At 44.1% G+C, this 262,946-nt stretch overlaps 1 protein-coding gene, 1 long non-coding RNA gene and 1 other non-coding gene across 5 annotated transcripts; 1 reads left to right on the top strand and 2 right to left on the bottom strand.

Annotated features, from left to right (window-relative positions):
• Window positions 1-51,076: 51,076 nt before the first annotated feature.
• SPRED2 (sprouty related EVH1 domain containing 2) lies at window positions 51,077-171,729 on the bottom strand. Of its 2 annotated transcripts, none has more exons than XM_067704881.1 (6): window positions 171,592-171,729; window positions 85,631-85,808; window positions 77,810-77,978; window positions 75,349-75,413; window positions 56,817-56,966; window positions 51,077-54,357 (listed from the first exon to the last, which is right to left on the bottom strand). In XM_067704881.1, the coding sequence occupies exons 1-6, from the start codon at window positions 171,615-171,617 to the stop codon at window positions 53,692-53,694; spliced, it is 1,254 nt and encodes a 417-aa protein (XP_067560982.1). In that variant the 5' UTR covers window positions 171,618-171,729; the 3' UTR covers window positions 51,077-53,691. The 2 variants fall into 2 exon arrangements, with proteins under 2 accessions (XP_067560982.1, XP_067560983.1); XM_067704882.1 differs by lacking the exon at window positions 171,592-171,729 and adding an exon at window positions 105,692-105,860.
• Window positions 53,321-64,956, top strand: LOC137206172 (uncharacterized). Of its 2 annotated transcripts, none has more exons than XR_010934501.1 (5): window positions 53,321-53,456; window positions 54,837-54,875; window positions 56,174-56,251; window positions 58,210-58,513; window positions 64,301-64,956. It is a non-coding gene; the product is annotated as an uncharacterized lncRNA (long non-coding RNA). The 2 variants fall into 2 exon arrangements; XR_010934500.1 differs by having other exon boundaries at window positions 56,171-56,251.
• TRNAG-GCC (transfer RNA glycine (anticodon GCC)) lies at window positions 66,306-66,378 on the bottom strand. Its single transcript has one exon. It is a non-coding gene; the product is annotated as a tRNA-Gly (tRNA).
• Window positions 171,730-262,946: the final 91,217 nt, after the last annotated feature.

Below are 262,946 nucleotides of genomic sequence, written 5' to 3'. Positions count from 1 at the left end.
TTGGATTTGTGACAATGTCAGTGTAAACTGTTTCCATTCAGACCAAGAGGGAATTCCGAGTCTCCGAGGTGTTCCCTCTCCCACCTCTTCCTCTCCTAGGACGTTCAGGCTGGTGGTTCTAAAACCTTGGGGTGCCTGAGAATCTCTTGGGGAGCTAATTATGGTGCAGATACCTGACCCCACTTCCCGAAATTGAGGTGGTGGCACTCTCAGAAGGGCTCATTTACACTTAGAAAAACATGAACCAGAAACCCAGGGGGTTTTGTTCAAAATTAAGCTACAGCCTCAATGATAAAAACCTGGGTGTGTTTTCCCAAAGCTTTCATTTAATTGGGAGTTTTCTAACAGAATGAAGACAAAGGCTCTCCCGCCTAGAATTTACCACCAGGGACTCTTGGATTCCCGGTTAATCTCTCCTCCCCCCCTCCCCTCCCCTCCCTCTCTCCCCTCCCTCTCTCCCCTCCCTCTCTCCCCTCCCCCTCCTGTAAGACTAGAGAAGACCGGCTTCCGTTATCACTGTACCTTAATTTTACTTACAAAGGAAAGTGTTGCCAGTCTCATCTGTTTCAAAGGGCCTTTGTTTGAAATCCCTTTTGGAAATGGAGCACATTTTCCTGGTTTACTGCCTTTCAGAGAACAAGAATGCATCTTAAACAAGTGTTTTTTGAACTTTTAAAGCTCCTTGACTTTCTGTGAGCTGAGCCAACAGAGGTCTTCAGGCTCTACATTCATTAACGGAGTCACATAGGAAGCATTAGCGACAAGGATGCCAACACGACAGAAGGCTGTAATGGTCACCATTTATTGAGCACACACTCAGAACCAGGCGCTGTCCCTCAGGGCACTTTACCAGCATTCTCTTGTATTTCAAATCGGATTTATTACCTTCACTTTGTAGATAGGAAAATAGATTGCAAAGGTAAAGTAACGCGGGGACTTCCCTGGCGGTCCAGTGGTTAAGACTTCCGCACTTCCAATGCAGGGCGTGCGGGTTCGATCCCTGGTCGGGGAGCTAAGATCCCAAATGCCACACGGTGTGACCAAAAAAAAAAAAAATGTCAAGTAACTGGAACAAGGATGCAGAGCTAGGAAATTCAGAGGCGGAGTTGAACTCAAGCACCTCTCTGGCTTCACAACCTTGGCTTCAACGCCCTGTCATGTTTCTGCGTGATGGTCATCCGAGTCTCTCTGTCTCTCTAAGCCTCGACCAGCTTAGGACCTCGCCTGGACTCCACCCTCCACTCAGAGGCCTTGGGAAAAGCACTTGTCTCTTGTGTGCCTTAATTTAACTCAAGCCCATGAGTAAAGTGCCCCAGCCCGGAGTGGTTGACATCCCAAGTGCCATTAAAAAAGCGCTTTGATATGAAGTGCCCATAAGAGCTTGCTCTTCTGTTTATAGCAAATCATTCCCATGAAAAAAAATTAAGTGGAGACTGGGAGTAAACACGTCAGTGGTCTGCTGGGCAAAGGCATTTAAATCCAGAGGGGCTTGTCACACTTTGAGGATTTATCAAGCTCAAACTTTTTTTTGGGGGAGGCTTAGTTTTTGCCTACCAAGTGTTCATTCTGGCCCTGAATTTAGATCAGAACTTGACAAATTCATCAGTGGAGATTTCAAAATTGCCACTCATCACAGGAAGGCAAGAAATGGAAAGAATGTCAGTTATTAAGGTTAGCAGTGGCCCCTGGAATCCAAATGGCCCTTGAAAAGAACACTTGGGGAGGGGAAACATTTGAATCACTTAAATCTGCTAAGGACTTGCCCTGTATGGAATGCTCTGAGGGTGGCGAGTGCATGGGCAACGCTCTCAGAGTGACTGTCATGCATGGGGGACAACCTAATGGGAGGCCATCTGCAGAGGCTAAACTGTGGAGGGCCATTGCCTTCTGGGAGACAGTGACTCTACTCCCATGCAGAGCAGCTGTGTGTCACTTAAGCAGCAGCTAAATTTGCTCGCTCTCTGAATTCAAGGGTGTTTCCCAGATCTCTGCGCCGTGAACAGCAGTGCTGTTTAAGATGGCCTTTATTGCTTTCATCCCCTTTGGCCAGGAGCAGAGGGAGGGTCCTGGCTCTGGGTCTCCATCGCTGCTGCAGGAGGACATGATTCATGGTTAGCCCATCTCTAAAAGCCCTGGGGAGCCAAGGGTAGGAAGGAAGGAGGGAAGTTGTGTAGCATAAACAAAACAAAAGAAAACCAAAAAAAGCGGCAGGAAAGTACTTCAGATGTGCAAGGATCTGTAATTCACGTACTCGTGGGACAGCTGAGGGTTAGGACCTGGTTTAAATGTTTTCACATGGAATGGAAATACCAAGAAAAAAGCAACCCAGCGTTGGAGGGCCTGACTTGGTTTAAAGAGGTCCTGGAAACAGATTCCTCTTATGTTTCTGGATATTTAGACACATCAAGTCCTATACATAAATTGTTTAAAAATATATGTAGCAGGTTATCCCATAAAGCAATTTATATTGCCAGTCTGCCTTCAGTTTTCCATGAGAGGATGAAATACATTTTATGAGATTTGGTTGAAAATAATTGATCACTTTTTAAAAAAAACTATGGTTTAAAAGAAGTGAATATACGGATAAAAAGTATGAAATGATCTCTTGGGTGTTCATCAAAACCCATTCCAAATGAAGGAGTCTCCAGCAGCAACTATTTTAGAGTAACTGGGCTGTTGCCTGGTGACCTTCACAATTCAGTGCTTTTATAATCAAAGGAGAGATTCCTCGGGATTGATGCTGTGGGCCACACCTCAGAGATGGTTTTTTTCCCCAATATCTTAATGGCCCTTTGGATAGAACCAAACAAACACCTTTAAGAAGCAGGAGTGGTGGACATTTTAATAGGCTGCTAAATTATCTCATTATGAGGTGCGCCAGGGATTACTAAACCAAACGGTATGTTGCAGTTGGAAGTGGTCAGCCTAACGCAGCTGTTCTGGTGAAGGGCTTGAGGGCCAGCTCACGTGGGAGCCAAAGTTTTTGCAAGTTTTGTACACGTATATGTGTTAAATTAATTTGAAGGTGATCTGTCAAGTTGAACTTGACAGTGAGCCAAAAACCAAAACAAAAAAAAATAACAAAATCAACTCATGACGATGTTCGTTTCAGTTTGTGCAGGATAAGCACATTTGAAAGTTCCTGTGTATTGAACTGACTCTGTAGGAAACACCTTTTTTCCCTCACTGGATAACATTATTAGCCTGTGTTATTTAGCCTGTGTTATTTAGCCTGTTTTAGTTACACTCATTGAATCTTAAAGCTTGCATGTAAGGTTAGGGGTCCCGTGGTTGAAAGCTTTCAAGCTGCATTTCCTAAATCAAACGGCGGGGTGGGGAGGTAAAGTAACTTCCCTAGTCATTCAACAGAACTTGAAACGGGCTAAATGTCTGCAGGTATCATCCCTCCTGCCCTTTTCAAAGTAACCCTCAAAGGTGGTCTGAAGCCAGTGACATTTAAAATCACTGTATTTGCATGAAAGTCTCTGAGTCTTGAATTTGAAGAAGTTAACTGTTCTCTGGGGCTCTAACCTGGGTGAGAGGCAGCCTGGGGTAATTTCCCTAACAGTGTTTGGTGAAACCCAAGCAAGACGCCTTACTCTCTGTGGTCCAGTGAGTTAGGGCATCGCTGCATGAACCTCCCTTGCAGCATAATAGTCTCAGGGAAGTCCCACAGAAAGGAAATGGAGTGGACTTTCATTTGCCCGGCGCAAAGTCCCTCTCGTAATCACTGCCTCCTTCCTCTCTCTGGCCACGCGTCTATTAACACTACGCAAGGCGCGTTCTGGAAAATCATGGTCCTGGCCAGCAGCATAAACACAGTAGCGGTGGCCACATCCCACATTCCTGGACCCCTTTCTTCTCATCTGGAAACAGCAGGTTTCCAGGTGCTTGAAATAGTTATTACTTCCAGTCTCCTCCTCAGAAGGTTCACTTTAGAACTAAGATTTGAGGATTTTCCAGATTTCATTTTTTGTATTCAGAATAAGCCTTGAAATGCCAGAACAACAGAGGGAAGATGGTGACAGCAAAAGCAAGTACAGGAGCCTAGTGAGCGTGAAAACAACCTAGAAGCTAGGCGTTTTCCCTGGTTGCCTCGTTGGTGCTGTATTCGTGGACGTGGTCATGATGACTGTGGCCACCAAGCTTCTGTGGAACTCTCTTCCCATATTTAGGGGTTTTTCTACATCGTTAAGTGCTGCCTCCTTGAGACAGAAGTCACTGCTCGGTGTGCCCATCAGGCACTTCCACTTGGGAAGCAGACCCCCAGAGGAATGGGTTCCTGCCGAGGGGGTGGGAAGCAGCACAGGCCTGGGGCTCTTGAGTGCGGCCGCGCAGGGCCCCTGCTCTCCAGTGCCCAGTGTCAAGAGGTGTGGGCAGCAGAGGCTGTGTCCACAAGGGGAGGTGGTGGCTCTCCTTAGTAACTGAGTGAGCTCCCTCGTATCCCTTAGTAATTTCTCTTCTTTTCTGCTAAAACCGTCCAGGGCAGGTTACGCTGATCGCAGCTAAGACCCTGACTAGTATACGTACTTCCTGTCCCAAATGGCCAGGATGCAATTCTGTCTTTTTTTTTTTTTAAAAGGTTCAATTTTATTTATTTTTAAAATTTTGGCTGCATTTGGTCTTCGTTGCTGTGCGCGGGCTTTCTCTAGTTGCGGAGAGCAGGGGCTACTCTTCGTTGCAGTGCACAGGCTTCTCATTGCGGTGGCTTCTCTTGTTGCGGAGCAAGGGCTCTAGGCGCACGGGCTTCAGTAGGTGTGGCATGCAGGCTCAGTAGTTGTGGCACACGGGCTTAGTTGCTCCGCGGCATGTGGGATCTTCCCAGACCAGGGCATGAACCCGTGTCCCCTGCATTGGCAGGCGGATTCTCAACCACTGTGCCACCAGGGAAGTCCCGCAATTCTGTCTTAATGAAACTGGTGCTTTGCAACGAAGGACACAGGAGGTATTTCGGACACATTTAGTTCAGTAAAATAGAATGTGTTCATTCCTTTAAATGTCTGAGATAAGAACTCTGCATACCACGCAGAGTAGAGGCTGGCTCAATATTTGTCAAACTAAAGATGACTTTCGTTTTCAAGCGAGAGGCCCCACTCAGTCCCCCTCCATCTGGTAGAGTGAGCATCTGACTTAACGATTTTCATAGGAGCGGAAGGTCAGAAGAAGAGCAGAGAATGTACTCAGTTATGTCCTGCTGAGTTTATGTTTTTCACCCCAAGAATATGGTAAGAGTAATAAAATCCCAAGTAAATTTCCAGGAAATGTGGAGGAATTTATAAATGATCATAAAATAAGACAAGTTCACAGTGTTTTCCCCCTTCCTCAGAGGAGCTGGGAGTAGAGTGGGGAGGAGGTTGGTGAAGCATCAGAATTGTATTTGTCCCTCCTCTAAAATCAAGCAGAAATGTTAGGAACCAAGAAAGCCACGCTGCAAAGTGTTTTCCTTGTTGTCAGGAAACTGGAGAATTATTTAATCAAATAAAAACAAAGATTCAAAATTCACTGTCTACTATGGGCTTAGCTCTGCTGGCTACTCTAAGGAATACTGCAGCAATGTTTATTTTTCCCGAAACATTTGAGAGACATCGTGCCCCTTTATCTCGTATTAAAGGTATTAAGGTACCTCAGTGTATATTTCCTAAGAACAGGATATTCTCTTACAGAGCCATTGTACAGTGATCAAATTCAAGAAATCTAATACTGTCACAATGTTTTCTCTTCTACACTCCATATTCAAGTTTGTCAATTGGCCCAACAAGCTTGCAAAGCATTTCCCCCCATTCCAGTGAAGAATCAAATCCCGTACCACCTATGGCATTTAGATGTCTTGTCTCTTTTGTTTCTTTACTCTGGAACAGTTCCTCAGCTTTGACGTTGACATTGAAATGTTTGAAGAATAGAGGCCAGTGATTTTATTGACTGCTCTCCATTTGGGTTCCTCAGATGTTTCCTAGTGACTAGGTTCAGGTTACGTAGCCTTGGCCAAAAGACAACGTAAGTGATGTTGGGTGATGTCCACCCACGGTTCCTTTAGTTCACCTGGTCCATGCGTGGTCAGGCTTCTCTCCTGCATAGTTACCATCTTTGCCTTGTAACTAATAAGCAATCTGTAGGGTGATATACCTTGTCTTCTAAGGGACTACCACATTAGTGGAGGAGGTTGCAGAGGGCAATGATGAGAAGTGGCTTAAATCCTGACTGCCATTTGCTAGCTGTGTGACCTTGGGCAAGTCACCTAACCTCTCAGATCCACCTTTCCCCATCTGTAGAATGGAGTAATAATATTTCCCGTCCAGCGTTGTCAAGAGGATAAATATGTAAGGTGCTTGGCCCACGGGAGGCATTGCACAAACATTAGCGCACTTCTCCTTCCCTTGCTCCTTTTAAACTTTTTAAAAGTAGCCTTTTAAAGGTTACTTTAGGGCGGTGGTTTGTCGATCTCGCTATTGTTTCAATTGCTATCCAGGGACATCAAGGACAAGCAAGACATACAATGCGACACATATGGCAAGAGGCAGGAAACACCAGATATGCACTAGAGGCCTGGGGGAAATGTCTGGACTTCTCTTCGGGAGTGCCAGGAGCAGGGGTTGAGGGAGCAAAAAAACGGCGGTCTTGAGGTGCGTGGTCACACTCAGCTGGAGAGTCAGCTATAAGGAAAGTGGCCAGTGGGACTCAGGTTATGAGACTTGACTTGGGCTCTAGGACTCCAGCTCTGCAACCTCAAGGACCCAGGGGTTTCACCCCACACCCAGACCAGAATCTGCTCTGCGCCCCACCACAAGCTGTGTCCATGGAGTCCCTGGGAAAACCATCCCTCTGCTCTCAGCCTCCATTTCCTTATCTGTAGAATGAGGGGTTTTGACGAAATCTGTTGTTCTCAATCCAGGCTGGGCATGAGAACCAGCAGGGGAATTTTAAGAAAATGCCAGTTCCTGGGCCCATCCCCAAACCAATGAAATCAGAACCCAGACATCAGAATTTTTCAAAAGTTCCCCAGGTGATTACACCGTAAGCCAAATTTGAGAACCACAGGACTAATCTCAAATGTCCTTCCTAGCCTCCAGTATCTATGAATACTTGAATGGAATATTTTGAGGAACTGAGTTTCCTGGCGAACTTAGAATTCACCACCGAAAATTCCTCCTCGTTTCTATTCCTATTTTTGAAAACATTTCTAAAGTGAATAAGTCTAATTAATTGTGAAGGTCCTTCTTACCTTGATGTTTCTATGGCTATGTGAGAAGGATATTCTGAGGAACTGGAGTCTTCTGGTTAATTTAGAACTGCACCAAAGATTCCTTTTCATTTTTATTCCTATATTTGAAAACTTTTCTATTTTCATTTTTATTCCTAGTTTTGAAAACTTTTCTAAAGTGTACAGTTTCCTGCCTAGGGAAACAGGGACAGTAACTCCCTAACATGGGGGCTACTGCATGCCCTTTCCCGAGCCAGGGCAGACATTACTAATTGATGATGACACCTGCAACTTGCCTTAAAAGTCCTTCTCAACCTTAGCAGCCACAACCAATCAATCAGCTGACACTTGAGATGAATCCTATCTGCCATTCTGGGTATGGTGAATTTAGCTCGATATTTCTTTCATAACCAGGTACCTTTCAGGGCTTCAAGGGCAACATTCCATCAGCCCTTCCTCGACTCCAGTTCTTCCAAGTGCACAGGACTATTGAACAGGTGGTGTAGGGGGCTGTGCCACATGTATACTGAGTCTCAATAAACTTTGGGTATAAAAACATACAAATTTTTATAAAACTATGTTTTGTGGGCTTCCCTGGTGGCGCAGTGGTTGAGAGTCCACCTGCCGATGCAGGGGATACGGGTTCGTGCTCCGGTCCGGGAAGATCCCACATGCCGCGGAGCGGCTAGGCCCGTGAGCCATGGCCGCTGAGCCTGTGCGTCCGGAGCCTGTGCTCGGCAACGGGAGAGGCCACAACAGTGAGAGGCCCGCATACTGCAGGGAAAAAAAAAAGTCTGCATTGTGGCTAGCTACTTTTTAAAAAATTAATTAATTAATTAATTTTTGGCTGCGTTGGGTCTTCATTGCTGCATGCGGGCTTTCTCTAGCTGCAGTGAGTGGGGGCTACTCTTCGTTGTGGTGCGCAGGCTTCTCATTGCGGTGGCTTCTCTTGTTGCAGAGCACAGGATTTAGGTGCACCGGCTTCAGTAGTTGTGGCTCATGGGCTCAGTCGTTGTGACTCGCGGGCTCTAGAGCACAGGCTCAGTAGTTGTGGCGAATGGGCTTAGTTGCTCCATGGCATGTGGGATCTTCCCGGACCAGGGATCGAATCAGTGTCCCCTGCATTGGCAGGTGGATTTTTAACCCCTGCACCACCAGGGAAGTCCCTTTTTTCTTTTTTTTCCTTTTTTAAACATTGAAGTATAGTTGAGTTATAATGTTGTGTTAGTTTCTGGCATACAGCAAAGTGATTAAGATATATTCTTTTTCAGATTCTTTTCCATTGTGGTTTATTACAAGATATTGAATATAGTTCCCTGTGCTATATAGTAGGACCTTGTTGTTTATTTTATATATAGTAGCTTGTATCTTCTAATCTCAAACTCCTAATTTGTCACTCCACCTCTCCCTTTCCCCTTTGGTAACTATAAGTTTGTTTTCTATTTCTGTGTCTGTTTCTGTTTTGTAACTAAGTTGATCTGTATCATATTTTAGATTCCATATATAAGGGATATCATATGCTATTTGTCTTTCTCAGTCTGACTTACTCTATTTAGAATGATAATCTCTAGGTCCATCCATGTTGCTGCAAATGGCATTATTTCTCTTTTTTATGGCTGAGTAATATTCCATTTTGTGTGTGTGTGTGTGTGTGTGTGTGTGTGTGTGTGCGCACACACACACGCGCACACACACACACACACACACACACACACACCCCACATCTTCTTTACCCATTCATCTGTCAATTTAGTTTGCTTCCATGTCTTGGCTGTTGTAAATATTGCTGTTATGAACATTGGGGTGTTTCTTTCTGAATTAGAGTTTTTGTCTTTTCCAGATATGTGCCCAGGAGTTGGATTTCTGGGTCATATGGTAATTCTATTTTTAGTTTTTTTAAGGAAACTTCATGCTGTTTTCCACAGTGGCTGCACCAATTTACATTCCCACCAACAGTGTAGAAGATTCCCTTTTCTCCACCCCCTCTCCAACTTTTACTGTTTGTAGATTTTTTGAGGGGGGGTTATAGTTGTTTTACAATGTTGTGTATTCTTTGAGGACTTTTTAATGATGGCCATTCTGATGTGTGTGAAGTGATACCACATTGTAGTTTTGATTTGCATTTCTCTGATAATTAGCGATGTTGAGCATCTTTTCATGGGCATGTTGGACATCTGGTATGTCTTCTTTGGAGAAATGTCTATTGAGGTCTTCTGCCCATTTTTTTGATTGGATCGTTTGGTTTATTTTGTTATTGAGTTATGTGAGCTGTTTGTATATTTTGGAAATTAAACTCTTGTCGGTTGCATCATTTGCAAATATTTTCTCCCAGTCTGTATGTTGTCTTTTCATTTTGTTTATGGTTTCCTTTGCTGTGCAAAAGCTTATAAGTTTGATTAGGTCTAGTTTATTTATTTTTGCTTTTATTTTTATTGCTTTGGGACACTGACCTAAGAAAACATTGGTATGATTTAGGTCAGGGAATGTTTTGTCTATGTTCTCTCCTAGGAATTTTATGGTGTCACATCTTATGGTTAAGTGTTTAAGCCATTTTGAGTTTATTTTGTGTATGGTGTGAGGGTGTATTCTAACTTCATTGATTTATATATGGCTGTCCAGCTTTCCAAGCACCGCTTGCTGAAGAGACTGTCTTTTTTCCATTGTATATTCTTGCCTCCTTTGTCGAAGATTAATTGACCGTAGGTGTGTGGGTTTGCCATTTACTTCTTTGGCTTAAATTGAATACAGAGAAGACAGTTGTGGGGAAATAGTATAGCAAATAGAGTAAGAGCCAGGATTCAAATTCTGATTTTGTCACTCATTAGGTCACTTTGGACCAGTTTCTGAAACTCTCCCTGTAAAATATGTCTAATAATAGTATCTACTTCATAGGGTTACTGTGAAGTTTGAATGAAGTAACAAAGCTAACACACCCAGGGTCTGACACAGAGTGAACTCTCAACAGATGTTACCCATTTACCTTGTTAATACCATTCATCAAATGTGTCATTGAGTTATGATTAATAAAAATTGCATAGAAGTGTTACAGGTAGTAAAGATACTAGCAGTGGAGATAATAGAAGTACTTATGTTGTGCCCCAAACACCAGCTGATGGGAGGGACGTTTGAATCTGTGTCCATATAGTGGATGCTTGTCAATGAGGTCTTGGGTGGCAGTGACCCACATCTGGGATGTGGTCATATAAGTCTGGGGTAATCTACAGGAGCTGTGGTGTCCCAGAGGGGGCGTTTTGGAAATTGATGGGTGTAGTTTTTGGGTGACATGCCCATTGGCATCTGGGGATGAGGAGGAAGTTAGATGTCCTGCAGTGTTTGGGAGAGTCCCACGTGACTTTTGAATGTTCTCCCAGATTAAACTCACTACAGATGTACATCAGCAATACTTAGAACATGATAATTCTGAACATAAGTTCTAAAACGTTACTGGAAAAGTCCAGTAATTTAGAAGATCATTCCATGGAAAGAAACTTCAACGGAAGAAAGATCTTGTCCGGCAATGACTGTATAACTTACTCATGCTGTGCAACTTGCTGGTTCTACACATTAAGCGTTTCTAACTACAAATTTTCCTGAAAAGTGTTTCAATGCAGTAGGGCAGTACTGTGCAATGAAACCAACTGAAAATATGTAACAGAGATTTGAGATTCCTTTGAATAGATCTTGAACCAGATAGAAATTTGTAGGCTCATGTAATACAAGGATCTCATTGAATTTCATTGTTATTTTTAAAAATATTGTTATAATATTGCCATCTCTATTCATACAAACACACGCACACACACATAGGCACAATGATAAGAAATCTAGGTTATAAGAATTTCACTTTCAAATTGTTTTTCAGTTGGTCTGTTCTTTTTCAACACTATTCTGATTCCTTCCTCAGAGGTCTTCCTACCACTTGGCCTCTTTCAGTCCATCCTCTCACAGGATACAGCCCCAAGTTCTTGTTAAATACCAGGGATTCTGTCTCTATAGTGACACCCCTGGTCATAAAGTAGGGAACTACCCTGATACTGTACTTATAAATAAGTCCCAGCTCATTTATGATCGAGTCTTATTGATCTCAGTATACTATCTTTATTTTAATTATAGTAATTTTATTCTTTCACGTACGTACAGTTAAGTGTTCTCTATTATTAGCTTAACACTCATTTTTCTTCTAGTGTCCATCCATACTTCTACCCTTACACTTTCCTGATCTTCTTATAGAAAGAGCTCTTGATCTTCTTACTTCTCTTAAATCCAAACCCCTTCACTATCAGCAGGTGCAGCAGGTGGCTGCTTCATTGCGACTCCCAGTACAGCCATGCGTGGGCATTTATATTTTGAAATACATGTTACTTTATTACACATTATCACCTTTTTATTTATCCTTTATGTTAGAGGAGTGGTTCTCAATGGAGGATGATTTTGTTCCCCGCAGGGAACACTTGGCAATATCTGGAGAACTTTTTGGTTGTCAGGTCTGTGGGTAGAAGCCTGGGACGCTGCTAGTATCTGCAAGTGCACAGGACAGCACTTCAAGAGTTACATGGCCCCATATCAGTAGTTCTCACGTTAAAAACTCTGTATTAGAGTTAGGGTATTACATTAATCTTTTAAAAATGTGTATAGATGACTTATATGATCCATGAACTTCATTTGTCATACAAACAAACCTTATAACAAAACCGAAACTTAAACATATAAACCCCTGGCATAAATAAAAAAGAGCAGGGCTTCCCTGGTGGTGCAGTGGTTGGGAGTCCGACTGCCGATGGGGGGGACGCGGGTTCGTGCCCCGGTCCGGGAGGATCCCACATGCCGCGGAGCGGCTGGGCCCGTGAGGCATGGCCGCTGAGCCTGCGCGTCCGGAGCCTGTGCTCCGCAACGGGAGAGGCCACAGCAGTGAGGGGCCCGCGTACCGCAAAAAAAAAAAAAAAAAAGAGCAGAAGTTGTCTAGGTAGACTTTGGATTCCCCACCTCCACCATCACCCTTGAACTAGTTATGTAAATAGAAAAGGACTTTGAAAAGTTGCTGTCCCTTAGTCTCGTGTGGAAGCCAAAGGTCAAATGTGAAACTCCAGTGTGTCTAAATATGGCTGAGCACCCACCCCCCAGCTGTGTTCCTCAAGCGACTGTCACCAAGCATCCTCGTGCCAGGAGACATTTCAGCACCTGGTGGCTCTAGTCTTCTCCCCTCCCATTTTGACGACGAGTTTTTAGGGAACACTCAAGAGGCCCCAGGTCACCCACAGGATTTGGTAGAAGCACTTCCCCTTCAGTCAGCACCTAGTTCTGGGTCTCTATCACAGTCCCTAACCTAGAGGAACACAGCTGCAAGGAGGCAATAATGGCTTCCGCCCTGTGCCACAAATATCCTAAGAAGAATGTCTCAGCATTGTTTAAAGGCGTGGCACTCGGTGTGGCTAAGATGTGGGAGAAGTGAGTTTGTACATAGCACCATTAGCACATTCCTTCCCAAGATGCATTGAGACGTCTTTGCTACAAATGGGGTTCAACAAATGGAATGGAAAATTCCAGAGTCTGCAAGACAAAATAGGGGTGAGCAGACTTTGTAGGAGGTTCTGATTCTCTTCCGGTGGAGTAACTTGGCAGCATTTGGCCCCCGTGTCACCATTTATTATACTGTGTGGCTTTGGACACAGCCTTATTCTTCTGCACCCTGACGGATGTCCTCTCTAGGAAGGGGATATGGAATACCTAGCAGATGCCTGGCACACACAAAAGATACACCATGGGCTGCTTTTGCTTCATAAATCCACTCAAGGCTGTACAGCATAGGGGAAAGATGGGCCCTCCCCCTGTCAAAACTGGAGCTTGCTTTAAGTGAGTTATATCCACGGCAGCTTGGGTAGCACTGGGGAAGGGTCCAGGCAGGAAGCCAGCCCTGAACTCTAAGCCACCTAAAAGCTACTTACTCACTTCGGACTGTCTTTGGACCCTGAAACCATCTTAAGAGGTACCGCTTGATCATTATAAGCTCTTGCTATGTGCCGACTCTCATTTTATTCTCATGATAATCCAAAATATAGGAGCTATTGTCCCATTTAATGGGCATGGAAAGTGAGGCCCGAGCAGTGATGTGAGTTGCCCAGGCTCAAGGTGGTGGGGACCAGAGGGCTGAGGCGGGACTAAACCCAGGCATGGCTCTTACCTGCTGCCTTTGCGCCTGCTCAGGGCCTCATTCCTTCCTTCTGGGGAAATCACTGCCCAAAGCCCTCACACACCTCTTGGGAGGGGAGTTTGTGAAGCCAGCCAGCCCTTCTCCAGGACTCCCAACTCACAGGGCCTCAGCCCATCACTCCAGCCTTGGCTCCTAGCAACCACATCCGCTTGGTGGAGAAGTGGGTGGGGCCCAAAGAGCAGATTTATTGCGTCTCCAGCGCCTTCGGCTCTGTCCCAGCCACATAGAATTGGAGCGATGACAAGGATAAATGTGTGTGGCTCTGGGCTCAGGCACTGAGGATTTATTTAGCACCTGCAGTAATAAAAAAATAACAACACTGCAGCATGCAAGGCACCGCACGGTCCTGCGGAAGGATGCCGAGGAGGTGTGATACAGGGGACGCTCGCTTGCTCTCCAACTGCTTGCAGTCTAGTGACAGAACAGAGACAGTTCCCGGAGAACCTCCGAGAGGGAACAAGGTGGGGCATCTCTGAGATGAGGAACCCGAGAGGTTGTGTGCTCTGAGGTCACGTGGTTAGTGAGGAGTGGAATGACAGCAGCAGATTCTGTGACACTTCCATGAGCTTTCTTTTTCTTTTTAAACACACGTGGGAAAATCAAATTTAAGGGTACAGCTAAACAGAAAAGCTGCCCAGAGATAACTACTGTCATCCTGGTGGAGGACACCTCCCAGCCTCCTCTTTCTCTGTGTAGATGGACATGAACATGCCTGCAACGTGTGTCCTTATTTTACAAAGTTGGATCATGCACATACTGTTCAGGAAACCGCTTGTCTCCTTTACGATGCTGGCCAGCTATTTAAGTGGCTCTCGGCAAGGGGGCTGCCAAAGGGCAGGGAAGAGGGGCACTTCCAGGAAGTTCTCCCAGCAGAGCCTCAGGAGGTAGGTGGAAGGCAGGCAGGTGAAGATGACACCTGGAGGGGAAAAGATGAGCCTGGTGAAACGTGTGGAGGGCTTGAGCACAGAGATGCTGAAGGGAGCCTGTTCAGGTCTAGGGGGTCGCAGAGGAGGCAGAGTGTAGAAAGCGACGTGCTTCAGGGCTCCTCCGAGAGATGCAAGATGCTGGTGAGCCTGGCTTTGTGCTGAGGGAAACTCCCATCTCTGGCTTCTTTAGGTAAGCAAAGCATCCGGCTTTCCCGCAGCTTCCCACACACCTTCAGATGGCTCTTCAGGAGGAAGAAAGCATGAAACCAGTGTTTTCCGAGCTGTGTCCCAGAGAACACAAATCCCACAAAAACAGTTCTCCAGAAAAAGCGTTTAAAAAGTTTGAGAAATGCAATCTATTGTCGCCCCACCTTGGAGAACCACAAGGCACAGAAGCTTACCTAGGCCCTGGGAAGTAAGGAGATTGGTTTCACCCAGGGTTTCCCAAATGTATTTTCTCAGATGGTGCTTACCATCCCTGGGATTTCCCTCTTGCCCTGAGCCCAGTGATATTGGAGAAGACACCACGGAGCACCGGGTTGGGAGTCTCCCCTCATCAAGGTGACTTCCTTACCATCAGCGGAAAGCCCCAGGCCTCAGGCGCCTACACCCCGGCCCTTGCAGGGTTCCACAAGGGCAGAAGTCAGCCATCTCAAGGGCTCTTCCAGCTCTAACATTCTCCTTCTGAAATTCATGCCAGTTAAATCTCACTTGGAGAGAATACCTAGGGGGTGGGATAGCCTAGGCCATTTGTTGGTCAAATTTGTTGGTTAACTTCACTCATTTATTCAACAAAGATTTCTTGAGTTTCTATTATGTGTCAGGAACTGTTCTAAGCATGGGAGATTCAGGAGGGAATCAGATAAGATCTCTTCTCTTATTGCTCTCATGAGAGACAGAACTACAGATAAATAACTGTATCATATATTTGTCATCTAAATATTATGAAGATAAAGTAGTATAAGCACTGAGTGTGGGATGGGGGGATGGAGAGGGGTAAAGTGATCTGGGAAGGCTTTTCTTTTCTGGCTGTGCTGCACGGCTTGCGGGATCATAGTTCCCCAGCCAGGGATTGAACCCAGGCAGTGAAAGCACCAAGCCCTAACCACTGGACCACTAGAGAATTCCCAGGGAAGGCTTTTCTAAACAGGTGACATTGAGCAGAGACCTGAGGAAGTAAAGGATGAAGCCATGCCTAGATCTCAAGGCAGAGCATTTCAGGCAGCTAGAATAGCAAGTGCAAACGTCCTGAGGCAGGAGCATGCTTGAGGAACAACGAGGAGGCCAATGTGGCTTAAGGGAGTAAAAGACGGGGAGGGTATTAGGCGATGAGGTCGGAGAGATGGGGGGGGCAGATCTTGTGGGACTGTGAAGGTCATGGTAAGAACTGATTTTCTTCAGAGTGAGATGGGAAGCCATTGGAGGGAGGGAGCAGGAGAGTGGCATGTGACACTAGGGAGGATTTCTGCTCTCTCATGGGGTGAACAATTTTCTACATGGTGAGAGCCCACTCTCTGCCTTTGAGAATAGCAGAACTTATGAAAAGTAATTGAATTTTCATCTGATGACTGAAGATCTCACAAGGCCTCAGGACTGGTCATTCATTCATTATACACCTACTATGTGCCAACATTTCTGCTAGGCACCAGAGATACAAATATAGTTGATATGACTTTTAGTTCCCGACTATTGATGCAAAACCATCACAATTACTTTGTACCCCTAATTAAGTAGGACTCCAAGCTTCCACTGGCCGTGGTGGCAAGGAGTTCCATCTCAGTCATATTTCAGGAGGCAGATGTTCTCCCTTTCCTCTATGGTTCCGTATGAATCCAGTAGCTTACAGGTACCTGGGAGGGGAAGGGCCTCTGGTCTCCAGTCTCTCATGGATGACGCCAAGATGCTCATGGTCCAAGCCCAGTGATATTTTCAAAGACAAGCAGCTCCATCTCTCTGTGCCAACTAGAACTTTCAAGATGCTTTCCTTGGTTCCGTGATTACAGCTCGTAAGGACGCAGTCTCCCTGGGATCTGCTTCCCACTCTCAGCGATCAGGTCATCAGTGGATGCTTCGTGGGTACGTAAGCAGTCCCCTTCCTCAAGCCTCTTATAACCTTTGGTCCAACAGACAAATAAGGCAGTTGTGGCTGGGCTCTGTTGAGCCGTAGGATAGACTACAGCTATTTTGCTTACAAAGAGTAAGCCGAAGTAGGCTATAGAACCCAAGTTCTTAAGTTGTTTTCTTTACTTTTAATAAATTTATTTATTTTTGGCCGCATTGGGTCTTCGTTGCTGCACGTGGGCTTTCTCTAGTTGTGACGAGCAGGGGCTACTCTTCGTCGTGGTGCGTGGGCTTCTCATTGCGGTTGCTTCTCTTGTTGTGGAGCACAGGCTCTAGGCACGCAGGCTCAGTAGTTGTGGCTCTCGGGCTCTAGAGCGCAGGCTTCAGTAGTTGTGGCGCACGGGCTTAGTTGCTCCGTGGCATGTGGGATCTTCCCGGACCAGGGCTTGAACCTGTGTCCCCTGCATTGGCAGGCAGATTCTTAATCACTGTGCCACCAGGGTAGCCCAAGTTGTTTTTCTGTTTGTTTGTTTTTAGTGTAATGTTCAGTTTTTAATGTGATTAATACAAAAATTATTCATTTTCAGTTTTGTGCAACAAGGGAAGGCGTACAACAGTCTGCTTCTGTTCTTGGGAAAGATGCTGTGTTTCTTAAGACTGTAGAACAAAAACAGAAGTTTATGTTTTTACTTTTTCTTGGAGGTAGAAGGAGTTTCAGGGATCATGTAGACCAGATGAGAAAACTGGGTTAGTCCCTTAACCTCATCTAGTTACTTGCCCTCTCCAAGCCTCAATTTCCTCATGTCTTGGTTTTACTCCAGAGGATATTTACCATATATTACAGTCAGTCTTTTACTAGAAACAATAACCAGTTGAGTAGAATTTCCTTTGCGTATTCATGTATGTTCTGTTTTTGCTTCATTCCCTAGTTACTTAGGGAAAATGTCTCTCTCCTTCAACTCTCTTCATTTTTCACTCTTTGACTCTCCTTTTTTCTTTCTTTACCCCCTTTAAATTTGTTTACCAGTTTATTATAACGGATACAGATGAACAGCCAGGGCAAGCGCCGGAAGGGTGCTGAATGCAGGAGCTTCTGTCCCCAGGGAACCAGGGTGCCCCACCCTCCCCTCATGCGGATGTGTTCACCAACCTGGGAGCACCAAGGTTTTTTTTTGTTTTTAATTTATTTATTTAATATTTATTTTTGCTGTGTTGGGTCTTCGTTTCTGTGCGAGGGCTTTCTCCAGTTGCAGCGCGCGGGGGCCACTCTTCATCGTGGTGCGCGGGCCTCTCACTATTGTGGCCTCTCTTGTTGCGGAGCACAGGCTCCAGATGCGCAGGCTCTGTAGTTGTGGCGCACGGGCTTAGTTGCTCCGCGGCATATGGGATCTTCCCGGACCAGGGCTCGAACCCGTGTCCCCTGCATTAGCAGGTGGATTCTCAACCACTGCGCCACCAGGGAAGCCCCACCAAGGTTGTTTTTAAGATCACTTGAAACTCTGGGTGATGTGAACCAGGCTGGGGTAGGTTGTACTGGGCCCTACAACCTCATCTGGGCCCTCCTCTCAGCCCGGGAGGCCCCCAGAGCCCTTTGTTCAGGAAGCAGAAGTGCCGCAGTGATCTGCCGCGATGGAGTTTGTCCTCTGCTCTGTAGGACGCTCTCAGAGAAGGGTCGATGGCAGCAGTGCTACAGCACTAATGAAGTTGAGGAAGTGCTGAGCTGAAAAGGGCACGGATGGGGTAATTGAATCGGTGTCAGACACCTAATGGCTTCGAGAGACTTTTCTCCCTTATTTGGTAAGAAGAGCCCTTTCCCTCACATCCTCCGTAAAAGCTCAAGGAGAAAATGATGTTCAGTCAGCTATATAGCAACCCTGTATATTGAGCAGGAGTTTGGGGAAACCATATGGAGGAGCACAGTTTTAAAGAAGGCTTTGGGGGCTTCCCTGATGGCGCAGTGGTTGGGAGTCCGCCTGCCAATGCAGGGGACACGGGTTCGTGCCCCGGTCCGGGAAGATCCCACATGCCGCGGAGCGGCTGGGCCCGTGAGCCATGGCCGCTGAGCCTGCGCGTCCGGAGCCTGTGCTCCGCAACGGGAGAGGCCACAACAGTGAGAGGTCCGCGACCGCAAAAAAAAAAAAAAAAAAAAAAAAAAGAAGGCTTTGGAGACTGTTAATAGTAGGCTGGGCAGGGCACAGGAAGAGGCAAATGAGTGTTTTCTACAAGATGCTGCCAGGTGATAAAATATTAAAACTAATATCAACACTCACTCTTCAAGGAATGGTCTTAATGATACTGTCAGATATCTGGGCCCCGTGGTCAAATGGACAGTGAGCTTCGTGCTTGATCAAAAATAGTTTAATGGGCGCCATGAATGGTTGCCAAGAGTGCTTAATGGGTGCCAGGCCCCGGGCTAAACTCTTACATATGATCTCATTTAATCCTCACAACAGTCCAGTGAGGGAGGCACTACTATTATCCACATTTTACAGATGAGGAAACTGAGCTTTGCCCAAGATCACACAGTTATGAGGACGTGAAGATTGGCTTGAAATCTAGGATTGGAATCCAAAGCCAGTGTTTCCTTTCTTTACTTCTTTGACAAAAAACTCTAGGGAAAACCAAATATATCCATATATGGTAAAAGATAGTACAAAAGAATTTACAATGAAAATTAATTCTGTCTCACCGGACCCCATCCACTGCAGCCACCATTACTTGTTTCTCGTGTTGCCTTCCAGCTGTGTAGAACACACACACAGACGTGTGCATGCTTGTGTGTTTAAATGTGTGTGTATACAAATGGCTGTGTGCTCTCCACACTACGTGCACCTGGCTTGATATGTCTTGGAAGTCTTTAACGTCAGTACAGAGACACCTGCCTGGCTTTTAAATGGCTGCATAATTCATAGTATGGATATATCAAAACTTAACCAGTCCACTCTTTAGGAACACTTAGGACTTTCTAGATTTTTCTTGGCCTTTCTAGATTTTTGCCATCAGTAACAATGTCTCAGTAAGCATCGTCAGGCAAATGCCCCTGCACATATGTGAGAGCAACGTTGTGTGTGCTTTTGATCACAAGAGCAAGACGACATCCAGGGACAGTTGGGGTCCCTCCCAGGTTGCTGAAGCAGAGATTGCACTTCTCTCATCTCCAGGGTGCTGGGGATGGCACCCAGGGGGCCATGCAGGCTCTTGGCTTTGGGACATCCCATCCATACTGCCCTCCAGTTTCGATAGTAACAGACTTCAGCACTGCCGGGTGCCCCAGTGACATTTCTCAATGAGAACAAGAATGTGGAGAGCAAAGGTTCCTCTCTCCAGCCACCATCTCATCCCATCCCACTTGGGGCAGTAAAGGTCAATTGTTCTGCCGGCCACCCCAGGCAGGTGGAGACCTGTCACACCTAAGGAGGCATGGGCTGAAGTACAGAGAGGTGAAGCAGCTTACCCAAGGTCACACAGCATACATGTTGGGGTGGACCGTGGGATGGGGCCGTGTCTTGCATCTCCTCGTGCACTGCCCTCTCCCCTGCCTCCTCATGTCTCAAGAAGGTCTGCTCAACAGAGGTTTGCCTCTTCTCTAGTTCTTAGTAAGTCTTGAGAAGATCCTGAAGCCCGTCCCGGGCTCAGGGGAGAGTGTGCAGGACTGATTAGCAAGGGGGAGGGTGTCGTCTTCTCACCTTTTTGCCTTTCCTTCACTGAATGAAGCTGGCTTTTTGTCTCATGCTGAAGTTTCTTATGTTAACTGCTGCCATATTTGTATCAGTCAGGACAGTCTTTGGTGGTAACAAACAAATCCAAAATTATATTGGCTGAATACCAAGATTTATTTTTTTCCTTATTCATTCACTTCCTGATCCAGGCCACTCCCCCATGTCAGCTGTTCATCTTGTAGTGACTCAGTGACCCCATCTGCTTTCACCTGTGGCTTTCCACCTCAGTGCGTGGCCTCTATGATTGCCCTGGGGGCGATGTGTACAGTGCTTGGGGGTTGTGTGGAGAGAATGCAGCAGGGTCACACTAAGAGATGACTCTTAAATGCCTCTCTAGGTAACTTCCACTCAGCCCACTGGCCAGAAATAGGCACATGGCCACACCTAATTGCAAGAGACCAGGCAGTGGCAGAGCGCCACATGGGTAACCCTGAGTAGTACGCATCTCTGCCAAGGGCCACGTGAATGTGGGCTACATGAATGGGCCTGCAGTCATTATTGTTAATAATTGTAGACTAGGGGACCAATAGTAGCTTTTAGGTGCTACTCAATTGATAGTTCTTCTGTAGAGGACTTTTATTTTTTTAACCATCTTTTTTCTTTTTTTTACATCTTTATTAGAGTATAACTGCTTTACAATGGTGTGTTAGTTTCTGCTCTATAACAAAGTGAATCAGTTATACATATACATAGGTTCCCATATCTCTTCCCTCTTGCGTCTCCCTCCCTCCCACCCTCCCTATTCCACCCCTCCAGGCGGTCACAAAGCACCGAGCTGATCTCCCTGTGCTATGCGGCTGCTTCCCACTAGCTATCTACCTTACGTTTGGTAGTGTATATATGTCCATGCCTCTCTCTCGCTTTGTCACACCTTACACTTCCCCCCTCCCATATCCTCAAGTCCATTCTCTAGTAGGTCTGTGTCTTTATTCCTGTCCTACCTTTCGGTTCTTCATGACATTTTTTCCCCTTAAATTCCATATATGTGTGTTAGCATACGGTATTTGTCTCTCTCTTTCTGACTTACTTCACTCTGTATGACAAACTCTAGGTCGATGCACCTCATTACAAATAGCTCAATTTCATTTCTTTTCATGGTTGAGTAATATTCTATTGTATATATGTGCCTCATATTCTTTATCCATTCATCGGATGATGGACACTTAGGTTGTTTCCATCTGCGGGCTATTGTAAATAGAGCTGCAATGAATATTTTGTTACATGACTCTTTTTGAATTATGGTTTTCTCAGGGTATATGCCCAGTAGTGTGATTGCTGGGTCATATGGTAGTTCTATTTGTAGTTGTTTAAGGAACCTCCATATTGTTCTCCACCATGGCTGTATCAATTTACATTCCCACCAACAGTGCAAGAGGGTTCCCTTTTCTCCACACCCTCTCCAGCATTTATTGTATCTAGATTATTTTTTTATGCAACTATTTTCTTGTTATTTTTTTTAACATCATTATTGGGATATAATTGCTTTACAGTAGTGTGTTAGTTTCTGCTTTATAACAATGTGAATTAGTTATACATATACATAGGTTCCCATATCTCTTCCCTCTTGCGTCTCCCTCCCTCCCACCCTCTCTATCCCACCTTTCCAGGCGATCACAAAGCACCGAGCTGATATCCCTGTGCTATGCGTCTGCTTCCCACTAGCAATCTACCTTACGTTTGGTAGTGTATATATGTCCATAGCTCTCTCTCGCTTTGTCCCAGCTCACCCTTCCACCTCTCCTGATCCTCGAGTCCGTGCTTCAGTAGGTCTCTGTCTTTATTCCTGTCTCACCGCTAAGTTTTTCATGACTTCTTTTTTCTTACATTCCATATATATGTGTTAGCATACGGTATTTGTCTTTGTCTTTCTGACATACTTCACTCTGTATGACAGACTCTAGGTCTATCCACCTCATTATAAAGAGCTCAATTTCATTTCTTTTTATGGCTGAGTAATATTCCATTGTATATATGTGCCACATCTTCTTTATCCATTCATCCCATGATGGGCGCTTAGGTTTTTTCCACCTCTGGGCTATTGTAAATAGAGCTGCAATGAACATTTTGGTACATGACTCTTTTTGAATTACGGTTTTCTCAGGGTATGTGTCCAGTAGTGGGATTGCTGGGTCATATGGTCGTTCTATTTGTAGTTTTTTAAGGAACCTCCATACTGCTCTCCATAGTGGCTGTACCAATTCACATTCCCACCAGCAGTGCAGGAGTGTTCCCTTTTCTCCACACCCTCTCCAGCATTTATTGTTTCTAGATTTTTTGATGATGGCCATTCTGACTGGTGTGAGATGATATCTCATTGTAGTTTTGATTTGCATTTAGCTAATGATTAATGATGTTGAGCATTCTTTCCTGTGTTTGTTGGCAGTGTGTATATCTTCTTTGGAGAAATGTCTATTTACGTCTTCTGCTCATTTTTGGATTGGGTTGTTTGTTTTTTTGTTATTGAGCTGCATGAGCTGCTTGTAAATTTTGGAAATTAATCCTTAGGCAGTTGCTTCATTTGCAAAAATTTTCTACCATTCTGAGGGTTGTCTTTTGGTCTTGTTTATGGTTTCCTTTGCTGTGCAAAAGCTTTAAAGTTTCATTAGGTCCCATTTGTTTATTTTTGTTTTTATTTCCATTTCTCTAGGAGGTGGGTCAAAAAGGATCTTGCTGTGATTTATGTCATAGAGTGTTCCGCCTATGTTTTCCTCTAAGAGTTTGATAGTTTCTGGCCTTACATTTAGGTCTTTAATGCATTTTGAGCTTATTTTTGTGTATGGTGTTAGGGAGTGATCTAATCTCATACTTTCACATGTAGCTGTCCAGTTTTCCCAGCACCACTTATTGAAGAGGCTGTCCTTTCTCCACTGTACGTTCCTGCCTCCTTTATCAAAGATAAGGTGACCATGTGTGCGTGGCTTTATCTCTGGGCTTTCTATCCTGTTCCATTGATCTATCTTTCTGTTTTTGTGCCAGCACCATACTGTCTTGATTACTGTACCTTTTAAGTATAGCCTGAAGTCAGGGAGCCTGATTCCTTCAGCTCCGTTTTACGTTCTCCAGATTGCTTTGGCTATTCGGGGTCTTTTGTGTTTCCGTACAAATTGTGAAATGTTTTTTTCTAGTTCTGTGAAAAATGCCAGTGGTAGTTTGATAGGGATTGCATTGTTTCTGTAGATTGCTTTGGGTAGTAGAGTCATTTTCACAGTGTTGATTCTTCCAATCCAAGAACATGGTATAGCGCTCCACCTGTTTGTATCATCTTTAACTTTTTTCATCAGTGTCTTATAATTTTCTGCATACAGGTCTTTTTTCTCCTTAGGTAGGTTTATTCCTAGATATTTTATTCTTTTTGTTGCAATGGTAAATGGGAGTGTTTTCTTGATTTCACTTTCAGATTTTTCATCATTAGTGTATAGGAATGCCAGAGATTTCTGTGCATTAATTTTGTATCCTGCTACTTTACCAAATTCATTGATTAGCTCTAGTAGTTTTCTGGTAGCATCTTTAGGATTCTCTATGTATAGTATCATGTCATCTCCAAACAGTGACAGCTTTACTTCTTCTTTTCCGATTTGGATTCCTTTTATTTCCTTTTCTTCTCTGATTACTGTGACTAAAACTTCCAAAATTATGTTGAATAAGAGTGGTGAGAGTGGGCAACCTTGTCTTGTTCCTGATCTTAGTGGAAATGCTTTCAGTTTTTCACCATTGAGGGTGATGTTGGCTGTGGCTTTGTCATGTATGGCCTTTATTATGTTGAGGAAAGTTCCCTCTATGCCTACTTTCTGCAGGGTTTTTATCATAAATCGGTGTTGAACTTTGTGGAAAGCTTTCTCTGCATCTATTGAGATGATCATATGGTTTTTCTCCTTCAGTTTGTTAATATGGTTTATCACGTTGATTGATTTGCATATATTGAAGGATCCTTTCATTCCTTGAATAAACCCCACTTGATCATGGTGTATGATCCTTTTAATGTGCTGTTGGATTCTGTTTGCTAGTATTTTGTTGAGGATTTTTGCATCTATGTTCATCAGTGATATTGGCCTGTAGTTTTCTTTCTTTGTGACATCCTTGTCTGGTTTTGGTATCAAGGTGATGGTGGCCTCGTAGAATGAGTTTGGGAGTGTTCCTCCCTCTGCTATATTTTGGAAGAGTTTGAGAAGGATAGGTGTTAGCTTCACTAATTGTTTGATAGAATTCTCCTGTGAAGACATCTGGTCCTGGGCTTTTGTTTGTTGGAAGATTTTTAATCACAGTTTCAATTTCATTGCTTGTGATTGGTCTGTTCATATTTTCTATTTCTTCCTATTTCAGTCTTGGCAGGTTGTGCATTTCTAAGAATTTGTCCATTTCTTCCAAGTTGTCCATTTTCTTGGCATAGAGTTCCTTGTAGTAATCTCTCATGATCTTTTGTATTTCTGCAGTGTTAGTTTTTACTTCTCCTTTTTCATTTCTACTTCTATTGATTTGAGTCTTCTCCCTTTTTTTCTTTTTTTTAAACATCGTTATTGGCGTATAATTGCTTTACAATGGTGTGCTGGTTTCTGCTTTATAACAAAGTGAATCAGTTTTACGTATACATATGTTCACATATCTCTTCCCTCTTTCGTCTACCGCCCTCCCATCCGCACTATCCCACCCCTCCAGGCAGTCACAAAGCACCGAGCTGATATCCCTGTGCTATGCGGCTGCTTCCCACTAGCTATCTACCTTACGTTTGGTAGTGTATAAATATCCATGCCTCTCTCTCGCTTTGTCACAGCTCACCCTTCCCCCTCCCCTTATCCTCAAGTCTGTTCTCCAGTAGGTCTGTATCTTTATACCTGTCTTAACCTTAGGTTCTTCATGACTTTTTTTTTTCTTAAATTCCTTATATATGTGTTAGGATAGGGTATTTGTCTCTCTCTTTCTGACTTACTTCACTCTGTATGACAGACTCTAGATCTATCCACCTCATTATAAATAGCTCAATTTCGTTTCTTTTTATGGCTGTGTAATATTCCATTGTACATATGTGCCACATCTTCTTTATCCATTCATCCGATGATGGACACTTAGGTTGTTTCCATCTCCGGGCTATCATAAATAGAGCTGCAATGAACATTTTGGTACATGACTCTTTTTGAATTATGGTTTTCTCAGGGTATATTCTCAGTAGTGGGTTTGCTGGGTCATATGGTCGTTCTATTTGTAGTTTTATAAGGAACGTCCATACTGCTCTCCATAGTGGCTGTCCCAACTCACATTCAAACCATCAGTGCAGGAGTGTTCCCTTTTCTCTACACCCACTCCAGCATTTATTATTTCTAGATTTTTTAATGATAGCCATTCTGACTGGTTTGAGATGACATCTCATTGTAGTTTTGATTTGCATTTCCCTAATGATTAAGTTTGTTGGCAGTCTGTATATCTTCTTTGGAGAAATGTCTACTTAGGTCTTCTGCCCATTTTTGGATTGTGTTGCCTGTTTTTTTGTTATTGAGCTACGTGAGCTGCTTGTAAATTTTGGAGATTAGTCAGTTGCTTCATTTGCAAATATTTTCTCCCATTCTGAGGGTTGCCTTTTGGTCTTGTTTATAGTTTCTTTTGCTGTGTAAAAGCTTTAAAGTTTCATTAGGTCCCATTTGTTTATTTTTGTTTTTATTTCCATTTCTCTAGGAGGTGGGTCAAAAAGGATCTTGCTGTGATATTTATGTCAAAGAGTGTTCTGCCTATGTTTTCCTCTAAGACTTTGATAGTTTCTGGCCTTACATTTAGGTCTTTAATGCATTTTGAGCTTATTTTTGTGTATGGTGTTAGGGAGTGATCTAATCTCATACTTTTACATGTACCTGTCCAGTTTTCCCAGCACCACTTATGGAAGAGGCTGTCCTTTCTCCACTGTACACTCCTGCCTCCTTTACCAAATATAAAGTGACCATATGTGCGTGGGTTTATCCCTGGGCTTTCTATCCTGTTCCATTGATCTACCTTTCTGTTTTTGTGCCGGTACCATACTGTCTTGTTTATTGTAGCTTTGTAGTATAGGCTGAAATCAGGGAGGCGGATTCCTCCAGCTCTGTTTTTCATTCTCCAGATTGCTTTGGCTATTCGGGGTCTTTTGTGTTTCCGTACAAATTGTGAAATGTTTTTTTCTAGTTCTGTGAAAAATGCCAGTGGTAGTTTGATAGGGATTGCATTGAATCCTTAGATTGCTTTGGGTAGTAGAGTCATTTTCACAATGTTGACTCTTCCAATCCAAGAACATGGTATCTCTCTCCATTTATTTGTATTATCTTTAATTTCTTTCATCAGTGTCTTATAATTTTCTGCATACAGGTCTTTTTTCTCCTTAGGTAGGTTTATTCCTAGATATTTTATTCTTTTTGTTACAATGGTAAATGGGAGTGTTTTCTTGATTTCACTTTCAGATTTTTCATCATGAGTGTATAGGAATGCCAGAGATTTCTGTGCATTAATTTTGTATCCTGCTACTTTACCAAATTCATTGATTAACTATAGTGGTTTTCTGGTAGCATCTTTAGGATTCTCTATGTATAGTATCATGTTATCTGCAAACAGTGACAGCTTTACTTCTTCTTTTCCAATGTGGATTCCTTTTCTTCTTTGATTGCTGTGGCTAAAACTTCCAAAACTATGTTGAATAAGAGTGGTGAGAGTGGGCAACCTTGTCTTGTTCCTGATCTTAGTGGAAATGCTTTCAGTTTTTCTCCATTGAGGATAATGTTGGCTGTGGGTTTGTCATATATGGCCTTTATTATGTTGAGGAAAGTTCCCTCTATGCATACTTACTGCAGGGTTGTTTTTTTTTTTTTTTTTTTTCTGCAGGGTTTTTATCATAAATGGGTGTTGAACTTTGTGGAAAGGTTTCTCTGCATCTATTGAGATGATCATATGGTTTTTCTCCTTCAATTTGTTTATATGGTTTATCACGTTGATTGATTTGCGTATATTGAAGGATCCTTTCATTCCTTGAATAAACCCCACTTGATCATGGTGTATGATCCTTTTAATGTGCTGTTGGATTCTGTTTGCTAGTATTTTGTTGAGGATTTTTGCATCTATGTTCATCAGTGATATTGGCCTGTAGTTTTCTTTCTTTGTGACATCCTTGTTTGGTTTTGGTATCAAGGAGATGGTGGCCTCGTAGAATGAGTTTGGGAGTGTTCCTCCCTCTGCTATATTTTGGAAGAGTTTGAGAAGGATAGGTGTTAGCTCTTCTCTAAATGTTTGATAGAATTCGCCTGTGAAGCCATCTGGTCCTGGGCTTTTGTTTGTTTGTTGGAAGATTTTTAATCACAGTTTCAATTTCATTGCTTGTGATTGGTCTGTTCATATTTTCTACTTCTTCCTGATTCAGTCTTGGCAGGTTGTGCATTTCTAAGAATTTGTCCATTTCTTCCAGGTTGTCCATTTTATTGGCATAGAGTTGCTTGTAGTGATCTCTCATCATCTTTTGTATTTCTGCAGTGTCAGTTGTTACTTCTATTTTACATTTCTCCTTCTATTGATTTGAGTCTTCTCCCTTTTTTTCCTTCTATTTTTTTTAACATCTTTATTGGAGTATCATTGCTTTACAATGGTGTGTTAGTTTCTGCTTTACAACAGAGTGTATCAGTTATATATATACATATGTTCCCATCTCTCTTCCCTCTTGCATCTCCCACCCTCCCTATCCCACCCCTCCAGGCGGTCACATAGCACCAAGCTGAGCTCCCTGTGCTATGCGGCTGCTTCCGACTAGCTATCTACTTTACGTTTGGTAGTGTATATATGTCCATGCCATTCTCTCGCTTTGTCACAGCTTACCCTTCCCCCTCCCCATATCCTCGGTCCATTCTCTAGTAGGTCTCTGTCTTTATTCCTGTCTTACCCCTAGGTTCTTCATGACATTTTTTTTTCTTAACTTCCATATATATGTGTTAGCATACAGTATTTGTCTTTCTCTTTCTGACTTACTTCACTCTGTATGACAGACTCTAGGTCTATCTACCTCATTACAAATACCTCAATTTCGTTTCTTTTTATGGCTGAGTAACATTCCATTGTATATATGTGCCACATCTTCTTTATCCATTCATCGGATAATGGACAATTAGGTTGTTTCCATCTCCGGGCTATTGTAAATAGAGCTGCAATGAACATTTTGGTACATGACTCTTTTTGAATTATGGTTTTCTCAGGGTATATGCTCAGTAGTGGGATTGCTGGGTCATATGGTCGTTCTATTTGTAGTTTTTTAAGGAACCTCCATACTGTTCTCCACAGTGGCTGTACCAATTCACATTCCCACCATCAGTGCAAGAGTGTTCCCTTTTCTCCACACCCTCTCCAGCATTTATTGTTTGTAGATTTTAGATGATGTCCATTCTGACTGGTGTGAGATGATATCTCATTGTAGTTTTGAGTTGCATTTCCCTAATGATTAATGATGTTGAGCATTCTTTCATGGGTTTGTTGGCAATCTGCATATCTTCTTTGGAGAAATGTCTATTTAGGTCTTCTGCCCATTTTTGGATTGGGTTTCTTGTTTTTTTGTTATTGAGCTGCATGAGCTGCTTATAAATTTTGGAGATTAATCCTTTGTCAGTTGCTTCATTTGCAGATATTTTCTCCCATTCTGAGGGTTGTCTTTTGGTCTTGTTTATAGTTTCCATTGCTGTGCAAAAGCTTTGAAGTTTCATTAGGTCCCATTGTTTGTTTTGGTTTTTATTTCCATTTCTCTAGGAGGTGGGTCAAAAAGGATCTTGCTGTGATTTATGTCATAGAGTGTTCTGCCTATGTTTTCCTCTAAGAGTTTCATTGTTTCTGGCCTTACATTTAGGTCTTTAATGCATTTTGAGCTTATTTTTGTGTATGGTGTTAGGGAGTGATCTAATCTCATACTTTTACATGTAGCTGTCCAGTTTTCCCAGCACCACTTATTGAAGAGGCTGTCCTTTCTCCACTGTACATTCCTGCCTCCTTTATCAAAGATAAGGTGACCATGTGTGCGTGGCTTTATCTCTGGGCTTTCTGTGCTTTTCCATTGATCTATCTTTCTGTTTTTGTGCCAGTACAATACTGTCTTGATTACTGTAGCTTTGTAGTATAGCCTGAAGACAGGGAGCCTGATTGCTCCAGCTCCGTTTTTCGTTCTAAGATTGCATTGGTTCTTCAGTGTCTTTTATGTTTCCATACAAATTGTGAAATGTTTTTTTCTAGTTCTGTGAAAAATGCCAGTGGTAGTTTGATAGGGATTGCATTGAATCCTTAGATTGCTTTGGGTAGTAGACACATTTTCACAATGTTGATTCTTCCAATCCAAGAACATGGTATATCTCTCCATCTATTTGTATCATCTTTAATTTCCATCATCGGAGTCTTATAATTTTCCACATACAGGTCTTTGGTCTACTTAGGTAGGTTTATTCCTAGATATTTTATTCTTTTTGTTGCAGTGGTAAATGGCAATGTTTTCTTGATTTCACTTTCAGATATTTCATCATTAGTGTATAGGAATGCCAGAGATTTCTGTGCATTAATTTTGTATCCTGCTACTTTACCAAATTCATTGATTAGCTCTAGTAGTTTTCTGGTAGCATCTTTAGGATTCTCTATGTATAAGTATCATGTCGTCTCCAAACAGTGACAGCTTTACTTCTTCTTTTCCGTTTTGGATTCCTTTATTTCCGTTTCTTCTCTGATTGCTGTGATTAAAACTTCCAAAATTATGTTGAATAAGAGTGGTGAGAGTGGGCAACCTTGTCTTGTTCCTGATCTTAGTGGAAATGCTTTCAGTTTTTCACCATTGAGGGTGATGTTGGCTGTGGCTTTGTCTTATATGGCCTTTATTATGTTGAGGAAAGTTCCCTCTATGCCTACTTTCTGCAGGGTTTTTATCATAAATCGGTGTTGAACTTTGTCGAAACGTTTCTCTTCATCTATTGAGATGATCATACGGTTTTTCTCCTTCAGTTTGTTAATATGGTTTATCACGTTGATTGATTAGCGTATATTGAAGGATCCTTGCATTCCTTGAATAAACCCCACTTGATCATGGTGTATGATCCTTTTAATGTGCTGTTGGATTCTGTTTGCTAGTATTTTGTTGAGGATTTTTGCATCTATGTTCATCAGTGATATTGGCCTGTAGTTTTCTTTCTGTGTGACATCCTTGTCTGGTTTTGGTATCAAGGTGATGGTGGCCTCGTAGAATGAGTTTGGGAGTGTTCCTCCCTCTGCTATATTTTGGAAGAGTTTGAGAAGGATAGGTGTTAGCTCTTCTCTAAATGTTTGATAGAATTCTCCTGTGAAGCCATCTGGTCCTGGGCTTTTGTTTGTTTGTTGGAAGATTTTTAATCACAGTTTCAATTTCATTGCTTGTGATTGGTCTGTTCATATTTTCTACTTCTTCCTGATTCAGTCTTGGCAGGTTGTGCATTTCTAAGAATTTGTCCATTTCTTCCAGGTTGTCCATTTTCTTGGCATAGAGTTGCTTGTAGTAATCACTCATCATCTTTTGTATTTCTGCAGTGTCAGTTGTTACTTCTCCTTTTTCATTTCTACTTCTATTGATTTGAGTCTTCTCCCTTTTTTTCCTTCTATTTTTTTTAACATCTTTATTGGAGTATCATTGCTTTACAATGGTGTGTTAGTTTCTGCTTTACAACAGAGTGTATCAGTTATATATATACATATGTTCCCATCTCTCTTCCCTCTTGCGTCTCCCTCCCTACCACCCTCCCTATCCCACCACTCCAGGCGGTAACAAAGCATCGAGCTGAGCTCCCTGTGCTATGTGGCTGCTTCCGACTAGCTGTCTACCTTACGTTTGGTAGTGTATATATGTCCATGCCTCTCTCTCGCTTTGTCACAGCTTACAATTCCCCCCTCCCATATCCTCAAGTCCATTCTCTAGTAGGTCTGTGTCTTTATTCCTGTCCTACCTTTCGGTTCTTCATGACATTTTTTTTCTTAAATTCCATATATGTGTGTTAGCATACGGTATTTGTCTCTCTCTTTCTGACTTACTTCACTCTGTATGACAAACTCTAGGTCGATGCACCTCATTACAAATAGCTCAATTTCATTTCTTTTCATGGTTGAGTAATATTCCATTGTATATATGTGCCACATCTTCTTTATCCATTCATCCCATGATGGGCGCTTAGGTTTTTTCCACCTCTGGGCTATTTTAAATAGAGCTGCAATGAACATTTTGTTACATGACTCTTTTTGAATTATGGTTTTCTCAGTGTATATGCCCAGTAGTGTGATTGCTGGGTCATATGGTAGTTCTATTTGTAGTTTTTTTTTTTTTTTTTGGTAGTTTTTTAAGGAACCTCCATATTGTTCTCCACCATGGCTGTATCAATTTACATTCCCACCAACAGTGCAAGAGGGTTCCCTTTTCTCCACACCCTCTCCAGCATTTATTGTATCTAGATTATTTTTTTATGCAAGTATTTTTTTGTTATTTTTTTTAACATCTTTATTGGGATATAATTGCTTTACAGTAGTGTGTTAGTTTCTGCTTTATAACAATGTGAATCAGTTATACATAGGTTCCCATATCTCTTCCCTCTTGTGTCTCCCTCCCTCCTACCCTCTCTATCCCACCTTTCCAGGCGGTCACAAAGCACTGAGCTAATATCCCTGTGCTATGCATCTGCTCCCACTAGCAATCTACCTTACGTTTGGTAGTGTATATATGTCCATAGCTCTCTCTCGCTTTGTCCCAGCTCACCCTTCCCCCTCTCCTTTTCCTCAAGTCTGTGCTCCAGTAGGTCTCTGTCTTTATTCCTGTCTTACCCCTAAGTTTTTCATGACTTTTTTTTCTTAAATTCCATATATATGTGTTAGCATACGGTATTTGTCTATCTCTTTCTGACATACTTCACTCTGTATGACAGACTCTAGGTCTATCCACCTCATTATAAAGAGCTCAGTTTCATTTCTTTTTATGGCTGAGTAATATTCCATTGTATATATGTGCCACATCTTCTTTATCCATTCATCCCATGATGGGCGCTTAGGTTTTTTCCACCTCTGGGCTATTGTAAATAGAGCTGCAATGAACATTTTGGTACATGACTCTTTTTGAATTACGGTTTTCTCAGGGTATGTGTCCAGTAGTGGGATTGCTGGGTCATATGGTCGCTCTATTTGTAGTTTTTTAAGGAACCTCCATACCGCTCTCCATAGTGGCTGTACCAATTCACATTCCCACCAGCAGTGCAGGAGTGTTCCCTTTTCTCCACACCCTCTCCAGCATTTATTGTTTCTAGATTTTTTGATGATGGCCATTCTGACTGGTGTGAGATGATATCTCATTGTAGTTTTGATTTGCATTTAGCTAATGATTAATGATGTTGAGCATTCTTTCCTGTGTTTATTGGCAGTGTGTATATCTTCTTTGGAGAAATGTCTATTTAGGTATTCTGCCCATTTTTGGATTGGGTTGTTTGTTTTTTTGTTATTGAGCTGCATGAGCTGCTTGTAAATTTTGGCAATTAATCCTTTGTCAGTTGTTTCATTTGCAAATATTTTCTACCATTCTGAGGATTGTCTTTTGGTCTTGTTTATGGTTTCCTTTGCTGTGCAAAAGCTTTAAAGTTTCATTAGGTCCCATTTGTTTATTTTTGTTTTTATTTCCGTTTCTCTAGGAGGTGGGTCAAAAAGGATCTTGCTGTGATTTATGTCATAGAGTTTCTGCCTATGTTTTCCTCTAAGAGTTTGATAGTTTCTGGCCTTACATTTAGGTCTTTAATGCATTTTGAGCTTATTTTTGTGTATGGTGTTAGGGAGTGATCTAATCTCATACTTTTACATGTACCTGTCCAGTTTTCCCAGCACCACTTATTGAAGAGGCTGTCCTTTCTCCACTGTACATTCCTGCCTCCTTTATCAAAGATAAGGTGACCATGTGTGCGTGGCTTTATCTCTGGGCTTTCTATCCTGTTCCATTGATCTATCTTTCTGTTTTTGTGCCAGCACCATACTGTCTTGATTACTGTACCTTTTAAGTATAGCCTGAAGTCAGGGAGCCTTATTCCTTCAGCTCCGTTTTACGTTCTCCAGATTGCTTTGGCTATTCGGGGTCTTTTGTGTTTCCGTACAAATTGTGAAATGTTTTGTTCTAGTTCTGTGAAAAATGCCAGTGGTAGTTTGATAGGGATTGCATTGAATCTGTAGATTGCTTTGGGTAGTAGAGTCATTTTCACAGTGTTGATTCTTCCAATCCAAGAACATGGTATATCGCTCCACCTCTTTGTATCATCTTTAATTTGTTTCATCAGTGTCTTATAATTTTCTGCATACAGGTCTTTTGTGTCCTTAGGTAGGTTTATTCCTAGATATTTTATTCTTTTTGTTGCAATGGTAAATGGGAGTGTTCTCTTGATTTCACTTTCAAATTTTTCATCATGAGTGTATAGGAATGCCAGAGATTTCTGTGCATTAATTTTGTATCCTGCTACTTTACCAAATTCATTGATTAGCTCTAGTAGTTTTCTGGTAGCATCTTTAGGATTCTCTATGTATAAGTATCATGTCATCTCCAAACAGTGACAACTTTACTTCTTCCTTTCCGTTTTGGTTTTCTATTATTTCCGTTTCTTCTCTGATTGCTGTGGCTAAAACTTCCAAAATTATGTTGAATAAGAGTGGTGAGAGTGGGCAACCTTGTCTTGTTCCTGATCTTAGTGGAAATGCTTTCAGTTTTTCACCATTGAGGGTGATGTTGGCTGTGGCTTTGTCTTATATGGCCTTTATTATGTTGAGGAAAGTTCCCTCTATGCCTACTTTCTGCAGGGTTTTTATCATAAATCGGTGTTGAACTTTGTGGAAAGGTTTCTCTGCATCTATTGAGATGATCATACGGTTTTTCTCCTTCAGTTTGTTAATATGGTTTATCACGTTGATTGATTTGCATATATTGAAGGATCCTTTCATTCCTTGAATAAACCCCACTTGATCATGGTGTATGATCCTTTTAATGTGCTGTTGGATTCTGTTTGCTAGTATTTTGTTGAGGATTTTTGCATCTATGTTCATCAGTGATATTGGCCTGTAGTTTTCTTTCTTTGTGACATCCTTGTCTGGTTTTGGTATCAAGGTGATGGTGGCCTCGTAGAATGAGTTTGGGAGTGTTCCTCCCTCTGCTATATTTTGGAAGAGTTTGAGAAGGATAGGTGTTAGCTCTTCTCTAAATGTTTGATAGAATTCGTCTGTGAAGCCATCTGGTCCTGGGCTTTTGTTTGTTTGTTGGAAGATTTTTAATCACAGTTTCAATTTCATTGCTTGTGATTGGTCTGTTCATATTTTCTACTTCTTCCTGATTCAGTCTTGGCAGGTTGTACATTTCTAAGAATTTGTCCATTTCTTCCAGGTTGTCCATTTTCTTGGCCTAGAGTTGCTTGTAGTAATCACTCATCATCTTTTGTATTTCTGCAGTGTCAGTTGTTACTTTTCCTTTTTCATTTCTAATTCTATTGATTTAAGTTTTCTCCCTTTTTTCTTTATAAGTCTGGCTAATGGTTTATCAATTTAGTTTATCTTCTCAAAGAACCAGCTTTTAGTTTTATTGACCTTTGCTATCATTTCCTTCATTTGTTTTTCATTTATTTCTGATCTGATTTTTATCATTTCTTTCCTTCTTCTAACTTTGGGTTGTTTTTGTTCTTCTTTCTCTATTTGCTTTAGGTGCTAGGTTAGGTTGTTTATTTGAGATGTTTCCATTTTCTTAAGGTAGTGTTTTATTGCTATAAGCTTCCCTCTTAGAACTGCTTTTGCTGTGTCCCATAGGTTTTGGGTCGTCGTGTCTGCATTTTCATTTGTTTCTAGGTATTTTTTTATTTCCTTTTTGATTTTTTCAGTGATCACTTCGTTATTAAATAGTGTACTGTTTAGCCTCCATGTGTTTTTATTTTTTACAGATCTTTTCCTGTAATTGATATCTAGTCTCATAGCATTGTGGTCGGAAAAGATACTTGATACAATTTCAATTTTCTTAAATTTACCAAGGCTTGAGTTGTGACCCAAGATATGGTCTGTCCTGGAGAATGTTCCATGAGCACTTGAGAAGAATGTGTATTCTGTTGTTTTTGGATGGAATGTTCTACAAATATCAATTAAATCCATGTTGTTTAATGTATTATTTAATGCTTGTGTTTACTTATTTATTTTTATTTTGGATGATCTGTCCTTTTGGGAAAGTGGGGTGTTTAAGTCCCCTACTATGAATGTGTTACTGTTGATTTCCCCTTTTATGGCTGCTAGTATTTGCCTTATGTATTGAAGTGCTCCTATGTTGGGTGCATAAATATTTACAATTGTTATATTTTCTTCTTGGATCGATCCCTTGATCATTATGTAGCGTCCTTCTTTGTCTCTTCTAATAGTCTTTATTTTAAAATCTATTTTGTCTGATATGAGAATTGCTATTCCAGCTTTTTTTTGGTTTCCATTTGCACGAAGTATCTTTTTCCATCCCCTTACTTTCAGTCTGTATGTATCTCTAGGTCTGAAGTGGTTCTCTTGTAGACAGTATATGTATGTGTCTTGTTTTTGTATCCATTTAGCCAATCTGTGTATTTTGGTGGGAGCGTTTAGTCCATTTATATTTAAGGTAATTATCGATATGTATGTTACTATTCCCATTTTCTTAATTGTTTTGGGTTCGTTATTGTAGGTCTTTTCCTTCTTTTGTGTTTCTTGCCTAGAGAAGTTCCTTTAGCATTTGTTGTAAAGCTGGTTTAGTGGTGCTGAACTCTCTCAGATTTGCTTGTCTGTAAAGGTTTTAATTTCTCCATCAAATCTGAATGAGATCCTTGCTGGGTAGAGTAATCTTGTTTGCAAGTTTTTCTCCTTCATTATTTTAAATATGTCCTGCCAGTCCCTTCTGGCTTGCAGAGTTTCTGCTGAAAGATCAGCTGTTAACATTATGGGGATTCCCTTGTGTGCTATTTGTTGTTTTTCCCTTGCTGCTTTTAATATGTTTTCTTTGTATTTAATTTTTGACAGTTTGATTAATATGTGTCTTGGCAAATTTCTCTTTGGATTTATCCTGTATGGGACTCTCTGTGCTTCCTGGACTTGATTAACTATTTCCTTTCCCATATTAGGGAAGTTTTCAACTATAATCTCTTCAAATATTTTCTCAGTCCCATTCTTTTTCTCTTCTTCTTCTGGAACCCCCATAATTTGTATGTTGGTGTGTTTAATGTTGTCCCAGAGGTCTCTGAGACTGTCCTTATTTCTTTTCATTCTTTTTTCTTTATTCTGCTCTGCAGTAGTTATATCCACTATTTTATCTTCCAGGTCACTTATCCGTTCTTCTGCCTCAGTTATTCTGCTATTGCTCCCTGCTAGAGTATTTTTAATTTCATTTATTGTGTTGTTCATCATTGTTTGTTTCATCTTTAGTTCTTCTAGGTCCTTGTTAAATGTTTCTTGCATTTTGTCTATTTCCAAGATTTTGGATCATCTTTACTATCATTATTTTGAATTCTTTTTCAGGTAGACTGCCTATTTCCTCTTCATTTGTTATGTCTGGTGGGTTTTTATCTTGCTCCTTCATCTGCTGTGTGTTTCTGTCTTCTCATTTTGCTTATCTTTCTGTGTTTGGGTTCTCCTTTTTGCAGGCTGCAGGTTTGTAGTTCCCATTGTTTTTGGTGTCTGTCCCCAGTGGCTAAGTTTGGTTCAGTGAGTTGTGTAGGCTTCCTGGTGGAGGGGACTAGTGCCTGTGTTCTGGTGGATGAGGCTGGATCTTGTCTTTCTGGTGGGCAGGTCCACGTCTGGTGGTGTGTTTTGGGGTGTCTGTGGACTTATTATGATTTTAGGCAGCCTCTCTCCTAATAATGGGTGTGGTTGTATTCCTGTCTTGCTAGTTGTTTGGCATAGGGTGTCCAGCACTGTAGCTTGCTGGTCGTTGAGTGAAGCTGGGTGCTGGTGTTGAGATGGAGATCTCTGGGAGATTTTCGCCATTTGATATTATGTGGAGTTGGGAGGTCTCTTGTGGACCAGTGTCCTGAAGTTGGCTCTCTCACCTCAGAGGCACAGCACTGACTCCTGGCTGTAGCACCAAGGGCCTTTCATCTACACGGCTCAGAATAAAAGGGAGAAAAAGTAGAAAGAAAGAATTAGTAGAAGAAGAAATAAAGAAACAAAGAAAGAAGGAAAGAAGGGAGGGAGGAAGGAAGGAAGGAGGGAAGGAAGGAAAGAAAGAAGATAAAGTAAAATAAAATAAGATAAAATAAAATAAAGTTATTAAAATAAAAATAATTATTAAGAAAAAAAACCGGATGGATAGAACCCTAGGACAAATGGTGGAAGCAAAGCTATACATATAAAATCTCACACAGGATCATACACATACATACTCACAAAAAGAGGAAAAGGGGAAAAAATTATAAATCTTGCTCTCAAAGTCCACCTCCTCGATTTGGGATGACTCGTTGTCTATTCATATATTCCACAGATGCAGGGTACATCAAGTTGATTGTGGAGATTTAATCCGCTGCTCCTGAGGCTGCTGGGAGAGATTTCCCTTTCTCTTCTTTGTTCTCACAGCTCCCAGGGGCTCAGCTTTGGATTTGGCCCTGCCTCTGCGTGTAGGTCGCCGGAGGGCGTCTGTTCTTTGCTCAGACAGGACAGGGGGTTAAAGGAGCAGCTGCTTCGGGGGCTCTGGCTCACTCAGGCCGGGGCGGGGTGGGTGGGTGGGGGGAGGGAGGGGCGCGGAGTGCGGGGCAGGCCTGCAGCGGCAGAGGCCAGTGTGACGTTGCACCAGCCTGAGGCGCGCCGTGCATTCTCCCAGAGAAGCTGTCCCTGGATCCCGGGACCCTGGCAGTGGCGGGCTGCACAGACTTCCCGGAAGCGGGGTGTGGATAGTGACCTGTGCTCGCACCCAGGCTTCTTGCTGGCGGCAGTAGCAGCCTTAGCAGTCTCATGCCCGCACTTTTCTCATGCCTGCATGGGGTCCGCACTTTTAGCCGCGGCTTGCGCCCGTCTCTGGAGCTCCTTTAAGCAGCGCCCCTAATCCCCTCTCCTCGCGCACCAGAAAACAAAGAGGGAAGAAAAAGTCTCTTGCCTCTTCGGCAGGTCCAGACTTTTCCCCGGACTCCCTCCCGGCTAGCCGTGGCGCAGTAACACCCTGCAGGCTGTGTTCATGCCGCCAACCCCAGTCCTCTCCCTGCGCTCTGACCGAAGCCTGAGCCTCAGCTCCCAGCCCCGCCCGCCCCGGCCCGTGAGCAGACAAGCCTCTCGGGCTGGTGAGTGCCGGTCGGCACCGATCCTCTGTGCGGGAATCTTTCCACTTTGCCCTCCGCACCCCTGTTGCTGCGCTCTCCTCTGCGGCTCCGAAGCTTCTTCCCCCCTCAGCCACCCGCAGTCTCCGCCCGCGAAGGGGCTTCCTAGTGTGTGGAAACCTTTCCTCCTCCACAGCTCCCCCCGCACTGGTGCAGGTCCCGTCCCTATCTTTTTGTCTCTGTTTATTCTTTTTTCTTTTGCCCTACCCAGGTACGTGGGGGGTTTCTTGCCTTCTGGGTGGTCTGAGGTCTTCTGCCAGCATTCAGTAGGTGTTCTGTAGGAGTTGTTCCACGTGTACATGTATTTCTGGTGTATCTTCCAGTTTATAAGAAAGCCAGCGCATAGACAATTTCACGCCATGGGAAAATAGAGAGATCAGTACAGAATAGAGACTTTCTGCATGACAACTGGCCAGGCCTTTTCACAAGTTGATATCACTGCTAGTATTGGAGAGTCTCCTGCAGAGGCGGGGGCAACTGTGGCTCACCAAGGGACAAGGACGGTGGCAGCAAAAGTTCTGGGAAGTATTCCTTGGCGTGAGCCCTCCCAGAGTCTGCCATTAGCCCCACCAAAGAGCCCAGGTAGACTTAACTGTCTTATTGCCAAATAAAACACACGTACAGAAAACCCCACACAACAAACGCAGAGCTGAACCTTAGAAAATTATTATTAGGCAAATATTCTTTTTTTTCTATATTAATTGAAATTTATTAGTATTGGTCAATTTTATGCCTTCAGTATGGATTGTGTTTATTTCTGATTGTGGTGCATTGGCACATTTTCAAGGCTTAATACAATTTCCGGTTGCTTTTTACATGACAATAAGTGTAATGAAGATAATGTCATATTTTATGACAGAAATACTTTGTCTTAATAATTTTTTAATTGAAGTATAATTGATTTATTATGTTGTGCTAATTTCTGCTGTAGTGACTCACACCTATATATATTCTTTGTTTTTAATATTATTTTCCATTATGGTTTATCCCAGGAGATTGGATATAGTTCCCTGTGCTATAGAGTAGGACCTTGTTGTTTATCCATTCTAAATGTAATAGTTTGCATCTACTAACCTCAATTTCCCAGTCCATCTCTCTCCTTCCCCCCAACCCCTTGGCAACCACAAGTCTGATCTGATGTCTATGTCTGTGAGTCTGTTTCTGTTTTGTAGATAGGTTCATTTGTGCCATATTTTAGATTCCACGTATTAGTGATATCATATGGTATTTGTCTTTCCCTTTCTGACTCACTTCACTAAGTGTGATAATCTCTAGTTGCATCCATGTTGCTGCAAATGGCATTATTCCATTCTTTTTTTATGGCTGAGTAGTATTCCACTGTATGCATGTACCACATTTTCTTTATCCATTCATTTATCTGTTAATGGACGTTTAGGTTCCATGTTTTGGCTACTGTGAATAGTGCTGCTATGAACATAGGGGTGTAGGTATCTTTTTGAATTATAGTTTTGTCCAGGTATATGCCCAGGAGTGGGATTGCTGTATCATATGGTAGTTCTATTTTCAGTTTTCTGAGAAAACTCCATACTGTTCTCCATAATGGCTTTACCAACAGTGTAGGAGGGTTCCCTTTTCTCTACACCTGCTCTAGCATTTGTTGTTTGTAGACTTTTTAATGATGGCCATTCTGACTGGTGTGAGGTGATGCCTCATTGTAGTTTTTATTTGCATTTGTCTAATAATTAGTGATGTTGAGCGTCTTTTCATGTGCCTACTGGCCATCTGTATGTCTTCTTTGGAGAAATGTCTATTAAGGTCTCTTGATAAGGCAAATACTCTTGAAACTGCCTCCCAATGCAAGAAACAGAACAATAGAGCTAATTAAAAAATTTTTTGGACTAAGCACTCTGTTTCGCCAAACTTGAGTGTAACGCAGATTTGGGAAAGTGAAGTTCTGAATTTCAGAGGTACGATGGTCCACTTTTATGCTGAGGGCTGCTTAATCCCGACAATGAACTTGCAGTGAGCCTGTGACGGAGGGAGCGAGGAGGTCCTCCCTTCTCGTGGTGAATGTGAGGGCGGGGATGTGGAGCGCCTGGGCGTGTTGCTGCCAGGCTCTCCCCGGGTGCCCTAACTGTGCCCTTGCTCCCGGGGTCAGCCTGCTTCTTGTGGCCACGGTGCTCCCAGGCGGTGTGTCCATCCACAGAGGTCACCCCACCCACCGTGAGGCCCCTCCTCCAAACTGCAGCCTGGAGGCCAGCCTGACCTTGGGGACTCCCAGCTCTGGGCGGGAATCCCAACGCCCCTGCCAAGGTATGTGTCAGCCTCAGAGGAGCACACCATGTTTTGGTAACTCGCAAAGGCCGAATCCTAGAAAGACTGCGTGTTCCCGGCCACTGGCCGCCCAACCTTGGTGATGCTTGGCCTGCCTCTGGGGAGCCCAGTGCACCTGCTGAGAGGCAGCAAGGGCAGGACGCTCCCATCTGGCCCTGTCAACATATATTTCTAGGCTCAAGTCAGACTCGGGAAAGTATGGCTTTCTCCCGTCCCCACACCCTGGCCCCCTTGCACCCATGAAGAAGCAGCTGACCCAGGTTTTGATAGAAAAAATGAGAATCTTCAGTCAGATGAGAGGAACAGAAGCAAACCTGTGCTGCCCTAATCTAGCTCAGACCTGACCCTCTTTCTGAGGAAGGGTCGAGGAAGCTGGTCCTCCTCTCTCTCTTTTCAGAGCATTTGGAACAAACTTCCAAAATACCAGAGGCTGAATGCAAACCTCCTTTGCTGTCATCAAGAGGAGTGATGAATCATGCAAACCACGCCGTTTCTCTCGTCTCAAAATACTGCATATATACTTACATTTAGTGTCATTTTACATGTGCAAGGTATTTTTTAAAAGAAATTCTTTTCTCTCTCTCTCTTTTTTCCAAACCAAAAACACCAGCTGTAAAACCCACTGCTTCCTTCCCCGCCAAGTCTGCAGCGGTAGGAGGTGGCGTAGGCAGACAGCCGGGGCCCGCTGTGCTCTGTGTCAGGCCTCCCTCTCGGTGACTCACTGCCTGCAGAACAAACTTAAAAGCTGGTGAATGGCACTTAGGGGCCCACAAGCATGCAGGGAGGCCTAAAATATTTGCAGAGGTGCACACTGCTCATGGGCTGAAAGGCCACTATGTAAATATCTGGGACCCACTGGGGCGAGGCATCTTCAAAGTGGCTTCTGCTTGTTGCATCAAGGCAGCAAGGAAGCAAAGACGTTCATTCAAAAGCAGCATGCAGGAACCACACCACAACTTCCTGGCCTCAGAGGGGAGACTCAGAAAAGGACCACAGCTGCGGGTCCCGTGTTTCTCCTCCACTGCACGCTGCACAGGCTGGTTTTGTGATGGCCTACAATGTCAGCTTTCAGGCTGGGCAGACATGATCAGTTTTGTCTCTTTTGGCAAGGAAAGGCTTTTTTGGAAGACGCTCAGAAGGCAACCATAGTTACTAATGGAGCATGGAGAGCATGAGACAGAGGTAGTTATTACCCAGGCTTGACAAAAGAAGACAAAAACGCGAGACGGTTTTTGCATCAAGCCACAAATATGACTCCCAAAGACCCGCCCCCCCCAGGTGAGTGCAGAAGCAGACCAGACACACATGATACCCCTTGCAGCATCTCCCTAAGATTCCCAGAAAGTCCCACACAAATGTGAAACCTGGCAACAACCCTATGACAAAAGGGGAGGCTGGGAGCCAAACTCCAGGCAGATTTTTCACTAACCACGTTGTCCACTGGGATGCACTCAGAAGAACATTCTTGGATTTCGCACCATTTGTGTTGCCCCCTCTGAGCCAGAATGGGACAGACAGTCCCCAAGAAGAAAGGAAATAGTTTCGTTTTACTCAGTTCCTTCGTTGGTGATGATCTTCCACCTGGGCAGGCAGGAATTATCTTCGAGGTCAGACAGAGAGTAGTTTCATCCTCCTTTTCTGCCTCTCTCTAAATGACAGAGTACAGATCCCAGCATGCAATACAGCGTGTGAGAGAGAAGCATGGCTGAAGGTGTGCACCATCTTCAGAGGTTTAATTGCTAGAGAAATTGCCATCAACAGTGGTAAAAAAGGGGAAGGTGCTGGGAGTGGCTGCTCAGAGGTCTGCAAACTACATTTGGTTTTCCAGCCTAATCAGAGATCCCCAAAGCTGAGCAGGACAACCACCCCAGGCTGGCTCAGAGACACCCCAGACAATGCCCACCAGCATGAGCGTCTGAGCCAGGCAGGCTCCTATCCCCGAGAAGAAGCTGCCAGCACCCAAGTGGGAGGCTAAGGACCCTGCGTTTACCTCATCTGATGGGCAAGACTGAGCCTGGATAGAGGGGTACTTCTCCATGTGATGGAAAAGTACCGGGCTTCCCTGGTGGCGCAGTGGTTGAGAATCTGCCTGCCAATGCAGGGGACACGGGTTCGAGCCCTGGTCTGGGAGGATCCCACATGCCGCGGAGCGCCTAGGCCCGTGAGCCACAACCACTGAGCCTGCGCGTCTGGAGCCTTGCTCCGCAACAAGAGAGGCCGCGATAGTGAGAGGCCCGCACACCGCGATGAAGAGTGGCCCCCTTTTGCCACAACTAGAGAAAGCCCACGCACAGAAACGAAGACCCAACACAGCAAAAATAAATAAATTAATAAACTACCCCCAACATCTTCTTTAAAAAAAAAAAAAGTACCAACAAGGGGCCAATGAAAAGACAGTAGAGCCTGAAGGAGAGAAAAGCTGTCCTCAAGACTTGGAAATAGCAGATCTCTCTGAACATGACTGTTGTTGATTTTTCTACAAGAAACAGAGGCTGATCTTAGATAACAGCTGCGCTGTGTCCTCTGAGAGATGCAAGAAGATATGGTCTCAATGGAACTGGCCGAAGAAGGAACTTAGAAGGAACAAAACAGTCTGAGATATAAGAAGAGATACAAAGAGAGCTGGTGAAAATAAGAAGATAATATAAAGTACCCAGAAGAGAAAAGGCAGAGTTAAAACTACATTTGAAGAGAAAAAGGGCAGAATTGAGTAAGAAGCAGCCTGTTGACCAAAGAGAGGAAGAGGTCACAAACATTTTGTTCTCAGGATCCCTTTATACTCAAAAATTATTGAGGACCCCAAAGAGCTTCAGTCTGAGTAGGGTACAGTTATTGATATGACTGCATTAGAAACTAAAACTGAGAAATTTAAAACTATTTATTAAAATTTTATTTTAAATAATAAGCCCTTTGCATGTTAACATAAATAACATTTTTAATGAAAAACTGCTTTCCAAATAAAAAAAATAGTGAGAAGAGAGTCACTGGCTTATATTTTGCAAGTCTCTTTAATGTCTGACTAAATGAAAGAAAACTGTATTCTCAGAGCTTTTAAAAAATTGAGACATAATTGACATAACATACTAGTTTCAGGTGTACAACATGCTGATTCAGTATTTGTATATACTGTGAAAGGATCGCTACAGCAAGTCCATCACCACACAGTTAAAAATTTTTTTTTCTTGTGATGAGAACTTCTAAGATTTACTTTCTTAGCAACTTTCAAATATACAATACAGATTATTAACTATAGTCACCATGCTGTACATTATTCCCAGGACTTACTTTATTTTATAATTGGAAGTTTGTACCTTTTGATCCCCTTCACCCATTTCACCCACCCCACGCTCCCTCCCACTAGCAACCACCAATATGTTCTCTGTATTTATGAGTTCATTTTTCTTCCTTTCAGAATTCACATAGAAGTGAAATTATACAGTATTCATCTTTCTCCAACTTATTTCGCTTAGCATGATGCCCTCAAGGTTCATCCATGTTGTCACAGATGGCAAGCTTTCTTTTTTATAATATCGAGTAATATTCCAGTGTGTGTGTCTTGGCTACTGTAAATAATGCTAGAATGAACGTTGGGGTGCATTTGTCTTTTTGAGTTAGTGTTTTCATTTCCTTTGGATAAACACCCAGAAGTGGAATTGCTGGATCGTATGTTCTATTTTTAATTTTATGAGGAACCTCCACCATACTGTTTTCCATAGTGGCTGCATCAATTTACATTTCCCCCAACAGTGCACGAGGGTTCCCTTTTCTCCACATCCTTGCCAAGACTTGTTATTTCTTGTCTGATTGATAGTCATTCTAACGGGGGTGAGGTGATATCTCATTGTGGTTTTGATTTGCAATCCATGATGACTAGTGACGTTGGGCACTTTTTCATGTACCTGTTGGCCATCTGTATGTCTTCTTTGGAAAAATGTCTATTCATTTCCTCTCCCCATTTTTTAATCAGATTGTTGTGGTTTTGCTATTGAGTTGTATGAGTTCTTTATATATTTTGGATATTAACCCCTTATCAGATATATGCTTTGTAAGTATTTTCTCCCATTCCATAGGTTTCCTGTTCATTTTGTTGATGGTTTCCTTTGCAGTGCAGAAGATTTTTAGTTTGATGTAGTCCCACTTATTTAATTTTGCTTTTGTTGCCTTTGCTTTCAGTGTCAAATCCAAAAAATCACCACCAAGACCAATGTCAAAGAACTTTTCACTGATGTTTTCTTCTAGGACTTTTATGGTTTCATGTCTCACATTCAAGTTTTTAGTACATTTTGACGTTTGTGTATGGTGTGATAGTGGTCCAGCTTTTGCATGTGGCTATCCAGTTTTCCCCCCACTATTTGTTAAAGAGACTATTCTTTCCCCATTGTACATTTCTTGGCTCCTTTTCTGTAAATACATTGACCGTGTATGTGCGGAACTATTTTTGGGTTCTCTATTCTGTTGCATTCATCTATGTGTCTGACGTTATGCTGAAGCCATGCTGTTTTTGTTACTATAACATTGTAATAGTTTGAAATCAGGGAGTCTCCAGTTTTGTTCTTCTTTCTCAAAATTGCTTTACCTAATCAGAGTCTTTTTTGGTTCTATACAAATTTCAGGATTGCTTGTTCCATTTCTGTGAAAAATGCCATTGGAATTTTGACAGAGATTTATTGGATCTGTAGATTGCTCTGGGTAGTATGGACATTTTAGCAATATTAATTCTTCCAATCCATGAACACAGAATATCTTTCCATTTATTTGCATCTTCTTCGATTTATTTCATCAGTGTCTTATAGTTTTTAGTGTATAGGTCTTTCACCTACTTGGATAAATTTTATTCCTAGGCATTTTATTCTTTTTGGTGTGATTGTAAATGGGATGATTTTCTTGTCTTCCTAATAATTCATTATTAATGTCTAGAAATGCATCAGCCATTTGTATATTGATTTTGTATCCTGCAACTTTACTGAATTTATTAGTTTAACAGGTTTTTTTTTGGGGGGAGTCTTTATAAAGGATTTTCTACATATATAATATCATGTCATCTGCAAATAGAGACTGTCTTACTTCTTCCTTTCTGATTTGGATGCCTTTATTTCTTTTTTCTCACCTAATTACTCTCCCTAGGGCTTCCAGTACTATGTTGATTAAAACATACGGTGGGAGTGGGCATCCTTGTCTTGTTCCTGATTTTAGAGGAAAACCTTTCAGCTTTTCATCCTTGAGTATGATATTAGCTGTGGGCTTGTCATATGTGGCCTTTATTATGTGAGGTACTATCCTTTTAAACCCACTGTAATGAGATTAAAAAAAAAATCGAAACGGATGTTGAATTGTGTCAAAAGCTTTTTCTGTATCATCCACAGAGATTATAATGATTTTTGTTCTTCATTTTGTTAATGTGGTGTATCACATTGATTGATTTGAAGATTCAGAAGTGTTCTTCCATCTCTGGAATAAATCCCACTTGATCATGGTGTATGATTCTTGTAATTATTATTGAATTTGGTTTGCTAATATTTTGTAGAAAATTTTTGCACCTATGGTTATCAGGCTTATTGGCCTGGAATTTTCTTTTCTTGTGGTGTCCTTGTCTGGTTTTGTATTAGAGTACTGCTGGTCTTGTAAAATGAATTTGTGTTTCCTCCTCTTTATTTATTTTTTGGAAGAACTGGAGAAGGATTAGTATTAATTTTTCTTTCTTTTTTTTTTTTTTTTTTTGGCCACACAGCATGGCTTGTGGGATCTTAGTTCACTGACTAGGGATTGAAGCCAGGCCATGGCACCGAAAGTGCCGAGTCCTAACCACTGGACCACCAGGGAATTCCTGATTCCATCTTGATAGGTTGTATGTTTCTAGAAATTTATCCATTTTTTTCTAGGTTATCCAATTTTTTGGTGTATAATTGTTCACGGTAGTCTCTTAAGATCCTTCGTATTTCTGTGGTATCGGTTGTAATGTCTCCTCTTTCATTTCTGATTTTATTTATTTGAGTCCTCTGTTTCTTGGTGAGTCTAGCTAAAGGTTTGGCAATTTTGTTTATCATTTTAAAGAACCAGATTTTAGTTTTCTTGATCTTGTCTATTGCCTCTTAAGTCTTTGTTTCATTTATTTCCACTCTGATCTTTGTTGTGTCCTTCCTTCTACTAACTTTGGGCTTCCTTTGTTCTTCTCTTTGTAGTTTCTTGAAGTATAAAGTTAGGTTGTCTATCTGAGATATTTCTTGTTTCTTGATGTAAGCATTTATCACTATAAATTTCCCTCTTAGAACTGCTCTTTTTCCATTATTTCACTTTCAGTCTCTGTGTGTCCTTACATCAGAAGTGAGCTTCTTATAGGCAGTACATAAGATGGCTCTATAGAGACACATTATAATTAAAATGTCAAAAGTTAAAGACAAGAAGAGAATCTTAAAAGCTGTAAGAGGAAAACAACTTGTTACATACAAGGGAACTACTATAAGACTATCGGCTGATTTGCAGCAGAAACTTTGCAGGCCAGAGGCAATGGCAAGATATATTCAAAGTGCTAAAAGAAAAAAACTACCAACCAAGAATACTCTATGCCCAGAAAAGTTGTCCTTCAGAGTTGAAGGACAGAGAAAGTTTTTCAGACAAGCAAAAGCTAAAGGAGTTCATCATCACTAAACCAGCACTACAAGAAATGTTAAAGGGACTTCTTTAAGTTGAAAAGAAAGGGCACTAATTAGTAACAGAAAAACATATGAAACTATAAATCTCAATGGTAAAGGTATATATATATATATATATATATATATGGTAAAATTTAGAATAATCGAATGTTGTAAAGGTGGTGGATTAATCACTTATAAAGCTAGTATGAAGGTTAAAAGACAAAAGCAGTAAAAATAACTATAACTACAATAATTAGTTAAGGGATACAGTAAAGTATGTAAAGATAAGGAGTAAAGTATGACAGGAAAAACAGAAAATGAAGTGGGGGGAGATTAAAAATGTAGACCTTTAGAACATAATGTAATCAACTTAAAATAGACTGTTGTAAGTTGTTATATGTAAGCCTCATGGTAATCACAAAGAAAAACCCATGGTAGATATACAAAAGAGAAAGTAATCTAAGCATACCACTAAAGAAAATTATCAAATCACAAAGGAAGAGAGCAAGAGAAGAAGAAAGGAACAGAGAAACTACAGCACGGTCAGAAAATAATTCACAAAATGGCAATGTGTGTGTGTGTGTGTGTGTGTGTGTAATTACTTTAAATGGAAATGGACTAAAGGCTCCAATCAAAATGCATAGAATGGCTGAAGATGTATTTTTAAGTAAAAACAAAAAAAACAGGTTTCAGAGCAGTATAGGTAGATGCATAGCTGTATTTTTTTCCTCTCCGAAGAGAAAAACACATGCACACATCCACACACAAATGTATACACATACACACATCTGTGTATAAATGTATAGAAAAATCTGGAAGGACACACAGTGCTTACTTTGGGTGGGACAGAGGAGTGTTATGGGTTGGATTGTGTCTCTCCCAAATTCATAGGGAGTCCTAATCTCTTTCCTCAGAATGTGAACTTATTTGGGGATAGGTCTTTACAGAGATAATCAGGTTAAAATTAGCCATTAGAGTGGACCTTAATCCAGTATGACTGATATCCTTATAAACGGGAAATTTGGACACAGAGATACACAGAGAAGCTGATGTGAACAGTCCTAGCAAACTAGTACAAGGAGACACACCTTTTTAAACTTCTGTGGTGTATGACATTTTTATGACTATGTATATTACTTTTATAATAATCACAGCCCTCCCCCAAAACTGGGGGAAAAAAATAAGAGGGCAAGACACAATGAGAGGAAAAGGGTACAAGGCATGACTATCACGTAACTGGCTTTATTCCTCCTTTATAAATTTACAGAGCCTGTCTCCTCCTACTCTCCACCCTCTACCCCACCTCCGCCCTGGCCCCAACACTGCCCTTTAGGGGGTCAGCTTGCCTGGAAGGAACCACTAACACAGGGGGCTGCTCTAGCTGAGGAGATGGTAGGGCCCTGATTGGCAAGGTCACAACTGGTATCTGGTGGTGCAAGATGTCACCAGGGTCCTCTCCCTTCACTCCACCCATCTGGTTCGGGCCTAAACAAACAGACGAAGTGTGCTATTTCTAACCAGCTAACCCCACAAATCAGAAAGCCCAACAGGCCTGCAATCAGAGTGCCTGCAAGCAGCCGGCACACTTTTACAAGCTCTGGCCCCTTGTTCACATGGATGGCGCTGTGGCAGCCTGTTTGAAAGCCACGCTCAAATAACAAACCACCCTGAATCCCTGGGAAACAGAACTCTTGTGACAACACTTTGTCCCCTGGGAAGATCTCCTGATTTTCTGGGGGGCGCCCACCATTAAGGGTGAGTGGTAACTAGCAACGGGAGTGCAGCAGGGAGAAACAGAGGCCCAGGAGATGAGGCCACCGACTCACACCCCAAAGGCCGCAGAAGCGGAGCTGGAGGTTGAGGAAGGCGGCTCTGTATGGCAGGTTGTGTGCACTGGCTCCTAAGGAATCAGCCAGCCCTGTGCCCTTGCGCAGCCTTCGAGGGCTGTGAAGGGATCTGGGAGGGCCAGCAGCGAAGAAAAACCTAATTTAGAATTGCAGAGAGGTTCAGAAAAAGAAATCCCAACACACACATTTTGTAGGTCTACATACTCACAAAATATCCACAATGGCTTCGGCCTCCTGTACTTCCAAAGATGCTGTCCTTTCCCGTTCTTGGTGTTTCCTAGGGTCCCAGAATAGAGGAGGAATTGAGGAAGGAAGGAGCATTTTGAAGCACCTCCTGAGTATTGCACTGTAACGATAGTGTAAATTGTAATCATCGAGCCTCATGACATGCTGAGGGTGGCTATCCCACTTGTTACACCCAGGGAAACTGAGGCTCAGAAGGGTGACATCACTTGCCCAAGGGCTAACGGCTAGTAACTATCTAATGACTAGTAACGTGTTTCTCTACCCCTGCTTCCTCACCTGTGAAGTGGAAATGAACCCTCTACTCCGAAGAGGGTTGAAGGAGATGACGGATGTAGAGCCCAGCTCCTGGCTGAGCGCACAGGGCACCAGATGACAGATGAATCCTGTAGCAGCCCGGACTGGGCAAGGCTCTTCCTGGCGCCCACTTTTCAAGCCCACAAACGGAGCGGGTGGACAGAGCTATCAGTGAGGGCTGGCAAGGACCTGGGCTCTGCAGTCAGTCATCTGGTTTGGTCCTTGCCTCATGAGACCACAGGTGACCTTAGTTACTTACCCCTTCTAAGCCTCAGTTCCTCAACTTTAAATAGGGATGACAGGAGGGACGTGCCTTGGAGGGTGGCGTGAGGTCAGATCTCGGGCCCCCTGAAGCTCTGGACGTGCCTTCCAAGTTCTCTTTTTTTAAAAATCAGAGCCATTTATTCAGGATTGTCATAATCAGTAAATGAATATATACTGTCTCAGCAAATATTATTTTTCTACTTCACCAATTCTCCTTCAGAGCAATCCCCCTATTCCTTGACCATCAAACTTCTTGAAAACATGTTTTACGTTTGATGTTTTTATTGACTCCATGTTGACTCTTCACCCCCTATTAACCTGGTTTGTGCCCCTCCCAGTCTAATGAAAGAGCTCTTATGAAGTTCTCTAATCATCTCTTAATTACCAATCTTCACGGCTTGTTTCTCTCCATTCACTTTCTAATTCCCAGCATCTCCTGTTGCTTTTCACCTTTGCCAGTGGTTTGGAAAAGTCACCCTTTTTGGCAAGAGTCAAGACTAATGTGAAGGGACCCCTCTGCACATCTCTTTTTAAGGCCCCTACTTGGTTCTCTAGAGAAGAAGCTGAAATTTTCTTCTGTTACCCTTAAAGGACTCCACACTTTGTCACTGTAACATTTGCGTATCCAAAGATCCCATTTGGAACTGAAAGTGGGCCAAATATCACTAAAATCCAACCGCTCTGAGGAGACCAAGGATCTTGGAGTTTTAACAGTTGTGTTCTGTGAGAAACTATCTTCCAAACTCCACACAAACACACTCTTAAGGTTCAGCAGGAGTCAGTGGGAAACAACCCAGAGGAAGTACAGCGGCTCCCTCCGTGGAGCACGCTTGGGGGAAGCCAGGCCGAGGAAGAGGGGGTGTTCCCTGGGCGGTGATACAGCATTCTTTTCACTTGAGGCATCTGAGCCCAAGGAGCTGCAGTCTCCCCCGGGGAATATGACATAACCAGAGGCGGGAAGGGCCTCAAAAACAGACCGGTGTCCACACATCCTCCTCAAAAGGAAACCCCTTCCCATCCTGTGTGCGAGAGCTCCCACGTCCGCAGAGGCTCGAACGCCACCGTCTCCAGACAAACATCCCAAAGCCAGCGATCTCATAGGATGTGTTTATATTTACACGGTACATTTTAAAGCAATGGCTACATTGGTCATACATATTAGAAACCATAAAAAAAAGTTAAGAACTAAAATGTACATCATACACTTGTATATATATTTTTTACACAGAGGTAAAAAGGCTTATTATAAAAAAATCAATACAACGGGGTTTTTAGTATACAGGTAAAGAATGAATTATGCTTCAGGCACTTTAATTTGTTAATGTGAGCAAATAGCTTGGTGGTTTTTTTGGGGGGGGGGTGGGGGGGAGGTTCGGGGAAAGCTTCCAAACAAACTCTTTTGGTTAATGTTTTGTTACCACAGATACAAAAATAAAATCTGAATAATTTCTCTTAGGTGGTTGACATCAGTATGGCAAAGCTGACTGGGAAAATACTACACACTGTTCGGCTGCAGTGTGGCAATTAGAGAGAGACGTATTTACATAAATGTCCCCATGGCTGTCCTTGTACCTTCTACAAAAACCAAAAAGGATACGCGGAGTAAGAGTCACTAGCGTTAACTCTTCGAAGGGGTGGAAAAGGACAAGGGGTAAAGGAAGATAGAAACAGATAATGAATAAACAGAGAGGGCAAACAAAAGCGTCTGGGATAGGTATATTCTTACTGAAATAAATAGGGACGCTTGAACTGAGGTCTAACAAAACATACATTAGTGTTGTGCTTTGTAGAGAGGAGACCTTGAGAAAGACCCTGAGAAAATGCCTCAGGACGGGGGAGAAGATGGTCTTTCGACAGCATTTGGAGGCTGGCTGAAGGTTTCTAGATGTTCTCCAGGCTGGGAAGTGGCTCTTTTCTTGCATCACCAGATTAGCAGCTCTCTGCTCCTTTCCCAAACTGGAAGACCCAAACCAGTCACTTCGACAAATGAAAACGTCTACCAACAAACTCATAAGCACACTGGGTATTTACATCGGTGATCTGATAAAGAACTGCAAAGGGCTCTCAGGTGAGCTGAAAACATTCCCAGGAAGGTAAGTGTGGCTAGCACTTTCCCAATATGATTGGCAGACTAGAAACAAAAGTCCCTTTCCTTGGAGACTGATGTCCTGTGTGCAATTGAGAAGGGATGGGGGGAGTGGGGAGAGAGGAAGGAGGCCATGCACTCAGCTGGCAATAATCACAGGAAGATCATGGTGGGAAGAGCCAGCGCTGACAAGCCTGTCCGCTACGGTCTCCACGGCGTTCTGATTGTACTATGCTAGGTACAGGTAACCACTCTTCACTTTTCTTCTTTCTGCAATAACATTTGGCTATTCCTTGCAATATATTAGAAAAATACTCTTTTCCAGCTAATTAGAAGCCTCCTACGTGGCAAGGCGACAGGTGGACCCAGCCTGCTGACCTAACCATCCGTGCACCCAAAGTGGCAAGTTTGGGTTTGCAGGAGAAAGACACTTAGGCATCGGAAGGGTTTTTACATATGGCCTTGTTTTTTCCCAAGTGTAAACGAAGAATTTGGTGACGTGAAATTGAGTCCAAAATGAAAACAAAAACACAAACCCATGAACAAAATGCAACCCACCACTCTTCAAATTGATGACATTTAAAATTTCCCCCAGTTAATAGAAAATAGCCACTGGGGGGAAAAAAGCTCCCATAAGTTTTATTTACAACCTTTAGCGTTTCTCAACTGGACCGTGTTCGGGAGAACACTGGCTTGGTTTGAAGAGACTATTTGGTTTGCAAAACAATGAGCAAAATTCCTTACTTCATTAGCGGTTTCTTCTGATATTGCTAAATTTTTACAAGTGGCGGTGACATAATTTTAAAAAGTTCTCCTTTAGGGGTAACCAGGGAGGCTCGGAGAAACCTGGAATCCCCTTTCTAGCCCTGGTCTGAGAGGATGCGATGCAGTTTAAAGAATTTTCCTGATTCTCGCAAGTTAATCTGAAGTTAAGGCTCAGTTCTCAGTCATTTTACGAGAGAATGTTTTGCATCAGTGAGTAACTGACCGACTTTTTTGGGGGGAGGGGTGTGGAGACAGAAGATGATGATGGGCTCAAGGGAGACACTGCAGCTTACATGGGAAGTTTGGCTTTAGAAAAGTTAAAGCGATCTCGTTTTGTGGTAGAAGTTTGTTAACTAGCTCACCTCCTATACATAATCACTGACTGCAGGTTAAAATACATCTGGCAGGGTTTCATCATTCTGACATTCCATTTCCACAGGAACCTGAGGAAGCAAACTCGTCAGCCACAGGTAAGCTCAACCAAGAGAAAGATGGTCTTCGGAGCTCCTGGAAAAACCAACGACAAAACCCACCCAAAAATCAGCAGTTCCCACTGAAGGTGCCTTGGAACTGGAAGAGGTGGGCAGGAAGGACATGAAATCAACACCTGGATGATGAGACGGTTAGCTTGATTACAGATTGTTAATAATACACGAGGGTCTACGCGGCGGTTCCTCGCCTTAGAACACTGTGTGCGCACACGTGGGTGAGACTGATGCAGGGGTGCAGAGTCCACCAGGCAGGTTCCCCAGGCTGGAACGGCGCCTTGGGTACCCAGGAGCGGGCAGAGATGAGAGGATGGAGGAGACAAGTCCCCTTGGGGCTGTGGATGGAGGGCGGTGGGGAGGGAAACCGAGTCACACAGCTGCTTTGTGCTTCCCGCCACAGCACCTGCACATCACTCCGCAGTGGTAGCAGGCCCGCAGGGGCAGGTAACAGCACATACAGGGGGCCAAGAAAGACAAGGCGATAAGGGCCATCCACCGGAGGCAAAACTTCTCGTCGCTAGTATCGCACGAGCACGGGTCTGTATAGTCCCCCTCGGGGTCTGACATACAGTGATAGAGCATGCTGTCCGCACACCACATACAGCTCACCCGGCGGATGCAAGTTCTCACGGAGTCGGGCGCGTCCTGACAGTGGCCCCTCCGGTTATCCTCGTGGTTGAACATGTCGCGGCAGTACTCGCACCGAGAGCGCTCCCCGTCCTCTTTCCGCCGCCGGGACTTGCCCCGGGAGGGCTGGGTCTTGATCACGCTGCCTCCGCGCCCTTTAGGGTCCTCGCCGAGGCCAAAGTCTGAGGAGTCCACGTAGGGGTAGTTGTAGTCGTGCTTGGGGACCTCGCCCTTGGCGAAGCGCACGTAGGAGTCCGCGTCCTCCGAGGGGTCCAGATATTTGCCCCTCACTGGCGCGTGCCGGTAATCCTCGTAGCCCGTCATCCAGATCTTCTCCCGGGGGTTGATGCGCACGATCTCCTCGTCGTCGTCCGGGAAGCTCACCTGGCGGTAGGGCCTTGGCATCGGCTGCCCCAGGAAAAAGGAGGCGTTACTTCATAGCAGTGGCAAAACAAACCTCCGATATGCATCTTTCACCTTGGCAAAGGCATTGCTTTAAGGAACTGACCCATCCTGTAATTACTGAACAGCTTGTGGGTCAAAGATGTATTTCAAATTGTGAGTCCCAATCCCTTCCTGGGTCAGGAAGTCAATTTAATGGGTGGAGACCAGCATTTCCCCCCTTTCTGTTGCAGTATTACCATATATGGGGGGGAAGTATACACAGCGTAAGAGTAAAGTGAATTTTCAGAAGCTGGACATGCCCAGATCAGAAAGCAGAACTTGAGGCCTCCCTAGAATATCCTCAACCTCCCTTCTGTGACCCCCACCCCTAAGGTAAGGAACAGTGACCCCTAAGGAACATTGATTTCTAACAGCTTAGATTAGTTTCACCTGTTTTTGTACAGCATGCTCTCTTTTTTAAGACTGGTTTCTTTTTTGTTCAGAGAAACAGCAGAACACTGGAGTGCACTGCATGTTACAAGGTAAGTACCCTTGTTATCTCTGTGTACATAACATGTGCCCACTGGGCCATGATATAAAACGCATGTGTCACTGTGGGTCATGTGCAAAACAGCAAACTATGAGGCTCAGAAGTACCTTGTAATCTGGCTGGGAAGATAAGATGTTGAGATATGCAAAGGGTAAGAGTACAGGCTCCAGAGGCTAACTGTGTTTGAATCCTGCCAGGATCTCACAGGTGGTGAGCAGCAGAGCTGGAATCTGAGCCCAGGATGGCCCAACCCAGGGCCACACCCTCTAGCCTTCAAACCCAACCTGCATCCCTTAGGGAGGAATAGTCATCTCTGCAGGTTGTCCCGTTACAGTTTGCATCAGTGCCTTGTCCAGAGGAGCAGGTGCTGAATACATAGTTATTGAGTTGATGCAGGTAAGCCTGCCTTGCACAGGGCATCCCAGTTGTGGCAAACAATGAGATTTTCCACCTTCGACGCCCTTTGAGCGTGAAGGCTTTTTTGTACGGGGGCCTCTCACTGCTGCGGCCTCTCCCGCCGCAGAACACAGGCTCCGGACATGCAGGCCCAGTGGCCATGACTCACGGGCCCAGCCGCTCCGCGGCATGTGGGATCTTCCCGGACCAGGTCACAATCCCGTGTCCCCTGCATCAGCAGGCGGACTCTCAACCACTGCGCCACCAGGGAAGCCCCGAGCATGAAGGCTTTTTAAGGGATGAGGAGCATGGCTCTGAGCAAACCCACTGGAGTGGAATTCGGACCATGAAATTTACCAGCAAGTCGCTAAGCCTCAGACTTGGTTTCCCTGACGAGCAAACTGCATAGGGCTACTGAAAGAATGAGAGAAAGAATCTGTGCGGTGTCAGCATAGGGCCGGTCACACAGGATGTGCTTGGTACCTGTTGCCAATATTGTCATTATAATATTGTCCTAGAATTTATCACATGGTGATTAGCTTTACTCATCACTTCCCACCAGAGCAAGGGCCACGTCTCACAGGCTCTGATTTGCCCTAATTCCTGCCAGATTCTTCATGTCAGAGTTTCCCCAACTTTGGAAAATCACAATCCTTCATTATTTCAAAACAAATCTTGGGAGCTGACACAGACTTTGCTAATAATTTATTTTGCAAAGTAAGGAGAATCAAAAAGTCAATTCCCATCTATTGCTCCCATAATGTGATTTTAAAAAAGAACTTTTAATGCCAAAAATATTAGGAAGCACACACAGTAAAATGGATTTTGAAAAAAGTTCTATAAATCTATGTTATAAAACCTCAGTGCCTCATGCTTTTTCTCTTTTCAAAGCAGACTGGTGGCCACATCACCCACGTGGGCACCCGCCCACACCCCACAGTTTGAGAACCTGCTCTGAAAAACGGCCGCTTGGTAAATATTTGTTGAATTACTGAATTCCAGCTACAGCTCCCCAAGCAAGCCTGGGCCTGCAGCCCGCGATGCCAGGGTGCTCAAGCCAAGTGTACAGTATTCTGTGGTCCCAATCGCAGTCCTGTGCTTTCACACAAAGCCGGGAGGCCCTTTGGACACAGGAACGCATAGTGTTAGCGTATGCTAATGCACAGTATGCTACCAGGAGGTAGCATAGTGTCCTGCGTGAGCGGAGACCTGCATTTGCATCTTGTTCCAGCAGGGACTCTGTCTCCCTAAGCCTCGAGCGTCCCCGTCTCTCAACTGGGGATGCAGAGACCTGCTTGTGGGTGATTTGTGAGGATTAAAGGAGATAAAGCACATGAAGGGCTTGGCGAGGTGCCCGGCGCACAGAAGACTGCGTTGAGGGTGAGTCGCCTGCACCACCTCCAATATGGGGGCGGAGGTACTAAGTAGGAGAATAGGCCTAGGCTCTGGCGTGTGGCTGAACGCCAGGGGAAGGAGGCTGTTCCGGGATCAGGAGCCGCCCACCCCATGACCCCCCAGGAACGAGACCGCCACTCACCTGTTCGAGGTGATAGTGGTCCGTGGGGTATGGGTCGTGGAGGTGGCCCAGGGTATAAATCCTCCGGTGCTCACAGGACGTGGGGGAGGAGACTGTGCGAGGAGGTTGTTCCCTCTTCTGAGACGAATTAGAAGAACTGTCTGTAGCTGTCTGTGTAGAAGGAGATAGCCGTGAGTTAATTAAAAAAACAAAAACCAAACCCGCACAAAAACCTAACACACCGTCTACGCACACTGGTGGCGTCTCGCTGGATTCCCCAGAATCTTGAGTTTATCCTGGCTCTGGGAGGCCGGAGGACCCCTGAAGGGCCAGGTTGTTTAAACACGGCGGGCAGAGAAACCCAGCCACAGACCCTGGAAAGCTGGGTTTGTTTTCTCAAACTGTGGGAGCAGTGACCGGCTTTGGGGAAGGGCTCACCGCACCAGGCCTGCTGCTGGTGCGCTCCAGCTGGATCAAGAATGGTCACCTGTTTGTGGCCCTGGCTGCGAGGTCCTCGGGTAAGCAGAGGAGATGCAAACAGGCAAGAATCAAACCCATATGTTCCTTTGTGGGGCTAATCCCAGCCTGGGGACGTCTCAGAGATGAAGGATACCTCAGGGGTATCATAGGTACTGGCTTTCCAGGAAGAAATTTTGTAATCTTCGGCTCGGAGGCAAGCCTGGGGGGGTCACCATCTCTGGAGAGGGAGAGCAGAGCTGTTCTCCCAGTAGAGGCGACGAGTTCAGATTGGAGCCTGCATGATGGTGTCTTAGGAAGGTGATCAGCTATCAGAATGGACTGTGGCTGTGGACAGAGCACAGGCCCTCTCGCCTCCCTGTATGCCCACCACCTAAGTGCTCCATGCTCCCCGGTGACCCCAGGTGACGGTCTCATAAAGACTTTTGTCAAGTACAGCTGACAACTGCCTTTAAAACCAGGGCCCCTCAGAATTCTCACTACACCTCTACTTCCTTAGAGTGATGGACCCCACCCGCCCCTTTTTTTTCCGCAAATAAATGCAAAGGTTTTCCTTGATATCTAGGTGTCCTGTTTCTGGTAAATATCTAGGAACTCCTCCTTTGCTGTTGCTTCTCACTCTTATATTCCCCTTATCGTATTTGCTTATTTATCTCCTTTTATTTTCCTGTTTTTTGTTCGTGTCATAGATCCTCCAAAGAGCAAGGTAAGGTTGAAACAAATAGACTTATAAAAGTTATCCCCCCCCCCATTTATAAAGTAATAAATGCTTAGAAAAATGGGAGTATAAGTATCCAGGAAAAAGAAAAGACACCCATATTTCCATCATGCAGCACAACTGATGTTAATTTTTAAAACCTGGTGGACACGTGCAGCATGCCTTGGGAAACCCAAGCCTCCTGGATTTTTCTTTGATTGTTTGGTTCATGTGCTGCAGGGCTGATGCTGTTTCCAGTTCCACAATCCAGTGACTAATTCAGATATGGACACCCACACAGTCCTCCCTGAGGCAATATGGAGAGATTTCTGATGGAGAGGTCAGAAAAGATGCTGTCTGTCTCTATCTCTGAAGTTAAGAGCTAAGGGTCCTGTAAGCCTGGAATCCTGGTGAGGCAGCAGGGAAAGAAACTGTGTGAGGATGAAGTGAGGCAAAACCAAGGGAAGAAGGCCCCCGCAGACACCGCTTGAGCTTCTAGATCCCTCCAAGCCTGAATCCTGATCCACCCTAAGATGTCCCAAAGGTAAGAGCCAACTCCCTTTGATAATTTAACCGAGAATGCGTTGGGTTCGTCCCTTGGGTGCACCTTTCCCCCATTCCCGATTCCTTCTCTGTGGCAGCCTTCCACCTGCATCCCATTCCTGGCCTCTCTCTTGCCTCACTCCTCTGCAGCAGGTGGAATGGAACAGGGTGTCCAGAGTCTGCTACTTCCCTCCTCTACCTCTTGGGAGCCACCCAACTGGCAAATTGCATGTGCTGGCAACTATTCTTGGGACAGTGCGGTCTATTTGGAGGTCGAGGGCCCACCCCACTGCGGGGAGGGTGTGGAGACCCCAGCGCACGTGTGCCTGGTGGGGCAGGTCTGTCTAATCCTGGGGTCCGTTCCTGGAATGTCCACTTCCCACAGGTGTAAGCCAGCACTAACCTCATCAGTAAAGAAAGGGCTCCTATCGTTTTTTCTCAATCGGTTCAGAACTCAGATAGGAAAGAGTTGCTATTTACCCCTCAAATCCCAGCAACTGAAAGAGACCAGACTGATACACAAGAATTTTTACTTTCTTCCAAACTCTGGTCTGTCCTCCAAGTCTCACCCACCCTTTCCTTATGTCTTCGGAGATCCTGCCTCCCTCTTTTAACACACCGGTGGTTGTAAGTTGACAGCACGACAAAGCAAACAACCCTTAACAGTCTCACATTATGTGAAGGCTTATGATGTGCCAGGCCCTGGCTACATGTGAACACCACTGCAGGCAAAATATTGTCTCCACATCACACACAGGAAAACAGAGACTCGGAGAAATTCGGGATCCTGCCGACCGGTGGCAGGCAACCACTGGCAGAGCTGGACAGAAATGCAGACCCTGCCCTCCAAGCGCGGTTGGGATCGCAACGCACCACGTCGCTGCTTTGCAAACCCTGGAGAGCCCAAGCCAGTGCCTGCTCTGGGTTAATCTTGGTGAGATTAATACGAGTACAACTATTCCAAGTCACACAGTGTGCCCTGACTCATACAAACTCAGGAGAAAACGGGATGGTGTCTCAGAATACAAAGGTTTCAAAATAAAATGGACAACCTGGAAGAAATGGACAAATTCTTAGAAACGCACAACCTGCCAAGACTGAATCAAGAAGAAATAGAAAATATGAACAGACCAATCACAAGCACTGAAATTGAAACTGTGATTAAAAATCTTCCAACAAACAAAAGCCCAGGACCAGATGGCTTCACAGGTGAATTCTATCAAACATTTAGAGAAGAGCTAACACCTATCCTTCTCAAACTCTTCCAAAATATAGCAGAGGGAGGAACACTCCCAAACTCATTCTATGAGGCCACCATCACCCTGATACCAAAACCAGACAAGGATGTCACAAAGAAAGAAAACTACAGGCCAATATCACTGATGAACATAGATGCAAAAATCCTCAACAGAATACTAGCAAACAGAATCCAACAGCACATTAAATGGAGCATACACCATGATCAAGTGGGGTTTATTCCAGGAATGCAAGGATTCTTCAGTATACGCAAATCAATCAACGTGATACACCATATTAACAACTGAAGGAGAAAAACCATATGATCATCTCAATAGATGCAGAGAACGCTTTTGACAAAATTCAACACCCATTTATGATAAAAACTCTGCAGAAAGTAGGCATAGAGGGAACTTTCCTCAACATAATAAAGGCCATATGTGACAAACCCACAGCCAACATCGTCCTCAATGGTGAAAAACTGAAAGCATTTCCACTAAGATCAGGAACAAGACAAGGTTGCCCACTCTCACCACTCTTATTCAACATAGTTTTGGACGTTTTAGCCACAGCAATCAGAAGAAAAGGAAATAAAAGGAATCCAAAATGGAAAAGAAGTAAAGCTGTCACTGTTTGCAGATGACATGATACTATACATAGAGAATCCTAAAGATGCTACCAGAAAACTACTAGAGCTAATCAATGAATTTGGTAAAGTGGCAGGATACAAAATTAATGCACAGAAATCTCTGGTATTCTTATACACTAATGATGAAAAATCTGAAAGTAAAATTAAGAAAACAGTCCTATTTACCATTGCAACAAAAAGAATAAAATATCTAGGAATAAACCTACCTAAGGAGACAAAAGACCTGTATGCAGAAAATTATAAGACACAGATGAAAGAAATTAAAGATGATACAAACAGGTGGAGCGATATACCATGTTCTTGGATTGGAAGAATCAACATTGTGAAAATGACTCTACTGCCCAAATCAATCTACAGAAACAATGCAATCCCTATCAAACTACCACTGGCATTTTTCACAGAACTAGAACAAAACATTTCACAATTTGTATGGAAACACAAAAGACCCCGAATAGCCAAAGCAATCTTGAGAACGAAAAACGGAGCTGAAGAATCAGGCTCCCTGACTTCAGGCTATACTTAAAAGGTACAGTAATCAAGACAGTATGGTACTGGCACAAAAACAGAAAGATAGATCAATGGAACAGGATAGAAAGCCCAGAGATAAACCCAAGCACATATGGACACCTTATCTTTGATAAAGGAGGCAGGAATGTACAGTGGAGAAAGGACAGCCTCTTCAATAAGTGGTGCTGGGAAAACTGGACAGGTACATGTAAAAGTATGAGATTAGATCACTCCCTAACACCATACACAAAAATAAGCTCAAAATGCATTAAAGACCTAAATGTAAGGCCAGAAACTATCAAACTCTTAGAGGAAAACATAGGCAGAACACTCTATGACATAAATCACAGCAAGATCCTTTTTGACCCACCTCCTAGAGAAATGGAAATAAAAACAAAAATAAACAAATGGGACCTAATGAAACTTCAAAGCTTTTGCAGCAAAGGAAACCATAAACAAGACAAAAAGACAACACTCAGAATGGGAGAAAATTTTTGCAAATGAAGCAACTGACAAAGGATTAATCTCCAAAATTTATAAGCAGCTCATGCAGCTCAATAACAAAAAAACAAACAACCCAATCCAAAAATGGGCAGAAGACCTAAATAGACATTTCTCCAAAGAAGATATACAGACGGCCAACAAACACATGAAAGAATGCTCAACATCACTAATCATTAGAGAAATGCAAATCAAAACTACAATGAGATATCATTTCACACCAGTCAGAATGGCCATCATCTAAAATCTAGAAACAATAAATGCTGGAGAGGGTGTGGAGAAAAGGGAACCCTCTTGCACTGTTGGTGGGAATGTAAATTGATACAGCCACTGTGGAGAACAGTATGGAGGTTCCTTAAATAACTACAAATAGAACTACCATATGACCCAGCAATCCCACTGCTGGGCATATACCCTGAGAAAACCATAATTCAAAAAGTCATGTACCAAAATGTTCATTGCAGCTCTATTTACAATAGCCCGGAGATGGAAACAACCTAAGTGTCCATCATCGGATGAATGGATAAAGAAGATGTGGTACACATATACAATGGAATATTACTCAGCCATAAAAAGAAACGAAATTGAGCTATTTGTAATGAAGTGGATAGACCTAGAGTCTGTCATACAGAGTGAAGTAAGTCAGAAGGAGAGAGACAAATACCGTATGCTAACACATATATATGGAATTTAAGAAAAAACATACTGTCATGAAGAACCTAGGGGTATGACAGGAATAAAGACTGTGTCCTACTAGACCTACTAAAGAATGGACTTGAGGATATGGGAGGGGAAGGGGAAGGTGTGACAAAGCGAGAGAGAGGCATGGACATATATACACTACCAAACGTAAGGTAGATAGCTAGTGGGAAGCAGCCGCATGGCACAGGGATATCAGCTCAGTGCTTTGTGACCGCCTGGAGGGGTGGGATAGGGAGGGTGGGAGGGAGGGGAACACAAGAGGGAAGAGATATGGGAACATATGTATATGTATAACTGATTCACTTTGTTATAAAGCACAAGGTAACACACCATTGTAAAGCAATTATACTCCAATAAAGATGTTAAGAATACAAAGGTTTCTACAGATCTCAATAAATACTTTCTGAATCAGTAGATAAGGGCCCTTCAGTATGATTCAAATCTCAAGGGTTAAACTGTTATCCAACACCCGTGTGCCAGGCACGTCTTAGGTTAGAAGCTACCCTCGTACTAAGCACTGTAATACACACTTGCCATTTAGTTCTCGGAAACTCAGTTAACACATCCCTCACCTGGTGTTAGTCACCTGAATCCACCCTGTTTTCTGTGACCTGTGTCCAGGTTAACAATGTAGGGAAAGTTATTCTGAGAAATGAGGCACACCCGGTATTTCCTAGTACTCCTAGTACTCCTCAGCCAATCAGACTCTCCCTTCCAATGCTCCCATCTTTCCTCCCCAGCCCCGGCCAGCCTCTTCCCACTGTAAAGTGCAAAGTTCCTGGACAATTTTCTGACAATTCAGAGAACGTGAGACTGAGAAAGGCCTTTCGAATTCTCCTACTCTGAAACAAATCTGTACAGAGGAGCGGTGAAGCCAGAGGCTGAGGTGTGCCCCCAGTTTACCGCCTCCTGCGGGGAGGTCCCAGCCCGGCCCACAGCCTCCTGCCGCCAGCCTGCTCTGGGCTTAGAGCACGCAGGAGAGGTTCCATCGGAAGCGGAGGCTTCCCATCTCTGCTATCAGATAAATCTTGTCAAGAGGCTCAAGTGACCTACCCACAGAAGGAATGTACTATCAGGGTATCTCCAAGAGAGGCGAGAGGAAAAACCTTTCATCACACGTACCTCTGGACTGGTACCCCCTTCGCTGCTCGTGGAGAAAAGCAGCCACTAGGCTGTGCACATCCGCACATCAACAAGCAAGATTCTAGAACATGTCTCTGTTACTTGTGTGCACAAGCTAATGACACCCACCAACCTACCAATCGGAGAGCTTCACCTTCCACCTGGAAAGACTGGCTGCGTTTTCAGCTCGCCTTGGTGGTGGGGCAAGGGAATCTCGGAAGTGCTGCAGGTTTGAGCTCAAGAAGAACAAAAGCAGAGGTCCTCTGTGCTTGGGGACCTCAGGCTCCTTAGTGGGGTGGCTTCAGCGGCAGGCTTCTTGAGTCAGAGCAGGCAGTGCCAGCCTTTGATGCCACCCACTGTGAACAAGGCCAGACACTGCCACTGCGGCGCCGCCCACTTGTAGGAGGTCCCGTGTGACCGGAAGCAGTGCACACAACCACTGTCACCTGCAAATGTACCCGCCAAAAAAACTTGCCTCCGGGTTTGCGTTCGACTCCAGCTCAGTGTCAATGCTCTGTTAAAAAGATGTCCAATTAAGAAGGCTGTAACCTAACATGAGGCACTGAACAACAGAAATGCGATGGAATGTTATAATGCTAAAAAACAGGGTCTCAGCCCAGGCAGACTGGATTTGAATCAATTCTCTGCTAATTATAAGTTGTCTGATTTTGGTCAAGGTGACCTCTAACTCCAGTTTTCACATCTGCAAAATGGAGCAAAAATTGTCCTCAGGGTTACTGCAAAAACGAAATGAGATTAAGCATTTCCATTTTCTAAACAGTCACTACTGATTATATAGAAAAGTTACTGATCCTGTGATCGGGTCCCCTTGCTTAACTCATAAAAATTCAAATGCTTTATCCAGTGATTCTCTGGACTTCTCTAAGCAAATCCTGTCACCCACAAAAGGTAGTCTGGTCTCCTTTCCAATATTTGTACCACCTTTTTCTTGCCTTACTACATTTTGCCAGGGTTTCCAGCATGATATGGAAAACCAGAATGTCTCTGTTTGTCTTGAACCTAACTTTGGTGGGACTTCTAATGATTCTCTGTTATATATAATGTTTCCAGATAACTGGAGTGATTATAAAGTTCCCAAAGTTTTGGACTTTCCTGATGGCACAGTGGTTAAGAATCCCCCTGCCAATGCAGGGGACACGGGTTCAAGCCCTGGGCCAGGAAGATCCCACATGCCGCGGAGCAACTAAGCCCGTGCGCCACAACTACTAAGCCTGCGCTCTAGAGCCTGCGAGCCGCAACTACTGAACCCTCATGCCACAACGACTGAAGCCCATGCTCCTAGAGCCCATGCTCCGCAACAAGAGAAGCCACCGCAGTGAGAAGCACGTGCACTGCAACTAAGAGTAACCCCTGCTCGCCGCAACTAGAGAAAGCCCGTGTGTGGCAACAAAGACCCAAAGCAGCCAAAAATAAATAAATTTATAAAGTTCCAAAAGTTTCCTTGGATTCTAGATTGCTAAGAGTTTTCACCAAAAGATGTTGGATGTAACCAGATGGTTTTTCTGTGTCTATTGAGATGACTACAGTCTCTCACCTTTGTTTCATTAATGCATGAATCAAACAGTTAAACTTTGCGAATATAAACCATCTTTGCATGCCTGGGATACGATCTACTCTACTGGTCTTTCATTACATTTGTTTTATAAATATTGATGTGATTTGGTAATATTTTACTTTAAAACGTTATGTCTAGATTCATAAGTGAGTTTGGCCCCTGTTTTTCCTCTACTTGAGCTCATCTTGCTAATTTTTGCAGCAGGGTTACGCTAGTCCTGTCAGCTGAGCTAGGCAGTGTTCTACCTTTTTCTATACTTTGGAACAATATCTATAACATGGAAGTTCTTTAAAAAAAAAACTGAAGTACAGTTGATTTACAATATTGTGTTAGTTTCAGGTGTACAGCAAAGTGATTCAGACACATACATTTTTTCAGGTTATTTTCCATTATAGGTTATTACAAGATATTAAATATGGTTCCTTGTGCTATACAGTACATCCTTGCTGCGTATCTATTTTATGTATGGGAGTTACGTTTCTTAACCACCTAAATTTGGTCCCCCTTTTAAGGGGTATACCTTTGACTACATTTTCAAATTTTTCTGTGGTTATATTAAAACACGTATTTTGAGTAATAAGCTTTGCATGGCCTGGTCCTAAAGGCAGTAATCTGAGACAAGAGTTTAATAAGGAAGCACAGGAGGCTGAGAAAAGAAAGGGAAAGGAGGTGGAAGCAAGAGTCAGAGGGCACTAACATGAAAGAGTGGGCCCCTCCAACCTTAATAAAATAGAGACATGACCAGCCTGATCAAGTCCACACTGGTAGGGAAAACACTGGGAGGCTGGCAACCAACCATTAATTTTCTTCTCTCTCTTGGGGATGGAGACACATGGGACGGATGCCACCTCCAGAGAGGCAAGCAAACAAGTACAGCTGCTTGATCCTCTCTGTATCCCCAGGAGCGCATGAGCTGCTGTGAACACGCAGCTTGTAGAGCCAAGCCTGATCCGAGCAGCCATTTCTGGGGAGTGACAGAAATGTGTCACTATGTGTTTTGAATAAGGCATAGAAAACGAAGTGAAGAAACTCTTTAAGGAGCTAATCTGCGCTATCCAGGAATCATACAGAAACGTTAAGCAAAATAGCACTCCTCGGAGGGAACTGGGAAACCTCGACTCTAGGCCAGGCTAGGCCACGTGTCTTGGGCCAGGTGTTAACCTCTGTGGGCCGCAGTGTCCTCAAGTGTAAAAGAGGGAGTCGCCCTGGATGATCTCCAAGGTCTGTTTGAGTTCTAAAACTTTTCTGTGTAATCGTTCTGGCTTCCTCCTCAGAACGTTACAGAGGAGTCTAAGACTATTGCTTAGTTGATTCGAGAGCCACAGAATGGATGCCAACTATACCTCAATAAAAAGTAAATAAAATAAGAAGTCATCACCACATAGGAAAAAAAGCTGCAGGATTAATTCAGGCTGACAAGAGCAGAATTCTGCCCTGTCTTGTAGATGCTGCGGAATCTTTTTTTCTTGGCCGCACCCTGCGCCCTGTGCAGGATCTTAGTTCCCTGACCAGGGATCGAACCTGGGCCCCCCGCAGTGGCAGTGCAGAGTCCTAACCACTGGACCGCCACGGAATTCCCGATGTTTTGAATTTTTAAAGACAGCTAGCTAGTAGTTATGACCCCAATTTGTATTATTTTTTACTGCAATCTACCACCAAAATAGATTTCAGCCACTGATACAACCAAAGCAATATTCAATATTCTTCCTATTGCAGGGCCTTCCAGTTTATTTTTTTAAAAAGCATGTATGCACATATGCATTTATATATAGGTATATAGCATTCTCCTCAGCCTCGGGCTGGGAGATGAGACTGATCTCATGGAAGTCTGGGCATCTTCTGCCTCTCAGAAGACAGTAAACTGTTCTGGGCGTCAGGAGACTGCCGGCTCCGGTGGTTTGGCGCTGAGTTGTCGTTTCTAACTCTTCAGCAAAGCAAGCCTTTCCCCTCAGTAGCTGTTAGACTGGCAGGCCTATGGCTAATCCTTTTCCCTTTGGTAAACAGGAACTTGTCCCCCATTCTGTCAACAGGTCGCACTGGCTCACCTGTCCTCAGGGCCTACATTGGTTCCAGGTGTCCTCTTTCAAAGAGGCAGCAGAGCAGGAAATCTTTTACGGCTCCAGCTAGCAGGCAGTGTGGGTCTAAGAGGCTGCTGGTGGGGGGAAAGGAGATGACTCTGTCCTAGACTCTAAGACATTATTCTGTCCAGGACCCGGAGGATAGATAAAGTGGGCATTCTTCTACAGTGAAAAACAACAACAAAACCAAAATTCCCCCACACACAAAAACACAAGTTTTGGCGCTTCCCTGGTGGCGCAGTGGTTAAGAATCCGTCTGCCAATGCAGGGGACACGGGTTCGAGCCCTGGTCGGGGAAGATCCTACACGCCATGGAGCAACTAAGCCTGCGCGCCACAACTACTGAAGCCTGCATACTCTAGAGCCCATGCTCCGCAACGAGAAGCCAGCACACTGCAACGAAGAGTAGCCCCCGCTCGCCACAACTAGAGAAAGCCCGCACGCAGCAACGAAGACCCAACGCAGCCAAAAATAAAAATAAATAAATTTATAGGAAAAACAGTTTTATGTTTCTAAATTTTGAAATTAGGTGAAATTTTGACATGAAAGGAAAGGACTCTGATAAACCCACAGCTTAGCTTCACTGGCAGGGCTGTGATCAGGAAGCGGGTTTCAGGTAACCTTGAACATGTACTCTGCATGAATTAATAAAATGGAAATAGTAGTATATTACTATCCACAGCTTAAAAAGATGAGATGATACATGTGTAAGTGAAGAAAGACACAAATTGGTGGACTACCAAAATGCCTTTGGGCTTCCTGAAATTGAGAGCATCTCAAAGCTTTTGTTTGAACCTTAGACATTTAATTGCTTTAATTTAGCCACTGTAGGTATTACGTGTTGAATAAAAAGATCCTCCTCTTACTGTGCAATGTGAGCTTGATAATTACTGGCATTCAGAAGATAAAGCAGCTCCCACCCATCTTCTGAGAACTTCCATGCCACCCCATGCAGTGCTGGGTCTCAGCCAGCAGCATTAATGGGACGCCGCTCCCTGGTGTCACCCACAAAGCATAGCTGTCCTTCCCCCAAAACATTTTTGCTTTTCTTAACAAACCGCCATAGATTAGTTCCACTAGTCAAACTCTGTAGAGGTAATTTACATTTCAACCTATTTTCTCTTTTACTTATTCTGTTCCTGCACCACTCTATCCCAATCCCTTAATTCCAAGGGTAAAGACAACAGAAACTTTTTTTTTTTTTTTTTTGCTGTACGCGGGTCTCTCACTGTTGCGGCCTCTCCCGTGGCGGAGCACTGCCTCCGGACGCGCAGGCTCAGCGGCCATGGCTCACGGTCCCAGCCGCTCCGCGGCATGTGGGATCTTCCCGGACCGGGGCACGAACCCGTGTCCCCTGCATCGGCAGGCGGACCCTCAACCACTGCGCCACCAGGGAAGCCCAACAGAAACATTTTTGATCAACTGATCTTCTAAAATGTGACTGGGGCTCTCAGGCGGGCACAAGAGAACCCCATAGTGCCACTGAAGAAGTCAGTTGAGGTTTTAAGCCAATGTACTAGTTGAAAAGTCCATCATTTAGGCGGCTCTTTGGCAATGATGAGAATCTGGTATATTTCATATGCGAAATCTATTGAAACTTATTGAATAAATATTTCCTTTTCTTAACGTTCTCTGAAAGTCAGCAAGCAGATTTGGGGTTTGCATTCTAGGTGAACAGTGTATGGAACTGAGCACAAGTTGCTTCACCTCTCTGAGCCTTGGGGACTTTATCTGCAGAAATGGAAGTGTCAATAAGTACCTCATGGTCAGCTTTGAGGACCAAATACAGTAACGTACATGAAAGTGCAGGGCACAGTGCCAGGGATAGCTCCACGCCACAGTGCCTTTCCTTCTCCTCCCCTTGGGCCAGCAAACAGAAACTCAAAGGAAATATTTCACCCTGGGAAGGTTTTGAGTCCAAAAGGATCAATGATCACAGCTAATTAATGGCAGAACCAAGTTTAGACTCCTGGCCTCCCCCCAACTTCCAAACTCTGCACAAACAGGAGTCACATGCCACTTTACCTTTTAAAAACATCCCCTTTCTCAGAAAATCAGTAAACGAACCCCATTTATTACAAAACTGGTAGATTTGCCTTCAGTTTTAATGTGTGTTGGGGATGGATTAGGTGGAAAAAACTCTTCAAGAAAAGGAAAATTTTGTGGTATGCTGCAGTCTTCTGCTCCTATAAGTGAAAGCTCGATAGTTACAGAATTCCACAAATTCATTTGTTTCTACTTAATCAAGAATGAAAATAACCACGACTTGCAAAGACTCAAAAGCTCACCTAAGACAAACTGCTGCTTCATACTTTGGTTTCAACCACATGTTCTAGCCACGCTTTAGAAAATACCTGAAGTGGACGGGAGGGGTTGGAGATGTCATTAGGAGCAACTGCTCTGAATAACCAGAAAGTAATCAAATGCAGCTTGTGAGGAACAGGATATCAAGGGTTCAAGCGTAGGGCATGAGGAAGAACCACGTTTTCCAGTCTGGGCAAAAACATGGTTAAAATCTGACAATGCTGTAAAAGACATTTTTCCTACGTGAAGGAGGACTGCGTACCTAAACAATTAAAGGACGATGAAACACCACAACATAAACAAAAAAAGAAAAAAAAAAGAAAGGCTGGTTAACATCTTTATTGGAGTATAATTGCTTTACAATGGTGTGTTAGTTTCTGCTTTATAGCAAAGTGAATCAGCTATATGTATACATATATCCCAACCAGCCTTTCTTAACTGGGTTCTAGGAGAGAATTCCGACCCACACAAAATGCTATGAATGATTCGTCTCGATTCTGCAAATGACGGTACACAGTTAGTGCTATTCTAGGTGCACAAGAGAGAAGTTAACTCGTTACATAGGATGGATGCTGTAAAGTGTGAGGGGTTCATTAGGAATCTCTATTGAGAAGTGTTGCCCAAATCCAGAAGCAATACTGAGGTGGGAGAATAAACCTTGGAGGTGGGAAAATAAATCAAAACCTTATAGGGACTTCCCTAGTGGTCCGGTGGCTAAGACTCTGCACTCCCAATGCAGGGGGCCCCGGGTTCGATCCCTAGTCAGGGAACTAGATCCCACATGTCGCAACTGAGAGTTCGCATGCCACAACTAAAGATCCCACATGCCGCAACTAAAGATCCTACACGCCGCAACTAAAAGATCCTGTGTGCCGCAACTAAGACCCAGCAGAGCCAAATAAATAAAAAAGAAAAAAAAACCTCATATAGGGCCGGACTTCCTATTGCTATTCTGCGGACTTCTAGGCTGTAACACACACTCAGCCTCCAAGTCCGTCACATGAATGGGCCACACGGGGCACTGGTTACATATTTATCCTCTTATCTCTTCTCCCCTTTCCAACTTGGGTCCAGGAGAACCTAAAACGTAACTCTTGCATAAGATTGACATATAAAAAATAGAGCAGCCGAAATACCATAAATATAATTATTCAACAAATGTAGAGCAAAACGGCAGTGGTGAACGGGATGAGCGAGGAGATGGTGTTCGTTGCTCCTCCACTATGAACTGGCTGTGTCATCTTAGGCAAGTCGCCCATCTGACTGCACGACTTGTGTCTATAAAATGAGGCAAATCCTACTTTGTTTGCCAGAAGGAAGGAGGCTGGCTCAGCTGACATGAAAAAATCCCTTCCAATTCCAAGACCTAGAATGCTGAGGAGTTGGCACGTCTACAGGTATTCTCACCTCCTTGCAAGCCAAACATTTCCAGCTAACTCTTTTGTCAGGTCTCCTACCTTTAATGTGCCATTATTTCCACGGTGGACACACTTTCCTCCTCCTTGACCACCCCCCTCCCCGCCTTTTTGAGCAAACTCCCTCTTATTTTTTTCTTTCTTAAAAAAAAAAATCAATACGTGTATATCATTTCATAGCTCAAGTAGCGATCTCGCCCCTCCCCATCTCAGCTTCTCACTCCCCAGAGAAATAAACCTTCAATTCTTGTGGCTCTTTCTCCTTGTATTTCTCTCTCCATCTTTTTAACAGCATCTTGTTAATACTACTCTTTCCTGATTTGCAGCTTTGTATATTATTTAAGGCCTTCTTATTATGGAAGATGAAGACTTAGCTATTTTCTACACCCCAAGTATCTTTCTATAAAGCAAATATTTCCCTAATCCCCCAGCTTTAGAGACAGAATCCAGCCACTCAGCACAATGACAGCTGAAGCACCGACAGCACTTGACCACAGATTCTCGACGAGCCTGCTCTGGAAGTACGTGTACCCTGCAGCTGCATTCTCCCAAGATCGTATTAAAATTCTCCTTGTCTAGCTACGAAGATGCTAATACCATTTGTAAATGATTTTAGAGCTCTGCAGCAGTAAATAAAGCACCAGGTTTCAATGGATCCAATCCTACAAGATAGGAACTTGAAAAATTGTTCATTAAATGACTATAAAACCCAGAGCCTCTCTAGTTCTATATAGTCCCTTTACTCACTGCCTCCCCATCCCCGATGACCCCCCTTCCTTGTGGGCCCCAAACCCTCTGGGCCCAGAGTCTTCAACTGTAGGGCTCCAGGAGAACGTCAGTCCTAGGCTGGGGAGCAAAGCAGCTCGGCCTCTCCGCGGAGCTACACTGTCCATCTCTCAAGGGCACGTGGGCCTCCTCCACAAGACACGCCAGAGCACGTGTCTCCCCCACAAGACAAAAGCACAACAGAGGGATAGACTCTCGAGGGTCCTTCCGTTCTGTCCCTCTCAAGGCTCTCCGGCTCCGGGGAGAGAAATGAAAAGCTGTCTGCCAGAGGCACGGATGAGAGCGGGCTGACTCTCACCGGGGCCCCCAAATGCCAGCCACAGAACACTAGCCTCTGTTGTCGTTGCTTTATACCCTCTCCATCACTCATCTTACAAATCTGTACCAAATGGCTCAGGCACTGGAATTCCCTCCCACATCCGTATTTAATGCCGGGCACACCCTGGCCACCTAGGGATTCGCGTGCACCTGGATGGATCACGGTATCTGAGGTCTCCCAGGGAGCAGAGGAGACCGTGCGGGGTGGAAGGCAACAAGGAACATGAACAGCCAAAGGCTTAGAGTGGGTGATGATGCTTGGAGCTCGTCTCCTAGTTGTAGATGCGTCGGAAAACACAGCAAGAAAAATATGACATGAAGCTACTGAGAATCCCTCAAACTCACCCACCTTTAGATGGTCCCCCAGGATAGCAATAAAGCCAATGAGTAAAATACGAAACCCTATGATTGTTACGTACTATGTTGGGGTTCAGAGCACCCATTTATTGAGCACCTATACAGCAAAGCTTTATAAGGTTGTAGAGACTATAATGAGGACTGCTTCTAATTAGATGAAGAGTCATTCATTCAGCAGATAAAATACGAACACCAAAAAAAGCGGCAGGCTTTCAAGTAGCAAGAGAGAAATCATAATTGGTTCAGGGAGAAATACTAAGACACATAGATGGATAAATAGCCCAAGACTCAGAAAATCAGAGCAGTGGCTAATCTGGAGTCTCTGGTGGTGGTTCCATCAGGAAAGATGTGGACACACACCAGGCTGGTGGCAGGAGAGGCGTGGGATGACTGCAGAGGCAATGTGTTGGCGACTGGCAAGACGCATGGGCAGAGTACGTGGGTATGTGTCTGCACACGCGTGCACACATGCCAAGCTGGATGCTAATTACCATCCTGAGAAGTCAGGGGGACAGGCTGGTTTAGGCGCCGAGAGTCAGGAAAGTATGAGACAGCCCATGCTTGGCGAGCACCCAAGCCCAACAACTTCTCCACGGTGGATATGGGGGTGCCCCTTCCTCCACTTCATCCCCCAACGTGGAACATGCATCCATATGTTGTCCAGTGTCCTATTTTCCTCCCGGTCCCAAGGAATCCCCTGAAACAGAGGGAAACTCCTGGTTCCAGCAGCAGAAACAAAAGACCTCCTCCTGGTTCCTCAAGTTATGCCTCTAAAGGTTTTCTCCCACATACGCTGTTCTCTTAGAAAACTCTCATTCTGGCTCGTCAAAAGTTGTAAGAGGGTCTATCACCATTTATACTCTTTCTATAATAAATGAGTTCCAAGTTCTAAACATCTGTCTTACCAATATAAGTTTTAGAACGCAACAAACCTTGGGAAGCTATAGGCTACACAGGAGTTAACGCAGCTGCTCTCTTCCATGGCTCCAGCTTTCAGAAATCTCCCTGATTTCTTAGGTCAAAATGTCTCAAGACAGGGAGCTCGTGAACAAACAGGAAACCTGACGCATTAGTCCCTGACGACACTCCCATCCTTACATGGGATGTTGCTGATAGTCAATGGCTTAATGACTGGGCTTGTCTTGGGGAAGGGAGGTAGTATTATTAATAGGCCCCTGTTTGTAAACAAGTGGAAGGAAGGCAAGGATCACAGACATCAGGGCCCACAGGGAATGCAATTAAGTCGCACTCCTCCTGCAGCGAGTTTCCGAGTGTCTGGAAGCAGCGGAGCTGTTTCTATACTTCCTTCCAGGCATTCGGCCTTACCCTAGAGCAGCACATTGATTCCCTGTGGATTAAAGGACAAAACCAGGAGGGATGCTGGCTTCCATCATCAGCCTGTTCCCTCTTGCCCTCTCCTGCTTCCATAAATCACTTCTGGCAGGTAGCTGGGAAGCAGCTGCGAATGACAGTTTTGCTCTGGAGCACAGGAAGCCACCTTTTAACCCGCCTGCTGTTGTTTGTCTCTCAAAACGTGACAAAGGAACAGATGTAAGCAACATGCCAACTGTCGAGAGGATCTGCTTGGAGCGCTATAGGAAGCCTGCTCAGAGCCACATTACACCAGCCGCTGTGCGGAGGCACAACTGAGTTCATTTCCTGACATATCCCCCCCGCACACACACCGTTGCCCCCGTCCCAAGCACTCTCTACTCATGTCAGGTCGGGGTCTGCAATGCTCAGGCAACTCAGTACATGCATCCCTGCTGCCACCTTCACTCCCCGCCTCGAAGCCCGTTCCCAAACCCTGTTCCAATGCCACTGAGGTCTGGTCCAGCCTCAGCTCCCAGGGGTCTTCTCTGACCCCCACAACCCTCCTTGTAAAGGACCTTGGGCCAGAGCACTTTACAGTCTGTGCTGGCTTCTAAGCTTCTCACAGGCCCATCTCATTGCTGTCCAGACCACCCAGTTACCTCCATGAGGGCTTGAGCTGGGTTCACACACCTGTCTTCCCAAAGTAGTGTTTTTCAAATTACTAGTTGCAGGATGAGCGGGTCGGGAATCAAGTTTAAAGGGTTGCAACTAATATTTAAAATATTAAATAAAAACACAGCTTATAAAAGATACTCTTGGGACAACTGAGGAATTATCCGGGAACTATTAGATGATATTATGAAATTCCTATTAATTTTCTTAGGTCCAGTAATGGTGTTGTATAGGAGAACGCCTTATTTTACGCGATGCATGCTCACGTATTTAGAGGCGACTTACTTTCTACTGGATCAGCAGAAAAATCATGTGTGTGTGCGTGTGTGTGTAAGTTCACACGCATGCACAGATAAAACAAATGGGGCAAAATGTTACAACTGTTGACTCTAGGTGTAGAGTATACAGGTGTTCACTGTACTATTCTTTAAATATTCCTGTATGCTTGGAAAGTTTCATAATAAAAAGCAGAAGAAAATAAAAAGAGAAAAAAGTCACAACGCAGGGCATGAAATACGATCTGGTTTGGGATGTCTATGGATGTGTGTCCTAGGTTACAATTTAAATGTATTTCTTCCTGTGGGTCAAGGCCGAGACTTTGAAATGCTGCCCTACAGCTCCTGATGGCACAAGCACACAGCAGGTGCACACTGAACTGTTTGTTTAATTAACTTCTAAAAGCACAGAATTTTAGTGAAGGGGCAAGCTGAGAAATCATTTTGTCTCCAGTTACATCCCATTAACTCAAGCTGTGTCAAAATATCCAAGCCATTTCCTGCCTTAGCACACTTGGCTCTAACCTCAACTCCGCCTTCAGGACTCTTATCAGATGTTTAATTACTTATCAGGAAGGCTACTCCCCGGCCCCGCACCCACCGCGCAAGGGAGGTTGGGGGAGCTGGTTGTTAATGCAAAACTCTGAGAGTAGGGTGACCAGTTGTCCCAGTTTGCCTGGGACTGAAGTATGTATTTTGCTGGACTAGGGACTTCCAGTGCTAAAACTAGGACAGTCCCAGGCAAACCAGGATGGCTAGTCACCTTAAGTGTGAAGGAAGACCGGGAGCGCACCCTGGACAGCTCTAGGAGAGCCAATACTATGTGTCTTGTAGCATCACGGCAACATGAGGGACCAGGGAAGACCCAGGGCAGGAAAATTATGACAAGGCAGAGATCTCCCTGACAGCATCCCAACAGCAACAGCAAATACCAAATTGCCAAGTGTCTCTCATGCCCCTAAACAGAACCTCTCTCTGATTATTCACCAACTCATCTGGAAAGCAAAGGACCATGGGAACTTACTGTAAAAACGTCGTCATCACCAAGCTCAGCCTCATTATGGATGGTGGAAGATGATGTTGTTGAGCCTAAAAAGACACAAAAATCACAAAAAGGTGTTTCTAAAGAGGATAAGTCAAAGCCAATCATTTAAAAAAGTATATTTAAATAAACCACATCCTATTCCTTTCACATGTGAATCACCAGCAGAAATATGTTACCTGGGAATTAAATGCTTTTAATTTACCCTTCTTAATTGACTTTAGCCAGCATGTTCCCTAAATGAACTTTGCCTACTGTTGTTCCCAAATCAATCCCTCAAACTCCCTCACTGGCCACTGGAGACCAAGTACACAGAGAGGCACCACAGAGGCCAGCAGCATCATGACCGGCCTCCACCAGCGACCCCCGTGCCCCCACTGTGTAGTGGGAAAAGCAATGGATGGAGAACTCCGGGTTGGACGGGCCACAATCTCACTGCATAACTGGACTTAGAGGTCAGGGCTTTTCATTTACTCACGAGGGGATTTGACTAAGTAGCTAGTATGATTGCTTCCTGTACTGAAATTCAGACACTGTACTCTAAACCCCAGATTGTGGGAGCCACCTTCTAAGCTGATACCTGGGCAAAGAGGTTTTCTCTTGCAATACTAGGGTATCGATGAGTTTTCTTCGTTTTTGCGGGCCAACATTTAGGTTCATTTAGGTTCATGTCAGAAAACCCAGTTTATTCCATCAGGGAAAAAAATGGTCATTTAGGGTTCAACTGGTTTATCTGTTCAACGCTTTCTTCATTCTGGTAGGCAAATCACTATAACTTCCCCTTTTCTTTCCTAATACCACTCCGTAATGTGTGGATCAAATCAACTGATGCTGTTAATGGCCAAAAGGAAAAACATACTTAAATTTGCATAAGTAGGGCTTCCCTGGTGGCGCAGTGGTTGAGAGTCCGCCTGCCAATGCAGGGGACACGGGTTCGTGCCCCAGTCTGGGAAGATCCCACATGCCGCGGAGTGGTTGGGCCCGTGAGCCACGGCCGCTGAGCCTGCGCGTCCGGAGCCTGTGCTCCGCAACGGGAGAGGCCACAGCAGTGAGAGGCCCGTGTACCGCAAAAAAAAAAATTTGCACAAGTGATAGATCTACCAAAAGGGAAATTTAGTCTCTATCTTCTCCTTTTCTTCGTTAGGTCTTACAAAATGTACATTTGGAAAATATTTTGCTATTATATGAAACTGAAATCAAAAGACTTGCTCAGAAAGAAATGAGAAACATTTACATTTCCAATGAGGGATCACAGGAGGAAAAACAAGTCCCACAATACCCTGTGTGCAATTCCTGTTGATCTCTGAGGATTTTTCTCTACTATTTGAATTACTCTAGTCAATCAACGTTTAAGGCAAGTTCGATAGAACAGAGCTAGGTAGAGTGTATACAGAGAAAAAAATAACAAAAGAATCAAATTTTGTGTGTAGCTTCAGTGACTAAGTGCGTGGACATACTGCTTCTACCAATAATACAGGATACTTTCTCTTCTAAACATTTAAAAGCTATGTTTAATAACAAGATTTTAAACATTTGCCACTTGTGTCAGATCTATGATGTGAACACTGGCTGTTACTCATTTTGGCCACCCTGGGATGCAGTTCCCTGATTCGTGTTCCAGCCAGAACTGTCTCCCTGCTGATGTTAAGAGATGTTTCTTTTGCTTTTCTCTCTTCCCCCAAATCCGCAATGAAGAAAATGACTTCAGAACATATTTTTTCATATACAAATAAAACATATATTCTTTTGTGATTAATCTCCCCAAATTCTGAATTTGGCTTTACCGTGCCTTGCTTAATATTCCTTTCTTCACAGGGCCCTGGCTATGGAAGCTTGAACCCTTTGATTTGATAACTGAATGTGTCGAAGTGGAGAATTTGTGTGTTTGGACTCTGTGGATTCTAGAAAAGCCCACGAGAACTCACTGCCCAAGAGCCTTCCAGGCCACGATTAAATGCAACACAGTGTTTACCAGCTGCTCACCCATGGACTAAGGAGTCACAGATCCCTCTGCCTTTTCAGTAGCAGACGTACCCCCTGGGCTCTCCTTACACAACAGTGGGAAGGCATGGAGATTTCTGGGCCCATTAGAATCTATTCTCCACCTCTGGACCAAATCTGACCAAAGCTGTTTCTCAATAGTCAGGGAAAGGTAAAACACATCAAAAAGTCATTCACATGGAAGTCTAGAACTTGTCTTTTCAGAGCAGAGTCTAAAAACCAATTGGAACCACTTGTTACTCTGAAACCCATTTCCTTTTCCCCTGCACTGTCACTTAAAGTTTTTTTCTCCTTGGATGTTCCTAAAGTTTTGGCCTCTACTGACCTGGCCCCCAACCTTCCTGCAAATAATCCACAAATATATGATGGCAGACAGTTCAGATTAAAAAGAACCTGGAAACCTCCCATAGTCCCGCTGAGGATGCAGTAATAAATTCAATACCTTCTATAAGGTCTTCAATTGCTTTCCTCACTCCCCTGTCAAAGGCTCGAGCATCAGCAGGGCTTTGGAAAGTAAGTCCAAACTTCCTATTGTCGACCTTCCAGTGATGAAAGGTTGGGTTGGCTTTGGTGTAGACCAAGTCCTTTCTCACATAGCATTCCAATACCACCTGAAGGATTGAAACACACAGGCGGGTTACTTGTTAAATCGTCATGATTGTGTCTGGTTACAAAAAGCTAACTAGGAACCATCGTCCTTGGTGGCAACTAACGAAAACCCTCCCCTCTGCCTTCACGTATCTTTGAAGGCCTCTTGGAGGAAGGCTTTGTCTGCCTCTGTTGACCATGCACTCCTTGCTACCCCGTACCCTTGGTGGTCCTCCCTTGGTGGATTCTCAATCTTCCTTCTCCTGTCCTAATGCGTGTCTCTCAGTGACCTCAAATTCAACAAGCTGAGAAAATAACTAACTTGCTCTGAAAATTCTGCCCCTAGTAACTTCCCCTTATCTAGCAATGCCAACCCCTCTCTTTTCATTCTCTCTGGCTCAAATCTCTGTGGTTTTCTTTTGCCTCTTCGGCTTTCTCTATCCCCCGTATTATTATTCACCAAGTCCATTTCATTTTTCCTTCAACATCTTTTGTATCAACCCTGTTTCAATTGCTACTACCGTGATCTAGGTCTCTACTAACCTTTTATCTGGATTATTAGAACAATCTCCAAATTTCTAGCAATCTCGTCTCAGAACGGCCTTTTGACTAAGCTATGACTTTGAGCAGATTGGCTTAGACCTTTGACCTTTTTATCTCTAAAGCGGAAGCAACACCAACGTTATCAATGAATGTACACATGAACATGCTTTGAAAACACCAAACAGTAAGAAACCTAACAGGGTCACACACGCTTCCCAGTATATCGCATTATGTTTCACTCTTTTATTTACTTCCGTTTTTGTCACCTTCACAATTTAGTACTTGGTTTCATATTATTCTCTACCAGTTTCGTGTGCATCTGTTTTGTTCCCCTAACTAGACTGTAAAAGATCAAGATGTTTTATAAAATAACTCCCTCTGTGTGTAGAGTGCTACTGCGGGTAGAGATACCAGAGTTTAAGATTATAGAATAAAAGAGGCATTGCAATCATGCGAACGTAAACTCCAGTCTTTATTCATAGAAAGCTCCAAAATATTGACAATATTTATTTCTTTGGTTCCATTATATATATATCAAAATGATTTTGCTAACTTCTACTAGCTTTGATCTTGTTCTGGCAAAGTTCTACATTTAACAAAATGAGATCTTATTAATTTTTAACTAAGTGAAAGAATCAAGGCCTGCCTAAATTAATAAAAATTCCAATTAGAGAGGATATCTTTAAATGAGCACAACTTTCAAGAATACATCTAGGCAAACAGAAATTAAACATTGCCTAATAAATGTTCCCTAACTTAATAGATGAGAATAATAGTCAAATTGGCATATCAAATAGCAGTCCCAGTTAACTTTATTCCATTGTATTGAATGAAGACAACAGTCCCCTCGCACAGTTCTATTTATGATTAAATTGCTTACTATGGCCATTTTCCCCTAAGAATAGCACAATGATTAAATGTCAGCCCAGCCCCATTCCAAATTGGGGATATCCAAATAACCAAGGCTTTAACTAACAAATGTTATCTATTTTAGAATTTAATAGTCTCAATGCAAAGTCTCAAAATAAACTTTTTTGTAAAAACAAAGACTTCTAGATGTTTCCCTATTTTTTGGGTGAAAAAAATTAGTCTTTGGTCGACATTTTCTGTGTTTAAGATTATTCCAAAGGTACATCTTCCTAGAGAAGTGCAATAAGTTCTTAGAAAAGTAAAGTTCAGCCACGTAAATTATGTGAGGGGGAGGAGGCCAGATACCATTTCTTTGTTCTCTTAAACAAAATTACATCATTACCTATCTAAGTTTAATGACAAGAACGAAAACGTTCAAATGCTTTCATCTTCCTAACAGGTATAACCCCTCTAGTGAAGTTTTGGCATAATAGGTATCAATCTTCTAAAGTGAAGTTTAGGCATTGACTTAAAAGTTGAGAAAGGCTTTTAAAAATAGCTTTTTAAATCAGATGCGTGGGGAGACAAAAAGTGATTATATATTCTTGTTGGAGGTTTCAAAAAAATCGATACAAGAAATCCATATTGTAGAAGATTTAAGTAATTTAGGTGAGTCCATGAAGGTTCCATTCTTGCCCATCTCACCGTCTCTACCCTCAACGCCTCTCCCTTCTCCAGAACTGCCCACTGTCGGTATGGTAGACACAACTCCAGTTCCCTTCCTGCAGCTTCTTTACATATGCATGTAAGTTTGTGTGTGTGAGTCTGTTTAAATGTAGCCAAGCCTATAAATTGGTCTTTAACTTGCCTTTTTCCCAAAAACGTGTCTTGGAGATACAGGAAGGTAAAAAGGATTCTGTTTAGTGGCTGCATAAATAATATTCCTCAGTACAGCTATATTAAAATTATTCAGCCATTCTCCACACTAATGGGCATTTAAGTCATTTCTAATTGGTTGCTTTTACACTGTCTAATGCTGGAATGAACATCCTTGAACATGTTCTCAAAGTTTGGTCTCTTGGGAGCCTTCCCTCTGCACCCCCAGGTCCTTTCACGGGGTCTGGGATGGCAAAACTATTTTCATATATTAAGATATTTTTGCTTTTTCATTGTGTTGCCAGTTCTGCTAATGGTGCAAAAGGAATGGTGGGTAAAACTGCTGTGCTGAGGCATGAATCAAGGCCAGGCAGTGGCACCAAACAGTACCAAAGTCACCGGATTCACCACTGTCACATGGTCAAAGTAAAAAAGGCCAGTCTTACGTAGGACTGTACTTGATGAAGCAGTTAAAAATTATTACATCTTGACCTGTGAATACACATCTTTCATCTCGTGTGATGAAATGGGAAGTACACATAATTGGATTCTCATATCTGCTTCTGCATTTGATCCTCTGTAATACGTCGCTTTGGCTGAAGTATGGGAAGAAACTCTGGCTTTGCACAAATGTGTAATTAGAAACGGGAAGAGTATCTCTCATAGCCTTCTTACTTCTACTGCATGGGGAAGAATGACGATTGTCTCAAGGAAAAAGGTGTGTAATTGCTGCAGTTGTGAGTTGAACTAACTACTTTCCTCATGGGTCGCCAGGTTTACTTGAAAGAACAGCCTACAGGTGAACTACGGTTATTCAGACTTGGGTACTTGGCCGACATTTTCTTGAAGATGAACACAGCGAGCCTGTCACCTCAAGGAGAATGAGGAGATATTTGTTGCCAATAATGAAATTTCAACTTTCAAGTGAAAATTAGAATTTTGGACAGCTTCCCAATACTTAAGACTTTTCTAATGAGATCAGTGGTGATATTAAGAAATGTGATTTTTTGATATTGTAGAATTAAATGTATCAACATTTGGAAGATCTGTTTAACTCAGTAAACCATTATTTTCCAAATGACCAATGCATGACGTTACAAAATCAGGAATGAGTAAAAGATCCATGCAAAGAGAAAGATAAACCAGTGGATTTTAATGTAATAGAGTATAAAAAGGTCACTGATATGGTTTCAGAGTCCACATTTAAGAAACTACTACAAGCCGAGTTTTGGTGTAGCATCAAAGAAGTCTATCTACGATGGTCTGAAAAGGCTATTAAAATATTTCTATGTTTTCCAACTACATATCTGTGTGAGGCTGGATCTTCTTCATGTACTTCAACCAAAACATATGGCCACAGATTGCAAGCAAGAGTAGACATTAGAATCCAGCTATTTTCTATTAAGTCGGATAATAAAGAGATCTGCAAAAATGCAAAGCAACGCTATTCTTCTAATTATTTTTTTTCTGGAAAATAGTTATATAGTTATTTGCCTATTCTCGCCTGTAAAGAATGTCATTTATGCTAACACTACTGTTTAATTAAGATTTTTTAACAATTTCAGTTTTAATTTCTAGTATGGTAAATATTAGTAGCTATAAGCTACAAGATAAAAGCGTTTTGGGGTCCTCAATACATTTTTAGAGGGTAAAGGGATTCTGAGACCAAAACTCTCCGATAGCTATCCATAAAGCTCTGCTGTCTATTTCCATAGGATAGGGTTTAGATGTGGAACTGCCAAGTAAAAAGGAATACACATTTTAAATTCATATCCTGCCAAATTGCCTTTCAAAGAGCTTTGCCGGCTGTGACTCCCACCAAATGTGTGTGGGAGCGCTCACAGACCTGCACTGGAATGCAACCTTTTAGATTTTGTGATTCACCTTCATAAGGTAGTTTCTCACAGGATTCATTTCAGAAGTAAAATCCTCTAATCTATCTAAAATAAGATTCAACTCAGAAATTTTTAGATTACATATAATTTCTCAGGAAAACTTGATTGTCTCCGACTCACAAAAAATTATCCAAATAACGACTTTGTGAATGGATATTTGGAACACAGACTTTTCCCGTAGAAACAATGGAAGTTAAGTTCACAGGCGTCAACACAGAAGTCAAGTAACAACAACAAAAACCAATGTGCTGAATTCTAGAACTGCACTACGTTGGAAAAACCACTGACAACAGTTTCTATCAGAAAAGGCTGGTTGTCCCGGTTGGAATACTGGGAACTCTGATACCATCCGTTCTCTGTATTCCCAAAATGATCTCCACCCTCTCTCCTCGCCATTCCACCACTGAGGGGGAGGGGTGTCCTTCAACAACCTCACCCCATTTGCACAGCTTCCAGGAGGATTCATACCCTCCAGTGGGCAGAAATGCTGCATTACGTAAGCTTGGAGGCCAAAGGAGGAGTCACCATATTGCCGTAAGTGTGTGTGGGGTTGTGTGTTAGGAGTCCCGGATTTACCGGAGTGTGAAACAGGCACAGTGAGGGATGGAAAGATGCAGAAGCACATCTGGGTGTATGGGTGTGTGATTTAACCACTAGTGGATATAATATATAAAAGTCCAGAAGTGTAGTCACAGAACGTAAGGGGGACAAGAAGAGGGAGAAGGTGATGGAGAAACATGACAGGGGAGGGGATGAGGCACACGCTCCTTGTTCAACAGCAACACACAACAGAAGCTGGTCCACAGCCAGGACTGTTCTATTCCCATGCAGAGCTGGTATGAAGGGACCAGGTTTTGGCTTCACAATGAAATGGTTCCCAGTGCTGGCTCTGCTAATGACTATGTGCCCCAGACTGGGGAAATGGATCACTTCTTGGAGAATTGAGGTTCCCCATTACAAAGTGTAGATAATATCAATAGTATCCTCCTCCTTCAGAATGTTGCAGGAATTTAACTGAGGTTATTTACATAAAGGGCCTCAAACAAAATTGTAGACGCTCACAATTACTATGGTCAAGTCGGTGGTACGATACAAGTTTACAAATGTATCTATAAAATGAAAGGGCTGAATTAGACAATCTAAAGGCTATTTCAGGTTGACATATTCTATGACAAACCACAGAAATACCAGGAAAAAATAGACCTAAAAAGATGTAACCATTCAGGTACAATAATCTGCTAACACAAAAGTAGTAGCAATAAAAATAAAAGGGGAAAAAGTGAAAAAAAATTTTCTAGCAAAATTTTTGTAGGAAAAGAACCCCAACTAAAATAAAAAAGGCAAGCAACAGATTATAAAAATATCTGCAAATATACAGATGAAGAGGAGTATCTTTATTATACTCAGAAGGCATACGTATCAAGGAGAAAAATCAGGCCCCAAAAGGTAAATACACAAAGGACACTGACAGATAATTCACAGTTAAGACTGTTTAACAAACAGAAAAACATTTGATCTCATTATTAATCAACAAGATACCACTGTTACTCTAATCAAATTGGTACAGATTTCAAATATGTGACCCTCAGTGTGTTAAAGAAAATTCTCATATATGCTGGTAGCAGCTCTTTGTACAAGTATCAAAAGTCATAAAAATTTGACCCCTCAAATTATTCCAAGTAAATAATAAGTGTGGAAAATGCAGGTAGATAATACTGGGGGTAGTGGGAAGGGAAGGAATCTTAACATATGACACTAAGGAGATCCTCAAATATACAATGGAAAATCAACCTGATACCAGCAACATGAAAAATTTCTTATGAGAATATCTTATGAGATATAAAACTTTAGGGACTTCCCTGGTGGTCCAGTGGTTAAGACTGCGCACTTCCACTGCAGGGGGCAAGGGTTCGATCCCTGGTCGGGGAACTAAGATCCCACATGCCATGTGGCCCAAAAAAACAAAACAAAACCAAACCACACCACACACACAGATATAAAACTGTTTACGAGCTCTGATTACAGCTAGGTAAAAATAAAAATACGCACAAAGGGAAAAAAAACTATATCAAAGGGCTACAGGTGGTTATGCACATGCGACTTTGGCTCAGTTTGGGGTCAGAGTGACAGGATATCAAATACTGGTTCCCGGCCCCCAAGATGGGTCATCCAGAACAAGGAGTCTTTCTGAATCTTAGTTTCTTCAGTTATAGCTATATAGGCTACTGTAAGGATACAATGATACATCTCAACTAAAGGGCTAGCATTGTACTCAGCCCTTAGGTAAATGCTGGCTAAAAGGTAGTTATTTTACTTTTCCTTGTTAGTGTGGTTACATTGCCTTTATTGTGAATATCTTATAAACAAGAATGTTTTAATTATTTGACTATTATGTAAGGAATTTCTTGAATGGCCATGTTTCTTAAAATGAGCTATATTCTCCCTTTAAATTTTCATTCATTTCATTTTCAGAAATGAATCAAGTGTGAAAATACCATTTCTGTTAATCCATATATAACATTTAGAAATTGTTCTGCCTTATTTTGTAACCTTTATAAACATTAAGAAGTGGTTGCAGAAGAAGATTAAGTTTGTATACTCAGCACATAAAACTCAACACATGCCGCTGTCAAGGGTCTCAAATGTACCACTGACTTATTCCTGTGGTGTCTTTGTATTTTCTCTGTTGAGATCCTGCACATTTTGAATCAATGGTTGGCTTTGGAGTATACATTCCAGGATCGAATACAGATAGGAGCATGTTCTCCCAGATTCAAGGCCACCAATTAAAAACAGACAATTTTCCTTCGTATCATAGATTCCTTCATAACAAAGAACTGGACATCCAGTCCCTCCATGAAACTATGTTATAAACTATCAACGCCCCCATCTTTGTGAGATAATGATTACTCTCCAAAGTGCCTATTTTTAAGCACGTAGAATTATTACACAGGAGTGTAATGCCGCTGCTTTTTGTTACTTTCTTTTCCCAAAAGTGTTTTGTTTATTAGCTTATGAAATAGAAGCTGCAGTATTTTTGAGATAAACATTTATTTAGAAGTAACGTCAGACAACACTTCCTCTTTGCATTCTATCTCTCACCATCCAAACCTTGATGGCATGCTCCATGAATAAACCCAATGTTTAAAAAAACTCTGACTTTACAGCTCACTACGATGTGATTCATAATAAAGAGCGTACTTTCATTTTGAACATCTTGTTACAGTGACAGCAAGACAGCTTAATTAATCAAGACGCAAATAAGACAGCCAAATGCACGGCTTCTAAGCATCTGAGTTATACGGTGTGTAGTAAAAAGTGACTTCACTGAAAAGCCAAGGTTAGGTTTTGCAATTTGGCGCCAGCCCTGTGAATTCTAACTTTGGAAGCTTTTGCAAGAGTCTGAAGTCAGAGAAAGAAGGAAAAATATACCTACAGGAAAAGGGCTATGATTTAATGTCAAGAAATCAGTCGTTGCTAATTTAACCCACGCGTTGCACGTCTGCCATTACCAGTTTGTCTTTCTGTCGTTCACCATGGATGAGAAAGCCGCTTCGTCCATTGCCTTCGGGGTGCATGACCTTACAGACCCCCACGCGACTGATCCCGCCTCCTTCCTGTGGGAACCATCCCCCGCTGGAGTCATCTCTGGTCATAACCACAGCCTTGACGCGCACAATATAGCTGTCACTAAAACGACAACAACAAGAAGAATGGGGCATGACAATGGTCTGGAGCTGGAGGACACGTTTCACAGTGCAAGGGGACCATAGCCAGCATTTTTGGGACTCATCAAAAGAAAATCTACGGTTGCCTGGCAGCAACCTTAAAAGATAGCCTGTATCAATGTTCAGGGAAAAACCCAAACTCTTAAACTCAATATAAAAGTACGTTTAAAAAAAAAAAAAAAAAGACACCCAGTCATTAAAAAATATTTGTGAATCTTTGAGAATGTATGCAAGCATAACATTCTCCAGTTTCTAGGTGGACATATTAATAATAAAACGAATGAACTTCTATCTACAGTTTGGTACCTATAAGTTCGGAAAGACGAATCTATTAACTTAAGAGGACATTATGGTTTCAACCCTTAAAACTTGGTTTATAATGAATGACCAAGGCTTAACATTTTATAAGGATAATAATCTTCTGATTTAGCGTTAAGTAGACGATAGCCCACTCCTAAATCACAAATTCACGGTGCGATCATTTATATTTCAGTTCAAATACCCTTTACACATGTGTAGCCTTCTGTTTATGATTTTATTTTTTCCAGTCTAAACTTTGATTTCGCAATAAGTTCCTTTGCACATTGGCCAAAAATCCTCTTTCCCCTCCAGAGACCAACTCTAGCTTCTTTTCGTTCTTCATCACTTTTCCGAAACTTATTTGGATTTTCGGCAAGGCCATTAAATTCTCACTTGCTGTTTTCTTTCTTGGAACAACATTGCTTTTTTTAATCCTTCAAACATACATCCCCATCTTCTACATGCCAGGCACTGTACCAGATTCTAGGGAAACAAAGATGCAGAGTAACATAGAACCCTCTCTTTCTATGCACCCCAGGCCCAGTGCTCAGAGCCTTCACTGAGAAAACAGACACACTCAGAAGAGACCTTGCACCGGTGCCCACTAGCACGCCTACTACTTGGTACCAGTATTTGCTGCCTCCCCTCCTTTAACTGTGCCTAAACGATCCATGATCTAAGCCAGGGCCAACGACTCCACTTAAATATTTTCCATGTGCTAACAGTGCCCCAATTCACATTTACACACCCAGACCTCTTCCCTAAGCTTCAGATCAGTAAAACCAACTGCCTGTGTGATTTCTCTTCTTTGGCATCTAGTAGTCACCTCAGTTAACACGTTTAAGACTGAACTCGTGATTCCCAACTGGCTCTTCCTTTGAAATATATCCAGAACACTTCTCTGACGACTGCAACAGCCTCCTAACTGGCCTCCTTACTTCCCATACCTGCCCAACTTTCTAAGGAAGTCGAAAGGTAAGTCAGATTACGACATTCTATTCAAACTCTCCAAAAGCTTCTTATATCACTCCGAGTAAGAGTCAAAATCTAGTGCATATCTTACTCTCCTCCTTGCTCATCCCACTTCAGTCCCATTGGCCTTGATGGTCCTCTGCATTAAGCACCCTACCTCAGGGCCTTTGCACTCGTTATTTCCTTCTCTTCAAACCCCATTTCCCACTCTTCTTTCCACACACCAACCAGGCTCATTTCCTTAATTCATTCGGGTCTCTGTCCAGGGTTATTTCATTAGAGAAGATTTCTCCGTCCACTTTATATAAAGCAGCACCCTCCATCCCTCTTACATCTTCTCACCGCGCTTTGTCCCTCTACATGCTACTAAATCAACATCTGCCCTGTTTGCCCACTTTTCCCAACCAGGATGTAAACTCCATGAGAGCAGGGACTTTGCCCTTTTTGTTTCCTGCTATATCCTTAGAACCTAGAGTGATGTCTTTCATGTAGTAGGTCGAGGAATGAATGGGTTAAATAGACAATATTTGTAAACAGGTTTTAAAAAATTATTTGTAGCTAAGAAAATCTCTGAGAAAATATAGTGTTCAATACTCATTTGCTTATGAGCCACAACGGCTTAACTGGGATAGGCTAAAGATTTCCTTTTCATTAACAGGAAAACTGAATTTAAAAAGTCACGTGGTTTCTATCATTAATCCATTCACCTCAGGATTCAACATGCATATTCCTTTAGATGAGAGAGATTAAGAACATTTTATAATATCTGTTTAGTTACATACACACAATTTGAGAATACACTTCCCCCACATTCCCCATTTATTCTAGAAAAACTAAGGGTTCCCAGGATGTGTAATTCTCTAGTATGAAACACAGCTTTCTCAAATCGTCTGTGAATGTACCGTGGGTTCATCCCAACAGGAAATGGCCAAGGTGAGTAACTGAAACTCTACACGCCTCTTGCTAAAACAAGCTTTTACTTTTTTTTTGTTGCGGCTGTGTGCTCTTCTCCCTTCCTTTGAAGGGATTAAGTAAACACGAAAAAGGGAAGTTTGCATTACTTATGTTGGTGCCATAAACTTATTTCCAAAGAGTATCATTTATTAGAGATTCAAACAAATACCCCAGCCCCTGGCTTCCAGACGACAGGGGCTCTTCATTTTGGCCTTCGACTGTGGTCTGCAGCATCCTCTTTTCCTGCCCTGATTCCTTCCATGCCCATTCCCGAGGGCACAGACTTCTCTGTGGTGCGCTTCTCTATGGTCACACCAGTTTAACAGCTGAACACCAGGTCAACTGTTAATACTGGTGTAACTGATTAGGACCTGGTGTTGAGAGTGGGGGAAAGAAGACCCCCATCTCCTCTGGCAGCAACCCCAATCGCCAGCATTAACTGAGGCAAGTGACTATTGAAAACAAGGCAGGGGGATAAAGTGTTGCACTGAAAGCTGCGACGGGTGTCTGCATAATCCAGCTGCATGGCCGCATGCCAACTGCTTCCTATCCGCGGTGTATTTACGTTATTCAGGCACTCACCCCGCCCAGAACAGAAAGGACAATGAACTCTACTACCAAAAAGGTATAAAGAAGGAAGAAACTCCCTTCCCACCCTCCCTGCCTCTTTCTGGAAAGAATTAAACAACATGCTTAAGCCAGATGCGGGGGTTTGTCTGTGGGGTGCGGGATGAAGCAGGAGAGGCTAAAGCAGATGCACTTCTTCATGTGCACAAGAAAAATGCTGCAGGTACGCGTTAGAAAATCCCCCCAAACGCTACTGTCAACAACAACAATCACCTCATGCTTCTGAAAGTTTCAACTGTTCAACTGGTGTAACTGATTAGGACCTGGTGAAGTTCCAGGCGTGGGTCCAAACACAAACTGAATGGAGCCCTCCCTAGTGTCTGAACTTGAGTTAAACTGACCCTCAGAGTCAATGTCATTACAAATGGTGTCTGACCACCACCTGAACACCACTACATTCTTTATATGCATTTTGAGTAAAACTGGCTTTTTCAAATTGGGCTGGGGATCTGGCCAAACGTGGTTCCTTGAAGGACAAAGCTTTGCACTCCCCACATGCAGCCTTATTTGTAAAAACAGGACTTGCTGTCCTGCAATCACTCAACATGCAACAGAGGTCGGTGACAGCCCATGGCAGGATGGGGAGGGAGAGAAAGAACAATTTTAAAGCTAGATTTTTGTTTTGGGGTGCTGATTCCAAGGTGGCACAAGTAGTTTTGCATCTCAGGCATTTATGTTCTAAGCTGTTCTCCCCAGATTCAAACCAGGCCCTGTCTGGGCCACGTTACAGAAGTAAACAAAGGGATTGTAGGAAACAGTGATGAGGCAGCATTGTGTCTGTAAAGAATGTTCAAAGCCAGACAGGTCAGCACTGCCTTGACCTTCTCAGCAGCTGAAGAAGCCTCTTTTTGAGCTTCAGTTTCCTCATTTGCAAAACACGAAGCAGCTTACACCGTGCTGGGATGTCCTGAGGGTTAAAGGCAGTAACTGAGGTCCAGTGCCTGATACAAAGAAGCTTGGTCAACTGTAGCCATCATAATTATTTTTGCTGAAAGGCTGACTTTAATTACAAAAGCAGGTCCTTTAAAGACAAGCCTTTCTGGCCCATGAGGACGGGGTTTCCTGACTGCCTGCCTTTTTTAGCTGTCGGAGAACAGGGTGGCAGGGAGGCTTGTCGGGCCTTGGACAGCAGGAGAGCATCCAAAACGGACCTCCAGCAATGATTAATGCAAGGCAGATTTATAAAGAACAGGTCTGAGCCTACATTTCAGGCACACCTGTAGGGAAGCAGTCCGTCTGCCATGTGGGAACTGGCGCTCTGCTCCTCTGGCTCTCCCACTGGCTTCAGAGATAGAGCCTGGAACTTTGACATCCGCCATAAATACTCCCCCCGCCCCCGCCCCCACGCAGCCAGCCCTTATCTGATCACAGGGTTCTCTCCATTATGCTAAACATTGCATTCACTTCCTCCCAGGCCTCTTTTCCATCCTTCTCCACGTCACCAGACCTTGAGAGGGATTAGTCCAGATCGCCGCCTGTCAGGCTCCCTTTTGGTCCCAGCACAACCGCCAGCCGCCAGCTGAGCCAAATATAACACCACGTCCTCCAGGGGGACGAGGACCACTCTTCACTGTAATCACACGCCCGGCCCACCCCCAGTCTTCCTTGAGCCTATAGATTTCAAAAAGCTCTTTGATTTAATCAAATTGTTATGTGTATATAAAGTATTACATGTATGTGTAAAACGTATGTGTGTGAAATATATGTGTCTTGTCATCTTTTTAAAAAGGATCAACAAAATATTTCGGCAGAATCAAATGAGTTGAGGAGCCAAAGAGACTGGTCGTATTCTATTTAAAAGGGTGGTGGTTTCTTGAGTTTTAGTAGGTATCAACTACTTAAGAATTTTTTTTTAAGTAGGCTGCGCTGGTTTTAGAAATTTATATAATCCAAACTTTATAAAGTTTGGAAAGGAAAGCTGTACATAATGGAGTTTTATGCATGGTGGAAACGTGGTTTTCAGCTCTGTACAAGCCCCTACAGGTAGAACACTAGCTCTGCCCGCTTCCTGTCAAACAAAATGTGTGTTGTTTGTATGGTTAGGCCATTACGGGCAACAGTGGTAAGAAGAGCATCCAGACGTGCGAGACCCCACAGGAGCCAGTTCTGGTGAAGGCACCTGGCTCTCCTCTCAAATGCAAATGAGCAGCCACTACGAAGCAGAGAAGGACTTTTGTGAACATCAAGTGTTTGCTTCTTAAAGAGAACTGGCTTGCATGATATCAGAGTTGGGGGAGCTAAAAAGTGGGCTAAGACCACTCAAGAAAAAGGCTTCCCCACAGTTAACTTAACATCCATGAAATCAGCCATGAAGTACACTTGACGGAGAGTGGTCTTGGAAACAGCCCTACCCCCATATCTGCTAGTAAGAGCATCCAGGTACCTCGAACAGGTACTGACACCATAACTTCGCATGCATGGCACCAAGGCCCTCTGCCAGGGACCAGATTCACCCAGAGAAGAAAGCAGGCTCTTCATCCAATCTTCATAGTGTCCCTGCATTTCTGAGATGCTGCAGCTCATCTTGCCCATGCAGAGTCATTCCCCCAGGCGATACAGCAGAGCTTTTATGTGTTTTACCTTTGTAATCAATTTATGCAGTTTTAAAATGGCATGTAATGAGTTTTCAGAATGGAACCCCAATATATAACATGGTACCTGGAAGGTGGTGGGTGCTTGCCTTGCAATGACTGGGGATGTAACCTTCATCCAGAAACTAACTGGGCGGAAAGCAGGGGTTCCTGCTTATACTGTGGAGTGTGAATAGGTTTTCCTCCTTTACTATGTGCTGGGCTCAGAATCTGGGAGTGAAGATAACTAGAAAATGTTTTAGGAATCCCCACTTTATTATTATTTTTGGCCATGCCACACGGCCTGTGGGATCTTAGTGCCCCGACCAGGGACTGAACTCGGGCCCTTGGCAGTGAAAGTGCAGAGTCCTAACCACTGGACCACCAGGGAATTCCCTAGGAATCCCCACTTTAATCCTGCATCACAGCTAGTAAGTTCTGCTGTCCTGCAAGGTCACTAGAGCCCTCCCTGTCCAAGTTCCACCCTGAGCCAGAGGGGGAGGCATGGGGCGTGCTTATTCTCATCCTCACATGCCCCATATAAGCCCAGCATCTTTGTTGTTCAGGCTACCTAGCTACCCTGAAGCAGATAAATAGACCTACTCACCCACACACTATTTTATAGTGCATGTATCAAAAGGGGTTGTTTTCTCCATTACTACGAAGGACATTGCCAGCATGACTGATATTTGAAATAGGAATGATTCTTAAATTTAAAAACTTATAAATAATTCCTTAGAACCAATCCTAGGAAGTTGAAGTTTATTAGACATGGGCCTCTAGTACTTTTATTTTCCTACTTAAACTTTAATACAAAAACTCTCCTCTAGAATAACCACTGCAAACTCGTTTCTATGAGCTACTGTTTCCATGATTCAAAATAAATGCCCCTACCTTGTTTATAATATTATGTACAATACTTTCCTTTACATTACAATGTGCATTTTCCAATCTCCAAGTGCTTCCTTTCAGGCCACAAGAGCCAGAGTAGCATGTACACTGAAAATCATTCTCTGGCACGTGGAGCTGAAACACACACCCTGCAGACGTCCATGGGAATGGACACCCTGCCAGCTGTCCCAAGTGGAGGGTACTTGCTGTTCATGGGTCCTGTGACCCTTAATGGCCAAGAAAAGGAAATGAAGCCAAGACACAAAGGAATAAAGATCAGGGCTGGAAGTTAAACATGTAAGCTTGACAGATGCTTAAGAGGCCTGTGAGGAAATAGCTGAGGAAATACCAGAGGCAGTTAGGGGTCCTCTGACATCCCCACAGCCTGGAAACACTGACCAGGGAGCACTCTGGTGAGCTAGAAAAACCTACAGCTGGCGAGACAAGTCAGAGCTTCTCGTGGCCCCCGATCCCCCACCTCAGTGACAGCCCCAATTCCAAGGGCAAACCTTCCCACGCTGAACGGGAGGTGGTGATACCCACGGCAGCGCCCAGGTACGCTGGAGGTTATCTTACAAAACACTGTTTTTGGGGTTTCCTTCTCAGCAAGGTTTACAAAGTTATATTAGAATCACTCCACTGTACTGTCTTTAAAACACAATTTAGGGCTTCCCTGGTGGGGCAGTGGTTAAGAATCTGCCTGCCAATGCAGGGGACACAGGTTCGAGCCCTGGTCCGGGAAGATCCCACATGTCGTGGAGCAACTAAGCCCGTGTGCCACAACTACTGGGCTCACGTGCACTACTGAAGCCCGCACGCGTAGAGCCCACGCTCCGCCACAAGAGAAGCCACCACAACGAGAAGCCCATGCACTGCAATGAGAAGCCGCCCATGCACCGCAATGAAGAGTAGCCCCCGCTCGCCGCAACTAGAGAAAGCCTGCGCACAGCAACGAAGACCCAATGCAGCGCCCCCCCCCAAAATAATAAAAAACCCACAATTTAAAATTTAACCTCTAAGCTTTCCTCACCTGTAGTCTGAACAAGCATAAATCCTCCACAGGAAAAGAGTGATTCAGCTAGATTATACTTCTGTTGCTCTCGATTTTTTTTTTCCCCTTTTGGAAAAATCGTTTAACCAAAACCTTTTGATTTTACTTATTTAATATATCCAATGTCTTAAGGATGGAGCTACAGTTCTTTTTTTTCTTCAACAAAAAACCCTTTCCTACCTACATTTAAATTCAGAACTTAAATTCAGAAACCACAAGAATACTATTGATAAATATATAATATCCACAATGATGGATCACTTATAACTGGGGCACAATAAAGATAAAGGCATTAGAGCTGTTATGCTAATGTACAACCTAAAACCATAACACCGGGCAGTGTTAAACTTGGGCAATGAAGTGTTGGCTGAAGTAAATCTTAGCACCCGAAGGCAATTTTAGAAGTTGTGTCTAAGACAGATTTTTTTAATGGCTCTTTGGCAACTCTCCCTGTGTCAATATAACTTTCCCGAGCAACTATCTCTTGAGGTGAGTAACGGACCCAGCTGGGAGAAGCAAGACCCGGCTGAGGTCAAGCCTGGAGAGATAGGGCAGGACAGGCATGGTAGCTTATTGTACAATTGGTGAAGAAAGGAATCATTTTTTCTTGAAATCTGAAGATTACTTGCTCTAATCTCTACTAATAGCAGAAATCCTAATTTCCCCACCCTGTGGATCCAGGGAACTGGAGATTCCTGGGCATATGGGCCCCTTAAATCCTAGGTGGGTTTCCTGGTTGACAGACCACTCCGGACCTCTGTATCCTTATTTGTCAAGTATCTCTACAGTGGATAATTACCTTAATAGGAGGCTCTGGAATGCATTTTAAATTATTTTTGAGTTTTAGGGGCTTCCCAGGTGGTGCAGTGGTTAAGAATCCACCTGCCAATGCAGGGGACACAGGTTAGAACCCTAGTCTGGGAAGATCTCACACGCTGTGGAGCAACTAAGCCCGTGTGCCACAACTACTGAGCCTGCGCCCTAGAGCCCGCGAGCCACAACTACTGAGCCCGCGAGCCACAACTGAAGCCTGCGCGCCTAGAGCCCATGCTCCGCAACAAGAGAAGCCACCGCAATAAGAAGCCTGTGCGCCACAAAGAAGAGTAGCCCCCGCTCAGCAACAAAAGACCCAACGCAGCCACAAATAATAAATAAATTAATTAATTAATTTAAAAAAATTATTTTTGAGTTTTAAAACACTGGCTCCAGAAAACTAACTCACACGACCCTCTACCACGAACAAAAATCCTTCGATTTGGAAGTAAATATAATACAATTAAAAAAAATTTTTAATTTACAATCCCACTGAATTCAACAAAGTTAAAAAAATTTTTGGAGAAGATTTCTTTTTAAAAACCCAGCATCAAATGATTCTCTGCAGTGCCTCAGATGAGGATTATGTTAGCACAAGGGGGATAATTCCATTTTAGACTCTTCCTTTCAAGGCAAATCTCCCTCACCAGGCAAGGCTGCCAGACCCACCTAGACGTGTCTGCATCCTGCCTCCACTCCTCGTTCCTTTTACCTGTACATCCAGGAACCATATCTGCTGTAGACAGTTACTGAAATAACAAATAAATATATCCATGTATCTGTGTTTTATTTTAATGTGAATTCTACCATAGACTTATACACAGATTCTCTAACATGGTTAACATGGATATTTTAAGATCACCCAAAACATTTTAGGAAATCACAGTAAGATTTTATCACAACAGTTCATTAACATTAAAGGCAATCGATGGGAGATTTCTGAGTTATTCTCAAAAATCATCAAAACACGAACAACTTTGACATGAATAAGCCACTTTAAAAAATGAAATTTATCTTATTCAAACCAAGATAGAATGAATCTGCTTCTTACAGACTGAAATGGTTCTGTCCTAAAGGGCGAGTTTCAGGTTGATCACACAGTGCGAAGTGGGGACAGGAGTCCTGGTAGGCGAGAGGCCAAAGTCTGCCTCTAGGTTTATGATTTTGCTTTTATTGTCTGCTGCTTTGCTGAGCCCAGAGTTCAGTGGGGTTCATAATTAATCAAGATCAAAGGATTACCAACTTGAAACAAACAAAATAACCCACAGCTAAAGAACCCTTTCTTCTCCTATGTTTTTCTCCAAAAGCAATTAATTTTCTTTGACTTTCCCTGTTTTACACACCCTTCCAAAAATGGTATTTACGATCCACGTTTAAACCCCCAAAGGCCAGCTAATGGAAATGTGAGATTACTAAACAAAATTAACTCTCACCACATTAAAGTACACATGTAATAGAAAAATTGGTACTTCAAAACACAAACGGCAAAGGGAGTTGTTTAAAGTTAATAATCTCCAATTCAGGTCTTTAAATTGCAGCCCTTGAACTTCTGCGCCTGACTATCTCAGAAATCTTCGCTTTCTAACAAATTAGAGAAAACAAAAAGGAAGAGAGTGATTAATGATCACATGCTGAATTGATCCAGGAGAAGCACACCATATCTGCAACTCACTTTGAAATGCATAAAAAAATAACAGGGTGTCTCAGATGGACCGAGGGATGGATGGATAGATTATGTGGGTGATAAAGCAGTCGAAGTAAAATACTAGTTTGCAGGCTGGAGCTGGTGGGTGTTGACCGTATACTTCTTTCAACTTTTCTGAACACTTGAAGATATAAGGAGAAAGAGAAAATTTAGTGCTAGATTCTAAATGGAGATCAACACTAAACCTAGAAGATGCTGACAAAGGTACTGAAAAGTCTGGTTACTTCTCCTCACGTGATCCAGGACACATTTTCCATTTTTTTACCTGTCACCTACCACCCTCCACTCCAAAGCAAACCATGGTCAAAAGGTTAGGAAACTACTTTATCAACCTATGTTGATACCAAATTTTAAAGCTATAAAATCCTTTACAAGCCAGTCTTTAATAAGACCTGTTCTCAAAAGGAGGTGATAATTTCGCCCACAGGGAGGAAGGTCAGCATGTCCTGTTAGCGACAGGCTGACTGGATCGTGATCTACTGGACACGGACACCCTTTCAGGAGGCAAGAATTACCAATTCATTTAATTTCTTTTCTTCTAGGATTCTGCCACCTCCCTCATCAGAGATGAAAAGCTTAACAAACAAATAAAGCACATGTGAAGCATCTGTTCTCCCTGAAGAATTCTGGACCTCTTCCTTTCCCAGGCAGAGACTAGAAGGCCTGCACGGAGAGCTTAGGTCTTCAGTTATCACTGGTGAAGAGCCACACAAGTTAGTTACTCGCTTTTTAAGCTAGAAAGAATCGTAGAAATTATCTACTCCAGACCCCGCACTCAGATGGAAGAATTAAAATCCAGACTGGAGGGTTTCCCTGGTGGTGCAGTGGTTGAGAATCTGCCTGCTAATGCAGGGGACACAGGTTCGAGCCCTGGTCTGGGAAGATCCCACATGCCGCAGAGCAACTAGGCCCGTAAGCCACAACTACTGAGCCTGCGCTCCACAACAAGGGAGGCCGCGATAGTGAGAGGCCCGCGCACTGCGATGAAGAGTGGCCCCCGCTTGCCACAACTAGAGAAAGCCCTCGCACAGAAACGAAGACTCAAAACAGCAAAAATTAATTAATTAATTAATAAACTACCCCCAACATCTTCTTAAAAAAAAAAAAAAAACAGACCGGAGAAGGGACTTGTTCAAGGTCACTGGCATTAGGGACAGATAAAGAACTAAGATCCAATCTCCAAACAACTCTCCCAGACTCCCCACGCTTTGTTTTAAAGGGGTCCAGAATTGTGGCCCAGGTCTCATATCTCAGCTAGGTCATCCAGAGGATATAAGAGAGGTTATTCTCATGGGTCTCTTAAAAGGTACTGGATGGACAACTGATTGTCAAAGGAATCAAAGAGCAAGTATCACTAACATAGCCGCGCGCAAAAATGGCAGAGCTGGGGGTGGGGCTGGGAAGTCCTCCCCAGTTTGGCAAAGTTTCACACCAACGGAGGCAAATCCTCATTTTTGGATCCACAGGGTGTAGCTAGTGCCCTACGTCAGCAGACTTGACCTCTGTGGCACAACTCCTTCTCACTCCTGGCTGAGACACCCCAGACCCACTAAGCCCCAGTTCGTTCATGTATAAAATGAGGGAGGGGGCCCAATGACCTTTGAGGTCCCTTTTCAACTTTGGCCTCTTTATAACTTTGTGTTAAAAAAAACCACATGGCCGTAAAGTCATGCCAGAGGACTTAGCAAATATTCTACAAAAGCATATCAGAAAACTTTCAGCAGTGAAATGCAACCGAAAACATCTTTCGAATTGAAGAAAAACTCTGAAACCACAAAGACCTGAAACCATGACAAACTAACAGATAGGCTCCCTCAGTGCAAGTGGTATTATGCAATTATAAAGCTCCCAGGAGCAAAGCTGGGCTATCAAAGTACTATGAGAAAAGCAAGAAAATGATGAAAGTTGCGTTTTAATAAGTTCCTTTGAACAAAATAGGTACAACCTAGCCATCCGGCTGGGATTACACATCCACAAATGCGAGATTCTCCTTAGCCACAATGGAAGAAAATCGCCAAGACATACTTATGGAGCAAATTCAGGCAAAAAAGAGAAGAGAAATTGTCTCTTTTCTCCCAAACAGTTCATCCTATAAGCTTTATCATTTGACTCAAGACAGCCACTCCAGTACCAATCTTCACTACTTTCAGAGAGAAAGAGGGAAAATGTTAAGAAAAAGCAATGAAGCGATTGCTTAACTTAAAAATGGGGAGAGACATTTACTCGTAGGCCTTTGATAAAGAAACTCTGTGTACTTCAGGTTTCCCATTGGGTCCAGGCTGCTTCAATGTCACAAATGAGCTCTGGTCAAAGTTTTCTTGTCGGGGCTTCCCTGGTGGTGCAGTGGTTGAGAATCTGCCTGCTAATGCAGGGGACACGGGTTCGTGCCCTGGTCTGGGAGGATCCCACATGCCGCGGAGCAACTAGGCCTGTGAGCCACAACTACTGAGCCTGCGCGTCTGGAGCCTGTGCTCCGCAACAAGAGAGGCCGCGATAGTGAGAGGCCGGCGCACCGCGATGAAGAGTGGCCCCCGCTCGCTGCAACTAGAGAAAGCCCGCGTGCAGAAACGAAGACCAAACACAGCAAAAGTAAATAAGTTAATTAATAAACTCCTACCCCCAACATCTTAAAAAAAAAAAGTTTACTTGTAAATCAGTTGTTTGAAACGAGAACGTGATTTCCCCACAGAACAACCTAAAAGGGTGAGCAGTAGGATTCCCAATTCGGTCCATGGAAGCCTAATCAATTCCTAAAATACCTGAATCACAGGCCTATTCCCAAATGGTTTTGACTGCCCGCTGACCATCTCAACAGAAGCCTGTTTCCCTCCTCTGGTGGAACAGCCAGTTTTCGGCTGGGTTTTGCCATGAGTTTTCCTCCCTGGGTGTGGGGTGCAGGAGAAAGGGCAAGCAAGGAGAAGCTCTTAAACTCTTCATTTTGGCTGCATTTTGGGTCCCTGGAATTTGGCACTACCGGATCTTGAAGAGGGCAGAAAAGAGCCAGCCTGACGATCGCCTGCTAATAAGGCTGAGAAATCTTTACATCTATGCAAGCAGCAGACAAACCAAACAGAAAGCACGTAAGGTACCCAAACTCACAATGACCGGTTTAAATGCAGTGTGACAATGGTACCAGTACCAGTGCTTTAGGAATGCCAAACAAGCATCCCTGGGGAAACTTTTTTTTTTTTTTTTAAATAAATTTATTTATTTTATTTTTGGTTGCGTTGGGTCTTTGTTGCTGCACACGGGCTTTCTCTCTAGTTGCGGCGAGCGGGGACTACTCTTCGTTGCAGTGCACGGGCTTCTCACTGCGGTGGCTTCTCCTGTTGCGGAGCACGGGCTGTAGGCGCGTGGGCTTCAGTAGTTGCAGTACACGGGCTCACTAGTTGTGGCTCGCGGGCCCTAGAGCACAGGCTCAGTAGTTGTGGCGCACGGGCTTAGTTGTTCCGCAGCATGTGGGATCTTCCCGGACCAGGGATCGAACCCATGTCCCCCTGAATTGGCAGGCGGATTCTTAACCACTGCACCACCAGGGAAACCCTGTTCTTTTATGATGGCGATGACTGCCGGTGAGCAGTTAGAAAGGCAGCCACAAGGCAAGGCTCACAGGATCAACACGCAGCAGCGACGCGACTAGTTCTTGATTTATACATAGAGGGACAGGATTTGACCTACGAGGGCAATTTCCTTCTGAGATATTACAAAACAGAGCCATCCTCTTGGTACACATGCTTCCATTTAGTTTCTCTCCTGCCATAAAAGAACTGGGGGGTAAGGAGAATGTGTAGGCCAACTAGCTAGGAAGCTGGCTCACAGTTTCACACCATCTTCTTAAAATGTTGTTTCATTTGTAGGAGAGTATTCTAGTCTGATCTCAGAAAGAACTTCCAAGGAACATGAGAGATAATTAGGAAGACTAATAGCCATTTGATTTTAAGACTCATGATCTTCACGGATAATCGAGAGCCTCGGAGGCTAATAAGCTGCTGAATATGGACTTTCCTGGCTACCACCAACATGCTTGCTCCAGGGAGCCCGACCAAGCTATTGGTCATGCGTTCAGCGGTAGCTAAAGACCACTGCCTGAGGGAAGTCAATCCAGCAGCCAGGGCCCACTTCTAGCAGCGAGCTTTACAGGCAAGGTGGCGGTCTGTGTGGCCCAACAGATGCAACTACACTACCACGAAGCCGTGCTGTGGCTGCAGGCTGCCATCTAGTATCAGGAAGGAAGGATGAAAGGGCTTCTGTCTGAATGCCTGATCGAGAGGAACTACTCACAGCCCAGCTCATTCACCAGCGTGCTTCAGCAGCCTCTCAGGACTAAGCCCACCCCTAGGGAAGTCACAATCCCTGAAGGGAGCCAACTGGACTGAAAATTGCTCCACACCCAGCAAATTCCCACAGTGAGAAACTCAGTATATGGAAGCTCTTGGGTGAACTGAAAAGGCTAAACACAGAGTGATGTGACACGATGACACTTTTTCTCGTGTGTTTGCATATAGGGAATTAACCCTCACATTTATTGAAGGTCAACTCCTATCTCAAAAGGCAATTAATTTCACATCCACGGTTCACTGAAGTATTACTCACAATAGCCAAGAGGTGGAAATTACCTAAATGTCCATCAGGGGACGATGAAAAAAGAAAATACATACAACAGAACCTTTTTCAGCTTTAAGAAAAGGAAGAAATCCTGTCGTATGTTACAACATGGATGAACTTTAAGGACATTATGCTAAGTGAAATAAGCCAGTTCAAAAAGACAAACACTGCATGATTCCACTTTTAAATTCCATTATCTAAAGTAGTCAAACTCGTAGAAACAGAAAGTAGAACGGTGGTTGTGAAGAGCTGGGGTAGGGGGATATGGGAGTTGTTTAATGGGTATAGTTTCAGTTTTTCAAGATGAAAAGGTTTCAGAGATGTGCTGTACAATAACGTACATGTAGTTAACACTAATACACTGGACACTTAAAAATGGTTAAGATGGTAAATTTTATGCTATGTTTTTTGCCACACACACACAAAGTCAATTAATTTGAGAAATAAAAAGGGGCCACTTGAAATAGGTATACTCAAGAAGGACCCCAAATTCATAAATTTGGGACTTTGGCTAAAGAACATTTCTATTGTCCTTAGGTAAACATTACCTCTATTTTAAAAAAACCACAAAACTCTCCTCTAATGATGAATGTAGCATATGTCCATTGTGCAAACTACATACATTATAACCACGCTTTGATTTAAGAAATATTCTTCTATACTGTGAGGAATGATTAACAAACTACAAGACCTTCTCACGGTAACTATAAAAGATTCTGTCACTTATCACTAATATAGTTATAAGGACAGAATCTCTAAAAATATTTATTTATTAACATCTTTATTGGGGTATAATTGCTTTACAATGGTGTGTTAGTTTCTGCTTTATAACAATGTGAATCAGTTATACATATGTCCCCATATCTCTTCCCTCTTAAAAATATTTTTTATGATTAGTACCTTTTTATTTCTTCTATACCAGCCTCAGTTTTTAAAATTATTTAAAACACACACACACACACACACACACACACACACACTCACAAGGATTTTCTAATGGTTCCATTTCTTCAACACGGGGGCTAGTGATTTTTTTTTTTTTTTTTTTAGTGTTTTTCAAAGCAGAAAAAGGGGCTGTTTTCTTTTTCTTTGGAATGAGCTCCTGCCAGATTTTGCACACTGCAGTTCTTTGGCAATGTGATGAGAACACATGCCCACCCACAGACACTAATTCTGCTCCTCACTCTTCCCAAGCAGCCTCTATGACACATGCTGTCTATACTCCATTTGATGGAATTCAAGAGGCCCAGTCAAACAGCAGGCCCCGCGGGGCCGGAGCAATGGCAGGCAACCCATCTCTTCCACTGGATGGGCACAAGGAATGAGTGTTTAAAAGAAAACCACAAAAAAGCCAAACCCAACTTGTACGTCCCCAATCTGAAAATCTTTACAACTCTATGAATTAACACTGAAAATGAAAAGTCATCTCTTGGGTTGAAATCTGGAAAGAGATAGTATCTGGCTGTGGTTCCTTGCACAGAGCTCTGTGAAGACAGTGCAGCAAACTCCCCGAGCTGCACTCAAGAGGGTGCTCAAGGAAGGCAGCCTATCCTGCAAGCCAGCAGCTTTCTAAGAGGGCTGAACTGCCATCCTGGCACCAAGGCATTTGCTTGCTCTTTGGTGATTATCAGTCATGAAGAAATGCTGGTGATTAAGAATCCAACTATGAATGGGCATGGCTTCCATTAACTGTCCCTCATCTGTCCTAAGGCAATCTGGGCATAGATGACAATGCAAACAGGTTGTCAGCAAACTTATACCTGGAAGAATGCTCAGGACTAATAAGAGTCCATACTGGTTTGATAAGAGAGTGGTCATTCACCCCGTTCACATGTCCTTAAGAGCAGGGGTTGATGCCCTAAGGCTGTTCTGTACCTGTCTCTGGCTTTTCTGAGCCACATGAGAAAGTTGATACTCCCAGATAACGATTCAAGATTTATCTATAAGTGCTATTAATCCCACCCACTGTGTAGGCAGAGTGGCCATAAACCCCGGATGTGGGCAGGACAGTGTAACAGCAGAACAGTGGGCAAAGGACAACAGGCAACGGACAGGTCCAGCTCTCCCCCGGGGGCTACGGTTACAACCACGCATCCATAAACCATCCACCAAGTACAGAAGGACAGACTGCAAACTCACTGAACAGGTCTCTCTAAATACAAATAAGTATTTTTAAATGTTGATAGATAACGTATAGTATTTTGAAAGGATTACTGAATTCATTATAGCCTTGAGTCATTAGAATATAATTTTAGCCGATGCTAAAAAGGGGAGGGGTCTTCAAAACTCAAAGATTGACAAAGACTGTCCTTGGTGTTTACTAATCTGTGCCACTAAAATATTCCAGGACGCTCTAAGTTTTCAGGATTCACCCTCCCTGACTGTCACTCCCCGCAAGGACGAAGGGGGAAAAATCCTTTGTCCCAGGTTGTCGGTCTACTTGGCTCAGAAGACGCGGCCACCGAAACTATCAAATGAATTTTTGAGTAGGGCAGTTCTTTCTTTGATATGAGAGCCGTCCAAGAAATGATAGATTCGGAAGAACCAGAAGGGAAGAGCTAAAAGTTGCTTCTACAAATAACCATCAGGGGCTCCGGCTAATCCATGAATGAAAAACCCAGGAGGAAACTGTTGCCTATAATGATGGATCCCCACTGAAGAGGGAATGAAAGCAAGGACAGGGCTGGGCCCGGATCACAGCATTTTCAAATGTGACACTACCCAGCGCAGAGCTCTGAACAAGGGCAGCGTCTCACTCAATATCTATCAATCGCTTCCAAGTTGAATGATGGGAAACCCACGGTACCAACTGCGCTCTGTATCCCCTCTCCCTCAAAAGGAAAAGAAGGAATCTGAAAACCACGTGGTCACTCTGGACTGAGGCTCTTGGGGCTTACATCCAAGGGGCTCCCAAAGGCTGCCACAACCCCAGGGGTGACTACAGAGATCAATATGCCCTGAGGGTGAAAAGTAACCAAAACCGAAAGAAATCACGCTGCCCTGAAATAATGCGGACAGGACCTGAGTTAGCCTCAACTGCACCAATCACAGGAGACCAAGGCCTTTTCACAGACATAGAAAAACGCCAATAAATCAAGAACTTTAAATGAAATGTTTTTATATACCTGCCTGTAATACTTTCTGTAGGCCTCAAGGAAAAAAAAGCTATCAAAACCTAAGATTTTAGGGGTAAGACAGGAATAAAGACACAGACCTACTAGAGAACGCACTTGACGATATGGGGAAGTGGGAAGGGTACGCTGTGACAAAGCGAGAGAGAGGCATGGACATATATACACTACCAAATGTAAAATAGATAGCTAGTGGGAAGCAGCCGCATAGCACAGGGAGATCATAGCACAGGGAGATCAGCTCGGTGCTTTGTGACCACCTGGAGGGGTGGGATAGGGAGGGTGGGAGGGACGGAGACGCAAGAGGGAAGAGATGTGGGGATATATGTATATGTATAGCTGATTCACTTTGTTATAAAGCAGAAACTAACACACCATTGTAAAGCAATTACACTCCAATAAAGATGTAAAAAAAACTAAAAAAAGATGTTAAAAAAAAAAACCCTAAGATTTTAGCGAAATCAGGGCAAATTAGCTCATCTCCCCTTAATTCACATTATTTAGTCACATTATTTTTCTGATGACTTTTGACAAAATGAGCCCTGGGCTGAGTGTGGCATCCACCAAAGCTCCAAGAGACCCCCGTTCACTGTAAGACGGCAAAATTCGGGCTTTAGTTCAAGCTACATTTCTAAAGTAGCTTTTCTTCCATGACTTTAAAAAAAAATGTTAATGAGAAGGAATGAAGAGGACTCTCACTTTGAATCTGAAGTATTTTTTTAATATCGCCAAGTGCTATTATTAAACATTCACTATATATGTGTGTGTACACACACACATATAAAAATAAGCAGTACAGATGTGGGCAGGAAAATTCTTAGCAAAACTCCCACATATTTCAAATACTGTTCTTCCACATTATTGTCCTCTACCATAATTAGCATGTTACAGCCTAACAGGTGGCTTTCATTTATAGAATGCAAAATTAATGAAATTTGGAGATGGTCCTGTCTCCAAAAACAAATTGGCCATTCTAAAAATAGTGTACCCCTTAATCTACAAAACAAACAGAAACACACCAAACAAACTCATTTCATGCTGGCTCACCATATCATCGGAACTGCTGAATGCATTTTAATAAATAAATTTAATACATTTACTGACAGTTTAGAATACACATACCTCAAGGAAAACAAGTCATTATTACGGACTTTACAAGAAAGGGGAAGAGAAAAAAAGACTGCCTGTTTTTCCAGCTTGGTAACCTCAGATCTGTTTAATGCTCTCTGAGTGATAACAAAATTTACCACCACAGACAGGGCTGCTCCACAAATGCTAAATCTTAGGCAAATTTGTGGGCAATTGTGTTACAGGCCCTGACCCAGCCATTTTGGACAGACAGACCAGAAAAGCATAAATAGCACTGCTATAAACTAACTATAGCATCTGTCCCTAACAAGTAGGATACAAAAAGTATTTTTAAAAAACATGAGGAGACGCTGAATGGACTGTCAACACTTGGAGGAATGTTTAATACACTCAAATAAACAAGATATGTGCCTTAACTAGCCAGGCATTGTTTAAATTTAGTGAGTGAAGAGAGGGTCAGACAGGCGACACAGCCTCCCAATTATGCAGAACAATCCTTCAGATCATGTGAAAGCTATAATTAAATGTTGTTACCGAATCTCCACCACCCTTTCTCCCACCTAGAAAAAGTTAATGCATGAATTCAGTACGAGCAAATTATGATTTGCAAAAAAATATTCACTTAGTCGGGGAATAAAGCTTTCTGGCATTAAGTCATCCATCTTGGAGGGGTAGGAAAAAGCACAATATTGAAAAAAAATCCAACATAATAAATAAAATAGTTACCATTAGACCACCTCCTTAGTTCATCTCTGCTTATTCATTTTTTAAAAAGTTTTAAGCTACCCCACTCCCCCCAAAAAGGTATACCACCTCTGCTGTTTCCTAGGCAGTATCTTTTAAACTCAGGGCTTAATAAAAGGGATGGGTTAACACCACTTCTATCTGAACGTCTAAGGAGAAATCTGTTTCCAGAAAGGAACATGAGTGGACAAGAGCTCTGTGTCAATCAAAAGACCAGTGGTTACCTATCTGTCCTCGCACGTGGATGCACACAGACACACACACACGCTTCAGTTCTGCACAATTAGAATAATTTTTTCCCCTCCCTTAAAAAATGTTAAAAGCAAACACCAGAAAGGTTAGGCAGAGGAGAACCACAAGAAAATGAAGTTCGTATAAACAGTAAGCACATACCTGGAAGGCGATGCCATTTCCGCTACATTGTAGAGCCCAAGTGCTGGGTATTAGCATTATTACTACTATAGAGCTTCCGAGAAAAATGGATCGGCTCTTGCGGACCTGAGAACCAGCTGGCTGCTTGAGAAGTGGTTTCCCCCATACATGATTCAGTCTCCTTGACAAATATACTGCATCGCACTGGATGAGTCATCTGAGGGTTAGTCCGCATTTTATAGGCCTGTTGTGTCATTACTCACATTCAACATCCTGCTTCTCAAAAGTGGAAGCTGGAAGTCTGACAGCTGACAGATGCTTTTTCCAATTAAAATGTTGTTTAAAAAAAATTCCTCTAAGTTTTGATGATCAGTCATTGATGATACTGTGAAATGCACAGGGAGCAAATGGCACGGCTCAATACCCCAGATCACAGTCTATACAACCACAAGGGCAAGTTGTTTACCCACCCCCATCCCCAAATAATTTTGTTCCGAGTTGAAAGCAAGGACCCTCCCTCCTCTTTTAAACTATCAGTGAAATCAGTATGTTGGTTCTTATGTTGTAAGGTTACCTAGTTGCAAGAGCTTTGTTTAAAAAAAAAAAAAATACACATCAAAATTTTGTCCCTGGAATAAATCTGTTAGGTGGGATAGTGGGATTGGGTTTATAAAATGTCTACTTTTAAGAAAAAGTATGCTAGGGATGAAATGCTATAATATCTGGGATTTGTTATGAAATATTTTTGCCCCAAAAAGGGGAAGTTTAAAGAAATGTGACAAAATCTTGACAACTGTTGCATCTGTGTAGTGAGTATATGGGAACTGGCTATATTATTCCCTCTTCGTTTGAGTAGCTTTGACAGTTTTCACAACAAAATATTTTTTTAAATTAAAAAAAAAAAATTCAGTCCTATGGGCTAATCGTACCGACACAAGGCAATTTTCTAGTTAGGTGAGAACTCACCATATGTGTGAATGGGGGCATCATTCACGCAGGGCAACCAAGCGGCCCTGGGGGTGTGGGGGAGTGCCAGCTGGAAGGTACGATACACGTGTCCTGAGGCCACCGTGAGGGTGCACCCACCCCCTGGACCCATCAATGCCTGGTGCCCTCTCCTCCCAAGACTGTCTGGTGGTTGTTCCACAGGCTTTCTTTGAGGACTTCACTCGTGAGCTCAATGTTGACATTACGAGGGATGGGTGACTCCAGCTTCCTTATATGGTTTTGGAAAAGTTCCATGAGAGATTATAGAAGTCCCAACCAAGTCCTCTCACACCAACAAACCTCACCGGGAGGTGGCAGGGCGTTTGCACGACTCGCTTTATGCTCAAATTGGATTAAACCACCTGAAGGGGGAAGACAGCTTTGATTTTATGGCCAAGAGAAACCCCATATATGGAAGCTCCAATGTATGTTAAAGGAAATCATTGTTGAAACTAGATGTTTAAAAAGCCATCTGTGTTGGTAGGTATGTTCTCCAAGTGTGACAAGTCATCACAGGGCACTGGAAATACAGAGGTCCTATGAAAGCCTAGGGCCTCGGGACTGCTCCCTTTAGGGCTGACACCGAAGGAGAGGAGGAAGTGTCAGGTCGAGACTCCCACCTCAGGCACCAGCCAACCAGCCTCAAAGGACTGGGCAAAGAGGGCTGAAAACTGGCTGCAAACGGTTGTGATGTCCTCACACCACATCAAGTGACCCTTACGAATCCAGACTGTTCAGGACTGTGTGGGCCGGAACTGAAGCCTTCCTTGGTTTTGACAGATTCTTTCCTCAATTGGACTGTAAGCTACAGGCTTATCAAAATGTCCCCTTGAAATTTAAAAATAACCTTCCACACACTTGCGAAGTATAACTGACCTTCATGCAACAGGTAGAAATGGGAGGAATTAATGAACTTCTAGCCTAATTTGAGTTTCTGTATTTAAGAAATAAATCCATACTTCTTTAAAGAACTGTATAACTCATATTTCACTAATTAAAAAATACAAGAGTAGGGACTTCCCTGGTGGTGCGGTGCTTAAGACTCTGCACTCCCAATGCAGGAGGGCCCCGGGTTCAATCCCTGGTCAGGGAACTAGATCCCACATGCCACAACCAGGAGTTCGCACGCCACAACTAAGAAGCCAGTGAGCCGCAACTAAGGAGGCTGTGAGCTGCAACTAAGACCTGGCGCAACCAAATAAATATTTTTTCAAAAATACAAGAGTAATAGCAATAATAATGTACATACACACAGAGAAAAGGAATGAGAATATGGCAAATACGGTAAAATGTTAACAAATGGGGAATTGGATATAGAGGAATCCTTCACACTATTCATTTCTCACTTACAGAAAAATTGCAAGTTTCAAAATAAACACAGAAACAAGAAAATACAAAATCCCTGTTACAAAAACAAAGAAAAAAAAGATTTTTATGGATTTAATAGCCACCACAGTTTTGCTGCTGCTCCCCTCACTCATTAAAAAAAAAAAAAAAAAAAATCTTAGACCATAAGGAAATTTACCAAAATGTAAAGGTTAGGAAAGCCTCTCTGGGTTAGGGTTTCTCAAAGGGTGTTCCTTGCAAACAATTTTATAAGAGGCTCCAAAAACAAAGCAAAACCAAAGCCCCCTGAACAAACATTTTGGGAAAACAACATACTCCATCCTTGAGAATGCCGTTTGTTTAGTGTTGCATTTCACAAGCTCATCTGGCCACAGCAACCCCTCACCCATTCCCATTCCTATGAGCTGAAGAAAGCACTTTGGGAACTACTGCTGTAGTTAATGGGTTACGGAATGCTTTTTTTTCCTGATCTTTTACTCTAAGTTTTCTTCGGAACACGCCTCACTTACTATAAGAACAAAAGACACGCAGACTCGGTTTCTGCCATTTGTAATGGAGATTTCCTTTTGGCTGACTTGCACACTGATGGCCACCAGCAGTCTGCCCTGACCACGCTACAATGGCCTCGCCACCATCAGTGCCAGTCGAGGACCCTTGCACCTGGGCACAGCAGGTTAACAGCTCATGCTGGTGTTGGTGGTTCTGTTAAGAGCGGGTAGGCCCTGGCTGAGGCCATCCAGAAGAGCTGCCCGGGCCCAGCTCCACCTGGCCAGCCTTAGAGCACTGGGTCTTGGAATGTGAAAATCAGCCTGGAGGTCTCTGGCTTCTGAATTCCCTAGGCCTTTAAATATTCATCTCCCAGCACTGATCCTTGGGTGTCAAGAAGCAGAACTCCCTGGGAAGCACAGCAGAACATGGCTTCCAATTTCTTATAACTCGCTAAAGGACTCTTATTTTTTTCATTCTTGCCATGTATTAATTTATACAAGAGTTTTCAGCAACTATCTCTTTGCATGTATTTTGGGGCGGGGGGGAGAGGGTGGCTAAAGTCCCAATACTGGTTAATGTCAAGATCTAAAAGCATAAAAGCAAATGTGAACGCCAACGATGTAGGTACCGTAGGCTGTGCCGTGCAGTGGTAAAGAGCTTGAGCCTGGAGTTAAGCTATCTTGGTTCAAAACCCAGCCTGGCCCTTAGCTGTGTTATGTAAGTTCCCTAAGCCTTTGCTTCTTTGTCTGTAAAATGGGTATAATACTATTAATAACCTCAGAGAATTGTTCTGAATGGGATAAATGTGATCTTTCACAGTAAGTACTTAGTATAGGGCCTGGCCACCTACAGAGCACTCGTTAATTCATGCAAACAACAACCATGAGGACGTTTGCAAGTTTTATGAATTTAGACTGTGAGACGTGGGCAAATCACGGCCAGCCACCACACTGGTCTGTGGCCTATCGTCTTGTGGCCACTTTAGAGCTACGAACGCAGAATTGAGCAGTTGTGACAGAAACCATATGGTCCCCACAGGTGAAAATATTTACTATCCAGACCTTTACAGAAAAAGTTTTTCGACCCCTGGTGATTAACGTCTGGGTGGATAAAGAACCAGGTCTTTTCCCTATAGAAGTTTTGGTCGTTGCTCCCTTACTTTAATATCTCAATTTAGAATCAGATACACAAGCATTATTTCTGGTGATTTGGTCCACACGAGCTGTGTAGCTCATGCTCTCCTTACAATGCAAAACACACACCACAGTGCTGTCTCATGGTGGGTGGAGAAATCCACAGAGCCTGAGGTTGCCTGTTGGTCTTTCCGCCTCCCCTCCTTCCTGACCTCCCCTATTTCAGAGTCCAGCGACCGCAGCTGATGTGATTCCACAGCTGTAATTTCCCTCCCCCAAGTCACATCTGTGCATTATGTCGAAACCACATGCGTCCCCAGAGCCTCAAGCAAGAGGTGAAAGATGATCTGGAAGAGGCATTTAGGAAACTGAGCAAAAAGAAATGAAGGGTGCTTTCAAGAGGGCTGGACAGCCATGGGCAGGATTCATACAGCACAAGCGGCCTTCAGAAACAACGGCTGCTGCAACACTGCCCCAGCCAGCAGGAGTCCTGTGAGGAGCCTGGGGCCAACCCAGAAAAATGAAGAACACGCCTCAAAGGCAGGTCCCAAGACTCATCCCCGCATCCAGTCGTGCTGCCTATTTTCTTTGGCAGGAACGCTTGTTTATTTGGGGAAAATAAACCCACAGTATTAATGGATAATGCAGGTGAAGGGACTCCTGGGACTGGTCTCTGTGAGAGGAAACTTGAACAAAAGAAACCATTCGAACTGCCTTCAGTTAGTTCTCTTATCAAAAAAAAAAAAAAAAAAGTCTTAGCCAGCTGATCTGACAGAGATGAAATCTGGTGGCTACTTAGACACCCAGTTTTTCTGGTGGTCACTTGCCTTCCCGGCATACATCAACGTCTTTGCGACGTCAATCCAATAGAAAACCGCCTGTGTTAAATACTAAAGTGAAGGATGAGCGCTGGTCAAGAAAGAGGAGGGAAGCAGAGGATTTCAGATGGCACGCAGAGTGGCAAATCGCACTTGCAGCCAACTCAGTTTTCAGCTGTGTTCCTTAAGGTGTAACTGTCTAGCACAGGGGTAAAGGAAGGCTTTCTCCAAAGCTCGCGGTTAATTTGGGGATGTTCAGCTCGGCCAGAGCCAGAAGACCTGCGATGATTAAATGCATATGAGCTGTTAAGCTAAGCAGATCTTGTTTTTTTTTTTTTTTTAATAATAGTCCCTATGATACGAGGACCTTTCAGAGCTGGGCTTGTGGATTCAGCCAGGTTTCTTTAGGGAAAGGCAACGGGAACTCACATTCACCCGGTGCCCATTTTGTGTGGGGTACTCTGTAGGGCTATATTAATGCACCCGCAAATTTTGTTCCTGGCCTGTGTGGAGGAAAACAGGAATGAGCTACTAGGTCGATTTAGGCTAGATAGTCTGAATTTTTCGGCACAGGATGTTACACAAACAAGACTGATAAAAGAGGAAGAAGGAGTCTGAAATACATCAGAAATATGGGAATGTCACCCTGGGAAATTACAGAAGGAACCATGGGCTTGATTAGCAAGGAATAGGTAAGAGCATTCAGGGTTCTGGGTCTATGGCCGAGCTGCAGGCCAGGCGTCCAGCAGATCACTTTTCGCTTCCAGCCTGGAGAGCAAACAGGGCGACAGGGCCTGGCCTCAGAGACCTGGGCTGCAGACAGAAACCAAACCTACATCTAGGGGTGAAACTTCAAGTTCAAGGGATGAGGTTGCCTCAAGACCCGGAAAGACACTCTTTCTCTCTGTCTCTGTCCCCATACACACACATAGGGAGCGCCTAAGGGGTGACTCTTTCTGTACTTATGAACATCTGCCAGGCTGAACAGTGAGGTCTTTGCTTGACATCTGCTTAAGGTTGGACAGCTTATTCCTCAAGGTACACTCGTTATCATGAGGATCACGGCACAGACTGAGCATACTAGACCCGAATCTGTCATCAGCCTAGCTCAGTCCAATCTGTCGTCTTCCTAACTTCAGGCCAGAATTAGACCCGAAGCCACTCAAATGCTGCATAATTGCAGGGACAGTCTTCAGAAGAGGAGCCTACCACTCATCTTGACTGCTGTTGGTCACTAAAAACATATGCAAGACAATGGTAGTCACCTCTATTTGTCAGGTGGCTCTGCAGGTATTCAGCTGTGGAAATAAAAATCTCTTCTGAGAACTCCCAAGAGTACTCTTTAATCATCTGCCTACGTATACAGCACACGTGACTGGGGTTAGAAATCCTGCAGATTTATTCTGTTGGGAGGCAGGAGCTTGGGCCTGGCTTCACCACTAGCTATGTGACCTCAGGCTGCAGAGTCCCTTCTTTGTGCCTCAATTTCCTTGTCTAGAAAACGCAGGGCTTAAACTAGTTCAGTCCTTGAAGCTCCAAAACTGTACAAAGAATGGATTGATAACAGCTAAACGAGAAAACTGCCCAGTAATGAAAGCAGACAGAGGAGAGAGTGGAGTGGAAGGAAAGCTGGGCAGTGCTGGTTCAAGACTCAGGGCTTGTTGGGGCAGAGCTATGTTCCCGACCCTGGATCTAAGAGGCCAGCTTAAACTAACCCACACGCTTAAAAGGATGCAGATCTCGCAGCTTGCCCAGCTTGCCCTCTCAGCAAGCCCTTGCTGCCCTCAACGGCAATAGCAAGTCCGAGGGTGGGAGCGCCAGCAGGTGCCCCCAGAATGGGGCCCTGGGCCAAGAGGAGCTCTCCTGACAGTGCAGCCCTGAGGTCACATGGCAGCCACTGGCCAGGGTCGCTCTGTCCCCTCCCCCTCCCCATCTTACTTGTATTTAACCAGGAAAAAATGTGATAGCACATGGATAGCCTAGGCAGTGGATAAATACCTCAGAAGTCCTCTTGCAGCAAGTGTCTATATATGTTGTGGTTATTTTCTGTCTTACATGTTCTCAAATGTTTATATTTCAATAAATATCTCTCTCTCTCTCTCTCTCTCTCACACACACACACACACACACAAAGGATGAGGATCTCATGCCAAAGCTGGAACTGACTTTTCCTTACAAACAACATTAGTCAACAATAGCAGCTAATGTCAACATTAGCCATGGTTGTATTATAGGCAGGTGCTGAGCCTTACAATCTCACAGGACTTTTAATCACAGACAGAAACTAGAGATAGGGGAACAGTCTAGCACACCCTCTTCTCCGTCTTCATGGCTATCAGTACCACAATGACAGCATTTTGCTATGATTTGCACGTTACCTTTGCCATTGGACTTGAGACTCTTAAGAAAAGTTTTTTTTCACTTTTGTAGCTCAGCGTCTGGCAAATGGTAAACCCTTGGTAGACTGAGTTTCTTCCATTCATTCAACAGATGCAGGTTAACCTTTATTGGCTTAAATAGGGGGTGGAGATTAACTGCTATTGTTGACTAATGTTTGTAAGGAAAAGTCAATTCAAGCTTTGGCATGAGATCCGCATCCTTTTAAATGTGTGGGTTAGATTAAATTTAATATATTCTTTGCCACTATCTGAAACCTATTAAAAATAATTGGGAAATAATATTTCCCCATTTTTCTATTTATTCATTTCTGATTTAAAAAAACAAAAGATATTGCATGTAGGGCTTAGCCAGATTTTTTTGTTCCGTCTTTTAGTTCAGCACCCCCTAGTGGCAAATAAGTGATTTACAGGTTTAGCACCTTATGGGCCTTAACTGTTAACTAAAAACCAGAAGAGCAGCCTAGAATTCTAAAATGAACCTTAGAAATATCTGCTTCTACACCAACCACATTTGACAGATGAGAAAACTAAGATCATTGGCCAAGTTTCTTGTTCAAATTCAGTTGTAGCAGCCAGAAAGAACTGGGCCTAAAACTTCTGAAACTAAGTCCATTGTTCTTTACTGAGAATTACCTACCTAGCTAAAACCAAAATCATCCCAAAATTCTGTCACATTGTTAACTTCTGGTTTCGGAAAAGCAATCAGAGATGATTCCAAAACAAGAAAGTTGATGACGGTGTCCAGAATATGTACCTGCACTAGAATTCTCAGGTACCAGGTTAAATAAATCATCAGAAGGGTAGCCAAAGTTACTCATTATTCTGAAAAGTGTTTCTGACTTTGCCATCAACATTTAAGTTCTATCAGAAATTTTTAAAATGGGCCAGTGAAGCCGAGTTAGGGCTTGCCAGTCAATACACTGCAAACTATCAGATAAAGATTACAGATCACTGCCATAGGCACAAGCTTCTTGAGTTCTATGTAGGGAAGGCATAGGTGGTGAACATACAACTTGCTTCAAGCATCCCCCTTTCTCAGGAACCAAATATTTATAATCTACTACAGGGACAGAGGAGGGCTTACTCACTCTCTTCACTTAGTTGCCATTTAAAACGACAGTCTTCAAGTTTTATTAAAATAAGTATCAGATGGCTAAGAGGGAACAATGAGGGGGAACGGACAATGAACACGGGTCCCACCTATTTTATAGATGAAAAACCAAAGAGTAAGCCCCAAATGCACAAACTGGTATAAAATATAAAAGGTACATTTGTGGCAGAGCAGAAGAAGAATAGGTCCTCAGTGTCCTTGAATTTCATCTTTCAGAGTGCTTTTAAACAAGGCTTGTTCCTTCATGTTCTGTGTTTGAAGTCTCCCCAAAGATTCTCTCTGCACCTCTTTCTCCACTCAAGGGGGAGAAAACTGTTCCATGGACTTCATTTGTTTGTTTCCTGTGAGCCCCGAGGAATTGCCTGATACTGAGAATATGCCGGATGTGAAGAGCAAGTCTTAACATCAGAACATCCCATGCTACTAGGGTGGGACCAGTTCAGCTCAGAGGGATTTTGCTACCACTCAAGAGAAGCTGAAATAAATATAAACATAGACAATATGGCACACAGGATGCCAATGCATAAGCAAAAGATTGCACAGAGGGACTAGAATGGGAAAGGAAGCCATGCCCACCCTCCCCAGCTCCACCCACCATGCCTCCTCCTCAGAAGACGGCAGCTAAATGTGCAGGAGGACACAGGCAGCCCACCTTCCCTGTCCCCTACAGTTCAACTTTGGATCTCAGGATGAGGAAGGGAAAAAGCCTATGGGCTGCAGAATAGCACCAAATATTTATAATCTACTACTGAGCAAGGCATCACGGGAAGAACATGCCACACATTCCCTGGGCTGGCCAGAGCCTCACTGGTCCATTTCACAACAGACCTGGCATGTTTAAGTACAGGTAATCAGCGGTCAGAAGCTTGCAAAACAGATTAGATGGGACATAACAAGTAATCAATTTATCTGTACAATGTAAGTATAGATGTATTTATCCCTTTTAATTCAGTTAATTGTTCTGCTTAGGTAACACATTCATGATTTATAAACCAAAGTATAAAAAGGTATACTCCCAACACATCCCATCTGTCCTGTTTCTTCTCCCACCCGACAAGCCAGCAGTAACCACCTTTTAAAAGTTGTGTATCCTTCTGGGGTTTATGCAAATACATTTATTCTCCCCCCTTCTCACAAAAAAGGTAGCATGTCAGTCACATGTTCTGGACCTTGCTTTTTATCCCTTGGAGATCTTTCCATATGGAAACATAGACAACTAATTCATTCCCTCCTTACCTCTGTACAATATCCGACCATAAGGATGCACCATGGTTTATTTAACCAGTCCCTCATTAATGAACATTTAGGCTCTTCTAAACCTTTTGCCATTGAAAACAATCCTGTGATGAACAACTTTATATATTAGAGTTGCTTTTATATATTAAGATGTTTACTTACTGCTCTGTAACTACCTGATCATGGTACAGAGATAGAAAGAAGAAAATCTTACAACTACAAATCCATCTGAAATCTTGACTTCAGAAAAAAATCAGATTTTGGAAGTATATAAAAGGAGATTTTGATGTGGTTTGATACATATGGAGTAGGCACTCCGTCGACATTTGTAGAAGGAGTGAGACAGCATTCAGTTATTATCATTATTTAATAATAATTATTATTCAATTATTCTTTAACTTCTGACCCCTCAGAATTATTATTATTCAATTATTATTTAATGATAACTCAATTATCATTCTTCTCCTTCTCACCCCCCAAAAGCCTCAGCACCCATCCATCCTAGGAGACACCCAGGCATCTGCCCCTTTAAGAAATTCTAACAGCATTCTATCTCATAGACGTTGTGCCGAAGCGATGACTATGAGGTGTCTAGTGCTGCCTCAGAGGGCATAAGGTAACCATCTCTGTCGCTGGTCATCATCTGAACCTAAACTCAGAGGTCCAGCTGGAGGTGAAGGCACCCAGAGCCAGCTGCACCCCTGGGGAGGCAGGGCTGAGCTGTAGGCTGCTCCCCGCAACAGAGCCTCAGTCCCAGGTGAACCCCCAGAAGTAAACAGCTAATAGGACCCCTCAGCAGAGCCCAGAGAGGGCCCAAGAGGCAGTCCTAGCCCTTCCCAGCCACCGCCTCCAGCACAGGAGCAGGAAATTCTAAGCTGTCCACGGAACTGACTCATAATTCTCTTTTCACAAGCATCCTGAAGGTTCTATTCTAAGTTTACCGAAGGGAACATGCCTTCAGGCAGAAGCAGAACAGCACAGAAGTGGCTGCGGCTGGGGCCTCAATGAGCATTTCCTCTGTGACAGGTCAAGGTCCCACCAGAAGGGCTAAGAAAAGTATGGAGGAGACCAAATGCCATTTACACCTCCTTGCAGAGGTCCACATGCATCATTACCTGTGTTTGTACACAGCGATGGCTTAATTACCCCAGGGTTAAAGCCAAACATTAAAAATGAATTATACTTGTTTGGACACGAATTGGAACAAACCAAATGTATAAAAGCATTTCTTAAAACAAATAGGAAAAAACTGAACATGGATTTGTTATTAGATGAGATTACATAATTACTGTTAATTTTCTTAAGTGTGATGATGGTATTGTGGTTATATTTTTTAAGTCATTTCTTAGCGATACATATTGAAGTATTTATGGATGAAATGATGCATGGGATTTGCTTTAAAATACAACCCACCCCATCTCTTCAAAAAAGTGTGTGGTGAATGACTGCTGAATGGTGAGGACATGGGTTCCATTACACTGCCCTCTTTTTTCTTTTTTTTATAAATTTATTTATTTTTATTTTTGGCTGCACTGGGTCTTTGCTGGAGCACATAGGCTTTCTCTAGTTGTGGCAAGCGGGAGCTACTCTTACTTGCAGTGCGTGGCTTCTCATTGCGGTGGCTTCTCTTGTTGTGGAGCACGGGCTCTAGGCGTACGGGCTTCAGTAGCTGTGGCTCGCGGGCTCTAGAGCGCAGGCTCAGTAGTTGTGGCACACGGGCTTAGTTGCTCTGAGGCATGTGGGATCTTCCCGGACCAGGGCTTGAACCTGTGTCGCCTGCATTGGCAGGCGGATTCTTAACCACTGCGCCACCAGGGAAGTCCTATACTGCCCTCTTCACCTTTGAGAATATGTAAAATGTTTCATAAGAAAACACGTTGTTTTAATAGCTATATGCCACTGAGACCTCACTACTGAGGAGGACAGGCAGTTCAACCCCCAGGACGGACACCTTGGCCCCAGATGATAGAGTTAGTGACCCCACGAAAGCAAGTCAACTCAGTAAGTAACTGCACCAGAAGATTTTTCTTCCTGTCAAGTAAGACACTGGTTCTCAAACTTGCACATTGGAATCACCTGGGAGTTCTGTGTGTGTGTGTGTTTTCAAATTGGTGCCTAACCTAATTGTTTGAGGGCATGGTCTGGATTTCTAGATTTTTCAAAGTTCCAGGTAATTCTAACGGACAGCAACGTTTGAGAATCAGTGCTCCAGAAACCTAAAAGCGAGGTTCAGGAAAAAGTCAGGGGTAAGTGTTGAGGACAGTGGAAACTAGACACCTTCTGCTCGAGTCTACCTGCAACCTCTTTAGTCTACTCAGCTGTCGGTCCAGGGCCCCCAAGTCTGGGGTCCAGGCCAAGCTTCCTTGAATTACTGGTGCAATTAAGGAGGACACTAGAGCTATACAGTACAACCAGGGACTTGGCAAATAGATGAAAGCCAGAAGCTGGGCCTACTTTAAATCCAAACAAGAGACGACCTGTTGTCAACATCAGGCTTGAAGTTCACATGACTGTCCACCTTCACTCACCTGGGCATTAATTAAGTGCCAATGTGCACCCTGCTGAGGCCACACTGTGTTTACCACAGAAAAGCGCCTGTTCTAAGAGGAGACGGTGGGTCTTAGGCAGCTTAATGGGTTAGAGCTGCTGGGCAATGGACCCCTAACAGCTGACCTTATTCAAAGCAGAGAGGAAGTGGCAATTCTCCTCTTGGGAGTATGAGCCTCACCTCACAGAGGGACTGGGGAAGTTTTCCTGTGACAGGTGGCATATTCTGATGTACAATTGTGGGTCTCTGCCCACATTTCTGTGGCAATGGGGTTAATTCTGGTGTCATTCTCAGGGCCCTGGGAGAGGTGGAGAGCTTGCATCTGTCAAAGCTCCTCATAGACGGAACCCCTCTGACCCTCTCTCACCACCACCCTGAAGTGTTATTGTGTTCTCACTTTACACAGGACAGAAACGAGGCCCAGGCAATGCTATGACGCCATAGTCAACCTGGCAATAGACAGCAGAGCTGGAGTTCGACCAAACAAATTCCACAGCCACGTCCTCCAAGATAAACTGAACGTGGCACCTCTCACATCCACCCATAGAAAATAATCCAAAGGTTGCTGGTGGCCCAGCCTTCCTGGATGAACCTATTAGTCATCATGAGCATCTATAGACACCAAACCCTTGAACTTTCTTCCATCATTTCATGGGGACATGCGTTTGTCCTCCACCCCTGGTGAGCCCCAGCTGAGTGCCGCTCTCCAGCCACTCAGAAGTCCGTGGAATCCGGAAGGAGGGAGGAGTCCTTCTCAAACGTCCAGCTTTAAAGTCCTGGCAGAGGCCAGCAAGCTGAGGGCCCTGCGCTAGACATACACACACTCCCACCTTCAGATTTGAATTCTGTACGTCACAAGGGGTAAACACACCAGGAACACAAGTCAACCCAGGGCCAAAGCCAGATTTTGGCCTCTACTCCTTGGATGCAGGAAACCTCCTGCTATGAGCTTCAGCAGCAGCTACACAAGTGGCAAATGAAAGGCCAACTCAGCTGGTACTTAATCCAGTAGGTGTACATAAGGCTAATTTTTTCTCCCAAAACACAACCTTATAGGTCTTAGTACTGCCCACTTACCATCAAACCCCTGCCTTTAAAGTTTTGGTCCTAGGAGACTCTGTTACTGTTCCAAAGATGCTGTCCCAGGTCAAAGCTGCCTGGAATCCTTCTTCTGGAACTGCCTTCGAGGTTAGTCTTTTTATTTTATTTTATTTATTTATTTGCTGCATTGGGTCTTTTTTTTTTTTTTTTTTTTTGCGGTACGCGGGCCTCTCACTGTTGTGGCCTCTCCCGTTGCGGAGCACAGGCTCTGGATGCGCAGGCTCAGCGGCCATGGCTCACGGGCCCAGCCGCTCCGCGGCATGTGGGATCTTCCCGGACCTGGGCATGAACACGTGTCCCCTGCATCAGCAGGCGGACTCTCAACCACTGCGCCACCAGGGAAGCCCTGCATTGGGTCTTTGTTGCTGCGTGTGGACTTTCTCTAGTTGTGGCGAGCGGGGGCTACTCTTCGTTGCGGTGTGTGGGCTTCTCATTGCGGTGGCTTCTCTTGTTGCAGAGCACAGGCTCTAGGCGCGCGGGCTTCAGTAGTTGTGGCTCACGGGCTCAGTAGTTGTAGCTTGCGGGCTCTAGAGCGCAGGCTTCGTGGTTGTGGCGCACGGGCTTAGTTGCTCCGTGGCATGTGGGATCTGCCCTGACCAGGGCTCGAACCCATGTCCCCTGCATTGGCAGGTGGATTCTTAACCACTGCGCCACCAGGGAAGCCCAAGGCTAGTCTTATAATAAATGAGTCTGCCATTAAAAATTTAAAAAAAAAAAATCAATCCTTACTTTTTAGTTAAGCACCATTTCTTAACTTATAGTGGAACCATCACCAAAGCTTATTGTCGACTTATTCATTAGACTTAGCTCTAATGAACTTAAGGCCATTTCCAAACTTAAAATCTAGCTTTACAATAGAAATACTTAATATCACCACCTTTTCTTCTTCTGAAGAGTTCCAAAAAGGCTCCTGAAAATGTTTCAAGCAAATGGCTAGGAGATGGAGATGGGCATGGAGGTGCCTGAGATCACAGCTTTGAAAGATACACTCAAGTACCAAGGTGTACGGACTCAGATACAAAGGTACATACTCTGATACTGTTTGCCTTAAAACAACAAAAAACTCAAGCCACATGATATCTTATGGTACATTTTATATGTGCCTATAATCCATCATGCAGCATTAAATGGCATTAATAATAATCATAATGAAATGTTAGTTGACATTGACCTAACATGTGCCAAGGACACTATGCCTTCTGTGTCCTCTTGAAATCTCACAGCAGTTACCTGAGGCAGGGCCTATGAGTATCCCCATTTTACAGGTGGGGAAACTGCCACCCAGAGAATGGAGAACCTGCCCTATGAACCCATTGGGTGGCAGAACCAAAAGAGCAGTCGGACTCCGGGGCATACAGCTCTCAACCCCTGGGCTCATTTCCAAACCTCACCAGGTGAGCCAGCCACTGGTGGAGCTGCCCCTTCTGCACCAATACAACAGCAGCAGAGCACCCTGGTGATGCAAATGGAACATCTTGCAAGTCGGCCCTGGACCTTCCACCACAAAAACACATGGGGAGAAGGCTGTGTAGCACACAGTATTTCAAAAGCCAGGTGAGGGCTTCCCTGGTGGCGCAGTGGTTAAGAATCCGTCTGCCAATGCAGGGGACCCGGGTTCGAGCCCTGGTCTGGGAAGATCCCACATGCCACGGAGCAACTAAGCCTGTGCGCCACAACTACTGAGACCGCGTGCTGCAACTACTGAAGCCTGTATGCCCAGGTCCTGTGCTCCGCAACAAGAGAAGCCACAGCAATGAGAAGCTTGCGCACCGCAACGAAGAGTAGCCCCTGCTCTCCACAACTAGAGAAAGCCTGCGCGCAGCAACGAAGACCCAACCCAGCCCCCCACCAAAAAAAAAAAGCCAGGTGAGAGGGTGTCCTCCCAGCAAAGCTCAGAAGCACCCACAGTATTCAATTCTTAGCTCGGAGGGTTCAGCAACCCAGGACTGAACCCTCCCCTGGTGTCCTGTCCCAGCCTGTGCCGTCAACGTTTCAATAACAAACTAATGCTTGTGCAGAATGGAGCAATACATCCATGGGCTGGTCTGGCAGTGCCGAGTGACACCCTACGGTTAAACACCAGGATCTGGAGTCGCACCGTCCGAGCTGCCCTCCCCGCCCCATCGACTTCCAGCTATGAGTCCTCGGACAACTTACTTCGTCTTTCTAAAGTGCGTTTTCTCCATCTGTAGAATGGAGAAACAAGGCCGCCTACTCTGGGGTATCTCAAAGTTTGTGATGCCAATTAAGTGTACATGTAATAAAGCACATCGCACAGAGCAAGAACTTTAAAAAAAATGCGATTTCTTATGTCAATTATTCCAGCAGAGCTTAAGTATACGACAGACAGCTATGTGGACAAAAGATGTCAAAATTACGGAGTGCCCTGATGCAGTGCTGTTCTGCTGCCTGATGACAGATCTCCCCCGCCGCCACCCTGCCGGTCAGCACAGGTGCCCAAGCAGAGAAATTTGACTGTGTCATATCCTTTGGCAAATGATAACTATACAATCCATCAGGTTCCTCCTGGACCTCTGAAGTCAACATGAAACTCCTTGTAACAGGGAATTACTTGGGGTTTTCAAACACCAGTTGGAATTTCCCCCCTTTTTTCCTGAAAGGCCAACCTGACATTAGGAGGTCGGCTGTGGTTCTGTACTTCTCAAAGCAGGGCTTTCTGAAGCTTCACATCCACTTTGCGTTTTCCCAAGATATGTTTACACTTGCATAACCACTCCAAAGGCGGTGGAGGGGTGGGGGGTGACGGACCTGGGGACTGGTCTCAAATAGTGGCTTCCCAGGCCCATCCGGAGAGTTCCTGAGTTGGCAGCTACCGGAGCCTGACCTGGGGCAGAAGAACAATCTAAACAAGAGAATAAAGCAAAACAATAAGCCCCCTGAACACCACGACCCCTGCATGTCCCAAGCTGACTGAGGGGAAGAGTTCTGAATCGGTGGGGGGCGGGGGGGGGGAAGAGGCTAAGGGAAAAAAAAATTCAGCCAGGAGGGGTACTTTTGAAAGGATTTTTAAAAATTCCTGCTGCTGCTTATTCAGTTATTAACCCTCTGCCTGGAAGTAGGCTGTCCCACCCACTGCCCTGAGCAGTCTATGGTTAGGGCTGGGTCACCGCTCTGCCAGGCCACCAGGCAGAGGGACCTCTGTGACCTGTATTCGCCTCGAAGCCACAACAGGCAGCTGAGCTCACAGCACTGTCCTATAGAAATGTAACGTGAGCCCCACATGCAATTTAAGTTTTTCTAGTAGTCACATTAAAAAGTAATAAAACCCAGGCAAAACTAATTAGAATATTGAATAATATAGTGGACATAATCCAGTATATCTAAAATATCTTGGATAATATTTTTAATCAAGATGAAGGAATTACTAAGGAGATATTTTACATTCTTTTTCTTGGTACTAAGGCTTCAAAGTCCAAAGTGTATTGTACACTTACAGCCCATCTCAGTTTATACTAGCCTCATTTCAAGTGCACAACAGCCCAGGTGGCTAAAGTATTGGACAGTGCGGGTCTAGAGCAGTGGGCCATTCCCAATCTGGTTACCTGAATTGCCAAGGGCGAGGGGTGGTGCCCTGTGCAGAACATGACATGCCAACCCCACCTCGGAAGGGCTCAGGAGAGGCAACTGGCAGCCTTCCAGGTTCTGCTGAGGCACAAGCCGCCACCCACACAGCCCAGTCCCCGCCGCCTCTCTGTAAGAGTCATACAAGAAGACTTACATTTAAAATACACCCACCAGCGCTTCCCTGGTGGCACAGTGGTTAAGAATCTGCCTGCCAATGCAGGGGACACGGGTTCGATCCCTGGTCCGGGAAGATCCCACATGCCGCGGAGCAAGTAAGCCCGTGTGCCACAACTACTGAAGCCTGCGCTCTAGAGCTCGCAAGCCACAACTACTGAGCCTGTGTGCCACACTACTGAGCCTGCTCTCTAGAACCCGTGAGCCACAACTACTGAGCCCGCGTGCCACAACTACTGAACCCCACGCGCCTAGAGCCCGTGCTCCGCAACAAGAGAAGCCACCACAATGAGAAGCCTGCGCACCGCAACAAAGAGTAGCCCCCACTCGCCGCAACCAGAGAAAAGCCAGTGCGCAGCAATGAAGACCCAACAGCCAGAAACGATAAATAAAATAATAAACTTATTTTGAAAAAAATAAAAATAAAATAAAATATACCCACCAGCATGCTAGCCTGGGATTGGTGAAGCACAAAAAGTAGGAGACCAGAAAAAGTCTTCCAGAGGCAGGTGGACTCACTGGGCCGAGGAGTAAGGTGTCCACTCCTACTGAGCCACGCTGGTCTATCTGTCTATTGGGTCTGAACTCGGCCCCAAGCTTCAACGTGGCTCTTTTTCTTTGTGCACAGTCACAAGCACCATGTATACCGCGTGTGCGAAAGGAAGCGGGAAGTTGTAAGATGTAAGAACAAAGTATGGTCCTATGAAGGGTATTTTGAACTCTTAAGGCGGGTGGAGACATTTCTGGAGCTATTACTCCCCTGTGGATATTCAGTAGGGCGTTTAAAATGTCCTCACATAGAGCCCTCTGCAGCTGTCACTTTGTCTCCCTAGGGCTCTGGTCAGAAAGAGACCACCTTTAGCCTGGCGGAGGTGGGCTGAGCACACCCATCAACGCCCACTGCAGCTCCCAATCACAGGGCTTCCCGTGTGCTGGGATAAGCCTTACTGGCTGGGGTGCCTAAATCGAAACCCTTCAAAGGAAAAGCCTGACGCATCAGTATGGAAAAGTCCTCTTATCATTTGGAAAATATAATTTAGGGCTTGGTAGATAAACATGTACAGGAAATACTTCTATAGAGGTCTTGATCCTCTGAAGATTAATAACCCACGGAACTGGAGACCAGCCTCAAACTTGGAGGAAGTAGGCAAGTTATAAAAACAGGAAGAACGGGAAGTTTATTTTTGGATGAATATTTGTTCTAGTGAAGCTCTCGATCCTGACAGAAACCTTGACCTGCAGGTCATTTGCTGCAGCGGAGCAGCTGCAGTGCGTGTTTCCACAAGCTGTCCCACCAGAGATTTCCGGGTCTTTCTGGAAAGGGCCTCGCCCCACTCCTGCAAAACATCTGCCTTGCTGCCACTGCTCAGGGCCTCCTTCCTCCCGCATTCCTGCCGGTCAGTGGACTCTTCAGCCCGGCTAGAAAGCTCAGGCATCGCCACCAGCCCTCTCTGCCGTCGTCCCCAGGGCCCGAAGCCGGCCCATCTCCCCCAGGTGCATGACCGGTAGCTCTTGGCTCCTGCTACGTCCGTTCCTGCATGATCTGATCAGCCTTCCTCCACAGACTGCCAGCCTCCCTGGCCTCACCAGCCTTTCCACTTCTCCTACAACCCCCGTCACCACACCTTCCATGGCTCCCCACTGCTTCGAGAAGAAAAGCCAAATCTTCTCCTGTTTGATAGACAGAGCTTTACACAACCTGGTCCAACCCCATCTTTACAGCCCTATCTCAATATATGCAGGACTGGCTCTGTGATTTGCGGGGCCCCGTGCAAAAGGGAAATAATTTGTGGGGCGCTTTGTTCAAAAATTATTAAGAATTTCACAATGGCAAGAGCAGAGCATTAAACCATGTGTGGTGGGGACCTTCTAAGCCGAGGCTGCATGTGAAGGCATTGGCTCACACCCACGAGGCAGGCCCCTACCATGCGCCTCCCTCAGACCGACCCCAGAGGGCAGTGGGCGCTGCCACCACTAAGAACCCTTCTCACCTCGCCTCACCCTCACTGAAACTCACCCCTCCCCTCAAAGACTTCAAGACAAGGAAATGGGCCTCCACCCTCTCAGGTAACCCGTTCAGATGCCCCTTCCACTGAGTTCTCTGGTCCTGGTTGATAGCATGGTTTAATTTATCTGTCTCACCTCCACACACCTTAATTAGACCAAGAGTCCCAGGGCTCTGGGTTCATTGCTTAGTCGTTACTGTGCCCTTCCCTTCCACCTTTCCAGAACAAAACTCGGTACACATTAGATCTCTATACATTTCTACTAAATGGCCGCTAGGAATATTGCTCTCTACCTCTAACGGCCACTTACAAAGCCTCCTATGACCTTGCCAAGTAACTGGTAAAAGGAAAATTTTTAAAAATTCCCCAGAGATCTTGCTTTTGCGCAAGAGATGCCCAGGTCCTCCGGAGACAGAATCACACGAGTTTGAGGGCGTCCGAACAGGAACTTCCATTAACCACCATTATGAAACCTACTGGCCAGACACCAAAGCTGCACATGTTGACTTCGGCAGTTGCTTCACAGGTGGCCCAGTGGCAGAAATCTCACCACCTTGCTGGCTGCCGCCAGGACCATGGGGAGCGTGGTAGAGGGATAGGAAAACAGCAGTGCCAGCACTACCTTTCACATTACCCTGCCCGGCACAGGGGTGGGTAGAGCCCGAGGGGGGAGAGGGGGAGCCATGTGTAATTTAATGCCCTATCACTGCCATTGGGAAGTAGGTTCAAGACAAGAACCTTGGGTTCTCACCTAGAAACTTTAAACGATTTCTCATTTCCCTTGACGTGAAGACCTTCTCAGGGAAAATGCTTATGAGCCCTTAAGTTCCTTCTGAGCAAAGAAGCAGAATGAGGTAGGGACTAGGGAGCAGAAGAGTGGAACACTGTTCACCACCACCCCTTCAATGTAGACCCACTTTCTTATTCTTCATGAAGAAAAATATTGGAAATCCCAAATACCTTTCTAGACATTCAGGCAAAGTTGATTTTTCCAGCATTTGTCAACTGATTGTTCTCATGGGAGATGGTGAGGCCAAGAAAGGCGGGGATACTGTACCAGAAAGCACAGGTATTAACTTTGTGTACCCTCTGGTATTAGAAGATCTTCGAGGAACCTCCTCCCCCGCAGTAGGCCGTTCAGCAACGGTAACCATAGTAACAATAGCAGCTATCATTGAGCAGGTTAATCATGGGGTGAGGGCTGGACCAGTTGTTCTCAGTCACATCTCTCCTGGCATTGGGACCATCTGTACCTTCCTTGTTTACTGGTTGCCCTGCTTATTGTGTAGCTCCCTCTTAAGAAGGTAAGGTCCCCTCTGATCACCCAAGACCCAGAACAGCACTGCCAGCCTAGTAAGGTCAACGTCATCATGGATTTGTCAAGAAGATATCTCCACCCTTACAGTCTGGTTCCCATTTTAGAGAGGAAGAGAAATCAAGGCTCAGGGTGTCTGAGGAAGGACATTTCAGGTTTGGGCTCTTCAGCTGCCACTCTGTGGGTTTAGAGCACTTTGTTGTTTCAGAAGTCCCAGGCCTTGCATCCTTTACAATGTCCCTTTGGAGAGACCCGCTTTCGCTGCCACGTCTCACCCAGCAAACATCTCCCACGTATGGCTCTTTTTTTAAAAAATATTTTCTTAAATTAATGAATTTATTTATTTTTGGCTGCATTGGTTCTTCGTTGCTGCACACTGGCTTTCTCTAATTGTGATGAGCGGGGGCTACTCTTTGTTGCGGTGTGTGGGCTTCTCATTGCAGGGGCTTCTCTTGTTGTGGAGCACGGGCTCTAGAGAGCAGGCTTAGTAGTTGTGGCACGTGGGCTCAGTAGTCGTGGCGCATGGGCTTAGCTGCTCCGTGGCATGTGGGATCTTCCTGGACCAGGGTTCGAACCTGTGTCCTCTGCATTGGCAGGCGGATTCTTAACCACTGCGCCACCAGGGAAGTCTCCACGTATGGCTCCTTAACAGGTACTTTTTTTGTTGTTTTTTTTTTAAGTTGAAGCTGGTTTTACTATTATAGAAGAATACTTCGATTATGAATACAAATTCAGCAAACAGTCTGAGTATCTAAAACCCCAAGGTAGGGGCTGGGGGCTCTCGCACTGTGACAGGGTGATTTTGCGGGGAGTACCCTAAAAGGCTTCTGTGGGGTGGGTTATGTGTTTGGGACTCAGTCGGTGCTGGTTCCCCCAGTTGTCATCACAGAACACAGGTAACACAAGCTCCAAATGGCTACCAGAACTATCTCCTCCTTAGTCTGCACCTGAGGCTCTTGGTTGTACTTTCTGCATAAGGAATACATATACCATTCTCCAGCTGTGACCATGGAAAAGGGAGTGGGAACTCTAACAGGGGCTTCTGAGTTTCTTATCTAATAATTTATAACCCTGATCAATTAGTTTTTGCACAAAATAATGGCAAGCACACTCAGGTCTCAGTTTACTGAATGGACAGCAACAGCTAAACATACTCAATTCTGATACTAGTAAGCGAAAAATAATACAAAACTTTCAACCATACCGGGTAAATGCTTCCAAATTATATTTCAAGTAAACACGACTTAAGCAGGAAAGGTTCAGTAATTGTGCACATGTAAACTCCAGAGTGAAGATACTGTAGCATTTGGTTCAACAAAATCAGAAATATTAAAGTAATTAGCCCTAGGCAACACAGAAGGCAGAGCTGTTTCCAATTCAGATCTGTCTAGACTATTAACTAAAAATGCAAAATTTAACCCAAACATATAAGTTTATGCAAAAAAGGGAACTTATAAACAAACACTGAACAACTAGGGAGAGCAAATATCTAAAAGCCACCCTGAGTTAGCAATGAGGCTCGTGTCAAGGCCATGTTCAGTGCATTAGCCAGCCTTACCCAGGAGCTGTGTTTAGGCCCGTACTTCAGTACAACGTTTGGAGGGGAGAGGTTTAACCTGAGTCAATCCAGAGCTTATGAAACTCTGAATCTGAGCCCTCGAGGCAAGGATCGTGTGTCTCCCATTAGGGGCAGGGCCAGAGACATTATCAGTGCCTGACAAAGGAGAAGGGTGAGGTAATGCCAGCCCAGGGCGCCGTCTGGGTAGCCTGCCCCACCTGCCTGCCCGCGCAGCGCCTGCCTCCCAGCTAAGGTCTCCACTCCCATCCAACCTGGGCGGTGCTCAGATTAGCCAAGGTCCACGCCATGGGCTTGTGACTCCACTGCTGGAGATTTCTTGAGCCCAGAGAGTATAATGAGGCCTTTCACTGTCTTTCTTGGTGAGGATGGCTGGGAGGGCCTGGTCCGCTCACTGTGGGGTTTACTGTGTGCTCTTAGGGGCTGTTATCAATGGCATAGGAAGTCCCTAGGTCCCCTCCACAGGCTCTACCAGCGCAGACGAGGGATCAAAACCAGTGGGAGGTGAGGGGGTGGTTAAGAAAGCAATTCTTCCCCAAACGCGCGCGCGCGCGCACACACACACACACACTCTCTCACTCTCTCCCCCTCTCTCTCTTCTCTCTCTCTCTCTCCCCCTCTCTCTGCAGTTGTGTTCTTGGTCGTTTCCTAGGTACCCAAAGCAAAACCCAAACTCTGAGCGTGTGGTCCAATATTATACATTTATATTTTTTTAATATTATGTATTCAGAATACATTATCATATTATAACTTTAATTATATGATCTTCCTCAGTCTAGCTCACAACCCACCTTCCTCCCAGTCTCCTTGGCTGGGAGGCTGAGAGGGAAATTGCTGTCCTGGGCAGCCACACAAGCCACCAATTCAACCAGTCTCCATAGGCACTAAAGGCGAACCATCTGGGGGAGCTGCCGCTGGTTGGGGAGGGGCGCACGGGATCCTGCGTTTCTAACAGCTCCGCAGGGACGCTGGCCCTGTGCAGGGAGCTGTAGGCACGAGGCACCTGGAAATCCCGACTGGCCCAGCCTGTCCCCTCGCTCTCGCTTCTCAGGCCCCCACCCCTCTTCCCTCTGAAGGGTGAAAAGGCCCTTTGATTCCCAGTTCTGCCCCAGCGTCAGGAATCCACCTGGCAACCCTCCCCTCTTCTCACCCCAGCAGATGCTTCATCCCCCTTCCAGACAGGCAGCAATACAAAGATATATTAGTCTTCCCCCCACCCCCGCAAAAGGGAACATCTTGCCTTGGGAAGCATAGTCTTTCCCCTGAACATTAAAAATCCTGAAGACACTCTACTTTTACAATTAAGAATAATTCTGCTACATTACTTCCCTCTTACCGCCTAAAAAAGTGTGTTGGGGGAAGGAGGGTGACATATATACTTTTGAACTTTTTGCAAGGAAGAGGATAAGGAAACACAGATTCTTTGGAAATGTAACACACGAGGTCCACATTTAAACTTTGTTTTCGCCTAAACATCACAGTCCCCATAAAGAAGTTAAGAACTAAAACTTTTTGTTATTTGTCAAATAACAGATTTCTAAGATTTGAAAGCAAAAAAAAAATCCCTCCCCCCAACCAACACCTAAAAAGAAATGTCGATTTTGTGCTTCAACCTCGGGTGAGGAATGCCAGTGCCCTCTCATTGTTGCATTAATGTGGCAAAACAAACAATTAACAAGAAATTCTGGCAGAGTTCTCAGCAAGGTACAAGTTCAGACAACGGCTGAAGGCATTTCTTTTTGGTGCAGAAATGGAGTTGCTCTAACTTGAATGAGGGTTAAGAAGCTCTTTGCCATGCACAGATTTTGAAGGAGCTGGAAATTCTGCAGGAGTAAAACTTCATTTTAAGTTTAAAAAAAACCCTGAAGTACATTTTTAATATCTGGAAAGTAAAGAAAGTTTGTTGAAGAAATGTGTAAAGCAAGTAAGCAAAAAGAATGGGACTTCCCTGGTGGCGCAGTGGTTGGGAATCCGCCTGCCAATGCAGGGCATGCGGGTTCGATCCCTGGTCCGGGAGGATCCCACATGCCGAGGAGAAACTGAGCCTGTGGGCCACAACTACTGAGCCTGCGCTCTAGAGCCCGCAACCCACAACTACTGAGCCCGTGCACCACAACTACTGAAGCCTGTGCACCCTAGAGCCCACACGCCACAACTACTGAAGCCCGTGCACTCTAGGGCCCGCATGCTTCAACTGCCGAGCCCACGTGCTACAACTACTGAAGCCCGCGCACCTAGAGCCCGTGCTCCGCAACAAGAGAAGCCACCGCAATGAGAAGCCTGCGCACTGCAGCGAAGGGTAGCCCCCACTCGCTGCAACTAGAGAAAGCCCGCATGCAGCAACAAAGACCCAATGCAGCCAAAAAATAATAATAATAAATACTACCTGTGATCCACCACCTAGAGATCACCACTGCCAATAAAGCAACCTGCAATCACAGGGGTCTTAGCTGGACAAAGCTGAGGATGGATACCTTGATATACACATCATCCCCTCCCCATGCTTGGACTCATCTGGAAATTTGCAGAGTCCAGAACCATCATGAAAGATTCCAACACCTACAGAAATGTCTGATGGTCTGGGGAGAAGAGCCAAAATCACCTTCAGAGAGGACGACTGGTAAGGCAATCTTAACAAAATAAAAGAAAAGGAGAAGTGTTTCCAGAAATAACCAAAGCTGCACCTGGACCCAGCCCTTGCCACAAGATCATGCGGCAAAACTGAAAAAACTCTATCACCAGAGGCCAGCGACTCTACTATGGAAATCCCCACCTCGGGCTCCGGATGGGGGGAAGGTGTTTCCTCTGTTGGATGTCAAAGGCAGTCCCGGCCACGGCAGGGGCTGGAGTGAAGCAGCACTAAGTCAAACATGGCCAACTCAGCAGCCTGCTATAGGCAGTAATAATGTAATTGTCAAGAGGGGCAGCAACGGGAGTGGCTGGAGTGGAGGAACTGTAGAGATGCAGGTGGTGGTTTACAGCCCAGACTCTGGATCCAGACTGCCCGAGTTCAAATCCAGACTTTGTCAAGAGCTAGGGGCACCTGGGTAAATTAATCTCTCTATGCCTCTGTAAAGGGGGATGTGATAGCAGTACTTCTTTCATAGGGTTGGTTGATTAAAGAGAGTTAGCCAAGAAATGCATGTAGACCAATACTGGCCACACGTGAGCACCATTTAAGTTATTGGGTATTTATTTTTTCCTACACTTTCTAAAATAAGTCATATTAATTGTACCACTGGAAACTCCATTGCTTGATTCCTCCCCAGGCCCCATCAGCTTGTCACTTGTCCTTTATCTTTGGCTCTTCCTGCCAAATGGCACAAACTCATCTCAATACGTACTCGTATATACTAGAGTGACAAACTGTCCAGGGTAGGACTTTCAGTGCGACAACTAGGGCAGTGCCGGGCAAACCAGAATGGTTAGTCACCTTAATATACACATAAAAGTATAAGTAAGAAGACAAGAGTCATGCCTGTAACACCACCGCTCAGAGATGACCACACCAGGACTTAACAGGCTGGTGTAGTTCCTTCCGGTCCTCTTGCTATGCATGTTTCAGGCAAAATTTGGATCCTGATATGTAGATACAGAGTTCCGCATCCTGTTTTCACCCAATGCTGTATTCTCCATATTATTAGTAATTCCCTGAAAGTACTGCTTTCTGAGGCTGCATGCTATCTGGTCATACGGATGTTCCACGTGGCTTACCCACTCTCCTAGGCTCTCTTATCGACATTTTCAACTCACATAACTTTAAACACCACTGCCCATAAGTGGGTTTTCACCTGATTATTATCTTTAACTTTCTAGAAGAGGGCTTTTGGATAAAGATGAACTTTAAAAAAAAAAATGTACTGATATATATATATATCACCGAATTGCTTTCCAGAAAGGGTACACCAAATTCTACTCCCAACAGCAGTATATGAAAAATGCCCTCCAACTAAGCCATACCAGCATTAAAAAATACTTTTCTGTTTGATAATTAATAACAGTTGAAAAAATGCTATTGTTTCATTTGCATTAGTTTACTAATTGGGGGAATAACTGCTGTGAAACTGCTATTATGTTTCTGCTGCATTTCTTTAATAATTCGTGGGTTGACTATTTTGTTCCATGTTTAGCCAACTACATTGTTCTCTTTTAACCAGTTAGCTTGGTATTTTTTAAAGTATTAAGTTGTCTATTTTTCTACTGGTTTCCTTAGTGTCTCTTTTTGTAATTTCCTGAACTCTTCAGAGTTTTATATTAACTCTATATATCACAAGTGAGGCAAACTTTTTTTTTTGCAATTTTGTCTGTTAAATTATCTGTGCTATCATACAAACATTAGTGATATCAGTGATTTCCTCTGTAATTTCTTCCAGTACGTCTATGTGTGGGCAATCCTTTTCGTAGAGATGAGTTAAACATCTACCTATGGGTTCTTCTAGTTTATTTTTTAAGGTTTTCAGTTTTTAAATATTTATTTCAGTTTTGAAATAAAATGTGAGGTGAGGCTCTACATTCAAAGGAAATCATAAAACCCATGGTACAATGGAGTTATGCTGAAATGAGGAAATTGTTAAGAAATTAAATCTGCAGGATACAAACTGGAGATTTGCATGAGATCTACTCTCAGTAATGAATCAGCTCATTAAAAAGCAGTACTCAGGCATATACCCAGAGAAAACCATAATTCAAAAAGATACATGCACCCCAATGTTCACAGCAGCACTATTTACAATAGCCAGGACATGGTAGCAACCTAAATGTCCATCAGCAGAGTAATGAATAAAGAAGATGTGGCACACATATACAATGGAATATTACTCAACCATAAAAAGAAACGAAATTGAGCTATTTGTAATGAGGTGGATAGACCTAGAGTCTGTCATACAGAGTGAAGTAAGTCAGAAAGAGACAAATACCGTATGCTAACACATATATATGGAATTTAAGGGGAAAAAAATGTCATGAAGAACCTGGGGTAAGACAGGAATAAAGACACAGACCTACTAGGGAATGGACTTGAGGATATGGGGAGGGGGAAGGGTAAGCTGTGACAAAGCGAAAGAGAGGCATGGACATATATACACTACCACACGTAAAACAGATAGCTAGTGGGAAGCAGCCGCATAGCACAGGGAGATCAGCTCGGTGCTTTGTGACCGCCTGGAGGGGTGGGATAGGGAGGGTGGGAGGGAGGGAGATGCAAGAGGGAAGAGATATGGGAACATATGTATATATATAACTGATTCATTTTGTTGTAAAGCAATTATACTCCAATAAGGATGTTAAAAAAAAAAAGCAGTACTCAGGCATATACCCAGGGAAAACCATAATTCAAAAAGATACATGCACCTCAATGTTCACAGCAGCACTATTTACAATAGCCAGGACATGGCAGCAACCTAAATGTCCATCAACAGAGTAATGGATAAAGAAGATGTGGTACATATATACAATGGACTATTACTCAGCCACAAAAAGGAATGAAATTGGGTCATTAGTAGAGACATGGATGGAACTAGAGACTTTCATACAGAGTGAAGTAAGTCAGAAAGAGAAAAAAAATATCATATTAACGCATATATGTGGAATCTAGAAAAATGGTATAGATGATCCTATGTGCAAAGCAGAAATAGAGACACAGATGCAGAGAACAAATGTATGGATACCAAGGGGGGAAGGGGAGGGTGGAAGGAATTGGGAGATTGGGATTGACACATGTATACTATTGATACTATATATAAAATAGATAACTAATGAGAACCTACTGTACAGCACAGGGAAGTATACTTAATGCACTGTGGTGACCTGAATGGGAAGGAAGTCCAAAAGGGAGGGGATATATGTGTATGTACGGCTGATTCATTTTGCTGTGCAGTAGAAACTAACACAACATTGTAAAGCAACTATACTCCAATAAAAGTTAATTAAAAAGAAAAAAAAAAAGCAGTACTCGACAATGAACAGGATCAAGCAGAACATGCCAGGGACACTCCATCCTCCTCCTTCGCCAGTCCTAGTCTTCCTAAGTGAGTGTTGTTTTAGTGGATTGTCAGGAGTTGAGGGGAAAAGATGAGGGATGAAAGCAGAGGGCAGTACAATAACAAGGGCAGGCTGGGGGTCCCTCAGGCCCTTCTGGCTCCAGAACCCAAAGAATGAGAGATTCGACCTGCTACTAAATAACAGGAAATAAGGAAATAAGGAGGAGCTTGTTAGGAGTTTAAAACAGATCTCTCCTTTGCAAAAGGTAAAAGATCACAGAACTAGCTATTGTTCTTATACAAATTTATTGCTACAGAGATCAAAACAAGGCAGCATCATGTTATTCAAAATATGCTGAGGGCTTCCCTGGTGGCACAGTGGTTGAGAGTCCGCCTGCCGATGCAGGGGACACGGGTTCGTGCCCCGGTCCAGGAGGATCCCACATGCCGCGGAGCGGCTGCGCCTGTGGGCCATGGCCGCTGAGCCTGTGCGTCCGGAGCCTGTGCTCCGCAACGGGAGAGGCCACAACAGTGAGAGGTCCGCGTACCGCAAAGAAAAAAAAAAAAATGCCGAATATAGCATCCAGCCACCTCTTAGCCGCCTGCACAGAAATGCAGTCCTATTGTGGGAAGCACACTATGTGGGGAATGTGCACCTCTCCCCAGCCTGCCCTTCCACCTGGCTCTCCAACCCCAAATGCAGAGCTGGAGAGTGCAGTTTTACTCAATACCTATTTGTTGAATAATCAGTTTTTTCCTTCTTAATAATCCTAATAAAGGGATTTACCAGATATGAAAAGAGATCTTTTGGTGTCTCCTGATCTGTGGCCCCCTTCTCCAAACAATCATCTCAAATATCCTCTTGTACTGGGGAGCATATGGACTATTCTTTTTGAAGAAGTCATTCATTCATTTATTCATTCATTCAATAATTGTTATTGCTCACTGACAGGCTACTCGTGATGATGGGAGCAGAAAGCCATGGTGCAGTCAGAGACATCTGGGTTCCAGATCCCAGCTCCCACAATTGCCACCTCGGGATGATCTTGATAAGCTACTTACCTCTGAACCTGGGCTCCTCATCTCTAAAATGGGTTTTAAACCACACAAGGCTACCGTGAGGACAGTAGAGTGTGTGAGAAGTACAAGAAGGCAAGAAAATTGTAAAATGGCAGCGTCAATAGTGGCTGCTACCTGGGGAAAAAAATAAAAAGCTTTCCCCGTGTCACATGCATGTGTGGATCAGATGTCTCCTCCGATGTAAATTTTTTAAAGTCCAGCGAACAATTTAAATTCTCATTTCCTCTCAGGTAGCTAATCTGCTAGAAATAGATCAACCACAGTTCAACAACTAAGCAATTACACGTCATTAGGCTCGGAAAGATGATTCCGCAGATGAACCCCTGCTTTTAAAATTCACAGGCGTTCTGGCAAAGTGTGCTGCTTTTAGAGGCTGGTCATGGATGGGAGGTGGCTGCTGGCACCCTGCACAGGCTTCTGTCTGTCAGGAAGCCGCTGTGAATGGACACGAACAGGGCTTAATGGACCTCCTGTTGCAAAGCAGCTTCAATAAACCCCCAAACTGAGGATCACCTCTGAGCCAATCTGACTGAAGACCACACACTATCTGAAGACTGACTTCGTATCAATATGTTTCACGGACATTCAACAAACATTCACCAGACCCACTTGAACTTGAAGAAAGAAGCACACTCCCCTAGTGTTTACTGAACCCGCATGGGGGCAGGGCTCCTTCCTCTGTCACTTCTGTCCATTTCTGATAGCAGGCTTGCTAGGAGCCCTGAGCTGTCTTGCTTATTATCTCAATATCCCGGTACATCAAGCCCAGTTCTGAGCACAGTGAGGCTCAAAGAAGGTGGAAGGCAGATATTCAAGACTGGCCAGCAGTCTTTTTTCCTTTTATATGAAGTTAATAAAAAAAAAAAAAAAAGAATTTTTTTTTTTAAACCACTATATGTTCACATGATGCTACTTCCATGTCTCATTTTAGGTAAGTTTATGCCAATCCGAGCGATGTTTACTCATTTTCTAAACGAGGAAAACGTGACTGCTCTCGTTGGGCTTGACTCTAGCCACAAGTGTAATGAGTACAGAGCTGTCCGGTCAGCAGGACTTGCCACATCTGGCAATTTCCCGCCATCACCAGCTCCCCCAGAGGGGTCCGGCCCACTGGCCGCCCATCCAAGTACCGCTGCTCGACGTCCCTCATTCCATCCCAGGTTCTTCTCCGGCCTGGGCTCTAAGTGTCCAGCGTTGCTCAGTCTGCGGCCCCTCCCCCTCCTCCCCATGCTCTACTCTCACCAACTTTAACCCTCTGCAGAGGATTTCGTCCGTCACCTAGCGCAGCCCTCGCCCCACTTGCGGCAGAACCTCGCGTCCCGACCCTTCCTTCAAGTCTGGGGGGTGAAAGGAAGCCGACCAGAGCCCTCTCCCACGCACTCCCCAGGGCTCCCTCCAACACCTGCACCCCGCAAGACGGAAGTCGGAAACCTCTGCCACTGGACTCACACGCCCTTTAGCTGCCCCCCAATTCTCCCACATCCGGGCTTCCTGTCTTCCAGTCCGTGCATCACCAACCGTCTCTCATGGGCTCCCGCAGTGGCCTGAACTCTCTGCCTCTGACCTCAAATCCCAGTTCCACTTGGCTCAAGTCACTTAGCCTCTCTAAACTTTCACTCAGTTTCCCTGTTGGTATAAGGGGGCTTGGATAGCACCATCGCATAGGGCTGTTATGAGAACTGAAAGACATTAGGGGTGTCAGGCACCTAGTGATGAACTCGAATTTTTTGCCTTACAGTTGGAAGCCCTGCTGGGGTCCCCTCACGCCCCGTGAAAAACCTTCCATTGCTCCCTGCGATTTACAGAGTAATTAGCTCCTCATTCAAGGTTCTTTTTTCCATCTGCCCCAAACCACTTTTTCTAAACCTTACCTTTCAAACTACTCCTTTTCCCCTCAGATGTCTTTTGCTGTGGCCAATAGCTGCTCTGTCTTAAGAGGTCAGCAGTTTGAGACGTGGAATCAGACTGTCTTGGGTTCAAATTTCCACTCTAACCTATTATTGAGCTCCCTTGGGCAAGTTATTGAAGGGGTCCAGGCCTTAGTTTTGTTAGCAGGAAAGAAGCTGCTATGAGGATTACATGGGATAACGAGGCTGATACCTCGGCCAAGCCCCTGGGGTACAGTGAGCCCTCAATAAGCACTGATTACTCTTCTTCAGGGTCCCTATCCCTCCTCTCGCTTTGTAGTCTGAATCCTTGTTAAATACTTCGGCCTAAAACACCTCCCTCTCTGCATGGCTAAGCCTGTCCTGCAAGGCTCAACCCAAATGGCACCTCCTCCATGACGGGTTTACCTGCAACTCAGCCATCTAACTCATCACCTTCCCCTTCTAAATCCCTGCAGCACGTGGCCCTACTCTTGGGCACCTGCCCCACTGCAAGATGTCCTGGCCTGGACTGACGACATTTATGGACAGGCCCCACGTCTGATTCATCTCTGTGTTAGCCACACAGTCCTGGATAGGGCAGAACACTGGTAAATATTTGCTGAGTGAAAGAACAAATTTTTGGAGGAAAGGCAAGAGGGAGTTCCAAGCTTTGAAGACTTAAGGACCCAGCACCACAGTGTAACTGAGCAACAGGACAGAGATGGATCTGTCCTGGGACACACCGGAGAAGTAAAGAATGTTTTATTCCAAAGGAGCACTGAAGCCAAACTACACAAAGTAAAGTGAAGTCAGCCTCCTCCTGTCTACTCCAAGGGAAGCCTGGCTGCCTCTCCAGAGCCAAGAGTGGCCGCCATTTAAACAAATAAGTCCCGCTGCTTCTGGGCATAAACAGCCCTCCAGGCTTCAATCCTGAGGGGAGGGACTCTTGCAGATACCGTGCTTGAAAAATTAGATCTTTGATCCCAAGAGGCTATTCTAAACTTCTAACCAGGCCTGTCTGCTTAGCAGTTCACTACTTAAAAGCCTGTGTTGGTAGCAAGTACAGCTGCCTTCTTAATCACTTACACCCCACAACCAACTAAAGATAGCTTGAGGAGGTCTGCCATATGCCAAATTCTTCTTTTAAATAAGAACACAAGAACCGTTCATGCAAGAAAAATTCAGTCATGGCCGTAAGAAAAGGAAAAAGGAAAAACACTTGGCTTTTCTTTGTTTTGAATGAAATACTGAAGTAGAAAAATTCTGATAGTGAAACAGATGCACACTATATCCTGACACCCCATTCACCAGGCTTATATGATTTACAAGGCCCGGCCTCTGAGATCCTTATCCCAACACTGATGAAAATCCTGAAGATGACCCAGGCCTGCCGGAAATCAGCCAACAGCAGTGCCAAGTGATAAACCCAGCCCTCAGTGCCACCATCTTGAACAAATAAGCCATTATTAACTCTTCTCTTTGGTAACTGGGTTGGGTTGTGGCTTAGGACATCTTTCTTTTCCTTTTTACCCAAACTGTACCAATCTTCTCAAGGCAAAACTGAATTCCTTTCTCTTCTGCAAAGCTTCTCTTAACTGCCTAAAAACCAACATAAATCTCCCCTTTCCCCCCATCAAATTCCTACAATGTTTTTGGCTCTTTGCTCATAATACAAGGTAACATGGAGTTATATTTAATTCACAGACTCTGGCCTTTCTAATTAGATGGCAAACTTCTTGAAGACAGCAGTCTTAGCTAGACGTCTTTAGACATGTCATTTCCTCCAAAGCACTTGACAGGGCTACGTGCAGCCTTGTAGAGAATATGCAGGTGTGAATACTTCTCCAGTGAAACCACTGATGCACAACCCTTCTGCCATCAATTTTAGTGATTATCCACTGGCTTCCTCAGGCTTAGCTCTCTTATATCACCTTCCACAATTCCACTCCTCACTCCTCCTGAAGTAGTTATATGACATTTTAATTAAATCAAGATTTGGTGGGGTTTCCCTGGTGGCGCAGTCGTTAAGAATCCGCCTGCCAATGCAAGGGACACGGGTTCGAGCCCTGGTCCAGGAAGCTCCCACATGCCGCGGAGCAACTAAGCCCGTGTGCCACAACTACTGAGCCTGCGCTCTAGAGCCCGTGAGCCACAACTACTGAAGCCCGCGCGCCGTAGAGCCCGTGCTCTGCAAGAGAAGTCACTGCAATGAGAAGCCTGTGCGACGCAACAAAGAGTAGCCCCTGCTCACCACAACTAGAGAAAGCCCGCATGCAGCAACAAAGACCCAACACAGCCAAAAATAAATAAAATTAATTTAAAAAAAATTGGTGGTACACTGGTATGATTAGATAAATATTTAAAGTGGATCTTATAAAATGTGATGGCTATCTTTCTTATAAGCTTGTTTTATTCCTGCATTAAAAACAGCCTTCTTTTAAAATGTTTGCTTACTTTTCAGTGCACCAATTATTATTTCATCTACAACCTGGGCCAGAGCTGAAAAGCATTTTTTCAATACAATCAAAAGCATTTTTGCTCCGAAGGCCATCCCTTCTGAGACCATCCATCCTACACCACCCCCATGTGGACTGGCTGTTCTCAGGGCCTACATGTGTGGCTGCATGGCTGTGGCTTCTTCCCTTCATTTCTGTTCTGCGCTGGATTCCTGGATTTCATGGTGTTCCCTTTCTTTCTCCCATGCTCTGATGGAATGTTCTCTCACTCCCTGTTTTTGGTTCAGTACTGCATCTGGAACCCTAGGCTTTAGGATTCTGTAGCAGAAACTGCCTTCTATCCCACCCCCAACTTTGCACCACCCACGCAGCAGGCAGCTTGGTTTCAGCTTTCTCTGCTAAGCCAACATTCACACACTGGCACTCCATCTTGCAAAATATGGTTGCTATCCCTCTGGGAGGTTTCTGGGTTCATTCTGTTTTCATTCCTTACTGTCATTTTATTAGAGTTTTGGGAGGAAGCAGAGATATATACACTTGTTCAATTTACTGCATCTAACCAGAAATCAAGGACTGAATGTTTACAAACAGAATTACAAGGTCAGTCACCATGTCTTGCACCATTTTTTTCCCTTCTAGCATCAAGTACAAAGACTTTATAAGTAGTGAGAGCTCAAGAAGTATTTGCCAATAGCGGTGGGTCAATAATTTAATTAAATAAATGCTAACAATTAGACCACTCAGATTATAAATGGTAAAGCAATCAGAATATTAAAACATACAAATACCTGTGCATTTTTCTTAGGTAATTCTAAAGGCACTTGGGTTTTATAGAAACTCGAACACAACTAGAGTACCTCACTTTCCGACATACAGTAGAAATGGCCTCTTTACAATACAAAACAAAGCAGAAAATCTTTAGGAATAATGTTTGTTATTTTAGTTTTTGTCCAAACAGTCGTGAATAAATACCAACTGCTGGCAGAACTCTAAAGTTCTTTGCATTCCAGATAAAGTCATTCATTTATTCAACAAATACTTAAGATTATACTGTGTCCTGGTACTTTCTAGGTGGCACTAGTGTATACTAGAGAAAAGAGAAACGTAGTTCCTGCTTACATACAGGGAGACTGACCATGAACATATAAATCAACAGACCATGGTACATCCTACACAGATTTAAAGCTGGACCACTGAGTGAATGGTGGTGTCATTTGTCAAGACAGGGAAGGGTAGGTGAGTGCGCTGCCCCCCTTTAGGAGATCGGAAGTTCTGTTTTGGACATTTAATGTCCAAAACGTCTTAACATTTAGATGCACATTAGATGTCCGTGTGGTGATACTGACACAAATCTGGAGTTCTGAGAATGGCCAGCCTGGAGAAATCAACCTGTGAGTCATCTGCACACAGAATGGTACATAAAGCCGTGGGACTAGATGGTACCCAGGCAGGCCTGGAGAGAAAGGGGAGAAGGGGGTGCTCAAGCACCTAAGGAGGTGAATCCTTAGTAAACATAGTAATTCCCATCAGAGTTCACTATGCAATCACAGCATCTTAAGACAAAGTAGATGTTAAACGCACACCTATATTACTGCCTGAATTACAGCAATGTAATTCTGCAAAGCAGCTGCATCTGAAGACATTCTGACAATTCAGAAATTATTAAATCAATAGGCATGGTACAGATACACAAAGACTCATAATCAAGGTCTTTACTTTGCAGGACGGCAGAAGGTTTGCTTCAGTATTAAGCAAAAAAGGGTTAGACAGGGGCTTCCCTGGTGGTGCAGTGGTTGAGAGTCCGCCTGCCGATGCAGGGGACACGGGTTCATGCCCCGGTCTGGGAGGATCCCACATGCCGCGGAACGGCTGGGCCCGTGAGCCATGGCCGCTGAGCCTGAGCGTCCGGAGCCTGTGCTCCGCAATGGAAGAGTCCACAGCGGTGAGAGGCCCGTGTACCGCAAAAAAAAAAAAAAAAAGGGTTAGACCGTGATGAGCACATTTAGTCAAACTGAGAAACGAATCGACACGTTGGGACATTTTACACTTCTGCCAAAGAATTCATTGGCACAATTCTTTTAGCCAACACTGAACCCAGTAACATTTGATTTACATCCAAAATCCCAAATACATTCCCAAAAGCCAAATATAAAGCATCAGACTTCACTCAAGGTCCACAGTGAATCCTGAAATGTCCAAGCTTTTTCGAGGAGCAGCTATACTTGGCAGTACTGTGTTGGCCATGTGCAAACCAAACAATGGCCCTCCTAAGGAAACAACTATTTCCAGAAGGGATTAAGTATAGAAAAGTCAACATTTAGAATATGATATACTAGTCATCTTTAATCTTTTTTTTTTTTTTCATTTGCTGTACGCAGGCCTCTCACCGTTGTGGCCTCTACCGTTGCGGAGCACAGGCTCCGGACGCGCAGGCCGAGCGGCCATGGCTCACGGGCCCAGCCACTCCGCGGCATGTGGGATCTTCCCGGACTGGGGCACGAACCCGTGTCCCCTGCATCGGCAGGCGGACTCCCAACCACTGCGCCACCAGGGAAACCCACTAGTCATCTTTAGAACACAAAGGGAAACCTCAAAAAACTAAAGACAAATTAAAGCCTTGCTACTCAAAGTGTGGTCCACAGAGCAGCCAGCAGCATCAGGAAAACTTAACAGAAATGCAGGCTCTCAGCCCCTGGGCCCAGCCCTGCTGAATGGGAACTTGCAAGTTAGCAAGACGCCCCAGGTGACTCACACCCACATGTAAGTCCTGGTCTAGGAGGCCTGGACCTCAGGGCATTTGCTGGTGCTGTGCTGGTGACAGCAATAATCAGGTGAATAGGACATTTAAACACTTCACTCCAGAAGCAGCAGCATAGTCAGTTTTCAAAAAAGGAATGTTCATGCTAATTATATTCCCCGTAATTGTCCTAAGGATTGTGCGTAGGCAGGCAACCATGTAAAGTTAAAATCTGTAATCACATATACTCACAAAGTTAATCACATATATTAAATATATTAATGAACTACATGGGAACTAGGTAAGCACAAGTATATACAACGTGTCTTTAACCAAACCAAGTTGTTTTAAAAGTTTCTCTCTTCTCTTTATTAGACAACTAAACAGTCTCAATAGTGACAGTTTTCTTGGGGCGTTTTCTTGAGGAACACATATAAATTTAACATAGGTACTTATTCCTACTGGGCCCCATTCACTCATTGGGCAGATACTGCTTGCGCTCCTATCATATCAGGCACTGAACACAGCAATGAACAAAACAGGCAAACGTCCTGCTCTCCTGGAACTAAACCGTATTGTGCAGAGTGGACCTGGGGTCTCTGGGAGCTGGAGAGTCAACACCCCGCCCCCAACAAGTCTGGGACACGAGGTCTGGGGGAAGCCACTGAGCAGGCAAAGGGTACAGGTGGGGGTCTACAAAACCGCGTGTCTGCTTCTTACAGATGCAGGCATGGCTCAGTCATCCCACGCACAGGTCCCCAGCTTGGACATCATCCTTTCCCTTCTGCTAAATAAATCCCTCCCTGCCCAACAACTGGCCCAGGACACCATCCGTGGGCAGACCTCACTTTCATTCCCCACTTCTCTCCCATCTTCGGGGCAGTATGGACACAGTGTTATAAACATGATTAGAAACAATAATGGTGATGACAACAGCAGCTTGCTAACATTTACTGCATGCTTTCTTCTGAGCCAGGTGTGTCCCTACATCAGCCCATTTTCCAGAAGAGAAAACTAAGGGCCTTAGAGTTTATGTAACTTCTCTAGGTCACCTGACTAACAAATGGCAGAATCAGGACTCAAACTGCCTTCTTAGAGCACTTTTCAGCTTGGTGGAGAAAAGTACAGAATCGACATAAAAATGTAGACAGAGAAAGCTGTTTTTCAGGTAGTTACTGAAATATCCTTTTCATCTTTCCTTTTATCACTCCAACAGCAGTTAACAAGGGCCAGTGCCATAAATCCTGTTTTTCCTCTTGCTTACTTCTTTTATTCTGACTCCAAATACTCCCGAGTTAAAATGTTTAACGGGTTTTTTCCCACTTCATCACAGCTTTGTTACAAGTGCAAAGTAACTGTGAATGACTGTCCAAATAAGCAGGAGGAAAACCCCCCAATAAAGTCCATTACACACACCTGAACTTAATAGGCCTTCAAAACCCCCCAAGCAATTGATCAGCGCCGCAGGGCTCTCGAGAACACAAAAGCCATTTTGTGGGAGGAATGCTGCGTGGCAATCTTCTTTTCTGTGATTTCACCTCATTTTATAACAATGTTCAGACATTTGGTTTGAGCAAGTATAGTAATTTACATTTCTCACTTTTAACTAATTTAAGCAGCTACATCTGAGCCCCTCCACAAGTCCTCACACTCATCCGCCCTTCTCCCCAGAGCACTCCTGTCTGAGAAGACCTAGCACCTTTTTGCCCAGGGACTGCCCCCACTTCCCTGCAGGCACTCTTTTAAATTCAAAACTAATCCTGCGGAAAAAGCTGACCGCCTGCGATGGGCAGCACCCCCCCACCACACACCCCCCTTTCTTTCTGGCACTCATCTGAATGATCCCGGTGGGGAAAGATGACCACCAAGCCAACCAGACCTCTCTGCTAGCCAACTGTGTCACCTGGGGCTCCACTCCCCAGGCCTCGGTGTCCTCATCTGTTAAATGGTGCTTCTGGCCTAGATGTTGTTGGTGGACACTCTTTGGAGCTGATGACGCAGCCCTCAGGTTAGAGGAGCAACCACCCGGAGGTGGCAGGGCCCTCTAGAGCCGGGGCAAAATGCCCGGGGCCGCAAACACCATCCCAGAGGCAGTAAATCCCTCAGCCTGTGCCCCCCAGAGAAAAAGCAAGAAAGCACGTTTCCTAACCCTCTTCACCCAAACCTCCACCCACACACTTTGCAGTCCTCCAACCCTCCTTCTTAGAATTCACTTTCCAGAGCCGTCAAGAATAATGAATCAAAATGTTAAAAACACACAAAGCGACACCAGTGCCCACCCCCTCTCCTGCCCCCCAGTCGAAGAGCCTAGTGGTGAGAGGTGGGACCCACGTTTGTCTCAAAGGTGTCAAGGAGCTTTTAGAGAGAATGTGACAGGGGGCTCAGGTGGTGGCAGAAATGAAGCCGGTCACTACACTCTCTGTGCGCCATGCCTGAGATGTCCTGACTGTTTATCTCTGGGGAGGATCTTTTCCATTCAAGGAGGAGGTCAGGGGCAGGTGGCAACACAGACTTCAGGCTGCTCGACAAACCAGCCCTCCTGGCTGCAGGTTCGAGACAGGCCAGAAAGAGTTAACATCAAGTTCTCCTTCGCTGGGAGCAAACCTGTTCCGCCAGAGTGGCCAGATAAAGCGAGCCGCCACTTCCCTAGAGATAAGATCCACCTTTCCCGAGAGCTCAGACCCGCAGGCGAGGCAGCGCCCTCCACTCACACGGGCTTCTGCCCTAAGTCACTGGACACTACTTGGGCAGTAGAAAGTTTAGTCTCTTCCTCAAATGGGGGCATTCAGCAACTTTATTCATGGCTAAACGTCCCAGGAGAGAAAGTCTCGGACCTCACAGCTAATGTGAATAATGAAAAACTCCCAAATCACAATGACTTAACAAGAACTTGAGGTGGGGGGGGGGAGGGTGATTAATGCCTATGCCTGAGTTCAAGGGAAACACCTTATGCAGTGAAAACCCATCAAATGACAATCTTTAGAGACATTTAAATTGTCCTCATCAAGTACAGATTCAGTGAGAGTGGCCTCGAATCTGTTGCTGTGTTGGCCACAGAAGCAGGAGAAAAGTTGGTGAATCAAAGGTGTGGGTGCACGGCCTGCAGTTTCTCTCCGCTCCAGGCTGGGGGGATGCTGCTCATTTCAAGCAATTTTGTGCCGAGTCTGTGTACACTGACTGTCACATACACCCGAGTTCACGTGCTCTGCAAACCTAGATTTTGGTGTCTGGTTTGCTTAAATCAAAAGATCAACTTGTATTTGGATCACGTTGTCCTTTTACCTGTGAGGACACTGTATCTGCTCAAGCTTCACCACGGGAGCACAGGTAACTTCCCAGAACTCCATTTGGAGGACAGTTCTCCTTTTGGGCTCTTGGGAGTGTCTTAAAATACTGCTACTAACACAAAAGGGTGTGACGCCCTAGTGATAATTTTGCTCTCCAGAAGAAACAATAAAAATATCAAAAGCTGGGAAAGGAAGTCAGAGGACTAAAAGGGCAGAAAAAAAAGAATGTTATCAGAATGTTTATGACATAGCCTGCGTGTGGAGGGTAACTCCAAAATATGCCACCAGGCCAGGCCTCTGTTCCTCCTCTTTCCTAGTTCTTTCCCAGAGTCCCCTCTGGCACCCTGCACAGTCACAGATCCTTGGCAGTCTAGAATCTTGGTATTCAATGAACCAAATGGGTGAGGGGCTCTAGACGCCCCACATCCATTCACTTGACATAGACAGGATTTATTGGTCTGTTTTCAGCTCGAGAGAGTTCTTTGCAAATCCAGTCTCTTGGGCCCCTCTCCTCTCTTGCTGGTTCCATCTTCCAGGCTGCTTATCAGAGGGGCATGATCTGTCCCTTCTGTCTACACCTCACGCCCCCTCAACAAGGCTCTAAGTTGAAACTGCTTTCCAGATGCCAGAAACATTCACCTGGCTCAAACATGACGGGCACTGCAGCAAGCACCTTCACTGCTGGGTCTAAATGAATCCTCACACGCCTCATAAAATTAGTCCCAGCTGACAGATGAGGAAGCCAAAGTCTAGGAAGATAAATATACAATACAAGAGACAGGGTCCAAATCTGAAATCAGCTCCCCTGCCTCCGAGGCGGAGACTGTATTTATGATGCCACAGTGATTCCTATAGGAATTCCCTGTACATCACCTTCTCTGAACTGGTGGTAGAGCTCCAGGCAAACTGCTCAGCCAGACCCAAAGCCCCCTTCCAAGGCTTGTGTACAAAATCCCAGTCTCCAGTCCCAGGAATCTGTCAGGTTTTCTGGAGTTTTTCTTCTTCTTCTTCTTCTTTTAAACATTTTATCTTGTTTGCTCACATTATAGGCTTCCCCCCCCCCTTTTTTTTTTTAAATTTCTGGCTGCATTGGGTCTTTGTTGCTGCACGCGGGCTTTCTCTAGTTGCGGCGAGCGGGGGCTACTCTTCATTGTGCTGCGCGGGCTTCTCATTGCGGTGGCTTCTCTTGTTGCGGAGCACAGGCTCTCTGCGCGTGGGCCTCAGTAGTTGTGGCGCATGGGCTTAGCTGCTCCGCAGGATGTGGGATCTTCCCAGACCAGGGATTGAACCCATGTCCCCTGCATTGGCAGGCAGATTCCTAACCACTGCACCACCAGGGAAGTCCCTCTGGAGTTTTTCTTCAGCCCGTAAGCATTGCCCTGATACTGGCTTTCATCATAACCCTCATCCTTTAATCCAAACCCTATGCAGTTAACAGTGGATATCTCAAAATCACAGATGCCAATTACAGAGCACCTCTTTGTGGACCCAAAGTTTTATGTACATACATCATCTGACTTAATACTTACAAGAGCCCAGAAAAATAGATATTACGGTCCCTCTTTTACATGTGAGGTTTTGAATGGTTCAAGTGATTTATCCCTGGTCACATGGCTAACAAGCAGCAGAGAGGAGTTGACACCAGGCCTGCCTTAGTCTAGAGGGGTACTGTGTAATACAGGAGGCACCTGGGGCTACTGAAACACAGCTGGTCCAAATGAGATGCCTACAAGTGTAACGTACACACTGCCTTTCAAAGGCGTAGCACCAAAAATGCAAAATATCTCATTAACAATTTTTAATATCAATTACATATTGAAATGATGATTTAGATATGTTGAATTAAAATATATTAAAATTAATCTGTTTTCTATTTACTTAAAAAAGAAACAAAACAAAAACACTGCTACCAGAACATTTTCAATTACTTATGTGCCTCCTGTAGTATTTGCACTGGTCTAAATTCTACGGTCTTTACTAAAAAGCCCTACTACCACCCTACAAGAACGCGGCGCTTAGCAATTTACGTTGCACACTATTTAAAAAAGAATAACGCCACCTTGACAGCCTCACTTATGGTAACAAGAATTTTGTTTCCTGATGAAGACTTTAATTTTTTTTTTTTTTTTTTGGCGGTACGCGGGCCTCTCACTGTTGTGGCCTCTCCCGTTGCGGAGCACAGGCTCCGGACACGCAGGCTCAGCGGCCATGGCTCACGCCACCAGGGAAGCCCCTCAGCACACTCTTGGCGTTTGATCATACCTTCTTCTCAGGCAGCCTCCTTTTTATCGGTAGTTGTACTCACCATCCTGGTTCTTAACCCTGACAGACAAAAATGGTTCCCAGGGGCTTCCCTGGTGGCGCGGTGGTTGAGAGTCCACCTGCCGATGCAGGGGACACGGGTTTGTGCCCCGGGTCCGGGAAAATCCCACATGCCGCGGAGCGGCTGGGCCCGTGAGCCATGGCCGCTCGGCCTGCGCGTCCGGAGCCTGTGCTCCGCAACGGGAGAGGCCACAACATGGTTCCCAAATCAAACCAAAAGAGGACCTAGCTTTTTGCTCTTAAGGAAGAGGCTTTCACATATGAGAAGTCAGGCGAAAGATGTCAGGCACAGGGTCTACAGTAAAAACCAGAAGGAGTTATGGCCCATACCTTTCCCTGGAGGAGTGTGTCTCAGTGCAGTGCGCCCGGCCGGCTGGCTGGTGTGTGGTTGGGGTCCTGGCCGGTGCAGCAGGACCTGAGGCTGCTTGCTCCCCCGGCGTTCACGATGGAAGGCCTACCAGCTGAACCTCTTGGCCTCCTGCAACTGCTAACCGTAACTGTTCGTCCTCTCTGAGGGCTTTCCACTTTTATACTATAATCATCACCATCAGCTGTAGCAGATACTCTTTTACAACTGATTGCTTTCCACATACAGCTGAGCACACAACCCAGGTTATCTCATTTAATCCTCTAGCAAGTCTTTGAGGAATTACTCTTTGAAAACAAGGAAATCACAGCTCTAGACCTAGGCAAGACTTATCCAACAGCAGGCTCTGAAAGCAACACTGAGGGAGACTGGGTCTCTCTGCCCTTCTTCCCCAGCATTCCTAGGATTATCCCCGCTGCTTGCAGTGGGGAGGGTGATTTAGTCAGTTGCAAAACTGCTAACACGGCACCATTTAATAGCAACTTCAATTACTTGCTTTTAAACAGCACTCTCACATGATGACCTGTCAAATGGTACTTTACCTGTGTGCTACACCGGGCCACACATGCATAGGCTAAGCAAAGTTAACTAGCATGAAGGGACTTGTAAAACTAAACTACAACAGGGGAGAAAAGTTAGGGATGGAGTTGCGGCCTGAACAGGTCACTTCCTTGCTTTAAGCGGCTTCTATCTTGGTGTTAATTGACTTTGAGTTAAGAGCCTTTCATACAAATCGAGGGCAGCTGACCTTTGGAGCACCGGTGACTTGTTGGGTAAATACGTCTTTATGGACTTCATAAAATGCAGATTGTGTAAATACACACTCAGGAAGTATTAAAAGCACTGGGTGGCTGGAGTAAAGGCACAAAGGCAGCCTTTAAGATTCCTGAGTACTCAGTAGTTGGATGGTTCAGAAAACGAACATCGAGGATGTAATTACAATTTAGGAAATAGATCTCAAACTCTGGCTTTCAGGCAGAGGAATCACTCGGAGAGCTTTTCAAAAATACAGATTCTCTGGGCCACACGCCCAGAGAGGCTGATCCAGGAGGTCTGGGTGGCCGCTGACATTCGTATTTTAACAAGCCCTCTAGACTAACCACGCTGAGTAGGTGGCCCAGGACCAGCTTCAAGAAACTATGATTTCAGTGCTCTAAGCAGTTCACTCACCTTTTCTCACCAGGTCTTCCTCACTGCTTCCAAAGAATACCACCCCGGGAATACAAAAGACTGGAGTCCTTCATTCAGAAGTGGAGAGAGCTTTTGGAGCGGCAGGGAACTCCCTTCCTCGGCCTGCCCAGCACAGCAAGAGCCAATAACCGATGCCCAGCAAGTACTCAGGCTGGCACCGGCAAAGCCTTCTTTATGCCTCTGAAAGGGAGACGGAGCTACTCCTACAGAGCCCAGAGCAGCTGAAAGCAGCACAGAAAATCAAGGGTACAGGCTCAGCATGGGCAGCACGCATTTTCCACGCAAACAGCCTGGTGCCCCTGCACTGACCCCAGCGCCCCGCTACCCCAGACTACATGGAGAGGCCACCATCCACAGCATCTATGAAAAGCACCTCCAGCTCTGGACCCCTATTTTACAGGAGACTCGGCTGAACGTGAACACTGATAAGGAGACCGGGATGGTGTCTGGGCAGCGGAAGCTGCCGTCCTGTATCGGCGGGGCGGTCAGAACGGCAGGGAACCGGCTGTCGCCGCCGCAGAGGACAGTGGTTCCATAGAGGGACTTGCTGACAGTCAGGGCCACATACCCGAGTCACCCCAGGCATGAGGGCTCCTTATCTCAGAAGTGTCAGAGTAGAAGCTGGAGGGCCATCCGGGGTGTCAGAACGGCGCATACTTCCCAGCTCCCTGAATTGGTAGGATCTACAGATCCCGTGTTTCCATCCCTGAGGTGGGGTGGGGATTCGGGGGGTGCTTTCACATGAACAAATGTGCCCCCGGCCACGAGTAACCCTTTCCCCAAAGCTTATCACAGTGGTTCATGACAGCATTTGCTTTTTCTACTGGACATGGAGACTGCCAAACTAAGTATCAAATGTGCTGACTTGAGTATTCCCAACGCCAGAAAGTGTCAGATCTATAAACAGTTTATGAAGGAGTATAGATTTTCAACAGCCAAAATGAGTACTTGCGGACAACAGTGAGTGTGTAGTTTTTTTGAAAAATTCACAGAAGCTATAGAAGAAGTTGCTAATCTTCCCACTCGAGGTGTGTGCCACCTCAGAAGCTCTAACGATCCAATTTCCACCAACAGGCTACTAGTAAAACGACTTAAAGAGGGAAACAGCAAGTCTTACGAAAAGAAACAAAAAAAAGGCCTAACCTTTTCAAAAGACGAGTTGTTGTTCTCACAGGCATGGCCTCAGCACACGTTCATTCTCATGCGTTTGTTTAAATTAAGTGATTCGTAATTTCACCTTCCAGGTTACGAGTCCTCCCATTTCCAAACAGAGGAAAGGCGGAAGGGCCGACACACTTCCTTGGTTTTTACACTTTTTTGCATTATCATCCCATATGGTTTCACCATCGAGGCTCTGGATGTAAAAATGCTTGCCCAAGGCTGCTTTGTTGGTCACTATTGTGCCAGCCTGCCCTCAACCCTGGTCTCCCTGCCTGGGAAGGGCCCGTCACCCACACCACCTACAACCAAGACCAGCTCTGCTGTTAGCTCTCCTACAAAGCTGTTTAGACCTTTAAAGCTTTCTCAGAGGTTCCAACCCCTTGTCAAGACACACTAGTCTAGAAAGAAACACACACAGTCAACTGGAGGAACCTTTAGGAGATACACAACTTTGGGTACCACTGGCCTCATCTCAAGGTCCATCTTGCCTCCAGCTTCCTGAGGGAGCTTTTTTGGAGGGAGGGGCAGAAGAGGGGAGCAAAGGGGACTAGGCGTAGATTGACAGGAAGCTGGAAATCTACAAATGAGGATGTGAAATAGGAGATTTGGTGTCTGAGGCCTGTGGACCCAGGCAGTTGTGTTCAGGCTGCCATTTTTCTGCAAAGAAGTCTTTGAGATCTTACGAAGTCCTTAGTTGACTTGGTCCCATTTAAAAAAAAATTTGTTATAGTTGTAGCAAAATATACACAACATAAGATTTACCATTTTAACCATTTTTAAGTGTATGGTTCAGTGGCATTAAGTACATTCATATTATTGTGCAAGACTCCCATTTTCAAGTGCACCCTTCACATTTTCTCCTAAGATATTAAAACGCTTTTTCAGCCTTTCCCTCATTTGCATGTGGTGTCACACTTCTGGGTGACAAGCTACAGTCTTAAAATCTGGCATCAGTTTTTGTTAGAGACATTGGTTTTAAGTCAATGTATTTTCATTTCTAGGTAAAAGCATATGATTCTATAGCTGTTTTCCTTTAAATTCAAACAGATGCTGGTCCCACATTAACAAAGGTTTGTCAGAAATCAAATTCAAGGGACTTCCCTGGTGGTGCAGTGGTTAGGAATCCACCTGCCAATGCAGGGGACACAGGTTCCATCCCTGGTCCGGGAAGATTCCACACGTCGTGGAGCAACTAAGCCCATGTGCCACAACTACTGAGCCTGAGCTCTAGAGCCTGTGAGCCACAACTACTGAAGCCCACGCACCTAGAGCCCGTGCTCCGTAACAAGACAAGCCACCACAGTGAGAAGACCGTGCACCACAACGAAGAGTAGCCCCCCCTCACCATAACTAGAGAAAGCCCGTGCGCAGTAACGAAGACCCAATGCAGCCAAAAAAAAAAAAAAGATAAAATTCAAGAACTATTCTTGATTCCTGTAAACTAACTGGCCCGAATCACCCCCAAAAAGAGACAAAATTTTTAAAACTCTTATACTTACTACTTTATTAAAATAGCTAAATTCATATCCCAAAAGCATCTGTGTTACATCACTAAGGAAAACTTCCAAAAAAAATTATTAGAGATTTTAAAGATTCAGTCAAACCTTTCAAAAAATTAATAAAAAACAGTCGTGAGGCTCTTTGGTGGTGCTAATGGTGGACACCAGGAGGGCTCATGCCAAGGAATACTACCCAGAACTACTGCTGCCACTATCCTTGTACCCACGGTGAGCCATAGCCACCCCCCGCCTCTGCAGGAGACCCTCCAACACTAGCAGCTTAGCAGTCAACCCTTCTGTTCTTAGTCCCGATACATGGATTTGAAGCCCAGTTCTACCAGTTGGCTGTGCGAAGTTGGACAGAGTGTTGGGACATTCACAGAAAGATAGACAAGATGAAAAGGCAGAGGGCTATGTACCAGATGAAGGATAAAGATAAAACCCACCAAAAAAACTAAATGAAGTGGAGACAGGCAACCTTCCAGAAAAAGAATTCTGAATAATGATAGTGAAGATGATCCAGGACCTCGGAAAAACAACAGAGGCAAAGATCGAGAAGATGCAAGAAATGTTTAACAAAGACCTAGAAGAATTAAAGAACAAACAGAGACTAACAATACAATAAATGAAATGAAAAATACACTACAAGGAATCTTCTGCCTCAGAATAACTGAGGCAGAAGAACGGATAAGTGACCTAGAAGACACAATAATGGAATTCACTACTGCAGAACAGAATAAAGAAAAAAGAATGAAAAGAAATGAAGACAGCCTTAGAGACCTCTGGGACAACACTAAACATAACAACATTCACATTATAGGGGTCCCAGAAGGAGAAGAGAGAGAGAAAGGACCCGAGAAAATATCTGAAGAGATTATAGTCGAAAACTTTCCTAACGTGGGAAAGGAAATAGCCACCCAAGTCCAGGAGGCGCAGAGAGTCCCATACAGGATAAACCCAAGGAGAAACACGCCATGACACATAGTAATCAAATTGATAAAAATTAAAGACAAAGAAAAATTATTGAAAGCAGCAAGGGAAAAATGACAACATACAAGGGAACTCCCATAAAGTTAACAGCTGATTTCTCAGCAGAAACTCTACAAGCCAGAAGGGAGTGGCATGATATACTTAAAGTGATGAAAGGGAAGAACCTACAACCAAGGTTACTCTACTCAGCAAGGATCTCATTCAGATTCGATGGAGAAATCAAAAGCTTTAAAGACAAGCAAAAGCTAAGAGAATTCAGCACCACCAAACCAGCTCTACAACAAATACTAAAGGAACCTCTCCAAGTGGGAAACACAGGAGAAGAAAAGGACCTACAAAAACAAACCTGAGGGCTTCCCTGGTGGCACAGTGGTTGAGAGTCCCCCTGCCGATGCAGGGGACACAGGTTTGTGCCCTGGTCCGGGAGGATCCCACATGCTGTGGAGCAACTGGGCCCGTGAGCCATGGCCACTGAGCCTGAGTGTCCGGAGCCTGTGCTCCGCAACGGGAGAGGCCACAACAGTGAGAGACGAGCATACCGCAAAAAAAAAAAAAAAAACCCAAAACAATTAAGAAAATGGTAAGAGGAACATACATATCAATAATTACCTTAAACATGAATGGATGAAATGCTCCAACCAAAAGACACAGGCTCCCTGAATGGATACAAAAACAAGACCCATATATACGCTGTCTACAAGAGACCCACTTCAGACCTAGGGACACATACAGACTGAAAGTGAGGGGATGGAAACTGGCATTCCATGCAAATGGAAATCAAAAGAAACCTGGAGTAGCAATACTCATATCAGATAAAATAGACTGTAAGATAAAGAATGTTACAAGAGGGCTTCCCTGGTGGCGCAGTGGTTGAGAGTCTGCCTGCTGATGTGGGGGACGCGGGTTCGTGCCCCGGTCCAGGAGGATCCCACATGCCATGGAGCGGCTGGGCCCGTGAGCCGTGGCCGCTGGGCCTGCGCGCCTGGAGCCTGTGCTCCGCGGTGGGAGAGACCACAGCAGTGAGAGGCCCCCGTACCGCAAAACAAAACAAAACAAACAAAAAGAATGTTACAAGAGACAAGGAAGGATACTACATAATGATCAAGGGATCAATCCAAGAAGAAGATATAACAATTATAAATATATATGCTCCCAACATAGGAGCACCTCTATACATTAGGCAATTGCTAACAGCTATAAAAGAGGAATTCGACAGTAACACAATATAGTAGGGGACTTTAACTCCTCACTTACACCAATAGATCATCCAAACAGAAAATTACTAAGGAAACACAAGCTTTAAATGACACAATAGACCAGATAGATTTAATTGATATTTATAGGACATTCCATCCAAAAACAGCAGGTTACACTTTCTTCTCAAGTGCACACGGAACATTCTCCAGCATAGATCACATCTTGGGTCACAAATCAAGCCTCAGTAAATTTAAGAAAATTGAAATCATATCAAGCATGTTTTCTACCACAACGCTATGATATTAGAAATAAATTATAGGGGAAAAAACGTAAAAAACACAAACACATGGAGGCTAAGCAATACGTTACTAAATAACCAAGAGATCACTAAAGAAATCAAAGAGGAAATCAAAAAATACCTAGAGACAAATGACAATAAAAACACGAGAATCCAAAACCTATGGGATGCGGCAAAAGCAGTTCTAAGAGGGAATTTTATAGCTATACAAGCCTACCTCAAGAAACAAAAAAAATCTCAAACAATCTAGCCTTACACCTAAAAGAACTAGAGAGAGAACAAACAAAACCCAAAGTTAGTAGAAAGAAAGAAATCATAAAGATCAGAGCAAAAATAAATGAAATAGAAACAAAGAAAACAATAGCAAAGATCAATAAAACTAAAAGCTGGTTCTTTAAAGAGATAAACAAAATTGATAAACCATTAGCCAGATTCATCAAGAAAAAGAGGGAGAGGACGAAAATCAATAAAATTAGAAATGAAAAAGGAGAAGTTACAACGGACACCACAGAAATACAAAGCATCCTAAGAGACTACTACAAGAAACTCTATGCCAATAAAATGGACAACCTGGAAGAAATGGACAAATTCTTAGAAAGGTATAACCTTCCAAGACTGAACCAGGAAGAAAGAGAAAATATAAACAGACCAATCACAAGTAATGAAATTGAACCTGCGATTAAAAATCTTCCAACAAACAAAAGTCCAGGACCAGATCCCTTCACAGGTGAATTCTCCCAAACATTTAGAGAAGAGTTAACACCCATCCTTCTTAAACTCTTCCAAAAATTTCCAGAGGAAGGAACACTCCCAAACTCATTCTACGAGGCCACCATCACCCTGATACCAAAACCAAACAGAGATACTACAGAAAAAGAAAATGACAGGCCAATATCACTGATGAATATAGATGCAAAAATCCTCAACAAAATAGCAGCAAACAGAATCCAACAACACATTAAAAGGATCATACACCATGATCTAGTGGGATTTACCCCAGGGATGCAAGGTTTCTTCAATATACACAAATCAATCAATGTGATACACCATATTAACAAATTGAAGAATAAAAATCATATGATCATCTGAATAGATGCAGAAACAGCTTTTGACAAAATTCAACACTCATTTATGATAAAAAGTCTCCAGAAAGTGGGCATAGAGGGAACCTACCTCAACATAATAAAGGCCATATATGACAAACCCACAGCAAACATCATTCTCAATGGTGAAAAACTGAAAGCATTTCCTCTAAGATCAGGAACAAGACAAGGATGTCCACTCTCACCACTATTATTCAACATAGTTTTGGAAGTCCTAGTGACAGCAATCAGAGAAGAAAAAGAAATAAAAGGAATCCAAATTGGAAAAGAAGAAAAACTGTCCCTGTTTGCCGAGGACATGATACTATACATAGAGAATCCTAAAGATGCTACTAGTAGAAAAACTACTAGAGATGCTACTAGTAGAAAACTACTAGAGTTAATCAATGAATTTGGTAAAGTTGCAGGATACAAAATTAATGCACAGAAATCTCTGGCATTCCTATACACTAATGATGAAAAATCTGAAAGAGAAATTAAGGAAACACTCCCATTTACCATTGCAACAAAAAGAATAAAATACCTAGGAATAAACCTACCTAGGGAGACAAAAGACCCGTATGCAGAAAACTATAAGACACTGATGAAAGAAATTAAAGATGATACAAACAGTTGGAGAGACACACCATGTTCCTGGATTGGAAAAATCAATATTGTGAAAATGACTATACTACCCAAAGCAATCTACAGATTCAATGCAATCCCTATCAAATCACCAATGGCATTTTTTACAGAACTTAGAACAAAAAGTCTTAAAATTTGTATGGAGACACAAAAGACCCCAAATAGCCAAAGCAGTCTTGAGGGAAAAAAACAGAGCTGGAGGAATCAGACTCCCTGACTTCAGACTATACTACAAAGCTACAGTAATCAAGACAATATGGTACTGGCAAAAAAAGAGATATAGATCAATGGAACAGGATAGAAAGCCCAGAGATAAACCCACACACCTATGGTCAACTAATCTATGACAAAGGAGGCCAGGATATACAATGGAGAAAAGACAGTCTCTTCAATAAGTGGTGTTGGGAAAACTGGACAACTACATGTAAAAGAATGAAATTAGAACACTCCCTAGCACCATACACAAAAATAAACTCAAAATGGATTAAAACCTAAATGTAAAACCAGACACTATAAAACTCTTAGAGGAAAACATAGGAAGAACACTCTGACATAAATCACAGCAAGATCTTTTTTGATTCACCTCCTAGAGTAATGGAAATAAAAACAAAAATAAACAAATGGGACCTACTGAAACGTAAAAGCTTTTGCAAAGCAAAGGAAACTACAAACAAGACGGAAAGACAACCCTAAGAATGGGAGAAAATATTTGCAAATGAATCAACGGACAAAGGATTAATCTCCAAAATATATAAACAGCTCATGCAGCTCAATATTAAAAAAACAAACAATCCAATCCAAAAATGGGCAGAAGACCTAAATACACATTTCTCCAAAGAAGATATACAGATGGCCAAGAGGCACATGAAAAGCTGCTCAACATCACTAATTATTAGAGAAATGCAAATCAAAACTACAATGAGGTATCACCTCACACCGGTTAGAATGAGCATCATCAGAAAATCTACAAAACAACAAATGCTGGAGAGGGTGTGGAGAAAAGGGAACCCTCTTGCACCATTGGTGGGAATGTAAATTGATACAGCCACTATGGAGAACAGTATGGAGCTTCCTTAAAAAACTAAAAATAGAATTACCATATGACCCATCAATCCCACTACTGGGCATATATCCTGAGAAAACCATCATTCAAAAAGACACATGCACCCCAATGTTCATTGCAGCACTATTTACAATAGCCAGGTCATGGAAGCAACCTAAACGCCCATCGACAGATGAATGGATAAAGAAGATGTGGTACGTATATACAATGGAATATTACTCAGCCATAACAAGGAACGAAACTGGGTCTTTTGTAGAGACGTGGATGAATATAGAGACTGTCATACAGAGTGAAGTCAGAAAGAGAAAAACAAATATCGTATATTAACACATATATGTGAAACCTAGAAAAATGGTACAGGTGAACTGGTTTGAAGGACAGAAATTGAGACACAGATGTAGAGAACAGACGTATGGATACCAAGGGGGGAAAGCAGCGGGGGTTGGAGGTGGTGGTGTGATGATTTGGGAGATTGGGATTGACATGTATACACTGATGTGTATAAAATGAATAACGAATAAGAACCTGCTGTATAAAAAAATTAAATTAAATTAAAAAAAACGAACCAATGCAAAGGAGAAAAAAGTCGTATTTTGGACAGCTGTAGGTGATTTTTTGGTGTGCTTTAGAATGTTTCTTTATTAAATAGAAGGCCTCTTGGATCAACAATTAGAGTTTATTTTGTATTGTGTCTTATGATCTCACTTTACATGTAACATCAATTTGGTATCTTCCTCCCTAAGAAATTATTTGTTACTAACTTTAATGAGATGGAACCACAAAGAAAAAGCGGGAAGGGAAAGAGCAAGTCCCCTTCCCTAATATGGATGTGTGTGACCTTTTGAATCCCCTCCTGTATGACAGATGACTCAGGATAAATTAAGGGGCAGTGATAGGGGAATTTTTTTGTTGTTTGAGCTACAACTGACCTATAACATTAGTTTCAGGTGTACAACATGACCACCACAATAAAGTCTAGTTAACACCCATAACCCAGGGGGGTCTTTAAAAACAGTGAGTAATGCTCCTTGGGTGGTGCCATCTTGGTTGGTCACAACCCTCTAGGTTTGGTGGTATTCCCCTCTTCGAAACCCTGATTAGTCCAAGATACGGTAGAATCTCCTAGATTTTTCGAAATACTGACACAGGGTGTGAGGGTGAAATTCTAATTCAATTGGTCTAGGGAGGAGAAAGGTGAGAGTGGAATGACGGACAGGTGTTGTGTCCTAGGAAAGCATGGCAAACCAACCCGGATATGCTCCACCTGGGGCCTCTTGATATACTGATAAACTGCCCTTATTAGGACAGTCAGGGGAGGAGTTCTAGTTCAGGCTGCATGCCACGGGTGGGCGCTGGACCACAGCTGTCTGTTCTCCTTGTCACTGTTGTACTGCTAGATGCGGAACACGAGGAATGTGAAAGGAGGGATCTGCAGGTAAACCATTTATAACCAAACCACCTTGACCATCTGGATGATCCAGAAGCACTGGGACGTGGAACCTGAAACCCCACAGCGCAGTCTTTAGGCTCATAAGGGATCCTTTGCTCTATGAGTAAGAAGGATGCCCAGCTGATGGAGATTAAAACGAGGGGGGCGTAGAACCCCAAGAGAAGGAAGGTGAGGTGTGCCTTCCCAGCCTGTCTGCTGGACCGTGGGCTCTTGCGGATAGTGTGTCTTGGTTTAGGGATTGTTTTTATTCTTCCTCAAGCCTAGGTTTCTACACAGCCACCACACTTAGCTATGTGGTCTGGTACACGGGATAATCCCAACTTTATCTGGAGTTAACCTGTGGGGCAGCGGCCTTACAAAAATGAAAGTAAAATGATACCATAAAAAATATTCATTATATGACCAGCTGGTCAACTCTTCCCTCCCTCTCTTTGCTGTAACAGCACCTGTTGGCTTAGAAATGTTCGGAGTTCTCACACTAGTGCGCCAAAACCGCCACCCTTCCCATGCTGGCATCCACCGACCTCCCACCGACCTCCCACCTCCCCCACCCCCCAAAACCTGCATATCAAATATTACTTCCTGCTGTCTATGACCACACCGCCTTGGCAGTTAACATCAAAAGCAAACACACGAAGAGAAGAGAAGGCACTGGAGCTGGGGAGGAAAGACAAGCGTAGGTAACGTTTCATAGACTTTTTTGCTAGCGCCCAGGTGCAAAAACCTTGGTCACATGTATTTCAACTTCTCATCTAAGGGCTCATCTTTTCTCCCCCAGAATGGGGAGCTGAGGGTAGCCCTTCTCTGCTTCCACTCCCTACCCTCCTGTTCCTGAAACACACATGAGGAAGCCACCCCTGGGGACCCCTACCTGCCACCCGAAGGTGAGCCACGCAGGAACAGCGTCTGGCAGCTCACCTATTCTCAACTTGTACAGGGGCTGACCGAGGCTGACACTCTGTTCAATGTTGATGGTTCCTCATCAACACGGGCTATGTTTATCTAAATTGAACAGGTTTCCACCATCTTTTTCCTGTCTCTGGAGGGTTCAACAGCTCAGGGTAACAATTGTCATGAATGTTTAACACAGCACCCAAAATGGGACTGGAACCAAGGCCAGATGACATCTGCTTGCTTATATATCCCAAGCCACCAACTAGCTGTGTGACCCTGGGTTCCTCCCTCGACCTCTCTGGATTGCAATTTTTCCGTAAAAGAAGGGAGCTGGCATTGTCCTAAGATACTCTCCAGTTTTATAATTTTATGGTCAAGTTGCAACCATTTTACTTCATCGAGAAAGGGCAACGTATTCTCCACTTCACAAGGGCAATTTCAATTGAGTGGTGCTGTGTTCCTGCAGAAGTAACAATGCTAAAAGCAAACAAAAAACAAAACCCCTCACCTGGTTTATTACTAGCCTGTAAGTTTGATCTACAAAGTAAGCTGGTTAATTTTGTTTTGAATTTCAGAACCCCCCCTATCTTCCAATAAATGTAACGACAACCTCTTTGGAACAAAGGTTCCCACAGCAGGGCCTACTGCATTTCATTAGAGCCAGAAGGAAAGCCCTGCCCAGATACAGGTTCTTAGTGGCCTCCCTAACTCCAGCCTAGCCTGCAACTAGTTGCAATTTACCAACATATCATTTTATCATTTCTTTGCTTCAAAACTTTATACAGCTCCATTCCACCTAAGAAACAAAAGCTCAAATACGTATTTTGTTAGCCTGGCAGGGGATAACCACTCAAATTTAGCCTCGCCCGACTGGACCAGCTTTCTCTGAGCTCCCCAAGCACAAACCCAGAGGTGGAGTTTCCTCGTCTGTGGAAGAAAACTTTGGACATAAGATGCCTCCTCTCCAACCTGCCTGACCCACCACTCTCCCACACCATCACCGCCACCATCCTTATCTGAGTTCTCTAAAACTCAAGTCCCACCTGGTCGAAAGTGAACTCTCCCCTGGCTACTGCAGCAAGAAGTACTTGAATTTCTTCTTTGTATTTCTCTCTATTTTTAAAAAGAATATTATACTTATAAATAAGAACAAAAGTTTTCTTAAAACAAGAACTCTACTTACAATACTTGGAGCTACAAGAGTTCTTCAATATTCTGTTACTATCCAATCCCTTTATTTTAGAGATGAGAAAGCCAAGTCCAGAGAAGCAGCTCGGCATCTTGCCGAAGGTCCCAGGGCAGCTTAGTGGCAAAGAAGTGATGGGAACCTAAGTTTCCTGACTCCCAGAACTTACTGTACATGGCAACCTGGTACCATGTTCTCTGCTACTTGGTATCCATTCAAGAGCTTCTAGTGTTGAGTATATCCTCTTTTCCACAACAGAGAGTTGTGTGCTGCCCAGCACAGGTGTTCAGCAAATGCAGGAGGGGAAAGGGAGAAGAGCTGGACGACAGATGATACACTCCCCCAGGAACCCCTTCTTAGGAGGAGACCCAACTTTGTGCCAAGTCTCTGTGGGGGGATGTCCTGACTCATTTTCAACTCCTCCCATCCACCTCTAACCAATGCCCTCTGCTTTCCTTCAGACCTTCCAACCAATCCCCAAACGGCCCAGAGCATAAACACACCCTTTGCATACGCATCCCCTACAGAATGACCACACTCGTGTTCTTACATCCAGAATGAGGGTCACAGCAGCGATTCCCAACTTTCTAAGAGTAAGTATTCAAAGGTTGAAAATTCAGGGCTCGGCCCTCCTCCCCAGGGATTAGAGCTGTATTTTTAAATAACTGTGAATTGAGAAAAATATCACAAACATTCACCGTGAACTCAGTACAGTAGTATTTTATTGAGGTTGTATTTGATGATTCTATAAATGTAGCTACATACATTGAAAGAGTCATACATGTACATGGCGGATGTTATGTACATATTCGCTTCACAAACAACACTTGAAGTGCTTATGGGTCCCCAGTCACTTGTTGGGCAACTCCTGGGTGGTGGCATCAGTTCAAAACTTCAGAGGGGGGGGTACCTAAATGCTGGGGAGGGACCTCTTCCTCTGAAAGAAAAATATGATAGGCCAACGAGGGTCCACAATCAGCTCATTTCAGATTTCTCACTCCATCTACCTTCTTGTTGGAGTTATTACTTATCACAGGCGTTGGTATCTTTAGTACCTCTTTGGGGGGGAAACAAAGGGTCTTACTTCAGTCCTCTGGTCTATTCTTGGCTTTCCCAGCAATGCTGCCTCAGGTAGAAAGCCACTTTCCGACTCATATTCCGGGCTCTTTCCCATCTCTCCCCAGGAATTATCTCTAAAGAGTAAGTGCTGACAAGTGATTGATCATTTGCATTTTAACCCTATTCAAATTTGGGTAAATGGTTTAATATGCATGCTAATATTCTATCATTATTCCAATTAAGGAAACTATTATGTTCAAGTGTTTAATCAGGAGAATTAGGGAGAACTCCAGACACCTAAAATTAACCTTTAATAGTCTTGACATTCATTTCATTTAAGTGCAATTTGCCAAGCTATAAGCAACTCCCTGCCTAAGACTTCTGCTTAAGCACGTGGGGATTCCTGATAAGACCTAAAAGCAATTCATTTCCTAACTAGATTGCTGTCTAAAAGAATAAACTAAAAGGGCTACAATTTAAATACAATCAAGTCCCCAAGCAGTCACATTCCAGAAGACTTAAACATCATCATCTTGATCCCCAGGAACAACAATGCTATTCGCTTCAGAAACAACACAACCACTTCCTCTTTCTCTGACCTTCTCAGTTTAATTACTTCCTGTGATTTCTTCTAGGGCTGAGTGTGCCTGCTTCCCAGGGCGGCTGGCTTTCCATAGGAGACTGATTTGTCTGGAAGGTGCAGAATGCCAGCTGACAGACATTACACACAAAGAGCTGGGACTTCCTATTTCTCTTTTAGCGATGGATCTCTCGGGCCGCCTGGCATGCACCAAGAACTTTTTTTAAGCCATAAGAAGAAGAAAAACTTCTTCCAGCACCTTCGCATCTAAAATCAAGCTATACCTCAAAGCTGGAGGTCCTGCCAAGAATGGGGAAGGGCAGGCCCTTGATGATATCTCTCCGCCTGGAAGCACCACCTTCTTGTCCAATGAGCTTCTTCAATAGCTTCCAAATGCCAAGTATGTGAGGTCACCTTTGAAGACACAAACCTGGCAGCCGGGAGCTCACCATCATCACAGCCACAGACAGGCTCTTGCTACTCAAAGGTCCCTGGATCTGCAGTACCAGCAGCATCAGGAAGTTTGTTAAAAATGCAGAGTCTCTGGCCTTACTGAATCAGAATCCTCATTTTAGAAGATTCCCAGGTGATTCCTATGCACATTCAAGTTTAATCCTCCTCTCAAAACAGCTAGGCTAAAAAGCAGGTCCAGGAGTATAGCGTGCTTGGTTTGCCGTCCTGCTCACACACACTCCATCAAGGGCAAGGTGGCCGGTTCTCTTTCCAAAAGAGGTCTCCGTGGAACTGCTCTTTGTATCAGTACAGAAAAGGCCACCTCAGTGGGCACTGGTCCCCTACTCCACAGAGCTGAACAGGAATGCAAGGAAGAAATGTCGTCTCATAGTTCCGAGGCATTTCCAGGATTCTAAACGAGTTCTAACTTCATTCGCTCAACGGTAATGTCAATCGAGCTGTACACGCGATAGTTTCTTTGCAAAAACTGAGGCTCTGTGAAGTCATGACACGTCATGTTGTTCTACAGACACGGGATCTGAAGTCAAAGACTGTGGGTAAAAATAACAAATCCTGCTCTGTGACCTCAGACAAGATGCTTAACCTGGCTGAATCTTTTCTTTGCCTGCAGCTGTGGACCCTTCTGGCTCTTGGGCACAGTCCATCCACGTATGAGTGCGTGAGTTTATGTACATGCAACACACAAGCGCACACACACTCCCCCTAAAAATGACTCGAAGAACTTGTTAGGGGATTCTAGGAAGGGCATGTAGCTCCTCTAATGCTCTGGAGGAAGACTTCCCTCCACCCCAAATCTGGGAATCCCAATGCTTGCAGCTCGAGGGGGGAACCCTGCAGAGGAAGAGGAAGAAGAGAGGAAACACCTCTGGCAGCCGGTCAGTCCATGATCCAGACCACACTGGCCTCACACCCCTAAGGCACATGGAAGTGTCTAGCACGCTAGAATGTAAGCTCCCCAAGGGCAGAGGGTGCTTCCGAGTCACAGCTCAGCTCCTGCCTGACAGGTAAGGTGTCTGGAACACTGGGTGCAGTAAGTGAATGGCACTCCACAGCTAGTCTCTCCCTTTCCTCCAGCCTCACCCCCACTGCTCTTTATTTTAGCCAATAAATAATTTATACATGGTTTTGCAGTTAGGATCCAAGTATGCTCTAAAGTCAAGTTCTTTAGATTCAGAGAATACTAGACTCCAAATGGACACCTGGAATCTAGCAAATCTACTCATTTTCCTTAGCATAAAAGACATCTAAGAACGGATGGTAGGGGCCTCAAAGCTGGTTTGCAGACAGCAAACTCCTCATCTGAAACCTGTTCACCTACAGATTAGTGAGAAGGCCACCATTAAGCCTTCAGGGCCAGAAAAGTAACACTGAGCCAGGGCACACCATCCTGGCACAGCAGGCTGGTTTTGGAATTTGGAGAGTGAGAAAAATCCCAGATATGATTTAAACTATTAAGCAAAGGAGAGAAATGTAATGACTATGTTAAGACTATATTCACACTTATCCAGCTTCCAAAGGTCTGTAAAAATGAGTAAAATTATTGGGATGCTGACGATTAAATTAAACCTCTGGTCCAGCATCCACTTTATTCCTTGGCTGGAAATATAAAATGCGAACACCAACACGGCACGCAAGTAGACAAAACAAGCCATAAGCCAGCTTACTCCTAAGAGAACTCTCAGCCTCACTCATTTCCACCAAGCCTATTGACTCTTGTTTTAGAGACAATTTGAACGCTATTGGTAATATGATTTCTAGACCACAGACAGGGATGGCAAGAGAGTCAACTATATGCTACTATAGATAAGTACACTGACTGTTAAGAGTCTGTAGCGGGAAGAGGCAGAGTGTGACCCCAAAGCCCACGTTTCTTCCACTACCATCATGACAATCTGCCCCTCGCAGTAGTTCTGAAAAAAACAAAAACAAACAAACAATAAAACTCAAAGTCTTTTTGGATGTGGGTACAATGTGAATTGTCATTTAATTTTTTAGATAAGGTAAAACTATTTTTCAATTAATGAACATTTATGTTAACCAATCAATAAATGTTTGCAGAAAGCCTACTATGGGCTCAGCACTCTGCCAGGCTATGTGGTATACAGGTCAATAAGCTATTATTCCCACACCGGGAAGGGCAGACAGGCCAAGCTTCTGGGTGCATTCTCAGTTAGGGTGGGATGCAAATATTACAAAACAAACAGTGCTTATCTGAAAAATCAATAAGGGAGGCAGAGCCAAAGCAATGAGAAAAAGAAATAAGAGGAATAAACAATGAAAATGAAACACAAAGATGAACTAGGAAAGACAATTTAAAAAACTTAGCCTGAGGGGCTTCTCTGGTGGCGTACTGGTTAAGAATCTGCCTGCCAATGCAAGGGACACGGGTTCGAGCCCTGGTCCGGGAAGATCCCACATGCCGCGGAGCAACTAAGCTTGTGAGCCACAAGTACTGAAGCCCGCACTCTAGAGCCCACGAGCCACAACTACTGAAGCCCGCGAGCCACAACTACTGAAGCCCACGCGCCTAGAGCCCGTGCTCCGCAACAAGAGAAGCCACCGCAATGAGAAGCCCACGCACCACAACAAAGAGTGGCCCCCGCTCGCCGCAGCTAGAGAAAGCCCGCGTGCAGCAACGAAGACCCAACGCAGCCAAAAATAATTTTTAAAAAGTTAAAAAACTTAGCCTAATTAAGTTTTAAGCGTTTATGAATGACCACAGGGGATAAATCTAAGAATGGAAACAACGAGATCTGAAAAGTCGTTATTTCAGTACAAAGAGGAGGGGCCAAAGCCCTACATTTTGAAGCTGCCCGTGTTGTTTCAATCTCTTCACTCACAACTGCTAAATGCCAGGGTGAAGTCAAAATCCATTTCTCCTTAGTGCAAGTCAACATAGAAATTTTGTTTTCAAGTAAATTTTCAACTACCCTTTGAAAGTAGCATAAATAACATAAACAGGATTTGCTATCATGTGCCCCCTGTGAACATATTGTTGACAAAAGATTACCTGAGAAATGAGTAGTTACAAAACAGTTGGTTCTTAATTTAGTCAACTCCTATGCCAGTTAATATCAAATATTTTACTAAGATCCAGGCCTGACTTCCTTTCCCTGACAGGGTACACCAAGCTGTGGTAACAATCTTCTATGCCTACTAGGGCAAGCACACAGAAAACGCATTTCACAGAGCACGGTGTGCACCAGTGCAAAACATTCCTTCGACTCCAGTGACTAAAAGCCCTAGACAATGCCTTAAAAAATCATCAGTGTTCTAGCCTTAAATATTGATCAAAAAGAAACATTTACAAGAATAGTTAATGAGTTTATCAATGTGACTGGGTCTTTGAAAAAAAAAAAATCAGCCCAATTTACTTAAGAGAAAACAAGCCAAAACCGAACACAAAAACTTCCTGCTCTGCCTCTGTTATCATCTTGTTCCGTTTCTGAGGATTTTGCTGTTAGATTGTGTATTTGTGTTCATCCCCATAATATAGGAACTCTGCCAATAGTGGAGTTCATCAGCACAGCTGTCTCCAACTTCAAGTGTTAAGACTCCATCAGAACCCTATAGCTACTGCAAATTGATAATACTGTGATTTCTGGCGAGATTCTCCTGCAGAGGCAGAAACACAGGCCCTGGCTTATTGTGTTTAAGACGTTCTACTTCCCAGTTCTCACAACAGTGATTGGAATCAAAATGGTTTTGAGATGTCAATCACAGATCACCACCACCAGATAGTTCTGCACCCAATTGCCACAAGACATGTTTCAGGTGAACACGGAGTTTCTGAGAAGGAGGTTTATACACAACCTAAGTTAACCAAATAGGACAACTATAATTATTGCATTAGTCTGCGGGGGCAAAACAGCATTTTAAAATAATCAAATCCATTTTTTAATTTAATAGATCTTTATTAAAAGCAACCACAATGTGCCCAATGGTATTGGGACAACAGTTAGAAAACTAGGCAGTTAAGAGGTAACCCTAAATCCCAAAAGCTCATGTTCTGGGACAGAATCTAGCTGGGTGTAAGTCCAACTCTAAATGGTGATAACTGTCACACAGTGTGGGAGGAAAATGCTATAAAGAGCCCACGGTTTTGACTTAGGGAGTCGGGGTGGGGAAAGTCTAGGAGGACCTCATAAGAGGAATGACTCAGAGCTGGCTGGCGGGGGGAATGAGCAGAATTTCACTTGCTGGAGAAGGAAAGGAAGAAAGATGACTCCGGAATAAACAGCACAAGCAAGGAGACTGTTGAGCAGAATAGTATCGGTACTGATACTGATCCACTTTTTATACATGTTTTTGGTTAAAGGGACTGGAAAAAAGGTAGCATTTGTTAAGATCCCTGTGGAAATAAACCCAACAGATGGAGGTTAGTCCAGGCCCACCACCTAACAAGACATACAGCCTTGCAGTAGGCACTTTATACAATGACAAAGTTTTTATACAGTGACAATGTCCTGGCTTATAAGCTTGTTAAGGTCTTTCCAAGGTTTTTGTTTTGTTTTGCTTTCAAGATTTTCTAAGGAAGAGACCAAGATTCCAATTCTGCATAGTCAACTCTGTTTTCAACATTTAAGGATTCTATTCAGGTAGAGTAGAAACACACCCCTTTTTTTTTAAGGCTAATGCATAGAGAACAGATCAATACTTGTAATGGGTCTAATTACCACAACTCTTATTTCAATGACTGTAGAGCGAACATTCCAGTAATAATCAACTCTGAATTCACACTCCTCCCATTATCTTAAGGTGCATCACAGAATGCTCAAGCCCAAGTCTATTTAAATTCACTTTAATTCAGTATGTGCTTCATAGCATTTTCAGGGAAGATAAGGGAAATGAAAGAAATTATGGCAATGACAGACTGTCATCAATTCAGAAGAATTAGGGACAGCGTGACTGTCAGAAACAGTGTGAGCTCTGAAGTCAGAATGACTAAGGCTGACCACCCTCTCCCCTTCTGAGACAGTACCTCATGGTGCTTTAAAAACACAGTCCTTCCTGAGCCAGGCTGCTGGGGTTACTTAACCTCTCTGGGCCTTGATTTCCGCACCTATAAATGGAGGTAATAAAACCATCTACTGCATAGAATTGTTGAGAAGACTAAATGAGTAAAGTGCTATAAAAGTTATTTGCTCTCTTCAGCTTCCTCATCAGTTAAATGGGGTAATACCTCCTTCACACGGTTATTTGAAAGTGAGCCTGTAAGAAACCTATCTCAGTGCCCAGCACAGAGCCGACACCAGACACCTGTTATTCCTAGTGTGGGCTGCAAGCTTTACACAGGCTAGCTCATTTAATTCCCACGGCAACTCCACGAAATCGGTAATATTTATTCCCATTTTACTCACTCAGATAAAAGCAAAGTGAGATACATAAGTAACTTGCCTTAGATCAGAAAGTGACCAAATGGCTAAGCCTTGAGCCATAAGAATATGTTACAAATGCATTTAAAGCGGGATCTTCAGCCCTTGGCTGAAATAACCAGTTAGAAAGACATTTTTCAGTCAGTTGAGACTGAGAGTTAAAGACAACAGGGAATTATTCTTAATTTTGTAAAGTGTGATCATGGTATTGTGATTTCACGGGATAGTATGCTCGTCTTTTGGAAAGTAAGCTCAAGTAATTGGATATGAGAGTTCTAATGTCTAATTTCTTTGAAATGGTTCAGCAAAAATATTAGAGCCTTTTTTTTAAAAAAATGGGAAATCTTCCAACATTAGGGAAAATATGTGCGAGGGCAGAGCTACAAATCCATTCTCAGCAAGATGTGTGTTGCAGAGAAGAGTTCATGAACAAAATAGAAAGCTGAATGGTAGCCAGGTGTCTCCTGCTTGAGAAGGGTTTCTTCATTTTGTCTGCAAATTTCCAAATCATTTATAACCATGATCAAATGATTTAAGAATACAGACGGAATACATGTGACTTAAAAAACATTTTCCACTCCCTGTATACAAAAGACCACTTTCAATAATGTATTGATGCTCGTTAATTTTTCAATTATTAAAAAGCAGATCTGTGGAGTTGTAAATCTTAACATGCATTTCTATCTGGAGTGGGATCAAAAAAGGATCAGGGTATTTTCTATATGGAAGCTGTTGTTTAGGACCATCAGCGAAAAGAGCATTCCTAAATTTATGAGCATGTATTTATTAGAGAACACTTTTATTTTTCTCTTTTCTTTTCTTTTTTGGCCACGCTGCACGGCTAGCAGGATCTTAGTTCCCCCACCAGAGACTGAACCCGGCCCACAGCAGTGAAAGTACAGAGTTCTAAAAACTGGACTGCCAGGGAATTCCCTAGGGAGGAGTTTTAAACTGACACGAAAAAGAACATTAGAAGACAAAACTTATTATTTTTAAAAAATTAAGCATGATTTTACCAGTTGCAAGACTGAGTTATTGTATTCTGATGCTAAATGTAACGTATTTAAACACCTGTATTGTGTAATAAAAACCTTAAATATATGTGGACTATCAGGAAAATCTATTTCACCTAAGGCACAAATATATCTCTCAAGTCTCCAGTTTGATGTCACTTCCTTGTAAGTAACACACCTTGTCTACTTCTGAAAGATTATCTGAGGGACCTCAAACATAAAACCATTAGAAAATAGGAGACTGTAATGAATATAGAGGAGCAGTAAACAAATCTAGCGAAAACCTAAGCTAACATGGCTACCATAATCAAGCAAAAATTTTAGCTGAGCTTCCAGAAAGTGGTAGCAAAAACAAAAAAAAAGCAATCACAGCTAGCTCTGTAACTCAGAGAGAAACCTTCTTCCTGGCACCAGCATTTAAAAGGAATTTTTTTCAGAGGGATCATTACATAAGAACGTTAACCAATATAATGGACAGAGTCCACAAATGGCAGTTTACAGCCCGAACAGCCCGTTTTCTTACCAGGCATTTCTTGTCTCATGACAAGGTCATTACATTAAAAGAAATCCCGAGAAGGCCACTTCTGCAGTGCGCTAAGGTGCCACAGCTTTCTGATTCTCTAACTGAAACCAGAACCTGTCCTCAAATATCCATTGTCTCAACTGGGCTTCTGACAGCAGTGGGGGCAGCCGGTTCCATGCTGAACTGCTCAGAAAGCCTGGAAGAGAGAGATTTATTTCTTGCTGGTGATTCCACATGAAATCCCTTTGCTTTGGATACCAGATGGGGTAGGATGTACAGCCGACCTGCTGCCCTGAAAAGGGAGCGGCCAGGCCAGTATCCCCAAGGGATGGAGCCAAGGAACCCAATCTAGGGCGGTGAACCAATCTCCAACAAGCCCAGAGCATGGCAACCGTCCCTCCCTGCTGCTACCGCTAACTGTGTGTTTAGAGCCAAACAAGGACCCATAAAAATACCTGTTTATTAGTCAGGTCCAAAAAGGGGCAAGGCGCAGCAGCATATTCCTCCCCCTGCCCCATATTTCAGCCCTAGAAGGGCAACATTTTACGATTTCAAGATACAGTCTATGAAGGCAAAGCAAAAGGTCTAAAATAGAAAGACCAGTAGATGTGGTGGGGCAGCGGACACGCACACCAGGCGGGATCCTCTCCAGCTACGGACGCGTGTCCGGCAGACCAGGAGTTACTGCAGTCAAAGCTCCCTAGGGACCCACAGAAAGGAAATTCCCTTTCCCAAACACCAACCCTCCCAACACCCCCTCCCGCCCAGCCTGGTGACAGCAGACGCCAAAGGATAAAGGGGCATTTAAAAAAAAAAAAAATTAGTAGATTCTTAGAGCACAGCATTCTGTCACCTGCTGCATAGCCCTCAACGCCGGCCAGCCCTGAGTCACTTCCCCTCTCTGCCCCGGGTCTCAATGCTCGCGGGGGCAAAAGACCCGGGGCCTCGGGCGGGGGCTACCCACAGCCCCCACGCCCCTGCACACACGCACGGGGCCTCCCTCCAGGCAAGTCCCGGCGGCTACAGACCCGCTCTCTGCGCCCCGGCCAAAGAGCCCCAGCCGGCGCCGCCGCTACCTTGGCTAATGGCAGCTCTGAATGAAAGGAGCCGAGGCAGGCTCCGGATTTATGAATGTGCAGGGGAGGAGGGGAGGGATATCATGTGACAATAAAGGAGACCGTCTTATTCACAAAAAAAAAAAAAAAAAAAAGTGGCTGGCGGCGGGCACAGCCACTGAGCAGAAACGGCCGCCGCGGTGCGGTGACCGCTCGGACCCGAAGCCGACGACCTCAGGCACGGGGTCGGGCGGCCCTGATTCTATTGCATTCGCGATCGGAAACGCCTCGGGCGCGGGTGGGAGAAAGCCAAACCGGACTCGGCGACCGTGGAGCCGGAGGGAGCTGCACCCTTGGCCCGGGGCTGGAGAAAGACACGGGTCCCGCGGGAGGCTTTACACAGAGACCCTCCAGCGAAGCGCCCCGAGCATTGTTCCCCTCGGGCCCGCGGGCTGGGCACGTACACGTGTGCACGCGCACACGCACAGATAAACACACACACAGATACATACACACACGTGTCCGCAGCGCGCTGCCCCGCACGCTTCCGCCCGCCCCCGCCGCACGACCTCTGATCCGCCCAGCAAGCAGCCCAGACCCCGCGGGACGCCTGTGCTGGGCCCGCCGGCGCGTGCACACACACTCACACGCGCCGCGGGACCCCTGGGCGGCTCCAGCACGCCGGCCCGCGCGGGGACCCGGGCGCACGCAGACCCCCGCGCAGCCCGCGCCCAGTCCTCCCTGTGCTCCGCCGTGTTTTTTATGAATGAAAATGTGGTATGCAAATGAGAGCGATTCAGGAGAACGACATGGCGGAGCCTCGGCCCCAGTGGGCTCCCGAAGGGACCGCGGCGCTAGCGGCGGTTGGGAGAGCCACAAAGTCACCGTGTAAAAACCCACCGACCCCGGGAAGCCGGAGCGGGGGTGTCAGGTCTTCCGCTCCCGCCGCCGAGGATCTCGGCGGGAGGAGTGTTTGTGAGTCCCCGGACAGGGAACGGGGACCGCCCCGAGGTCACCCGCGCGCCCTTGGTCCCCGCAGCGGCCACCAGCCCGCCGACCCAAGGCGCGCCCCCGCTGGCCCGCAGCAGTTTTCGCCCCCTCCTCACTTCAACAAGCAGGAAATTTCGCGTCCCAAAGCCCACAGGCCAGCGAGTCGCTGCACCCCACGCCAAGTTCCCCCAACCAGAGTCCCCGCCCGCGTTCTCAGCCCCGGCCCCCACGCTGCCCCTGCGGGGCACCCTCGTCCCACCCCGCGGCCAAACTTACTCGTCCGGGTGTGTTTCTTCGGTCATTTTCCTGTTCACCTAGACGCCTGTCCCGCGGCGGGCAGCTTTGCTCCCTTCATCTTCCTGTCTGCTCACCCCCCTTCTTCACATCTCCGGAGATCGCCTGATTTGTTTGGGGGGAGCTGCTAGAGATGAAGGGGACGCCGCAGAAGGCAGAAGGGGAAGCAGGGCGACCGGAGCGCGGGGTGAGGTCTGGGGGAAGGGGTGCACAGGCAAGCTTCGGGGGGGAGTGAGCGCCGCAGCGCCGAGGGGCTCGGGGGCGGGGGGCTCGGGGGGCTCGGGGGCGGGCGGAGAGGAGAGATTTGGGCAGGGGACAGTGATGGGAGAGGAGGAGAAAAACAAGAGCGCCGTGGAGCGGCAGGGACCGCTGAGAGCAGGAGGAGAGGGCGGGCCGCGGGTGGGGGCTTGGTCCGGGGTTGCCCCCGGAGAACCGGGCCAATCACGGTTCCGGGGAGCGCTCGGCGGTCGGGGGAGGTGCGCCTGGAAGGCGGTGCAGGGCGCCCGGTACGAGCCCCATCTCTTGACTCCGCCGATTTACTCCATATTGGATTCTCACCGCCGCCAACAGGAGGAGGAAGTAGGGCGGAAGCGATGACGTCTTCCCAGCGGCCAGAGGTGGTGGAGTGCAAAAAGCTTCCTACTTGCGACCGAAAAAAAAAAAAAAAAAAAGGAGGAAAAAAAAAAACTTTGTTCCGTCTACTGAGCATGCCCGGCTTCCTTTCCCCCCCCCACCCCCCACCCTCCCTCCTGGCTTCCACTCCCGGAGGAGCCCCGGAGCGGAGTTACTTGCGCCGCGTCTAACTCCGGATCCTCCTTCGTTAGCGCTCCGGGTTTTAAGATGCCCGAGAGGAGGGAGGAGGCGGCAGCCTCAGACTCGCACACATCTGGCTCCCGGTTGGTTCCCTCCCTCCTTCGAAACCCCTGGATTAAAAATCGGAGGACTAGGGGGGCGGGGGGGGGGGGAGACGAGGAGCTCAGAGGAGGGCCGGAGGGGTGCTCGCGATCAGAAGATCAACTATCCCCGACCTTGGAGCGGGAGAGTGGGGGGCGGCACAGGTGCCTTTGCCAAGATTCTGAACGTCAGAGGCTTTTCAGTTTCACGTGAATCTTATGATCTTTTTTTTTCTTAGTAGGGGAATGGGCAATTTTAAGGAATCATTATTTGTACATTGAAAAAAAGAAATCCAACACAACCCAGAAACGTTTGCATTCCAGTAGAAATGAAAGACTTTCCCAGGTTAAAAGGTAAACCCAAATATGTTTTTTAAATTATTCAGTAAATCTCTCTCAAGTTGGTGGAGGATCGCCCTTGTCCCAGGCCCTTGAACGCTACAATTCCTGGCCCAGAAGTTGCCAGCTGCCTGGGCTTTGGCACAGTGAGATGGGGAGATGGAGAGCTCCTCGAGCCCTGTTCCCCCTCCACCTCCCCTTTGTTTTTAAATTATTTTTCCTGCCTTGGCCTGGGACCCTGGGCCTGGATGGGCCTGCACTTTCTAAAACAGCACTGTCTAGGCAATGGGCAGGCAACCTAAACAACTGTAACAGGATCTTTGCTTGGCTTGATGCTCTGCTGTTGCAGTCTTGAAATTCTTTATGGTGTTTGAACAAGGGGCTTCACGTTGTTACTCTGCAGTGGGTCCCACAAATTCCATAGCTATTGGATATTTCCTTCTGGGGTCTTGCTAGGGAGCAAGAGATGCAGTCTCTGCCCCTTCCTGATCTCCCAGTGCAGTACTTTTCTATCCTCCTGAATCTGCCAAGACACTACACAGAGATTTTTAACTTAATAGCAACCACTGAACAAATTAAGAGAAGATTATATGCCTCAAATGTAGTATACCTAAAGTGTACATGTATGCATTTGGACAGCCACAAGTACTCCGAAGACAGAATTTCACCTTGAGTCAAGGAAAAGCTAGTCGTTTACCCTAGGCTTCGTGTTTACGATAACCGTGATCTTGGTGGACGTGGATTGGGTTCCACCCACCCTTGATGCTGAGTGCTGCTGTGTGGTGGTGAAAAGGGCACTAAACAGGGGAGGAACACCTGGGTTCTGGTTTTCTCCTAGCAGTCCTGAGACCCTGAGTGAGGCTTTTAGCAATTCTTCAGTTTCTTTATAAAACAAAGATAACAAGGCCACGCTTGTCCTTCTGTTTTTGAGGCCGTTGAGGGTCTATGAGAAAGCACTGAACAAAGCAAGACCTCGTTGTTGTCCAAATCCCCGTAAGGCTAAGGCATCTACCCAATTCTCACCTTTGCCCATTGTTGCTTTTCTCAACAATGTTTGAAAGAGTTCCCACTCATTCATTCCTGAACTTCCAGGAACATGGACATTTGTCCATGTCAAAATTATCCACCCAATGGGCATCTCTTCGGCGCCACCCTCCAGTTTCAGAGTACTCAAATGGCAAGGTGGCAGGCGAGGTGATTATTAATTTCTGCAGGTAGGCAAGCTGATTCTGTGTTATCACAACTCATTCATCCAGCTCCCTGCTAATAGCAGTGAATGACTGGCCCAACCCAGGGACCAGGCAGCCGGAGGAACAAAACATTCCAAGGTCCAGGAGTAACCAGGTCCCAAATTGGTTGTCCTGCTGCCAGACTCCAGCAGGCCCTTAAGTTCTCTGAGCCTCGGGTTCGGTGTCTGTAGTGTCAGGATAACTCCCACAACATAGAGTCGTTGGGAGGATTAAATGGCTATAAAGTGAAGGCACTGCTGTGTTACGCACTCTGCAAATAGGAGATTAATGGCAACCATTTCTTCCTTCTAGCCTGTGGATTACCAAATGCTCCCCCCACCGCTCCTGGTCCTCTGTGTTCCTCTAAAGAAAACCTTGCAATTCTCTTCTGCCTTCTTCATTACCCAAAAGGGGCCTTTTGATGAAAATGTTCCTAGCAGGTCACCTCTTGTTCCCCCCCATCAATCGCTAACTGTGACTCCGGCAACTCCAAAAATAAATGGCGGTAGTGGGCGAATAACTTAAATGTTTTTTGATCTATCAGGGTGTTATCAAAGTCTACTGGATTGTTTCCAGAATAGGGGGTATCACGGATTCAGGGCTTTAATGACATTGCTGAAAGAGCTAAACACCCGCATCCCGGTCTCTCCCACACAACCAGCGAAACAAGGGGCAGGGAAAGCAAACCAAAGGTGTCTCGTACAGCGTCAAAAGTAATATTGATCTGCTCACAACTTCACGCTAACCTAGCGGAGCCCCCAGCAGGACCCCCACCTACCCGCCTCTCAACCGGAGTCCGGGGCCCGGGAGCACCCCCTCCCGAATCCTCCTCGCCAGCCGCCTGGAAAGCCTGGAGCCCGGAACCAGAGCGACCCTCGGCGACCGCCGGACGGGCATGCTCAGTAGACCCGCAGGTCTCCTTTAAGTCGGAGGCCGGCCGCGGCCCCCGCCCCCTCCCGCCCCGCAAGGGCACGGGGAGAAGCGGACATTTTCTCCTTTTCAGCAATCTGCTCTTTCTTGTCCTTCGCCCCCGCTCTGCGTCCTCCCACTTCTCGCCCGTCGGGGTCCGGTAGGGCGGGGAGTGTAGATCTCCCCGGGGTGGGCTGGTGATAATCAGTTCCCTTCTCCTCCCGGGTGTGTGGGGGCGTGGGATAGGGGGTGATTGGGGGAGGACTCCACTGTGCCCTAAGGTTTGTGCTGCCCGGCCGCGGCCCGCAGGAGCCCCCCTATCGCCGCGGCGCCCCCCGCTCCCCGCCCCGCGAGGCGGGCGCAGCTGCGTTCCGCCTGTCCTCACCTCACCCCCATTCTGCCCCTTAGGTATTTCTCAATGACCGGCGCTCGGAAGACACTTCCGACCCGGGAGGGAGCGGGTAGCATTAGCTCCCGCTTTATCAGTTCCTTCCGGCCTGCCGGGAGCCCAGCCCTGCGCTCAGTTTGGCCGCGCCCGGGTGCTTTTATTATTCTGTTTAAATAAGCAGTCGTGTGTGCCAGGGTGTGCCAAGCGACTTTGCAGCCTGGCTGCCTCCCCCCAGACCCGCCGGCCGGAATGGAAACCCAAGCTCTCTCGTAATGAAGGGGATGATGCAAACTTAGAAACTGACCCGGCACCCGGGAATGATGCCCCACCCCCACCCTTGGCGCGCGGCGCCCCAGTCCCGGCATGAATGGCTGGAGCCCGATTGCATAATCGGCGCGGTATATATAGCCGGCGGGCACGCCGCTGACGCGCTCCTGCGTCCTGTTATCGTGAATACTTCATCGCCGATGGCGTTGGCTCCCGGGTCATTTTCCCTTTCAGCTGTAAGGCTGGGATTTTAAATAGCAGAGATGAAAGGCTCTTGTCCCTGCCTCCCTCCTCCCTTGAGTTCATGTATTATGAATGAAACCTCGCTGCTTCCTGAAATCCCTACTTCAAGTAGGAGAGAGGCTCAAAGTCAAGGGTCAAGGCAGCGGTCCACCGAACCTCGTGTGTGTGTGTGTGCGCGCGCGCGCGCTCGCATCCGGGAGAGAGAGAGAGCAAGAGATGATTGACAGGATTGGGCAACCTTCTCGTTGAGAAAACGTAACCGCTTAGGGTTTGCCCCTGGAGTTTCAGTTTACAACTCTGCAGCCTCAATTTATGAGTAGATTATGCAAAGGGTCCTTTCGGCTGTGGCTGCTCGCTCTCCCTCAGAAGGCCTCGCCTCTGTAGAAGTGCTGTTTCATTCGGAGGAGCTGGTTCCCTTTCCCCTCCGAGGCAGCAAACATCCCCGGCTGTAAAAGCCCTGGGGACATTTGAGGTCTGGGAGAAAAGCAGTGCAACGGGTGTTTAGCCATTCTCTTGTTCTAGAACTCTTCTTAGAAGCTTCAGCTATGTCCAAAGATGAGGAAGTATAAACACTTATTCTTTCCAACTGTATTTCACAAATATGGAGTCATTTTAAAGATGACAGGATGCAGAGGTGTTTTTTACCCCTTCTCTTAAACACCAAGTTTCAACTTATTTTCTCAAAATAAAATGACTGGTTTTTCATAGATGTATTTCTGGCATGTGAAAGGCAGTGGTCTGGTCATTATTTTTCAAACTGGAGGCCCTTTCCTCCAACCTGCATTTAAAGTGCCAGGTGCTTTGTGAGGCTATGGGGATACAGTGGTCAATGAACCTCCTGCCCTCTAGGGTTTCAGTCAGGTGGGGCAACAGTCCCGTGAAGAAAGCGTTAGGACAATGGCATAACTGCTCTAAAACATGCGGTAAGCAGGAGAAAAAGCAGAGGTCAGGGAAAGGAAGGCTGCCCAGAGGAAGGGGTGTTTGAGCCAGATCTTGAAGGAAGGTGAGAGGGCGTACATAACTGACCCAAAGGCCCTAAGGTGTGACAGTGTGGGGAGCCAGGGTAACAGAGAGGCAAGGAGAAGGGCAGGTCAGGGAGGCAGCAGAGACCATGCTAAAGGAGGTTAGACTCTCTTGAAGTCTTGGAACCTTTTGCAGCAGGTTCACAGCTGAGCTATGTCCAGTCCCAGCTCTTTGCAGGGGCCCCTATAGTTATGCAAATTTAAGGTAAGTGGGCATCCATTGTTTGGGGGTTTGCAAACTGATAGCCCCTGGGTCAGATAAGGCCCCAGATAAATTTTGTTTTGCCTGCTTTTTTAAAGAAATCAAGCTAACAGTTGGAAATCAGAATATTTCACATAAAAATCAAGATTTTTAGCTCCTCCTGAAAAAACTCCAAAGATGTGGGGATGGTGAGTGCCAGATTCTTGCCTGGTAACAGTTGTTTGCAGCAGAGTGGTTGCTGCCGAGTCTGTCCGGCTTCTGGCTCCTGTAGGCATTTGAGTTTTTGACCTCAGACATAAAAGAATCCTTTATGACTGGATCATGGTCCCACTCTGAGACCCCAGGTAGACAGAGCTTGGCACTAGGTACACAGCATTTTAAATGAGGAGCCTCTGGTCTCCTGGGAGGAAAGACACCAATCTTCGATCTCCTACCCCAAGACTCTATTATAAATTAGGCCAAACAGGGTGGTTTAGAATGGGCTTAGTCATAGCCCAGTGGCAGGGAAGCAATGAGGCCTCTAAAATAACAACGCTTATCCCCAGCTCAGGCTCTATTTCTGGGGAACTCAACCCAAGATCTCTGCCAACAGGGCAGGTGAGGTTCAAGTGATCCACTGGAAAACTCCCCAAATGGGATCATGTTTGTACCCTAAATTTATGGAGCGGCTTATATAAGTTACATACCCATTTTAAGCAGGGAATGCTAGACTCAGACTTACATTATTAATAGATTACTCCAGGCATGGAGGATGGTTTGCAGGAAGCAAAGCAAAGACTGGTTAGGGAGAAATTTTCTTCTTCCACAACAGAAATAACAATGCATGACAAAGCACAGTGGCATTGGCCATGGAGAGGGAAAACTAATTCCAAAGACACAGATGGGATGGAAATGACTTGGCTTTATGAGCTATTAGATATGGAGACTAATGGAGAGGTCTGGGATAACTTCCAAGTTTTTGACTTGGGAAATTGGATGGATCTTAGTGCCTCTGACATGATCGGGGTAACAGGAGGAGGGCTTGATCACGAATAGACAGTTGCTACCACTCAACTCTGAGACCCACAAAATAGGTCAGGGATTGAGGGATACAGGGAGGCCAGAACATAGGAAAGCAGAACCTAGAGATGGAGATGGAGGGACAGTTCCCTGAGGACATCAGTTGAGCAACTGGATTCAACCTTGCCTGAAGCTTGAGGATGATCTGGCCTTTTTAGATCAAGTTGGGCTTCTGTCACTTATAGCCAAAAAAATTCTAACTACCAAAATAGAAAGCCATATTTAGGATAGTGAAAAAGATTGAGAGGAACTAAGGAATGGAACATAAGGGAATTTTAGAATGTATGTTTGCTGTTTGCAATTTAACATAGGGACATCTGGGGTCAGTGCCAGGGAATTTCATAGAGATTCTGATTTAATAGAACAAATTTCTCCCAGGAAGTTAGTCAACATTTTATGAGTTGTACCAACCTCTCTTTTTGGCCTTAGCATCCCATTGTCACCACCTTATTTCACATCTCCAGCTCCCTTCTCACTCTTAATATCATGCCTCATTTTTACTACCTTTATTCCCCAGCCTCTTTCTTCTGTAAAGCTGATAACTGAGAAAGGATGCTTAATAATATAAGAATATGAACTTTTAGAATTGGAAGAAAATTAAAGATCATATGTTTGTGGCAACCAAACGTTTTACCCAAGCTTTTTGGAATGAGTAAAAGGAAAAGAGGAAAACAAAACTCAGTAAGATATGGTCCCTGTATCAGTTAGCTTTTGCTGTATAACAAACACCACAAGGGACTTCCCTGGCGGTCCGGTGGTAAAGACTCGGTGCTTCAACTGCAGGGGGCTCAGGTCTGATCCTTGGTCAAGGAACTAAGATCCCACATGCTGTGTGGCCAAAAACCAAACAAACAAAAGAAAACACAAAATTGTGTGGCTTAAAACAATAAACATTTTATTATCTCTCATGAGTGTGTGGCCTTTAGACCAGGTGACTGTTCTGGCCTCGGCCAGCTCAGCTGGGGCTAGATGATCTAGGATGGTCTCTTATGTATCTGGTGATTGGCAGGCTGACTGGTCTGGCCTGAGCTGGACTAGCTCATCTCTGCTCCATGTGATCTGTTATCTTCCAGTAGACCTGCCCAGATTAGATCACATGGCAGTGGTGGCAGGGTTCCCAGATCAGCAAGAGGGCAAACCCCAAAGTACATGCATTTTTCAAGCCTCTGCTTGCATCACATTTGTTTATACTATCTCATTAGCCAGAGAAGTCACATAGCCAACCCAGAGTCAAAAGTCAAGAAGCAGGGAATTAGACTTTCCTTCTTGACCAGAAGAGGAGCAGAGTCACATGGCAGGGGATGTGCATACAAGGATGGGAGGAATTTGTAGCCATTTTTATAGTCTACTTCAAATTTCACAGTTAGGGAAGGATATTTGTAATAATATACATTGATCACATATATAAGTGCTATGTATTTATTTATACAAATATATGATAAATATATTAGAAAATATACTCTAAGCATATACGTATGTCATATATTTTAATATAAGTATTCTATATTTATAGGTATACTATTTATGTATAGGAGTACTATTGATAGAATTAACTTCTGCCTTTACAGTCACTGACTTACGGCCAAAGTAACTAAAACTGCTTAATGTTGAATAGATTTGTTCGTGCTATAAAACTCTTCTCAATAATTTAGTGAATGAAGAAAGAGACATTTCAAACTTATTATGCTTTCCCTTCTTTCTTAGCATGAAAATCCTGTCTCTGGTGTGCCTTACTTCTTAAAATAGGTATATTCCTAAAGAGATCTAGGCAATTGAAATATTTGTTAAAAAAAACAAAGCACAGGGCTTCCCCGGTGGCGCAGTGGTTGAGGGTCTGCCTGCCGATGCAGGGGACGCGGGTTCGTGCCCCAGTCCGGGAAGATCCCACATGCCGCGGAGCGGCTGGGCCCGTGAGCCATGGCCACTGAGCCTGAAAAAAACAAAGCACATATAAAAAACACTAGGAAAACTTAACTATTTAAGATTGCTATAGACTGAGTAATTTGGAAAAGCAAATAATCATCCCTTAATTTGCTCATTGTATTAACTCAGATTTTATATATCATTTTGGAATTAAAGCAAGGCTTACTTGTGTACTTTTTTGATGGTAGCAGAGGTGGTACTTTTGATGGGGGAAATGATGGTGGAGATGTTGAGTGGTAGTGGTGAAGGTAATAGCAATGATGGGGTGGAAGTGATGGTGTGGTGATAGTGGTGGAGGTGATTATGGGGATTACGGAAATGATGGTGGTGGAAAGATCTGAAATAGAAACTTTCAGTTTGCTGCAAGAGTTTCCCTGTGGTCCTCTCACCAGATCCCAGATATACAGACAGCTGGGCAAAGGCATTGAAGAAAGGACCAGAAAAACAGTAAGTCAGAGAAGAGAAGAAGATAAAATGTCGGATGAGACGCCCAGTAGGCCAGGCAATTTCCCATGATGCCAGGAGAGGCAACCAAGTACTCTTCTTCCAGGCCTCAGTTGGGTATCACTTGCTTTGCTCCAGGGAGGCTTCTCTCCCCTCCCCTTAGTTGGGCTAGGGGCGCCTCCCACGTGTACCCTCTTCTTCTACCCTAACGCTCTTTACACCTTTTGTAATTTGATATCTGCCTATCTATATTCCCTCCCAAGCTCACTGAGAGCAGAGACCACGTCTTTGTCTCTCTTACTGAATAGAGAGTCACTCTGACACATAGTGGGTGCCCTGTAATACTTACTGAGTAAATGAATGACAAGTCACCATGGTTTGCCTTCTTTCTTTCCCTCTAAAAGTGCCTTTTGCTCCATGGCATCAGAGAAAGTGCCCTTCTGATGACTTCTTGTGTGTTGCTGGCCCAGCCTTCTGATTTCAGATATGGGCTGGGAAGGTCCCCGGTTGAACAGTAATATAAAATCATGGAGTACTAGAGTTCAAAGGACATTAAAGGACCACCTGTTTTAAGATGAGGAAACTGGGGACCAGATGAGCCAAGTGACTCCGTTAAGATGACACAGATAGTCAGGGTCACATCCAGAACCGTACCTCAGGAACTCAAAGTCCAAATTCCATAACTAACGAGCCTTTGTTGGAATAATACCAGATGCACCCTTGGGGCTTATTTCTAGTTACGGTGATAGGACGCACTGTTGCTTATCGATGTTGAAGCTCGTTCATGAAGGAGAAAATGAAGACTTGCTTTTGGCTTTCCAAAGACTACTCAGGCGGCTATATATATAAAAATATAAATATAAATATAAATATATACACACACACACACACACACACACACACACACACACACACACACACACACGTAGGCCACGCCGTGGGCCTTGTGGGATCTTAGTTCCCTGACCAGGTATTGAACCCAGGCCGTGGCAGTGAAAGGTGAAAGCCTGGAATGCTAGCCACTAGGCCATCAGGGAACTCCCAGGGAGCTATACGTTTTTTCTCGCATTATGGCTCCCGTTAAATTCTACTGCACACTGCTGGTCTAGGGCAATAACGGTAATCCCTTTCTCTAGTTCTTGGTTTAGGGGTGGTCACGGTTTTTTCTTTTGACTGAGCATTGTTTTTTTCCTTGTTTTTCCTTACACTGAACTGTCACAGGGTGACCAATAAAATGCAAGGAGATGTCTGCTAGGGAAATACTGGAAAAAATTTGAATCCCTGAACAAAAGAGAGATATGGGCCTGCCCTCAGAAGTTCTTGTTTGAGACAGTGGTGTTCAGCACTTCCAGGGGGAGAATGCCAAGAAAATCAAAGGAGAGCTGACTGAGAATCCTGGAATTTCTGAGCTACTGAGTTGACCAGACTTGGAACCCACCTACCTCTGGACTTTAGGTGATGCGAAATAGTACGTCTTTATTGTTTAAGCCACTTTTTACCAGTGTCTTGTTACTTGCGGTCAAACTAAGTGATTCACACTGTATTCATTCGTTGTATGCACAGAAGTCCCTGTTTTAAGCAAATCTCAGTGTTTCAACAGCAGGTGTCTGGTTGGTTTGCCACTTGCAGAAGAGGACTAACCAACAGAGTTAACTTCCAGACACATCTCTTTGAGACATCATCTGCTAACATTTGTAGGCTAAGAAATTTTTGTTGCTATTCATGTAACAACCAAACATTGACAATCTAAAAAACAAAAACCTCTAGCTTATAAGCACACAGGTTGTATGCTTGTAACATGTGGTTAAAATTCAATGGTTTTGTTCCATTGTTATTTGTGATTATAAGAGTAAGCCCTGGGACTGCCCTGTTGGTCCAGTGGTTGAGACTCCGCGCTTCCACTGTGTGTGGGGGGGTGGGAGGGTGGGGGGCGTGGCATGGGTTTGATCCCTGGTCAGGGAACTAGGATCCCACATGCTGGGCAGCGTGGCCAGAAAAAAAACAAAAAAAAAAAACAAATTTAAAATGCAAAAAAGTATAGCAAGGAAAATAATATCCCAGTAATCCCACCTCCCAGGTATAACCCCTGATAATATTCTGAATGTGTATCTTTATAGACTTTTCCTCTATGTATAGTGTATATTTTATTAAAATATAGTGTATATTTTAATAAAAATAAGATCATACTAAACATACTCTTTTGTAGACTCTTTAAAAAGACCTCAGTAATAATATTCATGTGTTCAGAATCCTAAATGTCTCATACACGTTTTCCAGAAAGCAGCTATGAGTTGATATCATTCTCTTTAGTCTTAATGTACATATGTATAGATGTAAAAATAGTTGGCAAATAGTTGACAGCTGGCAAAATAGCTTCATATAAATTATTTTATTCTTTCGAGCCCCTGCTGTAACCCATCTAAACTAGTACCTTAGCATTTATAACAAATATTGAACCTATTTGGACTAGCCTTTTTCACCAACTAAATCATAAACTCCTGGAGGGGATAGGGAAAGCAATGACCAAATTAACTAAGTTCTAAACACATATCTATATCTATCAGAATGCATAGTGCATGCAAAGTACTCAGTACATGTTTATAGAATGAACAAAAATGCCTGTACTGTTTTTGTTTTGCGATTACAATAAATATTCTGTAGGCAAATTTATATCGCTGTTTGCATTGAAATTCTCATTTTACACCGGTTAAGATGACACAATGATTAACATCACAAAAGAAACAAACATTGGACTTCCCTGGTGACACAGTGGTTAAGAATCTGCCTGCCAATGCAGGGGACACGGGTTTGATCCCTGGTCTGGGAATATCTCACATGATGCAGAGAAACAGCCTGGGCACCACAACTACTGAGCCCACACACCGCAACTACTGAAACCCACACGCTCTAGGGCCTGTGTGCTGCAACTACTGAGCTTGCGTGCTACAACCACTGAAGCCCGCGTGCAAAGAGCCCGTGCTTTGCAACAAGAGAAGCCACAGCAATGAGAAGCCCGCGTCCTGCAACAAAGAGTAGCCCCCGCCTGCTCGCCGCAGCTAGAGAAAGCATGCACACAGCAACAAAGACGCAATGCAGCCAAAAAAATAATAAATAAAACAATAATAATAATAATAATGAGTTGTGTTTAAAAGAGAAAAAAGAAACAACATTACTTTATTATCACCAACATCATCATAAATCTTTTAATGGTCCAGACTTGAAGATTCTGCCTGAAGTCTGTCTTCTAGTTCTGGACTCGAATTTTAACCATTGATGTTTTACCCAACACCAGACAGCTTAGAGTTGAGCAGAAAAGCCATCAGATACCCCAGTATATCAAACCTGATATTTTTGGTTAGCAGATTTTTAAAAATTCAGGTTTAGTCATTTCTGACTAAATGTGTTCATTTTTATCTCAGTACTTGCTGTCCCATAGCTGTATAATCTCTACTTTCCTATTTGTTCTTCCTCATTTCCGCTCCCTCCTAAACCTACCATAGCCTAGCTTTTGTCCTCACCACTTCACATAAGCTGCTCCGAGTTTAGGTCATTTTATCTGATTGCTAAATCTGACAATCTTCCTTCAATATTGATTTGTCACCTAACCCTGCTGACCACTTCCACCTTCTTGAAAATCCTCCTCCAGCAGCTTCCACAACCCCAGCTTCTTGTTCCTCTTTACCTCTCTGTTTATTCATTTATTCTGCAAAAAATTTTTACTGAGTACCTGTGTTAAGTGTTATTATAAGAGTATGCAATAATGTTAATAATGCTGGCATCTACTGAGAGCTTTCCAAGGGCCAGGCAATGTTTTTAAATTTTAATCACTTTACATATATGAACTCAATCTCACCAGAGCGGGGGCTAAAACCTTTTTCTAAACAATAAATGTTTTCCTAAAGGTAAATAGTTTTGGCTCTGCAGGCCCTGTGATCTATGTCACAACCACTGATCTCAACCACTATGGCATGGAAGTGACCACAGACAATACAGAAATGAATGGGTGTGGCTATGCTCCCATAAAATTTTGTTTACAAAACAGGTGGCTCAATGTGGCACAAGGGCTATAGTTTGCCAACCCCTGCTCTAAAATCTAATGTAAGTTCTGCTGTGGCAGGAACTTCTTTCTGTTTTGATGTATCATAGATAGGAAATATTTGGTGAATGAACACTCTCCTTCTAAGAGAGGAACTACATATTTTAATCTCCATTTTACAAATAAGGACACTGAAGCACTGAGGTTAACTAACTTGCCCAAAGTCACCAACTGGTATGTGACAAATCCAGGATCTGAACCCACACAAGTCTGACGTCAGAGCCTGTGCTCTTAATCACCGGCTGCAGAGCCGTGGCATGGAGGAGAAGGTCGGCGGCTGTTCCCACGGGAGAGCAGAGCAGTTATTTTAGCTGGACCTTGAAGAGTGAAGAAGAATTCACCAGGAAGAAGTGAAGAGGGAATGGAGAGGCTTGGCATGCTAGGACGTAGAAACTGCAAGTACACAAAAATGCCTGATACCGAATGGCATTATGAGCAAACTGACAGCCAAGGAAGAAATTTGCTTAGGGAACGCATTTACTTTTCAGTAACTCACATGTCTGGACACAGAGTTTAAGGTGGAAAGTGGTGCAGATGTGGCTAAAGAAGTATGCTGAGGGCCCTTGTGTGAACGAATTTGGATTTCAACTTGGAGGCAGATGGGCTACAGAAGTGTTTTGAGCCTGGGAAAGAATGACCGTATTTGCATTTTAGATCCATTTTTTAAATTACATTTTATTTTAAAATTAGATGATACATGAATATTGTACAGCAAACAAAAGCTGAAAAGGTCTTCCTCTTGCCCATCTCCAGCCTTTCAGTTCCCTGTCCCAGAGGCAACCACAGAGTCCAGTTAGAAAGAAGACTTCCTCTGTAGTTGGAAGAATGGATTGGGTTGGGGTGAACTGGATGTTTTATTAATTAAGTTAATTTAATTAGTAAAGTTATTAGTAAATTGATTTAATTTTTCTCTTTAGGGTGGATGATAATGAAAAAAGGTTGAGGAAGACTGACCTACACTTTTTTTTTTTTTTTGCAGTACGCGGGCCTCTCACTGCAGTGGCCTCTCCCGTTGCGGAGCACAGGCTCTGGACGCGCAGGCTCAGCGGCCATGGCTCATGGGCCCAGCCGCTCTGCAGCATGTGGGATCTTCCCGGACTGGGGCACGAACCCGTGTTCCCTGCATCGGCAGGCGGACTCTCAACCACTGCACCACCAGGGAAGCCCTGGCCTGCACTTTTATAGATAGTTCCTCTATTAAATCCTCTTCAAATGACTCAAGTTGTGTGCATCTATTTCTGCCCATGTGCCAAACTGATAATGGATAGTGAGGCGAGGATGCAGGATGGTTACCCACATGGTACATGACCATAGAAAAAAGGCAATGTAACATCTTGGTACTAAGCACTGCCTGCTGGGATTAGAATCCTGGCCCTGCTGTGTGACTTTAGGGGATAATAATGGTACCTATCTCCTAGAGGTTGTGAGGATCTCACTCTCTGTGTGTTAGCTGTTGTTCAAAGAGTTGGATGATAAGAGCTTCAAAGGAGGAAGGGGTTTTGCCAGAGGGTGGAAGAATAAAGGTTTAGAAGTCAGATTGAGGAATACGGAGAGTGCCAACACCACTTCCCATGCCCATGGGCGTGGGAAAATGAGTAGTATCCTTTCCAGAATTCAACAAAGGAAGAAAGTTCCTTAGGGAATACATTCACTTTGCTGTTGAGTCAAGGAAGGAGCTAAAAGGTTAAAGGTGAAAAGAAGTTTATTTACAATTGAATGGAGGTTCTGGGGCATAGAGGAAAAGGCCTGAGAAAGGAGAGGGCAGAAGGTGGAAAGAAAGCCCAGAGCGGGATGGCAGATTGGAGATTAGGGTAAGGGAGAAGAGACCCAGCTGGAGGCAGGGCCACTGCATATGACAACTCTGGGCTGAGCAGGGCAGGGAGAGGACAACTATGGTCATATCTAACCAGCTGCCTATTTTTGTAAAGCCCACGAGCTAAAACTGGTTTCTACATTTTAAAAATTGCACTTACCAATAATGCATGAAACTGATATGAAATCCAATGTCAGTATTTATAAACAAAGTTTTATTGGATCACAGCTGTGCCGATTCATTTACCTATTTTTTCTGTGGCTGCCTTCACACTTCAGTGGCAGAGTTGGGTAGTTGCAGCAAAGACTGAACGGCACACACAAGCTGAAAGTATTTACTATCTGGCCCTTTACAGAAAAACTTTGCCGGCCCCTGCTCTGGTAGGTCATTCATGGTCTACAATATGTATGGCAACCCTGGAGTTGTGCAACACAGGGCCCTGGCCCTAGGAGTACTCATTTAGGATGGTGGTAAAGGATGACAATGAGGAAATGCATGGATGGAATTACATGGCCTCGAGGCTCTTTTTTGGAATGTGGGCACAGAGTTGTTTTGTTAGAACAAAGCAAGAACAAAGTTGTTTTGTTAGAATCCAGGTTGGCCGCCTGGATTCAATCCACCAGCTCTTGGATGGTGAGGGGCTATGTGTGGTAGACACAACTGGTTGCCCACACAATCTCCATCTCTCCTCTTGCTCCTTACGAACAGAAGCCTGATTTTATCAAGGTGTTAATGTGCCCTTTTAAAAACAATCCTCTCGGGGCTTCCGTGGTGGCGCAGTGGTTGAGAGTCCGCCTGCCGATGCAGGAGATGCAGGTTCGTGCCGCGGTCCGAGAGGATCCCACATGCCGCGGAGCGGCTGGGCCCGTGAGCCATGGCCGCTGAGCCTGCGCGTCCGGAGCCTGTGCTCCGCAACGGGAGAGGCCACAGCAGTGAGAGGCCCGCGTACCGAAAAAAAAAAAAAAAAAAAATATATATATATATATATAAAGAGGGTTGTTGATTTTAACTCATTGAATAGACTGGGAATCCATGAGTTCAGACTGAAAAATAGATGGAGGAAGAAGAAAAGTTCTTCTATAGGGTAAAAAGAAAAATAATAACCTATAGAATGAATGACAGAATTAGAAAATCACTATTTTGCAATCACCTTATTATTCTTTCAGGTAAGAGCATCAGTGAATGCTAAAATTAACAGGTGAAAATTTGATGAGAAACATGACGGTGATATAGTCGCCAAGCATCTCCCCCACATTCTTACTAATTTAACTTCAAAGGGGAAAATAGTAACTTTGTAGTAGGGAAATCGGACCAATACCACCTTACCACCTTAACCAAGTGATCACAGTTAATAAAGATTATGTGCCCCCTGATATGATGCCCCGAGAAGGACACCACATCACTTCTGTAGGATTCTGGTCACAAATATGTAACCAGAATCATGAAAAAACATCAGACAGTCCCAAATAAGGGATGTTGTACAAGTAACTGGCCTGCGGTCTTCAAAAATGTCAATGACATGAAAGATAAAGAGAGCTTTAGGAACTTTCTAGTTGAAAGTAAACTAAAGCAACATGACAACAAAATGCAATGTGTGATTCTGGGTTGGTTCCTGGACTAGAAAATATATTTTTCTTTGTGATAAAGCACATGAGGGGGACAATTGGCAAAAGCTGTAGATTAAATAATAGCATTGTATCAATGTTAATGTTCCTATTTTGATCATTGTATTATGGTTATGTGAGAGAAGACCCTTACTTTAAGGAAGCATATCCTGAAGTATGTAGGAGTAAATATGCATGAGGCAGAGAAAATGATAAAGTAAATGTGGTGAATGTTAATATTTGAAAATTTGGGGTGAAGGGTATACAGGAGTCCTTTGTACTATTTTTGCAATTTTTCTATCAGTTGGACATTATTTCCACACAAAAAGTTAAAAAAACAAAAACACCTCATCTCCCCCAGGCACCCATGGGGTGAGATATTCGTATCCCCAATCCTGGCCAATGAGTTGTAGTTTTTAGCCTAATGGGTGAGGCTTTTCAGAAAACAATTATCTTTCTGAGAAAAAGGGGGAGGCTTGGCAAATGACTCTTGCCCTTTGCCCTTCCCCTTCTTTCTGCTTGGAACACAGGCTTAATGCCTGAGGTGGAGCAGCCATTTTAGGACCATGAGGACAAAAGGATCTGGAAGGAGCTTGAGTCTTCATTAAGCCCTTCCTGGACTGCCTTCTACATGAGAAAGTTAGGTTTCTATTACGTGCAGCCAAATGCAATTCCAACTAGAACATCTAAGGCTCCCAGTGGTGTTTAAGGTTTAAAGCAGCCTTTTTCATGGGCAATTGCTTCTAACTGCCCCATAAATGTTGATGTTCGCTAAGTTTGGGTCCTCAGCCTTCTCTCTCTCTGTGGTCTCCTTGGGTTACCTCATCCACTCCTACTTACCATTTAAACTCTGATCACTCTCAAGTTACTATTTTCTAATTGCTAGGTATTTTCTCCTAAATTGCAGACCACATATCCAGCTACCTACTGGAAACCTATGCCTATGGTCCACAGTCACTTCAACAGTTAGAAAGCTGAATTCTGTTTTCAGACACACACACACACACACACACACACACACTAAGGATTCTCTTTCTCTATGCCTCTCTCTCTTTCTCTTCTTCCAACCACCATCCAGATACTTTCCCAAGTCAGAAACTTAGGAGTCATCCTCTCCTCCTATTTTCTCACCCCTGACATGCCATTAGTCATCAGGTCTTGATGACTCTATTTCCTAAATAGCTTCTGAATCCATTTCCTCCTCTTAATTCTCATTACCTGGATAGACGCCTCATCATCCCTCACTGGTATTTCTTCATTAATCTAAACAATCTCACTGCCTCTGTCCTTTGCTCCCCTAACATACTGCTGTCTGTTATCTTTCTAAAATGTAAATATGATCACTGTGCTTTCCTATTTAAAAAATTCCTGTCAATTAACTGCTTATGGTAATAGCGTCCCCCCCTCCCCAATTCCTAGTACAGTATGACAATGCTCACAGATTAACTTTCCTCTCTTGGCTGCCCTCCAGCACCACATCTCAGAAGGACTGTTGACTGCCCTGGCTGGTTTGTTATATTCTTAGGAGGCAACTTTTCCTCGGTTCCAATAAACCAGTGGTCTTCCCTTGTTCCAATGCTCGATTACTCGCAGCAAGTTGTACCTCACTTCATTCCATGTCAGATGACCTACATCGTTCTCTTATCTCTAGCAAAAATAGATTTTATATATTGACTGAAATGAGATGTGGGAGCCACATGTGCGATGGTGAGAGTTGAGCATTGCCTGAATCCAATGAATGCCATTCATACAGATGATATTTTAATCTGTATATGGTGGCCCAGGTAGGTGAGCTCTAGGGATGTGTACAACGCAACCTCGCTCCGCACTGTGGGTCTCCTGTTGCGTTGACTGTTTTTGAGGTAAGCAAGCCTCTGGTCCTGGGACTGATTCCTCCATTTCCTGAAGCCAGCTTCTGGGACTTGGGTGGAACGTGAGAGTCAGTAACAGAGCCGGAAACGAGGTTACTCAGCTTTGGAGGTGCCAGCCATGAGCCTTGTCCTTTAATAACTTTTCCTGCTCTGTTCCTAAAAAAGTACTTTTTTTTTTTCAAAACCCAGATCAAATGGACCCATTTAAGCCTTCCCTCACCCAGGCAGATTTAGACATTCCTCTTAGGAGCTCCCATGGTACTCACCACCCTATAATGCGATTACGTATTTGCATGTTCGTTTCCCTGCTTCTGGTTTCCAGCATCTGAACACAAATCTTACTCCTTTTAGTATGTCCCCCAATGAGTGTATGTTCCCTAAGTAAAGCCTGATGTGTGGGGAATAATCAAAAATTGTGTGTTGACTGATTAAATGAATGGATGTTTCTTCTAGGTTCCAAGTGGGGCATAAAGGAGAGAGCTGGGACCTGGGTACCACTACCAGTTAGTTCTTCCACTAACTAGCTTTGTTACAACGATCTCCCAACGGATCCTTCCCCTCATCAATGAAGTGGAGACAATAACACCCATCCTGGAAGAGTTGTTTTGAAAATTAAAAGGGTGACTGATTATTCATTCAGTTGTAGGGATGTACTAAATTCCTTTCATGAACGAGGTGCTGTGTTAGGCACCAGAGGTATAACATTGTCTTTTCCTCATAAAGGTTTGCAATCTAGTGAGAAAGGCAGATAATTAAACAAAAATCTACAATAAAATATAGTGAGAATTATAATAGGGAAAGAACAAGATACCAGGGGAAAAAAGAACAGGGATTATAATCTAGTCTAGGCATTAGGAAAGACCTCTCCAAATGGTGTAAAACATTGGTAAAGTGCTATACTCATGTCAGCTAGGATATTATTGCTATAGATGAGATTGCCTTTGGATTCATAGGAGGCAGGCATCACATTGCAAAGTAAGGCTTCCTGGAAAATGTGGAGCATTGAGCTGGACCCGACTTCCTCTGATGTTGCTGACCAATCTTTATCAGAAGGTCATGCCCTTTGAATCCTATTTCCAGGATCAAGGATGGATTTGCCTTCCTCGGTCTACACTCCAACTTGCCTTGTGGCTCTGAGAACCAAGCCCTCCTGTTAAAGAAGAATATAAACCACAGAGATGGGGAATGCTATAGGAACATTAGAGGGGCCAGTGATGTTTGTAGGCCAGGCAGCAAGGTAGCACTCTTGACTTCTGCCTGCAAACGCATCCAGAATTCGACTGCCTCAGACCACCTCCTCTGTAACCGTCTGGTCCAGGCCACCATCATCCGTCACTGGGGTGACTGTAAAAGTTTCCAACATGGTCTTCCTGTTTTTACCCTTGCCCTCCTACAATCTGCCTCCACACATATTCCAGCTCTAAAGTTTTTTGTTCCTTCCTTTGGGCACATTAACTTGAAGAAGACCAGCTGTTTGCAAGGAAAGGAGGGCTTGGGTGAAAGAATGTGGAAGGAATTATGCTCGCTGGCAGGATGAGGAGATGCAGGTAACTGGTGCCTGCCTACTCCTCAGTGGGAACCTGTGGTAGGTAAATAAACGAGACCAAATAAGCCTTCTGATGTTGCGTTTGTATTAAAGCGTTTTTAGATAAGCCCCTGCTCCTTTACCCTTTCCCAGACTCCCCTCCTCCACATTTCCCACACATTCCCTAAGTTGCTTCCTGGCTGCGAACATCCCGTCTCTCTGCCCCCTCATCTTCTTTTCCTGACTCACCCTTCACGGTCTTTCCCAGCAATGCCTGAATATCCTCTTGTCTATCAAAGCCAGCTCCAAACAGTCATCATAATGTCCCAGACTCAAGGAAGGAGCAGGGGAGCCATCACCCCATGGTCAGCTCCTGAGGGTGCCGAATAAAAGTGCCAGACACTCAGTGTGGGTTTGCAGTGAGGACAGTTGACCTGACCCAGGGATTCAGGCAGGACCACATCTTCCAGGATGATCTGCTTCAGATCTTGGCGTTTTTTCAAATGCCAGCAAGGTGAGGAATGAAGACACCTTTTATTCCAACACCTTTATTTTTCTTCCCCCAATTTCTATTCTGAATTTTTAAAAACTTAAAGTTGAAAGAAAGAGCAATGAAATTGCTAGATTCTTCACCTAGATTAACAGTTGTTAACATTTGCTTTCTTTTTCTATCCTCTTTTTTCTTTTCATGATTGAGATTATCTATTCTTTATCTATCTATCTATCTATCATCCAATGTTGGGGAGGAAAAATTTTTCCTCTACTCTTCTTGGTGCTTTGGCTGGTCTAATAATCAAATTAACATAAGAAAGATTAACTGGAGGAAAACAAATTGAATGACATACACATGAGGCCCCCATAAGAATCTGAGACCCAAGGGCAAGGGAGACAGTGAGGCTTATATGCCATCCTGAGCTAAGGAATGGGGCTTCAAAGGTGAGGGTAAGTCACAAGACAATAAGAAGAGCAGATGTTTGGTAATTAGGTGGCTGCCCTGCCAAACAGATAGGTCATTCAGATGAAAGTTATCTCTGGTAATAGCTCTCTCTCAGAGCCAGGCCCCCTAACTAAATTCTTTTAAGTAGTTAAGGGGTAGGTAAAAAGTTCTTCCTGAGTCTTTTGGGCTTCCTTTGGGCACATTAACTTGAAGCTCAAGTTAATTGAGCTTCAAGTTAACTCAAAATAATTCACATGCCGAAGTGGTACATTGTGGGGAGACTTGCTCTGAACCCCTTAACTATCTACACACACACATACATGGTGAACCTTTGGAAATTAAATTACAGACAACTTGATACTTCACCCCAAATACTTCATCATGCATTTCCTAAGGGAAAAGACATTTTCCTATACAACTCAATCTCAATATCACATCCACAAAATCTAACATTAGTGAAATAGTATTATCTGAAATACAGTCCAAAGTTTTCCAATTGTTCCAGGAATGTCTTTTAAAGTCCTCCCCACTCCACCCCCCCAGTCCAGTCAAGGATCAAGTGTTGCATTGTTTTGCATTTGGTTGTCATGTCTCTTTGGTTTTCTTTCATTTAGTACAGTCTCCTCACCTGTTGTTCTTGTTTGTCTTTCACAACATTGACATTTTGAAAGAGTCCAGACCAGTTGTCCTGTTGAATGGCTCCAACCTGGACTTGCCAGATTGTTTCCTTGTGATCAGGCACTCTGGATAAACATTTTTTGGCAAGGATATAACATGGGACATTTTGGGGATTTCCCTCTGCAAGTCATCAGGAGGTATGCATCAATTTACCCATTATTTGTGATGCTAATTTTTTTTGTGATACTAATTTTGACTGCTTGGTTCAGGTGGTGTCCATCAGATTTCTCTATTGTAAAGGTACTTTTTACCCTTTGTCATTAGTGAGGAATAAAAGGGAGGTAATACTTTGAGAGCAGGAAATATCCTGTTCCCCCAAAATCTTTTACCCAATGATTTAGCAACTATTGGTGATTTTGCTCAAAGCATTTATTATTACATCAGTGGTTGCAAAATGGTAATTTTCTGATTACATCCTTCCTTCTACATTTATTATCTATCATTTATTTGTTGAAAAATAGCGTCCCATCCCACCTTTTAAAATGTTTAACTCTGAATTCTAGATTCCTTGTTTTGTTTTGTTCAATGTTATAGTCCTCTATTATCACTGTTTTTTAATGTTCAAGTTTGGTCAGTAGAGCCATCACCTTTAATATTTGATTATTTATATTGACTTCTAAGATGATTATTCCAGGGCAAACAGTTGTTTTCTGTTGCCTTTTTTTTTTTTTTGGAGTAAGTTTTGGGATTAGATTTTGGACCAGAAATTTGAAGGTCTAACTAGGATTATATGTTCTGAGATGTGTAGCAATTTGAAGAATTTCTAGTTGGCTTAAAGCACATGTGCTCATGAAATATGAATCAGAAAAAAAGAAACTAATTTATTTAGAAGGAGAAGATGAAGTTACAGAGGTATCTCCAGAAACCACCATTTTCATTACACCTCGAAGTTATCAGACATTAGAGAATATTTTCCTTTAATCTAAAACCTTCCAGGGCAATGCCAGGCTTATGAGAGGCAATAGGCGTCATCAAAACAGGGCTTTGTAGCTATACATAACTGATTCAAATCCAAGGTCTTTCCCAGCTGTGTGACTATGGACAATTTACTTCACCTTTCTCACCTGTTTCCTAAGGTAGGTAATGAGAATACATGTATCCCGTACTTTTTGAAAGTTTGCTTTATGCCCCTTCGCTTTTACGAAAGACCTGCATTAGTACGTGTTTTCTATAACTGCAAGACATCCGAAGAGGATTTTCACTTTTCAAAAAGAAGTCGGAAAGTGAAAAAAGGCCTTCAGCATTGGTTTTGCATGAGCCATCCTGGAGGCAGCGCACCCCAAGCAGCAACAGTGAAACAGCCAAGCTCTTTCCCTGGGAACTGCACTCAGCATCTCAACATCCAGCTGCCATAGTTTTTAACTGTGTCTGTGAGCATCCATTAGCAAGATGTGTCGTAAGGTAATTGCTTCTTCGCTTTACGCCGTTTCGGCATATGAAAAGTTTCATAGGAACACTCTCTTTTCGGATAGTGGGGGAAACCTGTACTGTTAACCGTGCGCTAGATATTTTGTCATGATTAAAAATAATGTAGCTTTAGTGCTTGTCAAGTAGTAGGAACTCAGGGCAAGTCATTCCTTTAAAAAGAGAAGTAGAGAAGGGAACTAAGTTGGGTTGCATGAATGGCTAAAAGCCTGTGTTGTAATAGCTGAACAAATGTAAATCAGTTGGCTGCACCGAAGTGGAGATGCTCTAAAACCATTTCCTCTGCTCACGGAAGCCTGTAGCAAATGCATCTCACATACTGGAATATATGCGCCATGGAGCAGGGATTTCCATCTGTTTTATTCACTGTTTTGTCCCCAGTATCTAAAACATAGTAGGTGGCTCATTAGGTATCTTTTGAATGAGGGAATAAATGAATGACTGAATCAATATAGCTTACCACTTCTTATGTAACTCATAAGGGGCAGCCTCTACCTTCCTCCCCCTTTTCTAGAGTTGGATTCCTATGACATGAAGTGGTGTTGTCAGCTTGCTACTGCCACAGTTATGCTGTCTAACTAATTATCCTGAAGCTCAGTTGCTTAAAACAACAATCCTTTATTCTCATGCTCATAGGTCTACAGGTTGACTTGACTAAGCTAGGCTGGCTGTTGGCTCTGGGATCCAAGCACCAGGTTGGATTCAACTGTGTTTCATGTGTCTCTCATCCTCCTTGGACCAGTGGCTACCTGGGGCATGTGATCTGTTCCCTGTATCTCCTTCTGGGACCCAAGATGTAGGGTATGGGTGTTCGTGTGGGCATGGTCTCTCTAAGCTGAGTTGACTTTTAGGTTTTCCCATCATTCTGACAATATCGGCAGGTGATTTTTGGATCTACTAGATGCAGACATATATACACGCTTCACATTCCCCTTTTCAAGGCAAGCATGAATTCTCAGAGGCAGTTTGAGCTCCTAGGAGCTGTGTGCCAGGTACTATTCTAAGAATGTCATGCGTATTAATTCATTTAACTACAAACCATCCCATGAGATGTGGTTCTATTAATATTAAGCCCTTTTAGGGACAAGGACAGATAGGTGCAGAAAGGCTAAGTAACTTGCATAAGGTCTCTCACTGGTCATTAGGGGTAGAAGCAGGATCTGAACCCAGTTCTCTGTTTTGTGGCTTAACTTTACCTACTGCGCATTTCAGTTTAGTTGTTCAAGATGACCAGCTGTGGCTTTTTTCAGAGGCTTACAGGAGTGGCTATGGCAGACTCAAGCTCTCTGATGTTTCGAGCTACAAATATGTGAACCGAAGTCCGGTCGATTTGCATTTCTGGATTTAGGAGCAGATATTATTTATGAACTAACTGACCGACTAACAGGGAGGCCCCAGTGGAAGCAGGATGAAAGCAGAGCCAGGCTTTGCATGCAGTTACCACGGGGCCTAACTCTTCTTTCAGAAAATATCTCTCTGGAAGGGAGGCCTCAAACTGTGGATCCCCATCGTGGCGTTGAAAAGGCAGCAGACAACCCTCCTTTTCTAGGCACCTCCCCAAATAAGTCTCAACAGGATATGGCTCGTTATATTAGTTCTGTAATTTTATTTTCCAAATGATGCTTATCTTTGAATCTTGGCTGGGGAAGTTATAGCTAAGGTTAAATGAGGTTCAATGTTTTATGACAATACTTCCTTAGATTTACACATGACTTTAAAAAAATGTGTATGGGGCTTCCCTGGTGGCGCAGTGGTTGAGAGTCCGCCTGCCGATGCAGGGGACGCGGGTTCGTGCCCCGATCCGGGAGGATCCCACATGCCACTGAGCGGCTGGGCCCGTGAGCCATGGCCGCTGAGCCTGCGCGTCTGGAGCCTGTGCTCCGCAACGGGAGAGGCCACAACGGTGAGAGGCGCGCGTATAGCAGAAAAAAAAAAAAAAAAAAGTGTATGTTTTCATCTCTTAAAACCTGTGACAAAATACTGGATTATCTTCCATGCTGTCATTCATTTTCTACATTTGATATAAGTACTGAGCACCTCTTATTGTCAAGCCCTTCACTGGAACTGGGAAAGACACACTGAGCAGTAACCAACCAGCCTCTGATCTCAAGGAACTCATAGCCTAGTGCGGAGGTGGACGTGAAACCAAGGATCTCATAAGTAAGTGTACAATGCAGCCGTGAGGTGGGCTAAGGAGGCCAGGGCCTGGTGCTAGGAGAATGTGCATTGGAGCAATTTGGTATAGTTCTGGGAGGTCAGGGAAGGAATGCTTAAGCCAAGAGGGGGGAAGCAGCATGTGCAAATGCCCTGGACTATGTCTAGTATCAAGGACTCGGCCAGGGAGGCTGAGCAGAGCCAGGGAGGTGAGGGCAGTGGCAGAGGCCACTGGAGAGGTAATGAGTGCCAGATCACATGGCTTTTACAAAATGTAGTACCCAGGCTCTACCCACAAAGATTCTGATTCAGCTGGAGGAGGGATTAGATACAGGTTTTTCTTTCTTTCTTTTTTTCTTTTTAGGTTCCTTCAGGTAAAGCAGCCAGGGTTGACAATCATTAGCCTAGGGTTATTTAAGCCTTAATCTAAGGGCCTGGGAAACTACTAAATTGTTGACAGCAGGGGATGACATGACTCAGATATACATCTTAAGCCCCTAGGATACCTGTACATACATACACCCAGTGAAGAAAAAAGGAAGCCTTAGAAATATAGATTTAAATAGCTTTCAACTTTACAAAAAAGACTTTTTTTGAGATGAAAAAATAGAGACAACAATAGATGTGTATTTTTTTTCCTAAAGCTACTTAGGTATATGTTAGAATCTCTGGCTTTAGAAATTTGAATTCAAATAGAGTAATGCAAATTTCCAAGTCTTTGAAAAATTTTCCATACGTCCTCAGAAAACTCTCATCCTAAATCATGGAAGCTCCTTCCTTTAAAGTGAAAACCTTATACTCACCTAGGCTCTCTATATTTTTAAAAAATGTTTCCATAAAAGAACCACAGGTCACAGAAATTATTCTGATTTGAATACTTTGGCTACAGTAGGGAATTTGTGTGATACCTTTCCAAATAACTTGCCTTCCAAGTAAATCAGTTTGTTGATATTGAAAGTGTTTCCATAATAATATTTCATCTGATTCTTACGTTGTGTGGAAATTGAGGAACAAAGACATCAAAGTCTCTTTCAAGGTCAGACAGAAGTGAATAGCCCAGCCAGAACTACGCCTGAGTTTCTGACTTCTATCTTCATGGCCTTTTTTTTCCCTCGTGCAAAAACTGGGAAACGTGATCTCATAAATCAGGACTTTTCAGAAGATTCCGGTCATGTGATTATAAGAATTGTCACATACTGTTCCCTCTTGTAGCTCCAGACATTAACTCAATTAAGCCTCATAACTCCACTTCAAGAGGAGAATTATTTCCATTTCACCTTTGTTCACCCAGGTTCTCTGTCTTCCCCATTAGATAGTCAGGTCCATGAGGGCAGGTCCCATGTCTGTCTTATTCACCAACGTACCCTCCCTGCCAAATACCTAGCATATAAGTAAGCAGTCAATAAAAATGTGTTACTTGGAAATTCTTTGAGGAAAGAACTACAATTATTCTCTTTAATTTGTCTCATACTCCCAGATGTGGCCTCTGGGACTGAGTAAATTCTTAACTAACTAGTTAGCCTGCTGAATTAACCCAAACTTTGAAAAGATTAGGTTGTCACCATCTCTTCTATTTTTAGGGTGATCAGCCATCCTCATTTGCTCAGGACCATCCCACTTTTAGCACTGAAAAGTCCTGCATTCAAGGAAACCTTTCAATCCCAACAAGACCAGGACACCTGGTCACACTAATTAGACACAGAACATAAGATTTTTCACCTGGAAGAAAGTACCTTTTGGGCTTCCCTGGTGGCGCAGTGGTTAAGAATCCGCCTGCCAATGCAGGGGACATGGATTCGAGCCCTGGTCCGGGAAGATCCCACATGCCGCGGAGCAGCTAGGCCCGTGCGCCACGACTACTGAGCCTGTGCTCTAGAGCCCACGAGCCACAACTACTGAAGCCCGAGCGTCACAACTACTGAAGCCCGCACGCAGCAACGAAGAGTAGCCCCCTCTTGCCGCAACTAGAGAAAGCCCGTGTGCAGCAACGAAGACCCAACACAGCCAAAAATAATATATACATTTATTTAAAAAAAAAAAAAAAAAAGAAAGTACCTTTCGACCCAGTGGTTCTCCAAGTGTGATTCCCTGGACCAGCAGTACTAGCATCTCCTTCAAATCTGTAGGAAATAGGCAAATTTTGAGGCCCCTCTGTCCTTCTGAATCCAAAATTACTGGAGTGGGCCCAGTAATCCGAATTTTAATAAGCTCTCCAGGTAACTTGGATGCCAGATAAAGTCCGAATCACTGTCAACCTGAGTATTGTTTGATCAAACAGGAAGTATAAATAGATAGAGCCTGAAAGCAGACCACTAAGACAATGCCAGTCTGTCCTTCTTTGGCTTTAACTCTCTTTGGCTGCTTTAAATCCTCTAATCCTGGCTAAGCTCTCTTTCCATTGAAGTGGTAAAGAAGGCGTGGGCGGGTGCCTCTTGACACACCCTGTGGCTTCAGAACTTGGAAGCCTTGGTTTACAATATGGTGGCTTTCAAGCAGCACTGGTTTCAGTGGCGACCTCATGTCTCTCTTCTTGGGCACGGTGGGTAGAGCAAAGGAAAGAAATGTTTTTCCATATAAAAGTGAGCAAGAATATGCCGTGTATGGGTCCAGGACCCAGAAGATGGTAGTGATGCGTCAGAAGAGTGTCTTTTAGAAAGAATAGAGTCACGATTTTCTCTCTTGTTTATATCACCAGGTTTTCAGAAACACGAAAAACAGGGCCAGACCTGACGTCCACTTCCACATCCTCCAGTTATTCAAATTCTTGAAACATCAATCAATCCAAAGTCAGTCACCCAGGCATTTTGCTGGTCTCCATAACATTGGACACTTTAGATAGGATTCCTAGGTACACAGATACCACAAATTCCCTGGGGAGATAAGTGGGAACAAAAGGCACTGGATGGCTTATCCTTTTTCCAGATAAGGAAATTGAGTGGATGATTGGATGATTCCTTGGATGACTTCAGAAGAGGCATCAGGGCTGGGAAGAGAAGTGAGGCGCTTCAGGCTTCTGCACACAGCTGAGGTCATTCGGGCTTAGAGGCATTCTTCTTTAAAGACCTGAAGACGGGGAACTTTTCTGAATGACTTATCAGACAGATGGCGTGATGGCTTCCAGCCATGGAACTCACTTACTCTGGATAGCTGTCAAGGATAAAAGCTCTATTTTCAGGTCTCATCATGAAGTGTTTGTTGTTGTTGTTGTGTTTAAACTTTTTTCCTAACATGGCTCCTAACTGGTTCGGTTGGTCAGGAGAATGGCATTCATCTACTTCTCTCTGGGGTGTTAGACTATGCAGGGGTAAAGGTGTGGGCACCACCATGCCGGAACACAAACCTGTGGACAGTGCCAGCCAAAACCAATTTCTGACTCACCAAGAAAGGATGTGCTGGGATCCCTTAAGATGCCAGGGCATTTTTCTAGGGCAATGTCTTGACCAAATGACCTTGCAAATCTACCTCCTTCCCGTCTCCATTTGCTCACCCTGTTGTCACTCCATTAACTAGGGATGAATAAAATATCCTCTCAAGTGGATCTCCAAATTTAAATAAGCAAACAGATGATATCTATGTTATCATATTGACAGCAGTGAACATTTCATTTGGATTTCATAGGACAGATATAGGTGATGTTACATGTTAATAACTAGAATGTGAGCTGCTTGAGGGCTTTTCTCTGAGTCCCCCTTGTAGACCTAACACCTCGCTCATAGTAGAAGCTCACTAAGTGTTATTCCTGGAATGCTGTGTAAAAGCATTTGGAAAACTATGAAGCACTCTAATATCTTTCTACAAATGCTCATATGTACCCGTATCTCTATACCAATCGGGACTACCTACATCGGTAGCTCTACTGTTTCCTCCTTTCTCTCTCTTTATATATGTATCATGCATGCTTCGTACAGACATTCCTCAACCTACAGAGCTTTGCCAGTTGTTTCTCAGCCCAAGGAGGATGTACCAGGCTGTAGTGCCTGGCAATTCCCAGCTTGCTCAGGAGCTCTCTCCCTCCAGCCCTCTCCCCCTCCCCTTTCTCACCAAATAGAGCACATTTCCACATGACCAGCTTGGCCTAGTCAGTGCTTAAAAAAAATAATCAGAAGCTTTAAAATGCTTTTCAATGGTTCCAAAACAATAAAGTCAGTTAAAAGGAACCCCAATGGTGCTATTGCGTTAGGTGGCAAGGATCTGAAGTACAATGAACACAAAACTTTCATAGCATTAAGGGAGTGATTATTTTATTGACATGATTCCTCTTCAAACATATGTTTCAAACGGAGTGTAAGTATTGAAAAAATTAACTTTATTGTTAAGACTCAAATCCAGCTTTTATTGTCTGTGTAGCAGTTTGTAAATGGATCATGAATGGGCCAGACTTTTTGAAAGCGTTTGGCATATAACCACATGAAAAACTAGCAGATGTATAACTAGCCTCACGTTTGTATTTCTACCATCCCGGTTAATCACTTAATCAGTCATCTCTCACATCAGTACCAGTGCCCTGACGAGGAACTCAGTTCTTAGGCCCCAGAACTTGGAAGGCATTGACCTCAGTGTTATGAAGGTCTGGGAGCCAGGAAGGTAGGTCTGAGAAGGATGGCGGGTGTCTCCTGGATCAGGCCTCATCTACCTTGGCTTACCGCCCCTTGCCTCCGGAGATACAAGGCCACCGTCATGAGGCACTTTGAGAGTTGTGGGAAATGAGCCATAACCAGTAACCTGGGGGAGACAGAGCAAGACAGACAGGTGGGCCTGGGATCTTTAAGACACTTAAAAAAAGTGTCAGCTGGGGGCTTCCTTGGTGGCGCAGTGCTTAAGAATCCGCCTGCCAATGCAGGGAACGTGGGTTCGAGCCCTGGTCCGGGAAGATTCCACGTGCCACGGAGCAACTAAGCCCGTGCACCACAACTACTGAAGCCAGCGCCCTAGAGGCCGTGCTCGGAAACAAGAGAAGCCACCGCAATGAGAAGCCCACACACCGCAATGGAGACCGCGACTAGAGAAAGCCCACGCGCAGCAGCAAAGACCCAGTGCAGCCAAAAATAAACAAATAAACGTATTTAAAAAAAAAGTGTCAGCCGGTGGAGACCAGTCTTCTTTTTTTGTTTTTGTTTTCTTTGAGGTTTTTGTTTATTTGTTTCTATGAGTTCGGTTTTTTAAGTTATTTTTTTCTCTATATTTATTTATTTATTTGGCTGCACAGCATGTGGGATCTTAGTTCGACCAGGGATCCAACCTGTGCCCCCTGCAGTGGAAGTGTGGAGTCCTAACCACTGGACCACTAGGGAATTCCCTATTTTTTATTTTATTGAGATATAGTTGACATAAAATATTATTGTAGTTTCAGGTGTACTGCATAGTGATATTATGTGTGCATACATTATGGAATGACCACAATGATAAGTCTAGTAACTGTCACCATACAAAGTTATTACAATATTATCGACCATATTTCTTATGCTGTATATTACACTCCCGTGACTTTTTATTTTATAACTGGAGGTTTATACCTCCTAATCCCCTTCACCTATTTTGCACCCTTCCCACCCGAGACCAGAGTCTTCTTAGCTAGAAGACTGAAGTTGTCCCAGGCAGCCTGACACTTCTTAGCAGTACCAGCTACATCACTGCTGCTTTTACACTTGCTTCTGGACATCCTGGGCATGAAATAAAGATACCGTACTACTGTACTCTATACACTACTGTACAGTAAAATACACAAAAGCGCAACTACTTGTAGAGGATGCACGCACGTGACAATGTACACCAAACACGCAAACTAACTTACGTGATTGGACATGTGAATGCACGTTTGCATCATTGAAAGTTTGCAACTTGAAGGTTCATATGTAGGGGACTTACTGTATTGTGTTAGTGGATAATTTTTTTTCTTAATAGAAGAAATGCTGAGGGACTTCCCTGGTGGTGCAGTGGTTAAGAATCCACCTGCCAATGCAGGGGACATGGGCTCGATCCCTGGTCTGGGAAGATCCCACGTTCTGCAGAGCAACTAAGCCCATGCACCACAACTACTGAAGCCCGGGCGCCCTAGAGCCCAAGCGCCCTAGAGCCCAAGCGCCGCAACTACTGAGCCCGTGTGCTGCAACTACTGAAGCCCACGTGCCTAGAGCCCGTGCTCCGCAACAAGAGAAGCCACCACAATGAGAGGCCCATGCGGTGAAACAAAGAGTAGCCTCCACTCGCTGCAACTAGGGAAAGCCCGCGCACAGCAACGAAGACCCAACACTGGCAAAAAAAAAAAAAAAAACAAAGGAAGCAACGCTGAAAGGTACTCTTCATCCTAGTTTTCTGCAAGGCTACTGATAGATCATACCACTCAAGAGTTGGAAAATCAGATGGTTTTACCAGCCTCAGCAGGGGACTTCAGCATGGAGGTGGAGGCAAGGAAAAAGCACCAGGAGTGGTGAATGCCTGCTGTGTGTCAGGCACTGTACTGGGCACTTTGCCTCCATAATAATCTCATGGGGTCAACCACTCAGTGTGGTTGCTGTTACTCTCCCATTTTGCAGATGAGGAAACCATGGGTTAGAGGGCAGAGGGTCTACAGCAGAGCTTCCCTATTGGTCTACTGAAATTGGTGCTGAGCTATCGATCCTCTCAGACCCAGTGGTGCCAGGATGGAGCCTGAGGGACCTGGAGCATCCTACCGTCAACTCCTGAGGAGAACACAACCTCCTCCTCATGCCCCGCCAGGTCACCGCAAGATGCCCCGGCCACAGGACAGGCCCATGGTGAGCTTGGGTTCGGGGCAGACCCTGCTCTTCTGTCCTCTGACTCTCACAGCTCCAGAGGGCTGGGGCAGGGCTTACAGGGGCGACCTCGAGAGCCTGCTTGTGGCCAAAGGCATAGAGAGTCCAGAGATGGAAAGTTTTCAGGATTAAAGCTGAGGCTAAGGTGCTAAACTGGTAAAAACTTCTCAGGTAACTTTGGGGAAAACAGATACCTTTCTTGTAAGAAAACAAAAGTTCTCTATTTGTGCACCACAATCTTAGGGTACAACTAAGAGAAAGAGGAGGGGAAGAGGACCCTGGGCCATCCCAACTCCCTGAAGCTACCGTCAGCAAGGTCAGAAGGTGGCCAGACTTTGTCTTTGGTGAGCAGTGGCAGAGCCAGAGAGTTATGGCCCATATTTTCATGGTCTCTTGATTGGATGATTGGAGCTCCCTATGTTTTGTCTGCTGGCTGAGTAGTTTGGTGTCTGCACAAGGCTCGAACGCTGTAGCCAGACTCCAGGAGCGTCCATGGCTACATATGTGGAGAGAAGTTTTGAGTAACTGGAATGACTTTCCGTTGATGAGAGCACTGATTTTTTTTTTTAATTGCACTTATAGTTTCTAAGACCCAAAATAGCCTTGGACTATAGAGCACAGGTTAGTTCTTTAGGCAAGTCTTGATGTATTCTGCCCTCTAAAAGGGCCAGTCACTACCTCAGTTAATATATTAGGAGCTTCTGGTTCAAGGCAAAGATTTCCACTGATGTGTCTTCAGGACAATCGCTGCTTCTATTCATTCCCATGGGAAAGGCAACTTCCAGAGAGAGATTCTCATGTCTCCACAAAGGTTTGGGGAGATAACCTGGGGAGTTCTGCAGCCTCTCTTTTTTTTTGTTCTGAGTGTGACTTGCTGGCAACTTCTCTCTTTCCCTAGGGGCCTTTGTTCTCAGAACCTTCCACCAGCTCATGTTGCGGGGAAAGAAGGCATTTTCCAGGGAGACTAATCATTCCTCGAATTTGTAGAGGGCTATCTAGTCTTTAGTACTACAGAGAACATTAAAAATATCGTAGGCTGGGGCTTCCCTGGTGGCGCAGTGGTTGGGAGTCCGCTTGCCGATGCAGGGGACACGGGTTCATGCCCCGGTCTGGGAGGATCCCACATGCCGCGGAGCGGCTGGGCCCGTGAGCCATGGCCGCTGAGCCTGTGCGTCCGGAGCCTGTGCTCTGCAACGGGAGAGGCCACAGCAGTGAGAGGCCCGCGTACCGCAAAAAAAAAAAAAAAAAAATATCGTAGGCTGCTCCTGCTTTTATAAATGAAGAATTGAAGTCTAGGGAAGTTAAATGATTATCCAAAATGTCACAGCCAGCAAGAGGCAGAGCCAATGATGATAAATCCAGGGTCCTTGTCAGGACACTAGACTAATCTCTTTATGGGTGGGGGATTCAGGCTCCATGAAGTCCATGGAGGGAAGCTCTTATTAAGTTTGTCCAGTATGTTACTTCTCTCCTATCTTCGTATATAGGATCAGGGTTGGGAGACAAGCACACACTCAAATGACAGAGTGGGAGAGTAGCCAAAGCTCCCAAGTCCTCTCCTTAGGTGGGGTTTAGAAGACTGTGGAAGGGTGCCCCCTTCCCCATCTTTCTCCTAATTCAGAAACTAGGTCAAGAAAGCTAACGGAATTAACGTAAAACAGATTAGCTCTTTCATTGGCCTAAGTAGTCCAGCTTCAGAAATCTTTGGGAAAGATGATACCCAGGAGACTAAGATACTTATGCAATTAAAATATAAAGAATATAAAGATTGTGCCTGAATGACCTGACTCTTTCTGAGGTTACACTTAGCTGAAGGGCAGCCGTATGTACCAGGTCTGGGAAAAGAAGATTGCAAGGGCTGTAAGGCTCTTGTTTTGACCCATAGGTACAGGCCATAGCACTGGCCCTGGTTACACAGATATACCCTAGAGAAGAGTGGAGAGAATTTGACAGCCTCCCATGAATTCATTCTGAAAGGATTTACATGACAGGTACCGTGTGCCAAGGGTGGGTATGCAGATCTGAAGCCTGCCTGGCCCTGTCTCTGTGAGTTCTCAGTGCACCAGAGAGATGAGAATACGGGCTGGAGGGCAGCTGGGGGCAGACACCATCAGCTCAGCCTGAGCTGAGGGCGATTAGGGCCGCCCCCTGAGGCAAGGCAGCTGTGATCTCATTATATCTGCAAGTGCTGACATGGTCTCAGAGGGATCACCCCATACTAGCTAACTGATCCCCTTATGGATTCGTCCTTCCCTGTAAATGGCTTTCAGATTTCTAAAGCAATTCAGTTGGGTGGCAGGAGTCAGTAGACTTTACCCTCACAGCCACTCCCACGCTCATAATTCGAGACGCCGCTTCAGGAATCCCATTTTCACAGCCGAATGTCAGCAGATCCAGTCTGATATCTGAGGATGAATTTGAAATCAATGGCAGTATATTTCCCAATCTTGGAAGTGTGCTTTCAGGCATTGTTGACTAATAGGCATTGCTGAAAGCAATCTCCATCCAAAATCTCTGTAATAAGAAACACATTTCACATTTATCGATCACTTACTTTGTGACACGCTGTATGTGCATTAGCTCATTGAATCCTCCCAACAACCCATGGGTGGGTCCTATTATTATCCCCAATTTATGGGTGAGTAACTGAAGCTGAGAGTAAATGATTAGCCCAAGAGCACACAAGGGGGAAGTGGCTTGGTGGGGATTTGTAACTCCTAAGCCCATGCTTTAAGTCCAAGCAGCTTAATCACCACATTAAACTGAATCTTTATCTGAAATAATGCAATACAAGAGGGAATTTTCTGTTTCAGGTCTTTTGAAGGAGTGGGAGGGGCTTCTTAGTCTTAGAGAAGTGGATAGTTTGAGGAAATTATGATTACCATAATATTTCCTATATATCCTTTTATACTTCGAAGATGACAATTATAAAGACTCTTTCATATGACCTTAAAGAGGGGAGGGCACTCATCCCTAACACCAAGGAGAGAGAAACCACAGGCTAAACATCTCTGCATGGTGCTGGCAGCGGTGAAATGGAGAACCGTTTCCCCATCTGTGCAGGGGGAGGGGTAATAGCACCTCCCCATTAGGGTTACTGTCAGGCTTAAATGAGATGATGTCTGAAAATTTTCTAGCACTGTGCTCAATAATTAACTCTAATTTATTACTCAAGGTTTCAGGGGGGAAAGATAAGTAATTTGACTAAGTAATTAAAAGTATATTTTTATTAAAATAAATGGGCATGCAGGGGACTAGAACGAAAACATTGCATATATTTAAAAAGATATAGATCAAATATGGACTTCCCTGGTGGCGCAGTGGTTAAGAATCCGCCTGCCTATGTAGGGGACACGGGTTCGAGCCCTGGTCCAGGTAGATCCCACATGCCGCGGAGCAGCTAAGCCTGTACGCCACAACTACTGAGCCTGTGTGCTAAAGCCCACGAGCCGCAACTACTGAGCCCGTGGGCCACAACTAATGAAGCCCACGCGCCTAGAGCCCGTGCTCCGCAACAAGAGAAGCCACCGCATTGAGAAGCCCACGCACCGCAACAAAGAGTAGCCCCCGCTCGCCACAACTAGAGAAAGCTGGTACTCAGCAACGAAGACCCAACACAGCCAATAAATAAATAAAAGATATAGATCAAATATCAAAGAAATGTGATGCCAGTTATCAGGCCTCTTCAGGATCTGCCTCAGACGTTTATCTGTTTGTACTATTTCAATGAAAATGACTATGTTGCCAGGCCTTAAAAAGTCCTTTCCTCTTTAATGCTTCCAGCACCCAGAAAGGGGGCCCATTGTGACTTCCCTTGATATGTAAATGAAACCTCTGAGACCCGGACACCTAAATTTGCCCATTTCAAGTTTGTTGTTTTCCCCCAAACTCCCTTTGTGTCTACTGAACCCGAGGAAGGCTGCGGGGAGGGTCTGTCTTCCAGATACCATCCAGAGAGGGAGCCCCGTGGGGACGCGGGATGCTTTCTGGGATACTTTCTACGAAGCTTCCATCGCAAGCCTGAGGAACCTTGATAACTTCCTCCTGTGTTTCCCTATCTCCTTTCTGTCTCCCTTTAGAGATTAGCAGTAAAACCCATCCCATCCACCACTCTTGTGAAGGAGGCTGACCTAATACCATTATTTCCTTTTTTTCATCTCTGAGGTCCAGAGAGGTTGTACTATTCCTCACAATCATACAAAAAGTTCGGAGGCGACCTAGAGGTTCAAGCACACGTCTTCCAATGTCTATTCTTGTGCACTTGCCACCCTGGACCGCTTGCATCTCAACAAGTGCCTTTCTGGAAATTGTGGTTAAGAGACCTGGACTCAAAGCTAGAGAGATGGGTGCTTGAATCCCAGCTCCACCTCTTCCTGGTGAAGCTTGAGGGGCTGTGGAACGTTTCATGACCCTATTACAGCTTTAGTCCCCAGCCACGCCTGTACATGGAGGGATTAAATGAAATGATCTCTTTAAAGGCTGAGCACAGGGCCTGGCAGAGAGTAAAGCCTCAAAAGATGTTAGCTGTTCATAGTCTTTCTTAGAAGTAATTCAAAGAAGTACATGTAGAAATTTAGGGGGAGGAACCTGCCAGTTTTTCGGGTTCATATCCAGGCAATGAGGGCCTTTTTACCTCATTCAGACGTTGCACAGAATCGTCTATATTCAGTGCTACCCCCATGTAAAGGCTGACATGTTTCTGTAACATATGAGGTCCTGGTAAACATTTAGCATTAACACTTGGGTTGAAGGGGCTGGGGTTCTTGATATACCTTTAAAACCAGTGTGGGGGGACTTCCCTGGTGGCGCAGTGGTTGAGAGTCTGCCTGCCAATGCAGGGGACACGGGTTCGTGCCCCGGTCCGGGAAGATCCCACATGCCGCGGAGCAGCTAGGCCCGTGAGCCATGGCCACTGAGCCTGCGCGTCCAGAGCCTGTGCTCTGCAACGGGAGAGGCCACAACAGTGAGAGGCCTGCGTACCGCCAAAAAACAAACAAACAAACAAACAAACAAAAAACCAGTGTGGGGGGCATTTTCACCAGAGAAAAGGGAAATTGGCTATATGGCAGCTTTGAGCCTTGCTGAGTGAGATTCCTATGCTGAAGAATGAATTCCTAGAGTCAGTCATGGTGTGGGGTTCGACACACAGGTCATCTCACTGAAGAAGAACTAGTTTGTAGGGAGGTAGTTTGCTTACTTGGTGTCTCCAAAGGAGCAGAACCTCATTCCTTGCTCACCGTTCCTGGGACAGATGCTCAGCCCGGGGATCTAGGAGGAGATTGTTAAAGAAAAAAAATACTCAGTGATGCTTGTTAAAGATGGTGAGGCAGGCTTTATTCAGAACCATCACAATAGCTATAGGGACCACTGCAACTGGGTTTTATAGCGGCGGAGAGAGATTGGGCTCAACTCAGAATCCAGCATGGGCAAATGGGAATTTATAGCCAAGGAGGAGGATGGAGGTCAGGGACGAAATATTACTAAGAGGAAACATCAAGGGTAAGGGGGATTCTGGCTAAATTGACCTCACAGGATTCTTGCTGAAGACAGACCAGGGTGACCAGACATCACTTGGGGATGGTGGAAGATGATGAAACTGATCAGATATCGAGGGTGGGGGGGTTCTGGTTAAACTGACTTAGCAGGGTTCTTGCCCAAACTGGATTTTACAAGGAAGTGCACAGATCAGGATCCTGACTAAAGTTTTTTTGTTTTTTTTTTTTGGCTGCGTTGGGTCTTCGTTGCTGTACGCGGGGTTTCTCCAGTTGCAGTGAGCAGGGGCTACCTTTCCTTGCGGTGCGCAGACTTCTCATTGCGGTGGCTTCTCTTGTTGTGGAGCACGGGTTCTAGGCGCGTGGGCTTCAGTAGTTGTGGCACATGGGCTCAGTAGTTGTGGCTCGTGGGCTCTAGAGCACAGGCTCAGTAGTTGTGGCACATGGGCTTAGCTGCTCCACGGCATGTGGGATCTTCCCAGACCAGGGTTGGAACCCATGTCCCCTGCATTGGCAGGCGGATTCTTAACCACTGAGCCACCAGGGAAGCCCCTGACTAAAGTTTTGTCAAGCACAGAATCTTTGTCAAGCCTGTATCTTTGACATTCCCCAGTGCCGGCCAGCTACTGGGCTTCCTGGATGCCTCTAACCGTTGTTTGCAAAGGAAGTCATCGCTTTGGAAAGAATATTGGACAGGTTTACAAACACCCAGATATGGGTGGGGGAAGAGAAGCATCCCGTACAGTAAGGAGTCCTTGTCTCACTGAGAGAGTTTACAGTCCAGGAGTAAAGGAAACCCAATGAAGAGAAAAATCCATACTTGGCTAGAGGGGCAGCTTGCATCTGACCGCAAGAAGCCGGGAACGTGACCTGGATTTCCTCAAGGAGCCTGGAAGCAGTTCCTGCCCATTATCTCCTTTGTTATGAAACGCTCTAGGGAAAGAAGGGGTTGTTTTTTCATCAGCCCCCAAACCCCTTACAAGGATGAGACTCTGCCCGGAGATGGCAGGTGCCCAGGCTCAGGTGCACTGAGGATACAGGGAGGCTGCCTTGCATCTCCAGCCCACTGGGCTTTCCTCTTAACAGTGGGACAGATGGACAGAACACCACCTGGTTTCTACTAATCACATTTATTATCCAAGAGATGAGTGATGAGCTCTAGTTATAAGAAGTTGATTTGGGAGAAAGCCTAGGATGGAGACTCCCAGTTTAACTCTTTCTGACCAGCACAAGCTTAACAGGATGCAAAGATCCTACCCTGTCTTCCCCCTCCCCCTTTCCTGCCAACTAGTTGGAGGTCTACAAAGCCAGCTTATTTTTAGCCTTTGAGGCGAGGCTGATCCACGCTTTCCCTCGCCCCTTCCTTTGAAATGCAGTCCTTTTCTCTCCTGAGCCTGTCCTTGAGCAAAGAGAGCTCAAAGCTGCCCCATCTGCAGTATGCTGTGGCCACGGGCCCGGGAGTGTGAAGGTACAGCTGACCTGCCGGTAGGAAGCATTTAAAGGCATTGAAGTACCAATACTTCCGGCTGTCAGGATTTAAGTCATCAATTTGTTCATCCAACCTGTATAGGCAGCATCCCGTAGAACATTCTGAGGGGAGAGAGACAGAAAGAGATGGAGAGACAGAGAGGAGAAAGACAGAGAGAGACAGAGAGACAAAGAATCAGCATCAGGGTATTATTTCCAAGGAAGGATTGATTACTCAGGTAAACACAGAAATACCCTTTCTATGATTAAAAAAAAAAAAAAAAAATGCCCCACACCACAGTTTCAGTTACCTAAAAAAGAAGGAAGTATGTCTTTAAAAATATTAACAAGAAATATTTCAAACATATGAAGAAGTGCAGAGTATATTGTAATTCATGAGTATGAACTCCTAACATCCTGACTTACCATTTAGGGCTATTGACATTTTAAAAAATTTTAAGGAATAAGCATTATAAATATCAATTGAAGCCCTCTTGTGCTCGCTCCTCAATTCTCTACCCCATCTGAGGGGCTGTGTATCTCTCTAGTCCATCACAAGTATTTTCAAGGTAGTAAAAGAAAAGGAAATTTGTAAATTAGCCACTACCATTAAAAACATTCCTTTAACTTCCTTCTCTTCTTTAGGTCAGCAACCCCATCCTCTTCACCAGCACCATTAGGTTCCGGAATGGGTTTGGCCTTAACAGTGGCAGTTGAGAAAGCCAGAACCCCAAGGAGTGAGGTGTTTGTAGCTGACCCTGTGCACGCACAGGGGCGGACGCTGGGAAGGAGTGGTGTGACTCTCCCTTGCAACCCAGCACCCCCGGCACAGACCCTAGCACAGAAGAGCTGCTGGATGCAACCTTGTTGCGTGATTGCCTCTGTTAGTGAACGAATGAGCACTCAAATCCTGGCCACAGTGCAGTCCAAGCCCTGAACTTCATCCTAATAAATGATTCATCCTAATCAATCCTAATCAATGAAAACCTCTTTAGAGGGGATTCATCTTTTTACCTACTGCAATGGATGTGCCACCTGGGCAGTTGGTTGGAACTCAAAGCCAGGTTTCAGTAATACCAAGTTCTAATGCAACCCAGATTGCTTCCCAGAGTTCTCAAAGGATGGAATCAATATCTCCCCAGGAATCCAGGCTGGGCAGAGGGCAGGTGGCGGGAGGCCTGGGGTGGAAGAGTACAGGGCTGAGAGCTATCAGGACCCAGTGGGGAGGGACTTCACGCTGTGACTCTTGGCTGTATGGTCATTCGGAGATCTGATGCTGAGTGGGCGTCAGGCACTGTGTTTATTCACCGAATCCTTGTAACAAACCCATGAAGCAGGAGCTATTGAACCCTCGTGTACAGATGAGGAAACCGAGAACCAGAAAGCCTAAGTAACTTGTCCAAGGTCACACAAAAGGAAGTGGTGGAGCTGAGGTTTTTCCCAGGCTGGGGACTCCACAGTTCATGCCTTTGTTTAAGTTGGGGTATAATTTACATTCAGTAAAATTGACCCTTTTTAGTGGTATACAATTCTATGAGCTTTGACAAATGCATACAGTTGTAAAACCACTACCACAATCAATGTATAGAGCAGTTACCTCACCCTCAAAAATCCCCTATGTAGTCAATCCATTCACCAGCAGCCCTGGGCATCCAGGAATCTGTTTTCTGTCTATTTTGCCTTTTCCAGAATAAATGGAACCATACAGCCCTTTGAGACTGGCTCCTTTCACTTAGCAAAGTGCACGTGAGACTCCTTCTTCTGCTGCTACATACATCTGTTGTTTGTTCCTTTTTTCTTTTTTTTTTTGTTGAGTACTGTTACAGTGTATGGATGTACCACAGTTGGTTTCCATTCATTGGTTGAAGGATACTTGGGTGGTGCCCAGTTTGGGGGAGTTAAAAATAAAAATGCATCAACATTTGTGTACAGGTTTTTGTGTGAATGGAAAAACTCCTAGGTATTTACACATTTCATTTGGCTAAATACCTAGGAGTGAGATTTGCATAGCCCACGGTTTTAGCCAGACTCCAAGATGCTATGAGACTGAATATCCAGGACCCTGGAGATGTTACAGCCCCTGTTGCAGGGGTGAAGGCAGGGAAAAAAGATTTTCTTTTGATCCACACACTTCCAAAAACCTCAGAAACAATTGTTTTGTTCTAGTCTTTACCCTTTTTTTTTTTTGCGGTACGCAGGCCTCTCACTGCTGTGGCCTCTCCTGTTGCGGAGCACAGGCTCCGGACGTGCAGGCTCAGCGTCCATGGCTCACGGGCCCAGCCGCTCCGTGGCATGTGGGATCTTCCCAGGGCACGAACCCGTGTCCCCTGCATCGGCAGGCAGACTCTCAACCACTGCACCACCAGGGAAGCCCTACTCTTTTTAATATAGAAAAAAATGATAATGTTATAATCACAACAAAGTTTTAAGATTAAAATGTGATTTTTGATCTGTGACAAGTGTGAAAAACTAAACACCACTCTTTTTTGTTTTCTTCACTATTTGTAATCTTAGTTCTCACACCCCAGACAAAACTCAACCTTTTCTCCCCACGACATAATACATTTCTAGTTGTTTCCTATATTGCTTTGAAAGCCATTATGGTCAGAGCCAGGCATTAAACAGAAAGTGTAGATGAGGTTTTCCTTCCCTCCTCTCTTGAGAATTCTGCTCTTTCCTCTCAGGTTTATTTTAACTCACTTCTATTCTACCCCACTTCTCCAGCCCCCTTCCTTACTCTCTCCCATCATCTACTTTGGAAGAGGGAGCTAGATTCTCAAATGGAAGCCTCCTTGTTATATTTGGTTAAAATCTCTCTATCGAGTTGAGGACACTTAGACATCAGGCAAACCATGTCTCCCCACTTTGCGTCCTGATGTGTGTATGTAAGAAGTGTGTGAAACTTCCCACTTCTAATGAAACTGTTCTTCCCATTTTTACATGGTGAGTCAGTAGTGGCCCTCCCACAAGATGGGTTCTAGTGAATTGACAAAATGAAACAGGACTTGGTGAAAAGAATTCACTTGCCATGCCTCCCCATGTAGGTAGGGGAATCATTTTCTCCTCCTTCTTTGGGCTGGATGTGCTGAGAACCTGTCTCAGAGTTATTGCCTGACTGGTTACAACAGAAACGTTCACATTCGAGACAAATGTAAGCAAGGATGGAGGAAACCCTCACAGCTGTGCCCTGTGGAGCTGTTTTCAGGAGTCAGGTGATATCTTTTGAGGTTGCTGAGTGTCTTAGCCTGGGTTCTTCCAAAAGCAGAGCTTGATAGGAATGTTTATATGTGAGCTGTCTATTGGAGAGTGAAACAGAGAAGGCGGGAGAGCCAACAAAGGGATGAGTTATTGAATTGGCTGCTTCCTGAGAAGCTTTGTGAAATGCAGCACAGGAACATCCGGGGGTGGGGGAAGAGGGGGTGGGAGAAGCATGTGTCCTTCTGCTCCCACGCCCTAGTGGGCAACGGTTGCCCCATGGACATCAATACCTCCCACTCTCGCCTGGCCTTTGGCAGAGTATGGGGAAATCCAGGACACGATCCCCGCGTAGACCCGTAGGCTGCCTAAGGGGGTTGGTTGAACCTCCGGCTCTTGCTGAGTAAATGGCAACGCTGTTTGGAACTTCCTGGGACTGGGATCCAGCCTTTGCCTTCCTATCACCCTGGCTGTAAAGCTCTAGTTTACCCAGAGAGCTGGCAAGAAAGGTGGCTGTGGAATTTCTGTTTGGGAGAGGCCTGAAGACAGCCATCTGGCTGGGACCTGGGGGTAGGTCTTGAAGCTGTGTTTACATAGCAGACATTGTTTTTACTTAGACTGTATGTTTATCCGGAGATGACTGAAGGATAGTGGGAGCTCTTAGCTCTGCGCACAGCCGCCAAGGTGAGGTCTTTTGAATGAGTTCTGACCATGTTCGAGAGCCTTCAGTGCTTTTCGTGCCCAGCCTCTTCACAGAACCTCCCTTTCCGTCCAGTGTGTCAATCTGGCCTGCCCTCCCTCACTGGGGAGAAGGTGAGGGCAGGCAAAGGAGAAATCCTCCCCCAGCACAGGAACCGTAAATGAGGTCTCTGTTGCCAAGCCTTCAGGGAAATAGCTTCAACGCCCGAAGCTGGTGACTCCTAGGTTCCAGGCTGTGTGATCCAAGCACAGCAGTGAGAACTGGTGGTCATGCAGCGTCCTCCGGTGCCAAGTTTTCGGAGCTGGCAGCTGTGGTGGGCACATGCGTCATCCTCCTCAATCATCCCTCAGACCTGAAGGAAAGGTGACCTCTTTAATATGTGATCTGTATTCCTTTATGCATGTCTTGGCTTGAAAAGCAGTGTCGAATTACCATGTGTCTAATATCCTCTGGGATTGTCTCTTCAACCTTGGTTTTGCTCTTGGCAAACATCTCCTTTTCCTTCCCAAGTAGCTTTGACTTGAGGAAGGGGCAGGGCAGAATAATGAAAAGAATCGTCTAGTTTCCTTTGCTCTGTGGTTTTACTCACCCGTCTGTCCCCTTTCATTCTCCCTCCCTGTCCCTGCTTCTGGCCACCAAGTTGTCCCCATCCTTTTAGCCCCACTTCCTCCAGTTGTCTGAGGTCTGTCCACTCCAGTTCCCAAAGGTCACCTTCTCCTCCAAAAACAGCACTTTTCTGATGCATCACTTCTGCCCGATGACAACTCTGGTCTTGTAATTTATCTTTTCAGGTACTCGTGCCTTATCTTTATCGTCCCCCCCCAACCCCCATAGATCACACACTCCTTAAATCTGTACTCACCACAGTGCCCGGTTTGTGACACTTTGCTATGGCAGCCTTAGGAAACTACTAAGCCAGCTCAGGGCAGTGATAATGTCTTACCCACCTGTGCCCCCGGGCAGTGTTTAGTTCAGACCGTGTTGGTTGACTCAAGATGTTAAAGGGAACTTTTTGAGGGTTATACATTACTGGAAGGTATGGCACTTTATAGCCTGACTACTGTCGCAGCTGCAGAAGTTAGGGTGTCAGATGCTGAGACGGGGCCAGGGGTGTGGGGCACTGAGCAGCTGCCTCCTGGGAGGACTGGACAGTACTAGGGAAGGGAGTGGAGAGGAAGCCAAGACTACCTTCACCTCCTTCCCAATTTTGCCGAGAGCTGGCCTGATTTCAGGGCCCTTGCATCAAATTACGTGGGTTCAAAAAGGCTCAGACACTCCTTCTGGGAGGAGGACAAATCCTCTAGAATCCAAGGTCCTGACTGTGGACCTTGGTCAGCCAGACTCCAGAGGACTGGGTATCACCGGGGGTAGGGAGAGGGGTGATGCTCTGGGGTTGAGGTCAATTTAGCAAGTAGCCCGTTGTTCTCTCTCACACTCTGTGAAAGAGGATCAGAAGTTCACTGCATGGCTCTAAGTTCCTGGCAGCACTGTTTAGAATAGCAAGATTTTGGAAATGACCCAAACGTCTGACAATCGATGATTGGTTTAGCCAGACATTGGAATTCTATTCTGCCATTAAAAATGATGTCATGGATGATTGTTTATTGATATGATAAAAGGACATCATATATGAAAAACACATACACACATGTAATATTTTACATATCATACATGTATGATACACGCATGCAGGTATAGGAAAAGATCCATGAGAAACTAAGACCATGGTTATAACAGGGGTTTTCTCTGGCAGGTGAGATTATGGATGATTTCTCCTCTGCAATGGGCACATATCTGTGATATAAAGCTAAAGTTGTTTTAGTTTTGAAAAATGCTCCTGCAGTATTCCACGGGTTGAGCCATGAGAGTCCCCCTTTTCCCCTGTGAGAACTTACGTTTCTGCATTTCTTTGCCCAGGCTTGGGCTCTCTCTCCATGAGTCAACTGAGAGCCGTGTCAGAGCTGCACAGAGAAAACCTCATTGCTGGGGCAGGTGGGAGGTCTGGCCGGGAGCTCCTGGCAGCCCCTTGGGAGTCACCCTTTAGGTGCTGCAGGACCTGAGGTCACCTGCGGTGGTCCCTCCACATCGTGCAGGGCAGCGCTTCCCTGACCTCGACTTCCCCGGACCGTCTAACTTCGTGTCGGCCTCTCATTCTATTAAATATTGTCTTCCTTGAAATCCCAAGCCCCACACCTTGTCTCTAAATACTGATTTTAAAAAGTTACAATAGTCCACTCCAGTCCATCTCAGCCAGCATTTATTATTTTTTTCTTTTTCTTTCTTTTGGCCACGCTGTGTGGTATGCAGGATCTTGGTTCCCCGACCAGGGATGGAACCCATGCTCCCTTCAGTGGAAGCTCGAAGTCTTAACCACTGGACCACCAGGGAAGTCCCAGCTAGCGTTTAGTTTACTGCTTACTTTGTGCCAGGCGTGGAGTTAAGCTGCTGGGGAGAGCAATGATCACCGAGACAAGGGTCTTACCCTGGAGGAGGGACCATGACTGACGGATCACCGAGGTGCCAGGCACTTTGCTGAGGACCTCATACGCAGTCTCACTTTTAATTTAATCTATACAACAACCCTCTGGGTTTTTATGGTACGGATGAAAAATTAAGGGTTTGGAGATTGCTCAGTATGTGTTTAAATAGCAAGATGGGGGTTTAAATCCAGTTCTATCTGACTCTAACTAACTTGGAGTCTCCAAAGTGTCCACTATACAGTGCTTAGTTAGCCATATATCATAGTTTACTCAGCTACAGTCAGCCCTTCATATCTGCAGGTTTTGCATCCATGGATTCAACCAACTATGGGCCAAAAATATTTTTTAAAAAATTCCAGAAAGTTCCAAAAAGCAAAACTTGAATTTGCCACACACGTTGCCCCATTTACATAGATTTACCCTGCATTTACGACTATGTCTATAGCATTTGCATTGTATTAAGTAGTATAAGTAATTTAGGGGTGATTTAAAGTATACAGGAGGATATGAGTAGGTTATATGCAAATACTGTGCCATTTTATATAGGTCTCTTGGGCACCCATGGAGTTTGGTGTCTTGGGGTGGGGTGGGGGTCCTGTAACCACTCTCCTGTGGATACTAGAGGGACGACTATATTCCTTATTTGAACAACTGTATACTTTTAAGTATTTCCACTATTATAAGGAGACACTGTTATCATCTTGTACATGTACACAGCTTTTGCTGACCTTTAAAAAAATTTACATATCCACACACAGTATGTGTGTGTGAGAAAAAAGACTGAAAGTAAATACACTAAACACTTAATAACAATTCGATGTGGGGAGTGCGATTGGTCATGGGAGGCACAGGGAAAATAACTTCCACTTTAAAAAATACTTTTTTAGAGCAGTTTTAAATTAATAGCAAAACTGAGGGGAAGATGCAGATATTGCCTCTACGTCCCCTCCCCCATACCTCCAGCCACTCTCACTATCAACATCTCCCACCAGAGGGGTACGTTCGTTACAGCCAATGAACCTACACTGACACGTGATTATCACCCAGAGTCCATAGCTGACATTAGGGTTCACTCTTCATGTTGCACATTCTATGGGTTTTGACAAGTGTATAATGACATATATCCAGCATTACAGTATCACACAGAGTATCTTCACGGCCCTGAAAATCCTCTGTGCTCTCTCTACTCATCCTTCCCTCTCCACAACCCCTGGCAACCACTGATCTTTTTACTCCCTCCATAGTTTTGCCTTTTCCAGAATATCATGTAGTTGGAATCATAGTATGTAGCCTTTTCGATTGGCTTCTTTCACTTAGCAATTTGCATTTAAATTCCTCCATGTCTTTTCATGGCTTGATGGCTCATTTCCTTTTATTACTGAGTAATATTCCATCATCTGGATGTACCACAGTTTATCCATTCACCTGCTGAAGGACATCTTGGTTGCTTTCAATTGTGGCAATTATGAATAAAACTGCTATAAACATCTGTGTACAGGGTTTTGTGTGGACATAAGTTTTCAACTCATCTGGATAAATACCAAGGAACGCGAAACTGCAGGATTGTACGGTAAGACTATAACTTTGTAAGAAACTGCTAAACTGTCTTCTGAAGTGGCTGTACCATCTTGCATTCCCACCAGCAATGAATGACGGTTACTTCAGATCCCTGGATGCTGTTAGCATTTTGGACTTGGCCATTCTAATAGGTACGTAGTGATATCTCATTGCTGTTTTGATCTGCAATTCTCTAATGACATATGATATTGAGCATCCTTTCATATGCTTATTTTCCATCTATAAATCTTCGGTGAGGTGTCTGTTCAGGTCTTTGGCCCAGTGTTTAATCAGGTTGCTCGTTTTTTATTGTTGAGTTGTAAGAGTTCTTTGTATATTTTGGATTTCAGCCCTCTGTTAGAGGGCTTTTGCAAATATTTTCTCTCAGTCCGTGGCTTATGTTCCCGTTCTCTTGAGAATTTTCACTTCTTACTTTACACGTTTCAGTGTTGTTTGATTTTTTTTTCTCAAAGGGCAGGCAGTGCTCTTTGTGGTAAAAAAGTTTCTTTCTTTTTTTTTTTAAACATTGCCTTTCAATGCATTGCAAATAAACTAGAATTTATCAGTAATACAACTGCTTTGAGGAGGATTCCTAGGCAAACTAAAAGATTTCCCCTAACCAGAGAGCTTGCTCTCTCTGGCCTTGCAAAGAAGAGAGAGCAGTAAGCATGGTGAATATCTCCCACTGGAGGTAACGAACTTTTTAATAGCTTGTGTGTGGTTACGACTATGCCATATATTTCAGAGTTTAATGACATATTATACATTTATATGTCTGATAGAAGCTTGGATAAGCAGAGACTCTCTGCCTCCCTGAAAATAAATCCTAATGAATTGGATTCCCTTTAGCTAAAAGAAAAAACTGGAGACAGCTGTCTCAGCTAGAGAGAACAAAGAGAAAGTTTAAAAAGAGAGCACACTAGAGGCCAGAAAAAGACACTTGACAGAAGATAGACCTCTTCAGATGATGGACTTCTGTGGTCCTTATAGGAAGAGGATCTACGTTTATGGTCAAAGGCCTTGGGTCCCAGACCAGCTCCAGCATAGACTCACTTTGTGACTTGAACAAGATGCTAAGCTGTTTTTGAGCCCTCCTTTCCTTATTTTGGAAAATGCAGGTGATCATAATAGTAACAATCTCACAAAGTTGTTTATGGGAATTAAATGATGCTTCACTTTCAAAGCGCTTTAGAAAGAAAGAAGTGCTTGTTCTGACCTGCCATCCAAGTATTCCTTGGGTATTTAGACAAATTGTGTTTGAATGCCTACTGTGTGCGACCACTGGGCATACCAAGGACAATAATGCTTGGCATTTAACCTCAGGAATCTGTCAGGCAATATGAAAAGTCAGATATGTGAAAGGATCACCCGACTACTGTTGCACTGGAACTTATACCGGATAATTTGCCATTTGAACAGAGGGTCATCTGTGTTGTTCATGATTACGAGAATGTTCTTTGTGTCTTCCCAAGTAGATTGCAGGCTCCTTGAAGGTAGGGCCATGGCTTATTTTTCCTCCTACAGCAAACATATATAGTGTTGTCATATCTATTACCATGCATGGAGGGCTCTCTCTGTACTAGGCTCTGTGTTGAGGTCTTTCAGATATATTTTTAGATAGATCGTATGTGATCTTTAAAACAACCCTATGAGGTAAGTAATATGGTTATTTCAATTTTCCAGTGAGAAAACAGAGGCACAGAGCAGTTAAAGAACTCTCATGTGGCCTCTCAGCTGTTGAGTGCTGGGGTTGGAATTTGAACATTGATTTATCTACCTTCACAGCCCATATTCTTAACTGCTGTGTTGAAACTTGTCAACTGGTTGTTAAATTCATCTTAGGGTTTGAAGTAGAGAACTTGGTGTTGCGTTTAAGGGAGGGTGGGAGGGAGGGAGACGCAAGAGGGAAGAGATATGGGAACATACGTATATGTATAACTGATTCACTTTGTTATACAGCAGAAACTAACACACCATTGTAAAGCAATTATACTCCAATAAAGATGTGGAAAAAAAAAAAAGAGGAGGCGGGCTTCCCTGGTGGCGCAGTGGGTGAGAGTCCGCCTGCCGATGCAGGGGACGCGGGTTCGTGCCCCAGTCCAGGAAGATCCCACATGCCGCAGAGCGACTGGGCCCGTGAGCCATAGCCGCTGAGCCTGCGCGTCTGGAGCCTGTGCTCTGCAACGGGAGAGGCCACAACAGTGAGAGACCCGCGTACTGCAAAAAAAAAAAAAAAAAAAAGAGGAGGCAAGAGGTGAAGTACTGGAGAGCCTAGAGCCCTGAGAGGGAGCCTTTGGTTTCTTGTCATGGCCCTGGGGCTGGCTGGGGCGTGCGTGGGGGAAGGCGCAGCAGGGGGAGGGGATGTTCCCACCCTTGGGCATCGCATGCATTCTCCTGGTCCTGCACTGTGAGAACCGAGAGTATTTTCTCTCATTTGGCAACAACCAATTAAAGATCTCCGTGGGTTCCCACACAAGGAAGGACAGGTCAGTCAGGATGCGGAGCCAGTGTGCTAAGACAGTGGCATCCAGGGACCAGGCGGATCTAGGGCTGGGGGTCATCTGGGCTGCTGCTTACACAAGGACCCAGTGACGGAGAGGAGATGAAAGCAGGAGCTGGAAAGGGGAGATGCTGGGAGAAACAGTGAGGCAGACTGGGGGACAAATGTACCTTGTATTGAAAGGTTCTGGTCTTCATTGTTTTTGCTCTTTTTAGTGAATGTAATGATCTCTATCAGTCAGAATCCAGGAAACAGACAGCCCCTGGAGAGGGATGGTTCACAGAAGGGAGAAATGCTACCACCTGGGGCCGGAAGCAGCAAGGGGACAAGAGCGGACACCGGGACCCCTGAGAACTTTAGCTGTAGGACATGTCCCTTGACAGGAGCTGTGGCCTTGGGTAGAGGAACATAGCCCCTGCCAACCTGCAGCTTGGCAGGAAGTGACCGAGGGGGATAAACACCCCACTCCTCTCTTTTGCACCCTCTGATTTCGGGCCACTCACATAGGTTTCCCCCAACCAGATGCCAGAGAGCCAGCTCATGTATTTATAGCAGTCAGCAATTTGAACACAGAGCAGAGAGAGGAGCTGGAGGGCCACATAGAGAACACCCAGTGCCTGTATGCACAGAAGCAAGTAGAAGCTGCTCTAAAAATAACCAAGAGACTCTCAACAGGGAAGTATCTAAGTGAACAGTGACACGTCCACTCTAGGGAACACAATGTAGCGGTTGCAAGGACGGAAGAGATTAATAAATATTGGCGTGGATGGATCACTGAGACGTATTGTTGAATGACGAAGCGGATTGCAGAAAGATGCCTAGAGTAGGACGGCGTGTTTGTACACACACACGCGCGCACACACACACGCTGCTGTAAGTCTGTTAAATGCTCCAAGTCTACTGTCTATTATGGTGTGTGGTGTATGTGTATATGTACATGTGTGTAAGGTCTGGAATGATAATAGTGGTTTGCTTTGGGGAGGTGGGAGGAGGCAGTCAAAGGGGGTGAGAGTCAAAGGGGACTTTAGCTGTGGTAGACACCGGCGGTTGCCTAACAGCAGCCATTTCCCACCCTCTTCCATTCTTTCATACTAACAATTCAAATTTTGTTCAAGTATCAAAGGGCAGCACTATACTCAGGGAAGGTAGGTCCAGGCATGGCTGATCTAAGCCAAGTACACTTAGACTGGTTGTCTTTGCCTGTGATGTTTTTTAGGAGTAACCATGCGACCTAGTCCACTGTTTTCTTCTAGAAGTATTTTTCTTGTTCTAATAACAAGGAGAGTATAGTGGATGAAGAGCTCTGCCTCTGCACCTCCTTTCTGTCTTAGGGTGATGTTGTTTGAAATTGTGATGCACGGAGCTATGGCAACCATCTTATGACCATGAGGGAGAGGCCAGGAGAATGGTAGAGTTCAGTCCAGCATCCTGACATCTCACTGTTCCAAAGCAGATATTCTTCTTCAAACTTCTTGTGACCTGAGATATTTAAATGTCTTTATTGCTTAAATCACTGTTAGGCAGGCATTCTGATACAATTAAATACATCCTAACCAATGCAGTAGCTTAATCTGAAATAGCTTAAGTATTTTCTCAGGAGAATTTATTCCTGTACTACTGGTGTAATTAAACATGTGTTTGTGAAGCTCCCTCAGGTGCTCATGCTTCATCTCCAGAATGGATCTGGTTCATCTTCTGCTGGCTCCCTGGGGCTCTCTCTACCCTTCAGGGTCCTCGTTTACCTCTGCCTCTGGGCTTCTTTGATTGATGATACAGGTGGACAAGGCTTTTGGAATAAACCCTCTATCCCTCCTGAAGCCGCTCCATCCCCTGCATCCCCCACTCTCTGGGGCTGCCCTTCCCACAGCACTCTCTGCAGGGCAGGGAGGCTGCCATGTGGTAACCAAAGACATCTGGGGAGAATGGAAACGTACAGAGTGGGAGAGGCCATTAAGTCCAGGCTTAAAGCCAAGAGCCGCATATCTGGGCGAGATTCCTTTGCTCTGCACCTGGGCCTGGCATATGAATATTATAAAGAAGCTCATTCTGATTTATCCAGGGAAGTCCTGTGGCTCCTTCAATTTGAGGGAGCTTTTATTTTATTTTATTTATTATTATTATTATTTTTGCGGTACATGCGCCTCTCACTGCTGTGGCCTCTCCCGTTGCGGAGCACAGGCTCCGGACGCGCAGGCTCAGCGGCCATGGCTCACGGGCCCAGCCGCTCCGCGGCATGTGGGATCTTCCCAGACCGGGGCATGAACCCGTGTCCCCTGCATCGGCAGGCGGACTCTCAACCACTGTGCCACCAGGGAAGCCCCTGAGGGAGCTTTTAAATCACTAGCACTCACTGCCTTTACTGGAGGTCTGGATTTTAAGCCCACAGAGATGAGCTACGTGAAAACATCTTAAAGAGGAGCATGAGTGGCTTGGGCAGGTTTGCGTTGGTGGAAGGTCACTCTGGAGGCCGAAAACTGTTGGCGGGCCCTTCTGATGGGTTGAGGGAAAGGAGCTGAGGTTTCAGTTGGGGCCCAGGGAAGGGGTGCAGGGGAGGAAACCGGTGTGAGTTCCCCCCTTTCTTTCATCGTGGGCGATGCTCTACATATGGTGGCAAGGCATGTTTTCTGCCTTCTTCAAAGCAAGGGTAGAGATGTTTTGGATGCTGTATTCAGGGGTGTTGAATTCAGGGAGCTCTCTCTAAGGGTTTCCTTTGTGGCGTTTGGCAGTCAGTCCTACATTAATCATTGCGTTCGTGGCAGGAGGGCTCGGCAGGGGGATGGGAAAACAGGACATGAGTTGTTCCTTTGCAACCCCCGCCCCCCGCCGCCCCAGGCGGTGAGTGGTGGTACCTCCTTCCTCCCTGCCTCTCTCCAGTAGCCCTCTTCCTGTTCGCTGCATTCAGGATCACAGGAAAGGGATACCTGTAGACTTTGGTGAGAGCTAAGGTTGGGAGGGAGAGGATAAGAAAAAGCAAACTTTCGCCTCAGATGCCCGGCTGCTTTATTATGCATGCTTCTCTCTTTCTCACTGTTTTTTGGAAAGGCTGAAAATAAACACTTTTGTAATACTGACTTGTAATTCACACTTTCCTGACAAGTTACTCAAACGGCAGCCACAGCCCGCTCAAAGAGGGATTTGGAAAAAAAAAAAAAAAAAGAGGGATTTGACGCAAGCTTTTTTCAGCAGGCACTTTCTAATTCAGAATGTTCTAGCACAGCTGATCTTGCTACTTCTAAACTACCTGAGGGGCCATGGAGGGAATCTGGGAGCCCTGGGCCAGAACACCACCAGCATCTCCACCGCAAATTCAGACTTTTGAAATTGCTGGTCCTCGGGGACACTGTTCAACTCACTTTTCAAGGCGTGTTGTGGAATCATTGAAAACCTCACAAATGTATTATAACTCAAGACCCTGATTCTACAGGCCAGAGAAGTGACTCCCCTGCTAAAATGACCAGATTGGTTAGTGGAGGAGCAGAAATAAAACCCCAAGCTCTGGGGGCTTCCCTGGTGGCGCAGTGGTCGAGAGTCCGCCTGCCGATGCAGGGGACGTGGTTTTGTGCTCCGGTCTGGGAAGATCCCACATGCCGTGGAGCAGCTGGGCCCGTGGGCCATGGCCGCTGAGCGTGCGCGTCCGGAGCCTGTGCTCCGCAACGGGAGAGGCCACAACAGTGAGAGGCCCGTGTACCGCAAAAAAAAAAACAAAACCCAAGCTCTGGACTCCCAGTCCACGTGCTTATAGTAAGCCATGCTTTATTAATTTCTTGGACTTTCTTTCTTTCATTTAAGTTTTTATTATGGAAAGTTTCAAACACACACAAAAGTAGAGAGGCAAGTATAATGAATGCCCAGGTACCCATCAGTGAGTTGCAGTAACCATTCATGGTCTGATGTTCTTGTTTGATCTGATCCATTACATCCCCCTTTGCAACCAGACATCATGTCATTTGATCCATTAATACAGCCGTGTGTATCTGTAACAGAAAGCTTTTAAAAAATAACATAACCACAGTACCATTATCACACCCGCAAAATGAACATCTCAGCGTCATAATTTGTAGCCCGAATTCAGTATTCTCCAATTGTGTCATGAAGGTCTATTTGCAGCTTGTTTAAATCAGGATCCAAACAGGGTCGACACATTGCATTTGTTGATTTTTTTAAAAAGCGCTTTTGAACTGTAACAGTCTCCCCTTCCACACTTTCCCCAGGCCTTATGTTTGTTGAAAAAACTGGGTAATCTCTCCTTTCGAATTTTCCACATTCTGCATTCGGATTGTATCCTGCTGGTGCCCTTTAACATATTTCTCCATCCCATTTCCTGGAAGTTGGTGCTTAGATGTAGGTCAGTGGTTCTCACCTGGGGGAGATCGCTGCACCCTCCCACCCCCATTTGGTAGTGTGTAGAGACATATTGATTGTCACAACTCTGTGGTAGTGCTATTTGCATCGAGTGGGTAGAGGCTAGGGAAACTGCTAAGCATCCTATACACACAAGAAAGAATTATGTGTCCCCAAATGTGAATTTTGAGAAATCTGAGACTTGATTAGATTCGAGTTCTTTTTCTTTTCTAGGGGGGGAGGCAAGGATATTTCACAGGTGGTGCTGTGCACTTCCTGTGGCATCACAGGAGGAAGCCACCCTGTCTCGTGTTAAGGTGATGCTAATGTCTATCCGTGGGTTCAGGAGGTGTCAGCCCAACACGTCCATTATCAAATTAGAGACACTGAGATATTTGGAGGGTAAGAGATTGTCCTCTTAATAGCTGAAAACCTTGCATGTCTTTGGCAAACAGGGACATGTGGCCAGCCTATCCATTGACTTTCCAAGAGCTTTACTCAGCTTTAACTGAATTTCTTTCACTCCCCCCGCACCACCCAATTTTTATAAAAGTTACAGGGGCACATAATTTAAAGACTCACCAGATTCTCCTAGACTTGTTGCTACTGCAATTTTCTCATCCCTCCCCATTTTCTCTTCCCAAGAGGCAACCACTTCCAATTTTTTCAGCTGGTTCTTTTAATATTTATCTTTGCATAGCCTAATAATAGGCTTATATTGCTACTTCTTGAGCAATTTAAATTTGGGACATTTTCTAACGAGTTCTCCCTAAAGAACATGATCGTTTCGCTATTTTCCCAATAATACTCCCCAGCTCCCTTTTCAAGCACCTTTTCTATCCCTTTATGTTCTCATACTAGTTAAATTCTAATCTGAGTTGTCTGCTAATGTTAAAGAGTGGGATATTATAAAGCCAATTAGCAGCTCTTATCTCGTGAGTGGGACTTGTTGATTGCGGACTTCACGTAGGGTTATCTGGCTATGCTGTTTCTTTAGGGAATCCCCAGTGTCAGAATGTTTAAATCTTTCTTCTTGGGCCAATAAGATTGCCCAGAGAAGAGTTTTCCAGTCTTCTGCCTGGAGGAGATAGGCCCGACTGCCAGGGTTCCAGGAGCCAAGTGGGGCTAGAGGGCTGTGAGTCTCAGTATTCAGTATGTAGAATTTCATGCTTTTGTCCTAATTCCCTTGCAATCAACTGTGCCTGCTGTCCTCCAGTCCACAAACCCTCTGTTACCTTCCTCCAGAAAATAACCCGAATCTAATGGCAGGATTATGGAAGAGCAGTTGCCCAGCTGTACAGAGTTGGGGAAGGAAACTAAGGATCAAACTATTATATATATTTTTAAACAGCTTTATTGAGGTATAATAGATGTAACATAAATAGCACTTATTTATAATGTACAATTTGGGTTTTTGTTTGTTTGTTTTTGCTTTTGTTTTTGTTTTTGTTTCTGGCCTCACTGCGTGGCTCAGTGGGATCATAGTTTCCCGACCAGGAATTGAACCTGCACCCTCTGCGGTGAAAGAAAGGAGTCCTAACCACTGGACCGTCAGGGATTCCCTACAATGTACAATTTAATAAATATGTATATACCTATGAATGTACACACCTGTGAAATCATCACCACAGTCAAGATAATGAGCATGTTAACTACCACCACAGTTTCCTCTCTATCCCTAGGCAACTACTGATTTGCTGTCTGTCACTATAGATCAGTTTGCATTTTCTAAAATTTTATATCAACGTAATCATACATTATGTGCTCTTTCGGGGGAAGGGTTCTGGCTTTTTTTTTCCACTCAGTATAATTATTCTGAGATTCATCCATGTCGTTGAGAGTATCTATAGTTTATTTCTTTTATTGCTAACTGGTATCTCATTGTATCAATAGGTCACAATTCATTCACTTGTTGATGGACATTTGGATTGTTTCTAGGTTTTGGTTATTACAAATAAAGTTGTTATGAACATTCATAGGCAAGTTGCTGTGTATACATAGTTTTTCATTTTACTTGGGTTGACACCGAGGAGTGTTTCCCAAAGTGGCTGTATCTGTTACATTCCCACCAGCAATGGATGAGAAAATTCCAGTCGCTCAACATCCTTGTCAATACATGATTTGGTCATTTAAATTTTAGACACTGTAGTAAGTTTGTACTGGTATCTCACTCTGGTTTTATTTTATTTTATTTTTTTTTAGCCACCTCATACTGTGAAAGGGGTGGGGGGGTTGTCCTTTTTTTTTTTCATTTTTTTTTTTTCATTTTAACATCTTTATTGGAGTATAATTGCTTTACAATGGTATGTTAGTTTCAGCTTCACAACAAAATGAATCAGTTATATATATACATATGTTCCCATATCTCTTCCCGCTTGCGTCTCCCTCCCTGCCACCCTCCCTATCCCACCCCTCCAGGCGGTCACAAAGCACCGAGCTGATCTCCCTGTGCTATGCCGCTGCTTCCCACTAGCTATCTACCTTATGTTTGGTAGTGTATATATGTCCATGCCTCTCTCTCGCTTTGTCACCGTTTACCCTTCCCCCTCCCCATAGCCTCAAGTCCATTCTCTAGTAAGTCTGTGTCTTTATTCCTGTTTCACCCCTAGGTTTTTCATGACATTTTTTTTCTTAAATTCCATATATATGTGTTAGCATACGGTATTTGTCTCTCTCTTTCTGACTTACTTCACTCTGTATGACAGACTCTAGGTCTATCCACCTCATTACAAATAGCTCAATTTCGTTTCTTTTTATGGCTGAGTAATATTCCATTGTATATATGTGCCACATCTTCTTTATCCATTCATCCAATGATGGACACTTAGGTTGTTTCCATCTCTGGGCTATTGTAAATAGAGCTGCAATGAACATTTTGGTACATGACTCTTTTTGAATTATGGTTTTCTCAGGGTATATGCCCAGTAGTGGGATTGCTGGGTCATATGGTCGTTCTATTTGTAGTTTTTTAAGGAACCTCCATACTGTTCTCCACAGTGGCTGTATCAATTTACATTCCCACCAACAGTGTAAGAGGGTTCTCTTTTCTTCACACCCTCTCCAGCATTTATTGTTTCTAGATTTTTTGATGATGGCCATTCTGACTGGTGTGAGATGATATCTCATTGTCGTTTTGATTTGCATTTCTCTAATGATTAGTGATGTTGAGCATTCATTCATGTGTTTGTTGTCACTCTGTATATCTTCTTTGAAGAAATGTCTATTTAGGTCTTCTGCCCATTTTTGGATTGGGTTGTTTGTTTTTTTGTTATTAAGCTGCATGAGCTGCTTATAAATTTTGGAGATTAATCCTTTGTCAGTTGCTTCATTTGCAAAAATTTTCTCCCATTCTGAGGGTTGTCTTTTGGTCTTCTTTATGGTTTCCTTTGCTGCGCAAAAGCTTTTAAGTTTCATTAGGTCCCATTTGTTTACTTTTGTTTTTATTTCCATTTCTCTAGGAGGTGGGTCAAAAAGGACCTTGCTGTGATTTATGTCATAGTGTCCTGCCTATGTTTTCCTCTAAGAGTTTGATAGTTTCTGGCCTTACATTTAGGTCTTTAATCCATTTTGAGCTTATTTTTGTGTATGGTGTTAGGGAGTGATCTAATCTCATACTTTTACATGTAGCTGTCCAGTTTTCCCAGCACCACTTATTGAAGAGGCTGTCCTTTCTCCACTGTACATTCCTGCCTCCTTTATCAAAGATAAGGTGACCATATGTGCATGGGTTTATCTCTGGGCTTTCTATCCTGTTCCATTGATCTATATTTCTGTTTTTGTGCCAGTACCATACTGTCTTGATTACTATAGCTTTGTAGTATAGGCTGAAATCAGGGAGGCGGATTCCTCCAGCTCCGTTTTTCATTCTCAAGATTGCTTTGGCTATTCGGGGTCTTTTGTGTTTCCATACAAATTGTGAAATTTTTTGTTTTAGTTCTGTGAAAAATGCCAGTGGTAGTTTGATAGGGATTGCATTGAATCTGTAGATTGCTTTGGGTAGTAGAGTCATTTTCACAATGTTGATTCTTCCAATCCAAGAACATGGTATATCTCTCCATCTATTTGTATCATCTTTAATTTCTTTCATCAGTGTCTTATAATTTTCTGCATACAGGTCTTTTTTCTCCTTAGGTAGGTTTATTGCTAGATAGTTTATTCTTTTTGTTGCAATGGTAAATGGGAGTGTTTTCTTGATTTCACTTTCAGATTTTTCATCATTAGTGTATAGGAATGCCAGAGATTTCTGTGCATTAATTTTGTATCCTGCCACTTTACCAAATTCATTGATTAGCTCTAGTAGTTTTCTGGTAGCATCTTTAGGATTCTCTATGTATAGTATCATGTCATCTGCAAACAGTGACAGCTTTACTTCTTCTTTTCCGATTTGGATTCCTTTTATTTCCTTTTCTTCTCTGATTGCTGTGGCTAAAACTTCCAAAACTATGTTGAATAAGAGTGGTGAGAGTGGGCAACCTTGTCTTGTTCCTGATCTTAGTGGAAATGCTTTCAGTTTTTCACCATTGAGGATGATGTTGGCTGTGGGTTTGTCATATGTGGCCTTTATTATGTTGAGGAAATTTCCCTCGATGCCTACTTTCTGCAGGGTTTTTATCATAAATGGGTGTTGAATTTTGTCAAAAGCTTTCTCTGCATCTATTGAGATGATCATATGGTTTTTCTCCTTCAATTTGTTAATATGGTGTATCACGTTGATTGATTTGCGTATATTGAAGAATCCTTGCATTCCTGGAATAAACCCCACTTGATCATGGTGTATGATCCGTTTAATGTGCTGTTGGATTCTGTTTGCTAGTATTTTGTTGAGGATTTTTGCATCTATGTTCATCAGTGATATTGGCCTGTAGTTTTCTTTCTTTGTGACATCCTTGTCTGGTTTTGGTATCAGGGTGATGGTGGCCTCGTAGAATGAGTTGGGGAGTGTTCCTCCCTCTGCTATATTTTGGAAGAGTTTGAGAAGGATAGGTGATAGCTCTTCTCTAAATGTTTGATAGAATTCGCCTGTGAAGCCATCTGGTCCTGGGCTTTTGCTTGTTGGAAGATTTTTAATAACAGTTTCAATTTCAGTGCTTGTGATTGGTCTGTTCATATTTTCAATTTCTTCCTGATTCAGTCTTGGCAGGTTGTGCCTTTCTAAGAATTTGTCCATTTCTTCCAGGTTGTCCATTTTACTGGCATAGAGTTGCTTGTAGTAATCTCTCATGATCTTTTGTATTTCTGCAGTGTCAGTTGTTACTTCTCCTTTTTCATTTCTAATTCTATTGATTTGAGTCTTCTCCCTTTTTTTCTTGATGAGTCTGGCTAATGGTTTATCAATTTTGTTTATCCTTTCAAAGAACCAGCTTTTAGTTTTATTGATCTTTGCTATCGTTTCCTTCATTTCTTTTTCATTTATTTCTGATCTGATTTTTATGATTTCTTTCCTTCTGCTAACTTTGGGGTTTTTTTGTTCTTCTCTAATTGCTTTAGGTGCAAGGTTAGGTTGTTTATTTGAGATGTTTCCTGTTTCTTAAGGTAGGATTGTATTGCTATAAACTTCCCTCTTAGAACTGCTTTTGCTGCATTCCATAGATTTTGAGTTGTCGTGTCTCCATTGTCATTTGTTTCTAGGTATTTTTTGATTTCCTCTTTGATTTCTTCAGTGATCACTTCGTTATTAAGTAGTGTATTGTTTAGCCTCCATGGGTTTGTATTTTTTACAGATCTTTTCCTGTAATTGATATCGAGTCTCATAGCATTGTGGTCGGAAAAGATACTTGATACAATTTCAATTTTCTTAAATTTACCAAGGCTTGATTTGTGACCCAAGATATGATCTATCCTGGAGAATGTTCCATGAGCACTTGAGAAAAATGTGTATTCTGTTGTTTTTGGATGGAATGTCCTATAAATATCAATTAACTCCATCTCGTTTAATGTATCATTTAAAGCTTGTGTTTCCTTATTTATTTTCATTTTGGATGATCTGTCCATTGGTGAAAGTGGGGTGTTAAAGTCCCCTACTATGAATGTGTTACTGTCGATTTCCCCTTTTATGGCTGTCAGTATTTGCCTTATGTATTGAGGTGCTCCTATGTTGGGTGCACAAATATTTACAATTGTTATATCTTCTTCTTGGATCGATCCCTTGATCATTATGTAGTGTCCTTCTTTGTCTCTTCTAATAGTCTTTGTTTTAAAGTCTATTTTGTCTGATATGAGAATTGCTACTCTAGCTTTCTTTTGGTTTCCATTTGCATGAAATACCTTTTTCCATCCCCTTAGTTTCAGTCTGTATGTGTCTCTAGGTCTGAAGTGGGTCTCCTGTAGACAGCAAATATATGCGTCTTGTTTTTGTATCCATTCAGTCAATCTGTGTCTTTTGGTGGGAGCATTTAGTCCATTTACATTTAAGGCAATTATCGATATGTGTGTTCCCATTCCCATTTTCTTAATTGTTTTGGGTTCGTTATTGTAGGTCTTTTCCTTCTCTTGTGTTTCTTGCCTAGAGAAGTTCCTTTAGCAGTTGTTGTAGAGCTGGTTTGGTGGTGCTGAACTCTCTCAGCTTTTGCTTGTCTGTAAAGGTTTTAATTTCTCCAACAAATCTGAATGAGATCCTTGCTGGGTAGAGTAATCTTGGTTGCAAGTTTTTCTCCTTCAACACTTTAAATATGTCCTGCCACTCCCTTCTGGCTTGCAGAGTTTCTGCTGAAAGATCAGCTGTCAACCTTATGGGGATTCCCTTGTGTGTTATTTGTTGTTTTTCCCTTGCTGCTTTTGTTTTCTTTGTATTTAATTTTTGACAGTTTGATTAATATGTGTCTTGGCGTATTTCTCCTTGGATTTATCCTGTATGGGACTCTCTGTGCTTCCTGGACTTGATTAACTATTTCTTTTCCCATATTAGGGAAGTTTTCAACTATAATCTCTTCAAATATTTTCTCAGTCCCTTTCTTTTTCTCTTCTTCTTCTGGAACCCCTATAATTCGAACGTTGGTGCGTTTAATATTGTCCCAGAGGTCTCTGAGACTGTCCTCAGTTCTTTTCATTCTTTTTTCTTTATTCTGCTCTGCAGTAGTTATTTCCACTATTTTATCTTCCAGGTCACTTATCCGTTCTTCTGCCTCAGTTATTCTGCTATTGATCCCATCTAGAGTATTTTTAATTTCATTTATTGTGTTGTTCATTGTTGTTTGTTTCATCTTTAGTTCTTCTAGGTCCTTGTTAACTGATTCTTGCATTTTGTCTATTCTATTTCCAAGATTTTGGATCATCTTTACTATCATTATTCTGAATTCTTTTTCAGGTAGACTGCCTATTTCCTCTTCATTTGTTTGGTGTGGTGGGTTTTTATCTTGCTCCTTCATCTGCTGTGTGTTTTTCTGTCTTTTCATTTTGCTTATCTTACTGTTTTTGGGGTCTCCTTTTTGCAGGCTGAAGGTTCGTAGTTCCTGTTGTTTTTTGTGTCTGTCCCCAGTGGCTAAGGTTGGTTCAGTGGGTTGTGTAGGCTTCCTGGTGGAGGGGACTAGTGCCTGTGTTCTGGTGGATGAGGCTGGATCTTGTCTTTCTGGTGGGCAGGTCCACGTCTGGTGGTGTGTTTTGGGGTGTCTGTAGACTTATTATGATTTTGGGCAGCCTATCTGCTAATGGGTGGGGTTGTGTTCCTGTCTTGCTGGTTGTTTGGCATAGGATGTCCAGCACTGTAGCTTGCTGGTCGTTGAGTGAAGCTGGGTGCTGGCATTGAGATGGAGATCTCTGGGAGATTTTCGCTGTTTGATATTATGTGGAGTTGGGAGGTCTCTTGTGGACCAGTGTCCTGAAGTTGGCTCTCCCACCTCAGAGGCACAGCACTAACTCCTGGCTGCAGCACCAAGAGCCTTTCATCCACAGGGCTCCTTAATTTGGGATGATTCGTTGTCTAGTCATGTATTCCACAGATGCAGGGTACATCAAGTTGATTGTGGAGCTTTAATCCGCTGCTTCTGAGGCTACTGGGAGAGATTTCCCTTTCTCTTCTTTGTTCTCACAGCTCCCAGGGGCTCAGCTTTGGATTTGGCCCCGCCTGTGCGTGTAGGTCGCCGGAGGGCGTCTGTTCTTTGCTCAGACAGGACGGGGTTAAAGGAGCCGCTGATTTGGAGGCTCCGGCTCACTCAGGCCGGCGGGTAGGGAGGGTCACGGAGTGTGGGGCGGGCCTGCGGAGGCAGAGGCCAGCGTGACGTTGCTAGCCTGAAGCGCGCCGTGCGTTCTCCCGGGGGAGTTGTCCCTGGATCCCGGGACCCCAGCAGTGGCGGGCTACACAGGCTTCCCGGAAGGGGGTGTGGACAGTGACCTGTGCTCGCACACAGGCCTCCCGGTGGTGGCAGCAGCGGCCCTAGCGTCCCACGTCCTTCTCTGGGCTCCGCACCCTCAGCCGCGGCTCGCGCCCGCCTCCGGAGCTCTCCCAAGCAGCGTTCCTAATCCCCTCTCCTCGCGCACCAGGAAACAAAGAGGGAAGAAAAAGTCTTCTGCCTCTTCGGCAGGTCCAGACCTCTCCCCGGACTCCCCCCCGGCCAGCCGCGGTGCACCAACGCCCTGCAGGCTGTGTTCACGCCGCCAACCCCAGTCCTCTCCCGGCGCTCCGACAGAAGCCGGAGCCTCAGCTCCAAGCCCCGCCCGCCCCGGCGGGTGAGCAGACAAGCCTCTCGTGCTGGTGAGTGCCGGTCGGCCCTGATTCTCTGCGCTGGAATCTCTCCGCTTTGCCCTCCGCACCCCTGTTGCTGTGCTCTCCTCCGCGGCTCCCAAGCTCCCCCACTCCGCCACCCGCAGTCTCCGCCCGCGAAGGGGCTTCCTAGTGTGTGGACACTTTTCCTCCTTCACAGCTCTCTCCCGCTGGTGCAGGACCCGTCCCTATCCTTTTGTCTTTGTTTAGTTTTTTCTTTTGCCCTAACCAGGTACGTGAGGGGTTCCTTGCCTTTTGGGAGGTCTGAGGTCTTCTGCCAGCGTTCAGTAGGTGCTCCGTAGGAGTTGTTCCACGCGTAGATGTATTTCTGGTGTATCTGTCGGGAGGAAGGTGATCTCCGCGTCTTACTCTTCCGCCATCTTCCCGGAAGTCTCGGGGGGTTGTCCTTGAACCACCATTCAGAGACAGCCTCCCGCCTTGGAGTAAACCTGCATTTCACAGAAGGACAACGAGGTCTTTCAAATGCTTTAATAACACTACTACCAGTGATCACACCTCTGTCCGAGTGCTTCCTCACTCTGGTTTTAATTTGCATTTCTGAATGGCTAATGATGCTGAGCACCTTTGCATATGCTTATTTGCCATGTGTATATCCCCTTGGGTGAACTGTCTGTTCAAATCTCTTGCCCATTTAAGATTTCTTTACGTAGTTTGGATGCAAATCCTTTATCAAATATGTGACTTGCATATATATATATATTCCCAGTCTGTAACTTGTCTTTTCATTCTCTTAACAATGTTTTTCTTTTTTTTTTTTGCGGTACGTGGGCCTCTCACTGTTGTGGCCTCTCCCGTTGCGGAGCACAAGCTCCGGATGCTCAGGCTCAGCGGCCATGGCTCACAGGCCCAGCCGCTCCTCGGCATATGGGATCTTCCCAGACCGGGGCACGAACCCGTGTCCCCTGCATCGGCAGGCAGACTCTCAACCACTGCGCCACCAGGGAAGCCCACAAATGTTCTTAATTTTGATGAAATCCAATTTATCTATTTTTTTCTTTTATTCATTGATCTTTTGATGTTGTACCTAAGAAATCTTTGCTTAAACTAAGGTCACAAAGACCTTCTCCTGTTTTCTTCTAGAAGTTTTATACTTTTAGGTTTTAAATTTAGGTCTGTGATCCATTTTGAGTTAATTTTTCAAATATGGTGTGAGGTATGGATCAAACTTCTGTTTTTGTATATGGATATCCAATCATTGCAGCACCATTTGTCAAAAAGACTATGCTTTCCCATCAAATTGCCTTTGCACTTTTGCAAGGATTTATTTCTGTATTCTCCATTCTAACCCGTTATTCTATTTGTTTATCTTGAATTCAGTACCACATTGTCTTGATTATTGTAGCTTTATAATAAGTCTTGAAGTTGGGTAGTGTAAGTCCTCTACTTTTATTCTTCTTTTTCAAAGTTGAATTGACTATTTTAGGTCCTTTTCATTTCCAAATGGATTCTAGAATCAGCTTGTCAATGTGAAAATTAACAATATAATGTATAATGTAAAAAGCTCACTGGGATTTTGGCTGAAGTTGTATTGTATCTATAGATAGAATTGTGGAAAGTTTACATTTTAGCAACATTGAGCATTCCAACCCAAGAAAACAGTACTTTTATTATATATATATTTAAATATTGTTTATTTCTCTCTGCAATGGTTTTTAGTTTTCATTATACAAGATTTACATATCTTTTGTCAGATTTATCCTTAAGTATTTCATATTTTTAAGTGATATTGACTATTTTAAATTCTATTTCCTATAATTTGTTGCTGGTATATAGTCACGTACTTTGATTGTTTTATATTATTACTCTTATATACTGAAACTTTACAAAACTCATTTATTAATTCTAGTAGTTTCTTTTGTAGGTTGCATAGGATTTTCTACATAGATAATCACATCATCTCTGAATAAAGACACTTTTACTTCTTCTTTTCCAACCTGGATGCCTTTGTTTCTTTGTCTTGCCTATTGCAGTGGCTAGAGCCTTCAGTTCAATATTGGATGTATGTGATGAGAGCAGACATCCTTTCCTCATTCTGATGTTAGGGGGAAAGCAATCAATCTGTCACCACTAAGTATGATGTTGGCTGTAGGTTTTCCTAGATATTCTTTATCAGGTTACAGAAGTTCCCAAATGTTCTTACTTTGTTGAAGGTTTTTATCAGGAAAGTTAGATTTTTTTAAATGCTTTTTTGTATCTATTGAGATGTCACATGGTTTTTCTTTTTTAATTTGTTGACATAGTGAATTAAATTTATTGATTTTCAAATGTTAAATCAGCCTTATAATCCTGGGATAATACCTACTTGGTTATTTGTTTTAAGAAATTTACATCTACAAATGTCTAATCACTATGTTTACACCTGAAACTAATATAATATTGTATGTCAGTTATACCTCAATTTAAAAAACAGAAATTTGCGTTTATGTTCATGAGGAGTATTGATGTGTAGTTTTCTTTTCATGCAATGCCTTTGTCTGGTTTGGTATCATTGAATACTGCCCTCATAGGACTCCTTACCTCCTCTTTAATTTTCTGGAAGAGTCTGTATAGAATTAGTAGTATTTCCTTAAGTTTTTGGTATTATTAGTTTTATTTCCTTTTATCTTTACTTTCGGTTTCATTTGCTCTTCTTTTTCTGGTTTCTTAAGTTGGAAGGAAGCTGAGGTCATTGATTTGAGACTTTCTTCTTTTTTATTTTTCCTAACTTAAGTGTTAAGTGCTATAGATTTCCCCCTAAGTTCTGCTTTAGCTGTACCCACAAATTTTGATATATTGTGTTTTCATTTTCTTTCAGTTCAAATACTTTCTAATTACTCTTTTGATTTCTTCCTTGACTCATGAGTTAAGAAGTGTGTTATTTTGTTTTCAAACATTTGGGAGTTTTGAGATATATTTTCCTTATTGATTTCTGTTGCAATTTCCTTTTGGTCTCAGAACATACTTTGTATGACTTGAGTCCTTTTAAATTTATTGAGACTTGTTTTATGGCCCGGAATAGGGACTATTTTGGTAAATGATCTGTGTGCATGAAAGAATAATGTGTGTTCTGGCAAATTTGCGGGTGGAAATAAAAACTATCTCAAGATAGTAAGCTGGGGCAATCATGGAGCTCATGTTTATTTTCTGTCTCTCAGGGATGGCTGTACTTTTTGCCTAATAGCCAATGTCTTGAGAACAATTGTTTCATATATTTTTGTCTATTTTATAAATTGTGTCTGGTTAGGGAGTAAAACTGGTCCCTGCTGCTCCATCTTGGCCTAAGTGGAAGTCTCCTTCAACTGCTTTTAATCTGTATTCTTATTAGTCTTACCTTAACCTTCCACTTCTAGAGGTACCTGATTCTGACAATTCTTGAGCCTTTGGGTGTTCTAAGATGTCAGTCGTGCTATTTCTTGGCTTTCCTCACCACTGACTCTGGAATCTAACAACTATTCTAGGACAGTTACTAAAGCAGAGCTGGGACTATACAGGGGACACTGAAATTAGACGATCATGGCTGAGCCTGTCACTTTCTCATGTGTCTACACTGCCTGGGGTAGGGCCTCAAACTCAAATACCAACAAGAGCCCTATAGGGAGGGGAAATGAATACAGAGCACTGGTGCTAGATAATGGGGAGGGGTGGGCACTGACATAACTCATCTTGTTTAGACAACCCTGCTCCAGTCTCCCATGGCTATGCAAAAAAGAAAGTCTAGTGTCGTCAGATCTTTCACCAATTCAGAGATGCTGGAAATTTAAAACTTTATGCAAAATTTCTTCTTTTAAAAATCTTGACAAATGATCCAAAATTTTTAAATGTTGGGTTCAAATGAAAATCCAACTACGGACTATCTCCGCCCCATTGGGCTGCCAGTTTGGTACCGTTAGATTTTCCTCCTTTGTGTATTCTTGCTCCATTATGCAGGCAACTTTCCCTACTTCTCATGTGTCTCTACTCCCCAAACATTGGCTCACACAGGCTGCTGGTTTTCAGAGTCCAAGAAGGGATAATCTGATTGTCTGTATTTGGTCTTATCAACTGTGGTTGGAGAGGGTCAGTTAGGACCATATTACTGGCCTCTGGGGACTAAGGGTGGGGTAGGGCTCTATGGATGGTGAGGAAAAAAATCAGTTTTCTATGGACATCCACTGAATCATGTGATGGAAGAGTTGGAAATGACCTTAGAAAAGACAGTCAGGCCTCATCATATTACATATGAAGGGCCTGGTGCTCAGAGAAGTGAAGTGGCTTCTCCAAGTTCAAAGACTTCATTAGTCAATGGTAGGGCTAGGTCTGGGATGTAGTTGCCTAGCCAAGTTTTCTTTCTTCTGTGTTCCATGACAGCAGGAAATAAATCAGTATCCTTAATGCAATGCTTGATGCAGAGTAGATATTCAGTGAATGTTTGTTGAATAAAATGATGTTCTGAGCTGTTTTCTGTAATGTTAGCATAATTTCTTTATAAGTTAGGATAAGGTTTAGCTAGCTACGTATAACGGAAAATCCTCAAAACAATGACTCATACTCAATAAAAGTTTATGGACCTCTCATGTGAAAGAAATCTGGAGCTGGGATGCACCTTTAGGATGTCAACGATAACTCTATCTCCTGATTTCTGTTTTGTCATCCTTAGTGCATAGCTCCCATCCTAAAATTTGTCTTAAGGTACTAGAGCTCTAGCCAATACACTTGAATTTCAAGATGGAAGAATATAGAATTGGTCCATGGCAAAAAAGTTTCCTGGAAGTTCCACTCAACTTCTGCTTAAATCTCATAGTTTGAAACTTAGACAGGTGGCCACACTTAGTTCCAAGGGAAGCTAGGAAAAGGAAGTTGGAATATTGTCTTCTTGACTAAATCAAGGTTTTGTTAGAGAAGTAGGATGGAATGGATATTTGGTTGGCAACTAGCAGTGCCTGTCAGAATTGAAAAGAGTTAATAGTTGATTGAAATATGTTTCCTGTGCTTTTGATATGCACAATAACCAGAAAAAAATATGAAGGCCTTTAAAGATAGTTATCAGAAGAGACGCAAACAGAAAAAATGCTGGTTTGGTTTAGATAATATTCTAAAGTTCTGGTTCAGTCGTTTTAGAAAACATTTGTTCAATTATAGTTCATGTGAGTTTAATAAGATTTTATTGGTTTTCATAGAAATCTTTTTGGGTGAGTCCACAATTTAGAAAAAATAATGTTTGGTTTCGGTTCAGTATGGGGTTTCATAGCGTGAATTAGCGTGATCTCTTCCAATTTTTGGTCCATAGTTTGGGCCACCTCCAGTTCCTCGTTACGCTGTATCCACAGTAGGAATTTTGCAACTACAGTTTAGAATAGCAGACATAGGCCAGAGAACCGATTTCTACATAGGCAGGGGGTTATTAGTCCTGCTTTTCTTATGTAGGAACTAATAATCCTATTGGCTTTGAATGATTCTAAATTTATCTCTGTGATTTAGCATGGCTGAAGGTTCCACTTGGGAAAGATTTGCCAAAATTAACACATTAGCTATTTCATCCTTGCTCTAAAATTGAAAACTTCTCTGTTCTTACTCGTAAGTTTTGCATTTCCATGGTTTGAGATTTTTTACCGTGTTAGTTCTAGAACACTATTCTGGATTTTGCTTTGTATGGTGTCTCAGAAGATACACTTAAAATTGGAAATTGCAAGTTCAATTTTTTAAAATAGGGACTAGAGAGATAGTGTACATTTCAGAAGCAGAACATGTGCTGAGAGCGATGGAACTCCTGCTAAAGGGAAGCCGGGGCCTCGAAGGACATGTGACTCGACATTGCCACACAGTATAACATTTTAATGAAAAATTGGAGATCTGAGTTCATATGAAATATCTCAACTTTTACATATCAGCCACTAATTTAAAAAATTAAAATCAAGTCATGGGTCACTATTGTGCAGGCCAAACAATACATGTTGTCAGGTCAGATTCTTAGGCTGCTGGTTTTCAAGGTCTGATTTAAATGCTCCACGTTTCTCCGTGTCCCTCTTGTTCTCTGCTATGCTTTACTTGATGGTTTTGCACTTATTATTTTGAGTAATGATGTTGATAAGATATTTGACCGTGGCTTCCTACTTTCGTTGGTGTCATAACATTGCCTAAGATTCAAACTTGTCTAGGAAAGAATAACTCAGTGAGAGGAGATGTTAACGAAGCTGGAATTCAGTTCTTTGGGTATGACCACACGCTTCTCATAGCCATTGGCCATCCTTATGAAAGTCATCTGGTCACTTTGCACATACGACCATGGGTCATAAAGTAGCCAAGGCAAGAGGGTGCAAACGGTGCCTTACGACCCATCTCACAAAATCAGTCACGTAGCAGATTTGCACGTTTATGTGCTACTCATTTATTTTCCAGAATGCATTCAGTGAGTGCCAAGTGTGTGCTGGGCCTGGGGAAGAATGGCAAGTGGAGCGTAGAGTGGTGTATGCCTTTCTCTGGGCTTTGCTTATGTGTTTTTAAGGGAATTAAGGAGAATAAAAGGGAAGGAGGCCTTTGCTCTCTGGTGGTAAACTGTGAGGATATGAGACTTGAAGCTGTCATCGGGAGAAAACTGGTCTGAGTACGTGAAGCCAACATGCTCAGAGGAGCATCATCTCTCACCTGGATATGAACCAGCTTCCTGACTTGTCTCCCTGCTCTACCCTTGTGTGCACCGACAGTCTACTTGGAATAGAGGAACTGGGCTGATCTTTCAAACCCAAAGTCGGATGTCGCTCCTTTGCCCCAAACTCTGCTTTGGGTCCCCGTCTCACACAGGGTAAAAATTGAAGTCTTCACCCTGGCGCATATGGGCTCCCACATGAGCTGGCCCCGTTTGCCTCGCTGTCTGCATCTCCCACGGTAATCACCCTCCCTCACTCTGATCCAGCTGTTCGTCCAAAATGCCTGGCAGGACCTTTTCACTGGCTGTTCCCTGTCCCCAGGATACTCTTCCTATGGACACTTTCAAGACTAATGCTTACTACTCCTCCAAATCATGCTCAAATCTCACCTTCTTGTGGAGGCTTTGTTAGTCAATATGTTTGCCTAACTTGACCCAGAATTCTTAATCTTACCTATATAGACATCATCAGGGTCTTGACGAAATTCTGTCTTTTATTAAGACATATCCTAAATACTTCTATAGCATGACCCTGCTCTACCAGTCTAATCAGTCTAGCAAAAAAGACAGTAAGGCTATCTGGGCCTTAGGTTGGGCTGAATGAAATTTAAGTCTCCTTCCTTTGTGAAGACTAACCAGAACAATTCTTAATTTTACTCAAATTCATTGCCTATATGCCACCAAATCCTATAAATCTGTGACATGAAAATAACAACATTAATAGTAACAGTTGCCATTATTATATAATTAATATACAATATGATTATGATTATGATAGCTAACACCAATATAGTATTTTTAATGTGCCAGGGTGCCAGGCACTGCTATAAGTGTTTTATGTATATTCACTTATATACAATCCTCACAATAGCCTTATGAAGTTGATATTATTATCCCATGTATTAGTAAGAAAACTGAAACAGAGATATAAAATAACTACCCAAGTTCCCACAACTAATAAGTCACAGAGTCACAATTTAAATCAGGTATTATGATTCAGAGTCCACGGTATTTTTCTATTTTTTTTTTTTTTTTTTTTGCGGTACACGGGCCTCTCACTGTTGTGGCCTCTCCCGTCGCAGAGCACAGGCTCCGGACGCGCAGGCTCAGCGGCCATGGCTCACGGGCCCAGCTGCTCCGCAGCATGTGGGATCTTCCCGGACCGGGGCACGAACCCGTGTCCCCTGCATCGGCAAGCAGACTCTCAACCACTGCGTCACCAGGGAAGCCCTGTTTGCTTATTCTTTATTGTTGCTTTTGTTTTCACACATGAGGAATCTGAGGTTCATAGAGACTGAGTAATTTGCCCAAAACAGTAGACGTAGGGAGTGGCAGACAAGGATTTGGATTCCAAAGCTGTGCCGTGCTGCCATAAAGACACTCTGGATATGTTTAGAATGGCAGGTGGAGGGTGGTATTTGCCTGGCTCCCTGTCCAATCACTTCTCCTTCCCGCCTTTGAGCTTGGCCCTGAGTGGCTCCGACACCATGACCACTAGGAATGGTCTTGTCGAAGAAAGGCCTTAAAGGGTGACTGCAGTGGGCGGGGCATTGGAGCTTCCTTGATCCGGCAAACTCAGCGACCTAGAGAAGCCTTGCTTCTGTGGGCTAATCTGACTAATTTTAGGCTGCTGATTAACCTTTGGGAATTATTTTGCACCCCAGAAATTTCCCAGTTTTATTTATACAGAGTGACTTAGCCTTTTCACAGACCACATCATTTCCTTATTTTTAGATCTGTTTTAAAAAAAAACCCCGCCAGTCCCCAAAGCCTCAGCAGCACTGGGAGCTGAGGCATAGCCCAGGGCTGAGTGTCTACACCTTCAAAGACAAGGAGGGTCTGGAGGCTAGAAGCCTTCCTCCATTCTTTTTTCCTTCCTCTCTCCCTCTACCCTTCCTTCCTCCCTCCCTCCCTACCTCCCTTCCTTCCTTCCTTCCATCTTAAAAACCCTCCATTCTTAATTTGTTTGGCTTATACTTATTAAGAGTTACTAAACATATATTAGAAGTCAAAAATTTTATGAAGAGTTTAAAAGAAGACAGGATGTTTTCGGAAAGATGTCTATAATTTACTTTCAAAAAGTTCAGCATAGACAGAGGAACTTGAGTTTGTGCTATTTGGTTTAAGCTCCATCTCCACGGGTAGCAGCTCTAAGCAAGAACACACAGTCCAGGACCAGCTTCATTCTGTTCAGGAAGTTCAGGCAGCTGCTACAAGCACTAACGCTATTCAATCTTGATCAATACCTTATGCTTCGCTAGTAAGCATAGTGCATGTCAGAAAGGGGTTTTATTGGTGAAAATAGTAGTTAGTGCTTGCATAATGAAAGTGGTCTCCCAGTTTGATGAAACTGAATATATTCGAGATGTGCGGATGGGCTGAAATGTTTCAAAGCCACTTGGATAAACAGGGTAGAAGAATCTAGGAAGGCCTGTAGCCTGCACTCTTAGGGCGGGCAACAGACACTGGATCCCTAAATGATCCCATATCCAGGCACTGGTTTAGGAGAATGCTACCTGTGTGGACAGAATCTTGTTTCTGGAATGTTGTCCTGAGTCTCAGATAAATCTTTCATGTGAGGTGGTGGTCAAAGCACTTCAAAGGGTAGAGAGCTTACACTGCATGGGGCTTATAGAACAGCCTTTATAAACAGCTTTGTGTTTGCTTGTTAATAAGCTGCTTTTAGTAAACGTTTGCATATGTGGCAGCATTTGGCTTGAGGTTTCCCATCAATGTAACAGGGCTGGGAGGGTGTGGGGAAGTAGCTAATCCTCACCCACCTCCAACTTCTTCAGTGCCTACTGTTTTCACCAAGAACCAAATGGGCGTAGGTCAGTTTTCAATAACTCCCTCCCTTCAAAGAATTTGCAGTTTTAGCTGGAAAAATTAACAACTGGAACAACAGTTGGAAGAAAAAAAACACAACTCAAAGAAGGATACCCCACACTTCATACAAGGCACAGGCAGGAACAGGAGGGTTTCAGAAAGGGCAGGAAAAAGTGAGCAGGATTCTTTTGTTTCCTTGTTTTTCTTTATTTTTGTCAGTTTTATTGAGGTAGAGTTTACATAACACAAAATTCACCAGTGTCAAGGGCACAATTTTTAAAAAAATTTTTTAAATTTTATTTATTTTTTTTATATAGCAGGTTCTTATTAGTCATCCATTTTACACATATCAGTGTATACATGTCAATCCCCATCTCCCAATTCATCACACACACAACCCCCACGCTTTCCCCCCTTGGCGTCTGTGCATCTGTTCTCTACATCTGTGTCTCTATTTCTGAAGGGCAGAATTTGATGAGTTTTGATAAATGTATTGAGGAATCAGCTTGGCTGGGTGGCTGCCATCTTACTAGCATGGGCGGGGCTGGGAGGGTAAGAGAGGCAGTGAGGCTCTGCAGTTGGAGGTGGCTCCCTTATCAGGTCAGTTCTTTAGCTGGGTTCTGGGCGTTGCTCTAGGAAGCTCAGCCTAAAGCCCGTTTCTCCACCCTCACAGTGATTTTGTGAGTTTAGCTGGAGTGGTTTGCAACATACCTAACAAGTGGTACAGCGGGGCACTGACTCACCTGAACAGATGATGTGACCAGTCAGAATGCAAGTCGCTGTGAGCGGCCAGTAGGACTGCAGGTGCACATGGATGGATATCAACCTGAGAACAACCAATGCCCTTTCAAAAGTCCCTTTCTCCTTACGACATTTGTTGCCTAAAACCGAGAGCCCTGATGTGGAGAAAACCAGTCTTTAATGAGAGAGAAGCATAAAGTCAGTTTACAGAGAGCAGGGAAAGGGAGCAGAATCCATCGCAAGGGAGCCAAGGTGCTGGTTTCTATCATCCCCAAGTCCCAACCTTATCCCTGTTCTTCCACAGGTTTGTTGTCCTGTGAGATTCCCCTGCATCCTTCCCACGTCCCCCTCTTTGACTTAAATTAATTGAATTGTTTCTGACCCTTGCTAAATTAAACAACTGAGAGCTTTGATGACTTCTTGATAGATGCCCCTTTGTAGAGGCAAACAACAGAAGTGTGGTTAGATCTTGTGAGTTCCAAAGAGGAATGAATAACACTGATTCCACATGGTCTTCATGAAAAGTAGTATGCTCCTGTATCCTTCTAAAATGTTTTTTTTTTTTTTTTGCGGTACGCAGGCCTCTAACTGTGTGGCCTCTTCCGTTGCAGAGCACAGGCTCCGGATGCGCAGGCTCAGCGGCCATGGCTCACGGGCCTAGCCGCTCCGCGGCATGTGGGATCTTCCCGGACCGGGGCACGAACCCGCGTCCCCTGCATCGGCAGGCAGACTCTCAACCACTGCGCTGCCAGGGAAGCCCTAAAATGGTATTTTTGAACTTAGTTTCCTCTTTCTATTGTGGTAGGGATACCCCAAAGGCCTATTTCACCCCTTTCCCATCCTTCTCTCCCTTATATGGGGGACCCTGCCTCTGTCAACAGGGTACAAAACAACAGAAAATAGGTGTAAGTGGAAAGAGAAGAGATTTTGTTTGGCTATGACAGCAAATTTTATAACATGGTGGCTCAGAGGAAGAAGGCTATGTACTTTAGTGCCCTTGAGAACTTAAAAAACTCACTCTACATGGGAGACTCTCCTATATTTCTTCCTTTAAAGAGATAGAAAATTAATAAATTAAATAAGAAAAAATATAATTGGGGCTCAGTAGGTGCTGTTAAATGATGATTGGTTTAATAATGGAGCACACATCGGGCAGACTCTATGAAATGGCTTTGAGTCAGACCCTGAAGGAAGGATTTGAGTGCAAGTAAATTATTTAGGAGATGATTCTAGGAAACAACTATAGGAAAGTGAGGAAGTAAAATGGGAAGGGAAGGCAGCCAAGAGAGGGCACTTTATCAAGCAAGTTAGCAGAATGTGTAATGGAGCTAAATTGCATTCAGGAACTTTAGAAGCCAGTGTAGAAAACACACCTCCTACATATGCTATTCAAGAGGTGAGGGAGCTGAGGTATTTATACGCCAACTCCTGTCAGTAGTTAGTTGAGGGCTGCTGCTGGTGGTGGGTGTTAAGGAACTGGTAGAGCAGTCTCCAGCAGACAGAAGAAGCCCTGAGGCAAAGAGATGCAGGTTGCAGCTGGAAGTTGGCCAGTTGCCTTGGAATGAAGAGAGAGGGGAAATAAGAGCAACATTGACAGCTTCTGCTAGAGCACACTCATGACACCTTCCCCTGTCTGCATGCCTATGTGAGGCACCACTTCCATAATAAAAGCATTACATGGCACTGACATGTTTGCATGAAGGTAAATTGAAATTGATTTGGGGTTTAAGATCAATGGGAGAAAAAATGAATTCTTTGTATAATTATTACTTAAAGCCCATCTCTTCTGTTTGACTGCAAGCATTATGAGGGTAGAGGCTGTGTCTTTATTTAATTACTGTTTTATCCTCAGACGCTAGCATGGTGCCTGGCACATAGGAGAAACTCAATAATACCTTTTTAAATTGAAGTATAGTTGATTTATGATTCAGATGTAATAATACATTTTTACTGAATGAATATTGCATAACTAGAAACAATGTGCAGTATTGCTAGATGTGCAAAATTTGGGAAAATCTGAATGTGTACAACATAAAAAAATATATCTTTACAGCTCCCAACATGTCATTATTAGTTTAAGAATATATTACTCTATGACGAGCAAGTTGATTTGCTTATAAAATTATTAATTGGTATATTTGGAGACCTAAAGACTTTGTAAAACATTGGAGAATTTTTTTCTCTTTTTTAACTTAAAAAAGTCTAAGGAGGGAGAAAGTTGATTTTTCAGCTGTTTGTTTTCTTTTCCCTCACAACACTCAGGCTTCTATGTGCTATTAAAATGGGGCCAAGAATCGTTGGCTTGAATTCCATTTTTCCTTGGAGACAGAAGTTCCCCCCTTAGCCTCCAGGGTCTTTCCAGTCTGCAGCTTCTTCAAACATGGGCTGACCAACCAGAAATGACCTTTTTTGTTTATCAACTTCAGGCACATGTGCTATTTCATGGAGGGGTAATTTTTGAAAGAAAGGCTACACAGTTTCCATTTGTAAGAGAGGAGCATATTTTCAGAAGCTACTATGAGAGGGAGGGTAACCTTTGTACTCCCATGGAGTGCCTTCAATCTGGGTTTTTATGGGAAACCTCATTTATTTTCTCCCTCCCCCTCCCCTCTCCCTTCCTCCCTCCCCCCTCCCTCCCTCCCCCCTCCTCCCTCCCTCCTTCCCTCCCTTGTTCCTTCCTTCCTCCCTCCCTCCTTCCCTCCCTCCCTTCCTTCCTTCCTTCTTCCCTTCCTTCCTTCCTTCTGCAGCAGTTTTCTCTGTTCTTTGGTTAAACATTTTTATTGGATGGATTTTACATGGGGGAGGGACAAGTATTTTTTGTTGAAAGAACATCTCAGGCTACTGGAATCCAGTTGGACCCAGGGAATAAAATTGGGGAGTTGAATTTCCTCAAACTGCATAGACACTTTACTACCCCTGTTTCATGTACTTTGAAAGGTGGAGCATTCATGTATGAAGCCACAGAGAGAGTTGAGCTAATTATTAAGTGAGGTGTTCTAGGCAGGAATAAGGAGCTGGAGCTTATATTAAAGTAGGCACTATAAATGCCCCCTCTTCTCCAAGAAAAGTCAACAATGTGTTAACCCCCTCTCTTCTAACTGGATGCTGTTTAAAAAAATCCTCTTGTCCATTGGAAACAATGGTTAGAATGATTATGCAGTCCATGGAGATGGGGAGAAGTGCTTAAAAGTTTTTTAAAAATGTTTCATATGGTGGATCAGAAGCTGAACAATAAAATATTGTAACATTTATACCCACCAACCCTAAGGTTATGGGTGCAACCATACATAATTATATCTCATTTTCATTTCTTTTACTTTTCAAGAGCTCAGAGCTTTTCCTTTCAGCTAAAAACAGGACAGGGTATTTCATTGATAATAGGGGAAATTGGAGGGAAGTATAATAAAGTTGCCTTGTTAGTGGGCAATCAGGATATAGGCTTTGGTCCATGACAGCTGAGCATAAAACCAGCCCTCAAAACTATCTGAAGATTTTGTCTAAGAAAACCCAATGCTCTGTACCCCTTAGTTATTTATAGAGAAACACAATTAAGTTCTATCAACCTGAACATGTAAACAAAAATTAAAACCCAGCAAAAAGAGAGAAAAAGCATTCTCTTCTTAGTCTCTCCATTTGGCCCTCCCCAGTGGAAACTCAAACTCCTTTTTCAACCCTATTTACAGCTTTTTTCCCACATAAAGTTATTTCTCAAGCAGACTTGCTCCCCACATCTATGTATTAACTGAGGAATACTGCTAATCTTGAACTTTAGAATGATATCATGCAAATGTTACGTTTTGATTTGTTAATATGTTTGAATCCATGTGACATATATACTCTCAATAAGTCAGCATATTTCTAATCTAATTTTATACACAAGTCTACAACTGTTCTCATTAAAGAGCTGTGGAATAATCTGACTTCAAAAGGAAAGAGGAATGACGGTAGCTGGGCAGAGATAATATCTATCCTCTCATTTTTACATAGAAATAGAATTCTCAGCGGAGTGTAACGCTGCCCCGCTAAAGACTACTACAGGACCATTTGTCCTGCGGCTGGGAGGCAGACTAGGTTCTGTGCACGGGGTGAGCAGAAGTGATGTGTCCACCTTCCTGGTCATGCCTTTAAAGGGAGGGAGCTTACCTTGAACTTCCCCAGCCTCTATCCTGCCACTAGTGATAGAAGCATGGACATTACCATGAGACACCCTAGACTTGGAGATAAAGAGTATGTCTCTGGATGGAGAGCAACCCACTAAAAGGAGCCTGGGTCCCAAACCTTGGTGCTGTGTTGCTAGCCCTAGACTGTTTACATTCAGACGGTTACGTAAAAGGGAAATTACATTCTGTTTCATTTAAACTATGATTGTTTTCAGTCTCTTTTGAAGCCACCAAGCTTGTATCTTAATTAATACAGCACTGAAACTTCCTAGTCAAGGGGGTAAATTACAGAACTTTTGCTTTGATTATTTGGACAGATCAAGCCACAGAGACATTTTTCAAAAGTTGCTTCAGATTCTTATCCTTTGTGAGAATACTCTTATCAGTACTTGGGGGGCTAAACTGAACCCTGAATTTAGGAAGTTAAACTCTCTCCGTGGGAGCCACGGATGTTGGATGAGAGCAAGATAAACAAGCTACTAGAACTATAGGACTTGCCTATAGCCTGATCAAATGAACTGATGCATCTCAAGAAAGGGTAGTCCTCAAAGCAGGGCTGGTCAGCCCTGGAAGAGAAATGCCAGTGGGGTCATCCTTGCTTTGCACAGGGGAGAGGAATCTGGCTAAGCTCTCTTAGAGTATTTCTGGCCTCACAACACTGCAGGAATGGAAGGGAAGGGGACTGCCAGTCTCCATGGCAAGACGGTGCTGAGTGAGTGAGCAAACCACATCAGGCTTTTCTCGGGCTGAGCCATTAAACTTTTGATTCATCACATCACCTTTGCTCTGATGCTTGTTCACCAAGTCATCTTCTCCTGCAATTTGGTTTCACACCTGGATCTCCTACAAAGAAGGTGCTGATCATAGAGATTTTCAGTGTTTCTGGTCTTTGTGACATGGATGGCTCACGGCAAATTAAAAAAGTAGCTGCAGGTTAGGATTTGGCTTCCCAAATAGTTAGCATAGAGAGTGAATAATGAAGATCATGCTGACGTGGGTGATCTGGGCTCATGGGTAATAACTATATATTTGCATTCTGGTGTCTGCCTTAGGTTTGGGTGCATTTCAGTAGGATGAGACCATCTTTCAGCCCAGCTGACCCCTCAGTAAGTCTCTTTAATAGATGAAAAATCTTCTTTGTGGTCCTTTCCTTATGTACTAGGGAGCACTTGGACCAATGGCCAGTAACTTTTTTTTTAATTGAGCTATAGTCGATTTACAATATTGTATTAGTTTCAGGTGTATAGCAAAGTGATGGGTCAGTAACTTTTTACTCCTAATGAGTGAAACATTTGATGGTCAAGTCCACCCCATGCATGTTCCCTGAGTTGTATCTAACTCTAGCACGCTGGTCCTTACCCTGTGCCTTCGTTCTTTTTCCACTCAGAATAGCATATTAGAAGGTAAGAATGCTTTTCATACAGAGGAAAATCCTAATCCTCTCTAGTTTGTAATGAAAAGGATCAGTCTTTGCAAAGCACATATTCCTCCTGCCATTCTTTGCCCCAGTGGACTCACAGCCCAGTGTGGGGAGGCTGTAGTTGTAAACTTTGAAGGACCTAATTCTACACTGGCCTGCTCTTTCTCTGCTGAGGGCCAGGGCCAGTGCCAGATTTGATGAAGAATAACATTCTGGCTCTTTCTGAGAGTATGCTGAAGTACTCAGTCTTTTGTCTGAGTCCCCTTTACATTGAGATAAAAATTTAGCATTTGCCCTTAGCTTTTTACCCTAATTTGCAATTTTAATATTACCTGTGATTAGTTCTGTAAAAAGTTTTCACTTTCTAGTCTAAAGTAAATAGTTTTACTTTGGAGAATAGAAAGCTATGTATTTCCAGTTTGAAATAAATGAGAATGATGAGTTGGGAGTTTGGTTTAATGAAAAGAGCAATCAGATTTTTAGCTGCGTTCTCAATAAAGTACTTTGTCTTTCTGAGACTTAATTTCATCATCTGTTAAAAGGGTATTTTTACAGAATTGTTGGGAAGATTAAATATTGTTTGTAACAGAATATTACAATATTAGAATATTGTTTGGGACAGAAGGCGTCAACAGAGGATGCCCTCTTCACCTCTCTGTCTGATGGGGGTGTCCAGAGCCACGCAAGTTTCAACCACTCAGCTTGGGTTGTGTTTAATCCCCAGGGAGCCCCATCTAGGCTGGGCTGTGGGAGTTGCTGGTGGTGGTGGTAGGAATAGAGCTGGGGGAGCAGAGTGTGCGTTTGTGCACGTGTGTGTGTTGGCCAAAATTTAGGGATTTTGAGGGAAGGAACAGACTTAAGTTCTGGTTTTCACTTGCTCTCATACAACATCCTCGTGCTATTTGAGACTTGGGTTCTGTGATGATAAATCGGCACAGTCCTTAGTGCTTTTAAGAGAGATGGAGTGGGATTCATTGACAAGAAGTCATAGCTGATGGGGGAAGGTAGGGGAATGATCACTTGGGCCAATAGTGAGAGAAGCTCTGGGAAGGTCCCCATGTCCCTAAATGTCCCTAAGTGCTTCTTCTCTTCTACTAATCTGAAATACCTGAAACACCACAGGATAGTTTTTCCTTCTGTTTGGGGTCCATCCTTTCTCTCCTTCCTCCCTCCCTCTCTCCCTCCCTACCTTCTTTCCCTCCTTCCTTCCTTCCTGGTTTTTTTTTTTTGCCTTAACTACACATCCAGGTGGTTCACCCTGGCCAACTTGCTTGTAAACTTGTTTGAGTCACTTTATCCCTCTGGGCCTCTTAAAATTATGTACCTATCTAATTAATCTCCTCCAGCACCAGGCAGCCCCACTATTCTGAATGTAAAAGATTGTTGCCAACCTGGAAGCTTCTGGATGGGCATCTTCAGGAAATTTCCCCACAGTTCGAGAAAGTGTCCTGTGGATTTTAGACTCAAGCTGATGAAAGCATCGTCCCTGGGACTGTCCTCAGCGTGCTGCCAAACTGTAGGACCCGAGGGGATGAGAGGAGCAAGTGATAAACATGATTTTTATGTCCCTATTGGTTTTAGGCAGTGTGGGAATTGGAATCAGAAGTTCTGGTTTTATGGCCCAGACTGATTAGCTGGGTGAACTCGACATTTCTGTGCTTTACTTTCTTCCTCTGTTAAATGGGGCAAATTGTACTTGACTTGCTATAGTTGAGGAGAGCCCGTGTTCACTCACTCACTCACCAAATATCTTTTGAGCACTGGTTATTATGTCTGGGCATCATTCTCAGAAATGAGGATAGGATGGTGACTGAAATAGACAAGGCTCTCACATCCCTATAATCTAGTGGGGAAGACAGACAGAAAGCTAACTAAAAAATGAGATAATTTTGGGGCTTCCCTGGTGGCGCAGTGGTTAAGATTCCGCCTGCCGATGCAGGGGACATGGGTTCATGCCCCAGTCCGGGAGGATCCCACATGCCGCGGAGCGGCTGGGCCCGTGAGCCATGGCCGCTGAGCCTGCGCGTCCGGAGCCTGTGCTCCGCAACGGGAGAGGCCACAACAGTGAGAGGCCCGGGTATCGCAAAAAAAAAAAAAAGAAAAGAAAAAAAAGACATAATTTTGGATTGTGATAGCCTCCCAGAAGACACTGTGGGCATCAGAGTCAGTGAAAGCAGTTTGCAATTAGTAAGTATTTGTGGCGCTCCCACCCATAGCTGCTTCTGATCACTGTCTTTGCTGTGTTCCCAGCTTTGGAAATGTCTTCTTTACTTTTGTACTGATTCACTGGAGCAACATAGGGGATGCCACAGAGGTGGCATGCCTTCGTTTCTGGGTTAATTCATTTCTTTGTGGTCCCATCATTGAACTTCCCCATGTGTATCTTTTTCCCCATCCAGTAGTACTTCCCTCCTGGCTTGGGGATGTATAACCCATATTCTGGAGTCTTATTAAGGGTGATGGGTTATTGTCATAGCAACTGCCTTTAAGACTTAACAGTCAGTTCCTGTAAAGGCACCTCCCTGACTTTTCAGGCTGCAGTCAATTCTTCTTTCTCCTCCAATGCCAGAGCTGATCTAATATCCCCACTTCTAATCTTCAAGAAGGAGAAACTCCTGACTTTCAAGGAAGTCTGGCCCCCACAGGTTTCAAGTCTTTATTAAAAAATACAAGCAAGAGCAAACACAAAGGGGCTCCTTGCCAGGATAGTGGAAGGTGCTACCCGGGGCCTGTGTGAGAAGCCTTCCTTCACTCCTGCCCCTCACTGATCTTTCCAGACCTCCTGGGGAATTATGCAGAGGCCTCTTGTGGCGAGTTCTCCATCTGCATTTGGTAGTGTTAGTTTTTAAGTTTTGCAGCTCTTTGGATCCCGATGCTAGATTCAAAGCCCAGATTTATAAGGTCAGGGGAATCAAAGAGGACCAGTGACTTACACTTTCATGTGTCTCAGCCCTTGCCAGTTGGCCGTTTCTGGACAACTTGTAACCACTTTCCTGGAGCCAGTGCAGGTAAAGGAAAGGAGCTTAGCAAACAGGGAGGGGGCGGGAGGCAGCCTGCCTGAGCCTAAGCCGGAGCCCGGGGCCTGTGATGTGGTCAGGCTGCCGTGTGCCCAGCTTGGCAGGCCCTACGAACACTGGGCCGACAGCCCAAGGCACACACCGCCGGCGCCTGGGAGATCTCCTGGGTCCCCTGCAGGGTGGGGCTGGCTGGGTCTCTGCTCCCAGTGCCACCATGGGGGGTGTGCTCTGTGAGGTGGAAGCAGCCAGGGAAGGAAAAGCAGCAGTGTGTTGGTAAAACCCCTGTAAATACGTGCTTGGCTCTGTGACTAAAGGGGTGCCTCTCCTGCTGGCAAGGATGGGCTTTTGTTTTTAAAGATCTTTGGGAGGAGATATATTTACTTCTCTAATCCTTCTTCTTTAATCTTCAGACTGTAGGTCATGACCCATCAGTGGAGCGTGGAATCAATCTAGTGGATTACAAACAACATAGAAGAAGAAGGAGAAAAGAAAAGATATTATTGAGTTAACGTTACTTTTTTAGGTGCCGTATGGGATTGTGGATGTGTGAGGGCATGCCTTTACTCTTAGGAGATGCATGCTTGACTATTTAGGTGTTAAGTGTCATGATGTCTGTAATTTACTTTCAAAGAGTTCAACCAAAAAATATGTGTTTGTGTGCATGAACGTGTATTGAGAGGAAGATAATGTAATATGGCAAAATGGTAACTGTTGGTAGGTCTGGGCCATTGGTTCTCAATGGGAGTGATTTTGCCCCCCAAGGGACATTTGGCAATGTCTGGAGACAATTCTGGTTGTTACAACTGGGAGTGTGTGTAGGGGATGCTAATGGTATCTAGTGTTTAGAGGCCAGGGATGTTGCTAAACATCCTACAATGCACAGAACAGCCCCCTACCCCAAAGAATTATCTGACCCCAACCGTCATTTTTGCTGAGGTTAAGAAACCCTGCTTAACGTGAAGAGTGTTTTCAACTTTCTGTAGGTTTGAAAACTTTCACAAGTAAATAAATGAAACAAAATAGACTAATGAAGAAGTGAAAGTCTCAGAGTACATGCCATGTTGCACGGAGTAAAGGTAATTATTGTTTGGTAAAACTTGTTTTATTTCAGTCCTATATCTGTTTGTGTGATCAGGGTTGCAAAAGAAAAGTAGGGGGATTGTCTCCAATGTTTGAAAAAACACTGCTTAATTCATATCTTTCTGGTGCACTTGATGTTGGAGAGATGGGGAAACTTGTCAAACTCTGCCCACTTTCAATGATACGGTAATCTTACTGCGCATTGTTTTGTGTTTATAACTTGTCGGGCACTGTGCTAAGCAGTTTCTGTGCCTGATCTTAGTCAGTCTTCACAAGAACCCTTGTAGGATGCGTATTATTCCTATCCTCATTTTACAAACACACTGAAGCTCAGAGATTAAATTGATGGCCCAAGGGCACACAGGTGTTAAATGGCAGAACAGAGACTTAGTCTCTTAGACTCCAAAATCCAGACTCTGCCATTCTGTCTCTAACCCTCTCGAACCTTCTAAACTCACCATTGCTTGGTTTGGGAGTGAGAGGAGCCTTCTTCTGGAAGATGGAATGGGGGTGTCAGCAAGCGGCCACACCCTTTGCTCTCTTGCAGTTCATCTTCCGGAGTCAGCACAGTGAGTCTGAGCGCTGCTTTTGGACCTGAAGAAAGATGGTGCTCATCTTGAAGTGGTGGAAATTTGACCTGAAAAGAATCTTTAGGGCTGAATGGCAAAAAGGCAACAAGTGATCCTTAAAATATTTGACTCAAATCCCAACCTGTCAGTCAACCCTTAATACAGATTTCTAAGAAGCCCAGCATGCTGTGTTTAAGGGGCAAAGACAAGGTGCTCACACCCCTCCTTCCACTGGGACAATTTCTAGAGTGTTAATGAAGCTTCAGAGAGTTGACTGAGGTCTTTAATCGTGACCCCAACCTGGTGTGATCAGCGCACAGATGCCCCCAGGCCCCAAGTAAATGTGGGTTCTCAAGTCTTAGGACAAGAGAGGACCAAGTCTACTTTCGAGAGGGAGACTTCACTGACTTCCGATCAGGATGCCCTCTTGGCTGAAGGCTGCATCCAGCTTCTAACCTTTAAGTGGAAACCTTCGGTCATCTAGGACTGTCTGGCTCTCACTTCCTACTTTTAACTGACCACCTATTCCTGGCAATTCTAATGAGCTGCTGTCTCCATTGTCACTGCCTGGCCTTGGATCCCAGTCACATTCCATCTGGAGTCCAGGTCCTGGACCACTGTAATAGTCTTCGTGCAGATTTGAGCATTGCCCACACAGAAGCCTAGTGATCTTTTGAAAATATCTATTTTAACTCATTACTCTCCTACACAAAAATTTCCAATTCCCTTTTCATTACTGAATAAAGTCTGCATTTCATGGTATGGGATCTACTGCCTTTTAAAATTCTCTCCTATATTTCCACTCTCATCTACCTCTTCCCACCATGTTGCCTCTGCCTCAGCTTGCAGCTCCCTGGATAGGTCATTCTTTTAGGTCCACGCCTTTGCACTTCTTCCTTCTCTACTTCTAGTGCTTCTCCCCAGTGATCCTGCCTGGCAAACTCCTACTGAATTTCACTGAATCTAAGACATAATTGAATACAAGACACACCACTATTTTATACCAATAAAAAGAAAAAAAAGATGCTAATTAAGTGATCTCATTTTTTAAAATCACTTAGGCTTTTTTTTTTTTGCGGTATGCAGGCCTCTCACTGTTATGGCCTCTCCCGTTGCGGAACACAGGCTCCGGACGCACAGGCTCAGCGGCCATGGCTCACGGGCCCAGCCGCTCCGCGGCATGTGGGAACTTCCCGGACCGGGGCACGAACCCGTGTCCCCTGCGTCGGCAGGCGGACTCTCAACCACTGCGCCACCAGGAAAGCCCCACTTAGGATTTTTTAATGCTTATTAGAAGAACTCTCTTAGACATCCTTTTAAAAATCATATATAACTCATACATTCATAAGAATCGTATAGGTGTAATAAATTGATTGAAGTATTCCTAAAACTTGTTTGCATTCAGTCTGCCTCTTCTTTATAACTTCCTTTTTCTTTGTTAACCACGACAGTCAACATTTTTATTGGTGACGTGGATGGAGAGGTATGTTGATCAATTATGTGGATGACACAAAGCTGGGAGGGAGGGCTGATATAGTAGATATTGAAAATTACTAAACGAGAATGATGAGCCTAAACTGAGATAAAAATTCAACAAGAAAAACCATAAAACTTGAAACAGTGACTCTCTGGGGTTTTTGTGTCAAAATCTCATATTTTGGGGAGTGAGCATCACACCGACCCTCTGAGAAGGGGATGATGGTTAGAACAGGCAAATTGACAGGCCTGGCTACCTCAGTCCAGCATCAACAAACAAAGTATAGCCAGATAAGTGGACATAAGAAATGAAAATTGTAAATGCCACCTAGTCAGGAGGCCCTGAGCTTGGTCATCTATGCAACTGAGAGGAATTTCTGCGGCAGCTTCCCTGGAAAGATTTTCCTTGGAGAGGTGCTAGCCGTTCAGCCCATGGTTGATGCCTGGGAGATGAACTTTTTGCAGCTTACGAAGCAGGGGCTAACCTGCTGTTTGTGGACCCTAGGGCCTGGCAACACTCCTTTCTACTATTTAGCATGTTTTAAAGCATCAAGCTATGTAAAGTCCCCAGAGAAGATTTATCACCCACAGATAACTTCAAACAGATAGCTCTCATCTAAGTTAAGTTACTTATTAAAAAAGCTTTTATCTTCAGGTGTTTTGGGGAGCTGAGTGATTCGGTCTCCTTGGCAAGCATCGTGCATTCTCACCTTAGCTCTTAGTTTGGTAGGGAGCTCACCGTGGGTAGATGTACAAGCTGGAACCAGGGAACTCTGCTGTTTTAATGCTGGGAAGGGGAAGCCCGTCACCACTTGGCTGTAAGGACATTCCAGAGGCAGGCTGTGAGGACCCTTTGAAGAGGGAAAGATGGGGAGTCGGTCCTCTGCTTCTGGAAGGAAGACCTGGGACCAGTCCTTTGCAAGCCTGATTTTTTTATATATATTTATTTATTTATTTATTTACTTACTTACTTACTTTTGGCTGCGTCGGGTCTTTGTTGCGCACAGGCTCTCTCTGGTTGCAGAGAGCGGGGGCTACTCTTCATTGTGGTGCGCGGGCTTCTCATTGCAGTTCCTTCTCTTGTTACAGAGCACGGGCTGTAGGCACGAGGGCTTCAGTAGTTGTAGCACGTGGGCTCAGTACTTGTGGCTCGCAGGCTCTAGAGTGCAGGCTCAGTAGTTGTGGCGCACGGACTTAGTTGCTCCGCGGCATGTGGGATCTTCCCAGACCAGGGCTCAAACCCGTGTCTCCTGCATTGGCTGGTGGATTCTTAACCACTGAGCCACCAGGGAAGCCCCAGCAAGGCTGCTTTTTGTCCCTGTCACACTTACTGCCCTGTCCTCCCAGCCTTTAGGCTCTGGTGTGCAACCCTGCTGTGGTCATTCGGGATGAGGTAAAAGGAGTCTTCTGAGGGCCGGATGCTCTGCCTCCAGCACCAGTTCAGGGCGCTGTATCAGGTAGGGGTTCTATTGGTCCATGCAACTGTGGTCAACCCAGAATTTTAGAGTTTCACCACAACAGAAAATTGGCATCCACCTCTACCCCTCCAGTTGCTATCTTGGGAGGTTAGTAATGATTATCTTATATTTCATTAATTTTACAACTTTCCCCTTTCAATCTTAAATCACCTGTAATGAAAAGGATCCTCACACACAGACTGTGTGCACAGAACTCTTGATTGAAGGTTGAGTCATTACATGGTTTTGTGTGTAGATGGGGAAGAGGCTTACAGTGGGATTTTTTTTTTTTTTTTTTTGGCGGTACGTGGGCCTCTCACCACTTGGGCCTCTCCCACTGCGGAGCACAGGCTCCAGATGCGCAGGCTCAGCGGCCATGGCTCACGGGCCCAGCCGCTCCGCAGCATGTGGGATCCTTCTGGACCGGGGCATGAACCCGTGTCCCCCGCATCGGCAGGCGGACTCTCAACCACTGCGCCACCAGGGAAGCCCATACAGTGGGATTTTTTTCCTCCACTTTTTAATTTATTGTGGTAATATATATAACATAAAATTTACCATTTAAACCATTTATAAGTGTGCAATTCAGTGACATTAAGTACATTCGTATTGTTGTGCAACCATCACCACTGTCCATCTCCAGAATATTTCCAGTCTTTGCACACTTTTTCCCCACTTAAAAAAAAATCGAGCTATAATTCACACACTGTAAAATTCACCCCTTTTCAAGTGAACGCTTCAGTGGTTTTTAGTTTATTCACAAGGCTGCGCCACCATCGCCACTATCTAATTGCAGAATCTTTTAATCTCTGATCACTTTTTAATTCTGGTTTTCCACACAGCAACGTCCTCTCTGCCATCAGGTGCCTTCGAGATGTCACATGTCTTAAGAGGGCTCCACTCCTGCCTCTGGAATTTTCTCCCAAGCTACTGGCACCTCATCTGCAAGTTTTGATGCCGACGCTTTCCTAATTGTGCCTGATGGTGTCAGGAAGTGAAACTGTGATATGATTACCCACCTACCTGGCCACCAGCGGAAGTATGACACATATTGATTTAGCGATGTTACAATGTGAAAAAATGCGGTTTTAGAATTGGTGAATGCGATATTTATCTTTCCAGTTTCAACCCCAAAGTTGCCGCGTTTCCCGTGACTCAATCCCTGACTCAATTCTCTGAGTGGCATCATTTGCACTGCTCTGAACTCCAGGCTTTGGACAAAACCCCGTTATTCCCCTATTGTATCTGCATTATCTATACTTTTTTACATATGGTCTCACTCCCTGGACCAATAACCCCTATTTATGAACCCCTGTTTAAGTAACCTTGCTACTTGGACCAGTAGGATCGGGATCCCTGGGAGCTTGCTAGAGAGGCTGAGTCTGGGGCCTCATCCCAGACCCCTGGAATGAAAGTCTGCATTTTAATACAAAGCCCAACTGATTCAGATTCACATAGGACTTTGAAGAACACGTGTCTAAAGCACTTGTGACTGTGGCACTAGCGGTTGTTGTTATAGAATTTGTTAAGCACAGATGCTAAGGAGATGTATATCTATTGAGTACCTACTATGTGCCAGTAGGTTTTTTACTTCCAAGCCACAGTACTTGAGGGTTGAACACTTAACTTTGCTTATACATCATTCATTTATTCAACTCTAATTTAGTGATCAGTATGTGCCAGGCACTACAAATATAAAGGCGAACAAGACAGGTGCTATGAGGTTGCAATAGCAGCACAGTGCCCTGCACACAGTAGGTGCTCAGTGAATGTTACCAAGGTGGCTGATCACAGTAGGTTGGTGTGGGTCCCTTATCCCAGTAGCCTGGATGTGAGCAGCGGGTGGGGTGGAACCTGTTATGTGGACCCTAGGTTGAAGGCAGGTAACGCAATGTATAAAAGGTCATGATTATTACCGATATTGAACAAGAAGAAGTACCACAGAGCAACCCAGAAACATGGACATTGGAATTAATGAGGAAACAGGAACAAATAAGCTGTATTCTTTGGCCAGCATGCTCAAGAAGTCGACATTTTTTGGTTTGTTTATTTGTTCACCTAAGTCCAGGGGTGTGAAGACTATGGCCCATAAGCCAAGTCTGGCCCACTGTTTGTTTGTAAATGAAGTTTTATTAGAAAATAACCATGCTTATTGGTCTACGGATTTATATTATTTACTGCTGTAGCGCTTTATTTACACTACAGTGACGGAGCTGAATAGTTGCAACAGAGATGGTTCACAAAGCTGAAAATATTTACTATCCGGCCCTTTACAAAAAATGTTTGCTGACCCCTGACCTAGTCTTCCACTTTAGCTACAATTAAAAAAAAAGTTTTCAATTACTTTAAAAAGTATATTTAGGTAGAAAAAGTCTACAACGATACAACAAAGTTATTTGTGATTTCCTGTGGGGAATTGGATTTGGAGGAATTAGGGAAATGGAACACTTAATTGTTTCCTTAATATGCTTTAATACTTTTTGAATTTTGAATGGTCTGATTCTATTACTTTTATTCTTAAAAAGACTATTTTGCTATTTTAAGCTATTTTTGTTAAAGTATTTTCATGACATTAAACATAAATGGGTATTTTTAATTACAAAAGTAATTACATATACATATGTAATTTACATATGTAAATTTACATATGTATTCACATATATGTATACATATTTATTTTAAACATTCTAGAGAATACAGAGGCAAAAAGCAAATTAAAATTACCCATAATTATACCAGCCAGCAATTTTGTTACTGTTCTTATTTTGGTGCATATTCTGTAGTCATTTGTCTGAATTTGTTACAATCTTCTAGACTTTTGTCTGAGTGTATATGAGTTCATGTGAGTGTATATGTGTGTATACACACACACATTTAATGTACTCATTACCTTTTGTAAATTATTTTTTAAAATTTAATTATATTGTGAACATTTTGCTGGGTTGTTAAATAGTCATCTACCCAACATTTTAAATGGTTGCATAATGTTGTATCCTATAGAGAGATATATAATGATGTGTTTTACCAATTCCCTGATGTACGAAATTTACGTTACTTCCAGCTTTTTATAAACAGAGCTATGGTGAACATTAGTGTAGATAAATCTTTGCAGATCTCCATTATGACTTTTATAGGATAAGTTGAATTGCTGGATGAAAATGTGTGCAAGAACTATGATTCTCACTCCAATCTGATTCAGAAGCGTGAATTTTTGCCAGCATCAAGCAATCCTCTAACACCAGCTGGGCATCCTACAATTCAACTCAATTCTGACGCTATCTACCCAGAGATACTCAGATCTCACAGGTTACAAGACTGGTCTCACTTCACATGCCAATCTCAAGTCCAGGTTGTCACCTGTGCTTCTGATTTACAGGCTGTAAATCACAGGTTCCCATGAACATCTCCCTTTGTTCAATTAATTTGCTATAGTGATTCACAGAAGTCAGAGAAACTTACTTACTAGGTTACCAGTTTATTATAAAAAGATATAACTCAGGAACAACCAGATTGAAAAGATGCATAGAGCAAGGTCTTGGAGCTTCCACGCTCTCCCAATACCTTGGAGATGACCAACTCAGAAGGTCTGAACCCTGTCCTTTTGGGTTTTTATGGAGGACTCATTACCTAGTCAAGATTGATTAGATCATTGGCCATTGGTGATTGAACTCAATCTCCAGCCTCTCTCCCCTCTCAGAAGGTCAGAGTGTGGGACTGAAAGCTTCAATCCTCTCATCACAGGGTTGGTTCCCCAGGTAAGCAGCCTGGGTCCTTAGATAACCTAGAGGCTTTCCAAAAGTCACCTCATTAACATAACAAAAGACATCCTGATCTGTCTCAGTACTTAGGAAATTACAAGGATTTTAGCAGCTCTGTGCCAGGAACTGACCGAAGACCAAATATATACATTTTATTATAAATCACAATATCAAATAAGCTTTTTTTCCCCTCCCTACCCCAACAGTTATTAGCTGAGAAAACTTCATGAAATTGATTAGTAACTATGAATCTTATAATTCCTAATTTGTAAAACGAAGAAAAGAAAACCAGTACAGCATATATTTCAAGGATGTAATGAAATATAGGGAATAAAATGTCTGACACAGTGCCCAGAACAAAAGCAATGTTTAGTGGTAATGCTGAAAAGAAAAAGCTGATAGAACTTATTGAAAGGTAGTGATGGAAAAGAACAAAATTCTTTTATTCTATTCTAAGATAGATTCCAGCTTTCAATAAACATGTTACACATTCAAACATTTTTATTAACGAAAAACTCAATTTCTAAATTATTCTTTCATAAATTTTATTTTATTTATTTATTTTTTATACAGCAGGTTCTTACTGGTTATCTATTTTATACATATTAGTGTATACATGTCAATCCCAATCTCCCAAATCATCCCTCCTCCAACCCCACCCTCCCACCCTCCCCTTTCCCCCCTTGGTTTCCATACGTTTGTTCTCTACATCTGTGTCTCTATTTCTGCCCTGCAAACCGGTTCACCTGTACCATTTTTCTAGATTCCACATGTATGCGTTAATATACGATATTTGTTTTTCTCTTTCTGACCTACTTCACTCTGTATGACAGTCTCTAGTTTCATCCACGTCACTACAAATGAACCAGTTTCGTTCCTTTTTTTAAAAAAATAAATTTATTTTTGGCTGCGCTGGGTCTTTGTTGCTGCACACGGGCTTTCTCTAGCTCCGGCGAGAGGGGGCTACTCTTCGTGGCGGTGCGCAGGCTTCTCATTGTGGTGGCTTCTCTTGTTGCGGAGCACGGGTTCTGGCACGTGGGCTTCAGTAGTTGTAGCTTGCAGGCTCTAGAGTGCACGCTCAGTAGTTGAGGCGCACAGACTTAGCTGCTCCGCGGCATGTGGAATCTTCCCGGACCAGGGCTTGAAACTGTGTCCACTGCATTGGCAGGCTGATTCTTAACCATTGTGCCACCAGGGAAGCCCTGTTCCTTTTTATGGCTGAGTAATAATCCATTGTATATATGTATCACCTCTTCTTTATCCATTTGCTTGTCGATGGCCATTTAAGTTGCTTCCATCACCTGGCTATTGTAAATAGTGCTGCAATGAACATTGGGGTGCATGTGTCTTTTTGAATTATGGTTTTCTCTGGGTATATGCCCAGTACTGGGATTGCTGGGTCATATGGTAATTCTACTTTAAGTTTTTTAAGGAATCTCCATACTGTTCTCCATAGTGGCTGTATCAATTTACATTCCCACCAACAGTGCAAGAGGGTTCCCTTTCCTCCACACCGTCTCCAGCATTTGTTGTCTGTAGATTTTCTGATGATGCCCATTCTAACTGGTGTGAGGAGATACCTCATTGTAGTTTTGATTTGCATTTCTCTACTAATTAGTGATGTTGAGCAGCTTTTCATGTGCTTCTTGGCCATCTGTATGTCTTCTTTGGAGAAATGTCTATTTAGGTCTTCTGCCCATTCTTGGATTGGGTTGTTTGTTTTTTTAATATTGAGCTGCATGAGCTGTTTATATATTTTGGAGATTAATCCTTTGTCCGTTGATTCATTTGCAAATATTTTCTCCCATTCTTAGGGTTGTCTTTCCGTCTTGTTTGTAGTTTCCTTTGCTTTGCAAAAGCTTCTATGTTTCAGTAGGTCCCATTTGTTTATTTTTGTTTTTATTTCCATTACTCTAGGAGGTGGATCAAAAAAGATTGTTCTGTGATTTATGTCATAGAGTGTTCTTCCTATGTTTTCCTCTAAGAGTTT

Source organism: Pseudorca crassidens, chromosome 14 (assembly GCF_039906515.1).
Source record: "Pseudorca crassidens isolate mPseCra1 chromosome 14, mPseCra1.hap1, whole genome shotgun sequence".
NCBI lineage: Eukaryota > Metazoa > Chordata > Mammalia > Artiodactyla > Delphinidae > Pseudorca > Pseudorca crassidens.
This window is presented reverse-complemented; position numbering and strand designations above follow the sequence as displayed.

What these genes read in the sequence shown, in the direction of transcription:
- SPRED2 (XM_067704881.1), bottom strand. Translation starts at nt 171,617, where the DNA reads ATGACCGAAGAAACACACCCGGACGA. An exon ending in GAAGAAACACACCCGGACGA is followed by an intron (nt 85,809 to 171,591) that starts GTAAGTTTGGCC and finishes TTGTCGTTTTAG; the next exon opens with TGACAGCTATATTGTGCGCG. An exon ending in AACGACAGAAAGACAAACTG is followed by an intron (nt 77,979 to 85,630) that starts GTAATGGCAGAC and finishes TCAATCCTTCAG; the next exon opens with GTGGTATTGGAATGCTATGT.